At 43.8% G+C, this 288,358-nt stretch overlaps 2 protein-coding genes and 2 long non-coding RNA genes across 12 annotated transcripts; 3 read left to right on the top strand and 1 right to left on the bottom strand.

Moving 5' to 3' along the window:
• Positions 1–101,751: 101,751 nt before the first annotated feature.
• Positions 101,752–147,061, top strand: slc25a48 (solute carrier family 25 member 48). 3 transcript variants are annotated; one of them, XR_010976100.1, is made up of 7 exons: positions 101,752–101,888; positions 102,199–102,242; positions 102,415–102,486; positions 102,573–102,828; positions 123,358–123,627; positions 127,931–128,086; positions 139,558–139,647. XR_010976100.1 is itself a non-coding variant. In XM_068043679.1 (7 exons), the coding sequence occupies exons 1-7, from the start codon at positions 101,840–101,842 to the stop codon at positions 142,078–142,080; spliced, it is 930 nt and encodes a 309-aa protein (XP_067899780.1). In that variant the 5' UTR covers positions 101,752–101,839; the 3' UTR covers positions 142,081–147,061. The 3 variants fall into 3 exon arrangements, 2 of the variants coding, with proteins under 2 accessions (XP_067899780.1, XP_067899781.1); XM_068043679.1 differs by lacking the exon at positions 127,931–128,086 and adding an exon at positions 141,976–147,061 and having other exon boundaries at positions 139,558–139,691; XM_068043680.1 differs by lacking the exons at positions 123,358–123,627; positions 127,931–128,086 and adding an exon at positions 141,976–147,061 and having other exon boundaries at positions 139,558–139,691.
• Positions 147,062–154,743: 7,682 nt separating this feature from the next.
• On the bottom strand, positions 154,744–169,604 carry LOC137375937 (uncharacterized). The gene is made up of 3 exons (XR_010976101.1): positions 169,102–169,604; positions 163,604–166,291; positions 154,744–154,758 (listed from the first exon to the last, which is right to left on the bottom strand). It is a non-coding gene; the product is annotated as an uncharacterized lncRNA (long non-coding RNA).
• Positions 168,473–238,078, top strand: LOC137375936 (uncharacterized). 7 transcript variants are annotated; one of them, XM_068043684.1, is made up of 9 exons: positions 168,473–168,489; positions 168,900–168,957; positions 210,553–210,673; positions 223,454–223,597; positions 226,668–226,694; positions 226,886–226,936; positions 233,088–233,201; positions 236,823–237,016; positions 238,004–238,078. In XM_068043684.1, exons 2-8 carry the CDS (start codon positions 168,944–168,946, stop codon positions 236,946–236,948), a joined length of 597 nt encoding a protein of 198 aa, XP_067899785.1. In that variant the 5' UTR covers positions 168,473–168,489; positions 168,900–168,943; the 3' UTR covers positions 236,949–237,016; positions 238,004–238,078. The 7 variants fall into 7 exon arrangements, with proteins under 7 accessions (XP_067899785.1, XP_067899786.1, XP_067899784.1 ...); XM_068043685.1 differs by lacking the exon at positions 168,473–168,489 and having other exon boundaries at positions 168,737–168,957; XM_068043683.1 differs by lacking the exons at positions 168,473–168,489; positions 168,900–168,957 and adding an exon at positions 184,901–186,140.
• Positions 238,079–282,880: 44,802 nt separating this feature from the next.
• Positions 282,881–287,118, top strand: LOC137375630 (uncharacterized). Its single transcript, XR_010976046.1, has 2 exons — positions 282,881–283,020; positions 286,580–287,118. It is a non-coding gene; the product is annotated as an uncharacterized lncRNA (long non-coding RNA).
• Positions 287,119–288,358: the final 1,240 nt, after the last annotated feature.

The following is a 288,358-nucleotide window of genomic DNA, read 5'->3' as shown; positions in this document are numbered from 1 at the left end:
TTTACACTGGAAGGAGGTATACAGGGGTGCGCCTCAAGGGTCAGTATTAGGACCATTACTCTTTTTAATATGTAGCATGCAGGACATAATTTCAAAGTTTGGAGAAGACACAAAACTCAGAAATATAGTAAACAATGAAGAAGATAGTACCAGAATTCAGGAGGGTGTAGACAGATTGGTGAAATGGGCAAACACAGGTCAGACACAACTTAATGCAGAGAAGTTTGAAGTGATACATTTTAGGAGGAAGAATAAGGAAAATCAATATGAACTAGATTTTAAAGGGCATGTAGGAACAGAGAGACCTGGGGTGTATGTATACAAATCTTTGAATGTGGCAGGACAAGTTGCGAAGGCTGTTAAAAAAGCATATAGAACCTTGGCGTCATCAGTAAAGGAAAAGAATATAAAAGCAACTAAGTTATGCTAAAGCTTTATAAAACACTGGTTAGACTTCAGCTAGAGTATTGTGTTTAATTCTAAGCACCACACTTCAGGAAGAATATCAAGGCCTTGGAGATGGTGTAGAAGAGATTTACTAGAATAGTACCAGGGATGAGGCACTTCAGTTATGTGGAGAGACTGGAGAAGCTGGGGTTGTTCTCCTAAGAGTGGAGAAGTTTATGAGGAGGTTTGATAGAGGTGTTCAAAATCATCAATGATTTTGGTAGAGTAAATAAGGAGAAACTGTTTACACTAGCAGAACTGTCAGTAACCAGAGAACATAGATTTAAGGTGATTGACAAAAGAACCAGAGGCAACATGAGGAAACACTTTTCACATAACAAACTTTTATGATCTGGAATGCAAGAACAACAGCTTGTATTTATATGGCGTCATTTTTGTACTAAAACATCCCAAGGCGCTTCACAGGAGTGTTATAAAGTAAAATATGACCCTGAGCCACAGAAGGAGGTAGGTTTTAAGGAGTGTCTTAAAGGAAGAAAGCAAGGTAGAGAGGCAGAGAGGTTTACGGGGGGAATTCCAGAACTTCAGGCCCGAGCAGCTGAAGACACGGCCACCAATGGTGGAACGATTAAAAATCAGAGATGCTCAAGAAGCCAGAATTAGAGCAGCACAGATATCCCAGAGGGTTGGTGTAGCTAGAGGATATTACAAAGGTAGGGAGGGACAAGGTCATGGAGGGATTTGAAAACGAGGATGAGAATTTAAAATTGAGGCATTGCTTAACCGTGGGCCAATGTAGGTTACTGAACAAAGGGGTGATGGGCGAACAAGACTTGGTGCAAGTTAAGTCACGGTCAATGGAGTTTTGGATGACTTCAAGTTTACAGAGGGTGGAATGTGGGAGGCTGCTCTCAAAAGGTGGTGGAAAAAGATTCAATAATAACATTCAAAAGAGAATTGGATAAAGACTTGAAGGGAGAAATAAGGGCTATGGAGAAAGAGCAGTGCAGTGGGATTAACTGGTAGCTCTACCAGCGAGCCAACACAGGCACAATGGGCTGAATGGCCTCCTTCTGTGCTGCATCATTCTGTGGTTCTATAAATTGTTTTTGGCTAAAACTCTTTATCAGAACTTTCATGGTCATTCTAGAGAAGCTTCTTGTATCATGATGGCAAGAACAAATAAAAACAAATTCAAGGAAACAATTTGCTGATAAGAAAACATCAGATGGTGAGTAAGAGTTATAAAGTACTTAGTAATTTCACACAGGCAGGTAATGGGTCAAACAGGCTATTACTTACCTCATCTTTGGGAACAAGCCAAAACTGTCTTGTACTCATGAAGACACCATTCCTTTAAAAAATCATGTGTCAGAGCACAGATTATAGGTTATTTATTGAGCAAGAAATTTACTTTTGATGATTATCTTCACATTTTTACATCATATAATAATCAAATCAATCACCTAACTAATCTTATTTGTTACTTTCATGATGAATACAAATATCTGCTACATGTTGCTCTGTTAATGAACAGCTTTTTCAATCCATATATAGCAATATATGTGCAATAGCAGAACAGGAGTAAACCATTCAGCCCATCGAGCCTGCTCTGCCATTCAGTGAGATCCGTATCCTAACTCTGTCCACCTGCCTTGGTTTTTATTCATTCATGGGATGTGCCTCTCCATAATTGCCCTTGAGAAGGTAGTGGTGAGCTGCCTTTTTGAACCACTGCAGTCTGTGTGGTGAAAGTACTCCCACAGTGCTGTTAGGGAGGGCATTCCAGAATTTTGACCCAGTAATAATGAAGGAACAGTAATATATTTCCAATTCAGGATGGTCTGTGACTTTGAGGGAAACTTGCAAGTGGTGGTGTTTCCATGGATCCCTAAGTCTCTTTGAACTGCCACTGTTCTAGCTCTTCATCATTTAAAAAATACTCAGATCTATCCAATTATTAGTGCAAAATTTATGACTTTTTAAATTTCTTTCATAGTTCAGTTTTTTCATTGTAAATTATACAAACTAATTTACCCTGACTTGTTTTTTTTAAAACTAGCAGATTAAATTGGAAAGTAATTGAAAATTCCTTAATTGACATATTTCAATCATCTTTTACTGGACTGTTTCTAACCAATTATGTCACCAGTTTGGCCACTTCATCCCCCATCATCAGCAGGCAAAATTAATTTTTTAATTCATCTCCTGCACGCAATCTTATGATTTTACCATAAGAAATTAAAGTGTTTTACATTTACTGTGGGCGGCACAGTGGCGCAGTGGTTAGCACCGCAGCCTCACAGCTCCAGGGACCCGGGTTCGATTCTGGGTACTGCCTGTGCGGAGTTTGCAAGTTCTCCCTGTGTCTGCGTGGGTTTCCTCCGGGTGCTCCGGTTTCCTCCCACATGCCAAAGACTTGCAGGTTGATAGGTTAATTGGCCATTATAAATTGCCCCTAGTATGGGTAGGTGGTAGGGAAATATATAGGGACAGGTGGGATGTGATAGGAATATGGGATTAGTGTAGGATTAGTATAAATGGGTGGTTGATGGTCGGCACAGACTCGGTGGGCCGAAGGGCCTGTTTCAGTGCTGTATCTCTAAACTAAACTTATCCAGTGTGCTAATATGGAAAAATGATAAACAAGAGCTGTGTCATTGGAATTGTGATTCAAGGTGAATTTACCCACCTCTAATTACCTTTTAATTATATCCAATTACCATATTTTAGAATTTAACAAATGACAAGCCAAAATTTTATGACAATCATTTAAATGAAAGTAAAATAGATAACAATGTAATATTTTAAGCACCTTATTTAACTATTCTTTATCCGTTACCATTTTTCAAGTTGATGTTACACAGCAAGACGGTATGTAAGATGTACCAGTTTAGGCACACCTTTGGTATTTAGCAGTGCAGGGGATTGAGCTGCATTTATTTGCATTGGGGCCAGTCCTGTGTTTTACCAGCATTGGTTTGCCACAACTGAAGGTGATGGAGTTTGATAGCAATGTATTTTGAAGTGTTAGGATCTGGCAGCCTGGGGGAGGGGGAAACTGAAGTTTGAGAGATGGAACATGTTCACTGATGGAAACGTGGGGCCTGATAGTGATGATCTGTTTGGTGAGATGGGAGAGTAATGAGGGCAGATCCCATTTTGAGCTTAGCATTTTTGGTTGGAAGCTGGTTTTCAGTTCAACAAAATTGCTGGTCCCAATGGGGGAGGCAAATTCATAAGTCCACCCCTTCACTGATATGCATATGAAAATGTGATGGTTGGTCCAAGTGAATTCCAGTCACTTTCATCTCCATTAGTCTTCATTTGTGTTGGTGTAATTTAATGTAGATAATCGAGGTATAACTTGTCAGGAGCCGAAGTAACCAGCAATAGTTTCCGCCCCATTTGCTGTCTCGCAAAAATTTGAGGTGTGAGTAGATCTTTTGTCTGCATGCTAGGACTGCTTTGGGGACTTGTCTAGGACACTCTCTAGTCTGCGCATAACACCCTCTGTGGGTTTAATGTAACTCACTGAAAGCTGGCATGAGATTTGTTGCCCAAGAGAAAGTTTATTGATCTTCAGACAATATTAATTACTTTTCAATTAAGGATCAAGATTTGCTTTGGAGGAATTGGAAAAAAATGACAGCTTCTATTTGAGCTTAAAAGGGCCTCTCACTCTGCCATCAGAGTAGAAAGGCGTCACTCTGATTTTCCAGCTGGCAGTCAACACAAGCACCACTATTGTGCAGGCCACCCACACCAACTATTTAATTAATTCCTTACCTTCTTCGAATGGGTTAGAATTGGCTTGCTCTTTTGCAGTCATTGGGAAACCCCATTGTGGCACATTCAGCAGCCGAACAGGGGACTCATATTTTAATGTTAGTTACCTATTTCTATATTGCATTAGGGAAGAAATTGGACCCCACATTTGGGCAAAAAGCACCAGTTTTCTGGTGTTGTATCTTGCGTCCCATGGGCACCTGAAATGCATCCAATGCCAAATTGGTTCTCGTGTTATTCAGGTTTCCCTGATGTCCACCTAAAACAGGCATTATTCCCTTGCATATGTTAATGAGGAACTTGATCCCTGTTCCAGGGCATCTCCTTGAAATTCATTAGGAATGATCGGAACATGTACTGGCAATGTGCCATTTGATTTTTGGCTTCTTCACCAGCAGAACCAGCTGTCCTTAAAGGGATGGTTGGAGACTGCCACCAAAAAGCTAAGTATTTTCTTTTAAATTTACCTTCATGTGAAGCTGTAGGGAGTAGGTGTGCTCCTCCAGGCTGCACAGCACTGCTATGGGGCACTGCAGGCCTGTACTGGCTCCCCAGCCATTCTTTCCACTCCCAACCCATCACCCCCAGAAATTATCTGAGCACTACTTCCAGCAGCGCAGAGGGACCAAGTTGCCTCTCTTTGCTTCTGAGTGCATGATTATATTCAGCTGCTCACTGGAAATATGCTGATGAGGTCCAAGCCCCCAAATACAGTCAAGCTTAAGAACTCTAGGCTTCTAGTGTACTGACCATTCTGCACCTAAAAACAGGCCAAAATAAATTACTAGCCCAGAAAATGGATAATTCTCAAAAATTATTTGAGGGAAATGGTTGTAGGGTGCCACTCATTTCTGGTGGGAAATTCATAGTGTGGCTTTTAACTACACTTACTGCTAGCCTCAACAGTATTGAACTGAACAGTGTTTAAATTGACTGCACTAAAAGTGATGGATTCACAGGGTGAGGCAGATTTATTGACAGGGCAAGTAAATCTATTAATTGCTAACTTCATTGCTTTCAACCCAAAATTCCCTATAAGTTGATCTGTTCATAAGAGTATAAAAAATAGGAGCAGGAGTAGGCCATTTGGCCCCTTGAGTCTGCTCTGCCATTCAATTAGATCATGACTGATCTGATTATGGCCTTAACTCCACTTTCCTGCCTACCCACCATAACCCTTAACTTCCTTGTAGATCAAAAGTCTGCCTAGCTGTCTAGTTCAATTACTAATTGTCAAGTTCACTCTTTACCTTATCTTAATGAAGAATATTACCTAGTTTCATGACTTGAAGAAATATTTAAAAGAACATAGCAGCTACAAGTTATTGGAACTTGTTTATGTCACACATAAAATTTCCAAACTTGGAGTGATTGCAGCTCAAAAAGCAAGATTTTTTTCGAAGGGATTGTTCAACAATGGTATCAAAATACATAATGATCTTCTCTGTTAGCTGACCAGTTCATGTGTGCTGTACGTTTTTCTAAGATATGAGTGCATGGAAAGAGAAGGGACAGATGAAACTGCTTCTTATTGAGATGACTCTTCATCTGTCAATGGAGCATAATTAATATTGAGCGGGATGTGGTGAGTTAAGTTAAAATTACCTTATGTCAGATGCCATCGCATCTACATTTTCTGTTCTCTCCTGAACATGTCATCCTCAATGAAATCGTAGCTCGTTAACAAATTAATTAAATATCTAAAAGTAGGATCCTCTATGTCAAAATAACCGAAAGCAGGATGCAAAATAGTTAAATCGATGCTTCCACCAAAATAAAGAAAACTTGCCCAACTCATTTCAGACTTTGACTTCAGCAGATTGGCTTTAGAAAATAAAAAATCCCACCAAACTATTTCAAAGAAGAGCAGGGGACTTCTTTCCAGTCACCTGACATCCAGGGCAGCGGCGGACCTGAAAGGAACAGGGCTGAAAACCTAGAAATAATAAGCAGGACTCGAGGCCCTTCACCAATCTGAAATCTGGGGCAGCGTTCAGGCTCTCTGACTGTTTCTGCACGCGCTGTGTTTGGATTTAATGTAAAAAAAAGTTGTGACATCTCTGAAATTCTGTGTGCTGATTGGTCGGTGGACAGCAGATGTTATTGCCTGGGTATAACTGAGATTGATTGGAGTTAAAAAAAAGGTTCCTTTTAAATTAAAGCCCTAGGATAGCTACCTGTAAATTTTGCAATTTGCATGGAGTGAGGCTGTAAGTTAAATGTGGGTATTTTCGTTGGCTGGGGGCGGTGGAAGGTGCTCTTTGGTCTTTTTCTTTCTCGGCCTCAAAGGTACAGGGGATAAAAGTTGATTGTAAATAGCTGGTAAGTTATTACACTAGCAAGTTTTTTTTCATTGTAAAAGTAAGTAATGGCGGGGCAGCTTGGCCAAGCGGAATGTACCTCCTGTGCAATGTGGGAAGTTGTGGACGTGCCATGTGACCTTGGCGAACATGTCTGCAGAAAGTGTCTCCAGTTGCAGAAGCTTGATCTTCGGGTTTCAGAGTTCGAGCGGTGGCTGGAGTCACTGTGGCGCATCCGCGAGGTGGAGGACTACGTGGATGGCACGTTTCAGGAGGTTGTCAAGCTGGTGCCTAGGCGAGCACAGTTGGGGGGTGACTGGGTGGCTGACGGACGGACAAAGAAGTCAGGGCAGGTAGTGCAGGAATCCCCAGAGGAACATCCCACTTTCTAACCGGTATTCAGTTCTAAGTACCGATGAGAGAGAGGGTTCCTCTGGAGAATGCACCGCGAGTCATGACCATAATGTCATGGCTGACCCAGCTGTGCTGGGATGGAGAAAATGGGGCAAGAGGGCAATAGTGGTTGGGGATTCTATGGTTAGAGGAACAGATAGGCGTTTCTGTGGCCGCAGACGTAATTCCAGAATGGTATGTTGCCTCCCTGGTGCAAGGGTCTTGGATATCACTGAACGGCTACAAAGTATTCTGGAGGGTGAGGGTGCACAGCCAGAGGTCGTGGTCCACGTTGATACCAATGACATTGGTAGAAAGAGGGATGAGGTCCTGCAAAAAGAATTTAGGGAACTAGGCAGCAGATTAAAAAGTAGGACCTCAAAGGTTGTAATCTCTGGGTTTCTTCCAGTGCCACGGGCTCGTGAGTATATGAATAGGAGGTTAGAGCAGATGAATGCATGGTTGGGGAGATGGTGCAGGAGGGAAGGCTTTAGATTCTTGGATCACTGGGCCTGTTTGGCGAAGGTGGGATCTGTATAAGATGGACGGGTTGCACCTGAACCAGAACGGGACCAGCATCCTTGCTGGGAGGCTTGCTAGTGCTGTTGGGTGGGGGGTGGGGGGGGTTAAACTAATTTGGCAGGGGGATGGGATACAGAGTCGATGCACAGTAGGGGAAGACGTACAATCAAATATAAATGTGAAGCTAAGTCAGTCCGGAGGACAGAGTAAATGTAGACCTGTTAAGGCCCAGGCAAATAATGCAAGGCTGGATTGTATCAATTTTAATGCAAGGAGTCTTACAAGTAAGGAAGATGAATTTAGGGCATTGATTAACACATGGGAATATGATATTATTGCTATCACTGAGACATGGTTGATGGAAGGGCAGGACTGGCAGCTTAATATCCCAGGGTATAGAATCTTCAGACATGATAGGGGAGGGGGTAAAAGAGGAGGTGGCATTGCACTGTTGATTAAAGAGACAATTACTGCAGTAAGGAGGGATGATATCTTAGAAGGTTCCTCTAATGAGGCCATATGGGTAGAACTTAAAAACAAAAAGGGGACTATTACTTGGCTGGGAGTGTACTACAGGCTTCCAAACAGTCAGGCAGTGGTAGAGGAGTAGATATGCAGGCAAATCTCAGAGAGGTGCAATAATAATAGGGTAATAATAGTTGGGGATTTCAACTTCCCCTATATTAGAGAGGATAGTATTAGTGCGAAAAGCTTAAAGGGGGCGAAATTCTTCAAGTGCATTCAGGAGAGCTTTTTGAGCCAGCACATACAGAGTCCTACAAGAAGAGGGGCAGTACTAAACTTAATCCTAGGGAATGAAGCCGGACAAGTGGTAGAAGTGGCAGTGGGGGAGCATTTCAGGGATAGTGACCATAACTCTGGAAGATTTAAGGTTGTTATGGAAAAGGATGTAGAGGGACAGGAAATAAGAGTACTGAATTGAGGGAAGACAGATTTCAATATGATAAAACAGGATCTGGCCAAGGTGAACAGGGAGCAGCTTCTTATAGGAAAGTCTACATCAGACCAGTGGGAGTCATTTAGAAGGGAAATTGTGAGGGTTCAGATGCAGCATGTTCCTGTAAAGGTGAAGAGTAGGACCAACAGGTCAAGGGAACCCTGGATGTCAAGTGTTATAAAGGATTGGATAAGGAAAAAAAAGGAGGCAGATTCAGAGTGCTAAAAGCAGTGGAGGCCCTAGAGGAGTATAGAAAGTGTAGGGGAGTGCTTAAAAAAGTAATTAGGAGAGCGAAGAGGGGGCATGAAAAATCACTGGCAGACAAGATAAAGGAAAATCCCAAGGCGTTTTATAAGTATGTTAGGGACAAGAGGATAACCGGGGAAAAAGTGGGAACCATTAGGGATCAAAGAGGCAATCTGTGTGTGGAGCCAGAGGACATAGGTGAGGTTTTGAACAATTACTTTTCATCTGTGTTCACTATGGAGAGGGACGATGTAGGTGTAGTGATCAGGGAAGGGGATTGTGATATACTTGATCAAATTAGCATTGAAAAGGCGGAAATATTAGCTGTATTAGCGGGCTTAAAGGTGGATAAATCCCCAGGTCCAGATGAGATGTATCCCAGGCTGCTATGTGAGGCAAGGGAGGAGATAGCGGGGGCTCTGACACAAATTTTCAGATCCTGTCTGGCCACAGGAGAGGTACCAGAGGATTGGAGGACAGCGAATGTGGTACCATTATTCAAGAAGGGTAGCAGGGATAAACCAAGTAATTACAGGCCAGTGAGTCTAACATCAGTGGTAGGGAAATTATTGGAAAAAATTCTGAGGGACAGGATTAATCTCCACTTGGAGAGGCAGGGATTAATCAGGGATAGCATGGCTTTGTCAGAGGGAGATCGTGCCTAACAAATTTGATTGAATTTTTCAAGGCGGTGACTAGAGGTGTAGATGAGGGTAAAGCAGTTGACGAAGTCAACATGGACTTTAGTAAGGCTTTTGATAAGGTCCCACATGGGAGATTGGTTAAGAAAGTAAAAGCCCATGGGATCCAGGGTAATCTGGCAAATTGAATTCAGAATTGGCTCAGTGGCAGGATGCAGAGGGTGATGGTAGAGGATTGTTTTTGCGAGTGGAAGCCTGTGACCAGTGGGGTACGGCAGGGATTGGTGCTGGGACCCTTACTGTTTGTAGTGTACATTAATGATTTAGACGTAAATATAGGAGGTATGATCAGTAAGTTCGCAGACGACATGAAAATTGGTGGTATCGTAAATAGCGAGGAGGAAAGCCTTAGACTACACGATATAGATGGGCTGGTAAGATGGGCAGAGCAGTGGCAAATGGAGTTTAATCCTGAGAAGTGTGAGGTGATGCACTTTGGGAGGTCTAACAAGGCAAGGGAATATACAATGGATGGTAGGACCCTCGGGAGTACAGAGGGACATTGGGGTGCTTGTCCATAGATCACTGAAGGCAGCAGCACAGGTAGATAAGGTGGTTAGGAAGGCATTAGGGATACTTGCCTTTATTAGCCGAGGCATGGAATATAAGAGCAGGGAGGTTATGATGGAGCTGTATAAAACGCTGGTTTGGCCACAGTTGGAGTACTGTGTACAGTTCTGGTCAGCACACTATAGGAAGGATGTGATTGCACTGGAGAGGGTCCGGAGGAGATTCACCAGGATGTTGCCTGGGCTGGAGCATTTCAGTTATGAAGACAGACTGGATAGGCTGAGGTTGTTTTCCTTGGAGTGGAGAAGGCTGAGGGGGGACCTGATTGAGGTATACAAAATTATGAGGGGCATTGATAGGATAGATAGGAAGAAATATTTTCCCTTAGTTGAGAGGCCAATAACTAGGGGGCATAGATTTAAGGTAAGGGACAGGAGGCTTAGTGGGGATTTGAGGAAGAACCTTTTCACCCGGAGGGTGGTTGGAATCTGGAACACACTGCCTGAAGGGGTGGTAGAGGAAGGAACACTCACGACATTCAAGAAGTATTTAGATGAGCACTTTAAACACCATAACATACAAGGCTACGGGCCACGTGCGGGGAAATGGGATTAGTTAGGATGGGTGCTTGATGGTCGGCACAGGCGCGTTGGGCCGAAGGGCCTGTTTCTTTGCTGTAAAACTCTATGAGTCTATGATTCTATCTGGGCCAATAGTTATCCATCAACCAACGTCACATTTCTGTACGTGGAATCTTGATGTGCACAAATTGGCTGCCACATTGCTCATCTGACAACACATCAAAAGTACTTCATTGGTCGTAAAGTGCTTTGGAACATCTTGAGGTCGTGAAGGCACAATATCACCACAAGTGTTTTCATACTTTTTCCGGTCACAAAATGTGGTGCACAGCAATGTTCAAACTCTCAACCCCTGCTTGCCACAGTGAGATCCTGAATCACCTGCTAAGCCTTGATGGATTGACGTTTATCATTCTAAGTTCACAGTGTCTTGCATTTGGAGCATATCCCTTGGCGGCCATTTTTAAATTTGCTAACAAGGACAGAAGAACGAGATATCAGAACCTCTTCTGAAGAGCAACCAGATAAGAGCAATAGGTGGTGTAGAACTAAATACAGACCAGAAAGCCTCATATTTCATTCCTATTCTATGTTGAGTTAACTAATTTTAGTTAGAGCAACAGTTCCGAAGAAGGGTCACTGACCCGAAACGTTAACTCTGCTTCTCTTTCCACAGATGCTGCCAGACCTGCTGAGTGATTCCAGCATTTCTTGTTTTTGTTTTGAGTAAGGATACGGGGTTGGTTTCAGTATCTGTTGGACAAGGAGATAAAATTCATTAGGTTTGTAGCTGCTGATCACTATTCAGGGAGTCCTAATTAAGAGCTCATGGAGGCTAAATTGGATAGCCCTCAAAACCGGGTCTAGGGATTGTGATGTGTAATTACCCCATGCCCGTTCAAACTGATGCAGACAGCACACAAACCTCATTCTGCCTGCTGATTATAATGATTGTGTGGCTGAATTTAATGGGGGCCCTGGAGATGGGCTAAGAGGCAGGGGGGCACAGAAAACTGCACAGAAGACGGTAGGTGGGGGTGGGGGGAGGTTGTGGTGTGGAGGGCTTGTCGCCTTCCCATTACATGGCGATTATGTTGGGCATCAGAAAGGTCAAAGACAGCCTTCCCGCCCAAAGGTCAACTGAAGCCCTTAAGTGGCGATCAGTGTCCCCTTAAGGGCCTCTTCCAGCCACCACTGGAATTAACTGCTTCTGCCACACAGGGAGGTTGCCCAGTTAAACAAGGTGACCTCCCTGAGGGCTTGGGGATGGGCCTCCTCCGTGAGCAATCTGTGGCCCACAAAGGGCCACCTGCAGCAAAGGCTACCCCTCTGGTAACAACCCACCCCTCATCACCTACCCTCCCCCCACCAACCTCCACATCGCCATGGCCTACCAGACTGACTGTGACGACCTTGCTACACTTATTTCTGACCTGGGACTCTAGTCCTGGGCTGCTCCCATGCCTTCTGTAGTACTGGCAGTACCATTGTTTCCGATGGCACTGCTGATACTACTGAGTTGCCGGACGTCTGATTGGCTGGCATCTCTTGCAGTAGTATCCCCATCCTTAAAGAGGCAGGGACCCCAGCACCAGGCATTTAAGTGCCTGTGCGCTGTTGAATCGCACCGGGGGTTGGGGATGCCGCTTCAAAAATCTGAGGCCTTGTTGTTCCCCTCTCCTTTCGGTCTAATGCCTGCAGACCTCAGCAGGGGGCCCAAGTTCGTGCAAGCCTAGCAACATTTTAAGCGAGCCTGCACTACTGAAAACCAGTCTGCATCCCTTAAAGGCAAGGTATATTCTGGCTGCATCAAGGGCTGAAACTGCTTGAAGAAGAGTGGAAGACCTGGAATGAGCAACAGAAATGGCGCAACAAGCCAAAGAATGTGCCCCAAAGTTCTCAGATGCCATGATGAAGGCCTTCTTTGGTGCCAGAGGTGGACAGGAGGAGAGAGGTTCTCTCAGGGGGCCAAAATGCCTGTCACGTGCTGAGAAGACAATAGGATCCTCTGTTCCATTTCCCTCTGATGTTGCAGCCCAAGGGCGACTGCAGTTATAGCCCGCATGAATGGGAGCAAGTGGTGTACTCAAAGGCCTTTCAGTAGCAACCTACGCCTTCGCAATATTCAGCACCATTCCCTGCAGACTTTACCAACTTTTATGAACTCCACCAAACACCCAGTACTTGCACAAACTCAGCAAGACTCAGCAGAAAGTAACAAGCAATTAACCTGCAAGTTGGATGATGATGCCTTTAAATAGTGCTGGTGGGGGTGGCAGGGGTGGGGTGCTCCGTCATGCTGTTGAATGCATGTTTAGTTGTGTGTGTTTAAGAGAGGGAGTTACCTGGAGCAGCGAGGTTGAAAGTGGCAGGTCTTACGTCAAATCAGCCTAATGTGTATACCATCAGTGTACACATGCAACAGCTGCGCTACCACCCTCAACGACATGGCATTCAGCATGGGTCATGCTGGAGTGGGCAGGAGCAGCACAGATGCCATTTTACTCCTAAACTGGCACCCATAGCACTAAAACTACCAGCGTAAGGTGACAATTTTGAGACCCAAGAATTTGCACTTTTGCTGATAACAATATCAATCTTGGTTATGATGTCACCCATCCTCCCCCCACCAACAGTCAAAAGCTACTCAACACTCATTGTGTGGGCTGACACATAAAGAATAGCCATTTAAGCAATGTAATTCAGAGTTGTCAGCACCCATTGAGCTTCAAGGCTTGTTCCCTGATGGATGTGTGTGTTGAGGAGCAGCATTGCAGGTGCAACCTATAGATCTTGATTTTCCATATGTCTTAATTGGTTAATGGAAATTCAGGGCTGTGCATCCATAATTTCCCAACCAGCTCTTCTTTGAACCCCATCAAGAGATAGTGGGACTGACGTTCATTTACAGCACACATCAAGCAGATCAACAGAACAATCATGTCACCTGTTCAATGGCAGTCATGAGAGGCCCAGACCATTTTTATCGTTGGGCCTCATTTCAATTTGGTTGGTGAACTGCAAGCAGTGCTGACAGGTAGCTTGTTGATTTGGAGGGGGCATTGGGGGGGTGGTACTGGGTGGCGGGAGTGGGGGGAGAAATCCATCAGCTGCTCTGTGGAGAAAAGCCTGAATTTAAACTTTAAAGAAGGGCTGTGGCAGACAGGGGCAAACAGTCTCAGGAGGGACCACAGAGCAGCTGGTAAAAGGTGGGCTCAGGAGGAGCCTTTATGCAAAGGTCCTACAACTGGCGTAGGATCTGAATTTAAATATTTAAATGAGGCGCCCACATGTTTGGGGTGGTGAGTGTCTGCTGCCCGTTTTGAAGCCCACTCAAATATCAGCCTGAATTTTAATGTTCAGATGTGCTGAACATGTAGGAACAATGTAGGAAGTGTTTCAATGATCTAAGCAGGGTAGGAAAGCTGAAAGCAATGGTATATTCAACAACATCCTGATGTGTGTATCATCCCACCCCCCTCACTCTGCCTTCTCAAGCCTACTCCAACACATCACTCACTACACCAACTTACTTTGCAGATACACGCATCCCTCTATGCCTGTATACTTCCTCACATCCTCATCTGTCTAAAACGACTGACACTCACCTTCATCTTTATGCAATGTCACGCCTCTTTCTCATAGTCACCTTCAATAAATGCTCTCCATTAATCTGTCCAACACATGCCATTACTCTCACTCATAGGGCTCTTCCTTTTCTCCTTACAGGAGCACTGGGATGCCGCCCCCTGCCCTTAGATCTCACAGCTAACAAGTGTAGAGGAGGAGGCGCTGGAAATAAGTGGAGTGTCAGCGTGCCAGGCCATCAGAGATGGGGGCCTGTTGACAGGGTTAAATATCAGGCAGCCGCTTATGTGACTTGATGTCAACAACAATTGAAATGTGATCATGTGCATAATGATAATGGGCTGAATTTAATAAGCCTGCTGCCGATTTTGGCGGCGGGCAAAAACAATGGGTAGGCCGCACGCCAAAGATTCCAAGTATAGCAGCTCATTTAAATAGCTGGGGTGGGCTGCTCCCTCCGATCACATGGAGGGGCAGGCTGTCCATCCCTGGCAATGGCATCAGCGGCCTGTGTGCAGGCGCTGAAGCCATTTTTAAAGGGCTGTTAGCCCTACAGGTAAACTTAAATATTTAAAGAAACATTGAATAAAAGAAAATAAATACATTTCTTTTGCCCCCTCCCACCACCCCCCCAATAACAATTAAATTCATTATTTGACCTATCCTCCCCAAAACACTTACATTCACAATCTGACCTTCCCCACCCCCCACAAATCTGTACAAACTTTCAACTATAACCCTTCCCACCATCGTCTAAACCGTGATGTTCATTTGACACCCCCCCCCACCCTCCACACTAATAAACTTACTTCCTCCCCCCTTCCCACCAGTGTTGTGCCTCGTTTCCCTGGACGGGTATCCGAAGGCGGCAATGCCGGCACTTCAGAGGAGGCGACGGCAATATTGGTATGGACCCTGCCGGCATCGAGGTCCATGGCGGGCTTCATCCGGGGCAATCTTCATGCCCCACCCGCCACGCATCACGACGTCGCAGCCTCTATAAAATCCAGCCCGATGTCAATCTTTCTCACTTTGCCAGTACTCAGTCATGTCTGTTATCTCACACAGAGCCTTCATGCATCATGCGGGAGGTAGTCCAGCCAGTCGCCGATGAAGTCGACTCCTCAGAGGAGGTCACTCACTCTGAGGGTGCACTGTCACAAAACTCAGGGAGACCATGCACCAGCTCAGATGTTCACACTTTGGTGGGACCAGTAAGACAGATTGTTGTGTTTTCGCCTTGTGGTTCACGTATCACAAGTGAGCAAGCGCAGGTGGTGAAGACAGGGACAGTAGTAGCGAGTCTGCATCTGAGGGCACAGCACACTCCAAGCTCTGCTCAGCCAGGCCCAGTTGCTGTACTGTGGGGCTGTTGACAAACACTATATTTCTGCAGCAGCAACAGAGAATGTTTGATAAACGGAAAATCTTTGATGCACTGCAGGTGTTCCAGCTGCACTGTGCACACTTAGAGAGATTGGAGGAGTTTGTCTCAAACATGAGCGGCATGACATTACTGGTGTTTGTCTTGATGTCTTCATCCATGGAAAGAATGGCCACCTGCATGAAGCCTCAAACATGGCAGCCACATGGGTGCATGCAGGAATTCACCAATATCTTGAACACTATGACTGCCACCTTAAATAGGATGATACATACCATAGCCTCCGCCATTCAGCGACCCATTGATCTGTAGCATAGCGATCTCCAGCTTATTGACAGCCGGGAAGTTCGTTTGGGTCATGATGGTGAAAGGGCAGATGGAAGTGAAGACACTGCTCAAAGCACTTCCATTTCTCAACCATTGTTACTGTGCAGCCCCTCACCACCATCCCCCGTCACCTTAGTCAGTTCCCCACATGCTGTCTCATGCCCTGATGGCTGAGTCTGCCATTGTACAAGTACATGTGGAGCAGTCTTTGGTGGGGCCCTCCTGGGCTCCAAACCCCAGAGGACGTCTTCCAAGAGCATGTCAGCTGTCAAGGCTGGGATCTGAGCAGCCGTCGTCTACCTCTGCTGAAGGCATAGGAGATGCACCTCGTAGAAATGGTAGGAAAAGGAAGAGTAAAGATTTGTAGTTGCACAGGGGTATGCACATGGGTGTTTTACACATTGTCAGTACACTATGTTTCTGGTTTATATGTCAGCCACATAAATATTATTCATTTGCACCACTTTCCTGTTTTACCCATTCTTGGTTTCTGGTTGGCAAGTAGCCATTTCAGTTTTGTGATAGTGAATGGAAGACATGAATTAATGGCTATGATGAGAGGCTTTATTTTAGGAGGAACTGCTTTGTGTTAGTGGCATTGAGGGCAAAAGTGGCTTTTGCATGTGGTTGTTGAAACCTAAGTGAACCTTGCAATAATGAGAGCATCCCGGGCATCAATGTACGCTGCTGGTCGTGCATTGCCCCCATCACCTTCCGCCTCCTCCCCTCCTCATTTTCCTGCTACTCCTCAGAATTGTCTGAAGCAGATTTGTGCTCTGTACCTTTTTCCTCCGGCAGGTCCAAACCTCGCTGCTGCTGCTGCAGAGCACAGTACATGACCACCATTCTGGAGACCCTGGCTGGTCTATTGAAGGGCACCTCCAGATCTGTCCATGCACCTGGAGCGTATCTTCAGCATGCCAATGGCTTGTTTGATAACAATTCTGGTAATCATATGGATTCATTGTATTGCTCCTGTGTCTCATGTCTTGGCTTTGTGGGAGGTATCATTAGTAACATGTTAAGTGGGTATCCCTTATCGCTGAACAGCCAGCCAATAACTCTGCTTCCAGGTGCGATGACTTATGGGAGAGAACACTGCTGCAGGATGAAAGCATCATGACAGCTGTCTTGGAATCTTGTGCTCACCTGCATAAAGGTCTTTTTGTGGTTGCACACCAGCTGCACATTGATGGAATTGAAGCCTTTACTGTTGATCCTGAGTGATCTATGGGTGCCTTAATTGCCATATGTTTGGAGTTTGCACCTGCAAGAAACCAACCAGAGCCAAAACCCGAGCACCTGTTCAGTCTGCTCAGCATCATTTGTGGCGAAGTTGACATAATTGCTGGCCCTGGCAAAGAAGCAATCAGTCAATTGTCTTATGCATTTGCATCCCACTGACTGTGAGATCCTGCAAATGTCACCGGCAGAGCCCTGGAAGGATCCAAAGGCAAAAAGTTTGAGGGCAGTGGTGACTTTGACAGCCATTGATAAGTATGGCCACCAGATCCAGCTGGCAGTCAGTCTTGTTCCAGCAGCCTGCAAATGTCTGCCACCACCTGACATGACACCCTGAGCCTGCTCAGACACTGGTATTGTGACATATCAAGGAAGCTTATTCTCTGCCTGTAGACCCTGTGTGCCAGGTATGGCATAATAGCTGGTGCTATTCCTGCTGTTCCTGTTGCTCCTGACTCTCCTGGTGGTCATTTTGTTCCTCATCTGAGGCCCAACGTAACAGCATAAGCAGAACCCATGCTGATCCGATAGATCAGAACTGCAAAATGTAGATCAGACCTCCAAATTGTGTAAATTTACCTTGAAAGTATGTAATGTAACCTCCAAAGTGTATAAAATAACCTCTCAGCACAGTACAGTGAATAAACTCTTTCATACAAGCAGGTAAGAAATCAACTATAACACTCAGTACTTATTGACATACTTCCCTGTCATGGCTTCAGCCCCCTCAATTTCCACTTTCTTCTCCCTTGCTTTCACTGGCGAGTTCCAGGAAGTCCAGGAAACCCATGGAGTCAAAGCTAAACTCCAGTTAAATGCAGAAGTCGCGGATTGGAGCCAGCTTCCCCACACCCTGTCATCATCAGCGGTTTTAACACCCCAGCCATTCCCAAACTCCCATGCATGCTCTTCCATATTAAAATTCAGACGATTGAGTCAGGGGGTAGGATTTTATAAAAAGTGTAATCTACTCACTGCCCCACTTCTAAGTGTGAACAAGGCAGTATATAAAAGAGGGGAAAATTTGAAAAGCAGATAAAATAAAAAACACTATCCTGCAACTTTTTGTAGCAACATAGATTATTAAATCAATCTTTGTGAACACAAGTAGATTTGAAATTGTGCTGTTGTTTTTCGCTCTCCTTACCTTGGCGTGTCCTAACTAGTTCTTGTCAGTACAATAAAAGGATTTCTTCAGTCTTATTACACCCAAAAACCTAACTTGCACATAGGGCGTGTCTATATGAGGTGAAAATGTGTGTTGCATACAAACAGAAACTCTTACCGAATTAATGTATCAGAAGCCTGTTTGGTGATTCTTAGAAGTGGTGGTGGGTTTCTGCACACATCAAACATATGTCTAACCAAACAAAATGCATTTGTCTTTGGCATTCAGAATAGGTTCCTATATTTATACAGACTTAAATAAAAAGAATCTCCAAAAAAATCCTGAAATGAATTCACCATATGCCACCATTTGTGTATATTTTTAAGGGAGAGATCAAAGGAAAGAAATTGTTGTCAGTGATATCATCTGACTATAAGCTATGAATAACCTCCAAATGGTGGGAGATCTTTATTTCATTTTAACAAATTATATAGGCAAGAAGAAAATGTGTTTCCTATACTAACTTTTTTAACCCTGCAGCACTTGTTAAATGAGCTGTTGTAGAAATACCTTTATGATGTACAATATTCTCATTTTATTAATGTAATGTGAAATATGAGGCACATCAAAATGACTAAATGAAACTTGCACCATCTGTAATAATGAAAAAACTTGTGATATTGATATTCATAAAGAGACAGTACTTCACATAGTCAGCAGAAGGTAGCTATTTTCTCTATAACAGGATTAGAGAATCTCTTACGAGACTGATCTGATTAATTCTCTTTGTGACTAACAGTACTTTGTGCGGTTAAAAGTAAGCAATTAATATTTATAGTGTTGGAATATAGAAATGAAAAATTACAATGCATTGTAAAGACCAATATGATTCATGAGAATAGCCTGAAAACCATACACCAGGAGCAACATATGTTCCATTAACCTCAGCACATTTTGGATGGATGGGGTTGAGACAAACATATAGAGTTACATCACTGACACTTCAATCTCCAGATACTCTTCACAGAAAAACAAAGATATAGTAATCCTCATTGTGTGGCTAACAATGGCTCTTGATTGAGACACAGTTTATAAAACACATTTGATATCTCCATCAAAATTGCATAGCTGACTGAAATTTAAATAATTCAACTACTTGAATTAAAAAGTAATTGAAAGGTGAGCTACAAAGTATGTGCATAATCCTGGTTACAAATATTTTAATTGTTCATTGCATTTTGATCTGAAGAGCAGACAGGAAGTTTATATCGAAAAAAATGAAGTGATTTGCTTCATTGATTGACTGAAGGCAACTTATTATGATTTGGATCTTTGCAGACAGAAATATATTGTCCTGATATATATATCATATATAGTTATTCAATATATAAAGAAGGAAAATACACTGCTGTCTAGCTTGTAATTTGTATTTATCTATCTATTTTATCTTTTTTTAAATGACCAGGTTAAATATCATAATTATACTGAAGATGTAAGACCAATTGGAGGTAGGTTCCTGGATCAAACAGGAAGTGAAAATCCAGAAGGTGATGTAAGACACAGGGCTGGATTTTACATTGGGCGGATGTGAGCTGGCCACAGACTGAAAAGTCAGTGGTGAACCTGTTTCCACCTCGCCTGGAGATCCATTACGTATTTTATGGGTCCCCAGGCTTTAATTATTCCGAGGCGGGACTTCCACCCACTTGAGAGAGGAATGTTAATAGTGGGAGATTCAGCGATGGTAATGCCGTTGAATGTCAAGGGAAGATGGTTAGATTCTCTCTTGTTGGAGATGGTCATTGCCTGGCACTTGTGTGGCGCAAATGTTACTTGCCACCTATCAGCCCAAGGTACTGCTTCAGTATCTGAGGTGTTGTGAATGGTGCTGAACATTGTGCGAAGATCCCCACTTCTGACCTTATGATTGAAGGAAGGTCATAGATGAAGCAGCAGAAGATGGTTGGGCCTAGGACACTACCCTGAGGAACTCCTGCAGTGATGTCCTGGAGCTCAGATGATTGACCTCCAACAACCACAACCATCTTCCTTTGCGCTAGGTATGACTCCAACCAGCGGAGGGTTTTCCCCCTGATTCCCATTGACCTCAGTTTTACCAGGGCTCCTTGATGCCTTGATGTCAACGGCAGTCACTCTCACCTCACCTCTTGAGTTCAGCTCTTTTGTCCATGTTTGAACCATGCACACTGAGTGGCCCTGGCGGAACCCAAACTGGGTATCACTGAGCAGGTTATTGCTAAGCAAGTGATGCTTGATGGCACTGTTGATGACACCTTCCGTCATTTTGCTGATGATTGAGAGTAGACTGATAGGGCGGTAATTGGCCGGGTTGGACTTGTCCGGCTTTTTGTGTACAGGACAGACCTGGGCAATTTTCCACATTGCCGGGTAGATGCCAGTGTTGTAGCTATACTGGAATAACTTGGCTAGGGGTGCGGCAAGTTCTGGAGCACAGGTCTTCAGTACTATTGCTGGAATATTGTCAGGACCTATAGCCTTTGCAGTATCCAGTGCCTTCAGTCGTTTCTTGATATCACGTGGAGTGAATCGAATTGGCTGAAGACTGGCATTTGTGATGCTGGGAACTTCAGGAGGGGGCCGAGATGGATCATCAACTCTGCACTTCTGGCTGAAGATTGTTGCAAATGCTTCTGCCTTATCTTTCGCATTGATGTGCTGGGCTCCCCCATCATTGAGGATGGGGATATTTGTGGAGCCACTTCCTCCAGTTAGTTGTTTAATTGTCCACCACCATTCATGGCTGGATGTGGCAGGACTGCAGAGCTTAGATCTGATCCGTTGGTTATGGGATCGCTTAGCTCTGTCTATTGCATGCTACTTATGCAGTTTGGCATGCGTGTAGTCCTGGGTTGTAGCTTCACCAGGTTGACACCTCATTTTGAGGTATGCCTGGTGCTGCTTCTGGCACGCCCTCCTGCACTCTTCATTGAACCTGGGTTGGTCTCCTGGCTTGATGGTAATGGTAGAGTGGGGAATATGCTGGGCCATGAGGTTACAGATTGTAGTTGAGTACAATTCTGCTGCTGCTGATGGCCCACAGCGCCTCATGGATGCCCAGTTTGCATTGCTAGATCTGTTCACAATCTATCCCATTTAGCACAGTGATAGGGCCACACAACATGATGGATGGTATCCTCAATGTGAAGGCGGGACTTCGTCTCCACAAGGACTGTGGGGTGGTCACTCCTACCAATACAGTCATGGACAGTTGCATCTGCGGCAGGCAGATTGGTGAGGACAAGGTCAAGTATGTTTTTCTCTCGAGTTGGTTCCCCCACCGCCTGCCGCAGACCCAATCTAGCAGCTATGTCCTTTAGTACTCGGCCAGCTCGGTCAGTAGTGGTGCTACCGAACCACTCTTGGTGATGGACATTGAAGTCCCCCACTCAGAGTACATTTTGTGCCCTTGCCACCCTCAGTGCTTCCTCAAAGTGGTGTTCAACATGGAGGAGTACTGACTCATCTGCTGAGGGAGAGCAGTAGGTGGTAATCAGTAGGAGGTTACATTGCCCATGTTTGACCTGATGCCATGAGACTTCATGCGGTCTGGTGTCAATGTTGAGGACTCCCAGGGCAACTCCCTCCCTACTGTAGACCACTGTCCCGCCACCTCTGCTGGGTCTGTCCTGCTGGTGGGACAGGACATACCCAGGGATAGTGATTGCAGTGTCTGGGACATTTTCTGTAATGTATGATTCCGTGAGCATGACTATGTCAGGCTGTTGCTTGACAAGTCTGTGGGACAGTTCTCCCAACTTTGGCACAACCCCCAGATGTTAGTAAGGAGGACTTTGCAGGGTCGACAGGACTGGGTTTGTCGTTGTCGTGCCTGGTGCCTAGGTCGATGCCGGGTGGTCCGTCCGGTTTCATTCCTTTTTATTGACTTATTGACATTCTAATGGAGATGGTGCTGCTATATGGAATGAGGAATGGGTGCATGTCTTGGGGTTGATTTCAACTTGTTATTAATGGGACAATAATGGACTCAAATGCTCAAAAAGGATGGTAGCCTTACCATCCTGTAAACTCCAACATTGCGTCCGCTAGAGCCTCAAACCAACTGCCTGCTTCACTAGTCAGCCCCTATTACTATGCAAATCAGGCTCTTAGCACTCCTATGCTATCTTAGGTTGGAATTAGTCAATATGTGTGCTTTGCACAATCTGATCAGTTCTAAGGGTGATATGGCCAAAGAGGCATTGTCATACAGACCCCACCACCCAGCCCACCACCTGCCAAGAATGAGACACATTAATTTTGTCATGAACATTGATTTGAAAACTGTTGCTGAAGTGAAAAAAAAAATGGAATAGTGTAGGTCAGATGGTTTCACAGGTCGGCGCAATATCGAGGGCCGAAGGGCCTGTACCGCGCTGTAATGTTCTAATTCTAATTCTAATTCTTGAAGAAAGGACTTGTTTAAAAAAGAAATCACCAGGCCCTTGGCTGGAAAGATATTTGCATATCAACAGACAGTGCTTGTGGAGACAAAGAGGTTACTTCCCTTATCCAATTTAACCCACAATGGACTTTGAGCACCAGACATTGAAGGTGAGGGAGCTCAAATTTCAGGATGACTGCTGGAATAGCCGAATCCACAAACAGACATGGTCAGACCAGCTGGTCACATGACTAGCCTGCTTGGCAACCTGTTTTTTTCTGAATTGCACAAAGAGCTTTTGAACAGAGAAACTGCAGTATGTTCCTGGACTGAAGAAGACCTCTCCTGTCTGGCTCTCCCTCTCTTTCTCACAGAACTCCAAATCCACTGAGACACATGAACCCCAAAAGAGAAAGGTCTCCTATAGTGAACAAGGTTTAAGAAGAATACTGGGCCCCAATGAAAAGCAAGATCTACCTACAATCAAGGACTCTACAGTGAGCTCTAAGAACCGTAACAAAAACTCTCTTCAGAGATTGCCTCAAACTTTTCCACTTTATTTTATTCTGCTCTTTTCTGTCTCTATCTGCCTGTGTGTATTGCATATACATGCTAGCATGAGCGTATCATGTATCCATAGGCATTAACCGAATTAGAGTTTAAGTTTAATAAATTTTAATCTTTCTTCTTTAAACCTAAGCAAACCTGTTTGTGCTTGTTTCTTTTCCTTATAATTGGAAAGCAATGAACATGGATTCACCAAAGGGGAGCTAAAAACATGGTGTTAGTTAGAGATACAGCACTGAAACAGGCCCTTCGGCCCACTGAGTCTGTGCCGATCATCAACCACCCATTTATACTACTCCTACACTAATCCCATATTCCTACCACATCCCCACCTGTCCCTATATTTCCTTACCACCTACCTATACTAGGGGCAATTTATAATGGCCAATTTACCTATCAACCTGCAAGTCTTTTGGCATGTGGGAGGAAACAGGAGCACCCGGAGGAAACCCACGCAGACACAGGGAGAACTTGCAAACTCCACACAAGCAGTACCCAGAATTGAACCCGGGTCACTGGAGCTGTGAGGCTGCAGTGCTAACCACTGCGCTACTGTGCCGGTGTGTTTAAAATTAAACCTTGTTACGGTAAGACCAGGTGAAGGTGGAGAGGGAACCCTAGACCCCTTTCTCACCGGGTCATAACAGGCATAGTAAAGGAGGTGGAGTGCTTCATCTGGACCTGCAAAGGTGACCAGGGTCGCTGCCATCCAAGGACTCCTACCTCCATGATCGCACCCATTCCCAGAGTGACCTGGCTGGTGACTGAGGCAGCCCAATTTTTTTGTTATTTATTCTGAGAAAATGATCATTGTTAGCAATGCTCCCTCTAAGCTGCACAGGTGCGCAACCACACAGCAGTCCCGAACGTACAGCGCAGGGGATAAACAGGCTTCATAAGGCAATCTTAAAGGGACCACGCAGTGCAATAAATGGGCCATGCACAGCAAAAGGAAGTTAGAGGGAATTTGGTTGCTTGCAAGGCCAGAATTTATTGCCCATCCTGAGTTACCCTTAAGAAGGTGGTGGTGGGCCTTCTTCCCGAACTGCTGCAGTCCATGCGGTGAAGGTACTTCAATAGTGTTGTTAGGTATGGCGTTCCAGGATTTAGACTCAGCGACATTGAAGAAACAATGATATATGTCCAAATCAGGATAATGTATGACTTGGAAGAGAACTTGGAGCTGAAGAAGTCTTGATGAGTTTCTGCAGTTCATCCTGTTGATAATATATTCAGCCGTCATGGTGTGCCAGTGATGTAAGGAGTAAATGCTTTACCCAGTAAATGAGCTGTCGATCAAGCAGACTGTTTGGTCCTGGATAGTGTTGAGCTGCTTGAGTGGTGTTGTGGTTGCACCCATCCAGGCAAGTAAACAGCATTCCTTCGCATTCCTGTCTTATGTTTTATAGATGGTCAAGTAGCTTTTGGGAGTCAATAGGTGAGCCACTCCCCACAGAATACCTAGCCTCTGACCTGCTCTCATAGCTACATCATTTATGTGGCTGGACAAGTTCACCTTCTAGTTAATGGTGACTCCCAGGATGTTGATAGTGGAGGGCTCAACAATGATAATTTACTTTATATCCAATGGTTAGCTTTCTATCCAGGTGGCTACATTCTCTTCAGTGCCTTTAGCTTTAATAGTTGTAACAAGTCTCTTCATCAAACACCTTTCCCAATCTATAAACATATCTACTGCATTCCCATCATTTTGTGATTTACTTACAATTCCAATTAAAATAGTTCTATATGACCTGCTTTTTACAAATAAATGCTGACTATTCATGATTAGAGTATGCATTTTTAAATTTTCACTAACATCCCCCGTATTGTGTACCCCAGAAATGACCCACAACTGAGGTAAAATTAAATGGTCTATAATTACCCTTTGCTCTTTTTTGCACAGCAGTGTAACATTTGCCACTTTCCTGTCAAACTTGGTTTAGAGAGGAGAGAGGAGAAATTTTCCATCGTTTACCTGTCATACAGTAGTAAAACAGGTAGAACAATGACAAATTTAGCAGATTTTTGTACATTCGGGTGACTGGAAAATCCAAAAGGACTTTGTTTCAGGCAATAAGTAGAGCAGGCAGTAAGTGCACTGCAAGAGGTTTCTGTGGCCTAACTAGAGGCAGCCAACAAACATGAAAGTATTTTTTTAAATCAATTTAATGTTGAGCCAGGAGCATTCCTGGCCCTCCTGCCTCCACAGCACTGCTGTGGACCACTACAAGCCCGCTAATTATCCCACTTCCATCCTCTTTCTCTCCAACCTCAACTTTCCTGAGAACTACTTTCTTTGAGTCCCAGATGCAATCCAGCCACGTGGATGAGCTACTTCTGGAGTTACAGAGGCATTGACAGATCCTCTGAGTCTCAGGCCTCCTTGTTTGGACAGGGATGGGAAGTGTGCCATCAGCTTTGCACCCGAAAGTGGACCATAATAAATTCAGTCCCTGGTGTGAAATGGAAGCACTTGCACATTATAATTGAACTGTTTTATACAGATGTGGCCTTTATTTACTATAACAGACAGAACCATTATCACCTCTGATTAAGTTTCATTGTACTTAATAGCATTAAAAAAGTTTGAAGTCTTAATCATGTATGTAGATCCTATTTTTGGAAAAAAATAACAAAACTAGGCATCACATTAAATCCAAATGTAATGTCAAAATTCTCACAATAATCAAAATGAACAAAGTGAATCAAACATGGCCTCCACGAATCAGGTGCTGAATACATTGCAACACCATTGAGATTGAGTTCTCACCTAGTTTTCCTATGAGCAAAATATCAGAGGTGCCATCATCCCACTGCCTAAATTGACATTTCATAGACGATAAAGTCTGCAATTATTCAAAATACCTATGACTTGAATGGTTGCACTGGGGCTAATTAATTAATCTTATACAGAGTCTGAGAGCCATGTGATGAACTTGTTGAGTTTCTGTGGGAGCTCATCGTTCATAGGGCTTGAGTGGAGCAATACAGTAAGTAATTATAGAATATATATAAAAGTGAATTCAGGGACAAGGGAAACAGAAGGAACATTAAAATTCAACAGCAGCCCTGACTCTGTGGCAGCTCTGTAGCACAAACACAGCAGTATAATGTCGTGTGGAATATAGAAATCTATTTCAATAGTTTTAAAAATGTTTCCACCTGTTCACACCAAGAGTCACTCACCAATCTCCTTTCTGGGGACAGAACTGCTGCCTTGTTAATATATTGCATTCAGAGAGCAGCTTGATTATTCTTTGAGAAAGTTAATGACACCAGCTACAAAAAATTTAAATGAATTCTCCTTTATTTAATCACAGTTTGCACTGGAACCACGACCAATGGAACTCACTAAAAGGTAATTTCTTTAAATAAATTATCAGGGTCCACATTGATAATCTCTGAGCAGTCAGCATCAGATATTTTTTATCTGCAGTTTTAGACAGCTACAATATTTGTGATGTAGGATATGCAAAAAAAAGAACCTGGACTAGACACAGTGACCATGTCTCCAGCACAGATCTATCTGCAACTTTTCCCTTAATTGTTGCTCTGGCAGCATTACTCCTGTGACCTTGCAGGGTAAAGCACACCCAAAAATAAAGCAGAAAATCCAGTGTGGCCGATTACACCCGTTTTTCCATGGTTTCTTCAACTCTCCCATACCAAGTTTACAAAAGCTGAGCAGGACAACCCCTGTAGTAATTATGGACCAGATTTTAATCTGCTGACTGGGTCCCACCGGCGGGCCAGAAGGCAGGGGGAGAAACAGCCATGGTCTCCCGTCGGACCCCCTGTTCCATGGTGGGCAGGGAATTAATTGCCCGCTGTCAGGGATGCCATCCCTTTAAAGGACAAACTCCTGCCTCCACAGCTGTTGGACAATTGGAGGGCTGGCAGTTCTGCAGTACCAGCAGCGCCACCGGAAGCGGTGGCCACTGCCAGTACTATAGGAGGCCTGCAGTGCCACAAATGGAGGAGACCCTAGGACTCAGGTGAGTGGAGTTGGGGGTCACAGGGGCCTGTCAGGCAGGTCCTGGCAATGGGGTGGGTGAGGCGATTGGTGAGAGTGTGGGAGGGGTCTTGCATCCCTCCGGTGGCCATGGATTGCCCCCAAAGAAGGGACACGCTCCCCGATCCCATAGGAGGCCGTCGGGTCTCACCTGGTGACATTTCCATGCAGGGACAGGCACCTCAGTCTTCCATAGAATTGGAGCAGAGGCAGGAAGAGGCCTTTAATTGGCCATTAATGGCCTCAATTGGCCTCGGGCAAGAAGGCCATCCTCGGCCTTCTCCGCCCTGAACAAAATGACAGGGGCCCAGACAATGGCATGCACATCATTTTGTGCCCACCCCCTTCCCTACCTCCGTTCCTGTCTCCAAGGGCAGGATAAAATGTCACTGAGCCTTATCACACTGGTGCATCAAACCCTAAAACACTTGGAAAAAGAACATGCTACAAAGGGCTCCAAAATGCTAACCCACTGCAGCATACAGCAACAAATAACACATTGACATGGCACCAGATACACCATAAAATATAACCCCAGCAGCTTTCTCAAAACAAACCCTAACACTCTGTAACAGAGCCCCAACACACAGAAACAGCACTTGATGCATTGTAACATAGACCCCCAATACGCTGAGCTGAATTTTGTCATCAGGAGTGGGAGCAGGAGCTGCTATCACTTGGGCGGAGAGTGACCTGGCACAAGTGATTTTCCGGTGGCTAGCCAATTAACAGCCGGCAAAAGGAGGTGCCGACCAGTAAGAGAAGGGAGACAGGCAGTAAGGTGGTGGAAGCGGTGTAAGGTCACACCACTGGAGGTGCTGGCGCTATATTTAAAGGGCTGCCAGCACTCACTAACATCAGCTTTCCCAGGACACCTGCAAGAATTACAGGCCTGAGGAAGAAATCGGCAGAGACAATGGCAGAAGGAAGATCCTGGGTGGCCCCATTGTTCAGTAATGCCTCCCTGCAGGCTCTCTTCCGGGCTGGTCTGGCAAGGTGGGAGGTCCCCTTTCCCAGGGATAGGGAGTGGAGATCGGCCTGCCTGACCAAACAAGCCTGGACGGAGATCACAGAGGAGGTCAGTGGCCGTGGGCTCATCCCTAGAACCTGGCTGTGGTGCTACAAGTGGGTGAATAACATTGTTTGTTCTGCCAAGGTGAGTACTCCACACTTTGCTTCATTTAGGGGCTTACATATGGCATCGTGTGAGGGTGAGTTTGGTGAAGAGGGAATGCCCACCCAGTCAGTGACAGTAGGGTCAGGCAACAGCATATCCTGTCCGTGGCACGGGTGCTTATTGGTCAATGATGCCCACCTGTCTGTGTTGACATGGTTGCTGTAGGAGGAATTTGTGCACCCAATCATGGGAAGCTAGGCTGCCACCAGCTTCGGCGGTGTGCTTGCCTATGTCAGGCAACTAACATCATTCATTTTTGTATTTTCAAGAAAAGACAGCCCACAATATCAAGGAAAGGGCCAAGACCAGTGGCGGGTCCCCTTTCTGGCACGTCCTGACCCCTATGGAAGAGGAGGCACTGGAACTGGCAGGGCAGCGTAAGGGCCACTACATCGGAGATGGCAAGACAGAAGTGTAGACATAAGAGAATGACTGGCCTAATGGATGGGCAGAAGGGAGCCTCTGGCATACATGAGGTATGATGCTCCTGTGTCCTCCACTGGACACATGGAGCTCCACACTAGGAGTAGTTGGAAGGATGTATGGGAAGCACTCAATATCTTTTCTCTTACGCAGATCAGCAACAAGAACAGAGAGCTGCAGTGACCAGGGGACAGCTGGCCACCTTTGAGGAGGAGGGGACCTCGGAGAGTGCACAGTCACATGGTTTCCCCACGCCCTCCACCAGCACAGATACTCTAACATCAGTGGTATTCATCCCTGTGTAGATTCAGGGTTACAATCTGGTGAGCACAGCACAGATGTGCCTGAGCAGCTGATGGATGCTGTGACAGCCGAAGCCACTGACACTCAGAGGACTGTGGGAGGCCAGGGTGATTTTGAGCCTCAGGCCGATGATGTGCCTCTGCAGTCATTGGTAAAGTAGTAGATGCTGGAGCTACAGCTTGAGGTGTGGGAATATCCAGCAGAGCTTCCAGAGAGTATGCGCACCCTGGCACAGATAAGCGAGGAGTCCATCTAGCCTTGAGTGCTGCCATGTCCCTGGTGTATGCGCACTTGGCTTCCTCCATCGAGAGATTGGCAACCCTTGTGGACAGCCATATCCAGCAAACCACTCAGTGGATGCCAAGGTGGGTGCAGACCTGCGTACCATCACTGCGCCCATGAGCTCTGTGCAGCAATGGCTTGGCAAGAGGAGGACGAAGCGCCTACCAGAGGGCAGGCCAATACATATGCTTTTGCATAGATCAGGCCAGTCAGGCCGAGAGGGCAGTTGAATTTGGGGCGATCGCTGGATTCCTCTCGGTGCAGGGGGTAATCGCCTTCAAGGCTCTTGTGGAATATCCTGGAGCCTTTGTAAATAGGAAGCTGAAAGGATCCTGCAGATGTGTGCAGTTCCCAGGAAGCTGTCATGACTCTAACACACTTAGACGGTTCCAGGTGCCTCAGCGTTTCTGGCTAGCCGAATGTCTCCATGGATGGATACTGCCTGACAAGGACTACACTGTTTCGAGATGCTTCCTTACATCTATGTGGTACTCCAGCACAGAGGCAGAGGATACCTACAACCACTGCCATGCAACTATAAGGGCAACCATTGAGCAAACAATAGACCTGCTGAAAATGAGGTTCTGGTGCCTGGATAGATCTGCCAAAGCCCTGCAATATGCACCATCATGAGTCTCTCGTGTCGTGGTGGTTTGCTATGTGCTGCACAACCTGGCACTCCAGATGAGAGCAGCCTTGGAGAATGAGGATTTCCTTGAATGTGCACCATCCTCTGAGATGCGGGGGGATCTGGAGGGGGCTCCAGGTGAGGCAGACAATGGCAATGCACCCAAGCCAGCAATGCCAAATGCCAACGACATACGTGCCAGAGAGACACGTGAATTGCTCATATGGGCAATTTCTCCAGAGCCAACATTAAACACTTATGTATGCGCTTCAATTGTCTCCCTAACACATCCTTGTTGGCCTTTCCTTGAATGCCCTTATCATCTCTTTTGGTCCGTCATGACAGGACGCCAAGACATACACTCACCATTACCCTCATGCAATGCAGATCTTCTCCTTACCTCCATCCTAACAGAACACCAACTGGTGATGGCCGAATGGTACAGAAATGAGCACTCAAGACCTTAGCTGAAGAAAAATATCATCTTTAATTGTACACCTTGTTCCAAATCTTTTCCCTTACACATCAAACTTTCACCCACTGAGACCCAATTGCAACAAGATGGTTTTACACAAACGCTTGCAGGTGCTCCTATGTTGTGCTGTCCCAGCGCATGCAGCTCAGGTGGAGGCAGACTGCTTGACCTTCTGCTCCGATGCTTTAGATGACCGCGGCATTCATCCTCTCGGTGCCTGAGGCCTAGAGGGCCCTGGCACCTGGGGGGCCACCTGCTTATGTGCAGGAGCCCCTTCTGTCATCCCAGCTTCACAAAGCATTGATAACACTGTCAAAGGGGTTAAGGAGCCACCATTGACATCAGCATCACCCTGAGAGCCCCAGGAGCTTTAGGCAGCCTCTTCTCCACCCTTTCAGTCCCACTTGTGCTTCCCTACACTCCTGGAGCATTTGAGCCTCTGGTGAAGGGTCCAGGAATCTCAAGGCCCATCTTGCCACACATTGCTCCATAGAGCTCATGGACGAGGCAATAGTATGCAGGTCAGCGTGTACCTCCTGCATCCACTGTGTGGTTTGCTGCACGTGGCTGTCCATGAAGGGCGTCACTCTCTCGATGGAGGAGGCCAAGTGCTCACACACCAGAGACATGGCGCCACACATGGCGTGGATGGACTTCTCCATCATCTACCCGTGGGCGCAAATAGCCTCTGGGAACTTGAGCAGAATTCCACACATCTCACACTGCAACTCCAGCATCTGCCACTTTGATAATGACTCCCGTGGCTCGCCATCTGCTTGAAACAGAGTACTGCTGGGCCCTTCCTCAGTCCTCCGATGGGGCGTGTCACAGCTGTCACTGCCTCCGTTAGCTGCTCGCATGCTTCTGTGTCGTCCTCACAGCTGGTCCCATCCTTTCTAACCACCCGCTAGTGCCCACCGACATGCAAGTATGCGCTGGTGGAGGGTGTGCTAGAATGATGTGACAATATCTCCTAAGATGGTAGTTCCTCCACTTAGGTGTCAAGCAGCTGCTGTGCCGTTGTCGATGCCTCTTCTGCGTCATGATCTACGAGAGAAATAAGAGTGATGTTAGGGCGCAGTGCTTTCCACCAACTGAGACAGGCAGACAGCCTGTCATATGTCTGGAGCTCCATGTGTTCATCACTGGCCGGAGGTACACCATAGGTAATGCGCATCATAAAGTTTAGTGGATGCTTCTATGAAGCAACTCCCTCTCTTTGGCCTCCACACCCGCCTCACCCTCAGCAACAGTCTTCCCTGCTGCAACTCCTCCAAGCTCCAATGCCTCCTCCTCCAAAGGCATTAATACCACTAGCAGTGGCACTCCTCCTCCAGTTCATCGCCGCTTCCTGGGATTGTGAGCCAGCTTCACTAGCAAACACAAATATACACTGTGTCACTGGTCATTGTGGCAGTTTTTAGGTCCAGCATCACACCACTGGGATGTCTGCTAGTAGGGATCATTTAGTATTGGTAGTACAGCAATCAGTCAATGCAGACTGACCAGAGACCTCTGTTGTGAGGCAACTATGCGTCTCACTGTGAATGCTTGTGCCAGGTCATGCCCGATGCACATGGCATTGGTGCCTTTTGTGACATCCAGGGGATGTGAGTTTGGTATAAAGAGGTCCAATCACCTTGCCAGGTCTCGGCAGGTCATTGAGTCACTTTTGACACTGCAACTAAGTCCGTATGACCAATCCGCAACTGCTGACCTCTTCTGTGACCTCAATCCACACCCTCTTAGTGTGGCTTGATGGCCTCTTCCTCCCGCCAAGTGGGAAAAGCACTTCCTGCCATGCTCTTGCTGCCTGCAAAAGTACCTCCAGGGTGGCATCAGTGAACCTGGTCACCACTCTGCCTCTAACTGCAGCCACTTGCTTCCACTCCCTTGGTGATGCGTTTAACTGGATCTTTAAATATGGCAGCATCGGGTCAGCAGGGGTATTTCATCCCACCTTCCCCTCCCCACCACATTATTGGCTGGCTCCCACGCCTGCCAGCCGTTAAATGGATGTGAATGGAAATATCCTTTTCCATGTCCCGCCACCCTATTTGGGTCCTGACATTGATAAGTTCTCCAATTTAGTAAAATTCAGCCCGTTTGAATATAAAGCCATAACGCAGTCTAAAACAGAGTCTGACATGAGCTAGATTTTACCAGTTCTCTAGGGACGGACTAGGAGGTGAAGGGGGGGGTGGGCATAAAATGGCAAGGAAAGGCATGGAAGTGGAGTGCCCGTTGCCTTCCCAACGCCACAGAATTTAATCAGGGGCGGGGAAGGTCGATGATGGCCTAGCCGCCCAGAGGCTAATCCAACTGGCCGGTGGCTCTTAGGAGCGGGCTCCAGTTTTTAAAAGGGACGGGAGCCCCGGCACCAGGCAGTTAATTGCCTGAGCAATGAAAAATGCGGCCGGGTATCCCCCAAACCCCCAAGGCAAGGTTGCCCCCAGCTTTACGGCCCGGCATCGGGACCCCCACCACGGGCACAAAATCCTGCCCATCCTAACAGAACCACAACACAATCTAAAACAGAATCTGACACATTGTAACACAGAGCCACAGCACATTGAAACAGACCTGAACACATCTTAACACAGTTACAACACACTATGAAACAGTCAAATATTTGATAACACAGAACCCCAACAGACTCTGAAACAAATTCTGACAAATTATATCATAGAGCGAAAGAAAAACTTCATGCACCTCAATGTGGACCATCAACAAACATAGAACTCCCAATGACTGCAAGCAATGCCTCAATACAGTGCAACCCTCAACTGACAGAGTACCATCTAGTTTCAGTGCACTGCAATATAGAGTGAAATGCACTTTATTATAAATCTCTGAAGATTTATAATAAGATATAGGACAGATGTCAGAGGTAGTTTCTTTACTCAGAGAGTAGTAGGGGCGTGGAACGCCCTGCCTGCAGCAGTAGTAGACTCGCCAACTTTAAGGGCATTTAAGTGGTCATTGGATAGACATATGGATGGAAATGGAATAGTGTAGGTCAGATTGTTTCACAGGTCGGCGCAACATCGAGGGCCGAAGGGCCTGTACTGCGCTGTAATATTCTAATTCTAATTCTAATTTATAGTCCCAAATCCATAACACCTTCAAAATATTGCAATATTGACTAGACCGCAGAGCCTCTATGTACCATGACACAAAATCCAAACTCATTGTGGCACAGGACCTCAACTGCAACAACTAACCTCAATGTGCTGTGACAGTGAGTCCTGAATGATTGCTTCAGAAAGCCTCAATTTGCTGAGATATAATTTTGCATCTGTTATCTACATACAAAGCTCTGGATCTGAGTCATACCATGGTGGAGAGGTGGCAAATGTAAACCAAGTAGGAGGAATCAGAAGCACAGAGCTGGATTTTACGAGCCTGCCGTCGATCTCGACGGCAAGCTCAAAATGTGGCAGCTCATTTAATAGTCGGGGCAGCCCGCCCCATCCCCAAGCACATGGAGTGGGTAGGCTGTCCATCCCCGGCAATGACATCAGCTGCCTGTGCGCAGGCACTGACGTCATTTTTAAAGGGCTGTTAGCCCTGCCGGGATATTTAAATATTTAAACAGCTATACACCAAAATTAAATAAATATATTTCTTTTGCCCCTTCCCCCCCCATAACAATTACGATGACTATTTGCCCTTCCCCCCCCCCCCCAAAACACTTACCTTTTACATCTGACCTCCACCCAAAAACCACACAAAGTTTAAGGTTCAACCTTTCCCACCATCCCCTACACCCATGACATTTATTTGACCCCATCCCCACCCACCGCCCCCGCACTGACAAACTTACCTCCTCCCCCCTCCCCACCAGCGTTGCACTTCATTTTCCTGGACAAGGATCTGAAGGCGCAGCAGTACCGGCCACCACACCAAAGATCGTGGCGAGCTCTCAAGATCAGAGGTACGTACATGTTAATGTATTAATTTAATTAATTTGAATATTTTGATTGTGGTCCTGTCGCCCAGCAGCAGGGGGGCTGCCAAGGAGCCTCGCTGCTGCTGGGAGGATCGGGCTGGGCCCTGCCGGCGTCGAGGTCCGTGGTGGGCCTAATCCGGAGCCATCATCAGGTCCTCCCTGCCACGGATCTCGATGTTGAGGACTGCTTAAAATCCAGCCCACAGTTTCTGAGCCACTCAGATGTGCCGCCAATAGGACAGGTTCAGAGAGGTATTGACATATGATGGTATCAATACAGTTATCCAACTTCAACAATAAAAAAACAGGTTCTCTTGAAGGGTCACAGACTTGAAACATTAACTTTGTTTCTCTCTACACAGATGCTGCCAGACCTGCAGAGTATTTCCAGCACTTTCTGTTCTCATTTCAAAGTTCCAGCAGCTGCAGTATTTTGCTCTTAAAAAAAATGTTCTTTTGTTTTGTTTTGATACAAGGTTGTGCTTTTTTTCTCTTGTCCAAATCTCTTTTTGGCTGTAATTTGATTTTATGAAATAAACGTGGTCTGATTCTTCCCAATCAATCGGAAATTTCTTATCATCAGCTACATAACCTTAATTTCAACTGTTATCTTATGATGCCCTCTCCTGTTCACAATAATATCTTCTGATTTGCCATGAATTTTGCTCATTACACATTGGCCAGCTTTTGTGATAAAATTAATGCTGAGGCTAACAGCACTCACCATTACTTATGTGGAAATCCAACAGCACCTTCTAGCGGCCGCATATGTGCAGTTAAACATCACAATCAGAAAGTAGCTGTCCAAGATATCCTGCTGCTCCATAGGTTTACCATAACGATATCTCGCTTCACGACTCACCACACAAATACATTGACCGGCGTGAAGTTCATGTACTTACCTCATAGATATGAACTAAACTCACCAGAAAAAATTAGGGCTTCCCCATTCCAGTGTAAGTATCCTTTTAATAGGACGGTAAGACTTAATAACTGCCAAATAACCTCTCTGGTACTGAAAATTAAGTTTTACAAGTGGAATCTCATTCCTTCAAATTTTAACTAGAGTCATAGAGAGATACAGCACTGAAACAGGCCCTTTGGCCCACCGAGTCTGTGCCGACTATCGACCACCCATTTATACTAATCCTACATTAATCCTATATTCCCTACCATTCTCCTACCTACACTAGGGGCAATTTACAATGGCCAATTTACCTATCAACCTGCAAGTCTTTGGCAGTGGGAGGAAACTGGTGGAAACCCATGTGGTCACAGGGAGAACTTGCAAACTCCATACAGGCAGTACCCAGAACCAAACCCGGGTCGCTGGAGCTGTGAGGCTGCAGTGCTAACCACTGCGCCACTGTGCCGCCCATAATGTTGGAGAATTTTTTAAAAATAAAAAGAGTTAGCAATAAGTCTTCCTTACCCTCTGTTTTCCTTCCAGACAAAAGGACTTATTTGACATTGATGTTAAAAATACAAAATTTGGTCTTTTGAAATAATGTTTTGGATCTACAAATTTGCTTTAGGAGTAAGAATGCTGCTGTAGCTTTTCCTATTCTCATTTGGATATCTTTATCAGTTCCTCCATCCTTGATGATGATGTTCCCAAGCTAGGTGAAATTCTCTAAGTCCTCAACAGCTTCACCATTGAGCGTAATCCTGTCATTCTTAGTGTTGTTTCTGACCTGGAATTTCCTTTGTGGATGCTAAACAGTTAGACCTGAAAAAGTGGCTATTCTTGCACACATTCTGCCAATGACAAGGCATGCTCAAATGTTATTCCAATTTCATTAAAATATGTTCCAACATGAAATGGGCATAACACAATAAACAATCAGGTCCCAACAGAAGTGCCAAATTCACACCATATATTTCTCTTCCTTGAGTATGAAAAGTAAAGTTTCAGTTCATGCAACTATCATTCATGTACATTAGGCACACATGTTTAAGAGCCTGCAACTGGGGAAGCTTTTCAATTTTTGATGTGACTTATATCATCAAAATGCATTAATAGAAGCAAAATACAGTGCAGGTTTCAAGGAGGACAAATTTTAAAAACATCCAAAATATTGCAACAAAACACTTGTAAAATAATTCTGTTTCCTGTTCAGAAAATAGGAAAGGGCATAGAGGATTTAGCCCATTGAGCCTGTTTTGGCAGTCAATGAAATCATGGCTGATCTCCATATACTCCAAATACCTACATTTGCTCGATATCCCTTAAGTTGTTTGATTAACAAAAATCTATCAATCTCAGTTTTAAAATTAAGAATTGGCCGAGCATCAACAGTCATTTGCAGAAGAGAGTTCGTAACATCTACCATAATTTGCATGTAGATCTGCTTCCTAACTTCACTCCTGAAAGACCTAGCTATAATTTTAAGCTATGCCTCCTGGTCCTAGACTTTCCAACCAGCAGAAATAGTTTCGCTGTATTTGCTCTATCTGTTCCCTTAATATCTTGAAAATGTTTATCAAATCACCCATAACCTTCTAAATTCCAGGGACTATAATCCTAGATTGTGTAAATTCATGTAATGTAACCCTTGGAGTCTAAGTATCATTCTGGTAAATCGACACTGCATTCCCTGTTATTCAAAAAGACAAATTATGCAATGATCACATAACTACTCTACACATCATAGTAGAACAAGCAATTAAAAGGAAGTTCTATCTCTACCTCACATTCATAGACTTTAAAAAGGCATTTGATAGTGTAGATTGAAATACCTTGTGGAATTTGACAAGACACTCTGGAATACCAAAAAAAAAGTATCATAATCCAATCTGATCAAATAGATTGACTAAGTTGTAGATGCTTTTTCTTAATTTGGGAATAGAAATGTATAATGGTACTGGAAAAGAATATATTTCTAGAATCTGAACAATCTCTTTTTGGTAGCACAGAACTTGAGTATTGCTGAAAATAGAGACATGTTGTTGAAACTTTTTGTCTTGCACTCATCTGGACAATCTGAAAGAATAACCAATGTAAGGGAAAACAACAACTTATACTGCATGAGAAGAGAGTGTTGATTGGTTGGCAAGTGAACTCTGATTGGTAGAGGCGTTGCCGTGGAGAATGTACCAGTTTACGGTGACTGATAGTTAACTGAAAAGCTTTGTTTGAAATTCAAACCATGCAGCTTGACTCTGATTGGTCAAGGCATTGCCCTGAGGAATAAACCAGCGAATGGCTGTCACTTATTTTGTTCAGCTGAAACAGGCACAATGTTTGTACATATTCTTTCTGTCTGCAAAGAACGGGGCCCTGTGTATTATTATATGTAGCTTCCAGTACATGCAAATGCACCACATTGCGAGCCCTACTGACAATCTTAGCACACTGCAGATTATTTAGCAAATGTTGCCCAATCGCAGAAGCACATCTCATGTTGAACACTGTGTTTTGAGTTTTGCAAGTCTAAGGCCGTCATTTTCGGTCTTGAAAAGTGCCCAGTCTACTTCAAATTACCCTGGAAGGGTAATATATCCCAAAAATTTGAGCAACAGGTAAAATTAACTGTTTTACGCTGCTACTGTGCAGTAGCAACATGTGTGGTGTTTGCCAATAACAGGATGTTGCCATCTAGCCAAAAGGCATCCTGCTTATCACACAAATGAGTAATGTGATATATAAGTTTCAATGCGAGTGTGATGCTAGGTATATAGGCTGTACGTCCCAAAGACTGGCAGATTGTATCAAACAACACGTCCCTTCCGCTGTTCGCAGTGGGAAAGGTACAGGCTATATCCAATCAGCCCATGCTTGCAGAACTCAGAACACAGTTTTTATTCAATTAGAATTGGCTAATCCCTTAATAAAAAATGAATAAAAAACTATCCATCTCAATCTTGAAAGCTCCAATTGTCCCAGTATCCACAGCCTTTTAGGGGCGAGAGTTCCTGATTCCACTACCCTTTGTGTAAAAAAAAGCTTCCTCATTTTGCTCCTGAATAGCCTGGCTGTAATTTTAAGATTGTGCTCCCTTGTTCTGGATTTTCCTACTAGAGGAAATAGCTGCTCTCCATCTACTCCATTAAATCCTTTTATCATTTTAAACAACTTAAATAAATCATACTCAACCTAATAAACTCAGGTGAATGTAAGAAGTTTACACAACCTGTCTTCATAAATTAACTCATTTGGTCTTGGTAAAATTCTGGTGAATGTGTGCTGCATCCCCTCCAGGGCAAACAGATCCCTCCTGAGGTGAAGTGCTCAAAACTGAATGCAGTACTACAGATGGTGTCTGAGCAAGGGTCTGTGCAACTGAAGTATAACTTCCTACCTTTGTATTCCAGCCCTTTGAGAAAATAAATTAAATGGGGCATGGTCCATGTGTTTAAGATAAGAACATAAGGAACATAAGTAATAAGAACAGGAGTATGGCAGCATGGTTTTGTGAAGGGGAGGTCGTGTCTCACTAATTTGATTGAGTTTTTTGAGGAAGTGACGAAGATGATTGATGAAGGAAGGGCAGTGGATGTTATCTATATGGACTTCAGTAAAGCCTTTGACAAGGTCCCTCATGGTAGACTGGTACAAAAGGTGAAGTCACACGGGATCAGAGGTGAGCTGGCAAGATGGATACAGAACTGGCTCAGTCATAGAAGACAGAGGGTAGCAGTGGAAGGGTGCTTTTCTGAATGGAGGCTGTGACTAGTGGTGTTCCGCAGTAGTATATATAAATGATTTGGAGGAAAATGTAGCTGGTCTGATTAGTAAGTTTGCGGACGACACAAAGGTTGGTGGAGTTGCGGACAGTGATGAGGATTGTCAGACGATACAGCAGGATATAGATCGGTTGGAGACGTGGGTGGAGAAATGGCAGATCGAGTTTAATCCGGACAAATATGAGGTAATGCATTTTGGAAGGTCTAATAGAGGTGGGAAGTATACAGTAAATGGCAGAACCCTTAGGAGTATTGACAGGCAGAGAGATCTGGGCGTACAGGTCCACAGGTCACTGAAAGTGGCAACGCAGGTGGATAAGGTAGTCAAGAAGGCATACGGCATGCTTGCCTTCATCGGTCGGGGCATAGAGTATAAAAATTGGCAAGTCATGCTGCAGCTATATAGAACTTTAGTTAGGCCACATTTAGAATATTGCGTGCAATTCTGGTCGCCACACTACCAGAAGGATGTGGAGGCTTTGGAGAGGGTACAGAAGCGGTTTACCAGGATGTTGCCTGGTCTGGAGGGCATTAGCTATGAGGAGAAGTTGGATAAACTCGGATTGTTTTCACTGGAACGATGGAGCTGGAGGGGCGACATGATAGAGGTTTACAAAGTTATGAGCGGCATGGACAGAGTGGATAGTCAGAAGCTTTTTCCCAGGGTGGAAGAGTCAGTTACTAGGGGACATAGGTTTAAGGTGCGAGGGGCAAAGTTTAGAGGGGATGTGCGAGGCAAGTTCTTTGCACAGAGGGTGGTGAGTGCCTGGAACTTGCTACCGGGGGAGGTGGTGGAAGCAGGTACGATAGCAACGTTTAAGAGGCATCTTGACAAATACATGAATAGGATGGGAATGGATATGGTCCCTGGAAGTGCAGAAGGTTTTAGTTTAGGCAGGTATCAAGATCGGCGCAGGCTTGGAGGGCCGAATGGCCTGTTCCTGTGCTGTACTGTTCTTTGTTCTTTGTTCTTATGCCATATGGCCCCTCGAGTCAGCTCTGCCATTCAGTAAGATCATGGCTGAACTAAACGATGAAGCAGAGATAACAACATGTCAGTTGATTTGGAACATAACCACAAAACAAGTGACTATAGGATCAAAATGAATGACTCAAAAGCAAGACGGAAGATTGTAAGAATTTCATTCTATTGTAGCTGCTGAGCAGAATCCCAACAACAGCAATAGATGCTGTACTGATTAACTGCTTCAAAAATGAGCCAGGTAAGTATCTGGTTAAAATTGGGATTAAAGATTACAGGGATAGCATAGAATGGTTTCTACATTTGCAAAAATAAGATGATAAATATATTTTTTCAAAAGGTGAACTTTGTCAAAAATTAGCACTTTTAGCTCTCATTGTACTGCAGAATGTGTAATTAGCACCAGATTATAGTTATCTCAGTTGAGTCCAGAGCCACTGCCAACTCAGACATGCTTCTTGCTGCAGTACCTGTTTTTAATTAATCTAATATTATCAAATTACACATCAAAATTATAAGATAAATTGTTTTTGTAACGATTCCATTAAAGAAAATAAATCTGCTTTGTAAAAGCTGAAATTACTGTTCAGCGGGGTCTAACTGTAATGTTCCTGTCTATGTAACTGTATGCCCAACGTTGGCATTGTCTTGGAATGTAAGCAGTAAAAGACGGCATCAAAAGCATTGTATGATATCCTATTTCTTCTGTGAACAGGATATCTATGACCAAAGGGATAGTAAGACGAAACTGTGGGCTGGATTTTGCGGAGAGGCCCAAGGTCATGACCTCAGGACTAGAAGAGGATGTCAATGCCACTTACGAAGTGAATGACTGGGAGGAAGCAATCTCCAGGTGGGTGGCCAATTAACTGCTGGCAGGCGGGTGGGCTAGTCAGGGAGCGGAGGTGGTTGACACAACATCAGGTGATGCCACTGAAGATGCTGGGTCATATTTAAAGGGCTGCCAGCATTCATTGAATATCACTGATTTTTATTTATTTAGAGATACAGCACTGAAACAGGCCCTTCAGCCCACCGAGTCTGTGCTGACCAACAACCACCCATTTATACTAATCCTACATTAATCCCACGTTCCCTACCACATCCCCACCATTCTCCTACCTACACTAGGGGCAATTTACAATGGCCAATTTACCTGTCAACCTGCAAGTCTTTGGGTGTGGGAGGAAACCAGAGCACCGGGCAGAAACCCACACGGTCACAGGGAGAACTTGCAAACTCCGCACAGGCAGTACCCAGAACTAAACCTAGGTCGCTGGAGCTGTGAGGCTGCAGTGCTAACCACTGCGCCACTGTGCCACCCAGCAATCAATCCTGCTGAGTTGAATATTGCTGCTTCAATGAAGAGCCCTGCTGCACGGAACAACCCTGCTGCTTTGAGGAACCCTGCTGCCATTTGTATTAACCCCACTGAAGGCCTGAGGAGGAAGGCATCTGAAGGCATGACAGAAGGAAGATCCCGGTGCTACAGCCATATAGTGAAGCATGTGGATGGTTCCCACTATTCAACTCCCACTTGACCACAGCAAGTGTTTTTGTTATAAAGGTTTTAACCCCTTTGTTTTATTTTGTCAAATAAACAGATAGTGACAGCTTTTCTTGTAGGTTTAAAATAGAAGATTATTTATTGAACAATAAGCCTTATCCTGAAATTGTCACAACCACACCCACTCACGCAGTCATTTTCACACCCACACACAAGAAGAGAGGAAAAGGGTAAGTGGTTTGAAATGAGGTAGGGTTTCAGGGTTCACGGTAAACCTGTTGAATTTTCTCAGAGGCCAAGATCTCTTCAGTTGTGGGCCTGGGGTGTTTCTAGCTTTCCCTGTTGGTTGAAAGTTCAGTTTGAAGACAGGGGCTCATTTCCAATTCTCTGCTACACAGTTGAAATGTAGAATTCACAGCAGGGCACCTTCCTTTTTGGCTTGTTGGATTTCTCCCAGCTGTAAGCTGGACAAGCCTCGTTGATTCTTTTTCCTGGGTCGGTCCCTCTTTCTCCAGGGAGCTATCTTTTTAAGCTTGTGTCTCTCACATCTTGCCTCTGTTAGGAGACACAGCTCGACCTCCCTGTGGTGACTGACAATAGCCCAGGATGTGGCTACTTCACACCTTCTTTGTTTCAGAAGAACCCATTCAATTCAAAAATGTCTCTTGATGTGTTCACAATGGGTGACACCTCTCAGATTTGAATGTATTCTTTTCTCCTTGCCAGACAGTTTGAACATACAAAAGACCAGGTCTTTTTGACCTCTGTTGGCCATTTTTAAAAGCACATTGTCCACTTTTTAAAAAGAGAAATCCGTTTTTATAACTCTTCATGTTGAGTTCTTGTAGTTTCAATCGCTGCACTTTATGTGAGCGTCATACCAGGTGGTCCCACAGTTCGGTGATGCCTCCCTGCAGACTCTCCTCCAGGCTACATGGGAAAGGCAGGAAGTCCTATTCCTCAGGGATGGTAGGAGGACTCCGGCTCGCCTGACCAAGCAAGCCTGGATGGAGATTGCAGTGAGGTCAGCAGCCATGGGGTCATCTTTAGAACATGGCTACAGTGCTGCAAGAAGGTGAATGACATATTTGTTCAGCCAAGGTGAGTACTCCACGCTTCCCTTCCTTTAGGGGCTTACATGTGGCAATATGTGAGGGTGAGGTTGGTGAAGAGGGAATGCCCACCTAGTCAGTGGCAGTGGGGTCAGGCAGCAACATATCCTGTCAGAGGCATGACTGTATCTTGGGTAATGGGCACTCATCTGTCAGTGTTGAATGCAGGAAGGTTGCTCCAGACTGGCTGCATGCAGGAGGCATTTTTTTTTAATTCTTTCATAGGATGTGGGCATCTCTGGCAGGCCAACATTTCTTGCCCATCCCTAATTGCCCTTGAACTGAGTGGCTTGCTAGATCATTTCAGAGTCAACCACATTGCTGAGGGTCTGGAGTCACATGTAGGCCAGACCAGGTAAGGATGGCAGATTTCCTTCCCTAAAGGATATTAGTGAACCAGATGGGTTTTTACGACCATCGATGATAGTTTCATGGCACGATTACTGAGACCTGCTTTCAATTCCAGATTTTTATTAATTAATTGAATTTAAATTCCACCAGCTGTCATGGTCATTAGCCTGGGCTTCCAGATTACTAGTCCTGTGACGTTACCACTATGCCACCATCTCCCCCTATCGTGTGCCCCCATCATAGACAGCTAGGCTACTGCCAGCTTAGGCTTTGTGCTTGTCTTTGTCAGGCAACTAACATTGTTCATCTTTATGCCTGAAGGAAAAGAGAGCCTATAACGTGAAGGAAAGGGCCCAGTCTGCCAGCAGCATTCCCTTCCTGGCTATCCTGAAACCAATGGAGGAGGGGGCATTGGAATTGGCAGGCCAGTATGCCGGCCATTCCATCGTGGATGGTGAGACTGGAACGCAGTCACAAGATAATGAGTAACTTCATGGATGGGCACAAAGGAACCTTTGGCAAGCACGAGGCATAGCGTTCCTGTGTCCTCCACTGGACACGTGGGTCTCCACACGATGGAAGGACACGATGGGAAACACAAAACCCTTTAATCTATCTTTTCTTTTACATAAGTCAGCAACAAGAACAGAGCAATGCCATAACTGGGGGACAGCTGCCCACCTCGGAAGAGGAGGAGGGGACTTCAGAGGGTGCACTGTCACATCATTATCCTGCACCCTCTACCAGCACAGATACTCTCACATCGGTGGGTATCCGTTCACATTAAGATTCAGGGTCACAACCTAGTGAGTGCCTGAGCAGCTCATAGAGGCTGTGACAGCCGAGGCCTCTGACACTCAGGGAATGTGGGATGCCAGGGTGATTTTGAGCCCTGGGATGATGACAAGCCTCTGGAGTGGTCAGTAAGGCAACAGATGCTGGAGGTGCAGCATGAGACGTGTGAAGATCTGGCAGAGCTTCCAGAGGGTACGCTCACCCTGGCTCAGAGAGTGGAAGAATCCATCCAGGTCATCATTGCTGCCATTTCCCTCTTGGCTGCACATGTGATTTCCTCCATCGAGAGACTGGTGACCCTCATAGAGAGGCAGATCCAGCAGACCACACAGTGGATGCCACAGATGCACTCAGACCCACACACCATCACCAAGTCCATGAGCCTTGTGCATCAATGGCTGAGCTGCATGGAGTCTCCGGCAGGTTCTCGTACTACTCAGATCAAGAGGGAAGTACAAGTGTGCCTTGTAAGCGAGGAGGAGAAGCAGTTGCCTTCTGCATCTGGGGGCTCCTCTTGGGGAGCTTCCGGTATGGACAGCAGCTCCTTAGTCCCTCTGCTAGTGACACCAGTGCCTCATGTAGCTGCAATGACAAAGGAGGTTCCTGCACCTGTGCAGGAGACCCTCAGCATGCCCAGCCTCCAGGCCTCAGGCAGCCAAAGGACAGCCATCACAGTCATCCCAAACCATGGGTCAGCAAGGTCAGCAGTCCGCCTACACTTCAGCTGATAGTGTAGGGGGAGCACCACGTAGGAGCATGCATAAGAGCTTTGAGAAGAGCACTTAGTTGCACTCGGGGTTCACAGATGGAAACATTGTTAAAGATTTATTCCTTGCATCTGTTTTTATGTGCAATGGAGACGTACTGTATTGTGATGACATCGCCATTCATTACATTGGGCCTTCGGGACTTCAGGAGTACCCTGACTCACCCTAAGGAGTGGCCATGAGGGACCATACCGTGTGTGGTCATTGCTTTCCCCATGCTGCAGATCGAGGTGTCACTGGGAGCAGGACGATGGGATGTTAAATTAAAGCAACAGCAACAGTATAGCAGAAAGGTGAAGCTTCATTGGAATGGAAGTATCAGGTAGAAAGGATCATCTAACACACATCTGTATTAGTGTGTCCTGAACCTCCCTTGCGCCTATCACATGGCGCCTTTCCTTTGGTCCCTGGGGTCCTTCATGATGCATTGCCTGGTCAGCAGCTTCCTCCATATCCTCATGGTCCAAGGAGCCATCGTGCTCCACATATCCTCATTGTTCAATTGCTTTCCCCTCTGTAGCCCCAGGTTATGTAGAGCACAGCAAACCACCACGACACGCGAGACTCTTGCTGGGGCATATTAAAGGGCATCACCGGATCGATCCAGGGGCCTGAATCGCATCTTGAAGAGACCTATCGTCTGCTTGGTGGTTGCTCAGGTTGCTTTGTGTTATGTGTTGTATTTCTCCACTGCATCAGTGCTTGGGTTCCTCACAGGAGTAAGTAGGCGTGCGGTGGGGGGAGTGAAAAGCTCAGGCACCTGGGACTGCCTTTGCATGTAGACATCGTGGCTGCTTCCCAGTGGTGGTGGTTGCAGACCAGTTGTCCATTGAGAGAGTGGCAGCCTTCCTGTTGATGAAGACTGCTGGCTGGCCAGTGGGAGCCTTAATGTGTGCAGTTGATGACACCCTGCACATGGGGAAATCCAGTGATGACCTGGAAACCAATGGCTCTCTCAGCTTGACTGTCCAGATTGGTGCAAAAATGGGTGTATTGACTGGCCCGCTTGAACAGGGCATTGGTCACCACCTTGATGCAGCAATGAACCACAGTCTGGAAGATCCCACACATACCTCCAGTGGATCTCTGGAATGAACCGGAGGCATAGAAGTTCAGCGCCACAGTGATTTTCTGCATCACTGGCATTGGGTGGCCACCGCCTCCACTGGGACTTGGCTCGCCTACTGCAGATTACTCTCTTCTGTGTGCAGGAGGCTGCTCATGTTACCCTCTGCACCCTTCCTTCTCTTGCATCCCCACCCCAAGGCTGGGTGATCCTGAAGACCCTGAGGTTACTGCTGTCCCACTGCTTGTGGTTGCAGCTTTCTCCCTCTCTGCTGCTCTTCCTTATTAGAGGTCCCACCTCCTGAGTGAACGATGCCATGGCAGGTGGGCAGTCTCAGTTTCCAGGGCCTCTTACCCAGATGCGTCCTGTCCGCACCCCTCCCCACCCACTCTTCCTCCCTGTTTAATCCACACAAGTGCCAGTTCCCAGATGGCACTCTGGTGGCACGTCCCCACAGTGCTAGCACCTTTCCCCCACTCCTGACAGCGATACCCGACATCCACGCTACTCCACCCTCCCTGCCAAATCACGCTGGCTCACCCGATGGCTGCTGACTGAAGCCAGCACTGAGATCCCACTTGCTTCGCACCTCCATAAACCTGGTGAGGCTCTGAAGCCCATGGTTCTTGTGATCTTTCTGTAAAATTGAAAAAAACCCTTAAAATAGCTTTCAATTGGCAATTTAATTGCCTTAATTACCTTTTTGCCGCGTCGAGGTGAAGTGTCCTCCCGCCATGCAGCCCGTATCTTGGAATATCTGGTTCTGACGAGACGATGTCGGACTTCCATTCCGACGCCTTCCTTCCCGATATTCCACTTCCCCCCTCCACATTGCCTCCGAGCCCTTCCCCAAAGGGTCCGGAGAATTCCAGCCTGCATCAAGTTTCTCCAGGGACTCACTTATCCAAGAATCAGCAGCTCTAAGCGGAGGCATGTTGTGTGATTGCCTTTAAGAGTAATGTACCTTTAAGATCTTAGTATGCTAATGAACCAAGTACCAGGATACAGTCATGTGATTTGAGCCCCATGTCACTCTGTAGCTGTAACACCCAAAGTAAGGGTCTATAAATAGTTAACCCTGTAGTGTATATAATAGCTGTTTGATAAACCCGTTTGAGATCTTTAACAACCTGGACTCAATCCATTTCATTTACGTTGCATCCAACAACATAAAAATAACTTATGACAAGGTACAGTGCTGTTATTACACTAAATGGTCAGAAGGTGGCAGTAGAAGCCATGGCTTTGTGCCATGTGAAGGCAGTTTTTTGAGAACAGTAAATAGTGGATGCTGGGTGGGGTTTGTGGCAGAAATAATGGCGAGACTTGCAGTGCTTGCCATTATTTAGCTGGAAATTGGACTGCAACGTCCTCTGAATGCATATGTGGAAACTTGCTCCTCCAAAGCTGCATGTTAATGGCATCTCACCATCTGACTCAGCATTCAAACACATTGAACAGTATGAAGTTCAAGGCTAAGAATTTCCACTTCGGGTGCAATAGCCTATCTGGGTGCAAATTATGCTCAGAATTGTGCTAGTTTTCAACATGTTTTATTTTTTCTCAAAGTCATTTGCATATTGCTAAATGTAAAATCTTTGAACCAGTGCAATCTGGCAGTGTTTTAGAACATAATTTTATTTTAAATGTTGCATTATAAATATTCCTTAATATATTTACAAGTGGTGAGCTGGTGCAGTTTTATTATTACACCTGAAAATGGGTATCACAAAAATAAGCATTTCTGATCAGTGTCTTAGTGCACTCAGTGTGTAATCTGATTTTGAATAACTGAAAATAACTTTTAAAACTATACAGCATTCTTACTAGTTTAATTGGTATACAGTGGTCAGCTTTATTGTAAATAAAATTAAAAACTTTTAAAACATGCCTATTGGCATCTGTACATCTAAACATGGGTTTAATTTTAGAGCCCCCTTGAAGGCCCTGCATGGGAACGATCAGTGGAAACTTGCTGTGTTGATTGATTTGATCTGGGGACATAGCCAGTTTAGTGGGCAGGGTCAGCTTCTGGCACAATATTTTTTAAACTAGTGTAAAAAATAAGGATTGTAGAAACTTGATTTGCACAGGACATAATTTGTGCTTTTGTGTTGCTTAAGCCAATTTTAGGTGAATTGTGCATAAAAAACAGCACAAAAAAGCCAAAACTCTACCCCTCTGTACTTACCTAATATATAGATGGGCATCAAAAGTTAGCACTTGCCCATAAAACCCTTTTAACAGAATAATAAGTCTTATTTACTGTCAAACTACTTCTCTGGCACTTAAAATTTACTTTTACATGTGTGGAATCTCATTCCTTTAGATTTTAATTAATGGAAATTTCCAACAATTTAAAAATTAAATTTATTTTTCCTTTTCTCTCTCAATCTTATACTTCTTTCTCTCTCTTTTTATTTCACCTTCTGTACCTGATTTGACATTGAAGTCAATATTCAACGTGACATTTCCTGCTTCAGACTCTGCGCTGCTCACAAGCAGTTCATCAATTTGGTTGGTTAAAACGATACACAGCTGCTTACCCTGTTTGCACAGGTCTCAGTGCTCTGTTAAAAGTGCTATACTTTTTGGATGGTCGACTGGCAGCAACTTCCCTTGAAAAAGCCCAAGTCCACGGGCAAGTCCGGGTCTAAGTAACAGCTGCTGCTGCCGACTACAAAATCCAGCCAACTCTATTTCAGAAGGATTAGTGGGGGGAATTAAAGAACCTTACCAAATTCCTGTAATCCTTTTATCTTCTGGCCAATAATATATACAGTCCAGTAAAGCTAAATGAAATAGAGAGCTGCATCCTAGATATCAAAAGCAGCAAGTACCATCATGTTTTGTTTCATTCCTTCATTATAATACTCAGTTTAGCTGAGTAATGGAGTGATGACAAGGCAATCATCTTGTCAAGAAGTTTCATCTTTTAATGACAACTGACTCGTGCTTTCCAAGGTTAAATAGCAATAGAATGGCTGTGATGACAATAAGCTCATAATACACAAGATTACAATATAATTAAAGATGGGAAAGGCCATTAGCTCACTCATCCTTAAAAAGAAAGTTGCTCTGTGACAGATGAACATTATCATCCTACTTTAATCTCATTTTGGTTTCCTCCCATATTATCCTTTCTTTTCCTACTGACTGTGTGCGTCTCCTTCCCATTACACTCTTTTCTATCTATTACTATCCTCTCTCCTTTTTGTGTCTTTTTTTTTGGTTCACTCTGTCTCCTACTCTGGGGCATTGTATCTTTTTTCTGGCTAGCTTATCTTACTGCTTCTCTCTTTTTCTCTTCTGCTTCACTCTCCTACTTTTCTTGCCCTCTTCTCTGGCACTCTCACTCTTTCCCATTTCCCTTGCTTCCCACCTCAGGGCTTGGGTACAAAAAGGTGATCCTTTGAGGTAGTGCTGAACTGTCAGAAGAGCCATCATTCAGATAAGATGTTAAACTGACGCTCCAGCTGCTTTCTCAGATAGATGTAAAAGATCCCATAGCACTGTTTCGAGGAGAGTTATCTGTGGTGTCCTAGCCAATAATTGCCCCTCAATCAACATGACAAAAACAGATGTCTTTATCACATTGTGCTGTTTGTGAGTAAGTAAAGTAAAAGAGAAAAAAATTATTTAATGTTTAAATTTTTTGAAAATTTCGACAATAATTAAGATCTAAAGGAATGAGATTCCACACATGTTTTTCAAATAGAGCCTTTTCTGAGATTCTTTGCATTGTGGTCCTTACTTTCCAACATTGCTGTCCCTCTTCTTGCAATTTCCAAGGCCATCAAAAAACGATTGCTGATTTTTTTGGGTAGCCAGCAGTGACGTCGTCTGAGCTAGAAAAACATTCCCCCTCAGTGGGACATGCTGACAGTAGCACGACTAGCTGGCTTTCTGGCATCTCATAATAGTAAGATATTTTATTACCATAATTTCTTTCTTTTCTTTTGGGCCTCCTTATCTCGAGAGACAATGGATACGCGCCCAGAGGTGGTCAGTGGTTTGTGAAGCAGCGCCTAGAGTGGCTATAAAGGCCAATTCTAGAGTGACAGGCTCTTCCACAGGTGCTGCAGAGAAATTTGTTTGTCGGGGCTGTTGCACAGTTGTCTCTCCCCTTGCGCCTCTGTCTTTTTTCCTGCCAACTACTAAGTCTCTTCGACTCGCCACATTTTAGCCCTGTCTTTATGGCTGCCCGCCAGCTCTGGCGAACGCTGGCAACTGACTCCCACGATTTGTGATCAATGTCATAGGATTTCATGTCGCGTTTGCAGACGTCTTTAAAGCGGAGACGTGGACGGCCGGTGGGTCTGATACCAGTGGCGAGCTCGCTGTACAATGTGTCTTTGGGGATCCTGCCATCTTCCATGCGGCTCACATGGCCAAGCCATCTCAAGCGCCGTTGACTCAGTAGTGTGTAAAAGCTGGGGATGTTGGCCGCCTCGAGGACTTCTGTGTTGGAGATATGGTCCTGCCACCTGATGCCAAGTATTCTCCGGAGGCAGCGAAGATGGAATGAATTGAGACGTCGCTCTTGGCTGGCATACGTTGTCCAGGCCTCGCTGCCATAGAGCAAGGTACTGAGGACACAGGCCTGATAGACTCGGACTTTTGTGTTCCGTGTCAGTGCGCCATTTTCCCACACTCTCTTGGCCAGTCTGGACATAGCAGTGGAAGCCTTACCCATACGCTTGTTGATTTCTGCATCTAGAGACAGGTTACTGGTGATAGTTGAGCCTAGGTAGGTGAACTCTTGAACCACTTCCAGAGCGTGGTCGCCAATATTGATGGATGGAGCATTTCTGACGTCCTGCCTCATGATGTTCGTTTTCTTGAGGCTGATGGTTAGGCCAAATTCATTGCAGGCAGCCGCAAACCTGTCGATGAGACTCTGCAGGCACTCTTCAGTGTGAGATGTTAAAGCAGCATCGACAGCAAAGAGGAGTTCCCTGATGAGGACTTTCCGTACTTTGGACTTCGCTCTTAGACGGGCAAGGTTGAACAACCTGCCCCCTGATCTTGTGTGGAGGAAAATTCCTTCTTCAGAGGACATGAACGCATGTGAAAGCAGCAGGGAGAAGAAAATCCCAAGAAGTGTGGGTGCGAGAACACAGCCCTGTTTCACGCCACTCAGGATAGGAAAGGGCTCTGATGAGGAGCCACCATGTTGAATTGTGCCTTTCATATTGTCATGGAATGAGGTGATGATACTTAGTAGCTTTGGTGGACATCCGATCTTTTCTAGTAGTCTGAAGAGACCACATCTGCTGATGAGGTCAAAGGCTTTGGTGAGATCAATGAAAGCAATGTAGAGGGGCATCTGTTGTTCATGGTATTTCTCCTGTATCTGACGAAGGGAGAACAGCATGTCAACGGTCGATCTCTCTGCACGAAAGCCACACTGTGCCTCAGGGTAGACGCGCTTGGCCAGCTTCTGGAGCCTGTTCAGCGCGAGTCGAGCAAAGACTTTCCCCACTATGCTGAGCAGGGAGATTCCACAGTAGTTGTTGCAGTCACCGCGGTCACCTTTGTTTTTATAGAGTGTGATGATATTGGCATCACGCATGTCCTGTGGTACTGCTCCCTCGTCCCAGCACAGGCAAAGCAGTTCATGTAGTGCTGCAAGTATGGCAGGCTTGGCACTCTTGATTATTTCAGGGGTAATGCTGTCCTTCCCAGGGGCTTTTCCGCTGGCTAGAGAATCAATGGCATCACTGAGTTCCGATTTGGTTGGCTGTATGTCCAGCTCATCCATGACTGGTAGAGGCTGGGCTGCATTGAGGGCAGTCTCAGTGACAGCATTCTCCCTGGAGTACAGTTTTAGGTAGTGCTCAACCCAGCGGTCCATTTGTTTGCGTTAGTCAGTGATTATGTCCCCTGATTTAGATTTGAGGGGGGCGATCTTCTTGAAGGTTGGCCCAAGAGCTCTCTTCATGCCATCATACATTCCTCTGATGTTTCCGGTGTCTGAGGCCATAATTTACCATATGGTTAATTGCTAATTCTCGTCGGGAACAAAGGCGCAAATAGAGATAATGCACTTTCCCCACAAGAAGAAAACAAAAACGATAGATAATTCAAATTATTGAATATCTCCTAGGGACGGGTTACAAAGCAACATAGACATAGGCTGAGAGCAGATTGTGTCCTAATTCTGTCAGCAGTGGGACCGAACAGAGTGAAAAATTGATGTGGGATAACATACCTTCGAAAAGGAAGAGATAGAATTGGGCTTTATAAATACACAGTATTTGATTGTAAAAGAAAATTAAATCTGTATGACTCTTTGCAGATTATCAGAATATAACTACCTGGGCATGCGATCTTGAACACTCTGATCCAGATTATAACCCAGACTACCCGATGAAAAAGGGCTGAGTGAGAGGTTAAAATCCTGAGAATCGACTTACAACCCCATTCCCACCGGAAACAAAATCATGATTTTAACTGGGCTGCTGACTGAGGTGCCTAACAAATATATTCAAGTCGATTCCATTTGAGTCCTGATGCTGTTTTAACTGGGCAAAAGTCTCACCCAGTGCCGACCTGCTCCGTTAAACCTTATGGGTTCGGCTTCAGAAACTGATTGACATGACTGGTAGAAAATTTAAAGACACGTTAACCTACAGACAATTGGATTATTAGGGTCAGTGTATTTTTGTGATTTGTGGATTGCCATTTCAGAGCAAGGAAATAGCTCCTTTTTGATTTGTTTGCCTTATTCACCCTAACTAAACATTTTCAGTTTAGTTACCATAATTGGTGTCTGTCAAACTCACCATCAACCTGAACCTTCAAAAAAAAACTTGTCTTTATGTAGTGCCTTTCACAAACTGAAGACATCACAAAATACTTTAAGCCAATAGGAACATAGGAACAGGAGTAGGCCATTCAGCCCCTCGAGCCTGTCCCGCCATTCAATGAGATCATGGCTGATCCGCGGCCTAACTCCATATACCTGCCTTTGGCCCATATCCCTTAATATCTTGCTTAACAAAAATCTATCTATCTCAGATTTAAAATTAACAACTGTTCTAGCTTCAACTGCTGTTTGTGGAAGAGAGTTACAAACTACCACCCTTTGCGTGAAGAAGTGCTTCTAACATCTCTTCTGAACGGTCTGGTCCTAATTTTTAGACTATGCCCCCGAGTTTTAGAATCTCCAACCAGTGGGAATACTTTATCTTTATCTAGCCTGTCTTTTTTCCTGTTAATATCTTGAAGATTTTGATCAGATCACCCCTTAACCTTCTAAATTCTAGTGAAAGCAGGCCTAATTTGTGTAATCTCTCCTCATAACTTAATCCCTGTAGTCCAGGTATCATTCTTGTAATGCACTCCCTCCAAGGCCAATATATCCTTCCCACTAACCAGACCCAATTAGTACATTACCTACTCAATGGGTGCCAAAAGCAGAATAAGAGACTTCTGGCATTTGCAGTAGTGGCTGGCTTCCCTCATGTCTAGGACATAATAGACTGAAGTTATGGAAGTATTGGGGCATCAGAGGATAAGCCTGGCACTTTTCTCAACAAGAAGAGTTATCATTCCATCAATACCCTGGTGTGTGATCATTGCCCAAGATTATGCAAATCTGTACCAGTTTCTCTGACAGCAACCATGATTTTGTCCTGAGGCACTCATCATTTGCCCCCTCTCTTTGCCCGCTCCAGGAATGTCAGAGGATGGCTACTAGCTGACAAGGAATAGCCCTTCTTTTAACCTGGTTAATGACACCTTCTCCGCAACTCCATCAGGGCTGAGCAGTACTGGGTAAAATATTGGCCATGGGACCATGAGGAGTATCATTGAACATACCAATGGCATCTTGAAGTTGAGATTTTTGTGCCTTGATTGGTTTACGGGCTACCTGCAATACACCCCCAGACAAACTGAGTTCTATCATGGTAGTGTGCTACATTCTACACAACATGGCTTGAAGTTGGAGGAGGCACAGCAACAGCAAGAGGCATCTTCTGCTGAGGATGAACTGAATGAAGGCAAGCAAGAACTGGAACAAGGGAAAATTCAGCCAGGCAAGCATTCTTCCCAATTATTAATAAATGGCCCTATTGGAAATGAGTGTGTTTGGACATCAGATGAGCTCAGAATCAGGCTGACAACACATACAGCTCAATAACTTGCTTTTATTCACTGTCCAGGTTCTCGCACAACAAATGGCCACTTGGGCTAGATATTGAACGACTATTATTATCGAGCCATGCCTCAGAATGAGGTACTACTTTTTTTTATTCACTTCGTAGCGGTTAGGTACAACTGAATGGCTTGCTCGGCCATTTCAGAAGGCATGTTAGCGTTAACCACATTGCTGTGGGTCTGGAGTCACATGTAGGCCAGACAAGGTAAGGACAGCAGATTTCCTTCCCTAAAGGACATTAGTGAACCAGATGGGTTTTTGCAACAATCAACAATGGTTTCATGGCCATCATTAGACTAGCTTATAATTCCAGATTTATTCATTAAATTCAAATTCCACCTTCTGCTGTGGTGGGATTCGAACCCATGTCTCCAGATCAATAACCTGGGTCTCTGGGTTACTAGTCCAGCTGGGTCAAAATCCTAGAACTCCCTTCCTAATAGCACTGTGGGTGTACCTACCTCACATGGACTGCAGCGGTTCAAGAAGGCAGCTCACCACCACCTTCTCAAGGGCAATTAGGGATGGGTAGTAAATGCTGGCATAGCCAGTGACGCCCACTTCCCATGAATGAATAAAAAAAACTACTGATGTTCAATGATTGCACAGTCTCCGTCTTCATTGACAATTTCCTATATAATGGATCAGTCCGTGCCTGCCTGTAGCAAGACTAGAACAACATCGTGGTTTGGGTTGATCTGTGGCAAGTAACATTTGCATCACACAAGTATCAAGCAATTGCAATCTCCAACAAGAGAGAGTCTAGCCACCTCTCCATGGCATTCAATGGCATTACCACCATTGAGTGCCCCCATATGGAGGTCACAATTAACCAGAAACTCAACTGGACCAACCATATAAATGCTCTGACTACTGGACCAGGTTAGAGTCTGGTTATTCTGCAGTGAGTCGCACTCATCCTGACTATCCAAACCTCTCCACCACCTACAAAGCACAAGTCAGGAGTGTGATGGAATATTCTCCACTTGCATGGATGGGGTCAGCTGCAACAACACGCACAAAGCTCAACACTACTCGGGACAAAGTAGTCTGCTTAATCAGCTTCTCATTAATTAGCTTAAATATCCACTTCCCCCATCACTGGCTTAAATAGTTGCAGTGTGTACCATATACAGGATGCACTGCAACAACTTGCCAAAGCATCTCAAATCCCTGATCTCCAGCACCTAAATGGACAATGCAGCATGAATAAAGGAATACTGGCATCTCCATGTTCCTCTCCAAGGCAAATACCAACCTGACTTGGACATACATCATTTCTTCATTGTCGCTGGGTCAAAATCCTGGAACTGCCCACCTCCCAGCATTGTGGGAGCAACTTCATTATACACATTGCGATAGTTCAAGACAAGGGCCTATCATTTCCTTCTCGTGAAACTGGGGATGGGCAACAAATGCTGACTTTTCAAGCAATGCCCACATTCTGAGAACTTTGTGTAATTAGAATGCCACTAGTACTTGTTTTACAAGTAAAGTAGTTCAGTAACTTTGTCAGAAAAGCAATATAGAGAATGAAACTTTGAGTTTATCAACAGTCATTACACATAACAAACACAAGGTCCAAGTTTTGAAATTTCTAGTGTAAGTCTTGTGAATTTTATCTTGCAGCATTTACCTGGTTAACCAATGTATAAGGAAACATGGTGAGAATTATGCAGCCTTAGCATCCAAGTGCAATTACCAGGATAAACAACTGGGAATCTCTACACTGCTTCTAGAAAAAAATAAACAGCTAAAATTTGAGGCAGTGACCAAGTTGGTGGAAGTCTGAAGTTTTGTGTAACATTGATTTGCAAAATGTCTTTAACTCACAAAGAGTATGAAGAAGGATGAGTCCTATGGGATTAATAGGCAGAGTTTGGATTGGATAAGGATTCTGGCAGATAGAAGGCAGCTATTAATGGGGATGGAGTCCTGCAGGGATCAGTGTTCGGACCTTTGCTTTTCACCATCTTTATCAATGATCTAAGTGAAGGTATTGAAGGAACTATCTATTTCACAGGTGATATAGGGTGTTTGTGGGTGTTTCAGAAAATAGAGTGCAGGCAGATCTGGATGTATTGGAGCAATCCCCCTGTATCTGGCAAATGTCTTTTAATAGAAAAACATAGCATTATGCACTTAGGTAGGATCCATGCCAAGCATTCGTCTGAAGATGATTTGTGCACTATATCTGATAAGGAGTAGCATTAAAACAGTTTTAAAGACTGGCAGGAAGAGGACTGTTAAAAGTCAAACTGAAGTACACGATAGCTGAAACAGCAATAAAAATGCTGAGATAACCCAGCTGGTCTGCTGGTACCCAAAAAGAACAGATGGGCTCATGTTTCAGATGACCATACATCTGGACGTTAGGCACCTTATTACAAACAGCAATGATTCAACAAATGACTTCATCCGCTCCATTTTTAAGTTGAGGCACAAATTCACTGGAAAGGTAAGAGTTCTCTCTTTGCTTTGATCAGACTGCCAAAAATAAATGGAGCATTTAAGACACTATAACTGACAACTTTGAAATTGATGTTAAAGCAAACGGCTACTGGTTATGGTTTTTTGTCTGATTTTTAAGTGACTGCAGATTATAAACGTGGGTGTCTTACGTAGTGGGAACTGTACACCATGCAGGGTTGCTCCAATTGTTGATCAAATTTTGGTCCCCTCACATTGCTACCAATTAAGCCACAGCTGGCACAATACCAGCTCCAACTGAAAATGGATGGTAACAACAATTCATTTATATAGCACCCTTAATGTAATAAAACATCCCAAGGCACTAGACAGGAGCACTGAAACAAAATTTCAGAGCCACATAAGGAGAAGATAGGTCAGACTACCAAAAGCTTGGTCAAAGAGGTAGGTGTTGAGAAGGGTCTTAAAGGAGGAAAGTGAAGCAGAGAGGCAAAAGGTGGAGGGATGGAATTCCAGAGCTTAGGGCCTGGGCACTGAAGGCAGGGCCATCAATGGTATAGTGATTAAAATCAGAGATGGTCAAAAGGCCAGAATTAGATGAGTGCAGATATCTCAAGTTTGAGACTGGAGGAGATTAGAGATTGGGAGGGGTGAGGCTTAGAGGGATTTGAAAACAAGGATGACAATTTTAATATCAAGACCTTATTTGACCGGGACCTGATGTAGGTCAGCGAGCACAGGGGTGATAGGTGAATGGGACTTGGTGTGAGTTAAGACACGGGCAGCAGAGTTTTGGATAAACTCAAGTTTAGGGAGGGTAGAATGTGGAAAACCAGCCAGCAGTGTGTTGCAATTGTCCAGTCTAGAGGTAAGAAAGAGAGGAATATATTTTGGCAGCAGATGAGCTGAGGCAGGGGTGAAGTCAGGCAATGTTATGGAGCTGGAAATAATCTTAGTGATGGCACGAATATGTGATCAGAAGCATGTGATGACCTCTGGACTGGTGTGAGGTTTAGCTGAGTTTAGTAAAAAATGTAAGGCAGAAATTGAGACAGAGACTGCAGGCAACAAGCTGTTGAACATAATGAAGTCGTCTTTATGCTGTTCTACTTTGGTTCCCTTTGTTAGCATGTATGTTCTACAGCTGCCCCAAGTGTACACAATGCACAATGCAATTACAATTTCAAAACCTAACACTACATCTCTCCCCTTCTTAGCAAATGAGAGACATAGCATGTTTCAATGGTTTGTTTCCAAAACTCTAAACAATAGACTTGAACATAGATAGTTAATTTCATAACATTGTCACTTAAACATGGTGTTTTCTCTCACGAGTAGGATATGGTCTGACATCAGATGTCATCTCATCTCATTTGACTCATGTTCTTCTGAGTTGTCAATGTCAAAATCAGATTCAATGCTTGCGAGTGATGTTTTCAATGCTTTGAAGAATGACACATTTCTTATGATTTTGTGAACCGTGCTTAGCAGTGAGCATTGATCCTTTTGTGTTGGTCACATCAAATGATTGGATGTCATAAGGGGTTGTTTGTTTTCCAGTATGACCATCACGTTTCACAAGTACTTTTATCTCCTGGCTTTACTGGTGTAGCTCTAAGTTTCATGTTTCGTTCTGCATTTTCTTTTATTCTATCCTTCTGTTCTCAATTTGCTTTCACATACATGTTGAACATTAGCTTTGCAGGGTAGCTCAGGTAGGTATCTGCACATAGGATTTGCAAAGATGAGTGCAACTGGAGGTTTTCCAGTAGTTGAGTGAGTGGTTGCTCTGTAATTACAATGAAAGCGATATAGCTTTTGCTTCCATGACTTGTTCTCAGGTGTAACTTTACGTATTACTTTTTTCAAGGTTTGCATAAATTTCTTGACTTCACCGTTAGCTCTTGGCCAATGGGGTGTGATTTTTTTTTCTATAAGTGAACCCTAGGCAGTTTGCAAATTTACTGAACTCCTCACTGTTGAATGGGGCCCATTGTCACTTCTTGTCATTTGAGGGCTGGTCAAGCTTTGGGATGACTACTTTTATTGAAGTTGACATAACTAATTCCATGATTGGAAATCTGCTGTAGTCGTCAGTGACATCAAGCAGGTGTTCACCTGTGGGCAAATCTGCGGCGTCAACGCTGACTTCAATCTATGGTCCTGGAGGTAGTTCAGACATCTTGAGAGGATCATGAAGATTTGACAGTGGTTGCTTGACATGGCAAACACTAATTTTGTGCTCAATTCCTGAGAACCATATCTTTTCCTAAGGAGTTGTTTGAGCACATGAAGGACACCAGGGAATTGTCAAAACCAGTGAGTGTGGAATGATAATACACTTGTTGCATAATACAACCACATCTGATCTTGTAACGGGCTAATTTCAAACATTGTGAAGACCTTGTAGTGTTTGAGCAATGTCATTTGTAGACGCTTTGTCGATCACGTCTTTCCAGTTTCATGATGCTATAGCCTTCATACTTAATTGCAAAGCCTCATCTTGTTTTGTTACTGCTTTGATGTCAGCTAGCTTTAGTGACTTTGGCACTGCATTTATGCTTACATAGTTCAGATATTTTTCAGCAACCTTTTCCTCTCAACTAGTAAGACCGATTGTCGGTAGCAGATGTCGCAAAAGATAATCTGCTGGCTTGAGCTTGCCTGGCTGATACTCAACATGGAACCCGTACACTTGTCGTTTGAGTATCCAACATTCCATTCAAGTAGATGATTTGCTGTGTGAATTGTTGAACAAGCTCACTAGTGGGCTATGATTGGTTATTACTTTAAATTCCCTTCCATATAAGTAGAGATGAAAGTGTAAGATACCCCATGTGATTGAGAACGCGTCTTTCTCTGCTTGTGAATAATGTTGCTCTACGGGTGTTAACAATCTGCTTGCCATCACAACGATTGATGGGTTACCTGCTTTGTCTTTTCTGTATGAGAACAGCACATAAGTCAACTGGGCTTGCATCCACAACTAGCTGAGTGGTTTTCTCAAGGTCAAAATAGGCTTTTGTGCAGCTTGCTGACAAATATCATTTTGATCTGGTGTACCGCCTATTTGTGTGATTTTTGTCCATTCCCACTTGGTCTCTTTTTTTGCCAGATCGTGTAGTGGGATAGATAGTGTAGAGGTCAGGAATGAAACAACTGCAGTATATGACAAGTCCTAGCAGACTCTTGAATTCCTGCACATTTGTAGAATTCACAGCATTTGCCATGGCTTCAACTTTCCATGGATCTGGTGATTACTTCACCACTGAACACAGGACCAAAGGATTCAATTCTGATTTTATTAAATAAGCTCTTGTCTTTGTTCAAGATGAAGTTACATTCTCTGAGACACTGTAGGCATGTACATGTCTTTAGTTCCCTTTCGGTGTGGCCATAGATGAAAATGTCATCACTGATGTTCAGTGTGCCTTCAAGTCCTTGAAGTGCAGATTGAATCAAATGCTGGAATACCTCAGCTGCTGAATTGACACCAAAGTTGTTCCTCTTGTATCAGAAAAGTCTGATCTGAGTAGAGAATACAATAAGATATCTTGATTCTTTTTTGAACTCAGTTTAATGGTATCCTGCAATGAGGTCAAGTTTATTGAAGTATTTAGCACCATTCACTTTCTCTATGATGTCATCGATTGTCAGTGTCAAGTGTCTTTCTCATTGTATGGCTTGGTTTGGTGATCACATCAACACAGATTTTAATCTGGTTCTCACTCTTGGGTTTCTTGACAACTTGTCTGGGTGAGACACAAGGGGTAGGCTCATTCCCAACTTTCTCAATAATATCAAGGTCAGGTAGTCATTGAAGTTCCTTCTCTGTCTGTTTCATGACCTGAAATGGTATTCGTCACTGTTGATGCGTACCTGGGGCACATTAGGGTCTACATGCAGCTTGCACATAACAGCCTCACTGGTATTGGAAAGTTATCAGCATGGTGCAGTGGTTAGCACCGCAGCCTCACAGCTCCAGGGACCCCGGTTCGGTTCCAGGTACTGCCTGTGTGGAGTTTGCAAGTTCTCCCTGTGTCTGTGTGGGTTTTCTCCGGGTGCTCCGGTTTCCTCCCACAATCCAAAAGACTTGCAGGTTGATAGGTAAATTGGCCATTATAAATTGTCACTAGTGTAGGTAGGTGGTAGGGAAATATAGGGACAGGTGGGGATGTTTGGTAGCAATATGGGATTAGTGTAGGATTAGTATAAATGGGTGGTTGATGTTCGGCACAGACTCGGTGGGCCGAAGGGCCTGTTTCAGTGCTGTATCTCTAAACTAAACTAAACTAAACATACAGTTCAAGAATGGTTTTTGTTATGCAAAGGAATCACATGTGCAGATCTATTGCTGTGTGGAAACTAAGCATGTCACATTCTCCAGATATGAAACAGAATTCAGCTTTCATTCTAGTGGCTTTGAATAAGAGTGGCATTTCAAAAGTTCTGAACTTTCAGCAGTTTGTTACTATTGTAAGGGAATTTTTTTTTTGTATTCCTTGGTTTGCAGAGAATGGGGCAATCCTGATGTTGATTGAATGAATGTTTTGTCTCCCATGATTTTGACAGACACTCCTGTATCCAAGAGAACAACTCTGTCCGAAAAGCCAATGGTCACTGTCACTGTGTCTTGGAGGACAAAAGTGTGTTCAAGGTCATCTGCCACTACTTTTGGCTACACTCTCTTGCCTCTTTGCTGTGTTACCCATATGTGGCACCCTTCTGTTTGGTGTTGGTCTTAGTTGATTTTGAGTGACAAACATGAGGAAAGTGGTTGAGTTTTCCACAGGCTTTGGACTGTTTTACCAGCAGCAGGACATTCTGTCCAGTGTGGGTAAGCACTGCAGTGCAAATATTCTTTGGATAAGTTGTAGCTCTGTTTGTCGACATGGCTGTTACTTTGCAGGTAGTTTCCTGGCACATGTGCGATGAACCATGTTCACAGGAGTTGAACTTTGAATGTGCTAGTTACTGCGAACAGCCTCAACTTCAGTAGATCTGGAATGGTTTAGCATCATTCACTTTCTCTATGATGTAATTGATTTGTAATCTTGGTGCAATAGCAATCTTGCTAACTCCAACAGCTCTGACAGCTTTCTGTCTTTCTCAAGTGCTTTTCAGCATAGTTGACTAGAGAGATTGCCTTCAATTTTTATCTGTGGTTGTTGGAGGCCAATCATCCCTGGCCAGGATATCGCTGCAGCAGTTCCTTGGGATAGTGTTTTGGGTCCAACCATCTTCAGCTGCTTCATTAATGACCTTCCCTCCAACACAAGGTTGTAAATGGTAACATTCGCTGATTGCCCACGTTTCAGTACCATTTGCAACATGTCAATACCAAAGAAGTCCTTGCCTGCAGCAAAATCTGGATGACATTCAGGCTAGGCTGATTAAGTGGCAAGTTACATTCGTGCTACAAGTGCCAAGCAATGACCATCTCCGACAAGAGAGAATCTAACCATCTCCCCATGATATTTAACAGCATTATCATCGCTGAATTCCCAGCATCAACATTCTGATCACTGTTGACCAGAAACTCAACTGGACCAGCCATATCAATACTGTAGCTACAAGAGTAGGTCAGCAGCTAGGAATTCAGCAGCGAATAACTCCCCTCCTGGCTCCCAAAGCCTGTCCACGATCTACAAGGCACCAGTCAGGAATGTGACGGAATATTCCCCACTTGCCTGGATGGGTGCATCTCCAACAACACAAGAAGCTAGACACCATCCAGGACAAAGCAGCCAGCTTGATGGGCACCCCATCCATCACCTTAAACATTCCCTCTCTCCGCCACCAATGCACAGTGGCAGCAGTGCATACCATCTACAAGATACACAGCAGCAACTCACCAAGGCTCCTTCGACAGCACCTTCCAAACCCATGGCCTTTACCACCTAGAAGGACAGCAGACGCATGGGAACATCACCAAGTTCCCCTCCAAGTCACATCATCCTGACTTTGAACTATATCATTGTTCCTTCACTGTCAGAGTCAAAATCCTGGAACTCCCTCACTCACAGCACTGTGGTTTTACCTACATCCCAAGGACTGCAGAAGGCAGCTCACCACCACCATCTCGAGGCCAATTAGGGATGGGCAATAAATGCTGGGCTTGCCATAGATGCTCAAATATCTCAAATGGGGAAAAAAAGCAAACAGTAAGTTGCACTTACTTAAATCAAATTTGACAGAGTTGCTTGAAATGATAAATTCTGCTACGGAATGTTCAAGGTAGTATTCCAGCAATTCCTTTACTTATAAAGGTCAGAATTGGGCCCCATCAGTTATGTTTTTAACTTTTAAATTGCCTTGGGCTGCATGTGTACAGAATGTGATTCAAGTGTAAACTGTGTTAACTCTCCATATCCATATGAATACCAGCAAATGGAAAAGTACTAGAGAGGGCGGTACAAAGCCTAGGTTTATGTGAGAGGATATTTGAGCAGCCCTGTGTTAACCAGACACAGGCTCTCACATTCCATACTCTGCAGCTGTTAGGGAAACATGTCTCACAGCCTATTAATAGCTTCTTTATTGTTAAACTTCTCTACCATGCATTCCATGAAACTGATTAAACTTGTTTAAAACAATTTGATAACCCTTTTTTGAGGGTTTTCTGTCAAAAACAGCATGTCTTGCCACATGACAGCAGCCACCTGATGGGTATTGGATCCATTTAGATGAAACTTTTGCATGCATTATTTTGTGATCTGGTGTTGATTTACTAACAATGATAGGAGCAGGCAACATAGGTGGCCATTTGGCCCATCGTACCTATGCCGGCTCTCTGAAAGAACTACCAACTAATACCACTTGCCTGCTCTCACTCTCACTCTCTCTCCTTAGCACTGCACATTTTTTCTTTGTTAGTAGAGATCCAATAGAATCTGCTTCCACCATGCTTAGGCAACCACACTCAGGTCTCTCTCTTCCTGCACCACCTCACCCCCTCCCCCACCTTAACAATTGTACTATTTAGTTTACACTGCCTCTCTTTCCCATCAGAATTCAACACTTCATCCTTCCCTGCATGAAGTTTCATCTGCCATAAACTTTTAATTAAATTCGTTATTCGGGATTTTGTGATAACTATTGTGAATGTCATGGTCATATTTTGGATCACATCAATGTTACATATATGCAAACTGTACCGTAAAGGTTTAATGAACATTTTTCAGTGATACAATATGGTATTTTACCAATTTGTTCTCTCATCTATTTTGGACAGCAAATTCTGTGGGGGTCAGTAACCTTTGCACCCAAATTTGTAATGTGTGACCCTGGTGTGCAAATTCATAAAACTACACAATGTCCCTTTAAAATGTAACCAAGATTAAAATTTCAACATCAGTGCTTAGAGACATTTGCCATCTTATAAATATGCATGTATGTATTGTAACTATCTAATGCTAACCTCCTTTAAAAAATACAGAAAAGGAAGAACATGCATTTATATAGCATCTTTCACATCTTCACAATATCCCAAAATACTTCACAGCCAGTCAGGTATTTTTGCAGTGCAGTCACTCTTTTTTTAATGTGAGCCAGTACAGCAGCCAAATTGTGCACAACAAAATCCCACAAAGAGGAACTGAGATAAGTAACCATCTAATCTGGTTTTCAGTGGTAGTGGTTGAAGGTTTACGTATTGGCCAGGACAACTATGCTGCCCTTCAAATAGTGACAGGATCTTTAAAATTTAACTGAGCGGATACACAGGGCTTCAACTTAACTGCTCATCCAAATGATAGCACATCTGACAGCACAGTACTGAGGGAGTGCTGTACTGAAGTTATATGGGCAAGTCTGTGAACTGGAGTTTACACCCCCCCCCTACCCCCCACCCCAACTCTCAATGTCAAAAACAAGAATAGTAGCATTAAACCAAAGCTGAAACTTCACATTGAGAGGAAATATATGCAAAATTACTTTCACATAGTCTTAGGTAAAAGTGATAGTGGAACGTGTTTTTAAAAAAAAATGTTGGATTCCTTTCAAGATAGTTATTGAAGGAATAATCCAGAAATCTCAGCACAGAGGGAGAACCCATTATCACTGCAGTGATGGGGCTCAGTGTCTGCCTCTGGGGTTATGCTGAATTTATCAGACACTAGTTCGGCCTCAGCAGGAGTATTACTTCCAGTTCTGGGCGTCGCACTTTAGGAAAGATGTGCAGGAATTGGAGAGAGTACAGAGAAGATTCACGAGAATGGTTCCAGTGATGTAGAATTTCAGTTATGAAGATAGATTGGAGAAGTTGGGACTGTTTTCCCTGCAGAAGAGAAGACGGAGAGGAGATTTGCTAGAGATATTCAAAATCATGAGGGGTCTGGACAGAATGGTGAGGAAAAACTGTTGCCACTCAAAGGATCAAAAACAAGAGAGCACCAATTTTAAAGTGATTGGCAAAAGCGACATGAGGAAAAGCTTTTTCACGCAGCGTGTAGTTAAGGTCTGGAATGCACTGCCCGAGAGTGTGGTGGAGGCAGGTTCAATTGAGGTATTCAAAAGGAAATTAGACTATAATCTGAAAAGGAAGAATGTGAAGGGTTACAGGAAGCAGACGGGAGAATGGCATGAGGTGGATTGCTCATTGAGAATCGGTGCAGACATGATGGGCTGAATGGCCACCTCCTCCTGTTCTGTAATTCTGTGATCACCCCAATCCTTTTTCCTTAATTTCTAGCAGGATTCCTTCCACTGAAAGAGAGCCCACTACTGCGAGGGAGAAAATCCTGTCAGTTTTACATTGGTGCAGCTGGGATTTTATTTATTTATTTAGAGATACAGCACTGAAACAGGCCGTTTGGCCCACCAAGTCTGTGCCAATCAACAACCACCCATTTATACTAACCCTACAGTAATCCCATATTCCCTACCACCTACCTACCTATACGAGGGGCAATTTACAATGGCCAATTTACCTATCACCTGCAAGTCTTTGGCTGTGGGAGGAAACCGGAGCACCCGACAAAAACCCACACGGTCACAGGAAGAACTTGCAAACTCCGCACAGGCAGTACCCAGAATTGAACCCGGGTCCCTGGAGCTGTGAGGCTGTGGTGCTAACCACTGCACCACTGTGCCGCCCAAGTGAGACAGCATTCATCAGTCAAAAAGTACCATCAAAAATAGATTAGTTAGTTAGTTATCGATCTCAATTGTATTTGTGCATAAATTGGCACATTTGCCTTCATAACAGTGATTACACTTGATAACTTAATGGCTGTGAAGTGTTTCGGAATGTTCAGAGGATGTGAAATGTAAGTCTCTCGCAGATATATTTGCCCTCACTCTGCATGTCGCTGCAGGGTTAAATTCAGCTCATTGCCTGCCAAAACCATTTAAACTTGCATATCATGACAGAAGATTTCTGCTACATGTTTGCTAACCAATTGTCATTGGTTTTCAACTTTCAGAACGCCTATTTCTTTGACATTACAATCACTGGACAATTTTAAATATATTTCTCAACTTCATGCAGAGCACTAATAGTGTCACTCTAAATGTTTCTGTAAAATAAACTGCAATTTTTTCCTTCCCATTTTGGTGTTATGAAAGACTATCTCCATTTTTAGAGGCAACAAAATCCTGCAGAGAAAGGAAAATGGTTTGAGGCTTAAACCAACACTGAAGCCTCGAAGGTGAGCCTTTGAAATGCTAGTTTGGAGGTAACGGAGGTTACTTATCCCTCTATTTACAAACATCGCGACCGTTACTGCCACTACCTTGGGTCTGCCACTTGTAGAAAATCCCTCGGAGCAGTAATAATTTGAGCAGATACGGAGGGAAATGAACCAAGAACCTGAGCTCTCCTCCTCAGCTATTATTTACAGCTGGGAGAAGTCCCGGCTGGGGCAAGAGGACAATCAACCAAAGTTGAAATTATTTAGTCCTGTTTTCCTATCCTTTTACTCCTATTAACTCATCTGAATAAAGGGTGATGCCAGTTTGTGGTATCAACTGTGACCTGGCAATTAGGGATGGAGATGCCAGAGGCAATATACATTCAGTGAGTTTCTGATCAATTCCAATAAGTTCCTGTTTAACCTAAATGTGTTGATCCATGTCCAATTTGTACACATTTTGTTATTTATTTATTATGATTGCTTTTAGATATTTTATGGTTTTTGCATTCATTTCTTCATATTGTTGTAACAGCTCAAAGTGTTTCAATCATTTCAATAAAATTGCTGCTTTGGTGCAGAATGCACATCAAGACTGGTCAATGGAATCCTCCTGTAACCGTTTGAAAAATGGTTTGCTCTTATTCAGGTAGTGCTTTAGGATCTTTTATGTCCACTTGAACAGACAGACAGGGCCTTGGTTTAATTTCCCATCCAAAAGAAGGATGGGAAAGGCAGTACTTCCTTAGTGCAGTTTCAGCATATAAAAAGTGATAATTGTAGTGGGACTTAAATCTACAACTGTTTCCTCAGATGTGAGCAATCCTACCATGGAGCTAATTATACAAAGCATGAATTGCACAGACAAAAAATGAGAGGGGGAAAGACCACAGAAAGGGAGAGAAATAACATCATAAACAGATGTAGGGTCAATGCTGCACAAAATAAGAGCATACTACACAAGATAAGTGCATATGGTGTCGGGGGTAACATATTAGCATGGATAAAGGACTAGTTAGCTAACAAGAAGCAGAGAATAGGAATAAATGGGTCTTTTTCGGGTTAGCAAGATGTAACCAGTGGAGTGGCAAAGGGCCTAAACTATTTACAATTTATATCAATGACTCGGATGAAGGGACTGAATGTATGGTAGCTAAGTTTTCTGATGTCACTAAGATAGGAAGGAAAGTAAGTTGTCAAGAGGATGTAAAGAGTCTACAAAAGGATGTAGAAAGGTTAAGTGAGTGGGCAGAAATTTGGCAGATGGAATATAATGTGGGAAAATGTGAACTTGTCCACTTAGGCAGGAAGAATAGAAAAGTTGAATACTATTTAAATGCAGAGAGATTGCAGAACTCGGTGGTACAGAGGGATCTAGGTGTCCTGGCACATGAATCACAAAAGGGTACTATCCAGGTACAGCAAGTGATTAGGAAGGAAAATGGAATGTTGGTGTTTATTGCAAGGGGAATCAAGTATAAAAGTAGGGAAGTTTTACTGAACCTGTACAGGATCTTGAGACCACATCTGGAGTACTGCTTACAGTTTTGGTCTCCTTATTTGAAAAGGGATATAATTGCATTAGATGCAGTTCAGAGAAGGTTCACACGACTAATTCCAGGGATGAAGGGCTTATCTTATAGGTTGGGCCTATATCCATTGGAGTTTAGAAGAATGAGAGGTGATCTTATTGAATCTTAAGATTCTGAGGGGACTTAATAGAGTGGATACGAGGAGGATGTTTCCTCTTGTGGGGCAGACTAGAACTAGGGAACACAGTTTCAGAACAAGAGGTCTCCCTTTTAAGACTGAGATGAGGAGAATTTTTTTTTCTCAAAGTGTCATTCGTCTGTGGAATTCTCTTCCCCAGAATGCAGTGGAGGCTAGGTCATTGAATTTATTCAAGGCTGAGTTAGAAAGTTTTGATGGACAAGGGAGTCGAGGGTTATGGGGGGGCAGACAGGAAATTGGAGTTGAGATCACAACGAGATCAGCCATGTTGTTATCGAATGGTGGAGCAGGCTTGAAGGGCAGAATGGCCTGCTCCTAAGTCCTATGTTCCTGTGGATTCTTCAGTCTCTCCAATTACCAATTTCCTTATAAGATGTAGTAGGGAGTGTAGTGGTTATGTTACTGGAATTAGGTGCCTCGGGGCTGGACTAATGAGCTGCAACTGAATTTAAATCCCATTTTGACAGCTGAATAATTTAAATAAAAGTCGGGAATAAAAATAAGCTAGTATCAGTAATGGTGACTATGTCACTACTGGTTTGTCATTAAAACTCCATCTGGTTCAGTGATACCGTTTAGGGAAGGGAAATCCATCATCATTACCCAATCTGGCCTATATATGATTCCAGACCCACAGCATGTGGTTGACTTTTAATTGCCCTCTGAAATTACTTAGCAACCACTCAGTAAAGGGCAATTGGGCATGGGCAAAAAATGTTGCTGTTGCCAGTGATGCCCACATCCTGAGAATGAATTAAAAAAAACACACAACAAGCTATGGCTCAGTTGTAAAGTTCCTGGTTCAATTCCCAATTCTGGGCAAACTCTCCAATGCAGTGCTGTGCTTTCTTATAGCTGAGATGTTCAGCCAAGGCCTCATCTGCCTGCTCTGCTGGATGTAAAGGTCCCATGATTCTATTTTGAAGAAGAGCAGGGAAGTTATGCCTAGAGTCCAGGCCAATATTTATCTCTCAATCAACATCACAAAAGATTATCTGTTCATTATCACATTGCTGCTCATAGGAATTTAGTCTGTGCATACTGGCTGCTGCATTTCCTGCATTACAGCAGTGACTGCAATTTTTTTTAAAAAGTACTTCATTGACTGTAAAGTGCTTTGAGACGTCCAGTGGTCGTGAAAGGTGCTATGTAAATACAAGTCTTTCTTTTTCAAAGTAACTTATTCAGAAGTGTTTTTTTCATCCATTGAGAAGCATTGAGAAACATAAGAGAAGTGTGATGATGACCAAGAGACTGCAGTATCTTTTCCCTCCTGATTCACCCACCCCATCATTCACCTTACCCCTTGCACTCAGCAGCTTAATTATCTTTGCCAACCTTTTGAGATCATTAAACTCCTTCCAACACTGCTGAACCCAAGGTCTGAGTTACAATGTACCACAGCCACCTTTTTAAAGATGACCCAAGTTTTTGCATTTGATGGCTTCTTCCCAACTATTCTAACATCAGCCTCAGAAGAATGTGAAGCCTGTATTTGTCCTCCTCTTGCAACTGTTATATTCCCTCCAACCAGTCTCCTCACTCCTTTAAATCCAGTGAGCTCTTGCCTTCCTCCACCCATTTGAGTTTTTTGGCCACCCAGTATATCTATCATACTGTGAATGGAGCTCATAGCCTCATATTGCTCCTAGCATTATGCAAAGCAGCTGATCTCTGGGACTGGCTGATGGGGTCAGTGTACTTGGATATCAGTGGCCCTGTCACACTTCTGTTGGTGCATCAGGCACTTGGGAATTTCAGGGCCTGTGTTGTCATATTTCAGTGTGTTTTATATTAAAAGGATTGAGAATGAGAGGGCACAGATTTAAAGCACTTGGTAACAGAAGCAAAAGTGACACGAGGAAAATCTTTTTCACAGCGAGTGTATGAGGTCATAGACCTAGAAATTGGATCCTGCAGTGCCAATTCAGGCTCTAAATGGCCTCCTACACCATTAATATGGCAGGAGGAAGCATGCCCTCATAAGCTGGAAGTGCACTGATGCCATATTTGTATAGGAAAAAAAACATCAGCTGACCATTTTTGGGTGTGCTTGAATATGTAATGCACTATGCCGACTGTCTGTGAACCTAAGCAGACAACTGACGCATGGTATAAAAATGTAGACTTGTTTCTTTTCCGTTGTTTTTTACAACCTACTCTCCTGAAGGTGATGACTCATGCTGGGGTATAATTCAATGGAAGCCACCTTCATTACCCTGCTGATACCTCGGGTTAAAATAGAAGATCATCTCCCAATGACATAATCGGAGCCCTATCTACATATTTAAAGAGGACCCCATTGGCTTTCGGCAGATGTCTTTGCCTCTTGCAAGTTAAAATTGCAGTTGGCCAGATTGAGATCAGAAAGAAAATTGTCTCACTTCATTTTATTTGTTCTCCCCTACCCTAATTTCTACCAGACAAAGAGATAAACTTCTCCCCATTGATTTTAATTGGGAGAACAAATAGGTGAAAATCACATCAAAATCATTTTCCTTTTGTTTTGCTGACGGTTGTCATTATGTGTTTGCATGTTTCCTGTTTCAATGTCTTATTTTGGTATTTAAATATTTAAAATATAGAGCATCTCCCATTGCATTGCCCATATGTAGTCTAAAATCTGGACCATTGTTGCGATGTTTATCTGTTAATCCAGAATGTTTAAAGGCCACAGCTTAAGTATGCTCTGTGGCAATCCAGATAATTGTAGCAGTTTATAAAATGCTCAGGTTAATTGGGCGTTGGTAAATTGGTTATAATTTCTGGCTCCAGGTCAATGTACAGATTGCTTTGCACCTATTAGAAGTCTGACATTTTTGATGTGATTATGGATGCACAATGAAAGAAACATCTGCCATTTGTAGAAGTCCTGTGCAGCTGCTCACGGTACATCAACTGGAACACTGTTTTATCAGGAGATGAGTATTATGCTATCTATTACAAAATATTCTGCTAATGTTGTTTCCCTTTTGGTAAATCGAGCCTCAGGTGAATCAGAATTTAATTGTTGAAGGAACTGTGCAGCGTTAGAGGTTAATTACCTTCAGGGTGCAGATCAGAACCCGAAGTCAAATGTATCATTTTCCTTTGTTTTAATGTAATTTTTCTGATTTATTTTTGATGTCGTCATCAGGATAAATTTTGCAAACTCACAAAAGGGGGCAATCACTTGGCTGAGAGTGTACTACAGGCCTCCAGTCAGGGAGAGCTAGAGGAGCGGATATTTAGGCAAATCTCAGACATGTAAAAATAATAGGGTAATAATAGTAGGGGATTTCAACTTCCCCAATATCAACTGGGATAGTCTTAGTGCAAAAGGCTTAAAGGGGGCAGAATTCTTAAAATGTTTACAAGACAGCTTTTTAAGCCAGTATGTAGAAAGTCCTACAAGAGAAGGGGCAGTGCTGGACCTAATCCTAGGGAATGAAGCCGGACAAGTGGTAGAAGTGTCAGTGGGGGAGCATTTCTGGGATGGTGACCATAATTCTGTAAGATTTAAGGTAGTTATGGAGAAGGACAAAGATGGACCGGAAATCAAGGTAATGAATTGGGGGAAGGCCGATTTTCAATATGATGAAACAGGATCTGGCCAAAGTGGACTGGGAGCAGCTACCTATAGAAAAGTCTACATCAGACTAGTGGGAGTCATTCAAAGAGGAAATAGTGAGTTCAGGGCCAACATGTTCCCGTTAAGGTGAAGGGTAGGACCAACAAGTCCAGGGAACCATGGATGTCAAGGGATCAAGAGGATTGGATCAGGAAAAAAAGGAGGCTAATGGCAGACTCAGAGCGCTGAAAACAGCAGAGGCCCTAGAGGAGTATAGAAAGTGTAGAGGGGTACTTACTTTTTTAAAATTAGGAGAGCGAAGAGGGGACAGTGAAAAAACACTGGCAGGCAAGATAAAGGAAAATCCTAAGGCATTTTATAAAGTATATTAAGGGCAAGAGGATAACCAGGGAAAGAGTAGGGCCCATTAGAGACCAAAGCGGCAATCTGTGTGTGGAGTTGGAGGCCATAGGTGAGGTTTTAAATGATTACTTTTCATCTGTGTTCACTATGGAGAAGGACAATGTAGGTGTAGAGATCAGGGAGGGCGATTGTAATACAGTTGAACAAGTTAGCATTGAAAGGTAGGAAGTATTAGCTGTTTTAGCAGGCTTAAAAGTGGATAAATCCCCAGGCCCAGATGAGATGCATCCCAGGCTGCTATATGTGGCAAGGGAGGAGATAGCAGGGGCTCTGACACAAATTTTCAAATCCTCTCTGGCCACAGGAGTGGTACCAGAGGATTGGAGGACAGCAAATGTGCTACCATTATTCAAGAAGAGTAGCAGGGATAAACCAGGTAATTACAGGCTGGTGAGGCCAACAACAGTGGCTGGGAAGCTATCACAAAATTGAGGGACAGGATGAATCTCCACTTGGAGAGGCAGGGATTAATCGGGAATAGTCAGCATGGCTTTGTCAGGGGGCGATCATGTCTAATAACGTGATTGAATTTTGTAGATGAGGGTAAAGCAGTTGATGTAGTCTACATGGATTCAGTAATGCATTTGATAAGGTCCTGCATGGGAGATTGGTCAAGAAGATAAGAACCCATGGGATCCAGGGCAAATTGGATCCAAAATTGGCTTAGTGGCGGGAGGCAGTGGGTGATGGTCGAGGGTTGTTTTTGCAAGTGGAACCACAGGGATCGGTGCTGGGACCCTTGCTGTTTGTAGTGTACATTAATGATTTAGATGTGAATATAGGAGGCATGATCAGTAAGTTTGCAGATGACATGAAAATTGGTGTCATAGTGAGGAGGAAAGCCTTAGATTACAGGACTATATAAATGGGCTGGTAAGGTGGGCAGAGCAGTAGCAAATGGAATTTAATCCTGAGAAGTGTGAGGTGATGCACTTTGGGAGGACTAACAAGGAAAGGGAATATACAATGGATGGTAGGACCCTAGGAAGTACAGTGTACTTGTCCATCGATCACTGAAGGCAGCAGCACATGTAGTTAAGGTGGTTAGGAAGGTATATGGGATACTTTCCCTTATTAGCTGAGGCATAGAATATAAGAGCAGGGAGGTTATGATGGAGCTGTATAAAATGCTAGTTAGGCCACAGCTGGAGTACTGTGTACAGTTCTAGGCACCACACTATAGGAAGGAGGTGATTGCACTGGAGAGGGTGCAGAGGAGATTAACCAGGACGTTTCCTGGGCGGGAGCATTTCAGCTATGAAGAGAGACTGAAAAGGCTAGGGTTGTTTCTCTTCGAGCAGAGGAGGCTGACTGGGGGACATGATTGAGGTATACAAAATTATGAGGGGCATTGATAGGTTAGATAGGAAGAAACCTTTTCCCTTAGCGGAGGGTGCAATAACCATGGGGTATAGATTTCAGGTAAGGGGCAGGAGGTTTAGAGGGGATTTGAGGAAAAAAATTTTCACTCAAAGGGTGGTTGAAATCTGGAACACACTGCCTTTAGAGGTGGTAGAGGCAGGAACCCTCACAACATTTAAGAAGTATTTAGATGAGCACTTGAAATGCCATAGCATACAAGGCTATGGGCCAAATGATGGAAAATGGGATTAGAATAGTTAGGTGCTTGATGGCCGGCACAGACACGATGGACCACAGGGCCTGCTTCTGTACTGTATAACTCTATGACTCACTCCCAGCATGGAGCCTGATGTACTGGGAGCATGTCCTGGATAGTTGCACACTGACGTCAATGAGCCTTGCAGGATTTTTCATCCAAAATGATATCACTTTTTACTTAACGTAGCGATTACATTTATTTATGTTCTATTTCTTGCCCATGCAGTTTTAAAATTTTTCCGATTTCCATGCACTGGCTGTTGGTAAATGTACAAACACCACTATTTCTCTGTGCACTGAATCTCTGAAAACAGTAGGCAGGATTATATCCTGCCTTGGAGATGGAGGTGAGGTGGGTGGGGGGGGCAAATAAAATGTCAAGGGACGTCGTTCCTGACATTGCCCAGGCCCCCTGCCATTTTGTCTGAGGCAGGGAAGACCTTTCTGCCCAGGCTTATTGAGGCCCTTAAGTGGCCAATTAAGGGCTTCTTTCCACCTCCACTCCAATTTTGTGGAGAACAGAGTGGCTTGTTGCTGCATGGAGATGCCATCAAGAGAGACTTTGGTAACCTCCTAGAGGAGTCTGGGGCCAATCCATGGCCCCTTCAGGGCCCCTCCAAAAGCAATAGATGCCCCCCCCCCCCCCAGGAAGACCCCCATCCCCACCCCACCCTATCACCAATGCCTGCCTGAATGGCCCTGGCAAACCCCACCCCACTTACCTGTCCCCAGATCTGATGTCTTCAGTATTGCAGGGCCTCCTGAAGTACTGGCAATGGCCACTGCTCCCAGTGGCACTGCCAGTACTGCAGAGCTGCTGGCCCTCTGATTGGCCAGCAGCTCTGAAGGCGGGAACCCATCCCTTAAAGGGATGGTGTCCTCGACAGTGGGCAGTTAATTGGCTGCCAGCTGTTAAATTGCAATGTGGGTCCGACAGAGGGTGCTCCGCCTGCCACCAAGAACCCCATTCCCAGAATAAAATCTGCCCCAATATTTTGAAAGAATCCAGCTTAAACTGCTGTTAAAGACCTCAGAGGTATATGGATTCTCCAACTACATTACAGATTCCTATATTCATTGCCATAACAATAACTTGCAATAATTCAGAAAGCAAATACTAGCCTTTACTAAGTTATGACCACGTTGACAGCAGAAGTCTTGAATGGAATCATTGAGACAGGCAGAAAATTTCTCTCCTTTCAGTGCTCTGTGTCCTAAACAAAATGTAATTGATTTCCCTTCCTCATTACTGAATGTTTGTTTAAGTCAGAACTTCTTGTGGGGCACCCATGAATTCTTTTTGTTTTTATTCATTCTTGGGATGTGAGCATCGCTGGCATGGCCAGTATTTATTGCTCATCCCTAATTGCACATGAGAAGGTGGTGGTGAGCTGCCTTCTTGAACCGCTGCAGTCCATGTGGTGTAGGTGCACCCACAGTGCTGTTAGGAAGGGAGTTCCAGGATTATGACCCAGCAACAGTGAAGGAACAGTGATATAGTTCCAAATCAGGATGGTGTGTGACTTGAAGGGGAACTTGCAGGTGGTGGTTTTCCCATTCATCTGTTGCCCTAGTTCTTGGTGGTAGAGGTTGCAGGTTTGGAAGGTGCTGTCACAGGAGCCTTGGCAAGTTGCTGCAGCTGTTATTTCTATTTGTTAAACCTAGGTCGGAATGATTTCAGGATCTGACCAGGAAAATGGGTATATGTTACATTCTGGATGTAGAAAATGATTGAGAACAGTTTACAAAGCTTTGAAAATGATTCTTTAAAAAAAAACTTTCTATATATTCAGGTAAAATTTGTTCTTAGCCATTTTAGAAGCTTAAGGAACTTTTGAAATTCAGTGTGCTGAGAATTGCGCTGACAACCAATTTAAGATTGTCAGTAGGGCTCAGTGTGGCGCATTTGCACGTACTGGAAGCTACATATATTAATACACAGGGCCCTGTTCTTTGCAGACAAAAAGAATATGTATAAGCATTGCTCCTGTTTCAGCTAAACAAAAGTGACAGCCATTCATTGGTTCATTCCTCAGGGCAATGCCTTGACCAATCAAAGTCAAGCTGCCTGATTTAAATTTCAAACCAAGCTTGGTAGTTAATTGTCAGTCACCATTAACTGGTGCATTGTTAGCGGCATTGCCATGGAGAATCAGAGTTCACTTGCCAACCAATCAGTACTCTCTTCTCATACAGTATAAAATTGTTACTTTCCCTTACATTGGTATTCTTGCATATTGTCCTGCTGAGTGCAAGATGAAAAGCTTTGGCAACGTATCTTTATTTTCAGCAATACTCAAGTTCTGTACTCCCAAACAACTATTTCCATGTTTAGTAAATGAGTTGTGACCCAGGAAAATGGGTCAGAGTCATATCAAGATTTAGGCAATTGGTAGAAGTCTTTCTCTGATTCTCCTCTGGTGGCAAATCCACCCCAAAGAAATGTTCAGACCTACTTCAACAAACTCACTAATAGTACACTGAATAGTAAATATTCTGCTTCTACTCTCCTCATGAAAACTGGAAGCACACATTGGGAAATTGCATCACCCAGCCCATGATGTTTCATCATTAATTTTAAAAGGGAAAAAGAAAGAACAAATTTGCATTTATGTAGCATCTTTCATGACATCAGGACATCCTGAAATGTTTTACAGCCAATTAAGTACTTTTGGACTACTGTAATGTAGGAGAGGCAGCAACCTGCGCACAGTAAGCTCCCACAAATTGCAAAGTGATAATAACCTGACAACCTGTTTTAATGATGTTGGTAGAGGGATAAATGTTGGCCAGGACTCCCCTCCTCTTTGACATAGTGCCATGGGATCTTGTACATGCATTTGAGAGGGTAGATACATCAAGAAGCAGAAAATATTCATTGATACTTTAAGGCAGTAGCATAAGAATAGGAACCAACTTCCAATGTGAAAAGGATGTGGGGTATTTGTGGGTACGAAAAGACCTGTTTTCAGGTTGGTGAGGAGGCTAACAGGTGTCCAGTGTGAGAGGTTGGGAATGATGGTAAAGACACCAAGGGCAGTTTGGATCCCACTCTCCTTGGCCTATCTTCACCCAAAAGGCAGTTGGAATCTGTTACCTTATTACTGCTACATACCAGCAACACAAATATTTCCAAACTCTGGATCCCCAGTGATTGAAACACCCTCCCCAGTCCAAGTGGATTCCATGACTTCCCTCAAATTTCTTCGGTCCTAGATCCCAGGGCCCCTCTGTGTTCATGCCACTAAGCCATATTCCCAATGCTTGTGACCATACAAATATATTAATTAAGAGCAGGGGGTAGACCACTCGGCCCCTCGAGTCTGCTCCACCATTCAACAAGATCATGGCTGATTGTAACAACTCCACATTCCTGCCTACCCTCGATAACCTTTCACCTCCTTGCTTATCAAGAATCTATCTACCACTGCCTTAAAAATATTCATAGACTCTGCTTCCACTGTTGAGGAAGAGAGTTCCAAAGACTCCCGATCCTCTGAGAAAAAATTGCTCCTCATATGTCTTAAATGGGCGACCCCTTATTTTTAAATAGTGACCCCTAGTTCCAGATTCTTCCTCAAGGAGAAACGTCCTTTATGTATCCACCCTGTCAAGACCCCTCAGGATCTTATGTTTCCATCAAGTTGCCTCTTACTCTCCTAAACTCCAGTGGATACAAGCCTAGCCTGTCCAACCTTTCCTCATAAGACAACCCGCCCATTCCAGGTATTAGTCTAGTAAACCTTCTCTGAACTGCTTCCAACATATTTAGATCCTTCCTTAAATAAGGAGACTAATACTGTATACAGTACTCCAGATGTGGTCTCACCAATGCCCTTTATAACTGAAGTTTAACCTCCCTACTTGTATATTCAATTCCACTCATGATAAATGGCATTTTTAGTTTTCCTAGTTACCTTCTATACCTGCATACAAAACATTTGCGATTCATACACTAGGACACCCAGACCGCACTGCAATCTCTCTGCATTTAGGTGGCAGAGTGGTATTGTCACTGGACTAGTAACCCAGAGACCCAGGGTTTTGCTCTGGGGACATGGGTTCAAATCCCAAAACAGCAGAAGGTGGAATTTAAATTCAATTAATAAAATCTGGAATTTAAAAAAAAAGCTAGTCTAATGATAGCCCTGAAACCATTGTCGATTTGTGCTAAAAACCTATATGGTTCACTTTTTAAGGAAGGAAATCTGCTGTCCTTACCTGTTCTCACCTACATGTGACTCCAGACCCACAACAATGTGGTTGACTGTTAAATGTCCTTTGAAATGACCTAGCAAGCCACTGAGTTGTATCTAACCGCTACGAAGTCAATAAAAAAGTATGAAACGGGACGGACCACCCGGCATCGACCTAGGCACTGGAAACGACAATGGCAAACCCAGCCCTGTCGACCCTGCAAAGTCTTCCTTGCTAATATCTGGGGGCTTGTGCCAAAGTTGGGAGAGCTGTCCCACAGACTAGTCAAGCAACAGCCTTCTCATAGTCATACTCACGGAATCATACATTACAGACAATGTCCCAGACACTGCCATCACCATCCCCGGGTATGTCCTGTCCCATCGGCATGACAGACCCAGCAGAGTTGGCAGGACAGTGGTATACAGTAGAGAGGGTGTTGCCCTGGGAGCCCTCAACATCGACTCCAGACCCCATGAAGTCTCATAGCATCAGGTCAAACATGGACAAGGAAACCTCCTGCTGATTACCACCTACCGCCCTCTCAGCTGATAAGTCAGTACTCCTCCATGTTGAACAGCACTTGGAGGAAGCGCTGAGGGTCGCAAGGGCGCAGAATCTACTGTGGGTGGAGGGCTTCAATGTCCATCACCAAGAGTGGCTCGGTAGCACCACTACTGACCAAGCTAGCCGAGTCCTAAAGGACATAGCTGCTAGACTGGGTATTCGGCAAGTGCTGAGGGACCCAACAAGAGGGAAAAACATACTTGACCTTGTCCTCACCAATGTGCCTGCCACAGATGCATCTGTCCATGACAGCATTGGTAGGAGTGACCACCGCACAGTCCTTGTGGAGACAAAGTCCCACCTTCACATTGAGGATAACCTTCATCGTGTTGTGTAGCACTATCACCGTGCTAAATGGGATAAATTTCAAACAGATCTAGCAAGGCAAAACTGGGCATCCATGAGGCGCTGTGGGCCATCGGCAGCAGCAGAACTGTACTCAACCACAATCTGTAACCTCATGGCCTGGCATGTCCCCCACTCTACGATTACCATCAAGCCACGGGATCAACCCTGGTTCAATGAAGAGTGCAGGAGGGCATGCCAGGAGCAGCACCAGGCATACCTCAAAATGAGCTGTAAACCTGGTGAAGCTACAACACGGGACTACTTGCGTGCCAAACAGTGTAAGCAGCATGCGACAGACAGCTAAGTGATCCCATAACCAACAGATCATGTCTAAGCTCTGCAGTCCTGCCACATCCAGCCTTGAATGGTGGTGGACAATTAAACAACTAACTGGGGGAGGTGGCTCCACAAATATCCCCATCCTCAATGATGGGGGAGCCCAGCACAACAGTGCGAAAGATAAGGCTGAAGCATTTGCAACAATCTTCAGCCAGAAGTGCCAAGTTGATGATCCATCTTGGCCTCCTCCTGAAGCCTCCAGCATCACAGATGCCAGAGTTCAGCCAATTTGATTCACTCCGCGTTATATCAAGAAACGCCTTGGTTCAAACATGGACAAAAGAGCTGAATGCGAGGTGAGGTGCGAGTGACTGCCCTATATCAAGGCAGTATTTGATAGAGTATGGCATCAAGGAGCCCTAGAATAACTGGAGTCCATGGACGTCAGGGTAAAAAACTCTCTGCTGGTTGGAGACAAACCTAGCACAAAGGAAGATAGTTGTGGTTGTTGGAGATCAATTATATAAGCTCCAGGACATCACTGCAGGAGTTCCTCAGGGTAGTGTTCTCGGCCCAACCATCTTCAGCTGCTTCATCAATGACCTTCCTTCAATCATAGGGTCAGAAGTGGGGATGTTCGCTGATTGCACAATGTTCAGCACCATTCGTACTCCTCAGATACTGATGCAGTCCGTGTAGAAATGCAGCAAGACCTGGACAATATCCAGGCTTGGGCTAATAAGTGGCAAGTAACATTCGTACCATATAGGTGCCAGGCAATGACCATCTCCAACAAGGGAGAATCTAACCATCTCTTCCCCTTGACATTCAATGGCATTACCATCACTGAATCCCCCACTTTCACCATCCTAGGGGCTACCATTGACCAGAAACTGAACTGGAGTAGCCATATAAATACCGTGGCTACAAGAGGAGGTCAGAGGCTAAGAATCCTGTGGCGAATAACTCTCCTCCTGATTCCCCAAAGCCTGTCCACTATCTACAAGGCACAAGTCAGGAGTGTGATGGAATGCTCTGCACTTGCCTGGATGGATGCAGCTCCAACAACACTCAAGAAGCTCGATACTATCCTGGACAAAGCAGCCCGCTTGATTGGCACCTCATCCACAAACATTCACTCCCTCCACCACCGACGCAAAGTGGCAGCAGTGTATACCATCTACAAGATGCACTGCAGCAACGCACCAAGGCTCCTTCAACAGCACCTTCCAATCCCACGACCCCTACCAACTAGAAGGACAAGGGCAGCAAATACATGGGAATACCACCACCTGTAAGTTCCCCTCCAAGTCACACACCATCCTGACTTGGAACTAATATCAGTGTTCCTTCACTGTCGCTGGGTCAAAATCCTAGAACTCCCTTCCTAACAGCACTGTGGGTGTACCTGCCTCACATGGACTGCAGTGGTTCAAGAACGCAGCTCACCACCACCTTCTCAATGGCAATTAGGGATGGGAAATAAATGCTGGCCTAGCCAGTGATGCCCACATCCCATGAATGAATTTTTTTTTAAATTATTTTTTCATTCTTCCTGCCAAAATGAACAATTTCACATTTCCCCACATTTACACTCCATTTGCCAGATCTTTGCCCACTCAGTTAACCTATCTATATCCCTTTGTATCTTCCTTATGTCCTCCTTACAACTTATTTTCCTAACTATCTTTGTGTCTTCAGAAAATTTACCAGCCATACCTTTGGTCCCTTCATCCAAGTCACTTATATAACTTGTAAAAAAGTTGAGGCCCTAGCACTGATCCCTGTGGCACACCACTCATTACATCTTGCCAACCAGACAATGGCACATTTATGCTTACTCTCTGTTTCTCGTTAGCTAGCCAATCTTCTGTCCATGCCAATATGTTACTCCCTACACCATGAGCTTTTACTTTCCACAATAACCTTTGATGCAGCAACTTTAACAAATGCCTTCTGGAAATCTTAGGACAATACATCCACCGGTTCCCCTTTATCCACAGCACATGTTACTACTTCAAAGAAATTGATAGGTAAATTGGCCATTATAAATTGCCTCTAGTATAGGTAGGTGGTAGGAGAATTGAGGGAAGGTGGGGATGTGGTAGGAATATGGGATTAATGTAGGATTAGTACAAATGGGTGGTTGATGGTCGGCACAGACTTGGTGGGCTGAAGTGCCTGTTTCAGTGCTGTATCTCTAAATAAATAAATAAATTGATTAAGTATGATTTCCCTTTCACAAAACCATGTTGACTCTACCTGATTACCTTGATTTTTCTTTTTTGTAAGTGCCCTGCCATAATGTCTTTAATAATAGCTTCTAACATTTTCCCTCTGACAAATGTTAAGCTAACTGGCCTGTAGTTTCCTGATCACAGAACTGCCTTCTGACCTTTTTTTAGCAAAATATATTTTATTCATAAAAATCTGTTGGAAAAAAATACAAGAGTTCAAAACAGCACCAAGTTGACATTCCAAAATGTGCAAAGGAAATCAGTTTTCTTCAATACAGGAGTGAGTTGCCTTACAACCCTTCCATTCCATTTTACCTGCCAGGTACATTTTACAGTAAAACCATATTTGGTGTATACAGCCCGAGGGGTTTCCCATGGGTCCAACCCATCTGTTCACTTTGGTGGGAGGACCTTACACAGTGGTCTTTTCCCATTTAGCCTTTGCAGTGGCTGCCCCAAGCTTTAGTGCGTCCCTCAGCGCATAGTCCTGGACCTTGTAATGTGCCTGTCTGCAACACTCAGTCGTGGGCCTTCCTGTCTGAAAGCCCTGAGACCTCCTCCTTATATGATTCCAGGGCTCCTCTCCCAGTGTTGCCATAAACAAGGACCTGCCTCAGTGTTTCAGAACCTGCCACTGATTATAGCCCTGTAACCCTAGAATCCTGCACCAGTCTACTGGGCCTTTTCAAAATGCTGCTAATACAAACAGACCCCAGAACCCCCTCCAGATTCCAGAGCTATTCACGATGCTAATATGTCAGTGTCTCTAGTAATGGAACAATACCTCAGTTCTTAAAAATATTCCACCTCACCATAAGCATTACCCAGAAGATCTATAGGCATATTATTAATTATTTTATATATCTCCTGTGAAGTTGTAGGGGGTCATTTCATTTAAGTTTGGGTCCTTTTTTTTCTTTAATTGAAATGAGCAAATCTCAGTCAGTTATCCGTGTTATTGATGAGCAAGGACATCAATGTTGCAGGATAAACAATTACAAAAAACTGAGTGTTGGTGCCAAATCAATCAATAGATGGTTACTAAGAAATAATAATCCAAGTAATTTATAAATAATCCAGGCAGGGTATAATATAGTCAGCATATAATATATATAATACAGTTGAGATATGTCTTCTATATTAACTTTGAAAACAGTGAGGCTGAAATACTTTAAAATACACTTGCCGAAACCAACCTGTCATAGTGTTGTGGACTGAGAAACCTTGTATATTCCATATTTGGATTTCCACAGAGCATCTTCTATCAGTAAGCAAGATCTACCATATTGTGGATCTTCCTACAGTCCAGTGTAGTCACTGGATAATATGTGGATACCATCAGTTATTTTCTCTTCCATTGCTTTCCCAACTGAAATGAATGAACTCAGCGCAGACCAGGGATTGAACAGAGGACTGTGGTATCATACCCTAGGGTATATTTACCCATCGGCAAATCGTTATTTGAATATTTTATTACTTTTCTGTTTCTTTTTATTTTTCCTTGATTCCTTTTTTATGGAATCACTACCTTTTATCTTTCAATGATCTGACCCGTTTGCAAAGATCTTCATTTTCAAAATGTTGAATTATTGGATGGTTATGACACAATATTTTACATTTGGGTATAAAGTGGTCTCAGGCTGCTGGGTACCAATCCCTCTGGTCAAATCCTCCTACGCCCCCTTTGTAAACTTGTTCAGGGGATAAGGGCATTGCTGGCAAGGCCAGCATTTATTTCCAGTCCCTAATTGTCCTTGAGAAGGTGGTAGTGCGATGCCTTCTTGAACCGCTGCAGTCCATGTGGAGTAGGTACACGGTTAGGAAATCCTTTAAAACACAATTAAATAATTCCTCATGATACAAGCTCAGGTGTGTTGTCCAAATGCAAATTTATTACTCCATCACCAATACTAATAACACTATCAATGCTAATAACAATTACTGTTATACAATAGATTCATACAACCTATTTCTTGCAAACCTAAGGTGATAAAATTTGTAGATATTGTCCCTCTGACTGTTCTGAGAGATCTTGAATGTTATCCCTTCAGCTGTCCTGTGTTCTCTCTCCAAGAAAGGACTCTCTCCTGATATTTCTGTACCCTTTCTTTGTGAGTTCTATCACATGATGCTCAGAAAGTGTATTGAAGTGAATTCCTACTCATCCAACCATCAGACTTGCATGAGGGCTGTCTTGATGCCTTAACTGTTAAACAGTTAATTTTATAAAAGGACCAAGATGACCTAAACAATCCCAAATAGTTAAATGCTACTGCTTGGGTGCTTCCATTGTTCGGACTAATATCTGATACTCGCACCTTGACATGGGATGTAGCCAACATCTCTGCTATGGTTGCTGCTTGCTTTGTTCTGACTAATCTCAGTTAACCCAAATCCAAATTCTCATAATCAGATTAACTTTGGAACTCAAGCAAATTAAAACTTTCACCCACAGTGCTGTTAGAGAGGGCGTTCCAGAATTTTGACCCAATGATGCTGAAGGAATGGCAATATAGGGCTGAATTTTACCAGCCCCTCCGCCATGGGTTGCAGCAGTGGGGGGGGGTGGTGGGGGGCCTGTAAAATTCTGTTGGGAGAAGCTTGCCTCGACCCCCAGTGTCGAAGGACCCGCCGCATATTATCGGCGGTGGGGGGATCTCGGTGCGGCCCATCCCATCTGCCGTTCGGTGGCGGCACTCCGATTATCATATGTAAAATGCTACCTACCTCTCCAGATTATGCGTCCCACCGCTTCTCGCTCCACACCCACATTTTACATTGAACAGGCGGCCATTATGTGTCTTCCCGTTCACAAACATAAAAGCAGACGGGATATCAGAAGCAGGAGTACTCGACAGTGAAGGTAAGTCCAGATATACAGGGTTCTGAACTCTGCGGACTTGAAGGGAGGGGGTGATTACAGGAGTCTCAGCTCTGCATCATTGAAGGGAGGGGGGAATCACTGGTCTCAGCTCTGCATACCTGAAGGGAGGTGGGGGGATCTGGGATTACTAGAGGGAAAGCTCTACAGGCGTGAAGGGAGGTACTGTGTATCTTCCCTCCATAAACATAAAGTGTACGCTTTGCATTTGTGAGTGTGTGAAGGAGCAATGGCACTCTAGTCACCCTGTGTGTGAGCAGCATGCCAGAAAAGGGTAGGAGCGTTAAGGTTATATGGATGGTGGGTGTACAGATAATAGACAGCAGTAGTCACATCTTAGAATTAAGTGGCCACAGAGTGTGGTCACTTATTGCTCTGAGAAAATAATAGTAAATCCAACATATTTTATGTCACATTTGTCACATGTTACCAAAAACTATTCAATGTTTATTTTCGTAGGATTCAAGCATGATGAGACATGAGATAAATCACAGAAAATAAATAATTCAGACAGCATTTGATGGTGCATTAAATGCCAATTTCAGAAGCACTGTTGAAATGGAGACAGTTATTTTTTATTCATCAACAAAATTTGAGCATCGCTGGCAAAGCCAGCATTTATTTCTGATTCCTCAATATCCTTGAGAATATATGACAGTGAGCCACCTTCTTGAACCACTGCAGTCCGTGTGGTGTAGGTACACCCACAGTGCTGTTAGGGCGGTATTGTAAAACTCTGATGTCCATATTTCATCCTGCATCAAGTTCAGCTCACTCATTGCCTTGGTTCTCGTCTACTTGCATTGGCTCTGTCCCCCAATGCCTCAAAATAATTATCCTTGTATTTAAATCATTCCATGACTCAACCACCCCTATCTCCATAACCTTCTCCAACATGACTATCTCCCTGACTGCTCCATTCCTCTCCCACTTTTAGAATGTTCACATTCATTTGCACCATCCCCACACCCCACTATTAATGCAGTACCTTCACATGCTTGGCTCCCATGCTCAGGAATGCCCTGCCTTAACCCTTCTCCTTATGCACCTCCCTCTGTTTTTTTTTAAAACACGACTTAAAGATCACCTTGGTGACTCCTCTCGGAGTCCTGTTTTCACACCGAGGACACCCTCCAGAATGTTGTGTGCCAGTAACACTGTGCTAAATGGGATAGATTAAGAACAGATCTAGCAGCTCAAAACTGGGCACCCATGAAGTGCTGTGGGCCATCAGCATCAGCTGAATTGTGATTCAGCCACAACCTGTAACTTCATGGCCCCACTCTACCATTAACAGCAGGCCTGGGGACAAAGTCTGGTTCAATGAGGAGTGTAGGACAGCATGCCAGGAGCAGCACCAGGCACATCTAAAAATGAGGCGCCAACCTAGTGAAACAAAAAATGGCAAGAGGCTCCATTCCCGGCGTTGCCCAGGCCCCCTGCCGTTTTTGTCCGTGGTAGGGTAGGCCAAGGACAGCCTTCCCACTGGGCCAATTGAGGCCCTTAAGTGGCCAATTAATCTTCTCACCTCCACTCCAACTTTATTGAAAGTGGAGGGGCCCACTGTGAGACATCACCAGATGAGACCTGACAGCCTCTGGATTAGGTGGATCACTCCTTTGGGGACAATCCAGGGTTCCCGGAGGGCCCCCTGGCAGCAATGGACCCCTGAAGACCACCCCCACCAGCAATAACTCGCAGTCCCCATCCCATCACCGGAACCTTCCTGAATGGCCCCAGCAACCCTGACCCCACTTACCTGTCCCAGAGTCTCCTCCTTCTTCGGCTCTGTACAGCCTCCTGCAGTACCAACAGTGGCCACAGCTCCCAGTGACACTGCCAGTACTGCAGAGCTGCCGGCCCTCCAGCTGGACAGCAGCTCTGGAGGCAGGAGCGCGTCCTTTAAAGGGATGGCATCCCCGACAGTGGGCAGTTAATTGGCTGTCTGCTGTTAAATCGTAATAGAGATCTGACAGGAGGCTGAGGCAGGTTCTCCTCCTGCCTTCCAGCCTGCTGCTGGGACCCCTGTTGCTCGATTAAAATCTGGCACATTGTGACTACTTTTCACTGTTTTTACATCATTGAGAAGCATTTTAGGGGTCGATAGTTACTGTACCTGCCTGGCAAAAACCAAATGGGGGAGCAGTTAACATCAAATAGGCAGGGTCCTTTATTAAAAATGACATCATTGGGGCCCGACTGCTATTTTTAACTGAGGCTTAAGTGAGGGAGCAGTAGCGGCTTCCTCATAAGGCTAAAGCTGTCCAGATTTGGACCCAGGGCTGCAGAAAGAGCAGGAGAGCTCCCCCAGGAACTGCAAGGAAAACCTGGGTTTCTCTGCCCTGACTTTCCCACGTCTTCCTCCCTGAATCACAATTCCCCTCCCTGAACCCTCCAATGCAGTTACTGCTCTCCCTGGTCCCCCACCAGCATCTGAGTCCTTTGATTTTAACAGGCAGGCACTTGCTTCCTTCCGACCTCCAAGACATTTTGGTCTGGAAATTGGCAAGTGGCATTCAAATGAGGCCTGGTCGTTAAAATCAGTTAAGCCTCCTGGGCACTGTTCCTGGGTGGGCCAGCTAGCCATTAGAGAGGAATTCCCACCCAAGTGGAAATCAACCTCAGGGATTCAGTTTCCATCGAGAAAGAGAAAGTTGTTGTTGTATCTTCACATTCTTTCCCTGGAGAATAATGTGTGAAGTAGTGGGAAGATTCCTAGGCTGATAAATCATAATGCAAATGCTTCTTCTATTACCCTAACCATTTTTTTAACCTGTTGATCAGTTGCTTAGTTCCATATGGCGGGAGGGTTTTATGGGCTCCCTTAACTTATGAGATAAATGGAGATGGGCCACCCACATCCACGAGTAGTCCACTGGATATCAACCCAGAATCCAGAGCTGGAGCTCCGGCCTCCACTTGCTGGGCCTGTCTGGAGAAGAGTTTTGAACACTGCATCTTCTGGCTCAGAGGGACGACTGTTATCACGAAGCCAAACACTGGATCCAGAGTCCCAGTTGCAAAACTTGCTTTCAAAACAGTGCTGAGATCCTCAAAGCCCATGAAATAAAACAGAATTTAACTTCTTCAGTCACCACAAAGCAGCAGCACTGCCCATAGGCCTAGCTTCAAAGCTGATTTCGAATCACTGATTGCTATTTGAGCCATCAGCATTTTTGAGGGTCTGCCAGCTTTTTAGGAGTTGTTCAACAGCTTTTGTGAGTGTTCTATGTCAATCTGTGTGGCTCACGTTCCAAACTTCCTTGTTAAAGAAACTGAAAAAAGAAATTCTATTCAAACTGATTTCACATGAATTTAATCTCATTGAATTTAGGGAAACATAAATCTTTTCTTACTGAAGTGGAATTTTCCATACTCAGATTTAGACAAACTGCTCTGCAAATGTGTGTGTGGCAGAGGCAGTTAAAAATAAAAACGGCAACCTGACCTCAACCCGTCCACTTTTAGTTTTAATAGAGGCGAGTTGATGGGCAGGCGACCAAGCTGCTCTCAGAAGGCGGTTTGGTTACTAAGATATTTAAAGGAGATTTTGTGCCTCATTTTAAGGGGAGTTATATTTTTAACACCTGATAGCTGAAGGTTGAGGGTGGAGTGAGAAGGGCTGGATCTGTCAGGTAAATGGCTTTACAACACTGCTTATGGGACAGACACAGTCGGAGTGTTTCACCACACCCACTCTGTTCATTAAGCTTCCCCTGCGATGTCTAGACTCCCCCACCCACCTCCGATGTTTGTCTCCTCCACAGATTCTGCCCCCGTCAAGGGTCAACTCCCCTTTACTCCCCCCATGACCGATGTCCCACAGCCCCACCTTGCAACTTCGAATTTAGTTACGATGTACTTGCCAACTACTTTCCAGACAAACCGGTTGTCTGTTGCTTGAAAGACCTGCTGGAAAATATGTGCTGGTATCAAATTTCCACAGGACCAGCAGGAAGACCTTACTTTTTGGTTTGCCTTCAATAAGTCCTTTCCCCCCTCCATCTCTTCTTACCTCGGAGTTATTATTGGGGCCTATAGGCCTGATATTAAATCGCAGCCCGGATTAGTATTAATTCCTGCACCTCATTTCCATGGTTGAAGTCAGACTACCCTCCTCTCCCATTGAACCCAGCAGGAATTGCTACCTGCCCAATGGGATGTGAGCAGGATTTTGGGCAGCAGGTGACCGCTGCCGTGGACTGAAAAGAATGGCCCCCGACATAAGGTAAGTGGTGGGAGGACTGGAGGCTATTGTGTTGAGGGGAGGAGAAGGGAAACCAGGGCAGGGGAGAACCAAGGTTTGCTTGAGAGCCTGAAGGAGCATGCCTGCTATTCCTGGCTCACAAAAAACAAAACAAAAAAATCACCAGATATGTGTATGGGCCTTTTCTTGCCTTGCTCCTGCTTGTTGCTTGTATTCACTGGCTCAGATGCTCAGCACAACTCACTCAATACTGAGTTGAAATGGCAGTACCATCCCAACTGTGTCATTTGCAGATCTAAACTTTTGCATATTTATGAGGCCCTCATCAGTTTACAGAGAGTGCCTCCAACACTTCCTGAAACTGAAGAGTTAAAATGGTAGCTGTGAGGAAGGTGGCACAAATATGGAGAGAAGAACACTGCTCTGAATTTTAACCCCTACTCACATTGTTCCATTGGGTGTCGGGTGTTAAGATTGAGGACATCTGTCGTTATCTTCAAGGGAAGTTGAAGCCATATAAACTGGGCATGATTTTGTGAACAAAATAATTAAATTTAGTGACAGTCATCAACTTTTTTTTACAAACTTTGTGACATTAACACAGCAAGAACTCAGTCCTTAATCCTCTTAAATCCATGTGAAGTACAGAGGCCACTAGAAAGTTTAATAACGCTTTGACCTCTTCCTTTGGTTGCACAATGAAAACCGAGACAATGTTTGGAGATTTCAGGAAAGCTGACGAGGCTTTGAGCTTTACTAAATATTGCTGATATGCAAGGGTATACATTTCGGGACATGACATTGTGTTACCAATTCGGATTGTGTGCCATTATGTGATGTCTGATTTTGGAGAAAACTACACCACATTACAGGCATATCTGAGCTTTGTTAACGTTGCATAATTATTCAAATCTAGGGCCAAGCTGAATCTCATGACCTTGGGAAAAGCTTTAGCAATAATGTGCATCTCATCCATATAAAAGAAGCACCTCAGACTGAGCCGGCTCAAAGTTACTTCTTAAAGGAAGGTGTCATCTTTTGAATTACATTTTGCTGAAGTTTTTTCCAAGAATTAGCTGGTTTTGCTGGGTAGATTGCCTTTTTAAAACATTTTTGAAGCTTTCTCCTCCCTAGAGAGATGGGTGGAAGAGGTAAAGGCAAGGGCGACACCAGAGATGGCAGCACAATGGTACATAGTCGGGAGGGAGTTGCCCTGAGAGTACTCAACATTGACTCCGAACTCCATGAAGTCTCATGGCATGTCAAACATGGGCAAGGAAACCTCCTGCTGATTACCACCTACTGCACCTCCCTGGCTGATTGAATCAGTGCTTCTCCATATTGAACACCAATTGGAAGAAGTACTGAGGGTAGCAAGGGCACAGAATGTACTCTGGGTGGGGGACTTCAATGTCCATCATCCACAGTGCAGTTCCAGGATTTTGGCCCAGCGACAGTGAAGGAACAGTAATATAGTTCCAAGTCAGGATGGTGTGTGGCTTGGACAGGAACTTGCAGATGGTGGTGTTCCCATGCAGCTGTTGCTTTTGCCCTTCTAGGTAGTAGAGGTCATGGGTTTGGAAGGTGCTGTCAACAGAGCCTTGGTAAATTGTTGCAGTGCATCTTATAGATGGTACACACTGCAGCCACTGTGTGTCAGTGGTGGAGGGAGTGAATGTTTAAGGGGGTGCCAGTCAAGCAGGCTGCTTTCTCCTGGATGGTGTTGAGCTTCTTGAGTGTTGTTGGAGCTGCACTCATCCAGGCAAGTGGTGAGTATTCCATCACATTCCTGACTTGCGCTTTGTAGATGGTGGACAGGCTTTGGGGCATCAGGAGGTGAGTTGCTCTTCGCAGAATTCCCAGCCTCTAACCTGCTCTTTTAGCTACAGTATTTATATTGCTCATCCAGTTAAGTTTCTCATCAATGGTAACCACCAGGATATTGATGGTGGGGGATTCAGCGATGGTAATGCCATTTAATGTCAAGGGGAGATGGTTAGATTCTCTCCTCTTGGAGATGGTCATTGCCTGGCACTTGTGTGGCATGAATGTTATTTGCTGCTTACCAGCAGAAGCCTGAACGTTGTCCAGGTCTTGCTGCGTGTGGATTCAGACTACTTCAGTATCTGAGGAGTTGCGAATGGCAATGAACACTGAACAATCATCAACGAACATTCCATTTCTGGCCTTATAATGGAGGGAAGGTCGTTAATGAAGCAGCTGAAAATGGTTGGGCAAGGACACTACCCTGAGGAACTCCTGCAGCAATGTCCTGGGGCTGAGATGATTGGTCTCCAATAACCACAACCATCTTCCTTTGTGCTTGGTATGACCCAACCAGTGGAGAGTTTTCCCCTGATGGCCATTGACTTCAATTTTGCTAGGGCTCCTTGATGCCACACTCAGTCAAATGCTGCCTTGATGTCCAGAGCAAACACTCTCACCTCACCTCTGGAATTCAGTTCTTTTGTCAACATTTGGTCCAAGGCTGTAATGAGGTCTGGAGTTGAGTGGCCTTGGAAGAACCCAAACTGAGCGTCACTGAGCTGAGTAACTGCTGATTGATAGCACTGTCAATGACACCTTCTATCACTTGGCTGATAATTGTGAGTAGACTGATGGCCCGGTAATTGGCCAAATTTTCCACATTGCTGGGTAGATGCCATTCTTGTAGCTGTTAGAAGTTTCAGTCATCTCCTTATTGCTCATGCTCTATCTGTGTCATGCCGAGTGTCAGAAAAATACACTTATACAAAAAGCAACCTTCGGAAACAATGAAGTAACATCTTAATTCACAACTACTCTTGAGAACTCATATCCTTTGTGGTAAGGGTTTCTGAGGAATAATTGTTGAAGCAATAATATATCTAATGGTCTTGTTATCAGGAAATACAAAAGCAGATGTTACGGGCAAGTGGGAAATGGGGTGACTGGTTTTTACTTGTTATCTCCCAGCTGACTGCAGATAGTGTTTTTTTAAACTCGTGTTTCTGCCCCTTGTGTTTTGTTTGCCAAATAAACAGACAGTGGCTGGTTTTCTTGTAGGTTTGAAGCAGGAGTTTAAATATTTTATTGAACAACAATCACCTGAAATGATTGCAACACCACCTATGCACACATTCACTTTCACATGCACACTCAAGAAAAGATAGAAGGTAAAGGGTAAGACACATTAAGAGTTCAAGGTGTAAAAGTCTTCTGTTTTCATGAAAAACCTGTGGGATCCACTTGGAAGGTAAGTTTTTAAATTTGCAGGCCTGTTTGCTGGTCGTCTTGCACTTGCTAGGATGCTGAAGTCTTCTGGTAGTCAACACTTCAGTTTGAAGACAGGGCTGGTATTTCTTAGTTCAGTTTTCACAGGCGGAGAAGTTGTTTAGAAGTTACTTTCTTATTTCTCTGCTGCTGTTTGATTGCAAACTCGCCTCAGCAGGGTTCAACTGTCTTAGCTGGAATTGCTCTCTCTCTCTCAGCTTGTGCTGGAATTAAAGATGGCTTTTGTGTTCTTTCCGTGGCTGGAGATTTCTGCTTGATATCCTGATGTTCTCGTCTTTCTCCATTAAGTGTTAGTCTTACCCATGTGACTTAAGCTTTCTATGGCAGTCTATTTTGATAAGGTGAGGTATTTTCATACTTTAATGTAGTGATTGTGATTGGAGATGGAGTGTCTGTGCCTTTATTTTAGCTCACATTTGTGGATAGCTCATATCCATGTGTAATGAACTGTTTACAATTTCAATGCAGATGGGGTTAATGAGTTTTAGTTCAGCAGACATGAATGAGCATTTTAGTGCAGGAGAAGGTGAATATCAAGCGATTTTGTCCTCTATCTTGTTGAAGGCAAGTGTACCAGTTTTTAAAATCTTTTTTTTTTATGATTCTCCAGTTTATTTTTTGTATTTCCATCGCTGCACTTCCCATGAGTGACACAAAAGAAGTGTTTTTGTAACTCATATACCTTTAACATTCTGTTCTATCCCTTTTGATGTCCTAGCTTGCAGAGAATTATAAATAACCCCTCTTACATCTGTAAATCTTGTTGAATGGGTACCTACAAATACAGCACAAATGTTTACCATGAGGCTGCATTATTAGTGTCTCCAATCTAGGCTCTTCCAAACATAGGGATAGAAATATTTGCATTGGGAAATCTATGTCCTCAGTCCAGGTCTGCACTGTCTGCATGGTTGACTAAATATGACAGAAAAAGTGTTAACAACCTCCAGAGCATGAAGCAGCAAAGTAATACCAACCATCAGCTCCAGTAAACAATGTGGTATCCACCTCAGGAATGCTGCTTCACTTCTCATGCCACCACATAAATAGTGGCAGTTTTAATTTAGCTCAGGTTTGAGGTGAACATTAGGGAAAATTGTGTGACATCCATCTGACTCCATTTAAATGTGATGGAGCTGGTGGACTAGAGTCTCTTTGGGCAAGAAACCTGCTACACCAGCTCTAAGCATAAAGGAAACTGCCTGGCCTCATATTTCGGTTTGTTAGGCTGCTTGTTCTACAGGCTAGTAGAATTTTTTTGACCATGGGAGTATATTTTTTGTCTTTCTCACCTGGGCTTTAAACATTGCCTGGGCTAAGTGTAGAAAGGAAAATCTGGCAGGGAGGTTTGTCCCTAACAGAACCATCAATGGAAGGAACATCCAGTGGGTCCTGCTACTGGCGTGCAAACCTCTGCACCAGACTCTCCTTGCTGTGCTCTGTCACTACTTAACTCCTAGTTAGTAAAGGCAATAATCTATCTCATAATTTTTTTTAAGTGCAGATGGGAGTAGAGGGAGAAAATGATTCCAAGTAAAACTAAAAACAGACTATTTAAGAAGAGAAATACATTGCGTGCAATAGAAAATTTTGGCCTTTGCCCCCAACCAGAACCTTCCTCTATAGATCAACAGGACAAAGCCAGATAATTCGTGGAGGGTGAAATCCTCAAGTAGATTTTCTGGCTGCAGTAGAAAAAAATAGTGCAGTAGCTAAGGAGCTGCTTTTCTGGTCAACATAGGATTACTGTCAGTGGTGCTTCTAGCTTACTATTTAAGCTTATTTTCTGACAGCAGATAGAAGAGACTTGACAGCAGCAGAGGGGCAGTTGGAGCTCACAACAAGTAGAATAACAGATTTATTTTTCTAAATATATTTAAATACCAACAACAAGCATATTGAGCATCAATATTATCATATTAATATTCTAATAAAGTGTTGAAATACTCAACAATAATATTTACTGCCTGCACCAAAAAGTCACATGTCTGAAAAGACAAATAAAAGCCTGTTCTTTGGTTACACAGAAGACACAGATTTAATTTACAACAGAGTTAAATAGAATCCTTTGTGGAATGACCTAATTAAAAAATAAAATCAACTTGAAATTAAAAACCAAGAGTTTTCTAAAGAAAAATTGATAACATGGGATATTGCTGCTACAAGAAAAGCTAACTAATACTTAGCACCAATATTTCTAAATCCCACTTCCAGTTTTTGGAAAAATGGTGAGTCTTCACTGGACTATTTTGGTTTTCTGGAGTAGTGAATGAAATGTGCCAAGATCAATCAATTTTCACAATTCAAAGCTTTTGAAGTAAGGTTGCAAGCACTCATCTTAAAAGTTACTAATACAGCTTGACTTGGGCTTAATAGTTACAAGTGTTTCTGGCCTGTGTTCAGTCGTGTTCTCCAGAGCCAAATAGTAAGCCATAGGGGCAGCATCAATGGAGCATATTTTACAGTTGACAGCTATCCTTCTCTGGGCCTGATGATAAATTACTTTTCTCTGACAATGTATGCTGAGACTTAGCAAACAACCTCATTGGCAAAGGACAGCGTCACTCACAAGCAGGAGGGCTGTGAAGTGGCAGCAAGCAGTTTATAGAGAGCCAGAGGAACACAGAATACAATAAATAATACCAAACTTTTTAAATCCTAGGCCCAATCAGAAATCTCACAGTCCGACTCATTGGCCCAAGACATTTTTAATGCATTTTTCAAGTATCTAAGTACACATTTTTAATAAGTATAAGAAATATAAATTTACAATTGGGATGTCATCTATGCCTGGACTGACATTTCACCAATCCAAAGGACCCAACCAGTCAAAATAAAGAAATGGTTGGTACTGGAATGATCTTCCACAAGGTGCCTTAATTCCTAGAATGTCATTAGGTCAGGATTTTTTAAATTAAGAATGCATAAACAAATTGTAATACTATGGTAATAAATCTTTTAAATATTGGGTGTACCTGTATAATCCAAAAACAGTGGTGGTATTTTACATTGGGCGGGAGGCCCCGCTGCAGGAGGAAGAGGAAGAACAGCCCCAGAACTCAGGCAAGTTTTTAGGGCCTCGCTGAGGACAATCGGCTGGGCCCCGGCGAGACAAGGTGTCGGTGGGGGGAGAGTACTGTGCGTTGGAGGCAGCTAGGGGTTCCGGGGGCGGTCCTCTGTAGGACACGGGTGCCCGATCAGGACGGCCACCCCACCCCACCCCACAAGAAGGCCACCTGGTTTTACCAGATGGGTGCTTGGGGGCCACCTAGTTTAATCAGGCGGGGTGCTTGGGGCCTTTGTCGTCTGCGGTGGCGGTGGTGGTGGTGGGAGGAGGCCATTAAGTGGCAGTTGGCCACTTAATTGGCCCGTGAGTCTGAAACAGACAGAGAAATCATGAATAACAATTGGGGAATGTACCAGAGGAATTCTGATGACTGTGGACTTATACCCAATAAGGTGCCAATATTTTCAGGAAAAGTGGGAGAGAAGAAATTGATGAAGAAAATTGCAGAAATCTCCTACACTACAAAAGTAAACATTTTGAATAACATTCTATTTCCCCATTCTCATTACCTCTCTTTCTCTTCAATTTGAGTTTGATTTCAAATTGTTATCTAAGTATTCTAACTCTTTTTCTCTTTTTCAAAAAAACTAACTTCAGAATATTAATTGAGTTTCTTGGAAAGCTCAGTATTTACTGAAAGCCTGGGCTTGGAGTTCATATTTTTACACAGAGCACTGATTCTATTGTTCCAAAGCTGATTGTGCAGTACCAAATTTCCCAGAATGCAGCTCTTTTCTGTCTCTATTTGCATGTGTGTATCACGCATGCATGCTGGCATGGGTGCGTTGTGTAACTGTAGGCGTTAACCGAATTTCAACTTTTCTTCTTTAAACCTAAGAAAGTCTGTTTGTGCTGGTTTCTTTGCCTTATCATTGGAAAGTGGTAAGAACCTGGTCATCAGGTGTGAGGCGCTCACATTGTTGCTGTACGTGGCGCAGGTCTGGCCCATACCTCACTACTGTGCTGTGGCGGTCACCCGAGCCATTTTCCGCTTCATCTGGGGATCTAAAATGGACCGGGTCCGGAGGGACACGATGTTCAAACCTCTGGATAAGGGCGGGAAAAATGTACCCAACGTGGCCCACATCCTGATGACCACCTTCGTGTGTGGCTGCATCAAGCTGTGTGTAGACCTCCAGTACACAAACTCCAAGTGTCACTACGTGCTGAGGTTCTATCTGTCCCCGGTGTTGCAAAGGATGGGCCTGGTCACATTGCCGTGGAACGCTCCATGCAGTTGGACCGTGCCGTACCACCTATCCTTCGTGGAGCAGTTTCTGCGGGAAAACAGCTTTGACCACCGATCCATCAGGCAGTGGTCTGCACGGAATGTCCTCAAGGCCCTACAGGAAAAGGAGACGGGGGATCCTGTTGGATGGTTCCCCGAGCAGACCGCCAAAGTCATTTGGCGGAATGCCTCATCACCAGAACTTTCAAACAAGTACCAAGATGTAGCTTGGCTGGTGGTGAGAAGGGCCCTCCCCGTCAGATCCTTCCTGCACGCCCGAAGTCTCGCCCTCTCCGCGCAATGCCCCCGCGGTGGCTGTGGTGGGGAAGAGACCGTTGCCCACCTCCTCCTGGAATGTGTCTTTGCAAAGCAGGTGTAGAAAGAGATGCAGTGGTTTTTGTCGAGGTTCATCCCAAGCAGCTCTGTAACACAGGAGTCTGTGCTCTACGGGCTGTTCCCAGGGACGCACACTGAGACAAACATCAACTGCTGCTGGAGGACTATCAATTTGGTGAAAGACGCCCTTTGGTCTGCCCGAAACGTGCTGGTCTTCCAGCGCAAAGAGTTGTCCACGACCGAATGTTGCAGACTGGCACACTCCAAGGTCCAGGACTACGTGTTGAGGGACGCACTAAAGCTTGGGGCAGCCGCAGCAAAGGCTCAATGGGGAAAGACCGCAGTGTAAGGTCCCCCCACCAAGCTGAACTGAGGGGCTGGACCCATGGGAAACCCCTCAAACTGTATCGGGAAAATTTTCATTTGCTGTAAATGTAAAAATGTAATTGGCAAGACAAATGTGAAATGGAAGGGTTGTGAAGCAACTCATGATTGTATTGAAGGAAACTGATCTCCCTTGCAATGTTTGTATTTTTTGGTGCTGATTGAAACTGTTTGGCAATGTAATTTTTACAGATTTTTATGAATAAAGTAAATTTTGGAAATTAAAAAAAAAAATTGGAAAGTGGTGAACAAGGATTCACCACGGGGGAGCTAAAACAAGGTATGTTTAAAATTAAGCCCTGTTACAGTAAGACCAGGTGAAGGCTGAAAGAGGCCCCTTTCTTACCTGGTCGTAACAACTAGGAAAACTCATAGGACTTAAGGCTGACAAGTCCCCTGGACCTGATGGCCTGCATCCTAGGGTCTTAAAAGAAGTGGCTGCAGAGATAGTGGATGCATTGATTGTAATCTACCAAAATTCCCCAGATTCTGAAAAGGAAATATTGGAAAACTGCAAGTGTATCACCTCTATTCAAGAAAAGAAGGAGACAAAAATCAGGAAAATATGTGCCAGTTAGCCTAATATCTATCATAGGAAAAATGCTAGAATCCATTATTAAGGAAGTAGTAGCAGGACATTTCGGAAATCATAATACAATCAGGCAGAGTAAACATGGTTTTATGAAAGGGATATCATGTTTGACAAATGTGGCAGTCCTCCCAAAGGCAGAGCTCCCAAGTGTGTTGGCACTAATCAAAGGCGGCTTCGGTGGATCGGACACATCCACAGGAAGACCTACTGTATGGTGAGGTAGCCATGGCCAGACAACCAGTGGGGCGCCCAAAGCTCTGCTTCAAGGATGCTTGCAAACATGACATGAAGGCCCTAATTGTTGACTATCGCACCTGGGAGTCACTAGCTGGTGAAAGAGGGCAATGGCAACACATCCTGTGAACTGTTGTGCACTACCACGATGACCAGTTGCTACAGCAGCTTGGCAACAGGCGCCAACGTCAAAGACAACAGCTCACTGCATCACTTGGCAGATTCACATGCAGCACTTTTGGCAGAACCTGCCTCTCAAGGATTGGCCTTCACAGCCATCAGCAAAGGTGTGCCAAGTGAAGACACCCCAACTAAATGGATTGTTTGCTGCATGTCCATCATCTTTCTTAGCAGGACATTTAGACAATTGTAATACAATCAGGCAGACTCAACATGGTTTTACAAATATATCAGAGTTCTTTGAGGATGTAACAAGCAGGATAGATAAAGTGCAGATGTAGCGTATTTGGATTTCCAAAAGGCATTCAATATGGTGTCACATAAAAGATTACTACACAAAATAAGATCTTATGATATTGGGGGTAATGTATTAGCATGGAGAGAGGATTGGCTAACTAGTAGGAAACAGAGAGTCGGGATAAATGGGGCATTTTCAGCTTGTAACTAGTGGAATACCACAGAGATCAGTGCTGGGGCCTCAACTATTTAGAATCTATATTAATGACTTGGATAAAGGGATCGAGTGTACTGTAGCCAAATTTGCTGACCATACAAAATTGGTAGGAAAGCAAGTTGTGAGGAGGAGACAAAGGGTCTGCAAAGGGATATAGATAGATTAATTGAGTGGGCACAATTTGGCAGATGGAGTCAAATGTGGGAAAATGTGAGGTTGTCCATTTTGGTGGAAAGAATAGAAAAGCAGAATATTATTTAAATGGAGAGAGACTGCAGAATGCTGCAGTACAGAGGGATCTGGGTGTTCTTGTACATGAATCACGAAATGTTAGCATACAGGTACAGCAAATAATTAGGAAGGCAAATAAAATTTAGTTTAGTTTAGAGATACAGCACTGAAACAGGCCCTTCGGCCCACCGAGTCTGTGCCGACCATCAACCACCCATTTATACTAATCCTACACGAATCCCATATTCCAATATCATCCCCACCGGTCCCTATATATTTTCCCAACACCTACCTGTACTAGGGGCAATTTATAATGGCCAATTAACCTACCAACCTGCAAGTCTTTGGCATGTGGGAGGAAACCGGAGCACCCGGAGAAAACCCACGCAGACACAGGGAGAACTTGCAAACTCCGCACAGGCAGTACCTAGATTCGAACCCGGGTCCCTGGAGCTGTGAGGCTGCAGTGCTAACCACTGCGCCACTGTGCCGCCCAGAATGTTGGCCTTTATTTCAAGGGGAATGGAGTATAAAAGTAGGGAAGTCTTGTTACAACTATACAGGATATTGGTGAGCCCCTAGATTATTGTGTACAGTTTTAGTCTCCTTACTTAAAGAGGGATATACTTGTATTGGGAGCAATTCAGGGAAGCTTCATTAGGCTGATTCCTGGGATGAAGAGTTTGTCTTATGAGGAAAGGTCAAGCAGTTTGGGCCTGTACTCATTGAAGTTTAGAAGAATGAGAGGTGATCTTATTGAAACATTTAAGATTCTGAGGGGGCTAAACAGGGTAGATGTTTCCCTTGAAAATAAGATGTTTTCCCTTAAAAATAAGACCGAGATGAAGAGGAATTTTTTCTCTCAGAGGGTCGTTAATCTTTGGAATTCGCTTCTCCAGAGAGCAGTGGAAGCTGGTCATTGAATATATTCACAACTGAGTTAGACAGATTTTTCATCTACAAGGGAGTCGAGGGTTATGGTGGGGGGGAGGGGGGCAGCAAGAAAGTGGAGTTAAGGCCACAATCAGATCAGCCATGATCTTATTGAATGGCGGAGCAGGCTCGAGGTGCTGAATGGCCTACTCCTGCTCCTACTTTTTACGATGTTACAATATCATTTACCACATATGCATTAATGACACTCACTTCTCTCTCACCATGGCCTCTCCTGAATCCTCCACTGCCTCTGTGCTGTCAGAATGCTTGGCTGACATACACTTTGGATTGAACAGTAATTTCCTCTGCCTAAACATTAAAAATACTGAACCATCATTTTCAGCCTCTGCCACATACTACTTACCCTCACCATTGACTTCACCCACTCTCTGCCACTATGTTGTGCTGAACTAGACTGTGTGCAAACGTGCCCTGTAGAAACCCAAGCTGAGCTTCCAACCTTCTATCCTTTCTAGTACAAAGACTGCCTAGTTCCATCTCAATATCATCACCCATCTTCACCCCTACCTCTGCCTGTCTGCCACTGAAAATTTCACCTAAGCCTTTATGGAGGAAGCAGTATGCGATAGACAGGGCTCAGCAATCCCACACAACCAACAGATCAGATCTAAGCTCTGCAGTCCTGCCACTTCCAGTCATGAATGGTGGTGGACAATTAAACAACTAGCATGAGAAGGAGGTTCCACACAAATTCCGAACCTCAATGATGGGGGAGCCCAGCACATCAGTGCAAAAGACAAGACTGAAGCATTTTCAGCCAGAAGTGCTGTGTGGATGATCCATCTCGGCCTCCTCCTGAGGTCCCCAGCATCACAGATGCCAGACTTCAGCCAATCCATTTCATTCCACTTGATATCAAGAAATGGCTGAAGGTGCTGGATATTGCAAAGGTTCTAGCCCTGACAATATTCTGGCAATAGCACTGAAGACTGTGTGCTCCAGAACTAGCCACACCTCTAGCCAAGCTGTTCCAGTACAGCTACAACACAGACATCTACCCAGCAATGTGGAAAATTGCCCAGGTATGTCCTGTGCACAAAAAGCCAGACAAATCCAACCCGGCCAATTACCGCCCTATCAGTCTAATCTCGGTCATCAGCAAAGTGATGGAAGGCGTCGTTGACAGTGCTATCAAGAGGCACTTGCTCAGTGATAACCTGTTCGCTGACTCAGTTTGGGTTGCGCCAGGGCCACTCTGCTCCTGTACTTATTATAGCCTTAGTCCAAACATAAGAGCTGAACTCCAGATGTGAGGTGAGAGCAACTGTCCTTGACATCAAGGCAGCATTTGACCGAGTGTGGCATCAAGGAGTCCAAGCAAAACTAGAGTCAATGGGAATCGGGGAAAATTCTCCGTTGGTTGGAGTCATACCGAGCGCAAAGGAAGATGGTTGTGGTTGGAGGTCAATCATCTCAGCTCCAGGACATTACTGCAGGAGTTCCTCAGGGTAGTGTCCTAGGCCCAACTATCAATGACCTTCCCTCCAACATAAGGTCAGAACTGGGGATGTTCGCTGATGATTGCACAACGTTCAGCACCATTCGCGACTTCTCAGATACTGAACAGCCCCCATGTCGAGATGCAGCAAGACCTGGACAACATCTAGGTTTGGCTAATTAGTGGCAAGTAACATTTGCACCACACAAGGGCCAGGCAATGACCATCGCAGACAAGGGGGAATCTAACCATCTTCCCTTGACATTCAGTAGCATTATGATCGCTGAATCTCCCACTATCAATATCCTGGGGTTACCTTTGACCAGAAACTGAATTGGACCAGAAACGTAAATGGCTGTCGCTACCAAGAGCTGGTCAGAGGCTGGGATTTCTGAGGCGAGTAACTCGCCTCCTGTCTCCCCAGTGCCTGTCTACCACCTACAAAGCACAAGTCAGGTGTGTGATGGAATACTTTCCATTTGCCTGGAAAAGGTGCAGCTCCAACAACACTCAAGAAGCTCAACACCATCCAGAATAAAGCAGCCTTCTTGATTGGCACCCCATCCACCACCTTCACTATTCACTCCCTCCATGCACAGTGGCAGCAGTGTGTATCATATACAAGATGTACTGGCACTGCGGCAACTCACCAAGACTCCTTCAACAGCACCTTCCAAACCTCTGACCTCTACCACCTAGAAGGACGAGGGCAGTAGATACTTGGGAACACCATCACCTGCAAGGTCCCCTCCAAGCTACACACCATCCTGACTTGGAACTATATTGCCGTTCCTTCACTGTTGCTGGGTCAAAATCCTGGAGCTTCCTTCCTAACAGCACTGTACCGTCACCCCAAGGACTAAAGCAGTTCAAGAAGGCAGCTCACCACCACCTTCTCAAGAGACAATTAGGGATGGGCAATAAACGCTGGCCTAGCCAGCGACGCCCACATCCCCCGAACAAATAGAAGTGTTCCTGACTCTTCAATAAAAGTCAATATTGCAGTTTCAGTGCTTGCTTCATCTTTCTCCGCTGAACCCGCTACCGATGAAACACAAACTTTCTCTGGGAAACAGCTGGGGCTGGGGAATAGAATCGTGTTTCAGTATCATTCATAAGTTGCTGACGATCTGTTCACTGCAAACTCTACCCACCAAAACATTTAACTTCATCCCTCGTTATTCTTCAAATAACTGCGGAAACTAATTTGAATCTTTTTTAGGGGGGAGGGATAGCGGCAATGAAAGACTTTTGGCTCGTGTAAAACTGAAAGGTAAAACCTTCAAAACATTCCACATGAACAGAATGCATTTTGCATTTTTAACATCTCTAGCAGCGCTGGGCGCTTCTGATCCTCACAGCGGCTCCAATTGGTGTCTATCCCACTGACCCCTTTCTAACGCCTCCTGGCTGTCCATTCACATCTATGGAAACCGAACCGTTTAAGGTCTGAGGGATGGGTCCCTGCGGGAGAAGCATGATTCACATGGCCAAGGATTGCAGCGATGTTGTTCCAAGTCCATAGAGGCGGAGCCAGCTCTGCGCAGAAAGCTGCTTACTTCCCTTATCTTGTCTCGAGTCCAGGGCGAAGGTAGTGGCTGGGAGAGCTGGAACTCAGGAGAGTTTAAATGGGTACGAGCATTCAGCTGGACGATTTCATCGCCGGATGGATTGGAGGTACCAGCACCTTTAGCATTTTTAGTACAAATCGCTATTAGGATGTAACTTTTATTAACACTTGCTAAAGTTAATCTGATTTGAAGCAGTCTGCAGCCATTGCAACTTGTGGCACCCGGTGTGCGTACAGTAACGCTTAGTGGGCCACTTCTCAGTAGTTCTGTATCTTCAAGGCCATTAAAATTCTACCCTGTCTGATGTGGCGGCTGCTGCTCACGGTTTAAGTGGTGCCCCCGTGTCCCAAAGCGATTCACAGCCATTCAAGTAACTCTGAAGTGTTATCACAATCGGTTTTTATTTTTTATGGTAGGAGCGGCCAGTGTGATTGTGGGCCATCCCCTCGACACGGTGAAGGTAAATTTCGACTTCCATTTACATTTACATTGGAAAACTATTTTTAAAAATCCCGCAAAGATTGTATCTCACTAAGATCGACATGCCAACCATTGCATATGGAAATAGTTTACTTGGAAACATACTATTGAGTATTCCCTTACTGACTTTTCAACGTTAATTGCTTTTTCAGACTCGCTTGCAAGCCGGTCATGGGTACAACAACACGGTCCAATGTGTGCTAACAATTTTTAAAAACGAACACGTAAGTCTTACTTGTTGCTGTCTTGTTCATTGACATTTCTTTAGTACTGTGCGGATATTGCTGATTATTATTGAATCCATTTCCAGGTGGCTGGGTTCTTCAAAGGTTTATCCTTCCCCTTAGCCAGCATAGCTGTGTATAACTCGGTGGCGCTCGGTGTGTACGGTAATGCTCAGAGGTTCATTTGTCAGTATCGCTATGGTGAGGACGGTCACCAAAGTCCTGCTCTATCAGATGTGGCGGCTGCGAGCGCTGTGGTGGGTCTGGTCACTGTCGGAATTGGTGCCCCCGTGGATTTGGTCAAGATCAGACTACAGATGCAGACTCAGCCTTTGAGGCCAGGTAAGGTTCAATGACACCTTCCCCCCACCCCCCGCTTCGTGGGCTCATCGTATCGTTTCGTATCGCTTGAGAGGCGCAGTATGGGAGATGCCTTGGGGCCCAGTCGACTTCTTTGGCAAATATAGTGTTATTTGTAATTGCAGAACTTTTCTGTGTGTTATTCAGGCATTCAAACCCAGTACTAGGTGTAATTTGGTCAGCGGACTCACTAATAATTCGGCCTCATTTTGAAGTCATAAGTTCAATCCTTAGTTTTGATATAATAATTTGATATTTGCCTATAAAAAGTAAGAATGCTACATCTGCACGTAGTTTCCATCTGAGTTACTTAATTCCAGCTGTCATACTTCTGTCCTTTTTGTCAACCATTTCACATTATAATTTCCTGTGTCCACATTTATAATTAGATTTGCGTAAAGTTCTCACACTGATTAAGCAATCGTATGACAGCATGAAATGTGAAAAAAAAAACATTCTCTAACCTTTGGCTTCATCTTGATTTTTAATGACGTTCGAGAAGCTAACATTTGGACTTCAGATAAATAATTTAACTATTAAAATTTGCTTTTGAAAATCAATGTATGTTTTAACTTATTTTATTTAAATAATTTGCTTTAATAATGAACTAGCTTCCAGCTAGCAGTAATTCTTCACTTAGAGACTGATGTCATCCCACCGTAGATGTGTTACTGGTGGTGGTAGTTACTGTTTGATCTTTAGGGTGTCATGTTTAGAATCATGGAATGATATAACAGAGAAGGGGCCATTTGGCCCATCTTGCCTGTACTGGCTCGTTGGTAGAGCTACCTAACTAGTCCCATTGCCCTGCTCTTTCCCCAATTATTTTGTCCTTCAAGTAGTTATCCAATTTCCTTTTGAAAATTATTATTGAATCTGCTTCCACCACTCTTTCAGGCAATGCATTCCAAGTCACAACAACTTGCAGTGTAAAAAAATGTTTCCCCATGTCGCCTCTGATTGTTTTGCCAATCACCTTAATTCTGTGTCATTTGGTTAGTCATCCTTCTGCCACTGGAAACCATTTCTCCTTATTTACTCTATCAAAACTGTTCATGATTTTGAACACCTCTATCAAATCTATTAAAGTTCTCTAGTCTCGCCACATAACTGAAACCCATCATCCCCTGGTACCATTCTAGTCAAACTCTTCTGCATCCACTCTAAGGCCTGACATCCTTCCTAAAGAGTGGTGCTCACAATTGAACACAGTACTCCAGCTGAAGCCTGAACAGTGTTTTATAAGTTTTTTTTATTCTTTCATGGGATATGGGCATTGCTGGCAAGGCCAGAATTTATCGCCCATTCCTAATTGCCCTTGACAACTGAGTGGTTTGCTAGGCAGTTACGAGTCAACCATATTGCTGTGGGTCTGGCTAAACCAGGTAAGGGCAGCAAATTTACTTCCCTAAAGGACATTAGTGAAGCAGATGGATAGCAGAACTTCCTTGTGTTTGTATGCTGTGTGTCTATTAATAAAGCCTAGGATCCCTATGCTTTTTTAAACATTTTTCTCAGCTTGTCATGCCTCCTTCAAAGATTTGTGTGCATTCAACCCCAGGTCTGTCTGTTCCTGACCTCCTCAAAAATTGTATCATTTAATTTATATTGCTTCTACTCATTCTTTCTACCAAAATGTATCACTTGACACTTCTCTGCGTGAAAATTTCATCTGTCATTCGTTTGCGCATTTGATCAGTCTGCCTATAGCCTCATGAAATCTGTTTCTATCCTCCTCAATTTTGCTGACGTTTACCAAATTTTGTGTCATCTGTAAACTTTGAAATATTGCCTTGTATACTCACATACCAGTCATTAATATATATCAAATAGAGCAGTGGCTCTAATACTAATACTGTATATTTCCCTCCAATCTTGAAAACAATAGGATAGCATCTTCTGATTTGCTCAGTAGTCAGAGGCAGGGGTGTGTTACTGAGAGTGAGGCAGGTAAAGGCATCCAGAAGGAAGAAGTAGAGGAGCCTCAGCTTGTATGGATGAGAGTGAGGGCTGCAGGGTGGATGAGCAAAATGATCATGGCACCTTGGGACAGGAAGCCATTCAAGCGGAAGGAGTAAATAGGGATGTAGTGGTTGTAGGAGATAGTATAGTTAGGGAATAGATAAATTTGCTGACACAAAACTAGGTGGGAATGTAATTTGGAAATATTACATTTGGTCCCCACATCCAAATCATTTATACAGATTGTTTACAGCTGTGGCCCCAACAGTGATACTTGCGGTACCCTACTACTAACAGCCTGCCGTACTGAGAATGACCCGTTTATTTCTACTCTGTTTTCTGTCTGGGAACCAATTCTCAATCTATACCAATATATTACCCCCAATCCCATGTGCTCTAATTTTGTTTACTAACCTCCTGTGTGGGACCTTATCAAAAGCCTTCTGAAAATCCAAATACACCACATCCACTGGTTCTCCTTTATCTATGCGACAAGTAACAACTCAGAATACTCCCAACAGGTTTGTCAAAGATGATTTCCCTTTCATAAATCCATTTTGACTCTGCCCAATTATATTATTTTCTAAGTGTCTAGTTGTCACAGGCTTTATAATATATTCTAACATTTTCCCTTATATTGACATCAAACTAACAGATCTGTAGTTCCCCTTTTTCTCTCTCCCTCCTTTCTTAAATAGTGGGATTACATTTCCTGTCTGTAGGAACCTTTCCAGAAGCGATAGAATTTTGAAAGTTAACCAATGCATCTACTATCTCTATAGCCACCTCCTTCAACACTCTGGGATGTAGCTCATCTGGTACAGGGGATTTATCAACCTTCAATCCAGTTAATTTTTAGAGTACTACCCATACTCATTGTGAAGAGGATGCAAGGAGGCTTCAAGGGGACTTGGACAGGCTAAGTAAATGGGCAAGAGCATGGCAGATGGAATATAATGTGAATAAGTGTGAAGTTATCCACTTTGGTAGAAAAGTAGAAAGACAGAATATTTCTTAAATGGTGAGAAGTTGGGAAGTGTTGATGTCCAAAGGGACCTGAGTGTCCTTGTTCATGAGTGCAGCAAGCAATTAGGAATGCAAATGATATGGTGGCCTTCATCGCAAGGGGTTGTGAGGACAGGAGTAAAGAAGTCTTGCTGCAATTGTACAGAACCTTGGTGAGACAGCAGCTAGTGTATTATATACAGTTTTGGTCTCCTCATCTAAGGAAGGATATACTTGCCATGGAGAGAGTGCAATGGAGGTTCACCAGACTAATCCTTAGAATGGCAGGATTGTCTTATGAGGAGAGATTGAGGAAACTGGGCCTATGTTCTCTGGAGTTTCGAAGAATGAAAGATGATCTCATTGAAACTTAGAAAATTCTTACAAGCATGACAGGGTGGATATAGATAGGATTTTTCCCCTGGCTGGTGAGTCTAGAACCATGTGACATAGTCTCAGAATAAGGGGTAGGCCATTTAAGCCTGAGATGACGAGAAACTTCTTCACTCAACGGGTGATGAATCGTTGGAATTTTCTACCCCAGAGGGCTGTGGAAACTCAATCATTGAGCATGTTCAAGACAGAAATCGGTAGATATCTGGATACTAATAACATCAAGGGATATGGGAATAGCATGGGAAAGTGACGAGGTAGATGATCAGCCATGATCTAATTGAATGATGGAGCAGGCTTGATGGGCTGAATGGTTTACTCATGCTCCTATATTCCTATGTTCCTATAACAATCTTTCACTATTACTCTCTGCTTTCTCCCCTTTAGCCAATTTCATTTCTACAGTGCCACTGTCTCTTTAATCACATTAGCTAACAAGTCTGTTATGTGTTACATTGTCAAACGCCTTTTTACAGTCCATATGTGCAATATCAACTGCTCTACCTCATTAACCCTTTCTGTTACTTCATTGAAGAACTGATATATTTTCTGTGGGCAGTGATATTTATTCTATTGTTTAAGGTTTTGAAGTGCTTGTGTGGATGATGATATTTACTGTGTTATTTTGGGATGTAAAGGTGTTTGTGTGGATGGTGAGTGAGGTTAAGAGCTTGTAATCTTCCGTTTGCTTTTCCATTTTTTAAATCCTGTTCCTCGATTGTTCTATTCTTATTCCGTAATTAATTATTTCTAACCTTATATTATTCCCAATGTTACTGTTTTTAAATATTGTTTTTCTGTTTTTTTCCCCATTTCACCTTCCAGTCTTTATTTTTAACTAAAGCTATGCTTGTTGCTTTACTCCCACTTTCAGTGTTTGCTTTTGTAATGTTTGTCCTTTTTCATTAGTACCACTCCCAGTATTGCTCTTTTTTTAACTTCAGTTCCTACTATTTCTGTATTGAAATATTTTTCATTTGCTTTTAACTGCTGCTCCCAGTATTTGTTTAATTTGGTCTTGCTCCCACCATGTCAATCTTTCGACTCCTCCTGCTGGTATTTCTTTATCTCAGTCCCATTGATAATTTTTGATTGCTACCATTCTCTTGTTTTAATCCTTTTTTCTATTATAAATTCCTAAGCTCACATTAATAATGGAAAATGCCTACATTGGCTTCCAGTTTTGCAACGCCTCAGTTTTAAAATTCTCCTGTTTGTTTTCAAATTTCTTCATGGCAACGCCCTACCCTTCCTCTGTAATTTCCTCCAGCCCTACAATCCTCTGAGATATGGGGGTTGGCACTGTTAATGCCAGAAATAGTTAGTGCCCATTCACTTTTATTTATTTAGAGATACAGCACTGAAACAGGCCCTTCGGCCCACCGAGTCTGCGCCGACCAACAACAACCCATTTATACAAACCCTACAATAATCCCATATTCCCTACCACCTACCTACACTAGGGGCAATTTACAATGGCCAATTTACCTATCACCTGCAAGTCTTTGGCAGTGGGAGGAAACCGGAGCACCCGGCGAAAACCCACGCGGTCACAGGGAGAACTTGCAAAACTCCACACAGGCAGTACCCAGAATCGAACCCGGGTCCCTGGAGCTGTGAGGCTGCAGTGCTAACCACTGCGCCACTGTGCCACCCCAAGCTGTTGAATAAACTGCCATCTGATCTTGTGTGGAGGAAAATTCCTTCTTCTGAAGACTTGAATGCATGTGAGAGCTGCAGGGAGAAGAAGATCCTCTTCCTTTATCTGTGTCCAAGAATGTTGCAGTGCTGTCCAATGGTAAAGGGAGCCTAAAATGACAACTGGGGCTATATCGTTGTGCAACATTTTCACCTTGCCAGCCATCAAGCAATGAGCTGCATTGTCCCATCAATCAACCATAACATCTATTCCCTGTCTTCAGGTTTATTGCTCAGCCACTGGATTTCACCAAGCATTTTTGTTTTTCCAAACAACCTTTGCAAAGACTGAAAAAGTTATTAAAAATTAGTTCATCTCCTGTAGCTTTGCATATGGAAGGTCAAACTAAGTGTACTCTTCAAGTGATGTGGGGTTGAGAACAGGTTACAATTAGACAAAGGCATGGAGAGACATAGTTCAGTTCCCACTTTAAAGCCACGCAGTCTCTTTATTTTTCTATGGTACGTTGAGGTTTTTAGCTTATTAGTTAAATATCAAAATGTATGTTCATTTGGAAAGCAGGGAAGTTGAGTTGGTTGGAGCATAACAGTTCCTCTGCAGTACAAAGCGAGAAGGTGGCAGATGCAAATTTGAGATGTTGCAGCAAGACAAGTTTACAACAAGAACCTACATTTATATAGTATCTTTAAATAGTAAAACATCCCAAGGCACTTCACAGAAGTGTTATCAAACAAAATTTGACACTAAGTCACATATGGATATAGGTGACCAAAAGCTTGGTTAAAGAGGTAAGTTTTAAGGAGTGGCTTGCAGGAGGAAAGAGAGGTAGGGAAGCAGACAGGTTCAGAGAAGGAATTCCAGAGGCTGGGGCCTAGGCAGCTGAAGGCACTGCCATCAATGGTGGAGTGATGAAAATCGGTGATGACCAAGATACCAGGATTGAAGGAATGCAAATGGGTTCCTGAAAGGTGTGCTACAACTCTGTCTCTGTTAAACCAGGCATGTGTAGTCAGTCCTACATGGCCATTGCCTTGCAGGTGTGCCGCTGTCTATAAATGTAGGTGGAAGGGAACTGACAGGTGGGCTCAGTCTGCCTCCACTGTACTCTGAGACGTCTCAATGATGTGAGCATTTTAATTAATTAATCCTATTGGTCTTTCCATTGTTGCAAAAGTAGCAACAAAAGAGATTAAACATAAACCGACGAATATAAAGAGCAAGTTAATGAGCTCCATGCATTCCAGGTTAAATGCAAAAAAGGGGTGAGTTAAAAGGCTAAATTTTTGGGGGCCCCTGAAGTTGGGAATGGAGGTGGAGGGGAGGGGCTTGAAAATGCCGGTTCCGGGCTGTGTGTCAATTTCAAGGTGCTGAGCCCAGGGATAGCAATAATCACCAGGGTGGGGAGAGGGTGGGGCAGGAATCTTGCTCTCCTCCCAGTTAAGGCCGATTAAGAACAAAGAACAAAGAAAATTACAGCACAGGAACAGGCCCTTCGGCCCTCCAAGCCTGCGCCGATCCAGATCCTCTATCTAAACATGTCGCCTATTTTCTTAGGGTCTGTATCTCTTTGCTTCCTGCCCATTCATGTATCTGTCCAGATACATCTTAAAAGACGCTATCGTGCCCGCGTCTACCACCTCCGCTGGCAACGCGTTCCAGGCACCCACCACCCTCTGCGTAAAGAACTTTCCACGCATATCCCCCCTAAACTTTTCCCCTCGCACTTTGAACTCGTGACCCCTAGAAATTGCATCCCCCACTCTGGGAAAAAGCTTCTTGCTATCCACCCTGTCTATACCTCTCATGATTTTGTACACCAAAGGCTCCTTAACAGCTTGTCAGGGGTTCAAGTTCAAATTTTTAAAGGACCTGACAGATTATCTGCGCCTTCAGAAACAGTTTACCTGAAGGAAGGTGGGAAAAGTGTGGAGAACCAGCCATGGCTGCCCAGGGCATCACCCCAGCCTTATACAAGGGCCAACAGGGCAAAGGGGGACTCGGCACTTAGTAAGGGGTGCCCATCGTGCTGCGCAGTTGATAGGGAGACTGGACACTCAGCATCCAGGCTTTGAACGGGGTTGGCACTTCCCTGGCATCGTGGGGGCAGAAGAGCAGGGGGCAAGGCTGCCAAGGACAATGAAGCAGTCACCTGCCCAGAAGGAAGGTTGCAGCTGGCAATGAGGACATGACTATCAGATTTTAGGGCCAGTGGTTACGAGGAGAAACACCCTTCACAGGAAAAGTGAAGCCCCAGGCATCAGGATGGCACACAAGAGGAAAGAAGGGCAGGAAGACAATGGAGGCCAAACCCTCAACACAGGATCGACTGCTGAAGATGGAGTTACCTGGAGATGATTGAGAACCAATGCCACAGGAAACTGTGACCCTCCAGGCAGATGGTCACAGACATCTGTGCCCTTGTCACCGAAGACCTCGCAGCATTGATTGTCATTCTCTGCCAGAAACCATTAAAGTCTCGGTGGCCTTGAACGTCTTCACTTCTGGCTTCTTCCAAGAATCAGCTGCAGACCTTAGCAGCATCTTAAAAACAGCTGCACACCACTATATCTAGCAGGGCACTGATGACCTCTTCACCAGAGCTGGGCAGCACATTAATTTAACAGCAGACAGGCTCATAGGAACAGAGGGCATTGGGTTTCACCTCCATTGCTGGATTTTCCCAGATGCAGGGGCATCATTGATTGCACCCATGTGGCCATCAAGGCACCCAGTGACTGGCCAGTGAGATCCATCAACAGAAAGGGCTTTCACACCCTCAACGTCCAATTGGTCTTCTATCATAACAAGAGTCTCCTCCATCTGTGTGCTCCCCGTGACTCCTTCAACCTCCACCAGTCCAGGCTGCCTCAGATCTTCACTCCAACCCCCAAAGTGCATGGATGGATCCTTGGGGACAAGGGAAATCCCTTGAAGAGGTGGCGATAGGAGCCCCAGACAGAGACAGAGAGGCAATACAACCAATGCCACCTGCTCAGAAGGACAAGCATTGAGTAAGCCATCGGGCTTCTAAGATTGCGAATCCTGAGTTGGGATTGGTCAGGTGGTGCCTTCCAATACCCTCCAGTCAGGGTTTCGGTCATTGTGGTGGTCTGCTATGGTCTCCATAACATGGCCCTTCAGAGAAGTGTGGACCTTGCGGACGGTGAGGACCTGAAAGGAGACAGCTGATCGGGGAGGAGCAGGAGGTAAGGGAGGAGGAGTAATTAGAGCCAGAGGGAGATGACGCTGAACAGAGAGGTGCCCCTGCTGCATGACGAGGTGGCCTCCTGCCAACTTCCAGGAACAGGATCTCCCTCCTCTCCCTCATGACCTCCAGCATTAGATCAAGGTCGGCATCGACAAAGCGAGGGGCTGCCCTGACCCAGGCTGCCCTGTAATATCTTGGTTCCTTCTGGCATAGTGGAAGGCTTTGTTATAAACCACGGATCACTCCATCAGGACAACCAGCAGCCTCACTGATGGCTACCATGGGAGTCTCACGCTTCATTTGCCCCACCTCCATGCCCATCCCCACTGGCTCTAAATGGACAGAAAACCCATCTTTAGATCAGGTATGGGCTCACCTTCGTCAAAATCTGAACTGAATCAGTTTCCCACTGGAGGTAGGTTTCTGACTCCAAAAAAAACCCGGCTTCTATTTCCTGCCCCAGTGGTGAAAATTCAACCTGACGGCAGCTTTGTTTTTAGAGTTTAATGTAACTTCAAAGAATCAGAAAAACTAGCACAACAGATGCAATCCAATATTTGTCTTAATTTATCCAACTGCCACATGCAAATTAATTATCCTAAAATATTAGAATAAGGAGAAACAGGCGGAATATCGAAGGTTCAGAGGAGAATTGAAAAGACCAATAAGGGAAGCAAAGAGAGAGTGTGAAGAGACTGGCAGCTAACGTAAAAGGGAATCCCAAAGTCTTCTATAGACATATAAATAGTTAAAGAACAAAGAACAGTACAGCACAGGAACAGGCCATTTGGCCCTCCAAGCCTGCGCCGATCTTGATGCCTGCCTAAACTAAAACCTTCTACACTTCCGGGGTCGGTATCCCTCTATTCCCATCCTATTCATGTATTTGTCAAGATGCCTCTTAAACGTCTCTATGGTACCTGCTTCCACCACCTCCCCCGGCAACATGTTCCAGGCACTCACCACCCTCTGTGTAAAGAACTTGCCTCGCACATCCCCTCTAAACTTTGCCCCTCTCACCTTAAACCTATGTCCCCTAGTAACTGACTCTTCCACCCTGGGAAAAAGTTTCTGACTATCCACTCTGTTCATGCCGCTCATAACTTTTTAAACCTCTATCATGTCGCCCCTCCACCTCCGTCGTTCCAGTGAAAACAATCCGAGTTTATCCAACCTCTCCTCATAGCTAATGCCCTCCAGACCAGGCAACATCCTGGTCTGTACCCTCTCCAAAGCCTCCACGTCCTTCTGGTAGTGTGGCGACCAGAATTGCACGCAACATTCTAAGTGTGGCCTAACTAAAGTTCTGTACAGCTGCAGCATGACTTGCCTATTTTTATACTCTATGCCCCGAACGATGAAGGCAAGCATGCCGTATGCCTTCTTGACTACCTTATCCACCTGCGTTGCCACTTTCAGTGACCTGTGGACCTGTACGCCCAGATCTCTCTGCCTGTCAATAATCCTAAGGGTTCTGCCATTTACTGTATACTTCCCACCTGCATTAGACCTTCCAAAATGCATTACCTCACATTTGTCCGAATTAAACTCCATCTGCCATTTCTCCACCCAAGTCTCCAACCGATCTATATCCTGCTGTATCCTCTGACAATCCTCATCACTATCCGCACCTCCACCAACCTTTGTGTCGTCCGCAAACTTACTAATCAGACCAGCTATATTTTCCTCCAACTCATTTATATATACCACAAACAGCAAAGGTCCCAGCACTGATTCCTGCGGAACACCACTAGTCACATCCTTCCATTCAGAAAAGCACCCTTCCACTGCTACCCTCTGTCTTCTATGACCGAGCCAGTTCTGTATCCATCTTGCCAGCTCCCCTCTGATCCCATGTGACTTCACCTTTTGTATCAGTCTGCCATGAGGGACCTTGTCAAAGGCTTTACTGAAGTCCATATAGATAACATCCACTGCCCTTCCGTCATCAATCATCTTCGTCACTTCCTCAAAAAACTCAATCAAATTAGTAAGACACGACATCCCCTTCACAAAACCATGCTGCCTCTCACTAATAAGTCCGTTTGTTTCCAAATGGGAGTAAATCCTGTCCCGAAGAATCCTCTCTAATAATTTCCCTACCACTGACGTAAGGCTCACCGGCCTATAATTTCCTGGATTATCCTTGCTACCCTTCTTAAACAATGGAACAACATTGGCTATTCTCCAGTCCTCTGGGACCTCACCTGTAGCCAATGAGGATGCAAAGATTTCTGTCAAGGCCCCAGCAATTTCTTCCCTTGCCTCCCTCAGTATTCTAGGGTAGATCCCATCAGGCCCTGGGGACTTATCTACCTTAATGCTTTGCAAGACACCCAACACCTCCTCCTTTTTGATAATGAGATGACTGAGACTATCTACACTCCCTTCCCTATGCTCATCATCCACCAAGTCCTTCTCCTTTGTGAATACTGATGCAAAGTACTCATTTAGTATCTCGCCCATTTCCTCTGGCTTCATACATAGATTCCCTTCTCTGTTCTTGAGTGGGCCAACCCTTTCCCTGGTTACCCTCTTGCTCTTTATCAAAAGCCTTGGGATTTTCCTTAATCCTGTTTGCCAATGACTTGTCATAACCCCTTTTAGCCCTCCTGGTGGTAAAAGGAGGATTGGGGCCGATAAGGGACCAAAAAGGGAATATGCGCATCAAGGCAGGAGGCACAGCTGAAGTATTAAATGAATACAACAAAGAAGATGTGACAAAGACACAGAGACAAAGCCGTGTGCTCATGGAGTAAAGATCTTTCCTGGAACTGAAGCAAGACGCCCTCTCTCCTGCCTGCTTCCATCTCCTTCCCATGGAACTAAATCTTGTGAAAACACGTGAAACTCAAAGAGAGAAAGGTTTTCTATGTGAACAAGGTTTTAAGAAGGGCTGCGTTTGTTGACAACGCAACTGCCAAGTAGCACTGCACAGGCACATGCGCAAATGCAGCCTGTGCCACTGAAACGTCAGAGACCACGATGTTCAGGCAGCTGCCAGGACTAAAGATGGTGCTGCTCAAATAATCACACAAAGGCCAAGTAAACACATGGTAGCAAACAATGGCCGGAGAGAGCGAGCGAGCGGGTGGGGAGGAGCACGAGCGGGCGGGCGGGGGGGAGGGAGAGCGAGTGGGCGGGCGGGGGGGGTAGGGAGAGCGAGCGGGTGGGCGGTGTGGGGGGAGGGTGAGCGAGCGGGCTGGCGGGGGGGAGGAGGAGCAGAGCACAGCCGCCGCCACCAAGGTCTTCGGTCGCGCTCTCCCCCCCCACCAGCTCTCTTTGCCCATCCCCACGCTCTCTTGCTCCCACCTGCTCTCTTCCTCCCCCACTCTCTCCCCACCTATGCTCTCTCACCCCCCATGTTCTCTTCCCCCCCATGCTCTCTCCCCCCCACGCTCTCTCCCCCCCAAACTCTCTCCCCCCCATGCTGTCTCTCCCCCTACGCTCTTCCCCCAACGCTCTCTCTCTCATCCCATGCTCTCTCCCCCCCACGCTCCCTCTCCCCCTCCACGTTCTCTTTCCCCCCCCCACTCTCTCTCTCCCCCCCCCCCCCACACTCTCTAAAGCCCCCCCCCATGTTCTCTCCTCACTTCCCCCCGGTCATCTGTGTATGTGTCAACCAGTCCTGACATTCTGGAACGCAGCGCATGCGCAGCGAGCAGGAGCCCATTTGCACATAGGCACAGCTTGGCGCAGTCTGGTGATGTCAGCGGCCGGCTGCATTATCAAAAATCAGTTTGTTTAAGAAAACTACTGCGCCCCAACAAAAAGCAAGACTACTTACAAAAGGACTACAGTGAGCTCGAAGCACTGTAACAAGATATTGCCTCAAAATGTTCTACCTTATCTTTTCTTGTCTTTTCTGTCCCTATTTGCATGTGTGTATTGTGTGTGCATGCTAGGGTGGGCGTGTCGTATATCCCTAGGCATGAACTGTATTGGAGTTTAAGGTTTAATAATTTTCATCTTACTTCTTTAAACCACAGACGGCTTGTTTGTGCTCATTTCTTTGCCTTATAATTGGAAAGTTGTGAACAAGGATTCACAAAGGGGGAGCTCAAAACACTGCGTGTTTAAAATTAAACCCTGTTACAATAAGACCAGGTGAAGATAGTAACAGACCCCTAGACAGCTTTCGCACCTGGTCGTAACAATTAGCATACCAACAGACGGTGCTTGTGTAGACAAAGGACCATTCCCTGACACATTCAACCCACAATGGATGTTGATCACCGGACAGTGAGGGGGTAGAGAAGCGCATTCCAAGGGCTGCTGGGGTGATGCAATCCACAGGGGCCAGGACTGGTTGGACCAGCTGCTCACATGATGAACTAGCTGTTCCAGGGATTTTTGAACGCGCCACAGAGAGTTTGAGCAGAAAGCCTGTTTGCTCCTGGACTGAAAATATCTCTCCTGTCTGCTCCCATCTCTTTCTCACAAGCCTCTGAATCCACTGAAGACACATGAACTCCAAGAGAGAAAAGTCTCCTGCAGCGAACAAGGTTTAAGAAGAATACTGGGCGCCAACTAATGGCAAGATCTACCTACAATCAAGGACTTTACAGTGAGCTCAAAGAACCGTAACAAAAAGTCTTCAGATATTGCCTCAAACCTTTCCACTTTATTTTTCTTCTGCTCTTTTCTGAATCTATTTGCATGTGTGTGTCGCATATGCATGCTCACGTGGGCCCGTCGTGTATTCCCAGGCATTATCCGAATTAGAGTTTGAGTTTAATAAATTTATTCCTTTCTTCTTTAAACCTAAGAAAACCTGTATGTGCTGGTTTCTTTGCATTATAATTGGAAAACAATGAACAAGTACTCATCAAGGAGGAGCTAAAAACACGGTGTGTTTAAAATTAGAACCCTGTTACATTTAGGCCAGCTGGTGGCTGAGAGGAAACCCTAGACCCGTTTCTCACCTGGTCGTAACAGATTTAAAATTGATAAGGAGAAGGTATTAGATAGGCTGGCTGTACTTAAAGTGGATAAGGCTGTTACGGTCAAGTGAGCAGGCGTCGAAGGGTTTCCCTCTTCCCCTCTCCTTGTTAGACTACAACAGGTTTAATTTTTTCTTAAAGTGGATGTACTGGCCAATTCATTAGGTGTTTGATTACTTACTTGCAAGGATCATAACAAGAACCAATCAGACAGGTTTTCTTGAGTTAACAAAGAAAGAGGTTAACTTTATTGTACCTAAACCAAACTAGTAAAATAATAAACAATGCGGCAACTTTCACTCTCATACACGCACTAGAGGTTTACACACACACAACTAGGTTACAGAGTGGGAAAAGGTAGATTGGTTGAGTTTGAGTCAATTCAAAAAGGTATACATTCTGTGAAGTTTGTTTTTTTGGCTGTCTTACAGTTGAATTCAGTGGTCCTGAGGCTTTTAATTTGAAATGGTAGATGACTGGCTCGGTAGGTCGCTTGGCGATAGCGATGCGGATGATTTCCTCCAACGGGGTTTCGGATTGTAGCCAGAGTATGCAAAGGTGGTCAGTCAAAAGCAGGATTTGAAAGCTTTCAATCTGGAATGGAAAGAGAGAGAGAGAGAGCGAGAGGGTCCCCCACTTCGGGACTGCGCATGTCAGAGTCCAGTTGCTTCACCTCTGCTCCAGAGGAAACACCAGCTTAAAACCACAGGTGGAGAGGGGCATGTCACATGATAGTCAGTCAGTCACTCAAACATAGCAGTTAGCAGTATTTCTCTGCTTGCTGAAAGAACAGGTAGTTCCTTTAAACTTTCTGGGTCTTGGTTCTTGCTGGGGACTGAGCAGAAATTTCATCTCTTCTCACAGTCCTTTGCAATGTAGGATACAGTGCAGCAAACTAGGTGATCATCTTAAGCTACACATCTTAAGTTACACATTGGTGTAACAAGGAACCAGGATGAGATGCATCAAGGATACTGAGGGAAGTGAGAGTGGAAATTGCAGAGGTACTGGCCATAATTTTCCAGTCTTCCTTCGACTCAGGGATGGTGCCAGAGGACTGGAAAATTGCAAATGTTACATCCTTGTTCAAGAAAGGGTGTAAGATGAGCCTAACAACTACAGGCCAGTCATTTTAACTTTGGTGTTGGGGAAATTGTAGAAACAAAATCTCAGGATAAAATTACTAGCCACTTGGACAAATGTGCATTAAAGCCAGCATGGATTTGTTAGGCGAAAATTGTGTTTAACTAATTTGCTGGAATTTTTTGAAGAGTTAACAGTTGATGAGCATAATGCAGTTGATGTGGTGTACATGAAATTCCAAAAGGCATTTGATAAAAGTGCCGCAGAACAGACTTGTGACCGAAGTTGTAGCTCATGGAATAAAAAGGACAGGAGCAACATGAATATGAAATTGGCTGATTGATAGGAAACAGAGAGTAATGATTAATGGATGTTTTTCAGACTAGAAGAAGGTTTGTAGTGGAGTTCCCAGGGGTCAGTGTTGGGATCCTTGCTCTTCCTGATATATATATATTAATGAACTAGACTTTGGTGTGCAGGACACAATTTCAAAATTTGCAGATGATATGAAACTTGGAGGCATTGTGAACTGTGAGGAAGATAGCGTGAAACTTCAAAAGGACACAGACAAGCTGGTGGAATGGGCAGACAAGTGGCAGATGAAGTTCAATGCAGAGAAGTGTGATGTGACTCATTTTGGTAGGAAGAACATGGAGAGATAATATAAAATAAAGCGTACAACTCTAAAGCGAGTGCAGGAGCAGAGGGACCTGGGTGTTATTTGCATAAATCATTGAAGGTGGCAGGACAGGTTGAGAGAGTGGTTAATAAAGCTTACAGTATAATAGGTTTTATTAATAGGGGTGTAGAGTACATGAGCAAGGAGGTTATGTTAAACTTGTATAAGACCCTGGTTCAGTCTCAACTGGAGTATTGCTTTCAGCTTTGGGCGACGCATTTAAGGAAAGAGGTGAGGGCATTGGAGAGAGTGCAGAAAAGATTCATGAGAATGGTTCCAGTGATGAGGAACTTCGTTTACAAAGATAGATTGCAGAAGTTGGCAGTGTTTTCCTTAGAGAAGGCTGAGAGGTGATTTGATGGAGGTATTCAAAAGCATGAGGGGTCTGGACAGAGTAGATAGAGAAAAACTGTTCCCACTCATGAATGGATCAAGAACAAGAGGGCACAGATTTAAAGTGATGGCCAAAAGGAGCAAAGGAGACATGAGGAAAACCTTTTCACACAGCGAGTGGTTAGGATCTGGAATGCACTACCAGAGAGTGCGGTGGAGGCAGTTTCAATCAAGGCACTCAAAAGAGAACTAGACAGTTATTTGTAAAGGAGGGATGTGCAGGGTTTTGAGAGAAGGCAGGGTAACGGCATTAAGTTAATTGCTCGCTTGGAGAGCCTGTGCAGACACGATGGACTGACTGGCCTCTTTCTGTGCTGTAACAATTCTGTGATTCTGTGAATAATAGAAATGTAAAGAGCTTCCCTGAATGGTTCAGTGGATATTTAGTTGATCTCAATCCGATGGGAGTACTGCAGTTGGCTTCAGCACCTTTGTGGTCTGGGAAAGAAAACCATCAACAAGCATTTCCAATCCTGATTTTTGTCTCTTGATCTGTGCTGAACAGAAATAGAAATTTGATTGGCAATGTTAGAGCCCATCTGCTCCCCAAGTCGTTGTCTGCTAAAAAGCAAAATACTTTTCATTATGAATCCAATCCCACTACACTTCCAACCCCACCAGGGACAGCCTCAGGATTCTCCGCTTCTTCCTTGAACAGAGGCCCCACCAGTCCATCTACCACCACCCTCCTCCACCTGGTTGAACATGTTCCCACATTGAGCAACTTCTCCTTTGAATCCACTCACTTCCTCCAAATAAAAGGTGTTGCTACGGGAACCCATATGGATTCTAGCTATGCTTGCCTTTTCGTGAGATAAATGGAAAATTATTTGTTCCAGTCCTGCTCAGGTCTCCTCCCTCACCTCTATTTCCAGTAACATTGATAATTGTATTGGTGCCATTTCTTGCTCTAGCCTTGAACTGGAAAATTTTATCAACTTTGCTTCTAATTTTCACCCTTCCCTCACCTTCACATAGTCCATCTCCAAGTCTTCCCTTCCCTTCCATGACTTCTCTTTCTCCATTTGAGGTAGAAAATCTGCCGTAATCTTGTTGAATGATGGCAAAGGCTCGAAGGGCCAAATGGCCAATCCAGCTCCTGTTTCTTTTCTTCTTATTTCTGGGAATAGGCTATTGACCAATATCCACTGTGAGTCCTGTGACTTTCACAGCCATCTCGAGTACACTTCCTCCCACCCTGCTTCCTGTAAGGACTCTATTCCAATTTGCCAGTTTCTCTTTCTCTGTCGCAACCTAATGTTCTAATGATGCAACCTTCCACAACAGTGCTTCTGATATGCCTTCCTTTTTCCTCAACCAAGAACTCCTCTCCACCTTGCTTGACAAGGTCCTCAACTGTATCTGTTCCCTTTCCTGGACTTTTGCTCTCACCCCTTCTGTATCCCAGAATCACGATAGGGTTCCCTCTGCCCTCACCTACCACACCAGCCTGCACATTCAACAGATTATCCTCTTCCATTTCCATCACTTCCAGCACTATGCCACCACCAAACACATCTCCTCCACTTTCAGCATTCCAAAGGGACTATACAGTCCATGACACCCTGGTCCACTCCTCAATCACCTCCAACACCCCCTCTCCTTCCCATGCAAGTGCAGGAGATGCAACACCTGCCCTTTTATCTCCTCCCTTCCCACTGTCCAGAACCCCAAACACTCCTTCCAGGTGAAACTGCAATTTACTTGTACTTCTTTCAATTTAGTATACTGTATTAGCTATTCACGATGTGGTCTCCTTTACATTGGGCAGACCAAATGCAGATTGGGTGGCCATTTTGCAGAACACGTCCAAGCAAGCATGACCCCAAGCTTTCAGTCGCCTGTATTTTAATTTTCCACCCCTCTCCTACCCTAACTTCTCTGTCCTTGGCCTCCTACACTGTTCCAGTAAAACTCAACATAAGCTTAAGAAACAGTGCCTTGTCTTTCAGTTAGACACCTTTCAGTCTTTCAGATTGAACATTCAGTTCAACAATTTCAGATCATAACTTATTCCCCCATTTTTTCCGAAGACAGCTGTTGGTGATTATTCTGCTATTCCTATGTACACGTTTTCTTAACATCTTTTGTTCCTTTACTTGACCAATTACCATTTCCTTTTGCCTTGCGCCTTCGTCCTTTTTGTCATATAGTTTCTCCAGCACTCAACCCTATCACAGACCTTTCCTTTTGTTCCTTCCCTCCCTCCCCTCTTTCTCTATCTTTGTACTTGCTTTAAAACCTCTTTCATCTCAACTTTTTCCAGTTCTGATGAAAGCTCATTGATCTGAAAGAGAGTAAGTTCTTATTCATAATTTCTCAAATCAATAAGCTTCTCATACATTGAATATCAGATATCACAGATTTATTAAATATAAAGCACATGTACTTAAACATACTTAAAAGGTAATACTTACAACTGGAATTAATGATTGTTAGTGAGGTTCAAATGTGTTGTAGTTCTGAGCTCAGTAGCTTCAGCCTTTATGAATCCAAATACTCATTACAACAACCAACTTTTATACGTTTCTCTTACTCCCTCTGCATCACAATCCACACAATTCTGCATTACCTAATTATATAAAAGGTAAATTACAACTCCGTATAAGGAGAATTTAATTGACATATACCTTTAGTTTTAATGAATTCTTTTTCTGCATCAGTGCAACTTCCTTACTTTAATAAAAATAGAAACTGCTGGAAATACTCAGCAGGTCAGGCAGCATCTGTGGAGAGAGAAGGAGAGTTAATGCGCAGAATTCTCAATTGCACGAGGAGGCAGGACCGGAGGAGGGCGGGCCTGCAATTTCCTGACACCAGCCGGCGTGTTGGTTTGCCAGCATGTTCCAGCTCCTGCACCAATTTGGAATATGCTGGTTTGGATGGGAAATAGCTTCCCGCTGGCAAGCCACAGGTTGCCAATTAGGCATATTATGGGACCCGTTAAGGCCCCTCTCTCGCCGACGACTGAAATTTTCCAGTAAGCAAGTGGGTCCCCCCCACCTTCCCCAATGGCCAGAATCAGGCCAGGGGATAGAGGCAGCTTCCCAGTGTCAGACTGTGGGGTCCAGTACTCCAGATGGCTTTTTAAACCACACCACCCCCACTCCCCCCACCTGCAGCCACGACTTATGGCTGTAGTGGCACTCTGGCAGCTGTAGAAATTTTCTAAGGTTTGAGAGGGTGCCTCCATTTGGAGGCAAGAGTACAAAATAAAGGCCCAGCCTCCACAAGAAGCCAAGTTTGCAGTCCAATAATGTTTTAGAAATAGTTTGTGTGTCACTTCAAAATAGTCTGGAGAAAATGTCATTAAATGGAGAGTTTTAAGCACGCTCCCATCTGATCCGTCGTGCCAGCTGGATGTCTTTGGGCATAATGGTCACTCTTTTGGCATGGATAGCACACAGGTTGGTGTCCTCAAACAGACCAACCAAATAGGCCTCACTGGCTTCCTGCAAAGCTCCATCACTACATCAGCAGCACCCACCTCATATTAACCCTCCAGCCTCAGAAGCCCGTCTGCCATCCTTAATTGGATGACGAGCATGTATGCTGGTCACTAATTGGCCATCTGTTCAAAAATCGCATCTGACACAAACTCGGTGAAAGGTCAGAATCTGGAAATTCTCCCGACATTGGGGTCCCAACCCCAGAATGGAAATCCAGCCCAATATTTCAGGTCAAATACATTTCTTCAGAGCTTCTGAGTACAGTGACCACCTCCTTGGAGAACCATAGCTGCCTCGTCACTGCTGGCTGAGGTGGCGGTAAAAGAAGTGCTCTCTGAATACGTTAGGTAGGTGCGGACTTCAATTGAGAGCCTTCCTCCTCCTTCTTCTGCGCACAGCTTCCCCTCTGTATTTCCTGTGCTGCATGCCCCTGTTGTACTGCAGTTCAAGAGAGTTAGCAACTATTGCCCTCATTAGGGCTAGCAGGCTTTCTGCTGACAGGCCTTCAAAGTCCTCTGCACTTCATGTAAAAGTCCAGCAATGCTCCCTTCTGACTCCAACCTTTTCAGAACTCCTCCATCAGCACTTGAACACAGTACTTCCATTCACTCTGCAGCAGCCAAAGAAAGTCAAAAGCCCCTTACCTGAAAGCACATGCCAATCCCTTTAAATAGCACTAGTTAAATAATGCAGGTTCAGCTGCGAGTGTTTGAGAGAGAGCTTTAACAGATCCTGCAAGGTCAAACATGACAGATAAGGTGCCAGATCAACATTTCAGACTAAGTGGCATCATGATCTGCCCACTCTGCATGCTTGCACGCAAGCAAGGCATGCCTATGCTAGCACCCTACAAGCATAGTGTGACACCAATGGCACCACGAAGTCGAATTTTGCCGTTCCTTTGTCTTTGAGTTTTGAGTCCATCCTCATTAATTTGTCTTTTCTGGCCCCTATTTTATTTCTGCCTATGTAATTTAGGTAGATCAGGTTGATAGCTTGCCATCCAGTAAGTATTATTCTTATGGATATCCACTTCCATGACTAGAGAATCATCTATAGCTACAATTGGTCTGTGACCTATGTGAATGCCAAACACAATAAGGTGCATCAACTATCGCCTAATAAAGCTCATTTACTTTACAAGTGTGATAGAAGGGAAAAGAGTAAGTTTTCAAAATGAAGAAGTGAAAATAATGAAAAAGCATGGGCCCAAAGGGGTCAGACACGAACTTTCACAGAATGAGATTCAGATTACATCACAAGTTTTAAGCATGCATTAATCCTTCAGAAAATGCATGCTATCACTTGTTCCCCAATTTATTTACTTGTGATGAAAAAGTAATAACCTGCAATGAACACATGAACCTTTGAGTCTGGCACTCAGGAGTAGAAAGAATTATGCTGTCACCAATGGATGTAAGTTTTCCATTCTGAACAGTAAAGCTTTCTGCCAAGGCATCTCTGGACGTTAGCAGAGTACCCATTGATTCAGAAGTAAGCCACCTATTAATAGGCTAGCCTTACGTTAAATATTTTCAATCATATTATAGTAATAAGTAGAGTTGGTGGAATGTTGCCATGGGCACTAACATTTCTACACCCCCTTGATTTTCTTCTGTCATGTTTGTTATTCTGGAATGTTATGCAGCTTTTCACATGCGGTTAGAACAAAACAGATTTTTTTTGGAATGTTAACTGCTTTCAAGAATTGCTAAATCTATTTTACACTTCTACAGCTAAATTAAACTTGGTTGGTGCTAGTGCCATTCACTCACTTGCACTGAATGATCAGCCTCTGTACAGGGGGCCAGTGCACTGCATTAGCAGAATACTGCGAAACGAAGGCATTGTTGGACTGTACCGAGGTGTCGGAGCCATGTGCCTCAGAGATGTTCCAGGATATTGCTTGTACTTTGTTCCTTACATGTTGCTGTGTGACTGGATGACGCCCGAGGGGAGCACAACACCTAATCTATTTTGTGTGTGGCTGGCTGGTGGTGTGGCAGGTAAGAGTTCTTCGAATTTATAAAAATGTATGTAATGTTTTCTTTTTAGTAACTGAAAACTTTGAGAACAAATTTGAAAATGCAGGGTGCTGGTTCCCTTGACAGCTCATAGCTAAAGCCACCACTTGGTGTATTACTAAACTCAGAACAGAACTCTTCTACTCTGTCTGCTTCCATTTGCAGCACCAGTCATTCTCATGGTCTCTTTCAGTGAGAGTTCCAGGTTATTACTAAAGAACAGGGTGTTTTGTATGATGAACTTATACCTGCTCGGAAATGGATTAAGACTACACAAACTCATTTCACTTCTGCTGTTTCCAAGAGACCAAGAGAGAGACTTTTGCAATCAGTTTCCACAGGGATTCTCCAGATCATCCTCCATAACTAGGGCAGAAAATCCACAAAAGCCCCAGAAGTGAACATTGTTTTCTATGTTTCTTTGCTCTTTACACAAATCATCTACCGAAGTTATGACTGCTGATCAGGAGAAGCCCTATGGAAATTTTAACTTCATTCTTATCAGTCTGAGTCATTTTTGGACCTACAGATTAACATTGAAAGGACACTATGCTAATCTAGCCTGTTTTTATTGTTGTAATTGAATTAATCCATCTTTATGCATTTATTTATTAAGCAAGAGTGAAAAGAGGGCTATAAATAACCAGTTTGAGCACTGTCTAGTGTTTTCACTGTAAGCAATCAGTCTTTGCTGTTTTTCAGGTATTCATAGATGCAAATCAGGCACTACCTAGGTGTTAACGTCAAGGTTGACATGTGCAGGTGACACACTTTAGCTGATCTCACATATCATAAAATTACAATTCCCCACTCAATATTTGATTGTTTCTGGTGACTATTTTACACCCAATTCTAGAAAACTACGGGTATTCATTTGTTTATATATACTTTTCCATTGTAGATTATACAATGAGAAATCAAATAGCATCTTAGCTGTTGCAGATTGAGTTTGTAATTAACAATTTGCTTTAAAACAGTTTGGATTTGGGGTTGTGCAGTGTATCCTTCTGTGGGAGAGTATGGGTATTGGTCTCTCTTGCACACCTCTTAGCAGCCAGCTCAAGAGCAATATCAACAGACGCCAATAACTAGGTTGCTGGTGCATCCTCTCAGTTCGGGAGTGGAAGAGGCAGACCTTCAGAGCACCATAGATGTAAAAGCACTTCAGACATTTTCTGAGCAGTAACTAAGTACATTTACTGCTGAGCAATTGATGTTGAATTTCCAATTAATGGTATTTTAGATTACCAGCAGTGGTGAGTTAAGACATTCAGGTAAACATTAACTAAACTTAATTAAGTTTACAACAGCAATATAAAAACAACTATATATACGTTGTTAATTAAATTCATCACTGCAACTAGTGAAAATAACTATGACTCATAGTTTTGCTGTGGTAAAGAACAAAGAATGACAATAATAAGAAAAAGAACTACACAAGAGATCATGTTTTAGTGGAATACCACTGGGTCTTCAATTAAGTTAATGCATACATATCAAACATCCTTTGCTTAGCAGCAAAGCAGAATTGCCCACAGCAGAGACCAGTTAAAAGGCCTTGGGTATCATGATCTGAAACATAAATAAAATTTCTAAGGTGCTGAGAATTGTGCAGGACTCTAAGAAGTGTAGTAATGACAGAATATGTGTCAGCATTTAAAATGCCAAAAAGTTTTGAAAGGGGCAGGATAGTAACAATATTGTTCCCCAAAATAATAGCTATAAAAAATGCAAGCTAAACATTTCAATTTTCTGGGTGAGAATTTTATATACATTTTTACTCATAAATTACGAAGAATAATATCACAATGAGGGTCAGTACACCTCCTTTAATATTCCAGAATGTCTTGCAATCACTCACGTATAATGTCCTGTGTCTATACGCATTTGCTGTGCTTGAAGAAAATATATAATTTTTTTTGATTCTCTTCTGAAACAGTCATATTATTAAAAAAAAAATCTGGAGTTCCTGGATGGCCAGTTAGTGAAAACACACTTTGATGTCACTGCAGATGATTCCTCCATATCCAGTTCCTCAGACTCGCACCCAAAACCCATCACTGCCTCAGAGGAGGAAAGGGAGGATGATGATGAGGTGCCTGGTGAGGGGTGAGCACATCATAGCTCCAGAATGGACAAGGGATCTGGGATCCAGATCTTGCATTGTGCTGTTGAGCTTGCACAGGACTTCACATCTGTGGCAGGATCCTCCACAGGGACATCTCTTGCTAATGTTCTGCATGCCCACAATAATGTCAAAAAAAATTCAAGGAATACTCAGCCACTACTTCCAGCACATACTTAGAGATCACTAGAGAAGGATATTTTCCTTCTTTATAAGGTCATTTAAAATATCTTTGCTACTGAGCAGTCTGGTAACACCCGAATGCACAGTGACAACAAAACAGCAGGAAAGTGGATCCAACTGAATAGCTCTTTCAAAGAGCCAGCATAGGCACGTTGGGCTGAATGGCCTCCTGTGCTATTTCTTGACGCCAGATTTTGCTTGTAGCAGATTGGCACTACAGTTCATTCAATTAGCGCTCTTCCTCCCAGCTCTGGGTTATTCCCATTGAGAGCTCCCTTCAATCCTTTGAGGGTCAATCTTTAGTAGCTGTTCATTACTGTTCGCTGCTTCAATAGCTGCATGTGATCCTATGGAGGTACATTGGGTGATGAGTCCTTCCAAAGCTCAGCAGCCAGTCCTTTGTAAAATATGTAAATTGAACAAACTGCATAGATTTAGAATAAAATAATAGATATATTTATATATATATAGCATATATATTTAAACCACCTTTGTTTATTAGTTAATTGTACATTTGTATTTAAAGTACTGAATGGTAATCCTTAATTTTGTACACTACATATACTCTATTTATTAATGTTTATTTTTATATTCTATTAAGCAATATATTCAACTGTAAAATTTGATAGTTTTTGACAATATGGTTTGCTTTTGTGACTTTGTCCTCTGTCTTCTTCACTCCATTGTGCCAGTTCTCCATTTCTGTTTCATATATAAATGGTAAACCGACAACATCTTGCATTCTCAATCTTAAGGTTTCTAGAAGATACATGTTCTTTTAATCTTTGGGTCCCACTTTATTAAGATCCTCATATAGCAGATGACTCTTTTGGGTTGGAAACACATTATTATTTTCATGACAAGCTCATCTGACCTTTACAAACAAGGAAAGCATCAGATTTGATTCCTAGTCTAGACTAAGATAGCTGATCTCAACTATGCTGGCAATAATGTGTTTGCAGTTGGACTCATCCTCCCTAGACCCAGGGGAAGGGAAAAGAGCCAGGATTCTCACACCTGATCATCATCGAGTGACCTTAACTGGGAGTATTTGTGTGAGTAGCAGATGAAGACAGGATCGGAGACAAAAGATAAACTGCTAATAACTTCTTATCTACAATAAAAACAAAGTTAACATCGAAAGAGAATGATAGATCAACATTTGGATTGAGCCTATTGGAGCTCACTTCAAGTATTAACCTACTTGACCTGCTGTGCATTTCCAGTTAAATCTGTTTTTATATGAGGACAAGAGGGTGTTGGGAGTCTGGAACTCACTGCCTGAAGGGGTAATTGAGGCAGAAACCCTCAACTCATTCAAAAGGAGTCTGGATATGTACCTCAAGTACCGTAATCTGCAGGGCTACGGACCAAATGCTGGAAGGTGGTATTAGAATAGATGGATCGTTTTTCAGCTGGCACATACACTATGGGCCAATTGACCTCTTTCTGTGCCTTAAACTTTCTATGATTCTTTCTATGATTCTAAGATCAGGCTTGGCTATAATCCCCATATAGTTCAACAACCTGTTGACACTAGCCTCAGTTGCAGAAGTTTTCATACTTTAGCAAAATATTAGAGAATTTCTGATGCCGCTAGGCCCACACATCAGCTTGGGTCTGCACTTTCAGGAGAGCAAGTGTGAAAGCTGGAAAAAATATTTCTCACTTCACTCACTTCAACATCATGTAATACAATGAGAATAATAATCAGGAGAGAAGTAAAGCTGACTACCAAGTTGCTATCACTCATTTTGCACTATCCCACAAAGTCAAGATCTACCCCATTTTGTGCAGAATTACTAACAGGTTTGAGTTGTGGGCTCACATCAATGATAAAATAGGCTAAAACTGTTCAAATTGATTTTCTCTGTTTGCAGGTGGCCTGGGTATCGGTTTGTCGGTAAATTATCTATGTCTGTTTGTGGAGGGCTGTGTATCTCAATTTATGGATGGAAGGTCTTTTTCTGTTGGCAGGGGAGCATCTCTTCTTTTGTAGGGAATGTGTTTCTGTTCCAAGAGAGCTCTCTCATTCTTACGAAGGAAAGATATAAAGATATAAAAAGAAGAAAGGGGGTATCAACAGGAATAATAATAACAGGAATAAAAGGAATAATCAACAGGCAAAAAGAGGTAAGTAGAGATAGGGAAAATTGTTTTTTGTGTTCAGCAGAAATTATGGTAAATTACATTAGAGAGTGTGGATTGTATACTGAAGGGAGCTGGAAATGAACCTGTCGGATAAATGATATGGACAAAGGCTGATCTGAAATCCCAAGTGTAAATGGTGGCTGCATGCCCAAAGTATTGGAAGGCAGCCAGCATTAATGCAATCATACCCGACTGGGAGTCAACACCTTCAGTAAAGGAAGAAAAGAAAGGGAAAATGGAAAAATTTTAAATTACAATATTCAAGGTAGATTTGGAAACAATAAAACACAGTTAAAACTGCTAAGCAAATAATTCTAAATAAAAAAGAAATTGTAAGGTGTATTGTAGTTTAAGAGCTTATAGGAATTATAGAGGTCTGTTTGGTTAATGTCATAGGTAACGTGTTAAAGAACAGGTAAAGTCTTGTAAAGATATGATAGGTGAGATGCTGGGAGTAGAAAAGAATATGCTAGAAGCTTTAAGTAATTCTTTTTTCAACATTTATGTTGTGGAAAATAATGGTTTTTTTCTTGTAGCCAGAGGGGAAGGGTTCATTGAGTTCATGAAAAAAATTTGAGCATATTACTGAAGCATTCAGTGATAAACTAGGATCCTTGATGGAAAGTAGCCAAGAACACTTAAGGAAATAAATGATGGTAGGAGTAGACAGGGCTGTGGCTGAAATTCTTTATACATTATAAACACAGGCTAGTCCCTGGAGTCTAGAGAAAAGCATTTTTCCAGTGTTTGAAAAACATATATCTGTGAACTTGGGAATTTTAGACTTGTTAGCCTGACATATGGGCCGGAATTTTACGCTGGGCGGACGGGAGCCGGACTCCGACATAAATGTCGGTGCCAATCCCAGTCCCGCCCAGCCTGGGAATCTGTCCCGTATTGTACGGATCCCCAAACTTTAATTGGCCCAAGGCGGGACTATCACCCACTTGAGGGAGGAGGTCCCGCCTCAGTGAGCTGCCGGCCAATCAGCGGTCCGGCTGCTCTTACTCTCAGCAGCGCCACCGGGAGCGGTGGCCACTGCTGAGACTGCAGCCCAGCCGACCAAGGAGGATGCAATGGAACCAGGACAGGAGGTAAGTTCGGGCAGCCTCACCGGGGAATCCGTCGTGCCCCTGTGCACCCTGTGCCCAATTGCCAGGCCCCCTCCCCCGGGACGTAAAAGGCCGGCAGCTGTAGCTGGGCGGCCTTTTACGTCCCTGGCACATCCGCTTGCCACGGGCAAAATACCCGTGGAGGCTGGCGAGGGCCCTTAAGTGGCCGTTAAGTGGCCACTTAAGGGTCTTGATAGGCATTGGACGGATGGAGGCCTTATGGCGGCATTCCCAACACCACCACTCGGCGATGGGATCTCAATTTAAATATTTAAATAAATTAACTTATATGCATTAATGAAAGTCCTGTCGCCTCCTAATGTGCCGCCGAAATCTTCACCCTGGCGGCTGGCACTGACGCGTCTTCGGATCCCCATTCGGGGAAACAAGGCACGATGCCTGTGGGGAAGGGGTCATTTTCTCAGTGTGGGAGGGGGAGAGAAGGGTCAAACTCTTGGATTGGTTGGGGGCGGGGGATGGTGGGAAGGGATTGAGGGTTGGAGTGTATGAACTTTGGGAGAGCGAAGGTCACGTAGTCAAGGTAAGTATTTTGGGGGGGTTATAGGGCAAGGAATTAAATGTAAGGCGATTGGGGGGGTGGGACAGGGGACAGAAAGATTTATTTAATGATTTGTGATACTTTTAAATGAATGTGTCTTTAAGATTCCAAACTGTCATTTAGGGCTCTAAGCCCTTTAAAAATGGTGCCTGCACAGTGGCAGCGGACATCGTTGTCAGGGACGGCTCGCCCGCCCCCTTCATGCCATCATGGGAGGGAGGGTGCGGTATGCCCTGGCCATGTAAATGAACCGACGCCTATAAGAGCGCGGCGTCTCCGCGGAGTGAAACCCGCACGTGCGGGCCACCCTCTTTTACGGCTACTGCCGTACTCGGCGGTGGAAACATAGAATCCAGCTCACTGAGTCTAGGCCATTTTGCCAGGGAGCGTCTGATCCACAATGAGCTATACTGGTAAAATGTACTGAAAAATACAATATTTACTTAATATTGAGCAATGGCCTGTTTTCAAAGCCAGGATTTTGGAATATTTGAGCTTACAGATATACAGCTTCAAGTCAACTAGAACTAGAAACAAGGATTATTAAAAATATTTTAAAACATTTTTCCCACTTGTTCTATTACTAAATGCCACGATACAAAAGCGTTTCTGGTAAAAATGTTTCTGTGCAATTATATTTAAGCTGTGTCTGAAAAGGAAGGAATCTGATTTAAGTATCTTACAGTGCAGCATACAACTTGATAGGACACTATAAACAAAATATATTCATATCGACATGTAGTCTGGCCAGCTTCAGATAGATGTGGTGTTTGTTAAATGTATGTTAATTTATACAATGCCTTATTACCTTTATTATGACTGGGTGAGAAAGGTGTCTAGGGGTCTTTTTCAGCCTTCACCTGGTCTTACTGTAACAGAGTTTTGTTATAAACACACTGTGTTCTGAGCTCCCCCTTGGTGAATCTTTGTTTATCGCTTTCCAATTATAAGGCAAAGCATTAATGCAGGTTTAGAAAAATGAAATTTATTAAAACTTAAATTTAAACTCTAATTTGGTTAACGCCTACGGATAGATGCCGCGCCCCACGCTAGCATGTATCCGCGATACACACATGCAAATAGAGCCAGAAAAGAGCAGAAGAAAAATAAAGTAGAGAGGTTTGAGGCGATATCTGAAGAGGGATTTTTTTTTGTTAATGTGCTTCGAGCTCGCTGTAGTCCTTGCTTGTAGGTAGATCTTGGTTTCCGAAGCTGGTGAGAGAGATGAGAGCAAACAGGAGAGAGGTCTTTTCCAGTCTAGGAGCAAACAGCTTTCTGAGTTCAAATTCTGTTTTTCCAATTTAAAACTCCCCCAGTTGGCCAGCGGGTGGTCACGTGACTGACTGGTTTGACCAGGTCTCTTCTGTGTATTGGGGCAGGGACTGGTTCCTTTGTTACAACACTGTCTACTAGTATGAAAAAAAAAATGTCTTTCCAGCCAGGGGCTTGGCAACCCCTTGTAATAGGCCTTCTTTTCTTCCCAGCAACAATTTTAAAATTTAGTGTCCATGTCGTGAAATATATGTGCCTCATTCTTGGCTGATGGGGGCCTGCATGACACCTTCATTCTCTACCCAAAGATTCTGTGCCTTCCCGGTGCTCATCTATTTGTTCACTTTATAGCAAGCACAGGTCCTGCTCATCAAGGCCTAACTTATTGCTTAAAGGGAAGCTGCTGAAGATGAGATTGCAGATTTTGGAGATTTTTTGTGATGACTATAGATATATACAAAATTGTTGCACTGTTTCACTGTTTTATTCTGGAAACCTTCATCTACATTATCTTTTCCCTGTGGAAAGGCTCAAGTTCATTTATTCACAAGATGTGGCCATTGCCGGCAAGGCTAGCATTTATTGCCCATCCCTAACTACCTTTCAAAAGGTGGTGAATCACCTTCTTGAACTGCTGTAGTCTGTATGGTGAAGGTACTCCCAAGGTGCTGTTATAGTGGAAGTTACAGGATTTTGATCTCTCAATAATGAAGGAACAGTGTTATATTTTTAAGTAAGGAAGGTATGTGACTTGGAAGGGAACTTGAAGGTGGTGATGTTTCCATGTATCTGCTGCCTTTGTCTTTCTAGGTGGTAGAGGTTGCGGGCTTGGAAGTTGCTGTTGAAGGAACTTGGTGAATTGCTGCAGTATACCTTGTAGTTGATATACACTGCTGCCATGGTGTGCTGGTGGTGGAGAGAGTGAATGTTTAAGGTGATTGATGGGGTGCCTCAAGTGGGCTGCTTTGTTCTGGATGGTGTTTTTCCTGAATGTTGTTAGATCCAAGCAAGTGGAGAGTATCACACACCTGACATGTGCCTTGTAGATTGTGGTAAGTCTTTGGGGAGTCAAAAAGTTAGTCACTCGTCACATAATACTCAGCCTCTGACCTGCTCCTGTAGCCACAGAATCTATGTGGCTGGTCCTGATAAGTTTCTAGTCAGTGGTGACCCGCAAGACGTTGATGGTGGGGAATTTGATGATGTAAATACCATTGAATGTTAAGGAGGTGATTAGACTCTCTCTTATTGGATATAGTCATTGCCATGCCCCTGTATGGCACAATTGTTATTTATCACTTATCAGTTCAAGCTTGAGTGTTCTCCAAGATTTGCTGCATGTGGGCACGGATTGCTTCATTATCTAAGAAGTTGTGAATGAAACTGAACACTGTGCAATCATCAGCGAACATCCCCAATTCTGACCTTATGATGGAGGGAAGGTCATTGATGAAGCAGCTGAAGATGGTTGGGCCTAGGATGCTACCCTGAGGAACTCCTGCAGTATATAACCTGGTTGAGATGTTTGGCCTCCAACAACCACAACCATCTTCCTTTGTGCTAGGTATGACTCCAACCATTGGAGAGCTTTCCCCCCTATTCCCACTGACATCAATTTTACCAGGGTTCCTTGATGCCACACTGAGTCAAATGCTGTCTTGGTATGAAGGAAAATCACTCTTCCCTCACCTGAAATTCAGCTCTTTTGTTCACATTTGGATCAAGGCTATAATGAGGTCTGGGACCAAATTGGCAGAACCCAAACTGAGCATTGTTATGCAAGTTATCGGTGAGTAAGTGCCACTTGATAGCACTGTCGACAACAGTTTCTGTCACTTTGTTGATGTTTGAGAGTAGACTAGTGGGGTGGTAATTGACTAGATTTGATTTGTCCTGCTTTTGTGGACTGGACATATGTTCACGATGTCAGTTACATGCCAGTGCTCTAGCTGTACTGGAATAGCTTGGCTAGAGGTACAGTTAGTTCTGAAGCACAAGTCTAAAGCATCACAAACTATCTTTTTAATTCACACTCCTCTGCCCTGATCTCTGACAGTAAGTGAAAGGAGCTCATGGACAATTTTGTCTCAAAGATCAAGACCATCTGTTTAGTTGCCTCTGCCTCTGCCACTTCCCTCCCTTCCACAGTCCTTTCACTAACTTCCCAAAAAATCCCACTGCCCTAGGCCTGAACTCTTATATCTTCCTCTAGATTCCACCCATCAATGCTCTTTCTGACCTTATGTTGTCTATCTCCTGCTCCCTCGATCCTATTGCAACCAAACTGTCGACCACTCAAATTCCCTTACCTGGCCCCGTGTTAGCTGATATTGGGCTGGATTTTGTTCTGCCCCAGGCGTCAGGTTCCGGGGTGGGGGTGGGGGGTGGTGGCTGAAGATTCCTCCAGGAGAGGGCCACCATGCATCTTGATGCCAGGAGGGTCCGGCCTGATATTACTGGCGGCAGCGAGGCCTCATGGCGGCCCACACCCCTGCCGCACCACCCCCCCCCCCCCCCCACCCCCCAGCCACTAAGCGATGGCACCCCGATTTGAATATTTAAGTAAATTAAAATGAATAAATTAATGAAACACACGTCGCCGTCTGATATTCCGCTGCGATCATCGGCTTGGTAGCCGGCACTCCTGCACCTTCGGATCCCCGTTCAGGGAAACAAGGCACCACATTGGTGGGGAAAGGGGAGGAGATAGGTTTATCAGTGCAGGAATGGGGGAGGGGGTGGTGGTGAATGGGGTCAAATTAACGTCATGGGTGTCGGGGATGGTGGGAAGGATTGGAGTTGAAAGTTTGTGCAGTTTGGGGGGAAGGTCAGATTGTAAAGGTAAGCGTTTTGGGGAGGGGAAGAACAAATAATATTTAATTGTTATTGGTGGGGCGGGAGAGGGGCAAAAGAAATATATTTACTTATTTTTATTCAGTTAACCTTTAAATATTTAAATTTCCTGGTACGGCTGGCAGCCCTTTAAAAATGGCACAAGCGCCTGCGCACAGGTGGCTGACGCCATTGCCGGGGACCCCGCCACATGATTGGGTGGGGGAGGTGGCCCGCCCTGGCTATTTAAATGACCCAACAACGCATGGAACATTGCCCTGGCTCTGCGACATGCGGCCTGCATAGGCAGGCCGTCGCTTTTGTCGCCGCAGCCAAAATCGGTGATGGGCGCATAAAATTCAGTCCACTGTTAATATTTTTCTGTCCTCAGATACTGTTACCTCTTTAAATCTGCTGTCATCACCCCCTTCTCAAAAAACCTACTCTTGATCCCTCTGTACTGCAAACTATAGCTCAATTTCCAACTTCTCTTTCCTCTCTGAAGTCCTTGAATGTGTTGTTACTTCCCAAATTTGTGCTAATTTTTCCCACAATTCCATGTTTGAGTCCCTCCAATCAGGTTTCCAGCCTAGCCACCATATTGAAATGGCCCTTGTTAAAATCACAAGTGGCATTATTTGTCACTAACTATGATAAACTAACCCTTCTCATCCTTCTCCACCTTTCTCAGCTTTCAGCACTACTGACCTCACCTTCCTCTCCAATGCCTTTCCTCCATCGTCCAGCTGGGTGGAACAGCCCTCGCTTGGTTCTATTCTTATCTATCTAATTGTAGCCATGGAATCACTGACATTGGCTTCTCTTCCCACTCTCACTCTGTTACATTTGGAGTTCCCCAGGATCTATCCTTGATTCTCTTCTATTTCTCATCTACATGCTAATGCCTTGGTGATATCATCCGAAAACACATCATAATCCACATGTTTGTTGATGACACTCAGCTCTATCTCAGCACCACCTCTTTGAACCCTTCCACTGTACCTGATTTGTCACACATGTCCTCAAACACATGTTGGGAAAACTGAAGCAAATGTCTTTGGTCCCCATCACAAAATCCATTCCCTGTCCATTGTTTTCATCTGTGGCAACTGTCTCAAGCTGAGCAAGACCATTCGCGACCTTGGTGTTGTATTTGACCCCCCAGATGAGTTTCCAACCAAATAGCTAAACCATCACCAAGACCGCCTAATTTCACCTCTGTAACATCGCTCCACTTTGACCTTGTCTCAGCTCATATGCTGCTGAAACCCTCATCCATGTCTTTGTTACCTTTAAACATGACTAGTCCAATGCTCTCCTGGTCTGCCTCCCATCTTTCACCCTCCTAATCTTGCATTCACCCAAATCTCTGCTGCCCATATCTTAACTCACTGCAAATCTCATTCACCCATAACACCTGTACTTGATAACCTTTACTGACTCCCCATCTGACAACATGTCAATTTTAAATCCTTATCCTTGTTTTCAAATCTCTCCGGGGACTCGCCCTGTCCCTACCTGTGTAGTCTCCTTCAGCTCTACAAGCCTCCAAAATCTCTGCCCTCCTCCTGTTCTGGCCTCTTGTACATCCCTGATTTTAAATGCTCCACCATTGACGATTGTGCTTCCAGCTGCCTTGCCCCTAAGCACTGGAATTCCTCCCTAAACCTTTCTACCTCTCCTCTTTTAAGTTGCTCCTAAAGACCTACCTCTTTGGCCAAGTTTTTCGTCATCTGTCCTGATTTCTCCTTCGTGGCTTGGTGCCCAAAATATCATTAATGTTTTTATTGACATCACTGTAGTTACGTGCCTTGGGATATTTTACTACATTAAATATTTTATATAAATGTAAGTTGTTGTTTATAGTAGAATGTTGTCAGGGCTTATAGCCTTTGCTGCAATCAGTGCACTCAGCTGTTTCTTGAGACCACGTGGGTGGATTGAATTGGCTGAAGGCCGGCTTCTGTGATGGTAGGGACCTCAGGAGTAGGCCGAGATGGATCATCCATTCCGCATTTCTGGTTACAAATGGTTCAGCCTTGTCTTTTGCACTCATATGCTGGGCTCCAGCATCATTGAGGATGGGGATGTTCATGGAGCCTCCTCCTCCTCCCGTTAATTGATTATCCACCACAATTCACAATTGGATGGGGCAGGACTGCAGAGCTTTGATCTGATCCATTAGTTGTGTAGCTCTATCTGTAACATGCTGCTTCTGCTGTTTAGTATGCATGTAGTCTTGTGTTGCAGCGTCATCAGGTTGGGCACCTCATTTTTAGGCATGCCTGGGATGCTGTCCTGCACTCCTCATTGAATCAGGGTAGATCTCCTAGCTTGATGGTAATGGTAGAGTGAGGGATATGCCAGGCCATGAGGTTACAGATTGCGATGGAATACAATTCTGCTGCTGCTGTTGTCCCGCAGTACCTCATGAATTCCATGTTTTGAGCTGCTAGGTCTGTTTTGAATCTATCCCATTTTGTACCATGGTAGTGCCACACAATATGATGGAGGGTGTGTTCAGTGTGAAGATGGGACTTCATTTCCACAAAACTGTGCCGTGGTCACTCCTACCAATCAAGTAGGTTATTCCCTCTTGTTGGTTCTCTCACCACCTGCTGCAAGCCCAGTCTGGCAGCTCTGTCCTTCAGGACTTGGCCAGCTCATTCAGTCGTGGTGGTCAATGTTCCCTCTAAGTTGCATGCAGCAACCCAACAATCCCTGTGCAGAAGTCAGCCCCCTTAAATTACCACATGTGTGTGGCTGCACAAAAAAATTTAAAGGGGCCATGCTCTTAAATAAATCCCCACATACTCCAAAAAGATTAGAGGGAATGTTGGTGATACTACTGAGCCACTCTTGATGATGGATATTGAAGTTCCCCCGCCCAGAGTACAGTCTGTACCCGACAATGGAATTAGGATGAAGACTGCAAAATGGGCTTCCCATTCAAAATGGACTTCCCAGTGGGAATCTATTATGTGGCATATATGTTGGAGGAAAAGGAGCAGCAGGTGGCTGGAAGGGAAGACAGATTTATCAGGCATTGTCAAGAGAGTCAAATCATCCTGATGGTATCCATCCAGCAGGATACATCAATCCAGGTGAACTTCCCAAGATGTTTTCATGAGATTTGTTTCCTGAAGCTCTATTACAGTCATGAAATATTGGAAGAAGTTTTTTTTTGCTGGATTCACAGCACAGACAACTCCTACTGTGACAGACAAAATGGCCACAGCAAGATGAGCCAAGTCACTGTGCATGCATATATAATGCAAGTCTTTGCAGGGAAGCTCAGTTCATACATTTTGACAGTGGCCCCAGACAGATGACTGAGGGAGGCTAACCTTTTTTCAGTGTTGCTGGAATACCCAAGGTTATTGGGGACTGTTGCTTGTACTCAAGTGGCAATTAGTGTTCCAAATCTAAACTTCCATATTTGTATCAGCTGCAAATGCTTTCATTTCTATGTGTACAAGTCATTTGTATTTGTGCCAATTAGCAGTTTCCTGCATGTGAATTCACAAAATACTGGGAGCTGTCATAATGCTTTTGTACTTCAATAGTCCAGTGGCCCAACTCCATTTCAGCAGCAAGGGTAAGGGACATAAAGCTGTTGGGTGACAAGGGACACCTGCTACTTCCTGGCCTCATGATAACACTTTGGCAGATTACTAGTCGTGCAAAGCAACACTGCAGTGAAGCATACAATAAGATAGGAATTAGATTGAACAAACCATTAGGATGCTTAACAGAATGTTCCAGTCTTTGTAAAGGTTTGGAGGAGTGCTGCATTGTGTGCAAAGAATTGTTATAGTGTGTTGTGTCTTTCATAGTTTTGCTATCCAGAAAGTACTGATGGTAGATGTACTGGATGGCATGGTTGATGTTGAAGACCAGGCCCAAGAGCATAGAACAGATGCAATGGCTAGTGCTGTTAGACAACTGAACCAGACGTACTCACAGACACTGTGAATGCAGCACAGTGGCGCAGTGGTTAGCACTGCAGCCTTACAGCTCCAGCGACCCGGGTTCAGTTCTGGGTACTGCCTGTGCGGAGTTTGCAAGTTCTCCCTGTGACCCTGTGGGTTTCCGCCAGATGCTCTGGTTTCCTCCCACAGCCAAAGACTTGCAAGTTGATAGGTAAATTGGCCATTGTAAATTGCCCCTAGTGTAGGTAGGTGGTAGGAGAATGGTGGGGATGTGGTAGGGAATATGGGATTAATGTAGGATTAGTGTAAATGGGTGGTTGTTGGTTGGCACAGACTCGGTGGGCCAAAGGGCCTGTTTCAGTGCTGTATGACTCTATGACTGATCCCACTGCCTATTGGTGTCAACTCAATTCGTCCCCTATACACAGTAGTCGGTGTTAACCAACACATTTTTCAAAAGCACGAAAGGAATCTTCATCGTCTATCTCCACTTCTCACTCTCTCTAAATGCTCCAGTGCCATTACGCACACAGTGGTAAAGATCCAATCCAGAAATGACCAATAACCTGCTTGTGAGAGAGAAAGAAGTGGAATAAGAGTTAATACACAACAGGAAACATTCTTCCGCTAAGGACAGCTGAATCAAATTGAAGTATGCAGTGGTCTGGTCAGTTGCTCCTCTGGTTTTGGATGAAGTGATCGCAATTGCAGGGGGTGCACTCAACTACAGGGTGGGGTGGGGAGGGGGAGAGTGACTGAAGGCGGTGAAGCTGCCCGATAAAACTTAATGATAGGTAATTAAAATTTAACAAGGTATGAACAGCTACTTGAAATAGTTAAGCTTCATACGGTTTAAGTGCTGCCTTTGTAATTGACACCTATGATAATGAAAGTGGTTAGCGCCATTTGCCCAATGTAGACGGCTGTCTGGGATAAGCAGGTACGTTGTAAGTAATGGGGACAAATGCTTAGACAAATGTTCTTCTGAACTCACACCAATCTGGCTATGGTCTAAGTAAAATCCCTACAGCTAGCCATCGCATCGTAATCATAACCCTCAACATCAGCATAGTAGCCAATCTTTATTATCCTACAAGATAACCAAGAAGTCATTGCATCAATAATTTCAATGTTTTATTACAACTAGCTACATAGATATTACTAGGTAAATTTAACCTAATACATCAGAAAGGAATTGGGCAAACAGCAATGTGATAATGACCAGATAATCTGTTTTTGTGATGTTGATTGAGGGATAAATATTGGCCAGGACACTGGGGATAATTCCCCTGCTCTTTTTCGAACTAGTGCCATGAAATCCTTTACATCCACCACAGCAAGCATATGGAGCCTCGGTTTAACACCTCATCTGAAAAATGGCATCTCCAACAGTGCAGCAAACCCTCAGTATTGTACTGTCGTGTAAGCCTTAATTTTTGTGCTGAGGTCCTGGAGTGGGACTTGGGACTCAGAGGCGAGAGTGCTATCAACTGAGCCACAGCAAGAGGGGAACGCCAGCAAGGGAAAGTGGTAAAAATATGATACACCCTTAACTGAACTGGTTGACTTATTTATGAAACTGGAACTCCCTGAGATCATCCTGTTACATCATCTGCATACGTCACCAGCTGCTAACCATGCAGATACTCCATAGAATACACTCTCACTTCTGTGATACAGAATTGCGATATTTTGGTGCAGAATTTATCAGTTCTGAATAGTGACTGTTTAAATTTGTATTTTTAGGAACAATTTCATGGGGTACTGCAACTCCCATGGATGTTGTCAAAAGTCGCCTTCAAGCTGATGGAGTCAGTGAGACAAGATACAAGGGGATAGTACATTGTATTCGACAGAGCTACCGAAAGGAAGGACTGAATGTAAGTGAATTGCCAATGGAAACACAGAAAATGGAAATATTTTGGAGTGTAATCAAAGTCATTTTTTTAAGGTAGTGGAGTTAAAAATAATTATACTCAGGTCAGGAACAGCACAAGCTTGATGCACGATAAAAGTGCTTATACACAGGGCCATTAAGAACTCCCATATCAATCTCAGCGAAGCTTAAATGCAGAGTAAAACTCCCTGGCCACAGAATTCAGTGCTGGTGCTATGGGAGCCAGTTGAGGTAAAAAATCACAGGGAGTGTTGGGGCAGGGGGGGGTGGGGGGCACTCCTGACCACTTACAGAGTGACTCACGCCAATTGCTATGTTGTGGAGGGCAATAGCGCAGGTGTTCCGTGCAAGTACCAGAAGTGTACAGAGTGGGTAGATCGTGATGCCAGTCTAGTATTGATTTGACGCCTGACTTGCCATTTTGGACCTCGCCGCTCCTGTTAACATGCTCTCTCAAACACAGAGTGCTGAACATCTGCTCAGCTGCATGAGGGATGCCCCTCCCCGCCTCCGCTACCCCAACCAGCACTATTTAAAGGCAGCCTCATTCAACTCATGCATGAGCTGCTTTTGACTATCTACTTGCTGTTGCAGAATTTGTGGGAATATGGTGTTGTTGGAAGAGTTGTGAGAAGTTGTTTATGTCAGAAGGGAATGGTGCTGGAGGTTTGAAAGGAGTTGTATGCTTTTTAAAGGCCTCTGAGTAGACCACTTCTCCCAGTCATGGGATATAGTTGCAGTTCACCTTGGGCTGCAGCATCAGAGGGAGATGGAGCAGTGGCAGCAAAGAAGACAAGCCGCTCGCAGAGGGAGGAGAAGGCGGTGAAGGACTGTCAGCAGGATGCCTTACCTACCTAGGGTCATCAGGGAGCATTTCTCCTACCTGCACCTCAGCCTGGATCAGTGTGTTTGGTGGCTGTTTTTCACCAAGGAGGTGGTCATTGAACTGTGCCAGCTCTTGCAATCGGACCTGAAACCTCAAGGCATGGGGAGGACGGCAAGGGCTAGGGCCGTCAAGATGACCATGGCCCTGAATGTTTATGCCAGTGGATCATTCCAGGCTGGAACAAGTCACATCACCAACATATTGCAGTTTGTCATCCGTAGCTGCATTCTGAACGTCACAGTGGCCCTGTATGCCAGGAAAGAGGACTTCATTGTCTTTACCCTAAACAGAGAGAAGCAGGAGGAGTGGGCATTGCCAAGATAGCCACCTTTCCTGTGGTGCATGGAGCTGTCGACTGCATGCACATAGCTTTGCAGGAGTTGCGTCTTAATGGAGAGATGGACCAAAACTGCAAGGGATACCATGTGCAGCTGGTGTGCGATCATGCCCAGAATATCTTGTTACCGAATGCCTGCTATCTTGGTAGCGGTCATGATGCTTTTCATACTGCACCCATGTGCAGCTCCAGCCACCTTGAGCCACTCGTCAAACCAGAGGGTGGCTGCTTGGTGACAGTGGCTATACGCTGTACATGTTTTAGTCTTGAACGTTGATATCCATCATTTTGGTAAGTACTGAAAAAATGCAAAGAACAACTAAAATGGCAGATGCATAGGTAAAAAGGCACAAGTTAGCTTGATCCTCAACTGTGTTGGCCCTGCAGCAATTCTGTCGAGTGAAATTCTAAAGCAAATGCAGAAAGGTTTGATAAACAGTTGCTCTCATTTTGTTATTGTTTGGGGAAAGAGCAGGTGTGTCAAATCTGAGTCAAGCCAGCAAAGACTGTGTGCTTGCGCTGTTCCGGGGACCAAGAAATAAAAATGTCAATCCCTATTGTGTAAATGTAGGTACTTTCTGACAGAACAGGTGGCTGATATTACATGATTATATTTCTACCAGAGCTGCAATATCAGGCTTCTTGAGAGAAAGGTGAGGGAGCACAGTGCCTTTAAATAAGGATAGCTCCCAAAGGGTGTTTTTCTTTTAAAGTATATATGACAAAACTATCCAATCAAAACAAGGTGCATGTTTTAAGCTGGCATGACGGGTTGGAGCACCAAATGTAACATAAGGAATGTTGTGGCGCAGAAACATGGCTGCAACCCCCTGCATAATAAGTTTCCAATTGCTGAGGTGTTAGTCTGAGGAAATACTGTTTGTTAGTCAGATGCATCCCTACAGACAGAGAGGTATCGGGGAGAGGACATCACTCTGTCACTTTTCATTAATCTCATCATAAAGTATAACTAAATAAATAAATATATGTATGTCTAGCAATTACTGTGGGGGAGATATTAAAAATGTTTGTTTTATTTACTAGGTATTTTTTAAAGGAGCAGCTGTGAATGCCATTCGTGGATTCCCTATGAGTGCGGCCATGTTCTTGGGATATGAACTCGCACTGAAAGCATTGCGAGCTCAGTAAGCAGAAACGATGTTTGACTTCTGATGTTTGTCAAACTTAGCCATTGACATAGTTCTTTGCCCCGACCAACAGTTGATCAGCTTTATTAAAATTGACTCATGCTTCCTTGGCTCCTAATGTCAGCCTGTCAAAGCTCATTGACAGGAAAAGCATCAGACACCACAGAGATTACTCAGGATGTGGGTGTATTTCAAAAGTTATGTGCAACCTTTCCCAGGAAAACAGATGCAATAGATGCAAAAGAAATCAGCAAGCATCGAGGTGCAGTCCTGAAGAAGGATCTGTAGACTTGAAACATAGGCTGATTGACTTCTGTTTCTCCATAAAGACTGCCTGACCGACTGAGTATTTCTAGCTTTTACTGTTTCTGTTTTTAGAGTTTGGGTGGGGGGTTAATTTGTAGAATTAATGGGAAATGAACATCGTAGTGACTCACAAAAGATATCCAAGTAGGATTGCCAACTCAAGTTATACGTGTTCCTGGAGGTTTCATCACATGCCCCCTCCCAATAACTTTTTCTCCCCCATCTTCAATTATAAATAATGACAACATTATAAGGAAATGAAAAAAAAACATTTTTAATGCCTCAGCAATTTTCTGCTGGGTTGCTGACAGCAGTGTCCTGGAGATTCATTTTTAAGTCCTGGAGACTCCAGAATAATCCTGGAAGGTTGGCAACCCTATATCCAAGTGTTTTTGATGTAGTAAATGTACCGAGTTGCTATAATTATATTACTGATATCAAATTGATTTGTATCAGCAAATCAGTGCAAAATAGCTATAATAGGAAAAGAACACACTAGATAGATTTCATCTTCAGTCGTCACATATTTAAAACTTTTTGCCCTTAATTTATAAAATTTTGTAATGAATAATTTTATTAAGTAACAAGAATAAATTACTTTTTTTTTTACATTTAACAACATAAGATGAACATAGTTGCTGCTATTTTTAGTGATGTCTGAAGAAGCATAGTCTATTTGCTAGATGAGTTTGAGAGAATGCAAAATTTTAGGCACATGAACAGCAACATTGAAACCGGTAATGTTCAATGCACAAAAAACAAATACAGGCTAAAGGCCTGCTCAAAGTCACAAAATAAGACCCGACACGAACCCGACAGAACCACATCAGACCCGACCCAGTCCAAGTCCCTCATTTCCCCCCCAAGCTTGGCCCGACCCGAGCCTGACCCGCCCCAACCCAAGCCCAACCCGACCACCGCAATGTTCCCTTCACTTACTTTCCGACTCCCAATCTGCCAAAAGATGCAGCATGAGCGCGATGATGTCATAGAGATGTTCACTGTGCAGACTCAGTTTCCCTGCTTGACGTGCTGGACTCGCAGCTCAGGTAAGTTTTAAACTTTTTTAACACTTACCTTGCTGTGTGTGTTCGGGCCGGACCCGAAAGAGCAGCCCGACCCGACCCAAATCTGACACATGGCGTCAGGTTCGTGTCGGGTAGCAGGCCTTTAATACAAGCTATGTTTGACAACATAGAACTGTGTGAAAGAGAAAGAGAGGGGAGGAGAGACAGAAATAAAGAGAACAAAGGTGAATCTCGTTAATAGAAACTATGTGAGAGAGTGAAAATGGGAATAATAAAGGTTTTATATGAGAGAGCAGGTCGCTATGTAACCAAGAAGGAGCTTAATATAGGCTGTGTAAGACATGAAAGTACAAGACTTATTTATGATGGGCTGAATTTTACTGGCCCTTCGATGCCATGAGTCGTGGCGTCGAGAAGGGCCAACAGCATATTACCTCGGCGCCCCCCCCCCACCCCCACAACTGCCTGACGGCAGGCCCTTCATCAGCATATGCAAATTAATAACACGTAAATAAACTTACCTGCGTCCTGATATTATGGCCACCGTTTGTGCTTCACGCGCCTACGGAACTCTGTATGGAATTCCAAGATGGGAACTAGGTGGGGAGGGGGGAGGAATCAAATTTTCAGGGTGGGAGGGGTGGAGGAGCAGGGAAAACAATCTTGATTGGATGTGGGGGTGGTGGGAAGGGGTTGAAGGGCAAAAGTTTGAAGGCTGGGGGGTAAAGTTTAGGTAGGGAAAACAGCATGTTTTTGTTTTCCTGGGCATTTAAATGACCATTGTGTGTGGTGTGGGGGGGGCTGTATGGGGAAGGCCTCCATCACAAAAGTTTTTATTTACTAAAAATTTATAATGATATACCTTTAAAAATTAAAATTAATTGTAAGGGCTTAAAGCCCTTTAAAAACGGCGCTGGTGCCTGCGCAGTGGCGTCGGACGCTATTGCTAGGCACGTGGCGGCCACCCCCTCTATGTCATTGGGGATGGCCGTTCCATCCCCCCTATTTAAATGAGCCCCCGCGCGTAATTCCGTGGGGGTTCAGGAACGGCACGTCCGCGCGGGATGCCCACCACCATCAGAGTGCGCCGCCGCGAACTGTGGCGCGCTTGTAAAATTCAGCCCAATGTGTGTATGAAAGACAGTGAGCTAATACAGGACAGATGAGATAGTATAAAACAATACAAGATAGAAGTAAAGAACAGAAATATGATAGGGTAAAGTAGGGGAAGAGAAAGGTGAGAGAAGTAAAGAAACAGAGTTGAATAGAAAGGAGATTCTGGGACTGAGAAGGAAAGACACACACAAGCACACCTGCCTCATCCTTTTTACATCAATGTGTCTAACCTTTTCCTACCATTTTCTATTTTAAAGTCCAAAAGATTTTTTAGTTATCTTTATGATGTTAGTGTTGGAATTTCATCAGGTTGTGAAGGAAGGCAAGGAGGGAAGACGATAGTTGGGTTGAAATCTTGAAAAATTGTTCAATGCACAGTTTAAGTAATTAAGGGAAAGATATCCTTCTTTTTAGGTATCAACAACAACTTGGATTCATGTAGTGTCTTTAATGTAAAAAAAAAATCCCAAGGAGCTTGCATCATGTGTAAAGAGAATTGAGTCCATAGATGGCATCTTATGAGTTTTACAAGCAGAAAAAATGAATAGCCGGGCCAACTCAGCACTCTGCCTTTAGATAGAACTCATTCATACTTGTTATATAAAACAGCAAAATTTTAATTTTTATATAGGAATGGAATTCAGAGGCTGAGCAGAAGCTTATTGATTACCAAAGGCATTGGTTGGTAGGAATAGTGAACAGGGCATCACGGTCATCAATATGCAGCAGGATATATGTTTCAGCATAATGTGGAGCATAGCCAGAGGGGTTTTTCATAGAATCGTAGAGCACAGAAGGTGGCCAGTCAGGCCATCATGCCAATGCTGGCCCTTTGAAAGACCTAACCAATTAGTCTCACTCCCCTGTTCTTTCTCCACACCCCACAAATCATTTACATTTCTATGTTTTGTAAATATCATGCATCCATTTCCAGATGTGTGCTTATTAACTGAGACGCTTTCATAGAGGATTAATGAAACCTCTATTTGTTGACTAAATGTATTAAAATATTTTGCTTTTACGGGGCGTGACTAGCCATATGGAAAATCAATTGTCCCCACCTTTGGTTCAATAGTGGTGTATTATTGGCGCCCTGCTTTTGCCATGAGAATCTTGCACCCCTTCAGGGGAGCCAGTCTGCCCATGTGTATTATATGCTGATCTGATTCACCAGCTACTTACAGCTGATGACAGAGTTGAAAGCCTTGATCTTGGTGCTGACAGACTTTCTTCTAAGCTACTAAGCAAGATGAATTTTATTTGGTTAGTATGCTTTTAATGTGTTTCATTTAAAGGCATGATCCTATTACAAAGCATAACAAGTCACTTTCTGATGCCCTTAAATATTAATTGACTAATTATCATCATCAAAGCATACTAAGATGTATAGGTGGGTACTTGGAGATTAGACTGGGAAAGTCAGAAAGGTATTTTTTTGTCACCTGACCCATTGGTGCCACATATAATTTATTTTGTCCTTTTTCATCTGTGGAGTACTCATTTCTAATGACACTGTGATTATGTTGGCTTGGTGTGTTTCTTTCACAGAAATTATGCAAAAGCAGAATAATTTTTATGTGCTTAATGGTGAAATATGCCTGCACTACAGTGTGCAAGTCAAACAAATCAGCAGGATTCCAGAAGTACTAACCTCACTTGTGTTAAGATTGACAGTTTTGCAAATCCCTAAATCAGCCATGATCTTATTGAATGGTGGAGCAGACTTGAGGCATCAAATAGCCTACTCGTGCTCCTATTTCTTATGCTGTTATGTAATCTTCATTTCAATGTTTAAATTTGCTGTAGGCATGAGCGTTTTTATGTTATCGGTAGCCATGTCTTGTAAACCAGCTGATATATTTTGCAATAAATATACTTTATTACTTTATTTCATTGTAAATTAGATACCATGTATCTGTCTTTTAGATTACTGATGTAAAGACTGTTTTTTACAGGCCAGAAGAGGGGTGGTGAACCTTCTGTGCAGAAAATATTGTTTAGTGACACCATGTATTACTTTGCTGTTTGTACATTTAAATCCTATTTCATGTAGCTATCTATAGGTGACAAACAAATTGCAAATTGCAGCAAGGCCTTGAGGGATAAACATTTGATCCACTGTTGTGTCCCTATTATCATTTGTGGGGAGACATCAGTTGGAGATCAACCATGTCCCTGGAAGGAGCACCACACCTGCACTGCTGTTGCGTGTCTTCTAATATATTGGCAATGACCTGGAAGTGGGTTGGTTGACTGCTGTCTTGACTGTCGGACATGAATCTGGCAGGATCAGGGACACTGGCAGAAAAGAATAACACTGATATATCTGTGCAATGTGTAATGAATTTAGAAAGTTGAGCAATAATAAGGAATAATTTAGCCAGAAGTTCACTGCCCCCCCACCTTGATTATGTGGCTATCATTTATCATGAATGCACTTTTGAAATTTTAGATACAAGAATGTATAAAATTTTGTGAAATGCTGAGACTGTATAGTGTGCTTGTTATTGAATAAACCAGCTATGGAATCAGTGAAGGACAACCTCATATCCTAGAATACTTTCAAAATTTCATGTAATTTCTATCAAGGAAGAGCATTTTTATCTGCTTACTTTGGCATGTTATAATCCCGCTGGATTTTGTAATTCCCAATGAGCTTTGTAATACTATATTTGCTTTTTTTTTTCTAACTGTCATGTTGGAATGATTCCTTAAGTTTAAGTACTAACACATTTCAGTGTGGCATGACAGGATATGGGAGCTCACAACCCTACTTTTCTGTGTGGTGAGTTCTTCATCATCATGAAACCTTCCCAAGAAAGGAGGGAAATATAAGTGTCAGTCAGATGCCCACACCAGCCTGTTATACATTGGTAACAGAAGATTAATCATGAATTCAGGTTAGTAAGGTGATGAGCAGAAAAACAAGGTAAAATAGGGCTGAAATTAAATGCTAGTGAAATATATGAAACAGAATAAGACAGTCACACAGCTGTGGGGCACCTCACTGCAACAGGGTTAGTTTGGATTACAAACATATGAATGAGGAGCAGGAGTAGGCCACTTGGCCCTTCGAGTCTACTCCGCCATGCAATAATATGGCTGAACTGATTACTACACATTTCTACCTACCCCCGATAAACTTCCACCTCCTTGCTTATCAAGAATTTATCTACCTCTGCCTTAAAAATATTCAAAGACTCTGATTCCACCACCTTTTGAGGAAGAGAATTCCAAAGACTCACAACCCTCTGAGAGAAAAAAATTCTCTCAACACTGTCTTAAATGGGTGACCCCTTATTTTTAAACAGTTGACCCCTTGTTCTAGATTCTCCCACAAGGGGAAACATCCTTTCCACATCCACCCTGTCAAGGCCTCTCAGGATTTAATATGTTTCAATCTGGTTGCCTATTACTCTTCTAAATTCCAATAGATACAAGCCTAGCCTGTCCAACCTTTCCTCATAAGACAGCCCGCCCATTCCAGGTATTAGTCTAGTAAGCCTCTGTACCGCCTCCAACACATTTACATCTTTAAATAAGGAGACCAGTACTGTACACAGTACTCCAGATGTGGTCTCACCAATGCCCTGTATAGCTGAAGCATAACCTCCCTACTTTTGTATTCAATTTCCCTCACGATAAATGATAACTCTTGCAAAGAGCACGATCACAGTGAGCTAAACAGCCTCTTTATATGCTGTAACCCTTTGTGGTTCAATGAGTCACTACTATATTATCTTAATATGAAGAGCAGAAAACAGTTAGGGCTCAAGAAAACAAATCGTAGTATCAGCTGACATTTCTCCACTACAACAGTGACTACACTTCAAAAGTACCTCATTGGCTGTAAAGCAGTTTGAGGCATCCGGTGGTCATGAAAAGCACAATATAAATGCAAGTCTTTTTACTAACTAAAAAGTATCTTTTGCTCGGAAGATTCTATACTTATATAATGCTAACTGGCACCTAAAATGTCCTGTTTGTGTTTGTGATTTGTCTTTTACTTTCTTGTACTTTGTTATTACGCTATATTCTGAGCCATAAACATTAACGTCTGGTACAGGGCTGTTTTCATTTAAGTAATTTAACTGTAAACTGTGGCCTGTACTTAAAGGTTATGTATGTTCTGCTGAATTACCCTACATACTATTCTTGTGTTCTATAAGAAGATATTGGTGTGCTTATTGGTGAATCTTAATTGCACCTTATTTCTGTGTTTTATGTTTTTGAGCTATGTGATAGCACCACCCTGGAAAAAATGTGGAATTTTCCCTCATGCCCAAATGATATCATGAAGTTCTATTTCAATATAAACATTATTACATCGGCTCATCAAACCTGTCCTTTGTACGGACCATGTACGTTGGCTTTATCCTGGACTCAATAATTTCATCTTCTGTGGAAAGATTCTGCAGTTTCTATGTACTGGAAGAAAGACTATGGATGTAAACATTGTTACGTAACTGAGATTGTGATCACAGATTAGAGGGCATGATTATAAATCGAAAACACTGCATCAAGCCCGAAATGAGATTACGAGGTGTTGAATAGCTTCCCAGTTAAAAACATAAATGCTGCCATGCTGCTTTTAAAGTACTATCATCCCTCAACAGAGGAAATAGTTACTCTGTATGGTACCAGGGATGAAAACCTTCAGTTACATGAAGCAACTATTGAAACTGGAGTTGTTCTCCTTACAGCAGAAAAAGGTTAGCAGGAGATTTGACAGAGGTGTTCAAAATCATGAAGGGTTTTGATTAAGTAAGTGGCAGAAGGGTCGATAACAGATTTATGGTCATTGACAAAAGAACCAGAGGCCACGTGAGGAAAAATATTTTTACCCTAGCGAGTTATGATGACCCAGAATGCACCACCTGAAATGGTGGTGGAAGTAGACTCAATACAACTTTCATAAGGGAATTGGATCAATAATCAATAATAAGTGGGAAAAAAGTGTAGAGCTATGGCGAAAAAGCAGAGGACCGGGACAAATTGAATAGCTCTTTCAAAGGGCCGACACAGGCATGATGGCTTGAAGGGCCTCCTTCTGTGCTGTATGATTCTCTGATTCAATGTGCCTATCCTATCAAATCCTTTTATCATTTTTCTTGATTAGATCGCATTTCAACCTTCTAATTTCAAGTGAACGCAAAACTGTCCTTATAATTTAACCCTTACCTTCTGGTATCACTCTGGTAAGTTTGCTCTGTATCTCCTCCAAGACCAGTATATCTTTCCTGAAATGCCCAAACTTGAAGCAGGTGGATCTGACTGATGCTCTTTGTAACTGAAACAAACTTCCTCCCTTTTGTATTCCAGCCCCCTTGAGATGAAGGCCAAAGTCCCATTAGCCATTTTGATTACTTTTTACAAAGGTGCACTAGTTTTTTGTGACTTGGACACATGGCCACCCAAATCTCTTTGCTCCTCCATAGTTCCTAGTCTCGCAATATTAAGAAAATGTTACATCTTGGATCCAAAGTGGATGACTTCACACTTTTCATATTGAATTCCATCTGGCATAGTTTTGCCCACTGCCTTAGTCTTCCTACATTTTTTTTGTAACTTCCTTCTCCTATCCACACAACTTTCTGTGTCTGTTAGTGTCAACCCCACAATTGGATTTACAACTCTCTATTCCTTCATCCAAGTCATTGATATATATGGCAAAAACCGAGGGCCCAGTACAGATCCCTGGGAAACACCATTTGTTATATTCAACCAGAGTATTGTATTTCCTTTATCCATAATCTATGTCTCCTATCTCCCAACCAATTTTCAACCCATGTCACATGGTTATTTCAAAATGCATGCACTTTTATTTTTCTAATCTCTTGTGTCTAACCCTATCAAATGCCATGTAAGAGTCTACAACATTCATAGATAGTTCCCTATCTACCGTGTTAATGACATCCTCAATAAGTTTATCGAAATTGGACAATCAGACACAGTGAGGACTTGGACAAGTATGATCTGTGTCCCTGATGGTACATTCTAATAACTTGCCAACAATGAATATTAAATTGGAAGGTTTGTAGTTTCCTGGTCCCTTTATTAAATAATGTAGCAATAATTGCAGCTTTCTAATCCAAAGACATGATTCTCAAGTTTAATTATCTGTGAAATCAAGACAAACATCTCTACAATTTCTTTACCTGTTTCTTTTCATACACTGGTGTGAAAACCATCGGGTCCTGGAGACTCGTCTATCGAAAGTCCTATCATTTTCTCCATTACCGTTTTTAAAAACATTTAAATTAAATAAGCTCCTCACATTGACTTATTTTTTAGGTTTTAATGTACTGCTGCTATTTTGTCCTCTCACTACTGTGAAAATGGATACAAAGTATTAATTTAACAAGTCTGCCATTTTCTTATTGTCTGTTAGTGTCACCTGCATCTGTCTTTAATGAGCCCACATTCCCTTTTAACATTCTTTGCTAATATATTTATATAAAAAGTTTTACTGTTATATATCCCTTGAAAATATTTTTTCATCTTCCCTTTTTGCATCCCATTATTTGTATTCCTTTGTTACTCTCCCAATTTGCTGGATTTACACTTTTCCTTGCATTTTTGTGAAGCCTTTTAGCTTGATACTGTCTGTTACTACATTTGTTGACAGTGGTTGCATCAATGGAGCTTTTGTCTTTTATTTGTTTTTTTTTGTGCCATACCAAATAGTTCTTTGCACTGTATGCCCACTACCATCAGATTAACAACTATTTTAGGTCAAGGATACACTAGGAAGTTGTTTCATTGTTGATCCTTTTCATAACTGTCACCACATTTCAAAATGATCCTGTGTTTGTGAATGCTTTGAATTTTTCTGAGGGATGTGATAGCTGCAAATATAATTCTTTCCGTATACACAGCACAGAAGTATAATGAGCCGAGGGTTTCATTAACCTTTCCAAGAAATATATTGTCAGGCAAGCCCCCCACCTGCCAAGAATGAGGAAAATTAATTTCGCCACATGAACATTTATTTTGGACTGTTGTCAGTGAAGAAAGAACTTGCTTTAAAAAATAATTGGAGACTTTGGCTGGAGAGGGACATTAGCATATCAACAGGCAGTACTTTAAAGGACAAAGGGGCTATTCTCTGCTCCAATTTAATCCCCAATGGACTTTTGATTACCAGACATTGAAGCATTCCAGGTTAACTACTAAGATGGCTGAATATACAAACAGACGTGGTCAAACCAGTTTAGTCACATGACTAACTGATGGTTGGAGTTTTTTGAATGTGAATTTCCAACAGGGAATTTAAACTGAGAAAACTGTTTGCTCCCAGACTGGAAAAGACCTCTCTCCTGCCTGCTCTCATCTCGCTCTCACCAGCTTCAGAAACCATTGAAGACATATGGAGCCCAAGAGAGAAAAGTCTCCTACATTGAACAAGGTTTAAGAAGAATATAGGCCCCAATGAAAAACAAGACTACCTACAATCAAGGACCCTACAGCGAGCTTGAAGTACAGTAAAAAAAAAACCCTCTTCAGAGATTGTCTCAAACCTCTCCATTTTCATAGAATCATAGAAAGTTTAAGGCACAGAAAGAGGCCACTTTTCTTTTCTGTCCCTATTTGCATGTGTGTATCGCGTGTGCATGTTAGCGTGGTGCGCCGTATATCCGTAGGTGTTAACTGTATTAGAGTTTAAGTTTAAGAATTAATACATTTCACTTTTCTTCTTTAAACCTAAGAAAAACTGGTGTGCTCATTTCTTTGCCTGATAATCGGAAAGCTGTGAACAAGGATTCACCAAAAGCGGAGCTCAAAACACAGTATGTCTAAAATTAAACCCTGTTCCAATAAGACCAGGTGAAGACAGTAAAAGACTCCTAGACACCTCTCTCACCTGGCTGTAACAATATATTGATGATAATATTGTCTGTGGATTGGGAAATTCTTATCTTTGACCTGTCATATCCTTTCAGTCTTGGCAATTGGAAATTAGATTATGGCATATGCAGCTTAAGTTTCACATTGCAGAGTCTATCTGATCAAAGTTCAACGCTTATATATTAAATTACACTGTATCCATTTTACAGGTGTAAAACGGGCACCTTCAGGTCCAATATGACTGATGACGTGCATTTTCATTCCGTGCCCAACTTATTGGTAAAGGTTCCTCCGTAGACTTCCAACATGAAAATAGAGGGCCTAAGGTCTGTTTGAGGCTCCCTATGTTGATAGAGTTTGATGAAGTAAGGTGGGAGGAGGCTCGTGTAAAGCATAAACACCAGCATAGACCAGATGGACCAAATGATACTGTAAGTTCAATGTAATTCTGTGTTGTTACTCACCACCATATCTAATATAGTCTGTTCCTTGTCAGTTCTAAAACAAAATTATTCCAGACATCTGTTCCGAATATATTCTATAAATTAGTTGCATTTACTGCTTCTATCAGTCTATAAGAAAATTAAAATCTCCCATCATAATCATACTGGGGAGAATTTTATGCTGTCCCCCGTGGCATGTTTGGAGGCGGGGAGAGTATAAAATCGGGTGGGATGGGGGTGGTGGCAGCCTACTCTCGCCGCATGGCAAGTTCAGTACGAAAAATTATGCAAGCTGCTTTCTGGCTCCGCTGGGGTTTGGAGGGTAGTGGGGGGGGTGTTGTTCCTTGTTAAAAGGCACAGTGCCTAAACGAGGGTCATGGTGTCAGGAAGGGGGGGGGGGTGCACTGAGAGCCACCCCCTGCCCTTGCTGCTGTACCACTTACACCCCATCCCCCATGACCCCCACTCCGTGAGACCCCTCCCGCCCTGACCTATTTGTGGTCTGGGTCGAGCGCTGCTCCTGGGCCCTGGGTAGGTGCTCCACTGGCAGCAGCCACCACCTCCACGGTGGCACTGCTTGTGTGATTGCCTTTAAGAGTAATGCACCTTTAAGATCTTATTATGCTAATAAGCTAAGTGCCAGGATGCAGACATGTGATGACATGCCAGTCTCACTCTGTACCTGTAAGACGAAGAGGCAAGACCTGCAAATAGATAGCTCTGTACTGTATATAATTGTTAGCTGTTTAATGAAACTGTTTGAGATCTTCAACTACCTTGCATCAGACAACATAAAGAAGTGTCTCATTGCACTGCTCAGTGAAAGAGCTGCCGGCATCTGATTGGCCAGCAGCTCTCCAAGGGTGGGATTCTGTCGCCGGGTTCTTTGATCCCATGGAAGGCCCCATGGCTGTCTACTTAAATGCCTGATTGGTACTAGATTTGGCGGGCCTCCCACAGAAGAGGTGGCGTGGGGTTCTTGGCTTTTTCTCAGATGTTGAGATCCCCGTTGTCAGGATAAAACCTCGCCACTGTTTCTTTTATGATTCCCTTATTTCCATATTTATACATTCCCCCAACTACATCATTGTCAGGATATCTGTAGACAATTCACACTAGAATCTTGCATCCTTCACTGTTCCTTAGATCTAGTGTTTTCGCTGCCGAATAACATTTACTGAAATCTATTCTTTCTACTGCTGAAGGTGTTACGTAGACATAAGCTGTGAATTAAGTCAGGATAAGAACAGAAGCAGTCAAGCTGCTAGGGCAAAGGGCAAGATTAGGGAGTGAAGGTTGGAGCTGGGATTGGTCTAGGCTGCACAATTAGCAAACGATGGAATGTTTGACTAATGCGAAACAAAGTGATAATGGATCCAGGCTAGTTACATCTGGTGTGAGCACTGATAAGACTAGAATGGTGTATTCATTAGAGGGCAAGATCAATCATCCATTGTTTGACCTTATTGTGTGACAAGAACAGTATATAAGTTTGTATCTTTGTGCGTGAATTCAGAGTGCTATCTTGGACTGCCCGAGATGGTCTCTCCCTGCGTACACTTGAATAAATTATCAAAACCTGTACCTGAGTCTCCTAGTGTGGTGATTGTGGTTTGGTCTCCTAGTTTGGTGTAGTCGGCAGGATACTCACACCGGACCATTGGAGCGGCCCTGCAAGCGGTTGACTATATTTATTTACCATCCATAGTTAGGGCAGTAAGCCTACCCAAGTGTAGGTCCAGTCGAGTACCCAGTGAATCTAAAGGAGGACTTAGGACAGGAGACACTGGGTAAGGAGGTGGAACCGCGCTAATGGGACAGTAAGTCCGAAGCTGCGCAGAGGTCAGAACCACTTACGGTAAGGTATACAGGACATAAAGCTGTGCTGGTCCGGAGAGATGAAGGAGCCAGGAGACCACGCTGGGCAGCGTCAGGAGGCTAGCAAAATGTCAGAGAAGAAGTTGAGTAACGAAATGCATTTAGACTGGGGCACGGAGGGTTCCAATACTAAGTTTATGACATAGCAACATAAAAAGACTATATTTTTAATGAAATTTCAAGTGAGTAAAAACAAGTTACTGTTCGAGTCTGCATGAATGTGTGCTGTGGAACTGACAGTCATTAACTCTTTGTTGTCTGGCTTTAATGTTGAAAGCATAAGTCTGTTACTTGTTCTATTTTTACACGTGTATATTTTTGTGGGAACCTTGAGTCATGTTTTGGTTGTGAACTAGTTGAACTTGTGTGTGTTCCTTGGGATCAGGACAGAGAATTTAGCACAGATTTTTGGTATTTTGAAATCAATTTTTCTAAGTTGTTTGGAATTGAATGAATGGGGAAGTGATCGTTGAGTGTGTTCATTTCAATTTATGATTGTGTACGCAGGAATGGGATATAAATTGAACTATATCTTAAATGAAGGTTTTTATTTTTATTTTAAAAGTTGGTTTTGCAACTGTGAAAAGGCAATGAACAATTTTGTAAGAGATAAGCTTCAGACTTGAATGTCTGAAGATGCTTGGCAGAAATCCAATTTGAAGTTTGAAACACATTGTTTTAATTGGACCAAAGTTTAAAATCTGCTATTGCTTTATTTTGCACTTTAAATTGACTTACTGACGGTTTTTAAGTAACAAATGTCAGAAATTGGATATTGTTTTAAGGGAGAGAAGCAAAGAAGATATAGGAAAGACTCTATCTGTTAAAGTTTGTGTACGAAGCTGTGTTAAATCTTCTGTTATAAGAATGTTAAATAACTTTTTCTTTAGTTTTTGGTTTTATTACAGGCATTTGAAAAGGCGCCTGAAGAAAGAACAAGAAAAAAATGACGTAATTTACCTTTTCTTTTAGAAGCACGTGCTATTCTGTTATAAGTTAATAAGTCTGAATTAAGTTTATACTATTAAGGTTAACTAACCTGTTAAGTTGAGAAAACTGGAATTTCATTCGGAATCACAATGAATTCCAAGTATATTATGTTAAGTTTTGAGGGAGGCTTTAATTCCAGATATCTCACTCACAGTTTTGAATTTTAAATGTTTATTGGAATTTGGAATCATTTTGGTTGTATCAAAAAAAAAAATCCTTGGGTTAGAAACCTCTTACAAAATATGCTAAAAGTTTGGAAACATTTGGAGATTAATCTAAAATGCTGGGCTGAATTTTATTTGGGCGCCGCACTGTGTGGCAGCGCCCTTTAAACTCAGTGGGGAGCCTCCATTCAGCGGCCACCGAGGAGCCCCCTTGATATTTCATGCAGGGGCTCATTTAAATAGTAGGGGCGGAGCGCGCGTCCCCGATGACATGTGGGGGCGGCCGCCATGGCGTCCAGTGCCACCATGCAGGCAGCGGCACCATTTTAAAAGGACTTTAAGGCCAGTGGTCCCCGGCGAGGCAAGAGGGGGGGGGGGGGGGTCGGTTGGGCGGGTAGGGGGAGTGTTGTGCAGTGGGGACAGTTGGGGCTTCGGGTGCGGCCCTCCGTGGGGCACAGGGTTCAGATGGGCCTCCCGAGCCTGCAAGAAAGCTGCCAGGTTTCACTGAGTGGCCTCCTGTGGGTCCTGAGCCATCCGTCAACTGCTGGTAATATACCAGTAGCGGTGGGAGGAGGCCGTTAAGTGGCAGTTATTTGGCCACTTAAGGGCCTTAATTAGCCTCGGACAGGTGGGCCACTTCTAACCGTTGCTGCCACTCGTAAAATTGCAGCAGGGATGGGAAGGCGATGGTGTGGCACCCCCCGTCTCCCACTCAATTTTATGGTTCCACCCCTCCCTCCGCCACCCACCCTACGCCCCGCAACCAACCCGCTCCTGCGGGGGACATAACATTTCAGCTATGGATGCATTTTTAATTCTGATTTTGTGTATCTAGTAATTCCCAGTTGGGCATTAAAGATGAATGTCTTGAAGAAGCCAATGGTTAGTTTAGTCACCAAAAATTTTCAATTTTATTGACAAGTCTAATACGCAGCCTTAGTTTATCAAATGCCTTTTGAAAGACCATATCCACAACAGCAACTGCACTACCTTCATCAACCCTCTCCATTATTTCATCAAAGAACTCAGTCAAGTTTGTCAGGCCTTTAACAAATCCATATTGACTGTCATTAATTAACCAAACGCAGACTGGGTGACCACTTTGCGGAACACCTCCGCTCAGTCCGAAAGCATGACCCCGAGCTTCCGTTTGCTGGCCAATTCAGCACACCCCCCTGCTCTCATGCTCACATCTCTGTCCTGGGATTGCTGCAGTGTTCCAGTGAACATCAACGCAAGCTCGAGGAACAGCATCTCATTTACCGAACTGCTGACTGAACATTGAGTTCAATAATTTCAGAGCATGACGGGCCCCCCATTTTACTTTTATTTTTAATTATTTTTTCTTTTTTCTTTTTTGTGTTTGTTTTATTTTAGTTTGTTCAGTTTGTTTCTACTGTGCCTACCCACTGTTTTTTTCATGTTTGTGCTTGTGGCTGTTTAGTTTTCTGTCCATTAACACCCTATCTGTACTAATGCTTTGTCTTTCAGCACACCACTAACATATTGTTTGCCTTTGCTCCATGACCTTCTGGTCAGCTATTCTGTGACCTTGTCCTATCAACACCTCTTTTGTTATCTTTTGCCCCACCCCCGCTTTACTTGCCTAAAATCTTTTACATTTCTTATATCTGCCAGTTCTGAAGAAGGGTCACTGACCTGAAACATTAACTCTGCTTCTCTCTCCACAGATGCTGCCAGACCTGCTGAGTATTTCCAGCGTTTCTTGTTTTTATGTCATTATACTCATGTTTTTCCAAGAGAAATTTAATTTTGTCCCAAAATTCTCTACAAGTTTCTCCACCATTAACGTCAGGCTAGCTGGCATATAGTTACTCAGTTTATCCCTCTCCCCTTTTTTGAAAAAGTGTAGAGCATTTGTAACCCTTTGATTGGCTGAAATCACCCCTATATCCAAGAAGGATTGAACGATTGTGGCCCGAACCTCTGCTATTTCTACCCTTACTTCCCTCAGCAACCTAAGGTGCATCCTGTTCAGACCAGGTGACTTTTCAGCTTTCAACACTGCCATCCTTTTAAGTACCTTTAATTTATCTATATTTATCCTATCTATTTCTCTGCACCCTCTTCCTTTACTGTAACATTGGCAACATTCTCTTCTTTAGTGAAGACATGCAAAATATTAATTCAATACCTCAGCCATGCCCTCTGACCCCACAAGATTTCCTTTTTGGTCCCTAATTGGCATCACCCTTCCTCTGACTTGCCTTTTACTATATATGTGTTTGTAACAGGTTTTGGTGTTCCTTTGTAAGTTGCCCACTAATCTTATCTCATTCACTCTCTTAGGCCTCTTATTTTCTCTTTCAGTTCTGCTCTGCACCATCTGTTTCTGCTTGATTTTCTATGTTTTGTGCACCTGAGATTTATCATCAGTTCCTACTGTTTCATTGTCATCTCAGTTTCTTTAGTTATTTAGGGAGCTGTAACTTTGGACTTCCTTACCTCCCCTAACATGGGAGTGTATTTAGTCTGCACCCAAAATATTTCCTCTTTGAAAGCTTCCCACTGCTTACTTGCCAATCTTTGTTTCTAATGCACCTGGGCCAGATCCCCTTTCAACTCACTGAAATAAGCCCTTTTCCATTTCAGGATCGTCACCGTTGTTTGTTGTCCTTTCCATAACTACTCTAAGCTTAATTACCAACATATGGGCAGCAAAAGGTTCTGGAGGAGAAAGAGCATGAGCAGCATTAGGTACCAGTGCTGCTACCTGCCAGAGCTCTAAGAGAGCAGCTCATCCAAGAGTGCTTCATGTGAACAGTCTGGAAATCCTTATCCCCTCCGTCCTTACTACCAACCATTCAATTGCCTGTTCTCAATCCAGCCTTATGGGTTTTGCCCTCACTTTACTACCAATGTTAACATTGATCTCAAATCCAGAAAAGAATCAAGAATTACCCTTGTACTATCCCTTAGTGCCTGTTTTGTATGCTTGTTTGCCTATTCTTGTGCTTCTACAGCTACAGCTTTAGAGGTGGAAAGCTTTGAGCTTCAATTGAGGACACTTCAGATGGCCCTGCTGGTTGACACCGAGCAACTCTGGGCTTTTGACATCTCAGCTATAGACTGCAGCATCTCCGTCTGGCCCACTAGCTGTGCGGCACTAAGAAGGTCACTGTCAGAGTGGATGGCAAGCGAGCAGGCATGCTGTCATCCTGAGAGAGTGGGCCTTTCCCAAGGGATCAACATCACACTCCTGGGCCTGGATCCCAGCTCTCCTTCAGTTCTGCGTGAGGGCAGAGTGCAGGAGTTGTTGGTCACCTGTTATACACACCATCCAATTTCCCTTTCCATTGAAGGCAATGGAAGGGGTGAAAAAGGCAGATCGCAACTCTTGGTTTTCTGGCTGTACCCAGAGTAGACACATGCAACAGGAAGTCTATGAGCAAGCCATGGCAAGAACAAAACAGAGAGATAAAGAACAATTGAAAATGCTGGAAAAAGTAATTTGAACAAATGTTGGAAATACACATTAGCTTCAGCAGCTTTGCCCGGGTCATATATCACAAACATTATGTAAACCGTGGCGCAGAGTCAACTCCCCCTTGGCCCCTTTATCCCTTCACCCACTTGATCCTGGCTGTCACGTGGGACTAAGTCCTCTTAATTCAGGCTCAGGCTGGGTGTTTGGGATATCGGGGTTACAGGAGAGCCACCCTCCACTTAATCCACCGGCTACAGTTAATGTCTTAGTACAAAGAGGAGGAAACTCAGTCCTTTCTTTAACTATCAATTTACTTTTTTCACATTGTTGTACAATGTAAGAATAAGGCTTATATACTTGGTTAGACAAAAGCATGCAACTCAAACTGGGTTATACAGTTAATGACAAAGCTAACTAGAATCGATAAGCACACCCACTAGGTTCCTCTGACCTTTCCCTGACCTAGTCACAGAAAACAAAGGATAATACCCGAAAAAGGGGAGAGCTGATGCTGGCCAGGCATTCCGTTCTCTCTCTTTTATGTCGTTGTCGCGTTGCTGATGCAGGGTCTTCCACTTCCGCGATGGTTGGTCTCCGGAGTTTCTCGCTGGTTCTATGCCAGAGATTCTCCATACTTATTCTCTTTCTTATCTCTTCGAACTGTGTTGTCTCTTTCCTGTTGGTTTAGGCCTGTTCACCTTGTTCGTATCTTCTCCTTATTGGCCCAGGCCCAAAGATCCCGGTATCACTCCGTGTCCAAATAAGGCTCTATTCCTGTGATCTCTCCCTTGTCTTTCACATAAATTAATTAGTTCAAACTGGTTTTTACCAGCACAGGCCAGTGTCTGAGCTCAGGTTACTTCAGTTCATGAGCTGTTCAACAGTATCTGAGCTCGGGTTACTTCAGTTCATGAGCTAAGCAACAATTTGTAACAGATTCTGTACTTCTTGCGGCCCCTGGCCAACAAGTTACATATTGGACAAGATAGAGTGCAATTAAAGATTGGACAGCGAACTCTATTTTACCTATTTCAGCTCCAGCTGTTAATTTACTTTTTTCAGCTAGTCAACAGATCATCTGTTCTATTGAAGGATACATATAAAGTTACAGATTTTGATGAATTATAAATTTCCAGAGTTTTCTATTTTTATTTAGAATTTATAAATGTGATTGTTTAAATAGATGTTAAACTTTAGGTAATGAGTGACATATTGATTGTAGATTGAACAAATTGTAGCAACCACCAGAGTTGACACAGCTGAAGCATATTTAGCTGTAATTGTGCTAAGTTTAAAAGCACTTTGTCTTGTGTAATGCATAATTACTTATGATATATGATCCCAGCATAGCTGGAGTCAACGTCAGCAATAAGCTGAGCCGAATTGCACTTTATCTTGGTCTGCATCTATTTTGTAACAATTATTAAACAGTGGGCTGGACTTAGTCATGCCGGCAGGGTTTCCGGCGTTGGGCCATAAAGGCAAAGGGACCCCGCCTCAGCTTAGTGGAGATCCCTGGTGTGATTTAACAGAACTCGGGCAATTAACTGCTTGGCACCATGTTTCCCATTCCTTGAAGGACGGGAATCCTGCTTCCCAGAGCTACTTGTTAAATGGAAGGCTGGCAGCTCAGTAGTATCGGCAGTGCCGCTGGGAGCGGTGGTCACTGCCAGTACTACAGCAGACCCGGGACCAGGCCCAGCATGGAGGCCAGGACAAGAGGTGAGTGAGGCAGGAATGCTAGGGCCAGTCCAGCAGGCCCCGTCGATGGAGGAGGAGGGGGGAGGGTGGTCGATGAGAGCGGGGGGTGGGGTGGGGGGGGGTGGGGTTGGTGTTACCGGAGGTGCAGCCTTTGCCACTAGGTCCCTCCATGGGCCACACGTTGCCCAAGGAGGAGGCCCCCCCTCCTAAGTTCACAGGGAGGCCGCCTTAATTTGTTGGGTGACTTACCCGGCTGGCAGAGCACCACCCCACCGCTGCTGGTTTTATTCCAGTGGCGGTGGGAAGAGGCCCTTAACTGGCTAATAATTGGTCACAAGGGCCTCAATTGGGCTCTGGACAGGAAGGCTGTCTTCAGTCTTTCCTGCCCCTGGCTTAATCGTGGAACGACATGAAGGCGATGGGCCCCCCGCACCCACCTCCCAACACAATACTATGGACACCCCCACCTCCTAGCCCAGCCCACTAAATTCCATCCAGTGTTTGCATTTCATAGCACCTTTCAGGGTGAGGAGTGAGTGGAGAAGGTACCTAAGGCAGAAACTACTTATCCTCTATGCCCTTGCCAGCACTGGGTGCCACTGGCTCTGTGGCATCTGTCCCAATTATTTGTGGACCTTCTCCTCGAGGGTATTGAGCGGATGCAGATGTGTTGGGCCTCTGTCAGTCTTGTTCGATGTTGCCCCTGATGTGGACCATTTTCTCCTGCAAAAGAGAGGGCAGAATGCCAGTGACTGTGTGTCAGTGTTCTTGGGTGATGTGCCTGCCGTAGTGGATGAGCTATAGGTTTGCAAAGGTATGGAGAGGTGTGTGTGTGTCTGGCATGTTGGAAAGTGTGTGTGGGTGAGGTGCTGTATGAGAATGTTAGAGGTGAGTCCTGAGTGTCAGGGTGTGCTGCTGGGTGAGTCAAGAGGGTGTGGTGCATTGAGCAGTGTGAGAGGTGTGGGGTGTGGTGGATCTGAGATGTGATGTGCAGATGTATTCACTCACTTTGACCACTCGAGTAAGATCATTAACTTCCTTTGGCACTGCTACCAAGCCCTCAGGGTGACATTCTGGGCTTTGGCCAAAGTTGCCATCTGCTCCTAGTCCCTTTGAAGGGTGTTCCTCAAAGGCTTCCTTTTCCATGGCAGAAGCATGGCAGCTCATCTGACCTCCACTTGTTTCAATGGTGCCGCTAGGATGGCGTCACTGAATCGGTGATCTCTCTCTCTGGCATGTTGCAATATTTCCCTTCAGCCTGAGTCTTCACAGTGATTATCCAGTAGCCTTCCCTCTATTAATACAGCTTCCCTTTTATAGGGACTATGCCTATAAAAAGGGAAGGCTGCCTGGAGCAAGTGGTTTGCTTACATTGCTCGTTGTCCCCCTGCAGTGAGCAGAGGGCACCAACAGCACAACGGAGTTATGCTCAGGGCCATGCTACAGTCATGGAAATTGAGGTAGAAGTACATAAAGTATGTGCTACCAACCTCCATTGGATTGGGCACAGGCATGTTACACATTGCAGCCCCTGCATCCAAAAACTGAGTTAACCGAATTTCTAGCCCCCAGTGTTCACAACATCACCAAGCCAAAGCTCAGAACTGCAAGGCAAACCATCCAAGCTGTTCATGAGTTATTTCTCCAGGGAATTTAGAGAATTTCTAGGGAAAACAGAGAGAGCAAAAAGGAAGAAAAAGAAAAATGGGTGAGCTCTAGAAACTTGGGCTGGAATTTTACCTCCCTCCCGGGAGTGGGCTGGAGGCGGGGAGTGGAAGGGTGGGAGGGGAAGGCGTAAAATTGAGTGGGAGGTGAGACTGCCGTTCCCGTCGCCTACCCACCCCCGCTACCATTTTACCAGCAACAGGGAGGTGGCAAACGACCCACCTGACCCAGGCCAATTGAGGCCCTTAAGTGGCCAATTAATTGCCCCACAAAGGGCCCCCACCAGTACAAGCCACCTCCGCTAGAGCACCTCCTCCCCCCCACCACCCTCCTGATTGACCCACTCCTAGTGGCGCTGCTGAGACTGAAGAGCTGGCAGCCTGCTGATTGGCCGGCAGCTCGTGGAGGTGGGACTTCCTGCCTCAGAGGGACAGAAATCCCACCCAAGGCCAATTAAGGGCCTGTGCCACACAAAGTTGCTGCGTGGCTTCCAGGCCCAGCAGAGATGGGATCTCCCCTGACTTTTAAGCTAGTGGGCAGGGCCTCCGCCTCCAAGTAAAACTGGCCAAGCCAGTCAAGGACAAATTGCATCATCACCTTACATGTTTGGCAAACAAGCAAAAAGTAGGTTTTCTGAATCCTTGTAAAGAAGACCATGTCTTTTTAAAATGACCACCTTGTGCTCTGTCAACCTGACCTGAGCACCAATCTAATTACAGTGCTTCCCAACAGCAAATTAGCTATAGTTTATAGAATCTATTTTAAAATTAATTTATGTTAACATACTGAACTACATCTTCCACAATTTTGAGAATTCAGATGTCAAACACAACAGTAGTAATTTCCTGCTACACCATTAATACTGAAAAAAATTGCACTGCTATACACAATGTGCAGCTCACACAATTAATTAGAACATTAGTAGAATTCAATTTACCTGGTCAGTATTTTGAAGCATAGAGCTTCATTAGAATTGCATGTAGTTCTTTCATGTGATCAAGTCAGCAGGGCACAAAATAACAACATATTAATTTACATGGATATATAATTTTATAATCATAACAGTCATCATTGTGAGTCTTGTCACACAGCACAACACAACAGGCCAAAACATAGGAAAACACAACAGAAACTGGATATATAACAATATGACCTACCAGACCAAAACATAAACTAAGGCAAGATGCAGCACATTACAATGTGTGTGTATAACACAAAACACAGATAGATGAGAGGAGGATGATGCACAAAAATTGCTGGGACTCATATGGCTGTTGTTTAGGGGAAAATGATTCAATGCTACATTAGGGTCACTGTCCAACATTTGAGATAGAAGGTTCCGAGAAGTGTATTGGAAGAAATAAGGTGGGATTAACCTGAATGATGTCAACAAGTTTGCTTCTCCCTGAACAAAAGGATGAAACCTGAAGGAATTTACGGGCATAATTTTCCTAGTCCCTTGGAAGTGGGTTTGGAGGTGGGCGATCTGGGAAAATTTGAAAGAAATGCATTGGGCCAGCTCCCCAACACATTCCCCCCTCCTTGTGCTTTTCCCAGGGCGAGCTGAGTCCAAGGCCAGCAAACCGCATGTCCGCAGTGGGAAGTCAATTAAGATACGGAAGGGATTAGTTAGCAGGCATTTTCCCAGCACAAGGCAATTTTGTCAGCATCGCACCGGCTGTTAAACGTCAGAAAGCTTGTTATGGAAGGATAATGCTGGAGCCTATCTTTACTCAGTTTCACATTTATTGTACAGAGTAAAAGGATAACGAACATGTAGCTCCTCAAGCAAAACACTTCAGTCTCAGTGAGTGTCTGCTTATAAGTGCTCAAGTTCTTCTTCTTCTTTGGCCTCCTTGTCTCGAGAGACAATGGGTAAGCGCCTGGAGGTGGTCAGTGGTTTGTGGAGCAGTGCCTGGAGTAGCTATAAAGGCCAATTCTAGAGTGACAGACTCTTCCACAGGTGCTACAGATAAAATTGGTTGTCGGGGCTGTTACGGAGTTGGCTCTCCCCTTGCGCTTCTGTCTTTTTTCTTGCCAACTGCTAGGTCTCTTTGACTCGCCACACTTTAGCCCCGCATTTATGGCTGCACGCCAGCTCTGGCGATCACTGGTAACTGACTCCCACGACTTGTGATCAATGTCACAGGGCTTCATGTCGTGTTTGCAGACGTCTTTAAAGCGGAGACATGGCCGGTGGGTCTGATACCAGTGACGAGCTCGCTGTACAATGTGTCCTTGGGGATCCTGCCATCTTCCATGCGGCTCACATGGCCAAGCCATCTCAAGCACCGCTGGCTCAGTAGGGTGTATATGCTGGGGATGTTGGCCGCCTCAAGGACTTCTGTGTTGGAGATACGGTCCTGCCACCTGAAGCCAAGGATTCTCCGGAGGCAGCGAAGATGGAATGAATTGAGATGTCGCGCTTGGCTGACATATGTTGTCCAGGCCTCGCTGCCGTAGAGCAAGGTACTGAGGACACAGGCTTGATACACTCGGACATTTGTGTTCCGTGTCTTAATTAATTCTTAATTAAATATGAAGATTTGACAAATGCTTAGTAGATATCTGCTGCTTCAAATAAAATCCTAGGTATAATGTGCAACAAATACTACATATTTTTAAGAGGCTATGAATACTTGACCATAAGTAATTGTTGAATATGCATAGTATTAACAGCTTCAATCTACTTCAAAAGGATAAAATAGTCTTCTGAATGATGTCCGCACATTCTCTTAATTCATCCTCTTTGATCACAAGGGGTGGCGCCAGTCTAATGATGTCCCCGTGAGTTGGCTTAGCTAGCAGACCATTATCACGTAGACGAATGCAAACTTTCATGGCATCAAAAGCTTTTGTTTCTCGGATAACAAGGGCATTCAATAATCCCTTTCCTCTTACAGCAGACACAATATCCGATTTTCTCTCTCTTGGCCAGCCTGGACATAGCAGTGGAAGCCCTTCCCATGCGCTTGTTGATTTCTGCATCGAGAGACGGGTTACCGGTGATAGTTGAGCCTAGGTAGGTGAACTCATGAACCACTTCCAGAGCATGGTCGCTGATATTGATGGATGGAGCATTTCTGGCGTCCTGTCCCATGATGTTTGTTTTCTTGAGGCTGATGGTTAAGCCAAATTCGTTTCAGGCAGCTGCAATCCTGTCGATGAGTCTGTAGACACTCTTCAGTGTGAGATGTTAATGCAGCATCGTCAGCAAAGAGGAGTTCCCTGATGAGGACTTTCCGTACTTTGGTCTTCGCTCTTAGACGGGCAAGGTTGAACAACTGCCACCTGATCTTGTGTGGAGGAAAATTCCTTCTTCTGAAGACTTGAATGCATGTGAGAGCAGCAGGGAGAAGAAGATCCCAAACAGTGTAGGTGCGAGAATACAGCCCTGTTTCACTCCACTCAGGATAGGAAAGGGGTCTGATGAGGCGCCGCTATGCTGAATTGTGCCTTTCATATTGTCATGGAATGAGGTGATGATACTTAGTAGCTTTGGTGGACATCCGATCTTTTCTCATAGTCTGAAGAGACCACGTCTGCTGACGAGGTCAAAGGCTTTGGTGAGATCAGTGAAAGCAACGTAGAGGGGCATCTGTTGTTCATGGCATTTCTCCTGTAGCTGACGAAGGGAGTAAGAAAGTGAGAAAGGGAGGAAGGAAGTAAGACCCCAATTAACACCCTTCACCTGCAGATAATCAAACAATTGCTGCACAATTACAGATTAACACAGGCCAGCCCCTCGCTATGTCAGCACCCCAGCAACTCAGAGTAGGCAGCTGCACAGTGGGAGGTTGGAGCTTCGAAGGATTTGAAGGCTTTTAAATGTGCACCTGCAAAAAATAGCAGGGCTGGTGTCTTCCCAGGTCAAAGTCTTTCCATTACATCAGGATCTCCTGGAGACTGATGTCTCTGATAGTGCTGGGACTGATGAAGTGGCAGCTGCTTCCCTGATAAATATGGTCCCACCATTGCATTCCTACCACTCAGCAGCAGTCTCACTGGCAAAACAGTGGGCCCTAGCAGTGGGCCACAGTGAGTCAACCCCCTGCCTCCTGCACCTGCCCACTGCTCCTAATTGGACAGTCAATGCGGAGGCGGCCTGTTAATTAGTTGAGGTCAGGACCGGAAATGGTTCCGGTGCACAAAAATGTTTAAAGTTTCTGGCCTATGACTGTATTAATTCAAACTGGATCAATTCTGATTTATTCCAAACATCATCAGTTTTGGTCCAAATGTGTTGATTAATTTTGTCATGAAAATGAAAGCTTGTCCCTTAAAGAATACGGTGTTATATTTTTGAGTTCTGCTCAAATTTTTCTCCGAGGCTCGGTGCTAAAGGCCACTTTTGTAAGTGAACCTTCACTTTCTACATAATAGATTGTGCTTTTATAGCTTAATATCTTGATAATGTAGCAAGTTAGCCACTGAATTTCTTAAAGCCTTGCAATACCCTAGACAAATGGGAAGCAACGGAATAAACATACTATGAGACTGTGGCCTATGGAATGGATTTATTATTTTGGGTGGCACAGTGGCGCAGTGGTTAGCACCACAGCCTCACAGCTCCAGCGACCCGCGTTCAGTTCTGGGTACTGCCTGTGCGGAGTTTGCAAGTTTTCCCTGTGACTGCGTGGGTTTCTGCTGGGTGCTCCGGTTTCCTCCCACAACCAAAAGACTTGCAGGTTGATAGGTAAATTGGCCATTGTAAATTGCCCCTAGTGTAGGTAGGTGGTAGGAGAATTGAAGGAAGGTGGGGATGTGGTAGGGAATATGGGATTCATGTAGGATTAGTATAAATGGGTGTTTGATGGTCGGCACAGACTCAGTAGGCCGAAGGGCCTGTTTCAGTGCTGTATCTCTCTATGACTCTATTAGAAAATTACAGGTAAATTATGGCTACAAACAACACAGCAGATTACATTAATTTACAGATCATATATATTCCTCTTTTACTACAGAAAATAATGCCAGCAACAACAACAAGTTGTATGTATATAGTGCCTTTAACATCATAAAATGTCCCAAGGCAGTTCACAGGAGCGTTATAGTGCAAAACTTAACCCCATGCTGCATAAGGTGATATTAGGGCAGATGAGCAAAAGCTTAGTCAGGTAGGTTTTAAGGCGTGTCATAAAGGATAAATGAGAGGTATACAGGCAAAGAGGTTTAGGGAGGGAATTCCAGCATCTGGGACCTTGACAGCTGAAAACATAGTCACCAATGGCAGAATAATTAAAATCAGAGATGCTCAAAGGCCAGAATTAGAGGAACATAGATATCACAAAGGGCTGTGGGGCTGCAGCAGATTACAGAGATAGAGCGTGGCAAGGCCATGGAGAAATTTGAAAACGAGGATGAGAATTTTATAAATCGAGGCATTGCTTATCCAGGAGTCAATGAAGGTCAGCAAGCACAGGGGAGACAGCTGAACGGGATTTGATGCGGGTGAGGAAGGACACAAGCAGCAGGGTTTTGGATAACCTCAAGTTTACAGAAGGTAGAATGTGGGAGGCCAACCAGGAGTGCGTTACAATAGTCAAGTCTAGAGGTAACAAGGCATGGATGAGAGTTTCAGCAGCAGATGAACTGAGGCAGAAGTAGAATCAGTTGATATTTACAGAGGTGAAAATCAGCATCAGGTTTCATGATCAGTTGTCATTGCTGGATCTGTTCCATCAATGGTTATTCAGTAAACACAATGAGCCGCCTCACTGCTTTTCACCAGGAAACTCTATGACAATTATTGATCAATGCTTTCTTTATACTTCTAAACCTAATCCATTTTGTTATTTTGAAAATTGTGATAACATGTGAAAGGTATGTATAGCTTTTAGACTGTTCAGTTTTATTCATAGATTTCAACCATATTTGTTATGCAAATTTTACTTGTGTCAATAGGATTAAAATTTAATATGAATTTTGTTGTAACATTTTTCAGTTAATCCACTTGCTACACAAAAAGGCTCAGTTCCTTCTCAAATATATGCTTCAAAGAATACTTAAATTGTCTTGACCATTGGAATATAATGGGCTGGATCTTGCTGGAAAAATAATGACATGTCAACAACACATGGCATTATTAATGTGAAAATCAGCGAGCAAGTTCAGAGGATTAAATGATACTCCATGAGTTATGAATCTTTAGAACTTGCTGATTGATTTATGTTGCTCCAATGTTTGACTCACACAAACTGCATCTCACCCTTAACCTCCCAATTATTTTTAAGAACTTGCTGGATTTGCACATTAAAGCTGCCTTAGAAAGTTAGGCATGAAACTTACAGCGTAAGTAACTTTTTAACAACCTGATAATTGTTAATGCAATACCAATCAACCTCTCATTTTAAACTGTTCAACCTCATTCCTGCATGCTTTAAATTATGAGAAATTTTTAAAATGTCAGATTTTAAATTTGAATTATTTTCTTACCTTTCCTGTATCTTCTCTCTCTGAATCCAATCTTTCTCTCTCTTTGTTTCTCTTTCTGTACCTGATTTGACTTGAATTCACTCATTGTAAGTCACCCTCTTCTCCGTCAATCCTCTGTTTCCTCCCCTATCAATAAATCTCATTGGTTAAGGAGATGCACTGTTGTTCCCGCCATTCACTAAGATACCAGATGCCCTTGCCACACTGTTATAAGCTTGGTCTTCCAGCACGTTACGGCAAAAAAAATTTCCAACTGAAAGGTGCAGGAAAAAATTTAACTAATGGGAGAGACTGCAAGATGCCTCGCGCCAGCAAGATCCAGCCCAAAGAAACAGTGCTTTACAAAACCCAAGGACAGTTACAGCTTTACTGAACTCCTTCAAGCAGACTGAAATTTATATTTCAATTTTCATTACACGTGACTACTGCGATACAGTGTGCCAAAGCTACATATCAGCATTCTGTTTCATTCATCTGTGGCTGAGCATAGAATGCATCTTACACAAGATATGAGCAAGGCATTCGTGGGAACAAGGCAAGTACTGAATCATGAATAAATATTACCTATTTAGGATTAACTAGTTCAAGTCTTCAGAAGAAGGAATTTTCCTCCACACAAGGATCAGATGGCAGGTTGTTCAACCTTGCCCTTCTTAGAGCGAAGACCAAAGTACGGAAAGTCCTCATCAGGGAACTCCTCTTTGCTGACGATGCTGCATTAACATCCCACACTGAAGAGTGTCTGCAGAGACTCAGTGACAGGATTGCGGCTGCCTGCAATGAATTTGGCCTAACCATCAGCCTCAACAAAACAAACATCATGGGACAGGACGTCAGAAATGCTCCATCCATCAATATCGGCGACCACACTCTGGAAGTGGTTCAAGAGTTCACGTACCTAGGCTCAACTATCACCAGTAACCTGTCTCTCGATGCAGAAATCAACAAGCGCAGGGGAAAGGCGTATGCTGCTATGTCCAGACTGGCCAAGAGAGTGTGGGAAAATGGCGCACAGACACGGAACACAAAAGTCCGAGTGTTTCAAGCCTGTGTCCTCAGTACCTTGCTCTACGTCAGCGAGGCCTGGACAACGTATGTCAGCCAAGAGTGACGTCTCAATTCATTCTTTTCTGCCTCCGGAGAATCCTTGGCATCAGGTGGCAGGACCGTATCTCCAATGCAGAAGTCCTCGAGGCGGCCAACATCCCCAGCATATACACACTACTGAGTCAGCGGCGCTTGAGATGGCTTGGCCATGTGAGCCACATGGTAGATGACAGGATCCCCAAGGACACATTGTACAGTGAGCTCGTCACTGGTATCAGACCCACCGGCCATCCATGTCTCCGCTTTAAAGATGTCTGCAAACGCGACATGAAGTCCTTTGACATTGACCAGAAGTCGTGTGAGTCAGTTGCCAGTGATCGCCAGAGCTGGCGGACAGCCATAAAGGCGGGGCCATAGAGTGGCTAGTCAAAGAGACTTAGCATTTGGCAGGAAAAAAGACAGAAGCGCAAGGGGAGAGCCAACTCTGTAACAGCCCCGACAACTAATTTTATCTGCAGTGCATGTGGAAGAGTCTGTCACTCTAGAATTGGCCTTTATAGCCACTCCAGGCACTGCTCCACAAACCACTGATCACCTCTAGGCTCTGACCCATTGTGTCTCAAGACAAGGAGGCCAAAGAAGAAGAAAGAAGAGAAATGTGCAGAGCCACAAAAGATTATATGGTTCTCATGTCAGACTCAAATCCTGGGAAATGGTCAATGCTGTCTGTGGTATGTTGTATTCCTACTATGTGGTTTTACTGAAAATGTTCTTCGATTTACCATCAAGAGTCACTGTTCTAACTGGATCTGATGTTCCCTAAAAACGAGAGGCTCCTTCTTTTACCCACTATCTAAATAAACATTGACATAAACTAGGGATTGTAACAGATATCCTTCATTCTGTACACTAGCTACTGGAATATAACACATGGTGCATATAAATTATTTATCTTAATAGAAGGCAGGCTGGATAGGCATTCTGCTGAGATGAGGTTCAGGCTTTGAACCAATAACTATTTTATTAATGTAAAACATATGAACAAACAGTATACATTCTTCTTCTTCTTTCTGTGGCCTCCTTGTCTCGAGAGACAATGGGTAAGTGCCTGGAGGTGGTCAGTGGTTTGTGAAGCCGCGACTGGAGTGGCTATAAAGGCCAATTCTAGAGTGACAGACTCTTCCACAGGCGCTGCAGATAAAATTGGTTGTCGGGGCTGTTACACAGTTGGCTCTCCCCTTGCACTTCTGTCTATTTACCTGCCAACTGCTAAGTCTCTTTGACTTGCCACACTTTAGCCCCGCCTTTATGGCTGCCCGCCAGCTCTGGCGATCACTGGCAACTGACTCCCACAACTTGTGATCAATGTCACAGGACTTCATGTTGCGTTTGCAGACGTCTTTAAAGCGGAGATATAGACGGCCGGTGGGTCTGATACCAGTGACGAGCTCCCTGTACAATGTGTCCTTGGGGATCCTGCCATCTTCCATGCAGCCCACATGGCCAAGCCATCTCAAGCGCCGCTGGCTCAGTAGTGTGTATAAGCTGGGGATGTTGGCCGCCTCGAGGACTTCAGTGTTGGAGATACGGTCCTGCCACCTGATGCCAAGGATTCTCTGGAGGCAGCGAAGATGGAATGAATTGAAACGTCGCTCTTGGCTGACATACATTGTCCAGGTCTCGCTGCCGTAGGGCAAGGTACTGAGGACACAGGCTTAATACACTCAGACTTTTGTGTTCTGTGTCAGTGCGCCATTTTCCCACACTTTCTTGGCCAGTCTGGACATAGCAGTGGAAGCCTTTCCCATGTACTTGTTGATTTCTGCATCGAGAGACAGGTTATTGGTGATAGTTGAGCCTAGGTAGGTGAACGCTAGGTATACATTCTAACATCATAAAAATATCTACTTCCCTATGTTCATGGGTATGTGAAAGCAACAAAGACTACTTGCTTTCTCTACCCAAATGGACACTAAACAGATGACCATTCACACTAGCATAAAATTTGTGACCAAGTTGAGTGAGCCTTTTCAGATTCAGACTGCGTTTTAGCACGTGGCTGCAAAAATCATAGAGACACTCTGAGGTTGCCTCTCTCTCAACTGCCCCACTCAATTCTGTGAGATGACGCCCCTGACAAATTAGCTGTCAATGAGCTGACAATGACAGAATGTTTCAGCTAATCAACGACCTGTATTCTTCTTAACTGGGCAATAGTCAATAAATAGTCAATTAACATGACAACCCTGAGAAGAGAGTATACCTTTTAATGTGGGGCCAGGAGGCTCCCAAGGGTCTGCTGGGCAATGATTCCCACGGTGTGAATAAAATAAAATATCACCTTAGATAATCAAATGCAACAAGGAGCCACCTTGCATAGTGCTGCAAGATGTTTGAGATTGTAAATACCAAGGTAACTAATTAATATTCAAATCACTATTGTGTAAGTCCAACAAACTTGCATTTTACAAAATGTAATACACAGACTAGTTTTCAGGCTGATTGCATGCAACTGCATGATAGCTTGGGTGATTATGCTTTACCAGATTGATTCCTGAGATGATAGGGTTGTCCTATGAGGACTGAGTGAGTAGAATGGGCCTATATTCTCCAGTTTAGGTGATCTCTTTGAAAGGTTTAAAATTCTTAGAGGATTTGACAGGGTAGATGCTGAGAGGTTGTTTCCCCGGGTTGGACAGTCAAGGACTAGTGTTCCTAGTCTTAGGATAAGGAGTCAGCCATTTAGGATGGAGATGAGGAGACATTGCTTAGAGTTATTTATGCACGGAAGGAGGCCATTTGAGTGTAGACCAGAAAAATAGTGCCCAAACAGGGACATGAACCCTACACCCTCAGATTAACAATCCAATGCTCTACTGACTGAGGGTTGTGAATCTTTGAAATTGTCTTCTGGGAGGGCTGCAGATGCTCAGTCGATGAGTATATTTAAGACTGAAATCGAGAGATTTTTGGCCAAAGAGAATCAAAGGATAAGTGGATAGGGTGGGAAAGTGAAGTTGATGTAGAAGTTCAACCATGATATTATTGAATGGTGAAGCTGGCTCAGGGGCCATATGGCCTACTCCTGTTCCTATTGCTTATGGTTATATGTTCTTACTGAATCCAGCATTACCAAAATATCAACAATTAAAAAATCAAAAACAGGCAAAAATCTACTTTGTCACAGAGTATATATTTATTTGAAGTTAATTGCTGTAGTTTAATTTTTATCTATCTAAAATATAAATATGCAAAGAAGTGTGATGATACAGTGCATTGTTCATAATTTCAGTTCATGATCTTAGACATAGGAACATAAGAACATAGGAACATAGGAGCAGGAGTAGGCCATTCAGCCCCTCAAGCCTGCTTCACCAATCAACTAGATCATGGCTGATCTTCTACTTCACCACCATTTTCCTGCACTATCCCCATAACCTTTGATATCTTTAATATCTAGAAATCTTTCAATCTCTGTCTTGAATATACCCAATGACTGAGCCTCCACAGCCCTTTGGGGGTAGAGAATTCCAAAGATTTACCACTCTCTGAGTGAAGAAATTCATTCTTATCTCAGTCCTAAATGGCCCAGCTCTTATTCTGAGATGGTGTCCCCTGGTTATAGACCCCACTGCCAGGGAAACATCCTTCCTGCATCTACACTGTCGAGCCCTGTAAGAATTTTGTATGCTTCAATGAGATCATCTCTTATTCTTCTAAACTCTACAGAATATAAGCCCAGTCTCCTCAATCTCTTCTCATAAAATAATCCCGCAATCCCAGGGATTAGTCTGGTGAATCTTCATTGCACTCCCTCTATGGCAAGTATATCCTTCCTTAGGTAAGGAGACCAAAACTGTACACAATATTCCAAGTGCACTTTCACCAAGGCTCTATATTATTGCATCAAGACTTCTTTACTCCTGTATCCAAATCCTCTTGCAATAAAGGCCAACATACCATTTGCTTTCGTAATTGCTTTCTGCACTTGCATGTTAGCTTTCAGTGACTTATGAACAAGAACATCCCAGATCCCTTTGGACATCAACACTTCCCAATCTCTCACCATTTAAGAAATTCTCTGCATTTCTGTTTCTCCTACCAGAGTGGATAACATCATATTTTTCCACATTATATTCCATCTGCCATGTTCTTGTCCACTCATTGCAATATGGGGCTGCATTTTACAAGCTCACCACTAATCTCGGCAGCTAGCTTCAAAGATGGCGGCACAGACGTGTGGGTTTTACTCCGTGGAGCCTCGCGATATTAAACGCAGTGGCTCATTTACATGGCCAGGGCAGACAGCATGCCCCCACTCCCGATGACGTGGAGGGGGTGGGCGGTCCGTCCCCGGCAATGAAATTCAGCGCCACTGCGCAGGCACCGACGCCATTTTAAAGGGCTTCCAGCCCTTACATTTAATTTAAATTTTTAAAGGTGCACGCATTTTAAATTTAATGAAAATACATAATTAAATCTAGCCCCTCTCCCACCCCGCATCAATAAACAGACAGCTCATTCCTTGCCCTCTTCCCCCACAAAATACTTACCTTGTGTACCTGGCCGTCCCCCCCAAAGTTCACAAACTTTTATCTTTAATGCTTCCCACCATCCCCTACACCAATCATATTGGTTTGGCCCCAGTCCCCCACTCCCACACTGAAATACTTACCTCCTCCCCACTCCCACCAGAGTCCCGCATGGGAGTCACAGCAACTGACCACAATTTCAGAAGGGTATGGCTGGTGGGAGCAGGGAAGTCATTAATTCATTACTTTGCATTAATTAACATATTTAGATTCTGCTCCCATCACCGGGCAGTGGGAAGTGGGGGTGGGGCTGCCACAAGGCCTCTCCGCCACTGGCAATATGGGGCCATGCCTTCCCAGCGTTGAGGCCTGTGGCAGGCCTCTCCCAGAGGCATTTTCCGAGCCCCCCACCACCCCCCACCACCCCCGACATTGGGAGGTTGGTAAAATTCAGCTCAAGGAGTGGAATAGAAGTCAAACACTTTCTTTTCATGGAGTATTAAATTACCTCTATCCATATTTATTCCTAAAATCTTTAAACCAAATCCTAATTGGATACCTATTCACTGGTTTTTAAACTGCCCTCAATAGGAATGCTTATGTCCTATGTAGTGGGGGGCCAACTTTCATCTCAATATGCTTTTGGGTTAATTTTGTATTTGGGTCCTCCAGTTCCATGGTTACAGTAAAATTAAATTGCCTGATATACCTATGTTATTCATGCCCTTTATCAATTTAAACTGTTAGTTGTGGTATTCTCAGCCAAAAGGGATGCATTGCCCAGGAAGACATAGTTTAAAACTTTAAGACTTGGTATCATTCTTGTTCGATGTAAAAATTCTCATCCTTGTTTTTAAATTTCTCTTTGGTCTGGCCCCTCCCTATCTCTGTATTCTCCTACAACCTTCCGAGATGTCTGTGCTCCTCAAATTCCAGCCTCTGGAGCAGCCCCAATTTTAATTACTCCTCTATTGGTGGCCATGTCTTCAGCTGCCTAGGCCCTAAGCTCTGGAATTCCCTCCCTAAACCTTTCTGCCTCTCTAACTTGCTTTTCTCTTTCAAGACACTCATTAAAACCTACCTCTTTGACCAAGCTTTTAGTCATCTGCCCTAATATCTTCTTATGTGTCTCAGTATCATATTTTGTTTTATAATGCCTCTGTGAAGTGCCTTGGTATGTCTTATTACCTTAAAGGTGATATATAAAGCAAGTTGTTGAGTCTGCGCATACCTCCTCCAAGGCCAATATATCATTCCAGAGGTGTGGTGTCCAAAACTGAACATGCTACTCCAAATGGGGTCTGACCAGCATCCTGTACAACTGAAGTATCACTTCCTTAATTTCCAATTCCAATCCCTTGTAATAAAGGTCAGCATACAATTAGTCATTTTGATTATGCTTTGAAGCTGTGAACTAGCTGTCAGTGATTTGTGTACATGCCCCTAAATCCCATTGCTCACCCACAGCTTCTAGTCTCTCACCTTTAGGAAAATATTCTAATATGTCACTAATTCAGATCTAAAGTGGATTTTTTTAAAACTATACTGCCTCGATGTATTAAAATTATGCTAATCGAGCTGCAATCCATCCCTGAGACAAGCTGTAATTGACTCTTCACTCATTTTGCCATTTTATTTACCACTTACAGATTAATGCAAGATTAAATGCATTAGTTCTGGTATTACTCTTCCCAAAACATTTTCTAATCAATTACGAGCAAATTGTAATGGAGTTGGAAGAGAGGCTTCCTTCACTGAATCACCCAACGGCAGCTTGTATTGTTAGAGGAAATTTCACACAATTACGTTCACACACTTATGCGAATTATGTTGTCAAAATGTTGAAATATAAAGTCCAGTTGAAGATAAAAAGAAAATTGGAAATCTGAAATAAAGTTTGACTATAGACTCTAACCCAACAATTAATCTGCCTTTTCCTTTTCGATCTGATGGATCTGCTGCACATTTTGAGTGTTTTCTGTTTTTATTATACACAGCTTGCTATGTACATTATGTGTACCACAAGAGTTGATAGGATTTAATTTCTGTGAGTGTATTTCAAGTTGTGCAGCTTGGTATGAGCAAGAATACACCAGTGTGAATTGCATGATCACTGTTGCACTATTGGCAATGGTATCATCAAATGAAATTAAACAGCTTAATTTAGTCACTAACACCACAAAAAATACTTAGGAGATCGTTGTTTTCTCACAAACTGAAAAACTGCTTGAGTCATGATTTCCCAGCAGGAATGGCTCTGCCCCATCAACTATTTTGTCAATTAATGTTTCCCCTCTACCGCCCAATCACAGACCATCCCTTGTGTTCTTTTTACTTAAAACCTATTACATTTCTAACTTTTCCCAGTTTTGATGAAAGGTCATTGAACATAAACATTAACTCAGTTTCTCTCTCCACGTGTGCTGCCAGTCCTGTATTTCCAGTATTTTCTGTTTCTAGTTCAGATTTCCAGCATTCACAGTATTTTGCTTGTGTTTTGTTTTAGGTTTTGGGGTTTGCTCCCAGCAGCTTCTCCTAAAATCAAGTCTCATTGGATAGCAATGATTACCTTCCAGATTAGAATGTCTAATATTGTCCCATTACCAAGGAAACACATTCAAAATATTGGGATGGGAAAGAAAAATAAGCACAATAGATTTATTTAATCCCATTGAAGGAACATTGCTTCTTCTAATACAAGGTTTATAACCCAGTCCATTGCTTTTAATGAAATGCTTATTGTAATTTTCCTTTAAAATAAGAACCTTATTTTGACAACATTAATTCCATAAAAAGAACAATTTTGAAACTATCTTGAGAACAGGAGGGGCATTGGTGGACACTTGAAAATAAAATGGTGACAGTGTGCAGAGTTATGGTAGAGAGCCCCCTAATGGTTGAAGGTGGAATCAAAACAATGATGTCAGAGAATTCAATGTTAGATTTTGACAGCACAAAGTAAAGGGTTTGTACAGGAAGTGCTTGCCCTACAATGAGATGGCTAATTAGACTAGTCAAAGTCCTGTAACATTGCTCAATGAGACTTTGAAGATGAAATTAATTCCCTGGAAGAATGATATTACAATTATTAGAAATGATGTAACATGTTAAAATCATAATATATGAAATATCATGTAAATATAATGCTGTAAAGCCATTATTAATTTAAATAAAATATTGAAATTTTCATTTACCTAATTTAGTTGACTGAAATATTAATGTTATCATTTGATATTGTTCAATAAAAATTAAAATTATATTTTGTTTAATTTATTTAATTCAGTTATTTATTGAAATACTTATTTAGCAAATTAAATCTAAAATCACTGAGAAGAGGCTTTCAGGCCGTGGTGAAAGTTCCAAATGTCCAATGTCCTTTTAAGCAGTGATAACAATTCTAAAAATAAGCCCAAAATGTGTTATTTAAAAATTATGAGTAGAGGAAAGCAGCCAGCAGTGGGAAGCTTGGAGACTGGGTCAGTTCCTACGTGTCAAAACTTATCATAAAAACAACCTAAATAAATTAGGGATACTAAAGATGGATTCATTAGTTTTAGTAGTAGAAAACTAAGGTTACAATTTGGAATTAACATAAATCTAACTGTACATAATTTTCAGATAGCCTTCATGAAATCCGGCCCTAACTGGTTCACTGCCAAACATGCAGAGGAAACACGTTTCTGAAAAGTTAAAATAATCAGAACATGGTTGATAGTAGAATTTGGTTTTAAGCCAAGATCATGATAAAATTGATATGTCACTCAGAATCACAATGCTATTTCAAGTTAGGACTGAGCCTTTGCTCATTATGTTAAGCAGTAAAGACTTCCCTTTTATTATTATAAGCTAACACGATGGAAGCTCTGCAATTTCCTTGAGATGTTGATCACTCTTTTGGAAAGCTTGTTTAGCCCATACTTTTCAACAATCATGTCTGCAAGGAAACCAATGCTATATTTGGGCATGGAACCTGATCTGGAAACTGGGAAAGATCTTTCCTATTAGTTAGTGGGAAGAACATTATCTCTGAGAATTATGTTCTTTTTGGCCATTACAGGTTGATTAAGATTAACCACATTCTGTTTTGAGCAAGTTTTTTTGAGAAATATGATGGATTAAAGGGAAAAAAGGAAAAATAAGGTGAAATCTGTTTGCCCGTAAAAATGAAAAATAATCCAATTTCAAGCTAAAGCCATTTGTGTTCTGGAGTATAAGTATGGAGGGCAGTTGGTTCCCAGCGAGGCAAAGCAGTCTATATTAAAAAAAAAATGTTGAGCTACTCTGGAATAGACCTTTCAACTGCTCCTGGGGGGAGACTGTTACTGACCTGGGATTTTCACAGAGACGCCCCCGTACTTGGCCTGGTGACAGGTTCTCTGTCGAACGAAGGGTGGTGTGTGGGCACCCAAAGCTGAAGGGCCAATCAGATGCCTTCCAGCTTAAGAGGAGCCGCAGCCTCCAATGGATGCTAAGTAATTGAGAGGACAGTTCAACATGGAGGCACCCACTCCCCAACCTTTTTAAAAGCTTGAGAAAGAAACAGATGCAGCAGCCAGACCACCACTGAGGGGGAATTCCTCTACAGAGAGGCCTATGGCTGCACCCAGGGAGGACGGGCTGCCTGGAGTGCTGGCCCTCCAGCTTGCTGCTGGATGCCCACCTCCGGGTGGTTAAACAGCCCCCTGTTGGGTTGGGAAACTGGAGGACAATTAGAAAATCCTTTGTGTGCTCAACAAGACTCTTAATGAGCCTAACTGGCTTCCCGCCTCGTGGGGATAGAAAGCCCCGCCAGTCCTGCCACCCCCCTCAGCAAAGATGGCCGGCACTGGGAACAGGATCAAGAAACCTGCACACCAAGCGACGCTGGCATTTTCCGGCCCCCTCCGCCTCTGTTCCCACCCTCGGTGAGGCCCTGAAATTCAGCCCATTAACTTTACTACAGCAGAATTGGTGTTATTTGCTAAATCAGTCAGCCTTTAGTCAACTGATACATCAAAACCAGAGACAGAAACCATCTTTGCCAGGGAAACACCTTGCTTACTTTACCCATGGAAAGGAGGCAGCAGCACAAGAGGGGTCTGCACTTTTATCAGTTGATGTGCTTCCCAAAAGTGCAAGAGCACATTGATTGCACATATGTGACCATCAGGATTTCTAGTAACAACCTAACCGCATATATTAATAAAAAAATGGTTCATCCCATTAATTTACAGGGAATGTTGAATGACTGAAACAGAATACTGCAGGTTAAAGCATCATATCATAGAATCATGGGATGAATTTTGTTGCTCTCCCGACGTCGGACACTGTGGCGGGGGGGGTGCAGGGGTGGCAGAAGATTATAGTGGCAGGGGCCAGCCATGGAGCCAGACCGGATTGCCGGGCCTGATCTTCCCAGTGGTGGCGAGGCTCCATGGCAGCTGCCACCCCCACCCCCCCACCCCACCCCCACCCCGCCCCTGCTGCTCTGCGACAGGACCCAACTTTAAATATTGAAATTAAGGACATGAATACATTAACATACCACTCCCCGCGATCTTACCGGTTGTATACGATCTTTGGTGCAATGTCTGGCACTCATGTGCTTTCACTTTCCTGTTCAGGGAAAGCTGGCATCACCAAGGTGGAGAAGGCAGGAGCTTAGGACTTTTAGTGCAGCTGGTGGGGGGATGGAGTCAACTCTGTATTTCTAGTGGTGGGAAGGGGTGACCTCTGCACTTTGTGCAGTTTTGGAGGGAGTGGTCAACTATTATACGTGAGGTATATTATATATGAGGTATACAAAATTATGAGGGGCATTGATAGGATAGATAGGAAGAAACTTTTTTCCTTAGCGGAGAGGTCAATAACTAAGGGGCATAGATTTAAGGTATGGGGCAGGAGGTTTAGAGGGGAGTTGAGGAGGGATTTTTTCACCCAGCGGGCGGTTGGAATCTGGAACACACTGCCTGAAGGGGTGGTAGAGGCAGGAACACTCATGACATTCAAGAAATATTTAGACAAGCACTTGAAACGCCATAACATACAAGGCTACGGGCCAAGTGCGGGGAAATGGGATTAGTCAGGACGGGTGCTTGATGGTCAGCACAGGCGCGTTGGGCCAAAGGGCCTGGTTCCGTGCTGTAAAACTCTATGACTCTATGACTCTATACAATTTAAACGTTTTGGAGGGGGTAATGTGGCTATTTCCTATCTACATTTATTTTCGGTGTGCAGTGGGGGGAAAGGGACAGGTCACACATTTATGTACAGTGCAGTAGGGGGGGTGGTTTCCGGGGTTGAATTTTGTACTCTCTGTGCAGATCTGGCAGCCCTTTAAAAATGGTGCCAGCGCCTACACAGAGGCAGCTGATGCCATTGCTGGCATCGCAGGGCCCTCCCCCGTCATGTGATTGGGGGATGGAGGACCACCCTGTGTATGGAAATGAGCCACTGCGTGCTAGATCGCGGTGGCATGGCAATACATCAATATTTAATAAAATTCAGCCCATAGAATGCTTACAGCACTGAAGCAGGTCATTTGGCCTGTTGTGTTTGCGTTGAATCGCTGTAAGATCAACTCAGCTAGTCCCACTTTCCCTGCAAATTGTTTCTCGTCAGATAATTATCCAATTCCCTTTTGAAAGTCACAATTGAATCTGCCTCCACCACAGTCAGCCAGTACATTCCAGATCCTAACCACTCGCTGCGTAAAATGTTTTTCCTCCTATCCCCTCTGGTTCTTTTGCCAATCACCTAAAATTAGTGTCCTCTGGTTCTTGAGCCTTCTGCCAATGAGAAGTTTCTCTCAATCTACTCTGTCTAGACTCCTCATGATTTTGATCTATCTAATCTCCTCTTAACCTTCTCTTCTCTATGGACAAGAGCCCCAGCTTCACCATTCTATCCATGTTACCGAAATCTCTGATCCCCAGAAACATTCGTGTAAATCTTTTCTACGCCCTCTCCAGTGCCATCACATCCTTCCTAAAGTGTGATGCTCAGAATTGCCCACAATATTCCAGTTGAAGCCCAACTAGTGTTTCATAAAGGTTCATCATAATTTCCTTGCTTTTGTACTCTATGCCTTTATTTATAAAGCCCAAGATTTGTATGCCTTATTAATTGCTTTCTCAACCTGTCCTGCCACCTTTAATGATTTATGCACATATACGCACTGGTCCCTCTGCTCCTGAACCCCTTTAGAATTATATCCTTTATTTTATATAAAAACAGAAAGTACTGGAAATACTCAGCTGGTCTGGCAGCATCTGTGGAGAGGGAAGCCAAGTTAACATTTCAGGTCTATGACCTTTCATCAGAACTGGCAAAGGTTAGAAATGTAATAGGTTTTAAGCAAGTGAGGGGTAGTGGGGAGAAGAGAACAAAAGGGAAGGTGTGTGCTAGGGCAGAGGGCAGGAGAGATTAAATGGCAAAGATGTCATGGGACAAAGGGAAAGGGAGTGCTAATGGTTATGGTGAAAGACAAAGCATTAGTCCAGAAAGAGTGTTAATGGCAGAATAATAAACAGCTCTGTCCAAAAGCACAAACATGAAAAACCAAGTTTATGGCAGGCACATGTTAAAAAATAATATATAAAAAAAATAAAAAGGACAGTCATGCTCTGAAATTATTGAACTAAATGTTGAGTCTGGAAGGATGTAGAGTGCCTCATTAGTGCTGTTCCTCGAGCTTGCGTTGATGTTCACTGGAACACTGCAGCAGGTCAAAGACAAAAATGTGGGCATGATAGCAGGGTGGTGAATTGAATTGCTTGCCATTTTTTAACTGTTACCTGTCTCTCCCAATTCTTTGAGCACCTTGTTTTTCCTCTCTAATATTACCTCCTGGTTCCCATCCGCCTGCCAAGTCAATTTAAGCCCTCCCCAATAGCACTAGAAAACCACTCCACATTGACATTGGTCCTGGCTCTGTTCAGGTGCAACACATCCGGCCTGTACAGTTACCATCTCCCCCAGAACTGGTCCCAATGTCCCAGGAATCTAAAGCACCCCTCCTGTACCATCTCTCCAGCTATGCATTAATATTCTCTATCATCTTATTTATATACACACTAGCATGTGATACAGGGAGTAATCTGGAGATTTTTATCTTTGAGGTCCTTCTTGGTAGTTTCTTTCCTAGTTCCCTAAAATCTGCCTGCAGGACCTTATCCCTCTTTCCAACTATTTTGTTGGTACCGATAATGGACCAGGACCTCCGGCTGTTCATCCTTTCCCCTCAGAGTGCTCTGCAGTCGCTCAATGACATCCTTAACACTGGCACCAGGGAAGCAATATACCATCCCGGATTAACATCTGCAGCCACAGAAATGTCTGTCTGTTCCCCCAACTATAGAATCTCCTATCATTATTACTTTCCCAATCTTCTTCCTGCTCCCCGTACACCTGAGCCAGCCAATGGTGCCGTGTACTTGGCTCAGGCTGCACACCTAAGAGGAACCATCTCTCTCACCAGGGGACTGCTGCTACCTGCATGGTCCTCCTTGACTGCCTGGCAGTCACCCTTTCCCTTTCTGTCTGCATAACTTTAAGCTGTGGGGTAACCCCATCCAGAAATGTGCTATCCATGTAATTCTCAGCCTCGCAGATGCACCACAATGACACCAGCTGCTGCTCAAGCTTTGTAACCCAGAGTTCAAACTCCTCCAGCTGTTGACACTTCCTGCATATGTAGTTGTCCAGAACAGCAGAAGCATTCTGGAGATCCCACATGTTACAGGATGTACATTCCATGGACTGAGGATCCCTGCTATCCCTATATTTATGGGATTAACTAAATTTAACTGAAATAAGCTAAAGAATTATGAAAGACTTAGCCATGTCAGCCATAGTTCAGGTGGCAGCCTCTAAGGCACATGGTTCTGCATTCAAGTCCCACTCCATGGCTTGAACACAAAAGTCAAGGCTGACTTTCCAGTGCAGTACTGAAGGAGTGCTACACAGTTGGAGGTGCTGTCTTTTGGAAGAGACATTAAACCAAGGCCCCATCTGCCTGTTTGGGTGGATTTAAAAGATCCCATGGCATTATTTCGAAGAAGTGTTATCCCCAGTGTCCTGGCCAATACTTATCCCTCAATCAACATCACATTACAACAGTGACTACACTTCATTGGCTGTAAAACACTTGGAGATATCCAGTGGTCGTGAAAAGCTCTACATAAATGAAAGTCTTTCATTTTTTATAGAAAATAACTCACCAGTCAGCATCCTCCCTTCTGTTGATGATACCTTTAGTTTTTTTTTAGCTTGCTCTCTGATGCTCACACTCACTCCGCTCTGCTGCTCTTTCCCTGAAATCCTTCATGAATACATGTAATATTCAAAATAAACGTGGGGCTTAATTATAATAGAATTGGCACATGTAAATACAATATTGGCTATCACTCACATGCAAGGATGATTGTCTTCTGTGAGTCCGAAGGTGGTTAATGAGGCTGATTTGGGATCTACAGACTTTATGGCATGTAGGGCATTTGTTGTCATGTGGGATGACTGGTTGTGTATTATTAGCTTGGGTCTTTTCACAACTCTCACTTTTCCTCTTCATTTTGTTGTTGTTGGGTCTCAAAATGCTGGGATCCTTCCCACAGACTGTGCCTCCATCTGGTTCGGTCCAGGGCGATGGTCTCCCAGGAGTTGATGTCAATGTTGCAGTTCTTCATGTCGGCTTTCAGGATATCCTTGAAGTCTCTGGTGCATCTGCCCTGACTGAGCTGGGAGAAGAAGACCTGCTTTGGGAGCCTGGTATCTGACATCCAAACTATATGACCAACCCAACGAAGCTGATGGCGGATAATCATAGCCCTTGAGCATGTCTACCCTGAGGCACAGTGTGGCTTTCAAGCAGAGAGATCCACCATTGACATGCTGTTCTCCCTTCGCCAGCTACAGGAGAAATGCCACAAACAACAGATGCCCCTCGACATTGCTTTCATTGATCTCACCAAAGCCTTTGACCTCGTCAGCAGACGTGGTCTCTTCAGACTATGAGAAAAGATCGGTAGTCCACCAAAGCTACTAAGTATCATCACCTTATTCCATGACAATATGAAAGGCACAATTCAGCATAGCGGCGCCTCATCAGACCCCTTTCCTATCCTGAGTGGCATGAAACAGGGCTGTGTTCTCGCACCTACACTGTTTGGGATCTTCTTCTCCCTGCTGCTCTCACATGCATTCAAGTCTTCAGAAGAAGGAATTTTCCTCCACACAAGATCAAGTAGCAGGTTGTTCAAACTTGCCCATCTAAGAGTGAAGACCAAAGTATGGAAAGTCCTCATCAGGGAACTCCTCTTTGCTGATGATGCTGCATTAACATCTCACACTGAAGAGTGTCTGCAGAGACTCATCGACAGGATTGCGGCTGCCTGCAACAAATTTGGCCTAAACATCGGCCTCAACAAAACGAACATCATGGGACAGGACGTCAGAAATGCTCCATCCATCAATATCAGCAACCATGCTCTGGAAATGGTTCAAGAGTTCACCTACCTAGGCTCAACTATTACCAGTAACCTGTCTCTCGATGCAGAAATCAACAAGCGCATGGGAAAGGCTTCCTCTGCTATGTTCAGACTGGCCAAGAGAGTGTGGGAAAATGGCGCACTGACACGGAACACAAAAGTCCAAGTGTATCAGCCTGTGTCCTCAGTACCTTGCTCTACGGCAGCGACACCTGGACAACGTATGTCAGCCAAGAGCGACGCCTCAATTCATTCCATCTTTGCTGCCTCCGAAGAATCCTTGGCATCAGGTGGCAGGACCCTATCTCCAACACAGAAGTCCTCGAGGCGGCCAACATCCCCAGCTTATACACACTACTGAGCCAGCGGTGCTTGAGATAGCTTGGCCATGTGAGCCGCATGGAAGATGGCAGGATCCCAAGGACACATTGTACAGCGAGCTTGTCACTGTTATCAGACCCACCGGCCATCCATGTCTCCGCTTTAAAGACATCTGCAAACGCAACATGAAGTCCTGTGACATTGATCACAAGTCGTGGGAATCAGTTGCCAGTGATCAGTTGCCAGAGCTGGCGGGCAGCCATAAAGGCGGAGCTAAAGAGTGGCGAGTCGAAGAGACTTAGCAGTTGGCAGGAAAAAAGACAGAAGCGCAAGGGGAGAGCCAACTGTGTAACAGCCCCGACAACCAATTTTATCTGCAGCGCCTGTGGAAGTGTCTGTCACTCTAGAATTGACCTTTATAGCCACTCCAGGCGCTGCTCCACAAACCACTGACCACCTCCAGGTGCTTACCCATTGTCTCTTGAGACAAGGAGGCCAAAGAAAGAAAGAAGAAAGAATACTTGTGGTGTCTGCTTGTGAGAGGACACTGATGTCGGTGTGTCTGTCCTCGCACTTGATATGTAGGATCTTCTGCAGGCAGTGTTGAAGATATAACTCCAGTGATTCGAGATGCCTCCTATATATTGTCCATGTTTCAGCCCCGTACTGTAAGGTAGGGATCACGACTGCATGGTAGACCATGAGCTTGGTTTCAGTTTTGATGTCGCGATTTTTAAACACTTGCTTCCTCAGGTGGTCAAAAGTTGCATCAGCAGATTTCAGGTGATGCTGGATTTCTTTGTCAATGTCAGCCTTCTCTGAAAGATAACTTCCAAGATACTGGAAGTGTTCCACATTTTCCAGGCACTCATCATGAATCCTAATCAATGGGGCTGGGGCATGTGCATTCGGAGCTTGCTGATGGAGGACTTTGGTCTTCTGAATGTTGAGTGTAAGTCCCATCTTCTCATATGCCTCAGTAAATATGTCGACAATTCTCTGAATATCTGTTTCCGACACAGCACTTACTGCAGCATCATCAGTGTATTAGAGCTCAATGACTGAAGTCGGGGTGGTCTTAGTTTTTGATTGGACTCGTCTGAGATTAAATAGTTTACCGCCCATTCGATAAATAAACTGCACTCCAGCAGGGAGCTTGTCTCTAGTCAGATGAAACATGGCTGCTAGGCAGATTGAAAAAAAAGTTGGAGCAATAACACAACTTTGTTTGACTCCTGTCTTAACCTCAAAGGGGTCTGTAATGGATCTGTTGCTAAGAATCACCGCTCACATATCATCATGAAGCAGGCAAAGGATGGTGACGAATTTTGGAGGACATCCATACTTCAACAGAATCTTCCAGAGTGCCTCACTATTTATAGAGTTGAAGGCCTTTGTCAAGTCAAAAAGTACTATGTAGAGAGGTTGATGTTCTTTGCGACATTTTTCTTGTGGTTGGTGAGCTGTGAAAATCATGTCAGTCGTGCCTCTTGAAGGCCTAAACCCACATTGATATTCGGGGAGTAGTAAGTGTAATGAGTCAGTTCAGAAGGGTTCTTGTAATGATCCTGCTCTCGTAATGATGGAGAGCAGGGAGATGCCTCTGTAATTTCCACAGTTGGATTTGTCCACTTTCTTGAAGATTGTTACAATCACAGCATCCTTGAGATCATTCGCCACATCCTCTTCAGTCCAGATCTGTAGGATGAGGGCATGGAGTTGTAATGTTAATTCCTCTCCTCCGTGCTTCAAGATTTTAGTGAGGATTCCATCACTTCCTGCCGCTTTGTTGTTCTTCATTTGTGTGATGGCTTTCATCACCTCCATAGGTATTGGTGGAGTTCCGAGCTCGTCTCTAACTGGATGTTGTGGGATGGAGTTGAAAACACTCTCATCAACAATGGATTCTTGATTGAAAATATCTTCAAAATGGTCCCTCCAAGGGGCGTTGGCAGTTTCCCTTTTTTTGATCATATCTTCCCCCATTCTTAGGTCTCAAAGGAGCTGGTCTTTGAGTACTTGGGCCATAAATAGTCTTCATGGCAGTGAAGAAGTCATGCATATCATTCATGTCAGCAAGATGCTGAATTTCCTTTGCCTTGTCTGCCCACCACCTGTTTTTCATGTTGCGGGTGTTCCTTCATACCTCTGACTTTGCTTGTTGGTAAGCCAGTTTCTTTTGCTTTGTGTTTGGGTCATTCCACCAGGCACAGAATATCTTGTGCTTGCAATCAATCAGTTCGTTGATATCCTGATTATTTTCATCAAACCAGTCCTGATGTTTCCTGACAGAAAATCCTATTGTATCTTTGCAGGCATTGATAATATTGGACTTAAGGACATCCCAAGCACTGTGGACACTCATCTTCTGTTCCTGATTCAAGTTTAAAAGGTTTTCCCTAAGGTATTGTTGGAATCAAACTCTTTTGATAGTATCCTTCAGAGCTTCGATGTTGATCTTTCGTGGACATTTCTTCTGTTGCCTCTGTTGTTTGGGAGCCAGTTTGATGGACATGATTGAACAAATAAGTTGGTGATTGGTCCAGCAGCCATCAGTTCCTGTCATTGCTCTGGTGGCATGAACATCTTTGTGATTCTGTGCATGGAGGATGTTGTAATCGATCAGATGCCAGTGTTTGGACCGTGGGTGTTGCCATGAAATTTGATACTTGTTCTTCTGGCGGCACAGGGTATAGGTGATAATAAGCCCATGTTCTGCACATTTAAGGAGAAGAATGTCACTGGAGTTGACATTTTCAATTCCTTCCCTGCCAATCGTTCCATTCCAGAGATTGGAATCTTCCAACTCTGGAATTGAAGTCTCCTAGAAGAATAAGCCTGTCCTCCTTCGGAACCCTACAGAGCGCTTGGTCAAGTTCGGCATAGAAATCTTCCTTGGTTTCATTATCGACGTCTGGAGTTGGGGCATATGCACTGATCATGGTGGCATATTGGCTGCTTGCTGGTTTGAGACGAAGAGTCAGGAGAGCTCATTGCTTCCAATAAGGAAGCTGGTTGACAAGTTCATTCTTGATGGCAAATCCAACTCCGTGAATTCTGCATTCCTCTTCTGATATCCCCATCCAGAAGAAAGTATAGCTGCCTCAGTGTTCCTTGAACTACTCCTTTCCAGCAGCCAAGTCTCACTCAGAATTCCGATGTCAATGTCATATTTCCAGAGTTCTCGGGCGACAAATGCAGTGCAACACTCTGGGTATTCACTAGCACGTGTGTCCATTAGGGTCCTGATGTTTTAGGTCCCAAACTTTACTACTTGTGTCTTTTGTGTGTTTCTACTGCAGAAGGTGATCCCTCTGGACGTGGCTATCCAGTCGGGAAAGGTGAGGCAGACTAGTTTTAGGGCACCTTTTATAGTCCCCTCCCCAATAGGGGTGAGCAGAGTGGATCCTAAACAGGGCTGCTCAGTCACAGTTACAGCTGCCGAAAGGCACTGCTGCCTCATCCAAGTGCTAAACAACCATCTTGTAACTGCTGCCTCCGTGCCAGATCATGACTAGAAGCCTCCAGACAACACAATCCTGCTCCCATCACCATTTTCTGGTTGCCGAAGGGCTTGGAGGATGTACTCAGAAAGGAAGACACCTGTGAGTGACATCTTTTAGCGTGGAGAAACGTTGCACACCAGGTTCTACACGTATCTTGACAGAACGACACCTTGATCCAATGGCTAGGAAACCTTGACGATTGGGGAGTTTTGGTCTGCTGCAGCCTGTGTCCACTGGAATAGCAGTTGAGATATTTCAGATGGCACACCTTCCTTCGCCTGTTCTACCATTGAGGACTTGTTTGCCAGAGCTCTGTCTGCTGAGTATTTCGCGGGTTCTGAACAGGCCTTCATGGTAACCGAAGCGGCCCAGGACATAACGAGTCCCACCATACTTCACCCTGTTTTGACCCTTTCTTACTCATTGCCCAGGTTCCACCTGAGGACAGGTGGGTGGACTTTGGACCCCATAAACCCAATAGTTACTGCCGGAGTATACCTGAACACGGCTTACTACTTTTTTCTCAAAAATATACTTTGTTCATAAAATTCTGTACAAAAAATACATTACAATATAATTCAAAATAGCACCAAGTTGACATTCCAGACAGCGCACACGAAATCAGTTTTCTTCAATACAGGAGTGAGTTGCCTCACATCCCTTCCATTCCATTTTACATTCAATGTACATTTTACAGCAAAACCATATTTAGTGTATACAACCCAAGGGGTTTTCCATAGGTCCAGCCCCTCAGATCACTATGGTGGGAGGACCTTACACAGTGGTCTTTCCCCATTGAGCCTTTGTGGCAGCTGCCCCAAGCTTTGGTGTGTCCCTCAGCACGTAGTCCTGGACCTTGCAATGTGCCAGTCTGCAACACTCGGTCGTGGGCAACTCTTTGCACTGGAAGACCAGCAAGTTTCGGGCAGACCAAAGGGCATCTTTCACCGAATTGATGGTCCTCCAGCAGCAGTTGATGTTTATCTTGGTGTGCGTCCCGGGGAACAGATGAAGAGCACAGATTCCTGTGTTATAGAGCTGCTTGGGATGAACCGCGACAAAAACCATTACATCTCTTTCCATGCCTGCTTTGCAAAGGCACATTCCAGAAGGAGGTGAGTCTCTTCCCCACCACAGCCACCTCGAGGCCAGCGTGGGAGGCAGTGAAATTCCCAGGATGCAGGAAGGATCTGACGGGGAGTGCCCTTCTCACCACCAGCCAAGCTACGTCTTGGTATCTATTTAAAAATTCTGGTGGTGAGGTATTCTGCCAAATGACTTTGGCAGTCTGCTCAGGGAACCACCCGACAGGATCCACCATCTCTTTTTCCCTTAGGGCCTTGAGGACATTCCGTGTAGACCACTGCCTGATGGATTGGTGGTCAAAGGTGTTTTTCCACACAAACTTTTCCAGAAAGGATTGGTGATATGGCACAGTCCAACTGGATGGAGCATTCCACGACAATGTGGTCAGACCTGTCTTACTATGTCAGGCTCCACCTACAACTAACTGGTCATGTGTGGCTCAACATCACTTCCACTGATGTAGTCCCTAAGGTGGGTGGCCATTAAGGTCATCCCACAATAGCCACCAAATAGAATTCTGGAGGAGTGTCCAATTGGCATTCTTGTATAAATACCCCAATGTTTGGGCACATTATGGGGTTGACTGCTCTTTAGCGCTGACAAATTATCTTTTCTGTTGTGTCTTGCATAATTTAGTCAAAGAGTTAAAGAAGACTTGTGTGTATATAGCGCCTTTCATGACCGCTGGACATCTAAATTGCTTTACATTTAATGATGAACCTTTTGGAGTGTAGTCCCTGTTGTAATATAGGAAACACTGCAGCCAATTATGCACACAGGAAACACCCACAAACAGCAATTTGATAATGACCAGATAATCTGTTTTTGTGATGATGATTGACCAAGACAGCAGGATTAACTTCCCTGCTCTTCTTCGAAAAGGGAAACAATGCAGCAAAGGAAGAAATCGAAGCCGTGGCAGAGGAGAATGAAGAGATGATTCCAAATGACAGAGCCAAGATAGCTGTGGCATCAATTTTTCATCTACAGAGCTTTTGCTTAACTCTGTAAATGTGCCCCTACATGAACAGCCATCAATTCCTGATCGAGCATTTCATCTGCAGTAGCTTTTGACTGTTTTATGCTTTTTATATCCTATTCCCATATACATGAAAGAAAGAGATTCAACCATCCAAACCATTCGCAATAGGTGGGTCACAACATTTTGTTTCAAATTGTATTATAAGCTGCTCTGTCAACTGTCTTTCTGGTATTTCTCCGTGAACTTTAACTGCAATACCTGTTACACCTATAGATGGCACTGTGATAGGAGTTTTTAACATTGCTGATGCCAAACTGTACTAACACCTTAGCTGCTTACAAAATGCATGCTAATACATATTGAGAGTTTAAGAATCTGAATGCAGTATTAGTAAAAGAAAGAAAAGGTAAGTTAAAAAGTCAAAGAAGAAGTTGTAACTTTATAAAGCTTTGCCTCCATACAATTACTTGGAGCTTTCTGTTTGATCAATTTCATTCCAAGTTCCCTGTCCATCCATTCATTCCATCTGCAGTCTGCAGGCTGTGCCCCTGCTCTGAGATCCCAGTCACTGGAAGGAATCTAGGGAAGAAGTAGCAAAAGCTGCGATTGGAATTTTCTGAATATTTTTGGAAACAAAAATTGTACCACAGGGTGAAATTGTGACATCCCCCTTTAAAAGGTAAGAGGAAAGCTTAGAAATTGACTGGGCAGTTAATCTTTCCAAACCACATTACTATTAGTAATACATAATGATGATTGAGAAAATCTTGGCTCTAGAATCTGTAGGACGAAATTACTAAGCACTTGAAGATCCATGAGTTAAACAAGATTAACCAGGATTATGTTTGATCAAACTTATAGCATTCATTGAAGAAATTACAAAAGATTGATATATGGAAATGCCGTGGAAGTGGTTTATATGGCAATAGGAAAATATTTATGGCAAAAATAATTGCACTTGGAATTGAGTGAAATATGTTCCTGTGGATAAAATGATGTTGAGAGGGAAGTGAACAAAGGTTAAGAGCAAAAGAAGCTTCTCAGATTGGAAATATGTGTGAGCAATGTTCCACAGGGGTGTGTGTTGAGGTCGTTGTTTTATAGATTTCAGAACTGAGGGAGCAACGGTGAAATTTGCTGATGAAACCAAATTAGGAGCATATCAAAGAGGATTGTGGAATTTTGCAGGCGTGCATAGACAGGCTAGCAGATAGGATTTTACATATCTCCTGCTTATTATTTCCATTCAAACCACTGGAAATAAAAATCGTGAGATATAAAATGCACTGGTGATTATCAACCATTTTACACTATTACACAAATTCAAAATCTACCCCACTGTGTGTTTTGGTCATCCGTCATATTTAAATCTGATCATCTTTTGCTATGTATTTTTAGTTCGGGAATACGTCAGGCAGGCAGTGGACAGGACATTGATTCTGCCTGCCTGATGCCATTGATAGATTGACATCCCATATGGCAGACTGGTCAGTAAAATGAAAGCCCGTGGGATACAGGGGAATGTGGCAGGTTGGATCCAGAATTGGCTCAGGGGCCAGGAAACAAAGGGTAGTAGTCGAGGGAAGTTTTTGTGAATGGAAAGCTGTTTCCAGTGGCGTTCCACAGGGCTCAGTGTTGGGTCCCTTGCTGTTTGAGGTATATATTATTGATTTGGACTTAAATGTGGGAGGCATGATTGGGAAATTTGCTGATGACACAAAAATTGGCCGTGCAATTGACTCCAGAAAGATATCTATGGTTTGGTTGAGTGGGCCGTAAAGTGGCAAATTGAATTCAATCCAGATAAGTGTGAGGTAATGCATTTGGTGAGGGCAAATAAAACGAGGGAATACACAATAAACGGGCAGATATTGAGAGGGGTAGAAGAAGTGAGAGACCTTGGAGTGCATGTCCACAGGTCCCTGAAGGTGGCAGGACAGGTAGATAGAGTGGTGAAGAAGGCATATGTAATGCTTTCCTTTATTGGCCGAGGTATAGAATTCAAAAGCAGGGATGTAATGCTGGAATTGTATAAAATGCTGGTTAGGTCACAATTGGAGTATTACATGCAGTTCTGGTCACCACATTACAGAAAGGACATAATTGCTCTGGAGAGAGATTTACAAGAATGTTGCCAGGGCTTGAAGTTTCCACTATGAGGAAAGATTGGATTGGCTAGGGTTGTTTTTCTTAGAACAAAGGAGGCTGAGGGGTGACTTAACAGAGGTGTGCAAAATTATGATGGGCCTAGATAGAGTAGACAGGAAGGACCTGTTTCCCTAGCGGAGAGGTCAATTACCGGGGGCAGAGATTTAAGGTGATTGGTAGAAGAATTAGAGGGGACATGAGGAAAAACTTTTTCACCCAGAGGGTGGTGGGTGTCTGGAATTCACTGTCCGGAATGGTGGTGGAGTCAGAAACCCTCAATTCTTTTAAAAGGTACCTGGACATACACCTGAGGTGCTGTAACCTTCAAGGCTATGGATCAGGTAGTGGAAAATGGGATTAGATTGGGCGGCTAGTTTTTTCGGCTGGCACGGACACGACGGACTGAATGGCTCCTTTTGTGCCGTACTTTTTCTATGGTTCTATGATAGGAGACCTGATCAATTTTTGTGAGTGGACCTCATTTAAATTCAGGAGGTGAACTGCTGGTGCTAATCATGTTGCTTTTAGATATCTCACCATTTGGGAGGGTGGGAAACCTCAGATTTCCAGCATTAAAGGTTTTTTCTTTTTATATCTATCCCAACTGATAGCTTAGAATTAAACAATAACCTAGATAAACTTGATAAACAATGCTATAAAGCCTGTTTTTTTCTTGCTGTGACAATTAAGGTGAGAAATATTAGTGAAGTAAGAGTTTTTCAAATTTGAATATAAATAATTATTAGACACTGAACAAAAGGGACTCCCACAAAATCGGTTTGAGCAAAATGTTGACTTTGGAAGCAACTAAATATTCAGATTCCATCAAACACACTACCACAGAATGATAGGATGTGGGTTTGTTCCTGAATTCCATGCACACTGATTTTTTGTTTTCAGTACCTGAAGCATTATAACCTGCATGGCTACGGACCAGTTGCTGGAGGTGGGATTAGATTGGGCTGCTAGTTTTTTCAGCCATCGCAGACACAATGGGCTGAATGGCCTCTTTCTGTGTTGTAACTTTTCGATGGTTCTATGTGTCAAAGGCTGCAGGCAGGTCAAGAAGGATGAAGAGGGACAGTTTACTTTTGTCACAGTCACATAGGATGTCATTTTTGACTTTGATAGCTGTTTCGGTACTGTGGCAGAAACCCGGAGGGATTCAAACATGGAGTATTGGGAAAGATGGGCACAAATTTGGGAGGTGACAAGATATTCAAGGACTTTGGAGAGGAAAGAGAGGTTGGAGGCGGGGTAGTAGTTTGCAAGGATGGCGAGGCCAAGGGTTTTTTTGAGGGGAAGGGTGATTGCAGCTGATTTAAAAGGAGAGACAACCAACACCTGAAGAGAGAGAGCCATTAACAATATGGGTAATATTGGGACCAGGAAGGGAAGTTGAGTGGCCAGCAATTTAGTGGGAATAGGGTTGAGGGATCAGCAGGTGGATCTCATGGACAAGATGATCTCAGTGAAGGGATGAGGGGAGATAGAAGAGAAACTATTGAAAGATGCGAGTTTAGGGCTAAGGCTGGAGGGAGCTTTACAGGAGGTTTGGCTGGTGGGCTAGTGAAAGGGAGGGACACGGCACAAGCAGCTGATCAGACGGTCTCAATCTGAGTGACAAAGATGTCCTTGAGCTCCTCGCATTTTTTGTTGGGGATGAGGGTGGAGGAGAGAGGGGAGAGGGTTTAAGAAGACAGTTTGTAGTAGAGAAAAGAAGCCGGGGCTGATCTTTACAGTGCAGAATGATCCTGGAATAGTGAGCAGTTATCGGAGACAAGAGCAGGACCCAATAATGTTTTAAGTAGTTTGGCTGGATCTGGTGGTGGATGGCTAAACCAGTTGTCTGTCATATCCTTTCAAGTATGTAACCTTTGGGCTTAAGGGAGTGGAGATTAGGGCTGCACCAGGGGGAAAAGGCCAGGGTGAAAGAGATAATGGTTTTATTGGGAACTAGAGCATCAAAAGTGGAGGTGAGGGTATGTTTCAGTAAGTCAGTAGCCACAGAAATGGATTAACTGTCTGTCCATGTGTCTGAGATGGCAGAGGTAGATAAGACTCTTGATAAGCAAAGGGTGAAAGGTTATCGGGGGTAGGTGGGAATGTGGAATGATCAGCCATGATCTTATTGAATGGCAGAGCAGGCTCAAGGGGCCGAGTGGCCTACTTCTGCTCCTAATTCATTGTTTATATGTATGTGTCTAGAATTCTGGGACAAACCCATATCCTGTCATTCCATCGTATGTGTGGTGGTAAGCAATAAAAGGGATATAATAGTTAAATATATTAAAAAGCTGTAAAATGTGAAATGTGTTCTAAATGAAGTTTGGCCTCGAACTTACTAAATTTCACTTGTGTGTAATAGATATTCCACAATAACAATTTGTTGGCACAGACAATATTATTTGTGACTCAAAAGGCATATTAAAAAAGTTTAATCACTGAAATTTTTCATGAGGCCTATATAGTCCATGTGACTGCTTCTCAAAGGATGATGTTTCAATAACATCCACGGTTACAGCAAGTTGATGAAACCTCCTTCCTGTTCTATTGCTGCAGTCCAGAAACATGAACGTGCAAACCTTTAGATAGTATCAGTCGTCAAATGACCTCCGCTGTCAATCTGTTAGTACATTTTGATCAGAATAATGGATAAGTGCTTATTCATGATAATTAACTGAAATGTGTTTAAAAAAAACTTACAGGAGTGACTTTTATTCCACATGCAAACTTATAGTGGTACATGTTTTTCCTCATGCATAAATGTTGCATGTGGAAGGACTTCTTGCCAATGATTCATATGCTCCAAGAAAGTCTGATTTGTCAGCTTACAACTGAATCACTTTCTGCAGTACTAATACCAGGAACAAATATGATGTGAAAATGCTGTCATGATGTACTTACAATGTGAGACTCTCCATGAATGCTGTGATTTTCCACAACTGAGGTTGACTTGACAAATGGAATATGCAATTAGTTAAAGCTAGCCTCACCAGTGGAGATACAAATCAATTTTCACATGGAAGAAATGAGTACTTCATTGTTATATCTGTTATATTTGAAGGCTTAAAAAGTTAATGTATTAAAAGCAAAATTATTTGATGCTAAAAATATAGAGAAAAGAGTTGCAAATCATCACTCTACAAACAGCAAAGTACGAACTGTGACAGTCAGAAACAATGTAATAGTTTCTTTTTCTTTAATTAGTATAATTTTGAAAACAGCAGCTGTTTTTACTCTTATTCATATAGCAGACAATCTAAGATTCTATTAAAATAAAGTATTTAAATCAACAGCTTAGTCGCTATTTGGTAAGTGGCGCCAGTTGAAAAAACTATCTCTTTAAATAGTAACATTTTTAGGTAGCAGACACATAAATCTTCTCCTGATGTATTTTTCCATTATGATATTAATCACGTTAATTTTCTTAAATAAAATGGGTAATTGCAGGTATTTTTTTATTTTATTATGTCAATTTTAGTTTGATTTAAGAATCATCCAACGAATCTTATCAAAAGGAAAATTCAAATAAATGGGGAAAACACAAACGGCAAATAGAAAGTGCATTATACATGCAATTCAATTCTGATTCCAGGTACAATTAGTCATTTGTCTAGTGAAAGAAGGACAAAAGTCAAGATATTAGAAGTGCAGCATCCCACAAAGGAAATACACTAGCTCTTGGTGCACAGACAAGCTTGCCACAGGAAAAAAGACACCGAGATTAATTACCTTATAACTACAGTCTTTTGTAACCCTTTAAGTTTTTCCTGATTAAGCAAAGATATCACTAAGTGCATCTGCTTCATACTTGGGTTTTATGTAATAATTTTATGGGAATCAAAAATTTGTTTTCTTAACAGCATTATTGTAGGTCAAATCAAGTTTCACAGTCATGGGGACCCAAAGCCAGTAAAAAATCTATCAAGCACATAAGTACTTCTTAATCTTCTGTTCAAGGAGAGTTTTAAATAATCCTCACTGTAACATGTAAATAGATGAAAAGCAAACCTCACTTTGATGGCCTCTCTCAGAACAACAGACTCACCTTGGATGTTTGTGGAGGCACATTGAATTTAATAGCAATCTTCTTGTAATGTGGTGTGGTATGCTACATCACTAGTTCACTTCTGACCAATGTGTATCCATCAGCAGAGATGGTACTGTTTCTTTGTTCTGATTCCAAGGTCCAGGACTATGTGCTGAGGGACGCACTAAAGCTTGGGGCAAAGGCCGCAAAGGCTCAATGGGGGAAGGCCACTGTGTAAGGTCCTCTCGCCATAGTATGCCGAGGAGCTGGAACCCGTGTTAAACCCCTCGGGCTGTATGCACCAAAACATGGTTTTGCTGTGTGATGCAAATGTACAATGCATGTAAAATGGAAAGGCAAGCGTTGTGAGGAAACTCACGCTCTGTATCGAAGGAAACTGATTTCTTTTGAACTGTCTGGAATGTCAAATTGGAACTGTTTTGTAATGTATTTTTTACAAATTTTTATGAATAAGGTATATTTTTGGAAAAAATAGGCCATTAGAATGGGAAGACATATGCTGAAACATTTTACCAGCACTAAGAGAAACTGGGAGGCAAAGCACCTCAGGCAGGTCTGATGTGTCTGCTAGTATCTAGTTACATGGGGTCTGATTTTCCTTTCGAGTCAGGAAACCGATGTCAGGATCATTTCCGGGTCCCAACCCCACCCTAGGAGTGGGGAGGGAAGAGTTTGCCAGACTCGATTTTCATGGCGGTGCCCTGTTAATTGGGAGGAGGGCAGGTCGTGCGGCCAATTAGTGGCTGCAGGTGTGGGAATGGAGGTGGAACTGAGAGAGTATGGGCCTGATTCAAACAGACTAGAATGCAAGCACCAGTAATCCCAGAAGAAAGGCAGAGGGCTGGTTACCGCTTGCTTCCCCAATGCTGACCTGGAGGTCCTTCTAGAGGCAATGAGGGAGAGGAAGAAGATTTTCTTTCCGAGCGTGGTAGGAGAAGGCCAGCCTCCCAAACGAAGCTGACATGGATGGAACACTAATACAAAAGCAACATACTGCAGATGCTGGAATTCTGAAACAAAAATAGAAAATGCAGGAAATACTCAGCAGGTCAGGCAGCATCTGTAGAGAGAAAAAAGAGTTAATGTTTCAGGTTTGTGACCTTTCATCATGGCTGAGACCATCAGCAGCCAAAGTGTGGTCAGGAGGAACTGGGTCCAGTGCTGTAAAAGGTTCAATGACCTTGTTTGTTCTGGCAAGATGAGTGCATTGCCAGACTGTCATGACAGGCCTCTGGGAATTCAACCTCCAGCAGACACACATGCTGCTCCTGAACATGGGAGGAATGAGTTTCCAGGGTTCTTACTGACCCCTCAGCAAATCTCAGAGCTTCATGCCTTTGAGGACCTCCCAGCACTGATACATACAGCCTCCTATGTCAATGAGCTGCTGGCATTGGTCATAGAGGCCCAGCAGTGCCTTATCTCTCTCACTTTTGTCCTTGTGGGAGAAAAGGGCTCACAACACCCAAGAGGCTCTTACCAGAGGAGGAGAGTCCTATCTCCACATAGTGACTGCCATGGAGATAACAAGGGTGGTGCCAGAGGAGCAAGTTGGAGAAGGAGAAATGGATATTCTGGGTGGAGAGGGTGAATAGATATTGCAATCTGTAGCTGAAGGGGGTGGAGTGCACTCCTCCCAGTGACAGCATGTCAAAGACTCAGCTGCATTGGGAAGCCTCAGCACTGCAGAGGTTTCTGCTCTCCAAATCTAGTTCTCTTGTGTCTCCCACAGGTTCTGATGTGGAGGGGGAAGGAAAGGGTCCTGTGTCAGCCCAGGACAATGCTGGCAACAAGAGACATCAGAGCAAGCACTGTCACATCTTAAAAGCGCACCCTCCACCAGCACTGATACAATCACCTTGGTGGATCCTCGCGCACAATTAAATCGGGTTGCACTGGGTGACAAATCATTGACTGGTCAATGGCACTGATGGAACAGAGATAATTGGTGTGGATGCCAGTTGCACTTTTTTTCTTTTTTAACAGAATGTAAATATTGATACATGATGCCAAATTTGTCATCTTCCATTTTTTGATGGTGAGGGAAGTGTCACACCCACGCAATCCGAAATTAGAAACTATAAAATGAACTTATGAAGTAAACCTGAAATGGACACATTACCATGGTCACGTGACAAAACTAGGTTACTGACAAGGAGCTTTAATGAAGGAGATCCATCTATGCCGTCAAAGAGAAAGAACCCTGCCTATGATTACCAGCTTTGAACTACAGGTTGGCAGAGACTGGAGTTTGGCCTTGAACTCCCTACCTGAGAAATCATACCAGGACTTTCCCATTGACTTTTGGCTGGATATAACAAGAGCAGTCTGCAACACTGCATGCGTCTTCCTGAACCTCCCAAGTCTTTCTTCGATGACCAAGGGAAAAGATTACAGGTTGGCACCGTTTCAAGTCTTCACCCCGGGGAAAGCAAGTTTAACAGAGAACTCTTTACACTGTCTATTTTTTTCTTGAGTGTGCGTGTTTTTATCTGTGTGTGTATGAGAGTGGGTGTTGTTGCGTATATTTTGGGTGTTGTATCATAAACTTTTATCTTTCGAGAACTGTCATTTGTCTATTCTTAATAATTAACAAACTGAGGGGTTAAAAAACAGCTTTTCCTTAAAAAGCTTGATGTTTTCAGTCAGTTGAGAAGTGAAAAGGGAGAGGCATCCCTATCATCTCTCATCTGTTCATAACAGATTGGGGGCTCATTGTCCTAGATCTGAAACATTAAATGAGTGAATTGGACACGGGACGTAAATTGATTGGTAAAATTGTAAAATAAAAAAGGAGATTTTCTCATATTTTTACTGTGATAAACTTATGACATAGCCATGTTCATCGCCAAAGCATTTGTAAAATGGAATGAATTATCTTGGGGTGCATTAAATCCACTAAACGTTGAGGAAATAAAAGCTGTAGCTAACCAGATGGGAGTAACTTTAAGGTCAAACGCAAGGAAGCCCGAGATTCTTAAAACTTTAGCTAGTCATTTTAACATTGACTGACTCAGAAACAGAAGAAACAGGCAGGGAACCTGAGACTGACAAAATTGCATTAGCTAGAATCCAAATGGAAAAAAAACTTACCATGCGAAGACTGAAATTAGAGTTTCAAATGCAAAGGGAAAAAAAGCAACAGGAGAAAGAGATGAACAAGGAGAGAGAGGCAAGGATGTTTGAGTTAGATAGGGAAGGACTGAAATTGCAAAGTGAGGGTACCGCCAGCAATTTAAATACTGCTCCCAATTCGAAGCAGAGCTTTGATCTCCTGAGACACTGGTGATTAGTGTCAAAATTTCATGAAGCTGAGGTCAAATCATACTTTATCTCACAGGTTAAAGTGGCCAAAAGAGTCTTGGACCCTCCTTTTACAATTTGAATTCGTGGGAAGAACCCGTGAAACTTACTCCATGCTATCAGAGGAAAGGTCTTTAGGTTATGAGCAAACCAAAGCTGCTATTTTAAATGCCTATGAGTTAGTCCCTGAAGTATATAGACAAAAATTCAGGAATACTTGAAAAAGGCCTGCCCAAACCTTCATTGAATTTGAGCAAGTTAAACATATGGCTTTTGATTGCAGGATGAGATTTTTGAAGCTAGAATGAGAATTTACAAGAAATGATTCTATTATAGGAATTTAAAAATAATATCCCAATTAATATCAAGTCCCATATTAAGGAACAAAAGGTCCAAAGGATGAGGGATGCTGCTGCAATAGTGAATGATTATGAACTCATGCACAAGCCCTTTAATCAGGGAAAACCCTTCCCTAATAATTCCTAGAGGTCCAGGAAGGACAGGAAGTGGGAGAGCGACAGATGATAGATTGGTAGTGAAAGGGAGAATAGAAGTGAGAATGCAAGGGGCCCTCTACAGGTCAGGAAGGACAGTGCAGAAAGTAGGAATGATTCCCGAAGACCCGTGTGTTCCCACTGTAGTAAAGCAGGGTACGTGAAAGCCAACTGCTGGAAACTGAAGGGGAAGCCAGTGGGTTTTGTTGGAGTTCACAAGGCCAGTGCAGAAAAGGGTGCTGTAACAGGTAGCATGGCAGACAAGTTCATGGACCTAACCATGGTGAGTGACCCAGCTAGGAATACCGCATAGGTGCGGTAGAAACAGACAAAATCCCCAAGGGTTACCAGGATTTTGTCCAAGGGAAAGTTGTTCCTGTATCCCTCTCATGAAGCAAGCAAGTCAGTTGTCCTGCTCAGAGATACAAGGGTTACCCAATCACTAATGCTGAGTAAAGGTATGACCTTCCCACCAGACAGCTCGGTGAATGTGAAGGTTCCGGTAAAAGGCATTGAAAGTGGGTACATGCCTGTACCCCTATATAGGGTTCACTTACAGTGTGACCTAGTCTCTGGACTGCTTACGGTAGGGATTATCCTTAGTCTGCCTGTGGCTGGAATAGATTTACTGTTGGATAATAATTTGGCTGGGGTTAGTGATAGCCTCCCCGGTAGTCTTAGACAAGCCAAAAGAGGTCAAGGACACAGAGCAGTTACAGGAGGAAGTCCCTGGAATATTCCCTGACTGCATAGTGACCAGATCCATGGCTAAGCAAGCTGTGCTAGAGAGAGCTGAGCCAGTAATTCGGACAGATAACCCAAAGGTCTGGCTGGTCAAAACTTTTCTCGGGGATTTAGGAGAGGAGAGGAGGTGTTCAGCAGATCCTCCTTGATTGAGGCTCAGCAATCAGACTCCGACTTTAAAAGAATAGCACAGACTGCCTGCTCTGAGGTAGGGAAAAAGGAGTTCCCAAATGCTATTACTTAAAAAACAGGGTAGTGATGAGAAAGTAGAGACCTCCTCAGTTGCATATAGTGGAGTAATGGACAGTGGTCCACCAAATTTTAGTTCCTCCCAAGTATCGTCGGGAAATTTTGAGGATGGCCCACAAAATCCCAATGACTGGTCACGTGGGTATCCAAAAGACCCAGGCCCAGATAAGCCAGGAATTTTATTGGCCTCACCTCCACGAAGATATGGTTACATTCTGTAGAACCTACCACACCTGTCAGGTTGTTGGGAAACCATGACCTACAATCAAGCCTGCACCACTAATACCTATACCTGATTTTGAGGAGCACTTAGCAGAGTTCTTGTAGATTGTGAGGGACCCTTACCTAGAGCTCTGACAGGTTTTCAATATATTGTAACTCTCCTGGACTTAGCCATCCAATTTCCAGAGGCCGTACCCCAAAAGAAAAATCACAGCAAAAACCGTGGTCGAGGGGCTGACCTAGTTTTACTCCAACTATGGACAGCTTAAAGAGATACAATCGGATCAAGGATCAAATTTTATGTCCCAGGTATTCCAAGAGGTTATGCCTAACCTCAGCATCGAGCAGCTAAAATCCTCAGCATACCACCCACAGTCACAAGGGGCTCTTGAACGGTTCCATCAAACCCTGAAAACCATGATCAGAGCCTACTGCTGTGAGTACCCCTACAATTAAGACAAGGAGTTTGCTTTTTTGCTGTTCGCCACGAGGGATTCATCCAATGAATCAATGAGCTTCAGTCTGTTTGAACTGATCTACAAGGATGAGGTAAGAGGCCCCCTTAAGCTGATCATGGAATAATTTCTAGATCAAAGAGAGGAAAATTCATTGCTCAATTATGTATCAGCCATCCATGAGCAACTCTTTAAAGCATGTGCTGTGGGTAAGGAGCACCTTAAAGCCTCCAAGCAGACCATGAAAAGGCAGGCAGACAGACATACTGAGGCTCAAACACTCAAACCAGTGGATCAGGTCAAACCCTTGAAAGCTACGTACTGAGTGGGGAAAAAGATTAGTGAGATCAAAAACCTGGTCATCACCCTCGACCAGAAAAAGAAACAATGACTGTGGTACATAAACATGTGAAATAAATATTACAGTTGGGAACCAGACAAACTGGTGAATGTCTGATGGGATCTACCCTAGAATACTGAGGGAGGCAAGGGAAGAAATTGCTGGGGCCTTGACAGAAATCTTTGCATCCTCATTGGCTACAGGTGAGGCCCCAGAGGACTGGAGAATAGCCAATGTTGTTCCTTTGTTTAAGAAGGGTGTAAGGATAATCCAGGAAATTATAGGCCGGTGAGCCCTATGTCAGTGGTAGGGAAACTATTAGGATTCTTCGGGACAGGATTTACTCCCATTTGGAAACAAACGAACTTATTAGCGAGAGACAGCGTGGTTTTGTGAAGGGGATGTCGTGTCTCACTAATTTGATTGAGTTTTTTGAGGAAGTGACGAAGATGATTGATGAGGGAAGGGCGGTGGATGTTGTCTATATGGACTTTAGTAAAGCCTTTGACAAGGTCCCGCATGGCAGACTGGTGCAAAAGGTGAAGTCACATGGGATCAGAGGTGAGCTGGCAAGATGGATACAGAACTGGCTCAGTCACAGAAGACAGAGGGTAACAGTAGATGGGTGTTTTTCTGAATGGAGGGATGTGACTAGTGGTGTTCCGCAGGGATCAGTGCTGGGACCTTTGCTGTTTGTAGTATATATAAATGATTTGGAGGAAAATGTAGCTGATCTGATTAGTAAGTTTGCGGACGACACAAAGGTTGGTGGAGTTGCGGATAATGATGAGGATTGTCAGAGGATACAGCAGGATATAGATCGGTTGGAGACTTGAGCGGAGAAATGGCAGATGGAGTTTAATCCGGACAAATGTGAGGTCAGGCATACTGGAAGGTCTAATGCAGGTGGGAGGTATACAGTAAATGGCAGAACCCTTAGGAGTATTGACAGGCAGAGAGATCTGGGCGTACAGGTCCACAGGTCACTGAAAGTGGCAACGCAGGTGCATAAGGTAGTCAAGAAGACATACGGCATGCTTGCCTTCATCGGTCGGGGCATAGAGTATAAAAATTGACAAGTCATGCTGCAGCCGTACGGAACCTTTGTTAGGCCACACTTGGAATATTGCGTACAATTCTGGTCGCCACACTACCAGAAGGATATGGAGGCTTTGGAGAGGGTACAGAAAAGGTTTACCAGGATGTTGCCTGGTCTGGAGGGTATTAACTATGAGGAGAGATTGGATAAACTCGGATTGTTTTCACTGGAATGATGGAGGGGGAGGGGTGACATGATAGAGGTTTACAAAGTTATGAGTGGCATGGACAGAGTGGATAGTCAGAAGCTTTTTCCCAGGGTGGAAGAGTCAGTTACTAGGGGACATAGGTTTAAGGTGCGAGGGGCAAAGTTTAGAGGGACTGTGCGAAGCAAGTTTTTTACACAGGGGGTGGTGAGTGCCTGGGACTTGCTGCCAGGGGAAGTGGTGGAAGCAGGTACGATAGCGACGTTTAAGCGGCATCTTGACAAATATATGAATAGGATGGGAATAGAGGGATATGGACCCCGGAAGTGCAGAATGTTTTAGTTTAGACAGGCATCATGATCAGCGCAGACTTGGAGGGCTGAATGGCCTGTTCCTGTGCTGTACTGTTCTTTGTTCTTTGTTCTTTGTCTGCCAGGTAGTGAGGACAGTTGAGGATAGAAACGATAGTGAGGAGGAGCTAGGGGAAGAAGAGAACCTGGAAAAATCCCAGATTGGACCCCCTGCTCTAAAAATAGCTAACACGAAAGTCTTAGAGAGTCTAGACACAGTAATTCATTATTTAAATGACAAGCAGAGGAAAGGCCCAACAAAACTGCTAAGAGAGTTTGGGGAAGTGCGTAGGGACAAACCAGGTCACAGTTCTTTGGCCACTCATGATGTGGATGTAGGGGAGACCCCACCTATTAAACATTCCGACTGAGCCCTGATAAATTGTCTCAAGTCCGAGAGGAGATTCTATACATGCAACACAATAACCTAATCGAGGTTAGTCAAAGCAGCTGGAGTTCTCCTATTGTACTAGTTTCTAACCTGGATGGTTCGAAGAGAGTCTGAATTGACTATCGAAAGGTGACTGCAGTGACCCGAACTGATTCATACCCAATTGCTCGCATTGAAGATTGAAGACTCCGTAGGCAACTCTGCTAATGTCAGGAAAATTGATTTCTTAAAAGGGTATTGGTAGGTCCCCATGACCACCCAAGCTAAAGAAATCTCAGCTTCTATCATAGAAGATGGCCTGTTCCAATGCAAAGTCATTCCATTTGGTTTAAAGAACACCCCAGCAACTATTCAAAGACTGATGAATCAAGTGGTGGCTGGCTTATGCAATTGTATTGTATACCTTGATGACCTGCTGGTCTATAGCGACACTTGGGAAGACCACCTAAATCATTTAAGGGCATTATTTGAAAGGCTATTTGAAACCTAGTATCAAATTTAGCCAAAAGTGAGTTAGCTAAGGCCAAAGGAACATGTTGTCGGTCTGATGTTGCCAAGGGCAGCATAAGCATAAGCCCTGGTAGATTTCCCCAGTCCCAAGACCAAGAGAGAGATAATGCAATTCCTGGGGATGTGCAGATTCTATAGAAAATTTGCCCCTGATTTCAGCACCCTAGCTGCACCATTGACCGAATTGGTAAAGAAAGTGTGGTTAGAACTGTGCCAGATGGCTTTCGAGAAATTGAAGGCTATTCTAACAAATAAACCCAGGTTAGCATCCCCAAATTTTAACAGACCCTTCAAGGTGGCTATTGACGTGAACGATGTGAGAATAAGAGCTGTCTTACTCCAGGAGGATGACTCACATATCGATAGATCAATTGACTATTTTCCGAAAAAAAATTAAATAAACATTAGCGGAAATATTCCACAATAGAAAAGGAGGCTTTGGGACTTCTTTACCCCTTTAAAATTTTGAGGTTAACGTCAATAATAGATACAGGGAAACACTAATATGCACTGACTACAGTCCACTAACTTCCTAGAGAAATTCAAAGTTAACAATGCCAGGCTGTTCAGATGGAGTTTACTCCTGCAGCCGTTTAAGTTTAAAAATCATGCACATTGCTGGAAAAATGTTGTAATTGTGGATGCTCTGTCCAGAATTTAAACAGACCACATGCCACCAGCGAGGAGGTGTCACACCCATACAATCAGATCTTATGAAATATAAAATGAACTTATGAAGTAAACGGGAAACAAACACTTTCCTAGTAGACAATTGGAGTAAGAGATCAGGTGACCTTTCCTTTCCTGCCAATACACATAGATCTACAAGAACGCTGATCTAATTTTCATGACTGAACTAGTCTTGGAGAAGTCATTAAAAAAACAAATGACTTTTCTGGACACATCCCTAAGAAGTCATTCAAATACAATAACCCTTTCTGTGGCAATGGCTGTTTCTCTCCAACTGATTAGGTTGACAATACTGTTGCTCAGCAAAAAGTTATCCCGGTCAAAAAGAAGGACTCGATGAGAAGGATGAACCACCCGTGGTTAACAAAGGTGGTGAAGGAGAGTATCCAATAAAAAACGAAGGTATACAAAGCGGTGAAAACTAGTGGTAGGCCAGAGGATTGGGAATTTTTTAGGAACCAGTAGCAGATGACTAAAAAGCTAATAAAGAGGGAGAAAATTGATTATGAAAATATATTAGCAAGAAATATAAAAACAAACTGCAAGAGTTTCTACAGGCATATATAAAAAAAGAGTAGCCAAAGTGAGCGTGGGACCCTTGGAGGATGCAGCTGGAGAATTGATAACAGGGAACAGGGAAATGACAGATAATTTAAACCAATATTTTGTATCAGTCTTCATGGTGGAAGACACAATAAACATCCCACAGATATCAGATAAGCAAGGCGCTATTGGGAGGAAAGATCTTGTAACAGTCTCTATCACAAGGGACAAAGTATTTGATAAACTAATGGGATTAAAGGCAGACAATTTGCCAGGACCTGACGGCCTACATCCAAGGGTTTTAAAGGAAGTGGCTGCAGAGATAGTGGAGGCATTGGTCAAAATGTTCCAGAACTCACTGGATTCCGGGAGGGTCCCAGCATATTGGAAAACCACTAATGTGACGCCCCTGTTCAAGAAGGGAGGGAGACAAAAAGCAGGAAACTATAGGCCAGTCAGCCTAACACTGGTTGTTGGGAAAATGCTAGAGTCCATTATTAAGGAAGGAGTAACAGGACATTTGGAAAAGCATAACGCAATCAAACAGAGTCAACATGGTTTTGTGAAAGGGAAATCATGTTTGACAAATTTGCTAGAGTCTTTGAGGATAACACAAGCAGAGTTGATAAAGGGGAACCAGTAGATGTAGTGTATTTGGATTTCCAAAAGGCATTCGATAAGGTGCCACATAAAAGATTATTGCACAAGATATCGGGGGTAATGTATTAGCATAGACTGAGGATTGATTAACTCACAGAAGACAGAGAGTCGGGATTAATGGGTCTTTTTCAGGTTGGAAAGACGTAACTAGTGGAGTGCCGCAAGGATCAGTCCTCGGGCCTCAATTATTTACTATCTAAATTAATGACCTGGAGGAAGGGGCAGAGTGTAATATATCCAAATTTGCTGGTGATACAAAAATAGGTGGGAGGGCATGTTGTGATGAGGACATAAGGAATCTTCAAGGGGATATAGATAGGTTGAGTGAGTGGGCAAAACCTTGGCAGATAGAGTCATAGAGAGATACAGCACTGAAACAGGCCCTTCGGCCCACCAAGTCCATGTCAACCATCAACACTAATCCTACATTAATCCCATTTTCCCTTTCACATCCCCACCTTCCCTCAATTCTCCTACCACCTACCTACACTCGGGACAATTTTTTTACAATGGCCAATTTACCTATCAACCCACAAGTCTTTGGCATGTGGGTGGAAACCCACACATCATCCCTCTCCACTGCCCTTCTCATGTCTGGTCTCTGCCTCTCCTGCGGAGGGTGCTGCCCCTCATCGCCACTAGAGCCAAATTCTGAGAGTCGTGCTCCCGTTACCAGCTATTGGCTTCCTCGCGCACAGGTGGACTCACTAATATGTCTGGAAGCCTTGCCCCTCTCCTCTTATGCCCCCTCGATGCCAGGAGGATAAAGACTCCATCCCCACCCACCCCGCACTACCTCAGCATGTAACCACTCTCCCTGCGACCTCTACACACCCGATGGACCTCTGTCCCAATGGCTGAGTGCCCCTCTCAGCCATGCTCCTGTTTATGGGCCTACCTAATATGATGGGTCAGCCATGACTGGCTGCCCACAGTGGTGCTGCCTCCATGCACCTGGTCTGTCCCTGACCAAGCATGCAACCTGTGCACGCCTACCAAAATCTCAAACTGGCCCTTTAGGAGCTCTAACAACTTTAATTGGCCTTATTTCCAAATAGGGAATAGGGTTGGCTTTCACTCGCCAGGATGGAACTTTCCAGCAGCAGGAACAGTGATGGGAAACTGGCACACTATTTTCAGCACCCGCCACCCCCCCCCCCCCCCCCCCCCCACCCCAGTTGGGGCCTAAAAATCCTGCCTATAGTGTTATCAACCTTGGCCTTCTTGTTTGATTAAATGCAGCATGTGGGGACACAAAGCAGCAAGATCAGCAGCACAGGCACTAGCCTCAGAGTCAATCACAAGCTTTAGACCTTGAGAAAGGTTAGGCCTTAAGTGTGGAAAAAGTAATTGATGTAGTTCCAACAGGTGTTGGCCAATTCTATGGGCAGTCTATCTGAGCAGATAACAGACATAACATGTTTTGTACAGACTTTAATTAGAATTCTTATATTACAGAACTAGTTTGGGTGTTAGGTGGTTCTTTTCCCAGAGAATAGTGGACCTGTGGAACAGGTTGCCAGCTCATAGAAACATAGAAAATAGGAGCAGGAGTAGGCCATTCGGCCCTTCGAGCCTGCTCCGCCATTCATTATAATCATGGCTGATCATCCAACTCAGTAACCTGTTCCCACTTTCTCCCCATATTCTTTGATCCCTTTCACCCCAAGAGCTATATCTAACTCCTTCTTGAAAACATACAACATTTTGGCCTCAACTGCTTTCTGTGGCAGCGAGTTCCACAGGCTCATCACTCTCTGGGTGAAGAAATTTCTCCTTATCTCAATCCTGAAAGGTTTTCCCCATATCCTTAGACGATGACCCCTGGTCCTGGACTCCCCCACCATCGGGAACATCCTTCCTGCATCTACCCTGTCAAGTCCTGTTAGAATTTTATAGGTTTCTATGAGATTCCCCCTCACTCTTCTGAACTCCAGCGAATATAATCCGAACCGACTCAATCTCTCCTCATACGCCATCCCAGGAATCGGTCTGGTGAACCTTTGCTGCACTCCCTCTATAGCAAGAACATCCTTCCTCAGATAAGGAGACCAAAACCGCACACAATATTCCAGGTGTGGCCTCACCAAGGCCCTGTATAATTGCAGCAAGGCATCCCTGCTCCTGTACTCAAATCCTCTCGCTTTGAAGGCCAACATATCATTTGCCCATTTTACCACCTATTGCATCTCCATGCTTACCTTCAGCGACTGGTGTACGAGAACACCTAGGTCTCGTTGCATATTCCCCTCTCTCAGTTTATAGCCATTCAGATAATAATCGACCTTCCTGTTTTTGCTACCAAAGTGGATAACTTCACATTATCCACATTATACTGCATCTGCCATGCAATTGCCCACTTACTCAACTTGTCCAAATCACCCTGAAGTGCGTACAGTGAAAGCTGATTAACGGTATTCCTTCAAGCGAGAGCTGGATTCATTTGGCTGGAGTAAGGATCATGTCATACAAGAGGTAGGTACCCTATAATAGGGGTTCTCAACTGTGTGTTATGTGGCAGGTTTCCATGACCCACAAGAGATCTGTGAGAAGGTTTCAAGGGATCCACTAAATCAGCCAGAAATGTGCAGAAAAATACACTGACTTGATAATAGACCAATCAGAATTGGAGTTTGGGCAAACAATGGCCGAGATCTCTTGTCAATCAAGGGATGCTGTGCAATGAGAGTGAATCAGAGCAAGAGTCACTCTGTGTTCTCACAGGTTGACGTGTGGCAAGCAAGTAAGAAAAAATGCAAGCTGGCCCGCACACTAGGCAGCAGCAGTGGTTGATGTTTGGACACTGAGCGTAGAGGGAGATTCCGGATGGGTGGGGGTCATTTCCCAGTGAACGGTGCTGAAAATCAGTGACAGAGAAAAAGAGAGGCCATGTGTTAAAGCTTCATCTCTTGTTTCCCCAGTGACATAGTTATGTGCATCAAATCAGTTCACAAAATTCTCAGTGTGTTCTTCATGTTCTTAATGTCTTGTTAGTTCCATGCTGTTTGTGTGATTTCACCCTCCCCCTTTACTGTCTGCTGTACCACTAGGAATTAGAATTGTGTCCAGCACCATATTTATACAGTATGTGCATTTTTTTAATGATTGCTTAAGGTACAAAGAACTTGCAGATCGGAAGGAGAATTATCTGAGATGTCTCAGGTCAGTCAGAGCGTGGAGAAGCAAGAGAATCACAGCCCAAGAAGTGGATAGACTAGAGGATAGCAGTCAAGTGGTAAGTAGATCCTAAATAGTAAATATATATAAGTTTAATTGTATAGCTAATTTTTGTACAGAGAAAATACTTGGATAGTATTACGGGGGGGAGGCAGGGGCTGTGGAATTTTTATAACATAGGAGAGGGGTCTCAGAAGCAAAAAGGTTGAGAACGTTTGTTATATAACATAAATAGCATCAAGGCAGCATTTGACTGTGACATCAAAGAGTCTCAGCAAAATTGAAGTCAATGGGAATCAGGGGGGAAAAGTCGTCACTAGTTTGAGTCATATCTAGCACAAAAAAAGATGGATGCGATTGTTGGATATAGCTGCAGGAGTTCCTCAGGGTGATATTCTAGGCCCAAGCATCTTCAATTGTTTCATCAATGACCTACTCTCCAACATAAGGTCAGAAGTGGGGATGTTCGCTGATGATTGCACAGTATTCATTACCATTCACATCTCCTCAGATACTGAAGCAGTCCATACCTGCATGCAGTAAGACCTGGACGACATTCAGGCCAGGGCTGATAAGTAGCAAATAACATTCACGCCATCTCCAACAAGAGAGAATCTAACCATTTCCCCTACCTCTTGACATTCAACGGCATTACCATCGCTGAATCCCCGACCACCATCCATTGACCAGAAACTTAACTGGACCAGCCATATAAATATTGTGGTTACAAGAGCAGGTCAGAGGCTGGGAATTCTGTAGTGAGTAATTCAGCTCCTGACTCCCCAAAGCCTCTCCACCACCTACAAGTCACAGCCAGGAGTATGATGGAATACTCTCCATTTGCCTGGATGACTGCAGCTCCAACCACACAAGAAGATGCATGCAGCACTCTTCAGAGCACATGTCATGATTCGTGGTGGTCTGCTGCATCCTGCACAACCTCACCTTCATGAGGGCACAGCCCTTGCCCCCAATTATATCCCATTTCTGTCCATGATCCACTCAACTGACTGCGGTGCCAGTGAACTCAATTCCCCATTCAACAATCATCCCGCACGTTACCATCCCTCTGTTCATGACCATTACAGCATCCTCTTGGCCACAGGGCTGAAGTAAAAGCCACCACAAACCAAACATTCCAAACCAACATTATCAAACAAACCATTCAATATTCCATACAAAAGTCAACTAATCACCCTTCTGTATTCCCTTAGTGCCTGTCTTGTGGGTGCCTTTGCCTGGCCTAGTGCTCCTACGCAGTTCTAGCTCAGTGGCTGCAGCATGGCTGGCAGAAAGTTGCCGACTTTCAGTGGAGGAGACTGCAGATGGCCTTGCAGGATGATCTCGCACAGCTCTAGCCCTAGAAGGCCTTGCTTTTAACTGCATCACCTGGGCATGGGAGCAGCAGTCTCAGCTGGCTAGCTGACAGTCAACAGCGAGGGAACTGGCGAAGTGGGAGTGGTGCGTGGACAAATGCTGTCATCCTGAGAGAGAGCAGCAGGGACATGCTCCACAGCAACACTTCCACTCCCTGGAATGGTGCCTCAACAATCCTAGTAATCTGTTGGGTGACAGATTGCTGGACTACCTTGAAGCCTGCTCTCTGCCATTCTTGTATCTTTCTCTGGTCAAATTCACTCTTTCAGCTCCGATCAAAATGCATTTCTCCTTTAAGAGGTGCAGGCTTAAATAATTCAGGAAAACTTGAACTGATGCCAGTCTCTTTTTTTTTAAATTCATTCATGGGATGTAGGCATCACTGGCCAGGCCAGCATTTATTGCCCATCCCTAATTGTCCTTGAGGAGGTGGTGGTAAGCTGCCTTCTTGAACTGCTGCAGTCCATTTGGGGTAGGTATACCCACAGTGCTGTTAGGAAGGGAGTTCCAGGATTTTGACCCAGCGACAGTGAAGGAACGGCGATATAGTTCCAAGTCAGGATGGTGTGTGACTTGGAGGGGAACTTGCAGGTGGTGGTGTTCAAATGCATTTGCTGCCCTTGTCCTTCGAGGTGGTAGAGGTCACGGGTTTGAAAGGTGCTGTCTAAAGAGCCTTGGTCCATTGCTGCAGTGCATCTTGTAGATGGTACACACTGCTGCCACTGTGCGTCGGTGGTGGAGGGAGTGAATGTTTGTAAATGGGGTGCCAATCAAGCGGGCTGCTTTGTCCTGGATGGTGTCAAGTTTCTTGAGTGTTGTTGGAGCTGCACCCATCTAGGCAAGTGGAAAGTATTCTATCACACTCGTAACTTGTGCCTTGTAGATGGTGGACAGACTTTGGGGAGTCAGGAGGTGAGTTACTCGCCTCAGGATTCCTAGCCTCTGACCTGCTCTTGTAGCCACAGTATTTATATGGCTACTCCAGTTCAGTTTCTGGTCAAAGGTAGCTCCTAGGATGTTGGTAGTGGGGGATTCAGCGATGGTAATGGCATTGAATGTCAAGGGGAGATGTTAGATTCTCTTTTGTTGGAGATGGTCATTGCCTGGCACTTGTGTGGCACGAATGTTACTTGCCACTTATCAGCCCAAGCCTGGATATTGTCCAGGTCTTGCTGCATTTCTACACAGACTGCTTCAGTATCTGAGGAGTCACGAATGGTGCTGAATATTGTGCAATCATCAGCGAACATCCCCACTTCTGACCTTATGATTGAAGGAAAGTCATGGATGAAGCAGCTGAAGATGGTTGAGCCGAGGACACTACCCTGAGGAACTCCTGCAGTGATGTCCTGGAGCTCAGATGATTGATCTCCAACAACCACAACCATCTTCCTTTGCGCTAAGTATGACTCCAGCCAGTGGAGGGTTTTCCCCCTGATTCCCATTGACCTCAGTTTTGCTAGGGCTCCTTGATGCCATACTCGGTCAAATGCTGCCTTGATATCAAGGGCAGTCACACTCACCTCACCTCTCACCCACTCTCTCACAATGTTATGCCCCCTGATCAGGATTGGAGCCACTGAACAGCTCATTGAGCACTGTCTGCATGCTGCAATCATGTAAATGAGCAGGTAGCACAAAGTTTGTGAGCTGCCTGCATAAGAATGAACCAGCATGAGTTATTCGTGCATTACGATCCCAGCAACCGTTTTTTGGGGCTATTCAATTTTGCCCAACGTATTCGTGATGCTGATTTCTCTCGTACCTGGAATATTACAACTGGTCCGTAGTTATTAAATTTGACATCCATCAGTGATAGTGATATTGCATCCACTGACAGGAGCACTATGATGGGGAATATAATAATCTATTAGCACTGACAAAGGTTAATTATTTCTGAACAGAGTTGAAAGACTATATACAGAATCTGCATACATTTTTGTTTTCTATGGTGCAAACGAGTTGGGAAAATATTGATAGTGTTTGGGTGGCCTTGATTTTTCATAGCATACATATAAAACTTTTGACCAGGTAAAAACTACTGGCCCATCCAAGCTAACCCACATAGTTCTGATGCCTTATGCATACACTTTCCACTGACCCAAAGCCAAGTAATCTCTTGGGAGAGGTGATAAAACTGATAAAAATCCAGGTCATTTAGAAAAGAACCTGAAAAACTCTGCTCTGACTTGCTTAGGTGAACAAAATTAGTCCAGATCACAATAGCCCTGGTTTTCTTTTTTTTTATTGTTCTTGGGATGTGAGTGTCACTGGCCAGGCCAGCATTTGTTGCCCATACCTAATTGCCCTCGAGAAGGTGATGGTGAGCCGCCTTCTTGCACCACTGCAGTTCTTGTAGTGTAGGCACACCCACAGTGCTGTCAGGGAGGGAGTTCCAGGATTTTGACCCAGCGACAGAGAATGAATAGCAATATAGTTCCAAGTCAGGATAGTGTGTGGCTTGGAGGGGAACTTGCAGATGGTGGTGTTCCCATGCAACTGCTGCCCTTGTCCTTCTAGGTGGTAGAGGTCATGAGCTTGGAAGGTGCTGTTAAAGGAGCCTTGGTGAGTTGCTGCAGTGCATCTTGTCGATGTTACACACTGCTGCCATTGTTCATCGGTGGTGTTGGGAGTGAATGTTTGTGGATGAGCTGCCAATCAAGCAGAATGCTTTATCCTGGATGGTGTCGAGCTTCTTGAATGTTGCTGGCGCTGCACCCATCCAGGCAAGTGGAGAGTATTCCATCACACTCCTGACTTGTGCCTTGTAGATGGTGGACAGGTCTTGGGGAGTCAGGAGGTGAGTTACTCGCCACGAGATTCCTAGCCTCTGACCTGTTACCTGCTCCATCCTGGAAGGAGCTCTGACGCGAAGAAGTTCATAGGTACGGTCACCTTCACAGCAACTGGCAATTCGCTCTTATCCTCCTCTGATGCTGCAAGTCTGCCTACAACAGGTGGCAGATTTCAATGAGAAACTCATTCGTGAAACAGAAATGTCCTGCACACTGACTTAGGTTGAGGTTGGAGAATTGCTGCCTGAAGCCCCTGGGTGGAGATGCCCTCCTGCTGACAGCCCTTCTCCCCCCACTGCCTACTCCCTCTTCCAGCAGCTTGTCCTCATTTGTGTTGCCGCTGCTCATTCTCCCTGACATACTGCAGACCAAGGGGGATATAAACTACAGCACCCATGACTGGGAGCAAATGTTGTGAGCAGAACTTTTGTAGTAAGAACCAAGACCTTCACCATGTGCCACACCACTCCCTGTAGACTTCACCAAATTTAATAACAGTACAAACTACCAAGCACTTCTACTAACTCAGCAATAGCCAGTAGAGATCAGCAGCAACTAACCTGAAGTGGTTGATGACTAATGTTCCCTCTAAAGTGTGCAGCCACGCGGCTATGCAGCAACCTGAAACTTCTCATGCAAACCATGCATGAGTTGGCCCCTTTAAAGCACTGCACATGCATGGCCATGCAAATGAATCGGCCACACATTACAAAAAAACAATTAGAGAGTACGTTGTTGATGAACCCTTTAAACAACACTGGTGTTGGGTCCTTCCTGCTACTGAAGGCATGTTTGGCTGTGCGAGGTTAAGAGAGGGCATTAGCTGGAGTGTTGAGATTGAAAATGGCACCGCTAGAGTCAACTTAGAGTGACGCCAAGCACCCACGCTAATGACCTACCCAAAATGGCATCCACTGCTACCTGTGCCAAGAGACCCAAAAGGGCACCCGTAGCACTGAAAATATGGGTGCTTCCCAACTGAAGTTTGCAGCCTTTGAGTCCTGAATGCATTCAGTATATTGGTAAACAGAAACTGGTACAATATATTAAATAACAGACCAGAGAGAGTGACTAGATGACACAGTGCGTTTTGTCAGTTGCACTTGCACTGTCAAGTTTCATAGAGAAATCTTAAGGGACACTAATTTAAATAAATAAATAAACATAGGAAAATAGGAGCAGGAGTAGGCCATTCAGCCCGTCGAGCCTGCTGCATCATTCAATTAGATCGTGGCTGATCATCTACTGCAATGCCACTTTTCCACACTATCACCATATCCCTTGATGTTATTAGTGTCCAGATATCTATCAATTTCTGTTTTGAACATGCTCAATCATTGAGCTTGCACAGCCCTCTGGGGTAGAGAATTTCGAAGATTCACCATCCTCTGAAATTCCTCCTCATTTCAGTCTTAAATGGCCTACCCCTTGCTCTGAGACTATGTCCACTGGTTCTAGACTCATCAACCAGGGGAAACATCCTATCTACATCCACCTTGTTACGCCCTGTAAGAATTTTGAAAGTTCCAATGAGATCAGTTCTCATTCTTCAAAACTCTAGAGACTACAGGCAGTTTCCTCAATCTCTCCTCATAAGACAATGCCACTATCTCAGGGATTAGTCTGGTGAACCTCCATTGCACTCCCTCTATAACAAGTATATCCTTCCTTAGATAAGTAGTCCAGGTGTGGTCTCACCATGGCTCTATACAGTTGCAGCAAGACTACTTTCTCCTGGAATAAAAAGCTAACATCAGTAATGGTGACCATGAAACTACCAAATTGTCATATAAACTCATTGGTTTAATGATGTCTTTAAGGGAATGAAATCTGCCGCCCTTAATCGGTCTGGCCTATATGTGACTCCAGGCCACAGCAATGTACTTGAATCTTAACCGTCTGCTGAATTGGTCTAGTAAGGCACTCAGTTGTATCAAATGCTATGGAAAAGGTCTAAGAGAATAAAACCAGATGGACCACCTGGCATTGACCCAGGCACTGGATATGACAAAGGCACACCCTCACTAACATCCGGGGGCTTGTGCCAAAATTAGGAGTACTGTCCCACAGACTATTCAAGAGACAGCCTGACACAGTCATACTGCATTATATCTTTCAACCAATGTCCGAGATTCGTCCATCAGCATCACTGGGTATAGCCTGTGCCACCGGTCACAGTGGTGAACAGTTGGGAGCCACTGGCCCTGGGAGTTCTCAACATTAATTCTGGACCCCAGTACTGCTGCTACACTGGCATCTACCCGACAAAGTGGAAAATTGCCATGGTATGTCCTGTCAACAAAAAGCAGGACAAATCACATTTGGTCAGTTACTGTTCCATCAGTCTACTGTCAAACGACAGATGGAAGGTATCATCAAGTGACATTTATTCACCAATAAGTTGCTCACCATCACTCAGTTTGGGTTCCACCAGGACTATTTGGCTCCAGACCTCAGTACACCAGCTCGACACCATCCAGGCCAAAGCAGCCCGCTTGGTTGGCACCCCATCCACAAGCATTCACTCCCTCCACCACCACGCACAGTGGCAGCAGTGTGTACCATCTACAAGATGCACTGCAGCAATGCACCAAAGCTCCTTAGACAGCACCTTCCAAACCTGCAACCTCTACCAACTAGAAGGACAGGGCAGCAAATAGATGGGAACACCACCACCTGCAAGTGCCCCTCCAAGTCACACACCATCCTGGCTTGGAACTATATCGCCGTTCCTTCACTGTCGCTGGGTCAAAATCCTGGAACTCCCTTCCTAACAGCACTGTGGGTGTACCTACCCCACATGGACTGCAGTGGTTCAAGAAGGCAGCTCACCAACACCTTCTCAAGGGAAATTAGGGATGGGCAATAAATGTTGGCCTGGCCAGTGACGCCTACATCCCATGAATGAATTAAAAAAAAACAACCTTGGTCCAAACATAGACAAAAGAGCTGATTTCCAGATCAGAGATGATTGATTGCCCTTGGCACCAAGGCAGCATTTAATCACACATGGCATCAAGGAACCCTGGAAAGATTTGAAGTCAATGGGAATTGGCAGAGGAGGGGCAAACTCTCCACTGGCTGGAGTCATACCAGTTTATTAGTTATTATTTATCAGTCTAGCATGTTTTGTTCCTAGCTATCTTACTTGAGTTAGGAGAGTCAAGAAGACTATGGTGTGAACTTGTCTTCTTGAATCACTGGGCCATATTGTAGCCCTGGACTAATTTTTTCCTTAATCCATTTTACCTACCTTTATATAATTCTTTTCCATCACAGATCATCAAATAGTCCATAAAACATCATTCTCATCTGAATAAGTTTCCGGTTCTTATCTATTCAATCATTAAGAATCTCTGACATTTCATCATTGTCATCATCTCCACTAAAGCATGAGAAACAATTTCACACTAACCGCATCTCCGTGGGCAGCCATATTTCCTGGCTGTTTAAGATTTAAGAAATTGGATATACTTTTAAAACAATTGATATCCAGGATGCACTGGAAAGGCTGACTATGCTTAGAGTGGAAAAGCCACCTGGTCTGAATGGCTTTCATCCCAGATTGCTAAGGGAAGTGGGTGTGGAAATAGCAGAAGGGCTTGTCATAATCTTCCAAACTTCCCTAGATACAGGAAAGCTGACACAGAATTGGAAAGTGGCAAATGTGACACTCTTATTCAAGAAGGGGTGGAAGGACATTCCTAATAAAAACAGGCCAGTCAGATTAACACCAATGGTGGGGAAGGTTTTAGAAACAATAATCAGGGGGAAAAAAATTAACAAGCTCTTGGAGAGGTTTGAGTTAATTAAGGAGAGCCAGCACAGATTTGTAAAAGGTACATCGTGTTTGACTAATCTAATTGACTTTTTGGATAAAGTTACAGAGAAAGTTAATGAAGAGAATGCAGTGGATGTTGTCTATATGGATTTTAAGAAAGGGTTTGACAAAGTACCACATAAAAGGCTGGTTAACAAATTTGAGGCTCATAGAATAGGAGAGTCAGTGTCAACTTGGATAAAAAGTTGGCTTAAGGACAGAAAACAGCAAGTCGTGGTAAAAATGGTTGTTTTTCAGGCTGAAGGATGGTATACAGTGGTGTTTTCCAAAGGTCAGTGCTAGGACTATTGCTTTTCTTAATATATATGAATATATTGGAATACAGAGTAAAATTTCAAAATTTGTCCATGCTGCCAAATGTGGAGATGTAGCAAACAGTGAGGATTTAACCAATTCAATATAACAGGACATAGATCGGCTAGCAGAATGGGCAGACAAGTGGCTCATGGAATTTAATACCAAGAAGTGTGAGGTGATGCATTTTGGCAAAAGGGATAGGGAGATGAAATATAGACTTAATGGCACAGTTCTAAAGAGTGTACAGGGACAGAGGGCCCTGGGAGGGATTCATGTACATATGTCTTTGAAGGTGGCAAGACATATTGAGAGAGTGGTTTGCAAAACGTATGGGATCTTGGGCTTCATAAATAGAGATATTGAGTACAAAAGTAGGGAAGTTATGATGAACCTTTAATAAGCTCTGGTTAGGCCACAACTGGAGTATTGTGTCTAGTTCTGGTCACCACACTTTAGGAAGGACCTAAAGTTCCTTGAGAGTATGCAGAGGAGATTTAACAGAATGGTTCCAGGATTGAGGACATTTTAGCTACAAGGTTAGGTTGGAGAAGCTGGGGATGTTCTCCTTGGACCAACGGAGATTGAGGGGAGATTTGATAGAGATGTACAAGATTATGACAGGTTTGGATAAAGTAGACAAAGAAAAGCTGTTCCCATTAGCTAATGGTACAAGGCCTAGGGACACGGTTTTAAAGTTTGGATAAAAGATACAGGGGGGATGTGAGGAAACATTTTTTTACGCAGCGAATGGTAATGACCAGGATCTCGCTGCTTGTGAGGCAGAGACAATCAATAATTTCAAAAGGAAATTGGATGGACATTTGAAGGAGATAAACTTGCAGGGATACAGGGATAGAGTGGAGGAATGGAACTGACTAGACTGCTCTACAGAGAACCAGCATGGACTCAATGGGCTGAATGGCCTCCTTCTGTGCTGTAATTACTCTATAACTAAGTTATTTTCAACTGTGAAAAAATATAATTGTTATTGTATTTAATTTCTGATGTATGTGTTATTTATTTGATTCAGTTTTGGCAAATGTGGGAACACTATTCTGTACATTTTGCATTGCTGTAATTGCTGAACATTTCAGGATATTATTATTCATCACAGTATAAGTACAGTATAATAAACAGTACAACATAATCATCAATTTTAGCTGATCCAGCAAACAGCAGAAAAGTGCCAATATGATATGGCATTTATAAGACAAAAGTAGAATCAATCTCATAATACATAAGAGTCCACTTTTAAATGGAATGTTGGGAATTGCTATGACATCTTGGCATTAGCCTGTCTGGTTGATTCGCATATTTATCCTTGACATTTGTAAGGAATTTAAAGATGACTGTTTCATTTCTAGCATAATTGCTTGCAAGTTTCAGTCCTTTTGGAGCAGTATGTAGTCTGATGATAGATGGGGCAGGTTCTCTAAGTTGTAAAGCTGAATTTTGCATGATTGAGGCATTCTAGAGTGAGGAGGAGTGAGTGTTAATGGACATCCTGGGAAACAGTTATGTTATTCATTATCTTAAATATGTTTATCTAATGTTTCTGGTTAGTAAATGTGATCTGATTGAACATACACAGATTGGAGCTGATGACTTGCTGTTATTAGGGCCTGAGGCTTCAGTTTATTTCTAGCTGTCCTCTTTTGAGCTAGAAGGCCAGAAAAGCCAGATTGAGCTCATCTATATTGTCTTCCTTGAGTCAGCAGCTCCAAGTGCCATTCAAGTCACGCACCATCCTGACTTGGAATTATATATATCTCTGTTCCCTGGTTAGAACCTTGGTCTTGGAATTTTAATGTTCTTTTTTCACTAAACTTTCTCCATTCGCCATTCAATAAGATAAGGGTTGATCTGGTTGTGGTCTTAACTCCACTTTCCTATCTGTCCCCCATAACTCTCGATTCCCTTGTCTATCAAAAATCTATCTAACTCAGCCTTGAATAAATTCAATGACTCAGCCTCCATTGCTCTCTGGGGAAGAGAATTCCACAGACTAATGACCCTTTGAGAAAAAAGAAACTCTCCTTATCTCTGTCTTAAAAGGGAGACCTCTTATTCTTAAACTGTGTCCCCTAATTCAAGTCTTCCCTACAAGAGGAAACATCCTCTCTGCATCTACTCTGTCAAGCCCCCTCAGGATCTTATATGTTTCAATAAGATTACCTATCATTCTTCTAAACTCCATTGGGTATAGGCCCAACCTGTTCAACCTTTCTTCATAAGATAAGCCCTTCACCCCCAGAATTAGTCGAGTGAACCTTCTCTGAACTGTTTCCAACCAATTGTTTCCTTTTTCAAATTAGGAGACCAAAACTGTACACAGTACTCCAGCTGTGGTCTCACTCAGTCCTCTACAGCTGCAGTAAAACTTTCCTACATTTATATTCAATTCCCCTTGCAATAAACGTTAATATTCCAGATTTGGCAATCTGTCAGCTCTTTGCCAAATTTCCTGCTGCTTTATTAAGATTTGCCTCATCTATGCATTCCTTTAGATATGACATCTAGTCTCCCTATATGAAGCAAATGAATATTATTTTGGGAAAGCAGAGTGAGATCATTTGCGTTACTAATCACTTGCTAAACCTGCATACTAACATTTTGTGATTTGCAGTTTCTTGTGGCACTGGTTCTCGGTCATCTTCAGGTAGCTCCATCTTTGGTGGTCGATACTATATTGAGGGTTTGGCCTCCGTTGCCTTCCTGCCCTTCTCTCCTTTCACGCCCTCCTGATGCCCAGGGTTCTGCCTTCCCATGAAGAGTGTTGCCCTTCATCGCCACTGGACCCAAAATCTGACAGTCAAGCAGCAAATTGCCAGCTGGAGTCCATCCTTCTGACAGGTGGCTACCCACTTGTCCTTGGCAGCCTTGCCCCCTGCTCTTCTGCTCCCACATGTGGGGTGGGGGGAATGGGTTCCAGTCCCATTCAAAACCCAGGTGCTGAGTGTCCACTCTGCCTGCCAAGGGCACCACCTTACCAAGTGCCCTGTCCCCCTTTGCCCTGCTGACCCTTTTATGGGGCCGGGATGATGTCTTGAGGCACCCATGGCTGACTTCCCATTGTGTCCCCACCTGCCTTCAGCTAATCAGTTTCAGAACATAATGATAACCTGTATGGCACTTTCAAAATCTGAAGTTCAAACCCTTACAAGTTCTAAATGAGCTTTTAAACTGTCTTACTTGGCCTCAGTTGAAGGGAGCTCAGGATTCCTCCCCTACCCTCCACACACACTGATGATTTTTGCTGGTGCCTTGAAATTGACAAGGCACCTGCCTCCATGCGCACCTTCGGGTGGCCCCGAAAATTCAGCCCCGCTTCTCAGCAAACTTCCACAGGTCATTGCCTTTCAAACAGAGATTTTCCCTTTTTTCTTGGCTGCTACTTGCTGTTTCTAATCCAGTTTTTAAGTCAACTAGCAAATTTTCATGAGCCTTCATTTTAAATTAAATTAAAATTAATGAAAATACATTAATTATATCTACTGGATATCCCATACACTAGTTTAGTTATAGCTTCAAAGAATTCCAACAGATTAGTGAGGTCTGAGCTATGGTTTCCACGTCCATGCTAAGTGTTTCTTCAAGCAGTTGTGCTCTTTGTATGAGCATCATTACCATTTTAACGATTTCAAGTTTTTAATGCCACTGTAGATGTTAGGCAAACTATAATTTCCATGCACTTGCCCTGCTACTTTTCTTTGAATGTTTGGATAGCATTTGTTATCTTCCAGTCCTCAGGAGTAGATGTGGTCCAAATAAAATTCCAAACAATATTTACTGGAGCTTCACCAATATCTTCCTTTATCTCCTTGAGAAATTTTAAAGTGCATGTTATTTGGCACATGTACCTTTGAGACATTCAATTCTTTGAGTTTCCTCAGAACACATACTTACTGGTCTTGTGTTATAGTGAGATAACCAAAAAATTGCATCTTTAAAGCTCTAAGCAACTAGATCAGATTGTTCAGATTGGATGAAGTTATTTTCTTTACAATAATGAAGGTGCAGTTGAAATTTGCAACTCCCTGTGCAGGCACAATGTGTTCTTGAGTTTGTTGGAACTTGTAGAGATGGTGAGATGCTTCATTTATTGTGTTGACTTGCCCTATTTGTCATAGGTCTGACAATGATTATGCATCCAGTCCCTTGCTGCCCAACAGTGGACATAAGCCCAATAAACTTGTAGACGAGTGCAAGGTATGCTTGTGATGATCTGGCAATCTGTCAGCTCTTTGCCAAACTTCCTGCTGCTTTATTAAGATTTGCCTCATCTATGCATTCCTTTAGATATGACATCTAGTCTCCCTATATGAAGCGAATTAATAATATTTTGGGAAAGCAGAGTGAGATCATATGTGATCCTTTAGACTTCAGCTTGGTAAAGTTTTCATTTAACTTTGAAAATAATAAATCAGTTTGCATTGGGAATTCTAGTTAAAGTTAAAACTTTGCCTAACAAATATCACATTAACAAAGGAGATAAAGGTTGATAAATGAATATCTTATTTTATACTAGATTCGGATCATATTCAATCAAGATTTACTTGAAGTGCTTATGGGTCCTCAGATGATGAAATGGGATGTTCCACCACAAACTGTAGTACTGAATGATACAAAACAGGAGAGCCCCGGTTTAATCCCGGCTTTGTGTCAAGAGGAGGTGTTACAATTTGCTTCAATGCCTTTGGAGATGAAAAATAATTAGCCAAGGTCCTGCTGCTCATGGCAATTTAGTGATGCCTTGGCCATTGTGAAGTAATGTTTGATAGAATGGGCTGAATTTTCACCCTGGAGGCAGGAAACATGAGCCGGGTCTGTTTTTGGGTCATAAACCAGGCTCCGGTGGAAAACTGATTAAAGTTGAGATTTTCACAGGGGTGAGCCCTTAGTCGATATGGAGACAGGTTTCCTGTCCATTTAGAGCCTGTAGGGACAGAAATGGAGGCGGGTCAGATGAAGCATATGACTCATTTAGAATCCCACAGCAACCATCACTGAGGCTGTTTGTTGTCCTGAGGGAGAGATGTGCGGTTTGTGCCAACTCCTTCCCCTGCGCCAGAGGGAAACAAGATGACAAAGGGGAGCCAGAGGCCTGACACCCTTGTCAGGGAAGACCCTCGCTTCATTGATGCCAACCTGGATCTAATTCTGGCAGCCGAGAGAGAGAGAAGGAAGGTCCTCTTCCCGAAGGCTGGCAGGTAGAGGCTACCTTGTTATATAGCAGGGGCACCTCTCTGTTCAGCGTCAACATACTCCACCTCCAATTCTTCCTCCTCTCTTATCTGCTGTTTCTGCCCCTCCTCTGATGAGCTATTTCATACTAGGGCCTCATCAACCTCAAACTCCACACCTCTATGGAGGGCTATGCTATGGAGAGCAGAGGAGATCACCATAATGACTGAGACCCCCTTGCAGGAGGGATTAGATGGCACCGCTCTACCAGTTCAGGCACCTCAATAGCATCTTCAGAAGCCCAATTGCCTGCTCAATGGTTGTCCTGCTGAGTGGGTCGCATTGGTTGTATTGCCTCTGTATCTCTGTCTGGGGCTCTCGTAGAGGGGTCAGTAGCCATCTCGTCAAGGGATTTCCCTTGTCCCCTAGGATCCATCCACACACTTTCAGGATTGGAGTAATGATCTGAGGCAGCCTGGACTGGTGGAGGATGAAGGAGTCATGGCAGCTGCCAGGAAAATGAGCGCATACATGGAGTAAGCTCTTGTTGTGATCGCAGACTAGTTGGACGTTGAGGGAGTGGAAGCCCTTCCTGTTGATGGATTACACTGGCCAGTCACTGGGTGTCTTGATGGCCACAAGCGTGCAATCGATGATGCCCTGCTCCTGGGGGAATCCAGCAATGGAGATGAAACCCAGTGCCCTCTGTTCCTGCCAGGCGATGTCTGTCATTAAATAAATGTGCTGTTCAAAGAGGTCATCAGTGACTAGTGAGATGCAGTGGTGTGCAGATGTTTTTGGGATGCCACTAAGGTCCGCAGCTGATTCTTATAATGAGCCAGAAGCGAGGAAGTTCAAGGCGACAGTGACTTTGACGGCCACTGGCAGGACATGGCGATCAGTGTTGTGAGGTGTGATGTCTTCGGCGACATGGGCACAGATTTTTGTGACCATCTGCTTGGAGAGGAGTGGTCTCCTGCGGCACTGGTTCTCAGGCATTTTCAGGTAGCTCCGGCTTTGGCGGTCAATCCTGTGTTGAGGGTTTGGCCTCTGTTGCCTTCCAGCCCTTCTTTCCTCTCCCACTTCCTCCTGATGCCTGGTGCTCTGCCCTTCCTGTGGTGTTGCCGCTCATCGCCACTGTGCCCAAAATTTGACTTTCATTCCCCCATTGCCAGCTGGAGCTCCCTTCTGGGCAGGGACAGCCTAACTGTTCTTGGCAGCCTTGCCCCTGCTCGTCTGTCCCCGTGATGTGAGGAGGATGGCGACAGCATTTAAAGCCCAAGCGCTGGGTGCCCACTCTCCCTTCCCATGTGCAGCACCAAGGGCACTGCCTTCCCAAATGCCCAGACCCCCTTTGCCCTGCTGACCCTCTTATGGAGCTTGAGGTGATGCCTTGACTGGCTCTCCATTCTGCCTTTAGTTGGTCAGTTTCTGAAAGCATGGGTAAACCGTCTACCCACTTAAAAATTAAAATGTTAGCCTCTGACAAGCTCTTAATGTGCTTATAAACTGTGTTAATTGGCCTCAATTGGAGTGAGTGGGATTCCTGTCCCACCCACCCCAACCCTGCCGTGCTGCTCATTTTTGCTGACGCCTTGAAATCAAAATGCCACCCGCTGCTGGTATTTCTGGCACGAACCCCACCCCCATCTCCATTCCCATCTTTGGGGGAGCCCGAAAATTCAGCCCAATGTGTTTGATCTGTTCATTTAATCACTCATTGCTCCTACACTCAAACTTGATGCTTGGATTCAAAATTCAACCAACTAAAGTGAGCAGGAAGTGGTTTGATGCACTGAATTTACAAAAAAGAATATCATTGCTGTGGGTACACATGATAAGCTTACAGGGAAGCTTTATGAATATATGTTGAATTCTCCTTTGAACACACGTGCACAACATTTTGCATGCATCATGAAAATTAAATGGTTCAAATCAAGGAGTAAAAATGATACGAATGCCACAGTTGCTGATATAGATGGTATTAAAAGCAAAATTTATCACATATCAAATCTTCCTTGAGGTTCAAAAATAACCTTTTTATGACTGAATGACAATCGTTTTGCAGTCCTACTTAATTTTCCCATTGTGAAACTGATAAGACTAGATAATGTGAGTCAAAAAACTTTTTGAAATTTTCTTATTGTACAATGGGAAATGTAATACCGGCCATTCACTTATCTCTGCAAGGGACCTCCCCTTAGTCAGGGAATTTTTGAACAAGATCTGATTTAAGTGCATGGCTGCATGGCCTCAAATCAATATTTTTTTGGCACAGAGGTGTTCTCTACTCTGAGTAACACACTGAGGTGCATTTGTTCAAACAGTAAAATGAAGTACACAGCATTTGGCTTTAGCCTGATTCTCTGTGTATTGTGTGAAGCAATGGGTGATTGCAATTTGGCAATGAGTGAAATGCTGCAGCTTGTGGACACTGCAAACACATCCGTCAATCGGGTATTCTAACAATGATCAGCAATATTATTCTCAATATATTTCATTTTGTTCTAAAGTGCAAACTATCAGGAACTCATTGTTTTTCTTTCTTTCTGCAACAGCCTGAAATGAATCGAGAGCAAATACAGGTAAACAATATTTAATTCAAAAATAGTTAATTTCATTATTGAAAATATAATGTAAAAAGTTACAAACTTCTGTGCTGCTTATGATGTGGATCAATAAAGAATTAATTTTTGAACTGATATAATGCAAATTGTGATTGCTTAAGATAGATTGCGAGGTGAGATTTAACAATTTTTTCTTTCTCTTCATTCAGGCACTAAGGGTGAGGAAGCTTCGAAGCCCTGTCATCGATCTGGTGAGAAACGTTAGTGACTTTATTTTGAAACTTTCTTAAAATTTACAAATTTTTTGTTGCTAAACTAAGAAAGAAATTAAATGTCAAAATAATGCAGCTACTTCAGGTGATTATTGTTAACATTAGCATAGCATTGTGATGAGCTGTGCATTATTAACAGTCGAGAACATTGTCTATGTGCTGACATATAAGCCCAACTTATTGCTTCAACTATATTGTATATCCCTATAAGACAAGTTCTGAATCTGTCTGATCAATTCATGCACACAACGTGAGAGATCACAATGGAGTTAATTTGCATATGCTTAACATAATCATAAATGGCAACGATCACAAATGGCAAGAGCTATAGAGTCGTGATACTGGGGTACTTTAATGACCCAAATATTGATTGGGATAGTTTTAGTGTAAAGGGTAGGAGGGGGAGGAATTTCTAAAATATGTTCAGGAGAATCTCCTTGACCAGTATGTTCTCAGTCCAAAGAGAAAGGAAGCATTGCTGGATCTGGTGCTGGAGAATGAGATGGGGATTTAAACAGGTTAAAATGCAACCAAAGACTGACAGGAAAAACTGTGATGTAACAATAGGTAATCTTTAAGGAGGAGATGTTTCAGATTCAGGCTGGGTACATCCCAACAAGAAGTAAAGGTAATGGAACCAAAGCCATGGCTCCTTGGATGACAATGGAGATAGAGAATATGGCGAAACAAAAAAAAGAGGGTGTATGATGCATGTCAGATGAATTCTTCAAGTAAGATCTAAACCAAATACAATAAGTTGAGAGGAGAAACGAAGAGGAAAATAAGACTGGCAAAGAGAGAATATGAGAATAGAATGGAGTTAACATAAAAGGGAACCCAAAAATCTTCTACCGGCATGTAAATAATAAGCGGCTATTAAGAGGTGGGGTGGGACCTGTTTGGGACAAAGAGGGTGATTATTCTTAGAGGCACAGGGCAAGGCTAGAATACTTAATGATTGTTTTGTATCGGTGTTTACTAAGGACGAGGATGCTGATAAAATATCAGTAGAAGCAGAGATGGTCGAGCTTTGGGGTGAAAATTGATAGACAAGATGTTCTGGAAAGGCTGGCTATCCTTATAGTGAATAAGTTGCTTGATCTGGATGGCTTGTGACCCAGGTTACTAAAGGAAGTGGGGGTGGAGGTAGAAAGTGGCTTGCCATAATCTTCCAATCTTCCCTGCTGGAGAATTGGAGAGTAGCAAATATGGCCCCCTTGTTCAAGAAAGGGTGTAATGACATTCCTAGTAATTATAGGCCGGACAGTTTAACGTCAGTGATCAGTAAGGTTTTAGAAACAATAATAAGGGGGATAAAAATCAAAACACTTGGAGAGGTTTGAGTTCATTAAGAAGAGCCAGCACGGATTTGTTTGACTAATCTAATTGAATTTTTTGATGAAGTAACAGAGAAGTAACAGAAAATCCATATGGATTTTAAGTAAATGTTTGACAAAGGGTGGCACAGTGGCGCAGTGGTTATCTCTGCAGCCTCACAGCTCCAGCGACCCGGGTTCAATTCTGGGTACTGCCTGTGTGAAGTTTGCAAGTTCTCCCTGTGTCTGCGTGGGTTTCCTCCGGGTGCTCCGGTTTCCTCCCACAGCCAAAAGACTTGCAGGTTGATAGGTAAATTGGCCATTATAAATTGCCCCTAGTATAGGTAGGTGGTAGGGGAATATAGGGACAGGTGAGGATGCGGTAGGAATATGGGATTAGTGTAGGATTAGTATAAATGGGTGCTTAATGGTCGGCACAGACTCGGTGGGCCGAAGGGCCTGTTTCAGTGCTGTATCTCTAAATCAAATAAATCAAAATGCTGGTTAACAAAATTGAGGCTCATGGAATAGGAGGATCAGTGTCAGCTTGCATAAAAAAAATTGGCTTAAGAATAGAAAACAGCGAGCCGCAGTAAACTTTTTTTTTAGACAGGCGGATGGTAGACAGTGGTGCTCCCCAAGGGTCAGTTCTAGGACCACTGCTTTTTTGACATATACAATGGAAATTGAAATAAAGAGTAAAATTTCAAAATTTGCTGAGGATACTAAACTTGGAGGTGTGGCAAACAGTGTGGATGATACCAATCAACTGCAACAGGACATAGATAGGTTAGCAGGATGGGCAGACAAGTGACAGATGGAATTTAATACAGAGAAATTCAAGGTGATGCATTTTGGCAGAAAGGATAGGGAAAGGTAATATAGACTTAATGACAAAGTTCTAAAGAGTGTACAGAGACAGAGGGACCTGAAGGTTCATGTGCTTAGATCTTTGAAGGTGGCAGGGCATAATGAGAGAGGAATTGACAAAGCATATGGGATCTTGGGCTTCATACATAGAGGTATTTAGTACAAAAGTAGGGAAGTTATGATGAACCGTTATAAAGCTCTGATTAGTCCACAACTGGAGTATGGTGTCCAGTTCTGGTCACCACACTTTCGAAAGGATGTGAGGGTCCTTGAGAGGGTGCAGAGGAGATTACCGGAATGGTTCCAGGGATGAGGGATTTTTAGCTACAAGGTTAAGTTGGAGAAGCTGGGGTTGTTCTCCTTGAAGCAACGGAGATTGAGGGGAGATTTGATAGAGGTCTATAAGATCATGACAGGTTTAGATAAGGTAGACAAAGAAAAGCTGTTTGCATTAGCTGATGGTACAGGGACTAGCAGACACATATTTAAGGTTTTGAGCAAGAGATGCAGGGGGAATTTGAGGAAGAATTTTTTTACACAAAAGAGTGGTAATGACCTGGAGCCCACTGCCTATGAGGGTGGCGGAAGCAGAGACGATGAATTATTTCAAAAGGAAATTGGATGTGCACTTGAGAGAAAGAAACTTGCAGGGTTACGAGGATATAGTGGAGGAATGGGATTGACTAATTGCTCGACAAAGAGCGTGTGGAGCATGGATCTACATGGCTCGAATGGCCTCCTTCAGTGCTATAATGGATCATTGGGCTGGATTTTACCAGTCTTCTAAGGACGAGCTGGGAGACTGGCGTTGTCTGTAAAATGGTGAGGAAAGATGGGGGTTGGAATGCCCATCGTCTACCCGCCGCCATGCCACTTTACCAGCAGCAGGGAAAGTAGAGGACGGCCCTCCTGCCCGGAGGCCAATTGGGCCACTTAAGTGGCCAATTAAAGGCCTCTCCCACTGCTGCTGGCATTTTACCAGCAGCAGGTAGGCCCTCTACTGTGTGTAGAGACCACATGGTAAATGCTGGTGACTTTCTTATGGGCTCAATGGGGGAGGCCTGTCACTTCAGGAACTCTGGGCCCACAGAAGGGCCTCCCAGCTGCAATGGCCACCCCCTTTGAGTGAAGAAATTTCTCTTCATCTCAGTCCCCTTATTCTGAGACTGTGACTCCAGCCAGGGGAAACATCCTCGCAGCATTTTAAGAATTTTATATATTTCAATGACATCACCTCTCAATCATTGAAATTTTAAAGAATATAGCCCTAGTCTACTCAATCCATCCTCATAGGACAATTCTTTCATCCCATGAATCAGTCCAGTGAACCTTTGTTGCATTCCTTCTAAGGCAAGTATATCTTTCCTTAGATAAGGAGGGAAGAGCAGTTACATTACTATAGGTGGCTGTTATGAGAACAGCTTTAGTTTGCTTTTTACCTGAAATGTGTTGCTTAGGAAAATACTAGATCCTTTTGGAGCTTTTCCCACCTCATCAGTTAGTTTGCAGCTTCCCACAGCAGTGGGGGAAGAAAAATCTGTACGATAGAATCATCTTACTTTATTAATCAAGCAGTGCAATTTCTGAATTTTAAACAAAATGCCTTGCTTATCAAGGTGAGGGATTATCATGCTGAAGAATGGAACTCTTCCCATTTCATGTACCATACCTCAGGATCTCCCATGTCAGATATGACACACAGTCAGATGCAACGTAAACTCTTTTTATGTGTCCCTAGCATGCCTGAGCACTAAGCTCAGAAGAACATTGCCTTCGAGGCCAGTAAGGCAGTTTTTCTATATCTCTCACTATCCATCCTGTGGCCTGTCTGAGTCAGATTGCCAATTAGTGCCGAATTCAGTAAAGTTTTGTGCTGGATTGAGAGTGTCCAAATTCGTTCTGAAAAAACTCATAGCCAGCAGACAAAGGAGACTTTCATCCTAACACCCTGAGCTGGATCTGAAGCTAGCTGTGAAAAGCCAGTGTCTAACCCACTGTGCTACCCAGTTCCCCTATATTTAGTGATTTAAAACAGACTGTAGGCTTTTGATTCACCTGTTCTTCTAAAGGTAATAGACCTTGCTGTAATGTAGCCTGGCCAAGAACTGAGGCAATTTACAAACAAATTAAACTCAAGAAATATGACAACCCTGAGACTCCAACTCATGGCTTCATGGATCTGGTTAAAGCACCTGAAAAAATTCTAAAATTCCTGTTGATTAAATGTGGCTTTCCGGCTGATCAATTCTTAAGAAAATATGTGGAAATAGAAGATTATACATGTACAATAAGTTATTTTAGATATATATTTCAAAGATCCAATAAAACAGTATGGGAGGGTAATTCTGTGTTATAATACATCAGCATAACAAATCTATACCACCAAAAAGTGGAACACAGATTTGCTTGTGTGAATCCTGGTGTGGCGTAACAAGTTCAGAGTTTTGGCCTTGATGTTAAGAGGGATGAAGTTCTAAGCAAAATTGAAACCCTCTATCTCCAAAAAAAGGAAGCATTTGGATAGTGAAAAGCCACAAATTTTTTTGATCATGGACTGATCTTAATGACGTTGGAAAATTCCACAGTCCAAACTGTTACTCCCACAATTTTTGCAACAAGATGTGTGATAACTGATTTGAGGGAAAAATTCTTTAAAAATCATATTGTTAAGATGAAAAGTACTTGTTGTCACTAAGTGGCCCCAATTATAAACTAATCCTGTTCTAACAAAATCCATACACATTCTGGTGGCCGGTTATTAAGTAACATTGTTCCGTCCTGCCTGGCCTCTGATGTAGGGGTGTGTAGTGTAGGGAAGGAAACAGGTTAAAAATAGGAAGATGTGTAGTATCTCATCCATTTCGTTAATCAGAAAAGTTCACATTTTCATTAACATTTATAATTTTATTGCAAAAATAAAGTATATTTATTATAACTACACACATAACATGCTAATGTATTTTTTGTGAATGTTGATCTTCATTAAAGCGTTCTACAGAATGAAGTATTTCCTCATTTAAGCCATCCAAATCCAACATTAGGCACTCCCAGGTCTGCATTGAGTCCTGAGATTAAAATCTCTTTACATCATCCCAAAAATGTGCCTTGAACTTAATTTCCCAAGTGCTCTCCATACTGTGACAGATGATTTTTTTTGTGTCCTACACCAATTTTCTTTGTATCTAGGTATAGCTGCCCCAAACTCAATTCGTGTGGGATCTTTACAATCACTAGAGAGAAACAGTTCCACATCAGCTAGCGATTGTCTACAAGTTTTGTTATGTTTCACATCAGAAGGCGATTTGTTTATTTGTGTACAGATGCATCATTTTTCTGCTGGCAAACAGTGCAAATGGAATCAACTAAATTACTTTATGGTCAGTTTGGCAGATTTTTGACAGTGCTGTTTGTTACAAACATCTTGTGAACTTTTGCACTTTATTGAGCAACATCTCCCTGTTGGTAAACATTAATATTGCACGGCAGACTCACGTCAGGAGAATAGGAGATCAACCACACACGTGCATGTACTTTTCAATAAAATTGCATTTTATAGCTTTGTTTCTGACCCCAGTGCTAGTATAGGGCTATATAGCTGGTATGGCCAACCTGAGCTACTCAACCCATTGGCAGTCAGTAGAGATGGTTGCACGTTTCTTTCGTTGTAATGTTTACATTGCTGCCATAAGTGCTGATGCATCAGAAAACTCCAGCAAGACAATTCACTAGACAGGTGAGATTCGAGCCTTTGGAGGCAGCAGCATTGTCTTATTTATCATCAGCCAAAGTTGGAGCTGCCATTGACAATAAATTTACTGTACAATAAATGTAGCATTGGTATCATTGCCGAATGTAAACATATTAGAACACCTCCTGAGAAAGTTTCTCAGTCAGAAGCACACATATTTCACACAAACAAAAAAAATCTCAATCTTTTGTTTTGAATTCTCTAGGGTAACTGCAGTGATGACGTTTTAGCTTGTTTTGGAAAGCAGCTGAAAAAATTGCGTGGGCCCCTATTTGACAATTTAAAGTTATACTATCAAAACTGGAGTCAATCCTGTCTGGTAAGTGTCTTTATGTGTAGGCAGCTTGAAACTTAAAACGTACTAAAAACCAACCAAAATAATTCTGGTAAACTGTCTCTCACTTACATAGCAAAACAAAGAAAGATGTGTATTTATGCAGCACCTTTCACAACCTCAGGATGTCCCAAAGCACTTTGCAGCCAAAAGTACTTTTTCTTGTTGGCTAAGGGATAAATATTGGCCAGGAGACCAGGGAGAGCCCCCTGATCTTCTTCAAAATAATGGCAAGGGATCTTTTATATCAACCTGGATTACTGTGCTTCTGTCTCTAGGGTGGGTATGAGTGCTACCCACTGAGCCACGGCTGAAATAAAAACAAATTACCCATTTAATCATTAGTAAATTGACTGCCTGCATTCAGCTGCTCAGTTGGACAGAGCTACTTTGCAAAGTTATTGAATTATGAACACCATAGGCACAATTTTTGATTTGTGTCAGAGGCGGGATCAGAGGCAGGAGGGCTGGAAAATTGGCCTCGGAGAGCAGCATACTGATTTGTTTGCATGTTCCTGCCTCCAGGTCACTTTAAAAGTGTGTGGTTGGGGGTTGGGGTGATGGCTACCTGCCTGTAAGCAGCGGGTAGCCAATTAAGGCCCGTAAAGGGCCTATTAAGTGCACTGGGGAGACGCCAGTGAATTTTCCATTCAGCCATCAGGGCCCCCTTTGGCAGCCGAATCCCAACCAATGTGCGGAGGTGGTCTCCCGCTGGCAAATGGGCAGACCAGCACTCCAAATAACTTTTTTTGATACACGCCGCACCCCCTATCGCCATTGCTGCGTTTGTGAGATTTGGTTCCCCCTCCAAAATAGCGGTCAGGCAGCGGTGGCCAGTATAAATTTAGTCTTTATTAAAAAGTCTTCAGAGGGTGCCTCCATGTTGAGGCACCCTCTCTCTCTTACCTACATTGGCAGGTGCCACCTCTGACAGTGGGGCTGCCAATCTCTCAGGGCTGGAGGGCTTCCTAATGGTCCTCCAACCTTGGGGGCCCTCCCCCCATCCTTAATTGGACAGCAAGCACACACCCAAGTCACTAATTGGCCAGCCATTCAAGAATCGCATTGGGCCTCAGGCGCTGAGGTGATGCAGTGTTAGGACCCAGAAATGTTTCTGACGTCAGGGTCCCGACCCCAAAACAAAAATCCTGCCCCATAGGTAAAATACCAGCAGCAGCAGGATGAGGCCACTTAAGGGCTGCAATTAGCCTCTGGCTGGGAAGGACTTCCTCAGCCTTCTCTGCCCCAGACTAAATTCAAAGGCATTGGGAAAACAATGGGCCCTCCACCCCCCGCCTTCTCACGCAATTTAATGCCCCCCCCCTACCTCCGTTCCCATTCCTAGGAGGCTCATAAAATTATATGTGCAGTTTGCAGCAGGGATCTTTGCATAACAATCAGGGGTGGGAGCCATGGTTTCCCCTCCTTTCATAGCTCAGAAATGCTGAGATGCCTTTATTGCCATTTGGACAGAGATCCGGTAATCCAGCATTGCCTAATGATTAAATCTGGGATCTTACTGTTCTCCATGATCAGTATCACACCATATAATGCTTTTATCCATGCATCCAGTATACCTGGTACTAATTGGCTAGAGAGACCTAAACATCAAATGAGTGATAAAAATTAGCTGGTTCTTTAAAAGTAAATTAAATCCTGGCACTCTCCTGAACACATGTTCAAAGATTTTTTGAGCTTTTTAATAATATAAAAAAAGGACTTTGGAAGGATTATGCATTTGTCATTAGAACTGTGCACCAATCTTCCCGCAGTAGTGATGACCATAGTACAAGCCACCTGAAATTTTTACCCTTTAGTTTTAAGTAAATATTTGGTATTGAAAATCCTGTTTTCCATCGGGAGCCATGTTGTTTAAAACTCCAGTTCAATAAGGTTAAATTCAATGACTTAGGTTCCTCTACGAAAACAGAGTTTTAAACAGTGCTGTTCTTACTCGTATTAGATTCTTGTATGCACCTTTACACATTGTTAAACTGCTTATTTTAAATGGGTTATCACCTGTGTACAATAACGCACATAGAAATCAGAAAGGGGATGTTAAGCATTCTTATGCAAAATTTGCTAATTGGATTTTATAACTCCAAAAATTAGTATCAACTGCAGATTGGAGTGAGACTACACCTGTACAAACAACTCTTAATTCAAAATTGATGAATTTAAATGACCTGATACTTTTTTTCCCACTTTTCTATGTTATTTATATTAATAAATTCAAATCATTGAAATTTATCTATGGCACACAACATTTAAATCATCAGGATATGGGCGGCACAGTGGCGCAGTGGTTAGCACCGCAGCCTCACAGCTCCAGTGACCCGGGTTCAATTCTGGGTACTGCCTGTGTGGAGTTTGCAAGTTCTCCCTGTGTCTGCGTGGGTTTCCTCCGGGTGCTCCGGTTTCCTCCCACATGCCAAAGACTTGCAGGTTGATAGGTAAATTGGCCATTATAAATTGCCCCTAGTATAGGTAGGTGGTAGGGAAATATAGGGACAGGTGGGGATGTGGTAGGAATATGGAATTAGTGTAGGATTAGTATAAATGGGTGGTTGATGGTCGGCACACAGGTGGGCCGAAGGGCCTGTTTCAGTGCTGTATCTCTAAATAAAATAAAATAAAAAAATAAAAAATAAAAACTCACACATTGCTGTTCAAGAATCAGTTAATTCATTGCTTAAGCTCACAGTCATAAAGAAAACTTGCTTCAAGATGTAGACTGTACAGATTTGATAGTATTTCATGAACAACTTAATAATTCACAATCCCAGAAAATCCAAGTTACCAAGAGGCTTATTGCACGACAAACCTTGGGACGTTTGTATGTTTGTAGAAGGGCAGGTGTATTTATTTTCTATGATACCTAACTTTTCCTGATCACACTGCTTCCTATATGCATGCAACGCTAGTTTTTTTCATATCCAACAGTTAGTTTAAAGTTCAATCTGTGTTGAATCTATGCTACATTTTTTTCCAATTTTCAATTAATTTTACCATATATTATGCAAATTTGTTCTGTTTTCCCCCTAATCTTGCTCCTGGTCCCTATATCCCATTTAAGGAGGGAAAATCAACTGGTATCCTAACTCCCAATTGCCATCTAGTGATCCTTGTTGCAATTGCATTTGTGTGGTCATTAGTTGAGCACAATATTGGGCTTGATTGAAATGCTACCCATGTTCCCACAGCTGAATAATCTGCTTGTACTCACTTTTTAGCTTCATATGTCAATAACAGCTACATGGGCAGGGTAACAGAGGGCAATTAGTACCAATACGTTGCCTTGAATCTCATTTGGAGTGAGCTGTTGAGAAAATGTAGACCAAGCACCAAAATAAGTTTATTCTGCATGCTTCACTGTCTTTTAACACAAAGGTATTAACTATCAAAGATTTCTATTTATCTTTATTAATAGTAAAGAAAACATTAGTTGCCAACTGGATTGTTATTGGCAAAAGGTGGAATACTGGAAAACAATAAATCTGGATGTGTATTAATTGTTCTACTAGCAAAGGTTATCATGGCATGATGGAGATTTGAAACTATTTATGGTTAACTGACTAAGTGTACATCTTTCTGTTTACTTCATAGCCTGCTACTCCAATGCCAGGCTGCACTCATTGTCACAAATACCAAAGGCAAGAAGTCCCTGAATTCCTGTCACAGTTCAAGCAATTTCTACAAGGAAAGATCAAGAACTTAGAAAATATTATTTAACATGAATATTTATTGCAGACGTGAAGACATAATTATTAATTTAACTTTCTATTTACCTGTTCCATTGTGTAAGTTATACCTTTTAAACTATGCAATAAAATTTTATTTAGTTTTACAAAGATCAAAGCTTCCTGATTTTTTGGGACTTTTTTGTTTAGATTTGTAAAAAAAAGTCTGACTGTTAGATGAAACTATGGGCTGGATTTTCAAAATGGGGTCGGGAACCCCACGCCCGGATAATTTCCAGGTCCTGACCCCAAGCTTCAACTGTGTTGCTCCTGCAGAGTGCAAGTGCCAAAGGCAGACAGCAGCCATGATGGGGCCTGCTGCTGCCTTGACAAAGAGAGCAGGCAGTTCCTTAGAGGGAAAGCGGAATAAAACAAGAAGATGGTGGGCACCCTTCCAAATCTAAGGTAATGCACATGATTCAGCTCAGACTGTTTGGGTTTGCCAGAATCCAATTTGAAAATTCCAGTCCCGACCTCCCCAGCCGCTTAACAAGCTCCCCTAGGAGCTTAATGCATTGTTAATTCAAGGCGAGCGGGCTCCCTGTTGCCTTCCTCCCACTCTCACTTTAAAAATTGTAGTCTGTCCTAGACATGCAGGATCCAGAGATGCCCTCTGGGACCGCGACCACACGCACGGTCCTGACCCCGCCAGCATTTGAAAACTCGGCCCCATTGGGCAGGATTTCAATTCCCAGGTTGGGACCCCAGCATTGTGAAGTCTTCCGGGTCCCAAGCCCGCACCAATGGGAGAACCCGCATCCAATGCTATTTCTGGATGCAAATTTGTTAATTGGACAAGAGTTGCGTTCGCCGCCCAGTTAGCGGCGGCTTACATGGGAGGGAGGTGGGACCAGTTCGGGAGCGGGTCCAATTTAAAGGGCGAGCAGCAGTCATTGCTAAAGCTGCCATTTGTTAACATCATGGAGGCTGAGGCAGAGAAGAGGGCAGGAGGCAGGGAGGGACCCCTTGCCAGCACATCCACGATTTTCTGATGAGTCACTTCAGGTCATGCCAGAAGTGGTGACAGGCCATTTTCCTTGTTCCCAGATCTGTTCGTTGCCGGTAGTCACAGGAGGCCCCAACAACAGACCTAAGAGAGCATGGATGGAGGTTGCCAATGAGGTCAGCAGCCGAGGAATGGCAAAGCAAACTTCGGTGCAGTGTCGGAAGAACTTCAGTAACCTCATTTGGTCTGGCAGGGTGAGTGACGAGAATGACCTGGAGGGTGTGTCTCCCAGTCAGCAGTCACCAAAGTGCCAGGAAGAGGGGCATCCTGTTGGCACTTAGATGGCCAATCAGCATGGCTAAGGAGTGTGCAGTGGAGTCTCGCTGACCCACTGGCATAGGTCAGAATGCAAGTACTGCTGCTCAGGAGGCTAGAGTGCAGTCTGTAATGTTGTCAGTGAGTGAAAGGCTACAATTGGAGAGGGAGGCCTTGCACCAGTGGCATTGCTCTTCTTCTTGCAGGTAAAATGGGAGATGAATGCTGCCGAGATGGAGAGGGCACACCTGGAAGGAGGACAGGAACAGCTTGCAGTCCTCACTCCCTTCAAGGAGCAGGGGCTCCAAGTGGCCAGAGTGTCCATCCGCAGGAATGCCAAGGGCAGTGAAACGGGGTCCACCGCAGACAGAGTGAAGACATCTCAACATCTCCAAGTTCAGGGGATGCATGCAGATGCTCCCTGTGCAATCAGATGTCATTTGCAGAAGATGTCATGTCATCATTTTAAACAGCAGAAACATCTGTTGTGTGCACTGATCTCTATCCTCTCTTATGTCTCCCACAGGATCATACACAGGGGACTAGAAGTCACTGTGTGGGCAACAAGTCCCTGAGGAATCCAAAGAGAAGCTGCACTGTCACATCTTACCAGTGCACTCTCCACCAGCGCAGCCACTCAGAACTCCATGGATCTGCGCGTGTCATAAAGACAGTGGCACAGGGTGAGTGTGGTGCATGTCACCTTAGAGATGGAGGAATCGGGGAGGCAGATTCGGCTGTGGTCAGCCCCCCTCAGAGTATGGAGGACAGGTGCAGCCCTGCTCGGTACAGTCAAGATGCTGAGCCTCGTATGTCACAAATCAGGCAGATCTTCATTGAGAACCAGTGTGAGATGTGAGGCATATGAGGCACTGCGGCATCTTGCAATCAGAATGGAGAAGTCAAGTTATCTCGTGCTCCACAATGATTTAGTGCTTTGAGTGTATGAGCTCATCCATTAAGAGTGTCATATGAGTTTTGTTTTACTTTAAAAAAAACTAAAAAGTCTGTGTGCCTTTAAGACTGATAAATAAGACTTTTTGTGAACAATGACTGCAGAGGCTTAGTATTTGAAGTGCAGGCTACAGGGCAATTTGTATCCAAGCAACAGAAAGATTTACGGCAGTCTTGTGATTTGGATTGTTGGAAGCTTTCAGTTTCATTTTGGCAGTGAAAGAGACCAAGGGAGCTGTGAGCAGCTAAAGAGTGACTGCTGGAGACTGGCCAGGAATTCAGCTCAGAAAACACTCTCTCTTGAAAAATAATTCCTGCATCAAGGAGGAAGAGACCCAAAGAAAAGTGGAATTGCTACACTCTGTGGAAAAACACTGCTTTGGAGAAAGGAAGATTGTGTTTTGGGTGGGGCAGGTTGCTGTTGACTCCAGTCAAGAATCCCTAACTGAAGAGTGAGTTCTGTAGTCGCTGAGCTCTGTGGAGAAGGCTCCTTTGCTAAGAGTAAGTCCTGTACTGCTACTTTAAAATTTAAATAGACCTGTTGCTGAAAGATCGAAGTGATGCCTGCTGCAGATGAACTACCTTGAACGCCTACCCACCACAGACTGTTCATTTATTTCACCTGAAGACTTGGAGTGGCATCTGACTATTCAACTCTGGGACACCTCACTGATCCGGAAAATAGGACCAAAAGTTACAACCCAGTTATTTACTTATTCCAAAGAAACTGTTATAAAATAAATATAACCATTTTCCCCATTTAACCTCTAGTAATTGAATGTATGTGTGCGCATGAAGGTTAGGAATAAAGAACAAAGAACAGTACAGCACAGGAACAGGCCATTCGGCCCTCCAAGCCTGCGCTGATCATGATGCCTGTCTAAACTAAAACATTCTGCACTTCCGGGGTCCATATCCCTCGATTCCCATCCTATTCATGTATTTGTCAAGATACCGCTTAAACGTCGCTATCGTACCTGCTTCCACCACTTCCCCCGGCAGCAAGTCCCAGGCACTCACCACCCTCTGTGTAAAAAACTTGCTTCGCACAGTCCCTCTAAACTTTGCCCCTCACACCTTAAACCTATGTCCCCGAGTAACTGACTCTTCCACCCTGGGAAAAAGCTTCTGACTATCCACTCTGTCCATGCCACTCATAACTTTGTAAACCTCTATCATGTCGCCCCTCCACCTCCATCATTCCAGTGAAAACAATCCGAGTTTATCCAATCTCTCCTCATAGTTAATACCCTCCAGACCAGGCAACATCCTGGTAAACCTCTTCTGTACCCTCTCCAAAGCCTCCATATCCTTCTGGTAGTGTGGCGACCAGAATTGTACGCAATATTCCAAGTGTGGCCTAACAAAGGTTCCGTACGGCTGCAGCATGACTTGCCAATTTTTATACTCTATGCCCCGACCGATGAAGGCAAGCATGCTGTATGTCTTCTTGACTACCTTATTCACCTGTGTTGCCACTTTCAGTGATCTGTGGACCTGTACGCTCAGATCTCTCTGCCTGTCAATACTCCTAAGGGTTCTGCCATTTACTGTATACTTCCCACCTGTATTAGACCTTTCAAAATGCATTACCTCACATTTGTCCAGATTAAACTCCATCTGCCATCTCTCCGCCCAAGTCTCCAACTGATCTATATCCTGCTGTATCCTCTGACAATCCTCATCACTATCCGCAACTCCACCAACCTTTGTGTTGTCCGCAAACTTACTAATCAGACCAGCTACATTTTCCTCCAACTCATTTATATATACTACAAAGAGCAAAGGTCCCAGCACTGATCCCTGCGGAACGCCACTAATCACAGCCCGCCATTCAGAAAAGCACCCTTCCACTGCTACCCTCCGTCTTCTATGACTAGGCCAGTTCTGTATCCATCCTGCCAGCTCACCTCTGATCCCATGTGACTTCACCTTTTGTACCAGTCTGCCATGAGGGACCTTGTCAAAGGCTTTACTGAAGTCCATGTAGACAACATCCACTGCCCTTCCTTCATCAATCATCTTCGCCACTTCCTCAAAAAACTCGATCAAGTTAGTGAGACACGACCGCCCCTTCACAAAACCATGCTGCTTCTCGCTAATAAGTCCATTTGTTTCCAAATGGGAGTAAATCCTGTCCCGAAGAATCCTCTCCAATAATTTCCCGACCACTGAATTAAGGCTCACCAGCCTGGAATTTCCTGGATTATCCTTGCTACCCTTCTTAAACAAAGGAACAACGTTGGCTTTTCTCCAGTCCTCTGGGACCTCACCTGTAGCCAATGAGGATACAAAGATTTCTGTCAAGGCCCCAGCAATTTCCTCCCTTGCCTCCCTCAGTATTAGAACATTAGAACATTACAGCGCAGTACAGGCCCTTCGGCCCTCGATGTTGCGCCGATCATCTGACCTACACTATTCCATTTTCATCCATATGTCTATCCAATGACCACTTAAATGCCCTTAAAGTTGGCGAGTCTACTACTGTTGCAGGCAGGGCGTTCCACGCCCCTACTACTCTCTGCGTAAAGAAACTACCTCTGACATCTGTCCTATATCTTTCACCCCTCAACTTAAAGCTATGTCCCCTCGTGTTTGCCATCATCATCCGAGGAAAAAGATTCTCACTATCCACCCTATCTAACCCTCTGATTATCTTGTATGTCTCTATTAAGTCACCTCTCCTCCTCCTTCTCTCTAACGAAAACAACCCCAAGTCCCTCAGCCTTTCCTCGTAAGACCTTCCTTCCATACCAGGCAACATCCTAGTAAATCTCCTCTGCACCCTTTCCAAAGCTTCCACATCCTTCCTATAATGCGGTGACCAGAACTGCATGCAATACTCAAGGTGCGGCCTCACCAGAGTTTTGTACAGCTGCATCATGACCTCGTGGCTCCGAAACTTGATCCCCCTACTAATAAAAGCTAACACACCATATGCCTTCTTAACAGCCCTATTAACCTGGGTAGCAACTTTCAGGGAATATATGTACCTGGACACCAAGATCTCTCTGCTCATCTACACTACCAAGAATCTTCCCATTAGCCCAGTACTCTGCATTGCTGTTACTCCTTCCAAAGTGAATCACCTCACACTTCTCCGCATTAAACTCCATTTGCCATCTCTCAGCCCAGCTCTGCAGCCTATCTATGTCCCTCTGTACCCTACAACACCCTTCGACACTATCCACAACTCCACCGACCTTCGTGTCATCCGCAAATTTACTAACCCACCCTTCTACACCCTCATCCAGGTCATTTATAAAAATGACAAACAGCAGTGGCCCCAAAACAGAACCTTGCGGTACATCACTAGTAACTAAACTCCAGGATGAACATTTGCCATCAACCACCACCCTCTGTCTTCTTTCAGCTAGCCAATTTCTGATCCAAAGCTCTAAATCACCTTCAACCCCATACTTCCGTATTTTCTGCAATAGCCTACCGTGGGGAACCTTATCAAACGCCTTACTGAAATCCATATACACCACATCCACGGCTTTACCCTCATCCACCTGTTTGGTCACCTTCTCGAAAAACTCAATAAGGTTTGTGAGGCACGACCTACCTTTCACAAAACCGTGCTGACTATCGCAAATGAACTTATTCTTTTCAAGATGATGATAAATCCTATCTCTTATAACCCTTTCCAACATTTTACCCACAACCGAAGTAAGGCTCACAGGTCTATAATTACCAGGGCTGTCTCTACTCCCCTTCTTGAACAAGGGGACAACATTTGCTATCCTCCAGTCCTCCGGCACTACTCCTGTCGACAATGACGACATAAAGATCAACAACAACGGCTCTGCAATCTCCTCCCTGGCTTCCCAGAGAATCCTAGGATAAATCCCATCTGGCCCAGGGGACTTATCTATTTTCACTCTTTCCAAAATTGCTAACACCTCCTCCTTGTGAATCTCAATCCCATCTAGCCTAGTAGGCTGTATCTCAGTAATCTCCTCGGCAACATTTTCTTTCTCTACTGTAAATACTGACGAAAAATATTCATTTAACGCTTCCCCTATCTCCTCTGATTCCGCACACTACTTCCCACTACTATCCTTGATTGGCCCTGTTCTAACTCTTATCATTCTTTTATTCCTGATATACCTATAGAAAGCCTTAGGGTTTTCTTTGATCCTATCCGCCAATGACTTTTCGTGTCTTCTCCTTGCTCTTCTTAGCCCTCCCTTTAGATCCTTCCTGGCTAGCTTGTAACTCTCAAGCGCCCTAACTGAGCCTTCACGTCTCATCCTAACATAAGCCGCCCTCTTCCTCTTGACAAGCGCTTCAACTTCTTGAGTAAACCACGGCTCCCTCGCTCGACAACTTCCTCCCTACCTGACAGGTACATACTTATCAAGGACACGCATTAGCTGCTCCTTGAATAAGCTCCACATTTCGTTTGTGCCCATCCCCTGCAGTTTCCTTCCCCATCCTACACATCCTAAATCTTGCCTAATCGCGTCATAATTTCCTTTCCCCCAGCTATAATTCTTGCCCTGCGGTATATACCTGTCCCTGCCCATCGCTAAGGTAAACCTAACCGAATTGTGATCACTATCGCCAAAGTGCTCACCTACATCTAAATCTAACACCTGGCCGGGTTCATTACCCAGTACCAAATCCAATGTGGCATCGCCCCTGGTTGGCCTGTCCACATACTGTGTCAGAAAACCCTCCTGCACACACTGGACAAAAACAGACCCATCTAAAGTACTCGAACTATAGTATTTCCAGTCAATATTTGGAAAGTTAAAGTCCCCCATAACCACTACCCTGTTACTCTCGCTCCTGTCGAGAATCATCTTCGCTATCCTTTCCTCTACATCTCTGGAACTATTCGGAGGTCTATAGAAAACTCCCAACAGGGTGACCTCTCCTCTCCTGTTTCTAACCTCGGCCCATACTACCTCAGTAGACGAGTCCTCAAACGTCCTTTCTGCCGCTGTAATACTTTCCTTGATTAACAATGCCACACCCCCCCCTCTTTTACCCTCTTCTCTGTTCTTACTGAAACATCTAAATCCCGGAACCTGCAACATTCATTCTTGCCCCTGCTCTATTCTGGGGTAGATCCCATCAGGCCTGGGGACTTATCTACCTTAATGTTTTTCAAGATGCCCAACACCTCCTCCTTTTTGATATCGACATGACCCAGACTGTCTAAATTCCCTTCCCTAGACTCATCATCCACCAAGTCCTTCTCTTTGGTGAATACTGATGCAAAGTACTCATTTAGTACCTCGCCTATTTCCTCTGGCTCCACGCATAGATTCCCTTCTCTGTCCTTGAGTGGGCCAACCCTTTCCCTGGCTACCCTCTTGCTCTTTATATACGTATAAAAAGCCTTACGATTCTCCTTAATCCTGTTTGCCAATGACTTTTCATGACCCCTTTTAGCCCTCCTAACTCCTTGCTTAAGTTCCTTCCTACTTTCTTTATATTCCTCAAGGGCATTGTCTGTTCCCAGCCTTCTAGCCCTTACGAATGCTTCCTTTTTCTTTTTGACTAGGCTCACAATATCCCTCGTTATCCAAGATTCCCGAAACTTGCCAAACGTATCCTTCATCCTCACAGGAACATACTGGTCCTGGATTCTAATCAACTGACGTTTGAAAGACTCCCACATGTCAGATGTTGATTTACCCTCAAACAGCCGCTCCCAATCTAAATTCTTCAGTTCCTGCCTAATATTGTTATAATTAGGCTTCCCCAATTTAGCACCTTCTGCTGAGGACTACTCTTATCCTTATCCACAAGTAGCTTAAAACTTACGGAACTATGGTCACTGTTCCCAAAATGCTCCCCTACTGAAACTTCGACCATCTGGCCGTGCTCATTCCCCAATACCAGGTCCAGTACGGCCCCTTCCCTAGTTGGACTATCTACATATTGTTTCAAGAAGCCCTCCTGGATGCTCCTTACAAATTCTGCCCCATCCAAGCCGCTAGCACTAAGTGAGTCCCAGTCAATATAGGGGAAGTTAAAATCGCCCACCACTACAACCCTGTTAACTTTACATCTTTCCAAAATCTGTCTACATATTGGCTCCTCTACCTCACGCTGGCTGTTGAGAGGCCTGTAGTAAAGCCCCAACATTGTGACTGCACCCTTCATATTCCTGAGCTCCACCCATATTGCCTCGCTGCATGACCCCTCCAAGGTGTCCTCCCGCAGTACAGCTGTGATATTCTCCTTAACCAGTAATGCAACTCCTCCACCCCTTTTACATCCCCCTCTATCCCGCCTGAAGCTTCTAAATCCTGGAACATTTAGCTGCCAATCCTGGCCCTCTCTCAACCAAGTCTCCGTAGTTAGCAACAATATCATAGTTCCTCGTACTAATCCAAGCTCTAAGTTCATCTGCCTTACCTGTTATACTTCTCGCTTTGAAACAAATGCACTTCAGACCACCAGTCCTGCTGTGCTCAGCAATATCTCCCTGCCTACTCTTCCTCTCAGTCTTACTGGCCTTATTTACTAGTTCCCCCTCATTTATTTCACTTGCTGTACTACTGCTCTGGTTCCCACCCCCCTGCCACACTAGTTTAAACCCCCCTGAGTGATGCTAGCAAACCTCGCAGCCAGGATATTTGTGCCCCTCCAGTTTAGATGCAACCCGTCCTTCTTGTACAGGTCCCACCTGTCCCAGAAGAGATCCCAATGATCCAGATATCTGAAACCCTCCCTCCTACACCAACTGTTCAGCCACGTGTTTAGCTGCACTATCTTCCTATTTCTAGCCTCACTGGCACGTGGCACGGGGAGTAATCCCGAGATTACAACCCTAGAGGTCCTGTTTTTTAACTTACTACCTAACTCCCTGAACTCCCCCTGCAGGACCTCGTCACTCTTCCTGCCTATGTCGTTAGTACCAATGTGTACCCCAACCTCTGGCTGTTCATCCTCCCCCTTCAGAATGCCCCCTGCCCGTTCAGAGACATCCTTGACCCTGGCACCAGGGAGGCAACATACCATCCTGGAGTCTCTTTCACGTCCACAGAAGCGCCTATCTGTGCCCTTGACTATAGAGTCCCCTATAACTATAGCTCTTCTGCGCTTTGTCCCTCCCTGCTGAACAACAGAGCCACTGCTCTGGCTGCTGCTGTTTTCCCCTGATAGGCCATCCCCCCCACAGAATCCAAAACGGTATACTTGTTAGAGAGGGGGACAGCCACAGGGAATTCCTGCACTGACTGCCTGCCCCTTCTAGCGATCACCCATCTATCTGCCTGCACCTTGGGTGTAACCACTTCTCTAAAACTCCTGTCTATGATGCTTTCCGCCACCTGCATGCTCGTAAGTGCAACCAATTGCTGCTCCAATCGATCCATGCGGTCTGTGAGGAGCTGCAATTGGGTACACTTTCTGCAGATGTAGTTGTCCGGAACATTGGAAGCGTCACGGATCTCTCACATCTCACAGGTGAAGCACTATACCCCCCTAACTGATATTTCTCGCACTAATTAATAAATTAATTTAAAATAAATACTTATCAAATCTTTACTAAATTAAGTTACAATTACCTATATAGTCCCTAGCGCTAAATTTCTGCTATAAATATTAAATGCTAAATACAGTAATCTCCTCCCTCTGGTTTAGTTACTCCTCTACTTATTAATTAATTAGTTAATTAGGGTTAATTAATTTATAAATGTTTTATTTTCAATTTCAGTGCAGATTTCCTACCAGCCAATCAGGTCACAGCTTTCCTGTGACATCACTTTTTCAGTTTTTTTTCCACCCATGGTAAGTTACTCTGCCCTCCGAGTCTTCTCCTAATTCTTTTTTTTTTCAAAACTCCAGCGCGCTGCAAGAGCTCCTCTCCGCTCCGCTCCCGGAAGGTAAGAGACTGGGCCTTCATCCTTGGGGTCAATTTATAGGCTCCGCTGTCAACGTTCTCCCCACAAGTCCACTCTGCTCCTCTCCGCTTCGCTCCCGGAAGGTAAGAGACTGGGCCTCGATCCTCGGGGTCGATTGAAAGGCTCCGCTCTTGGCGTTCTCCCCACAGGTCCGCTCTGCTCCTCTCCGCTCCACTCCCAGAAGATTAAGGAGTTATAAAATCTTTTCATACATATAGATTCATCTCTTTATCATTTAAAAATTGGTTTATTAATAAATAGTTAATTTTGTTGTTGTTTAAAGAAACCTGGTTTGGCGTGCTTTATTCTGGGGAGAAATAAAGTGATTTATTTAGCTATTTTTCTGCTAGGTGGGAAACGTTACTAATATGCTGTGACCTGTGGAGTAGTGGGATTGAACTAACAGTGCATTATTCCTGCCTTGGGCGGAACAAGAGATTGATGAACCTCGTGGAGAGCCATATGTGGCATCACTCAGAGTGGATGCAGGAACAGCGGGCTGACATGCAGAGGCTACATGGCACACTCAACAGCTTTGACCAGCCAGTGGCACAAATGGCACAGAGAGGCATGGAGTGGGTGCCAGGTACGCCCAGCTGGTGGTGCCCCCCCACCACCCCCTCCTCCTGCCCTGCCCACAGCGATCCAGAATGCCATGAAAGGGAAGAAAAGGCTAGAAATGTTGAGGGAGCAACTCCATCACCATCATCTGCCTCCATGGCCCCTCCAATGGGCAAGGCATATGTGGAGTCACATCTTGTGACAGAGGCTGCCCCCTCGACGTCACGGATGCAACAGCCTTTGGAGATGGCATGACCATGGCGAGGACAGCCACCATGGGCATCTCAGTCCCAGAGGCATGATCGAGCAGCCTGCCTCCATCTCATCATCTGCCACAGGGGGAGAACCCGCTAGGAGTGACCGTCTGCAGAGGCCTCCACGTTGGTGAGATCACTTTGTGGGTCACTCGGGTGCATAGAATGTGAAAGGCGATTTAATGGTTAGAGAATGAAGGACTTGTAGATTTTTGCACTGGGACTGGCTTGTGTGTCTCCACGTGATGCTGGCCAGACTCCAGGAGACATGAGACCATTCTATGGAAAGTCCTCTGAAATTGGCAGTGGACTGTGCAGTAGGCACGAGACCCCATGCCTCCCTCCCCAACCCCCTCAAAAAAAAAATGCCCTTGTCACAAGCACATGTTTTTGAAAGAAACTTCTAATAAATCAGCAAGACTTCTTGGTGAGATGACGTGAGGAGAAGGAGATATTGGCTGTGCAATGGCAGGAGACAGTGCAGATCTGTAGAGTTACAACAGTGACAAAAGCTTCAAATTGTACAAATTGTTTAGTGTGGAGAGACTTCCTACACAGTTGCGTCATGAGAAGTTAACTGTCGGCCAAGGAAGGAGAGATAAGGAAGGATAGCCAGAAAAAGGGTTTCCAGGTTAAATGTCAGCCTGTCCTTTCTCTTTTACTATTCTGATAGGCTTGCCAGTGTTGGACCATAACTTTCTGTCTTTATCTTGGTCAGCACTTTGTTCTTCCTCTCCAATGCTACTCTGTAATTTCCCTCTAACTTTAAATCTATGCCCTCTAGTTTTAGTCACCCCTACCATGGGAAACAGACTCTGGCTATCTACCCTATCTATGCCTCTCATAATTTTACACACCTCTATCATGTCCCCTCTCAGCCTCCTTTGTTCCAGGGAAAACAGACCCAGCCTACCCAATCTCTCTTTATAACTCAAGCCCTCCAAACCAGGCAACATCCTTGTGAATCTTTTCTGCACCCTCTCTAGCTTAATCACATCTTTCCTGTAGTGCGGCGACCAGAACTGCACACAGTACTCCAAATGCGGCCTAACCAACGTTATGTACAACTGTAACATGATGTCCCAACTCTTGTACTCAATGCCTCGGCCGATGAAGGCAAGCATGCCATACACCTTCTTCACCACCCTGTCTACCTCTGTTGCCACTTTCAGGGAACTATGTACTTGCACCCCAAGGTCTCTCTGCTCAACAACACTCCCCAGGGCCCTGCCATTCACTGTACATGTCCTGCCCTGGTTTAACTTCCCAAAACACATCACTTCGCACTTGTCTGCATTAAATTCCATTTGCCAATCCCTTGCCCACTTTCCCAGTTTATCTATATCCTGTTGTAACCTTAGACAACCTTCTTCACTGTCCACTATACCTTAAATTTTGGTGTCATCTGCAAACTTACTAATCATGCCCCCTACATTCACATCCTAGTTATTAATATATATGACAAACAACAGAGGGGCCCAGCACCAATCCCTGCGGCACACCACTGGTCACCGACCTCCAAACTGAAAAACAACCCTCCACTACCACCCTCTGCCTCCTATCACCAAGCCAACTTTGGATCCAATTGGCTAGCTCACCCTGGATCCCATGTGTTCGAACCTTCTGGACCAGTCTACCATGCGGGATCTTGTCAAAGGCCTTGCTAAAGTCCATGTACACAATGTCCATCACTCTGCCCTTGTCAATCCTCTTGGTCACCTCCTCGAAAAACTCAATCAAATTGGTGAGACATGATTTCCCACGCACAAAGCCATGCTGACTATCCCTAATCAGACCATGCCTTTCCAAATGCATATAAATCCTATCTCTCAGAATCCCTTTCAATAACTTTCCCACCACTGATGTAAGGCTCACCAGCCTGTAGTTCCCTGACTTATCCCTGCTGCCCTTCTTAAATAAAGGCACAACATGAGCTATCCTCCAGTCTTCCGGTACCTCACCCGTGGCTAACGATGATACAAAAACCTCTGCCAGGGCCCCAGCAATCTCCTCCCTTGCTTCCCATAGCATCCTAGGATACACCTGGTCAGGCCCTGAGGATTTATCCACCTTAATGCGCTTCAAAACCTCCAACACCTCCTCCTTTGTAATGTTGATATGCTCCAGGATATCGCTGTTCCCTCCCTTGAACTCAATAGCTTCCATGACCTTCTTCACGGTAAATACAGATGAGAAGTATTCATTTAAGACCTCGCTATTTCCTGTGGCTCCACACATAGATTACCACACTGATCCTTAAGGGGACCTACTCTCTCCCTAGCTACCGTTTTATTCTTAATATACTTATAGAATCTTTTAGGATTCTCCTTTATCTTATCTGCCAGGGAAATCTCATGGCCCCTTTTCGCCCTCCTAATTTCCTTCTTAAGTGTAGTCCTACATCCCCTATACTCCTCGAGGGACTTGCTTGATCCCAGCTGCCTATACCTGGCATATGCCTCCTTCTTTGTCCTGACTAGACCCTCAATATCCCTCGTCAACCAAGGTTCCCTAAACTTGCCAGTCTTGCCCTTCCAGCAAACAGGAAGGAGCCGGCCCTGAACTCTTCCTATCTCAAATTTAAAAGCCTCCCACTTGCCAGACGTCCCTTTACCTGTAAATAGCTTCTCCCATTCAACTTTTGAGAGTTCCTGTCTGATGCCATCGAAATTAGCCTTCCACCAATTTAGGACTTCAACCTGAGGACCAGTCCTATCCTTTTCCATCACTATCTTGAAGCTAATAGAGTTATAGTCACTGGTCCCAAAGTGCTCCCCCACTGACACATCAACCACATGCCCAGCCTCATTTCCTAAGAGGAGATCGAGTGTAGCCCCTTCTCTTGTAGGGCCATCCACATACTGCTTCAGAAAACTATCCTGGACACACTTAACAAATTCTTCCCCATCTGATCCCTTAGCTCTAAGGCAGTCCCAGTCAATATTAGGGCAGTTAAAATCACCTACTATTACAACCCTATAATTCCTACACCTATCTGTGATTTCCCTGCATATATGCTCCTCCAATTCCCTCTGACTATTGGAGGGCCTATAGTATAATCCCATCAAAGTGATCACCCTTTCTTATTTCTAAGTTCTACCCATATGTCCTCGCTGGACATTTCCCCCGGGATATCCTCTCTAGGTACTGCCGTGATGTCCTCCCTAATCAATAGTGCAACTCCCCCTCCTCTCTTACTTCCACCTTTGTCATGCCGGAAGCATCGCTACCCTGAAACATTGAGCTGCCAGTCCTGCCCATCCCTCAACTATGTTTCCGTAAAAGCTATCATATCACAATCCCATGTACCGATCCATGCTCTGAGTTCATCTGCCTTACCTGTAAGGCTTCTTGTATTAAAGTAAATGCAGTTTAGCCTACCAGACCTTCCACGCTCCCTGTCCTGCCCCTGCCTGGCCTGCCTACTGGACTTGCTTGTTTTAACCTCTACATTTGCCTCAACTATCTCATCAGAGAGACTACTACTTTGGGTCCCACCCCCCTGCAAGACTAGTTTAAACCCTCCCAATATTGGTCCCCTTCCAGTTCAGATGCAACCCGTCCCTCTTGTACATGTCACCTCTGCACCAGAAGAGATCCCAATGATCCAAGTAGCTGAAGCCCTCCCACCTACACCAGCTCTTCAGCCACGCATTCATTTGCCTTATCCTCCTATTCCTACCCTCACTAGCACGTGGCACAGGGAATAATCCTGAGATTACAACCCTAGAGGTCCCGCTTTTTAACCTTCTTCCTAACTCCCTATATTCACTTTGCAGGACCTCATCTCTCTTCCTGCCAATGTCGTTAGTACCAATATGGACCATAGCCTCTGGTTGCTCACCCTCCCCTTTCAGAATGTCCTGCAGCCGCTCTGAGATATCCTTGACCCTAGCACCAGGGAGGCAACATACCATCCTGGAGTCTCGTTTGCGGCCACAGAAACGCCTAACTGCACCCCTTCCGATAGAAACCCCTATCACTATAGCTCTTCCTCCCCTTCTCCTCCCCTTCTGTGCAGCAGAGCCCTCCATGGTGCCACGAACCTGGCGCTGCTTTCCCCTGGGAGGTCATTCCCCCTAACAGTATCCAAAGCAGTATATCTGTTTGAGAGGGGGATGGCCACAGGGAACTCCTGCACTACCTGCCTACTACTCCGTCTGGTGGTCACCCATCCCTTTTCTGCCTGTGCAGCCATTACCTGCGGTGTGGCCACCTCACTAAACGTGCTATCCATGATGTCCTCAGCATCGTGGATGCTCCACAGTGAGTCCACCCACAGCTCCAGCTCCGTAATGCGGGTAGCCAGTAGCTGCAGATGGTTACACTTCCTGCACACATGGTCATCAGGGACACTGGAAGCATCCCTGATTTTGCCACATAGCGCAGGAGGAGCATATCACGGGACTGAGCTCTCCTGTCATGACTTCCCCTTAGATTACTTAGTTACTCCCTTAATTTAAAAAAAAACTCATTACACAAGGGGACTTGTTCTACCCACTCCAAAGTCCTTAAAAAAAAAACACTTTAGTAGTACTCACCTTATCACCAGAGGTTTTTTTTTCAACCAAAAAAAACTTTCCCCTTTTTTTAAAGATATTTAAATGCACTAACAGCTGCTACTCACCAATCAATCACCTTGCAGCTCTCCTCTGACGTCTCTGTTGGCTTTTTTTTTTCAACACTCTGGCACGCTGGAAGAGCTCTTCTCTGCTCCACTCCCAGAAGGTATGATGGACTCGTTTGCAGAACTGACAGATAGTTGGCATAAGTCAGCCATTTAATTTAGGGTCGTCCAGCTGGGTGGGACTGCACTCGCATTCTTATTTATCATAGCCAGAGAATCACTTGCAATGGCTTCTCTTCCTGAGCCCATACTGTTGCCTTTGAAGACCACCAAGGATCTATCCTGGTCCCCTCCTATTTCTCTTCTACTTGTTACACTTCAGTAACATTATCCCACCATGGCCTTGCCTCTCTCTATCTCTGTAAGCTCCTGCAGCTGTATAATCCCCTGGGATCGCTGAGTTCCTCCAATTCTAGCCTCTTGAGCATCCTGATTTTAATTGCTGCACCATTGGTGGTCACGTCTTCAGCTGCCAGAGCCCTTAGGTCTGTAATTCCCTCCCCAAGTCTCTTTACCTCTCTACCTCTCCTCCTTTAATATTCTCCTTGAACCCTATCTCTTTGACCAAACCTTTGGCCATCTGTCCTGAAAGCTTCTTATGTGGCTGAATGTCAAAATTTGTTTGATCATGCTCCTGTGAAACATCATGGGATGTTTTGCTATGTCAAAGGTACAATGTAAGCATAAGTTGTTGTTGTTGTTGTAGGATGATACTTTCCCAACTGGAGCAAGGATCGAAGAATGAGACATCTGGGCCATTCAAATATCTCTTCTGGAGAGACCTGCAAGCAGCCTGAGAAATAGCATCAGCCATAAGAGTGTTGACACTGCTGGGCCAGTGAGCTCAGCAGCAATTGTATGCACAAAACCTGATACTGATTCTTACGAGCTTCAGACTGTTCTGGTTTGCTTTTAGGAAAATAATGCCTCAAAATAATTATAATTCAGATGAGTTATTACAAATTGTCAGTGCCAGAGGGGTACAAACTTTCAATAATTTAATTACCAGAGAAAAATTTCCGTATTTCATTTGGGTAGAACAGCTGTTTCCATGGGCGCTTCAGTGGTCTCCCATTAGAATTTTGGCAGGCGTTTTCGAGAACCTCCCCCAATAGAGCTTCAGGTCCAGTTCTTAAGTTGTACACACTCTACCTAACATTTGGCCACTCAGACTAAACTATGAAAAAATTTGCATTTATATAGCACCATTCACATCCTCTTTCGCATCTGTTTTGGTCACCTTGATGGAAGAAGGAATATTGGTAAGGACACTGGGAGAACTCCCTGCTTTTCTTTTGAACTGTGTCATGGGATCTTTTATGCCTATTTGAATAGGCAAATGGGGCTACAATTTAACAACCCATTGAAAAGATGTTACCTCCAACACTGCTGCATTTATTACTCTAATATATGTGCTCCAATCTTGAAGTGGGGCTTGAACGCACAACTTTCTGACGAGTGAAAGTGTTATCACTGAATCAAGCTAACATATTACACCCAATTAGGATCCTGCCACAGTAGTAGTTTGAATCTGATTTATTTCAGATTAATTTTCTTGATACTACACATAAGCTTCCAGTGGAACACAGTAACATTAGCCAATGTTCAGCAAGGTTCAGTTGAGAAATATTGTGGGCTGAATTTTACGCCACCCCAGCGGGTTGGATGGTGGCATAGGGGCAGCGTAAAATTGAGCGGGAGGCTCCGGGAGGCCTACCCGCCCCCCTTCCACCTCCGGCCATGTTTACGGCGCCAGGCGGGAAGTGGGAAACGGCCCGCCCGCCTGAGGCCAATCAAGGCCCTTAAGTGGCCACTTAATGCCCACTTAAGGGCCCTCGCCCGCCTCCATGGGTATTTTACCCATGGCAAGCAGGCATGCTGGGGATGTGAAAGGCTGTCCAGCAATAGCTGCCAGCCTTTCCACGCCCCGGTGGGGGTTGGGGGGGCATGGCAATCAGGCACAGGGTGCCCGATTGAGGGCCGCCCCTGCCTCCCAACCCACCCCGGGACCCAAGATGCCCCCCCTCCCCCAAAACGACCACTCCAGCCTCACCAAGAAAGGACCGATCCCCCTGGTGAGGTTACCCCTACTTACCTTCACTCCTGGATCCATGGCGTTGGCTGGGCTGCAGTCCCAGCAGTAGCCACCACTCCCGGTGGCGCTGCTGGGACTAAGAGCTGCTGGCCTGCTGATTGGCTGGCAGCTCACTGAGGCAGGGCCTCCTCCCTCAAGTGGGTGTAAGTCCCGCCTCGGGACAATTAAAGCCCAAGGACATGTAAAATACGGGACGGATCCCCGGGCTATGCGGAAGCAGGTTCGCCACTGACCTTCATGTCAGTGGCAAATTCCCGTCGGCCTAAGGTAAAATCCAGCCCTGTGTGTTTGTAATTTTGAGTGGAAAGCATCCTCTGACCAGAGTCAAAATTTCCACATTATGTTGCAAATAAATCATCTTGCATCACAGTTAGGAGCAGAGTGAACTTCCATGACTCTGCCTTATCACTAACCTCATCAGAACTCTACCACTGTAGGTGTAACACTTTACAGTTCCAGCAACAGCCACCAATGACTTTCAATAAGTTCAAATTGTGCAAATTAGAAGCTGTTTGTGCTGTGGATTCATGCCCACTAGGAACTGGATGACCTTATTTCACATGGAACAGCCAGCTATTAGAGGAGGCTTTTGGTCGCCAGTTTCTACATTTAATTCAAACACACTTCCAAAAAGGAAATTTGATGCGCTAGGTAGCATTTTTATTTTATTCATTTGTTGGATGTGGGTATTGTTGGCTCGGCCAGCATTTATTGCCCATCCCTGATTGCTCTTGAGAAGGTGGTGATGAGCCACCTTCTTGAACCGCTGCAGTCCATGGGGGGTAGGTACACCAACAGTGCTGTTAGGAAGAGAGTTCCAGGATTTTGACCCAGCGACAATGAGGGAACAGTGATATAGTTCCAAGTCAGGATGGTGTGTGGCTTGGAGGGGACCTTGCAGGTCGTGGCGTTCCCATGCATCTGCTGCCCTTGTCCTTCTAGGTGGTAGAGGTCGCCAGTTTGGAAGGTGCTGTCTAAGGAGCCTTGTTGCATTGCTGCAGCGCATCTCATAGATGGTACATATTGCTGCTACTGTGCGTCGGTGGTGGAGGGAGTGAATGCTGTGAACGGGGTGCCAATCAAATGCGCTGCTTTGTCCTGGATGGTGTTGAGCTTCTTGAGTGTTGTTGGAGCTGCACCCATCTAGGCAAATGGAGTGTATTCCATCACACTCCTGACTTGTGTCTTGTAGATGGTGGACAGACTTTTGATAATCAGGAGATGAGTTACTCGCTGCAGAATTCCTAGCCTATGACCTGCTCTTGTAGCTACGGTATCTATATGGCTACTCCAGTTCAGTTTCTGCTCAAAGGTAACTGCCCCAGAAGTTGAGGTTGGGGGATTCAGCAATACTAATGCCATTGAATGTCATGGGGAGATGGTTAGATTCTCTCTTGTTGGAGATGGTCATTGCCTGGCACTTGTGTGGCGCGAATGTTACTTGCCACTTATCAGCCCAAGCCTGGATATTGTCCAGGTCTTGCTGCATTTCTACACAGACTACTTCAGTAACTGAGGAGTTGCGAATGATGCTGAACATTGTGCAATCATCAGCAAACATCCCCACTTCTGACCTTTATGATTGAAGGAAGGTCATGGATGAAACAGTTGAAGATGGTTGGGCCGAGGACACTACCCTGAGGAACTCCTGCAGTGATGTCCTGGAGCTCAGATGATTGACCTCCAACAACCACAACCATCTTCCTTTGCGCTATGTATGACTCCAACCAGCGGAGAATTTTCTTCTGATTCCCATTGACTCCAGTTTCCATTACAAATAATAGTAACCCGTTAGTTAGTCTTTAAAATTATGAAAGGGTTTGATAGGATAGACACAGAGGAGATGTTTCCACTTGTGGGGGAATCCAAAACTAGAAGTCATAAATATAAGATAGTAATCACAGATCAGGCATCAAATGTGAATCTTCCTCCTCCAAGTGCTTACTACCACACTGAGCAGTACAATTATCCAATGAGCCATCTCAGGTACTGTATGCTTACAATAGATCATATCCCAAGCAGCATGAGCAGAAACATTATTCAATGAAAAATAGGAAAAGGTTGAAAATGGTTCAAATGGTCTCTTTGTATTCCAGAACAAAGAGAGAAGATACTGTACTAAATTTGCCATGTAACAAATCCGCAGCAATGAATTCTAACTCCCCAAATGTCACATGTATGAACGCAACATTTACATTTCTTACCTCAGTTATTCTTATGGCCTTTGAGTGGTATTGCTAATTGGTGTCATATTTTGGGCTTTGCTCCATGGTCATATCGGACAAAATCTTTCTCTCTAATGGAATTACCAGAAAACATATGACGTGACAATGCTTCTGTCCAACTGACTAACCAGTCTTGAATTTTGATAAAGTTTGCAGAGTCAATTGCATTTCAGTTTTTCCCTCATGTACTTTGAAACTGATGACTGGAGGAAGCAGGAAGTAGCCACTGCAGGCGTCAGATACCTGCAGCAACTTAAAGCAGCAGGCACCTTCAAAGAAGCTTTTAATAAAATGCATAAAATCCTGTGAAGCAGATATGCTAATCAATCTTCCCTTCATCGATTGCCAATCTTGCTTTGGTTCTTAAACATTTTCTGGCTTTGCGACTCCTTTGTGAACTCCTGTTCTGTTCCAGTTTCCTTAGCATTCAGAACGAGGTGTGACTACTTCTCTAAAACACACTGCTGCAAACTTCTTCTCAGTTGTATAGGTAGAACCCCATAGTCATTACAGATGCTGCAGACAGTCATGGGGCAGCGGGGTGGCGGAGGTGGGATGGGGTGGTGGGGGTGCAGCACACAATTCCTCACTACTTTATTCACACTCTGTGCACCCAGCATTCCTGTCTTGCTTCTGATGGACGGAAGTCTGACCAGTGACAGTTCTTGCAAGAACAGGAATTCCTGCCTACAGTATGCAGCAGGAAAATCACCTTGAGTTATAGCCCAAGTTACAAAGCTTGTGTAACTACTGGTTTTCACCTGTCATATAATGATAATCAGGGCAATTTTTGATGTGACAGTATGTCGGGGTCTGGGTCAGTTTCTCTGAAGTAATTGATCAGCTGATCCCAGTTTTCTATGCATGAAAAGGTGCAGTGAACTCCAAATGATCACCAAACACCCCACAGAAAGAGATCCAACACACTGCTTCCTAGGCTTCCTTATAGTCAGTGGACCCAAAATGGACAAGTTCCTGGATTTCCTTCCAATTCCATTTCAATAGTGCATTCCACGGACCTCACAGCAGGTGCATTGTCAATACCAAAGTGAATTGAGACACTATGATAGATAACCCAGTGCAAGTAAATGTGTTGCCTAAGGGTAAATGAAGTTTCTATTTCTGGCCTGCTGTCAGCATGTCAACAACACCTCATTACACTCATGCACCAAACACCTAGAACATGTTCCACCTCAACCTAGTACAGTAACTGTCAATACAGTGGTGGCACAACTAAAGCTCACTAGGCACTGACACAAGTAAACGCAAACACACTAATGCTGTTGTCACTAAATGGAATTATTATCCATGATTGTTCAAAGTCCAAAGTACTTTGTAAAGCTTACTCATTAACATAAAGTAACATTGTCCCCATCACATAATGTAACTAGGAACAATTTTAAAAAGAGAAAAAATACAATGATATCAATGGAGAATGCCACATGGGCTGACCTGCCTCCAGGGAATTGATGTAGTCTGTATAGCACTGCTTCTAATTTCTCCCCGTAACTCAAATGAAGATGGATAGATTATGTGTAAAGTACACAGCACTAACTCTACGATAATACAATAGCACTGCAGCATGCAACTAGTGCTCATAGCACCGCACTGTGGTCCTGCAGCAACATTGCAGAAGATTTTCTTCCACATATTTTATGAAGCCATTGTAGATTTTTATTCCATAGAACTTTGAAGCAGGGTGCTTGAATGCATTGACATTCCCACATTTCTTTGTAAGTCATTGCTTTCACTAGAAGCAAATGGGGTCTCACATGACTTGTTTGTTCTTGGATTTTGGGAATCAGCTAAGGTCTGGGAATGGGGTGGAGTGGGTGGGGGTTGCTGGGTCGGTGTTGGTTGTGGGTCATTACTTTTCTGTGCTTATCTGTGGTCATGTTGGTTGGGGTCATTACTCTTCCTGGACAGTGGGTGGGCTGCTGTGCTGGAGAGCAGTTTGGCCTGAGTAAACCAAGAACATGTCTCAAACTGCTTGATAATTCCCTAGTTCGAAGGCAGAAACTGAATATTACTGGTTCTGATTGGGATGTTCCATGTGCTTCAGCCACGTGTTTTTCTGTAGGAATGGCTGTACTTTGCCACAGCCCCAAAATGCACGTTCTTGCAGATAATAGAAACAATTTGCTCATTTTGGGGCAGGGTGGCTGTTAGTTGGGTAGGGGCTTACTCTAATGAGTAGGCCCAGCAAGCCATTCAATCCTGGAATTAGGGTTTATCGCAGAGCAGAAGTGCCATTTAAATTCATTCAATAATGGGGCCAATTTTCATCCAGCCAAATAATCCTTAACGGAACAGTGGGGGCATCAAAAATGGGGACAGCATATTTACTGCCTTATTTAATGCCAAAATTCTGTCTGCCACCATTTTAAAGGGGTCTTCCATTGCACAGCCAGAGTGCCCACCTGTTTCAAGCATTCAGTCTCTCTTATGTATATCAGCATCCTCTTTTCAGGATCACATGGATAGAGCTTTTGTTGTCCCATTGGACATCTGGCAGACTTATGCCGGTGTTTGCTGGAAAACCATGGATATCCCATGCCATATTGACCTAGAAAGCAATCTTAGACAAATTGTAGAAACCTCTTCTCTTGTTTGCTACTTACATTTCTTTTACTCCTGTCTATTTTTGGATAATTAAAGTTGTGGCCCTTTTCTTCCTGCATGTTTCTCTAATATGTCCATATATTTCTTTCTCCACCTCATTTCTGGTTTTTGGCAGTTTACAATAGACTACTAATAGCATAAAGCAAGGAGGCATAATCTTAAATGAGAGCTAGTGAAATCAAGAAGTGCTTTTTCACACAATGGCTAGTGGAAATCTGGAACTCCTGTAGATACTGAGTCAACTGAAAAGCAAGAGTGAGATCAATAGATTTTTGTTAGTTAAGAGCATCAAGAGATATGGAACAAAAGCAGATAAATAGAGTTGAGGTACAGATCAGCTGTCATCTAACTAAGTGGTGGAAAAGGCCCTGGCCAAATTACCTACTTATGTTCCTATATTCAGAGCTGTGGGATCCATCACTTCAATCAACTAACTATCCAAATATTCTCTTCTTTCTTTCTTTTGGGCCTCCTTATCTCGAGAGACAATGGATACGCGCCTGGAGGTGGTCAGTGGTTTGTGAAGCAGCGCCTGGAGTGGCTATAAAGGCCAATTCTGGAGTGACAGGCTCTTCCACAGGTGCTGCAGAGAAATTTGTTTGTCGGGGCTGTTGCACAGTTGGCTCTCCCCTTGCGCCTCTGTCTTTTTTCCTGCCAACTACTAAGTCTCTTCGACTCGCCACAATTTAGCCCTGTCTTTATGGCTGCCTGCCAGCTCTGGCGAATGCTGGCAACTGACTCCCACGACTTGTGATCAATGTCACACGATTTCATGTCGCGTTTGCAGACGGCTTTATAACGGAGACATGGACGGCCGGTGGGTCTGATACCAGTGGCGAGTTCGCTGTACAATGTGTCTTTGGGGATCCTGCCATCTTCCATGCGGCTCACATGGCCAAGCCATCTCAAGCGCCGCTGACTCAGTAGTGTGTATAAGCTGGGGGTGTTGGCCGCTTCAAGGACTTCTGTGTTGGAGATATAGTCCTGCCACCTGATGCCAAGTATTCTCCGAAGGCAGCGAAGATGGAATGAATTGAGACGTCGCTCTTGGCTGGCATACGTTGTCCAGGCCTCGCTGCCGTAGAGCAAGGTACTGAGGACACAGGCCTGATACACTCGGACTTTTGTGTTCCGTGTCAGTGCGCCATTTTCCCACACTCTCTTGGCCAGTCTGGACATAGCAGTGGCAGCCTTACCCATGCGCTTGTTGATTTCTGCATCTAGAGACAGGTTACTGGTGATAGTTGAGCCTAGGTAGGTGAACTCTTGAACCACTTCCAGAGCGTGGTCGCCAATATTGATGGATGGAGCATTTCTGACGTCCTGCCCCATGATGTTCGTTTTCTTGAGGCTGATGGTTAGGCCAAATTCGTTGCAGGCAGCCGCAAACCTGTCGATGAGACTCTGCAGGCACTCTTCAGTGTGAGATGTTAAAGCAGCATCGTCAGCAAAGAGGAGTTCTCTGATGAGGACTTTCCGTACTATCCAAATATTACAAACAAACTAATCAGCACCTAAAAAGAATCTGGATCCTAATTGAAAAACAATCTGAAGTGGTTATTTTGTATGGTACTCCACGGCATACAAAAAAATATTAGGGTGTCCCTCTTACTCTACCCTGCACCATATTTGTAATGAGTGCAGAATTATCTCAGAAGAAATTTAGGTAAAACAAAGTGAACAATTGTTTATCATTAAGACAGGACCGACTCTTTTATCACCTCAGATGGGTGGGTAAAGTAATCAATAGTAACATAAGATACCTAATCTTTTTTTCAAATAAGAGAAACCTTTGTGGTAACATCTGCATCTATTCTATTTCCCAACAGAAACCTTCCTCATTTTAGACATTTCTGACATTGATAATAATAATTATGATAACACTGAAATAGTGTCTTCTTTGCAAATATTCTAAATACAAAACCAACAACTTTCAAATAAATATATTCACTTTAACAGTAAAAAGTAATCCGAAGTTCATTACCCAAACTGATAAGCAAATTAATTCTTTTGTCTGAAGTGGAGGAACAAACCTTTGACTGTTTGAGCACATTTTCTTAAATTAAGAAAAAATGGCAGTTCGTCACTTATCTGATATTTGTGGTTTATTTTGTGCTATTTACTTGCATTATCATGGTTTGTGCTGGTCGTGATGAGTCTGCAAGATTTTAGGTTTCAGTTAAGCAGTATGCAAAATTCAAATGCTCTCACAGTCTTTAAATTATCCAGTTTTAAAATACAAGCCCCTTTAACCTAGGGAACAAGAATGCATCCCACATTAAATGATAGTAAATGTACATTTCTGTACTATCCATATAGAGGTCAGGTACCCAACTCCTCCCCAAAATAGACACATACCACAAAAATCTGGCATCGAACTGGTACCCTACTCTCCAGGCTGACAAAAATCAAGTGCTCTTCTCCCACTAGACTGCCAGAAATCAAAACTGACCTCCACCCTCATTACAGTAACAGAAGTCTTGGACTTGTTCAAGTTTAAGTTGTTATGTATTTGTTGAATGAAATATAATTGGCTTGGGGGTTGGCAGACTGTTGTTTTCCACCTCCCACGCTGCTGGTAAAATGGCAGCAAGGGTAGATAGGCGATGGGAACGGCTGCTCTGTGGGGTGGGAATGTAAAATTCCAGTCTATATCACTTCTCAATGAGATGAGCACAGATTATTGATTGAACCTGGAACCATTTTGATCTGTATAGCTGTATGAATAAATTGAGAAGCACTGCCATAATTCTAATCACTTTAACCTGCAATTGATAATGATGGCATGGTAAAAGTGCACCTCAGTCTTTCCAACAATAGTGGTCTTGGAGAGTATAAGAAGCAATATGCTTCACATGAAGATAATCAGCTGTAGAAGTGTTAATATTGTAATTCTATCACTATCGACAAACATTAAAAATGCACAATCACTTTTTAAATTGATTAATTCTTTTAATAAGTGTTACTCCTTTTATGTATTAGCGTAATATCTATTTTTACAATGTGTAGTATCTAGAGAAGTTAACTTTTTATCTATGATGAGGGATATTGGCTGGTAGAACTTCTGACATTTTTGTTTCCAGTGGTAACATCAAGAACATCCAGTGCAATTATAACATAGATTAAATTTAATATGGCATTACTTTGGCATTCCCTCATCAAGGATTCCAAGATTTGCAGCATAGGCAATTAATTGTATATTAATTGTATGCAGGTGGTGGGCATTAACTGGTGATTCACTTGAATCAGTATAAATAGACACAGATGGAAACTATGGATGTTGGATGAGGAGGTGTATGTTTGTAATGTGTAATCTGTAAATTATTATTGAAATGTGTAAAGATAGGTACCAGTTCTATCCTTCACCAGCTGGCTTTCTAGACTATAAGATACTGCAGAGTAAAATGCTCTCTATGCTGCTTCAACAATATGTTAGGGAGAAGATTTGCATTTCATAAATGTATGCAAGGGGAAGAAAAAAAGTGAGCTTAAACCTTCTGGTACCAGCCCTTGGATTCTCCATCTAGAGTAGCAGAGCTCTCAATTCTTCTCCCATAATGCAGTGATCTATAGCTTTTTCACATTGCAGTATTTAAGGTATGTCTTAAATCCAGATCTTAACATACAGAATGAGTATAAAATATGATAATCTTCAGCATTGCTGAGCAAGGGAATAGAAATTTAGCCAGGGTTATAATGAATTGAACAACGGGTAAAAACAGAATCAGGTTGACAGTGACAATCAAATAGCCCAATATGATTCACTGTTCAGGTTTACATAATCAAGAATGGCCACTTGGATGAGTTACCAGAGAACTGATGCCACATATATTACTATATTTCACCATGTGTCTTCTTCAGGATAGCATGCCTAAGGTGAAAAAATGATCTCCGCTTACATAACAATTGAATTTAAAATTCTATGAACTGCAATAAAAATTTGTACATATATTAACAGGCCCACCCCTATGATTCAAATTAGAGGACACAGCATTTAATAAGGATGGACCATTATTTTGTATAATATATAATGCATTATTCTGCTACTAAGGGATAGCTGTAGACAAAGTAGCCTCCCCTTTTTAGGCTTCATGGTCCAATTACTGCACTATCCTGAGGCCAGTTAAATATTAATTGCTCTTAGAGTGAGAATCTTTCACATAAATGGAATAAATTTTATATGTTCTTTCCTATTTTTATTTGTGATTTTCTCTTGTTTGTAAAACAAGGGTGGGGATAGCTGCATTTTGTTTAATTTATATTTAGTGCTAAGTGAAACCTACATGTCAAACATTTGTGCACTAACATCTTACCAGTTGATACAGGTTTGACTGGTTAAAAGCATAGCCAACAGTTTTCTACAAGACTCAGATAAAATCAGTTTGGGGTTGAAGAGATGCTGATTTTTATCAAATTTCCAACAGCAACCTCTTCAAATACATGTTTCTCACAAACTTATTTTCCGAAAATGACTGCAATTGACAATTTATAATCTCTTAAAGTTGAAATCAAAAACAAAAATGATCAACTGTAGCTCAGACAGTGAAAACTCGGCTGGCAAGGTAAGTCAAATGTAAAAAGTAGTTAATGAAAACATGGCTCTAATGGAGGAAATTTTATTGATTGGGACATATTAAAATGGAGTGATAGATCATAGGCAACCATTTTAAATAGATTATTTGGTGCTGCAAATCTACAATAGCTCACCACGAATACGTCTATCATTAAATAATATTACTTACCAAGAATCAGGGTGCAAATGTAAGCCATTTCCAAAATATATGTTCCATTTTTCTATGCTTTATGGCCGGTTAGTCAGTGAGTTGAACGATTTGTTGTTTTGAATTTCAGTTATTTAAGCAATGATTAAATTGAGGCAGAGTGCACTTGGACTTTCTTCCTTCCTCTGAAATATCTGGAAATGCTTTTGCATTTTAACCTCTTTCAAGGAAAGTTGCACTGTAATCCCAATATAACTCTGCCTACACTTAATATTGTCATTTCTGGGTCCTTTAATAATGTTAGTTTGATAATTTGATACTTAGGGAAATGGTTTATGCAAATGAATGACACACTTCCTGCCAGATTAATGTATTCAAGGGCAAGAAGAATGGTCACTCCACTGTATTGTAGACCAATGTTATCAATTTTCCCTCAAATATGTTTGCAACTGTTCATGAAGTCAGAATTAACAACGAACAGTGAAAGTCATTAACTTGCAAATAAACATTCTCAATCTTACCTTCAAACATGAAAACTTTGCAGAGTGGCTATGTTTGAAATTGATTGCTTGTTATTGTTAAAAGGCATATTTTAAAAAGAAAATAACAATCTAACTGCTGGGGGCCATGTAACTATTGGCCGCAATGTATATTCCATCAAATAATGACCCCTTCTCCAATCGACAAGATAGCCTGGATTCCCCTCCGAATTACTGTCCCTCTTGGATGCTAAACAGAGTGAATAGGTTCTTACCTCACCTTAAATTTGCTGTGAAAAATCTGTACCTGAATTTCCAGAAATGTACTAATCACATATAAAGCTTGCTGGGAGCCCGTTACGCCCCATAAATGGTGTTAAGGGGCATGACCCCGATATCTCATTGCATCAACACACCTCAAACATTTACCACCAATATATAAGTGGCCACAGGAACTGCAGAAAGTTATCCTTAAGGTGGATGTCATATTGATGAAGGCATTTTGCACACTGTTATTGAATGTTAGTGTTACTTTGCAGGTATATTGGTCTCTTTCATATTTTGAGGCTTAATCAGGATTTTGCTGCTACTTTCACTCAACTTTGATCAAAGTACTGCTTTGCATTGGACACATGGATTTCCCAATGGGACTACCTCTCCGATTTATGCTATGAAGAGGAGGATATGGAAGAGGCTCAATTGGAGGGTTTAAGTATCTCATCCCTATACCTCACTCAGAGATGCCTACATGACTCCTGCCTTCATTTCAACTCATAAAAGCTGAAAACATACATAGAAATTTGGTTGCTGGGATAATCCCCCAGAGCCTAAGAGGAAGCAACTGTCTCACAAGGACCAGCTTTTGGAAGACTTAAGCCAGCAGTGACAAGGGTTGCCAAGTCCATAATCCCTCACATGTAGGCATTGAAGGGGACATTAAGGCATGTAGATTTAATGCCATTATATGGAGAGCCTCTGACAGCTGTACATGCTCACAGGCTCAATACAGACTGAATAGTCCTAACAGGTCTTGAAAGCCCTGTGTAATTGTTGTCATGCCCAGTAAAGACATATCATATTCCTACTTTTAAGATACAAACTTTATTCAAGGTGGAATTTTTGAAATTGACTTTTCCTTTAAAAAGTTGCCAATGTACTTCAAGATGGCTGCCAAATGTCAGCTGACTTGGCCTGTGCATTCAAACTGTCTCATCGTCTCAAAAAGGATCCAGACTAAGAGGTGTCAATTACACCCATCCTGAAACCATCAAGAGATATTATTGAATTGAATGGGTTCTTCTGAAATAAAGAAGGGATGAAGTAGCCACATCATAACAGGATTATACCCTACCAGACATCAATGGAAGGCCATGGATTCTACATGCTGGTCCATTGTCTGGTCACACCAGAGGACAGGGCCATGTGTCAACTAACAAAGATTCCCATTTGATGGATTTTGATGTTGAAAGGCTGGAGAGAGAGAGATCACAACAACCTCACAGGAGTCCAGCCAAGGGTTGTGGAAAGACCCAGCCTAAACAAGAAGAAGAAACTCTATTGCTGATTCTATACTTCAACCTGGTGCAGCTGCGAACTGAAAGTGACCACCAACTCCAATCTGCAATCTTAACCACCAGAAATCTACAATACCTCAACAAATTCAAGACTACAAACAACTTTAAAAGAGCCTATTCTACTTAGATGATTCAACCACTGTATAAAATGCTGGTTAGGCCACAGCTGGAGTATTGTGTACAGTTCTGGCCACCACATTACAGCAAGGACATAATTGCTCTGGAGAGAGTACAGAGAAGGTTTACAAGAATGTTGCCAGGGCTCGAAAGTTGCAGCTATGAGGAATGATTGGATAGGCTAGGGTTGTTTTTCTTAGAACAGAGGAGGCTGAGGGGTGACTTAATTGAGGTGTACAAAATTATGAGAGGCCTAGATAGAGTAGACAGGAAAGACCTGTTTCCCCTAGCAGAGAGGTCATTTATCAGGAGGCACAGATTTAAGGTGATTGGTAGAAGGATTAGAAGAGACATGAGGGAAAACTTTTTCACCTAGAGGGTGGTGAGCATCTGGAATTCACTGCCAGGAGCAGTGGTGGAGGCAGAAACCCTTAATTCTTTTAAAAGATATTTGGACATCCACCTGAAGTGCTGCAAGGCTATGGACCAGGTTCTGGAAGGTGGAATTAGATTGGGCAGCTATTTTTTTTGGCCGGCTTGGACATGATGGGCTGAATGGCCTCCTTCTGTGCTGTAATTTTTCTATGGTTCTATGGTTCTACAAACACCTAACACACCATGAACTTTCACCTTTTACCTTCTACCTATCCTCTCTTGAGAGTGCAAGTGACAGCAAATGTGTGCATGAGTGGTGTTGCAAACATTTGGGGAATGAGTATTATTCAATAAATAGTTAATCTTCTGTTTTAAAAATACAAGAAAACCTGTCACTGTCTGTTTGGCAAGTAAAACACTCAGGGGCTAACTCATCACTTTAAACAAAACACAATTGCAGTCAGTTGAGAGGTGAACAGTGGGAACCACCCACACTTCTTACCACCTGTCTGTAACATTGTCCTGTTCAAAGCACATATTACAGCACTGTTAACTTTCACCTCGGAAGCCACCAATGCCCCTAGAACCTCTTCCATAATGCCACATAAGTTTTCCAGGCTGTCACAATCTCCAAATTGTTCTGCAGGTGAGTGAGAAACCAAAATAGGTGGACAAAGGAATTTAGAAACAAATTATTCCTAAGTTCATTCTTACAATCACTGCCAGCACTCCCACATCCACCAACCCACCTACTTTGTCTATCACTGGCAAACTCTTCCTCCCCTCACCTCCCCTTCAGTGCTGCCCCTGTTCTTACCTCTTTTCAGTTTTGGAAAAGTATCACTAAAATTCTCACCAATCCTTCCTACCAGCAAGAAGTCAGAAGGGGTACTGAGGGGAGTAATGGGAAATGACTTATTTCTGATGTTCCCAGAAAAGTAAAAAGTGTACACAAGTGATGGTGAGTAATCATAACACCCTAAATAAAAATTAAAGCTACAATGCTAATACCTGCAGTATTTTTAGTCACTGCAAAAGAATGTCAAAAGGCTGCTGGAAAACCCCAAATCTGTCTGAAGTTGGGAAATTGCTGTTCCCGATGTCAGACCTGTCAGCTATAAAACTCAGTGATGTTTAAATAAACTGACCAACCACAAAGCTGCTGTGCTGAGCGCTCTCACTCCCTGCAACTGTCAGAGAAAGAGAGAGGAGAGAGATGTGGGGGGGGGGGGTGTGAACAGAGAGAGGGGGAGGACAGAGAAAGAGTGAGAGTACAGAGAGAGAGGAGAGAGAGAGGGGGCAGAAAGAGAGAAAGAAAGGGGGGAGAGAGAGAGAGTGAGAGGGGAACAGAAAGACACAGAAGGGGGACACACTGAGAGAAAGAGAGGACACAGAGAGAGAAAGAGGGGCACAGAGAGGGAAGGGGGTGGGGACAAAGAGACCGAGGACAACCCGGGGGGAGAAACACAGAGGGGGGGAGCACAGGGAGAGAGAGAGAGTCAGAGAGAAAGACAAAGAGAGAGGGAGAGAGAGTGATGAAGATCATTCCTGACAGATGGACATCTATCTGGAATACTCAACATCGCTACAAGAAGTATACGGGCAAACATTGGCTACTTGTGCAAGCAAAAAATGTCAGGTATCTCACTAAATCAGTCTCCAATATAGTGATGAGAAAGTAATTCAATAAATTAATCTTCTCATTTAAAGCTTCTTGACAAAAATGCACATTTGTTATTGTTTTAATTTATAGTAAGGTCAATTTTTAATGCCTTTATCTTTCCAAAATTGTCTCACCGGCCCCTCCATGTAAGACTAAAATTGTAATGTGGCCCTCTGCATGAAAAGATTGGACAACACTGCTGTAGAGTCTAAGTTGATAGCAAATCTTTTAGTGTTAATACCCAGACAGCATTTGCTTAAATTATTTTAACGGGCATTCTTATTACTTGTCCTTATTTTTAAAAATTGCATTATTTTTAGCCAGTGGGAGCTCCTGAATGCCAGTGTGATCCAGGGCAACACGTCTGCAGTAAATGTTTGCGGCTCGAAGAGCTTCGGCTCAGAGTCATTGAATTGGCGTCCGAGCTGCAGACACTGCAACACATCAGGGAGGGGGAAAGTTACCTGGACATTTTGCACCAGGAGGTGGGACCCGCCATCCGTGGTTAACTAAAACAGTTAAAGATACTATCAAACTTAAAGAAAAAGCCTATAATTGTGCAAAGATAGGAGGCAGGTCAGAAGATTGGACAGAATATTAAAAAAAGCAAAGAATGACTAAAAGCTTGATAAGGAAGGTAAAATTAGAGACGAGAGAAAGCCAGCTTGAAATACAAAGACAGGTAGTAAGAGTTTTTATAGATATTTAAAAAAGAAACGAGTTAACCAAGTGAATGTTGGTTCTTTAGAAAGTGAGACTGGGGAATTAATATTGGATAATAAGGAGATGGTAGGTGAATTGAACAGGTATTTTGCATTGGCTTCACTATTGAGGATACAAGTAACAGCCGCAGTATTAGCTATAAATCAGGAAATGGAAGGGAGGGAGGGACTCAAGAAAATTACAATCACCAGGGAAATAGTACTGAACAAATTGTTGGAGCTGTGGGCTGACAAGTCCCCGGGTCCTGATGGACTTCATCCTAGGGTGTTAAAAGAAGTGGCTAGTGAGATAGTTGATGCGTTAGTTTTAATTATCCAAAATTCCCTAGATTCAGGGAAGGTTCTGTTAGATTGGAAAATAAATGTAACTCCTTTATTCAAAAAGGGAGGGAGACAGAAAGCAGTGTAGACCCAGTAAAAACACATATAGCAAAAATACATAAGAACTTAATTAAAACAAAGGGGCCAGTAACACAACAATGAACAGTGTGTTGAAGCGGGATGAGCAGAAAGGGGCACAGCACACAGATAGCCGAGGAAATGTAGATATGATTATAGAAAAGGTATTGAGGAGGATCCCAGAAACTAGGATTTGTCATGGACACCAGATATGATTAAACTCATAATAGACAATGGGAAACTGTGAAGTTTTGAACAGGTTCTCACAGAGCCAAATAAGGAATTACCATTATGTCATTATTACCAGACCCCTATGAGTAAGTAAGAGGGGCGGGTCTTAGAAACAAGATTTAACCCCTGACTGAAACTGAGGAAGGTACGAGAACCCCGGGAAGAAAACTCGATAAGATACCCTGAGCCAGGGGCTCAGAGAACAGAAGAGCAGCCGCAAGACCTCTTGTCTTGATGGGTATTATACTGCGCAAGTAGTGACAGCTTGTATTTTGATGAGTTTTGATACTGTACAAGTAGTGAGAGCTTATACTTGATGATTTAATGTATGAATTAAATATTGATATACCTTTCACCAATAGGATTCCACAAATTCTTTAAGAGTAGAGTGCATGTTAGGCACAACAGCAGGAAACCACAGGCCAGTTAGCTTCACCTCTGTCTTGGGGAAAATCTTAGAAGCTATTATTAAAGATGGTACAGCAGGGCATTTAGAAAAATTCAAGGTAATCAGGCAGAGTTAACATGGTTTTGTGAAAGGGAAGTCATGTTTAACCAATTTATTGGAGTTCTTTGAGGGAGTTACATGTGCTGTGGATAAAGGGGAACCAGTGGATGTATTGTACTTAGATTTCCAGAAGGCATTTGATAAGGTGCCACATCAAAGGTTATTGCAGAAAATAAAAGTTCATGGTGTAGGGGGTAACATATTGACATGGATAGAAGATTAGCTAGCTAACAGGAAACAGAGAGTAGGCATAAATGTGTCATTTTCTGGTTGGCAAGATGTAACGAGTGGTGTGCCACAGGGATTTGTGCTCAGGCCTCAACTTTTTATAACCTATATAAATGACTTAGATGAAGGGACCAAAGGTATGGTTGCCAAATTTGCTGATGACACAAAGATAGGTAGGAAAGCAACTTGTGAAGAAGATAAAAGGGGGCTACAAAGGGATATAGATAGGTTAAGTGAGTGGGCAAAGACCTGGCAAATGGAGTACAATGTGGGAAAGTGTGAAATTATCCGCTTTGGCAGGAAGAATAAAAAAGAAGCATATTATCTAAATGGTGAGAGATTGCAAAGCTCTGAGATGCAGAGGACTCTGGGTGTCCTAGTGCATGAATCGCATAAAGTTGGTATGCAGGTACAGCACGTAATTAGGAAAATTAATAGAATGCTATCGTTTATCGCGAGGGGAATTGAATACAAAAGTAGGGAGGTTATGCTTCAGCTATACAGGGCATTGGTGAGACCACAGCTGGGGTACTGTGTACAGTTTTGGTCTCCTTATTTAAGGAAGGATGTAAATGTGTTGGAGGCAGCATAGAGAAGGTTTACTAGACTAATACCTGGAATGGGCAGGCTATCTTACGAGGAAAGATTGGATAAGCTAGACTTGTATCCGCTGGAATTTAGAAGAGTAAGAAGCGACCTGATTGAAACATATAAGATCCTGAGGAGTCTTGACAGGGTGAATGTGGAAAGGATGTTTCCCTTGTGGGAGAATCTAGAACTAAGGGTCACTGTTTAAAAATAAGATGAGGAGAAATCTTTCTCTCAGAGGGTCGTGAGTCTTTGCAATTCTCTTCCTCAAAAGGTGGTGGAAGCTGAATATTTTTAAGGCAGAGGTAGATAGATTCTTAAATAAGTAAGGGAGTGAAAGGTTACTGGGGGTATGCGGGAATGTGGAGTAATTAGGTCAGCCATGAACTTATTGAATGGCAAAGCAGGCTCGAGGGGTTGAGTGGCCTACTTCTGCTCCTAATTTGTATGTTTGTCTGTTCATATGTTCATATAAGGATGGGGCAAGGCTTCCAGATACCTGAGGGCAAGGAAGACAACAGCTAGCAATGGGAGCAGGACTCTCTGATTTTGGGTCCAGTGGTGATAAGGAGCAACATCCTTTGCAGGAAGGGCAGAGCCCCAGGCCAAGAGGGCAGAGGGGAAGGACAACAGGCAGGAGTGCAACAGAGGTCATAGCCAGAGATACCTGGACATGTCACAGAACCAGTGCTGCAGGAGACTACAACTCTCCAGGCAGATGGTTACAGATTTGTGCCCTAGTCTGGAAGATCTCAGACCTCACAGTCACTGCCAGTAGCTGTCAAAGTCACTGTGGCCTTGAACTTCTTCGCCTCCGCCTCCTTCCAGCAAACCTTGGTGGTGTCTCGCAAACAGCTGCACACTACTGCAACTCGCAAATCACTGATGCCCTATTTGCGAGAGCTGTAAAGTACATTAAATTCCAGACAGGTGGGGTCTCACAGACATAAAGTGCAGTGGGTTTCACCTCGATCACCAGATTCCCTCAGGTGCAGGGCGTCAGCGGTTGCACACGTATGGCCATCAAGGCATCCACTGATCAGCCAGTGAGATTCGTCAACAGGAAGGGCTTCCACTCCCTCAACGTTCATCTGGGTCTGGGACCACAACAAGAGCTTCCTGCATTTGTGCACTTGGTTTCCTGGCAGGTACCATGACTCCTTCATCCTTCAGCAGTCCAGGCTGCCACAGCTCTTCTTTCCACCACCAACCCATCCCACCCTCCCACCACCACCACCCACCCTGCCCCACCCACCCCCGCAATCTCTGTAGTTGGATTCAAGGGAACAAGGGTTATCCCTTGAAGAGATGGCTACTCACCCCTTTATGAGAACCCGAGACAGAGGTACAGAGGCAGTACCACTGAAACCAGCTGCTCACTGGGGCCACCATCGAGCAGGCCATTGGGCTTCTGAAGATGAGGTTCCAGTGCCTGAACCGGTCAGGTGTGCCCTGCAGTACACTCCTGCAAGGGTCTTGCGCATTGTGGTGGTTTGCTGTACTCTCCATAACATGACCCTCCAGAGAAGTGTGGATCTTGAAGATGGTGCTAGATCAATACAGCTCATTGAAGGAAGAGGAGGAGCAAGAGGTGGAAGAGGAGGAGGAAGAGGAAGGTGCAGAATGCAGAAATGCCCAGGCTGCCCAGGGAGGTAGCCGGGCCAGTATGGTACTCGAGGTTCTCATCAGGATGTCATCAAAGTCAGGAATCATTTGATTGAGGCACGTTTCAGCTGAGCCCTTCTAACCCAGGAGGACGGCATGATCTGGAATTCATTTTGACTTGCCCATGAGAATACTTCCATTGAAGACGCAGGCTGGAATAGATCCACTCTTTCTGCCGATGAATGATGCATATCTGTCCCAAGGTTTCACCGTCCCCATTCAAGGATCCATGCATCCCTTCACTACTTCATTCCCTCTTTTCCTGTCCTACCATTAAAAAAGGGACGTTCACACATCTGCATCATGCATCACTATTTACATTGTGTCCACTGTAGAACTGAGACATTGGGCTGGATTGTGTGCCCACCTCAGGACGCCTATCACCGGGCTGAAGTGGTGGGGGTAGTCCTGCCTCAGTGAGTTGGAGCCCCCGGAGTGATTCTACAGCACCGGGCCAATTAACAGCCTGGCGCCAGGATCCCCATCCCTTTAAAGATAGGGATCCCACCTCCAACAGCTGCTGACCAATCACAGGGCTGGCAGCTGAGCGGTATTGGCAGCATATTGCTGGCCTTGCACCCAGGCCCAGTGCTGGAGCCCGAATCCAAGTTAAGTGGGGTGGAGGGAGCGGTGTCACCAGGTCCAGTCCTGAAGGCCCTGGCAAGGGGGGGTGTGGGTGTGTGGGAGGGTGGGTATTAAGTCCTGGGGGAGGGTGATTCAAGGAGCTGCAGGTTTTCCCAGTGGCCGCCCTCCATGGACCACAGATTGCCCAAGGAGAAGGAACTACCCCCCGCCCCCACCCAAGCCCACAGGGAGGTTGCCTCATTTTACTCCTCATGTGGCGGAGGCCCCTCCATGCCACCGGTTAAGTGTCAGCAGCAGCAGGAAGAGGCCCTTAGATGGCTGTTAATAAGCAACTTAAGAGCCTCAGTTGGCCTCTGGGCAGGAAGATGATCATTGGCTTATCCTGCCCCTGACAAAATTGCATTGTGACAGGGAGGCGATGGGCCCTCCGCCTCCTGTCGCAATTCTATGGCCACCCCCCAACACCCCACCGTCCCCCCCCACCTCCCTTAACCTCCCCACCATCACCTCTGGTGTGGCATTAGCCTTTGCTGCAATGGAAGCTGAGACATCGATAACCAGATGCTACATCATGGTTGGATCCACAAGAGCTGACATGGAGTTGGCCATCACTTCCACGTTGGAAAGGATGGACAGCAAGCTCTGTGCAAAGCCCTGTGGCAAGTTGGAGTCAGACACCTCCATATTTCTTAACAGTGACAAAAGGCTGTCTGGCAGGCATGCCAACGCACCCAGCATCTCAGTGTGCATGACCGTCAGCATTCTCCTGTATCTCATCCTATTGAAGTCCTCATCTGAGACCTCTGCAGCAGAACTTGTCAGCGACCTTGCCCTCGAGGGAGCTGGCATGCAAACTATGCTTTTCCCCTGGCCTGGTTGCAGCTTCTTATGCCTGGTGATTCACCACATGCATCACAACTTTATACTACCCTCTGATGTACATGCCGTGTCAGTATCTGAACTTGTGGCTGCAAGTGTCAGATCAAGTGACAGTGCTTCTTCATCAGTGTAGCTCTTGCCCTTCCTCATGAAGCTGAACTGGCTATCCAGACAGCAGTTCTTGAGATGGTTGGGGTGAATAAAGGGGATGGAGTGGAAAGCAAGAGGTCCATCGTGTCACCATCAGCAGTTTCCACTGGCAAGATGAGGGTGAGGTCGGAGCTGAGAAGGGACTTAAGACAGTTGCAGATGCATCATGATTGTATTGGTAGGAGTGACCACTGCACAGTCCTTGTGGAGACTCTTCTCACTGAGGATACCTACCATTGTGTTGTGTGGCACTACCACTGTGCTAAATGGGATAGATTTTGAACAGATCTAGCAACTCAAAACTGGGCATCCATGAGGCTCTGTGGGCCATCAGCAGCAGCAGAATTGTATTCAACCACAATCAGTAACCTCATGGCCCGGCATATCCCCCACTCTACCATTACCATCAAGCCAGGGGACCAAATCCGGTTCAATGAAGAGTGCAGGGAGGGCATGCCAGGAGCAGCACCAGGCATACCTAAAAATGAAGTGTCGACCTGGTGAAGCTAGAGCACAGGACTACTTGCATGCCAAATAGCGTAAACAGCATGCAATGGACAGGGCTAAGCAATCCCACAACCAACGGATCAGATCTAAGCTCTGCAGTCTTACCACATCCAGTCATGAATGGTATTGGACAATTAAACAACTGACAGGAGTTGGAGGCTCCACAAACATTTCCATCCTCAACGATGGGGGAGCCCAGCAGATCAGTACAAAAGACAAGGCTGAAGCACTTACATCCATCTTCAGCCAGAAGTGCCGAGTGGATGATCCACCTCAGTCACCTCCTGAGGTCCCCAACATCACGGATGTCAGTCTTCAGCCAATCTGATACTGCAAAGGTTCTGGCCCTGACAATATTCCGGCAATAGTTCTGAAGATTTGTGCTCCAGATTTAGCTGCGTCCCTAGCCAAGCTATTCCAGTACAGCTACAACACTGGCATCTATCGGGCATTGTGGAAAATTGCCCATGTATGTCCTATACACAAAAAGCAGGACAAATCCAACCAGGCCAATTACCGCCCCATCAGTCTACTGTCGATCATCAGCAAAGTGATGGAAGATGTTGTCGACAGTGCTTTCAAGCGGCAATTGGTCAGCAATAACTTGCTCACTGATGCTCAGTTTGGGTTCCACCAGGGCCGCTCAGCTCCTGACCTCATTACAGCCTTAGTCCAAACATGGACAAAGGAGCTGAACTCTGGAGGTGAGGTGAGAGTGAATGCCCTTGACATCAGGGCAGATTTGACCGACAATGGGTATCAAAGAGTCCTAGCAAAACTGAAGTCAATCGGAAATGGGGGAATACTCTCCGCTGGCTGGAGTCATACCTAGCACAAAAGAAGACGGATATCGCTGCAGGAGTTCTTCAGGGTAGTGCCCTAGGCCCAACCATCTTCAGTTGATTCATCAATGACCTTCCCTCCATCATAAAGTCAGAAACGGGGATGTTCATTGATTGCACAATGTTCAGCACCATTCGCAACTCCTCAGCTACTGAAGCAGCCCATGTCCATATGTAGCAAAAACTGGACAACATCCTGGCTTGGGCTGATAAGTGGCAAGTAACATTTGCGTCACACAAATGCCAGGCAATGACCATCTCAAACAAGAGAGAATCTAACCAAGTACCCTTGACATTCAATGACATTATGATCACTGAATCCCCCACTATCAACATACTGGGGGTCACCATTGACCAGAAACTGACCTGGACCAGCTGCATAAATGCCGTGGCTACAAGAGCAGGTCGGAGGATTGGAATTCTGCGGCGATTAACTCACCTCCTGTCTCCCCAACGCCTGTCCACCATCTACAAGGCACAAGTCCGGATTGTGATGGAATACTCTCCACCTGCCTGGATGGGTGCAGCTCCAAGAACACTCAAGAAGCTCGACACCATCCAGGACAAAGCAGCCCGCTTGATTGTTGCCCCATCCATCACCTTCAACATTCACTCTCTCCACCACCGATGCACAGTGGCAGCAGTGTCCACAAGATGCACTGCAGCAACTCACCAAGGCTCCTTCAACAGCACCTTCCAAACACGCGACCTCTACCACTTAGAAGGACAAGGGCAGCAGATGTGTGGGAATACCACCACCTGCAAGGTCCTCTCCAAGCTACACACCCATCTTGACTTGGAACTACATTGCTGTTCCTTCACTGTCGCTGGGTCAAAATCCTGGAACTCCCTTCCTAACAGCACTGTTGGTGTACCTACACCCCAAAGACTGCAGCAGTTCAAGAAGGCAGCTCACCACCACTTTCTCAAGGGCAATTAGGGATAGGCAATAAATGCTGGCCTAGCCAGCAAGGCCTACATCCCCCTGAACAAAGAAAAAAAAAGTTAGCAGTGTGTTCCACGCTGGGCTGCATGGTGAAATCATTTAATGAAGAGGCAGCACAAAGTTTGTGTGTTACCTGCCTCAACAGGACCAGGCATGGAGTGATCACACTGGTGACCCAGCACCTGAAAATGGGTCTTAATAAATCTTTCCCCCACAATATTCAAACTGGGCAAACAAGCACATATGGACTGGCAGCAGCCTATGAGAATAAGCTGTTGGATTGTCAGGGCTTGCAGGGCATATGTGGCTCATGCTTTAGATCAAACTACATACAACCATTTTAATTTTTTTCTGCCCTTGGTTCACTACATGACAGAAAAAGATTTACCCTGTCCACTTTGTATTGTGAATCGTAAACTTTTTTTTAATACATTTATGACGGTGCTACATATAGCACAACTACATTCAGCAATGAATCCTGTTCAGACACTTCCAAGCACCTTTGGAAAGAAGTTGCAGAAAGATACAATCTGAATGGAAATAATCACCATATATATACAATGACAACAGGTACACAACTGGTGCACTAGATAAACAATACTTACCACAGATAAAACTCATTTACTAGCCAACAGGAACCAGACGATTTATTTTTCTCAAACACATTGGATTACTTGGATGCAGAAGCAGCTGATCAAGCTCAGACAATAACTTTGCAAGGTTTTACAGATGACGTAGAAAAGTACTGATGTGCAACAGAAGGACTGCTCACATAATCCTTTCATGTTCTTCCGTAGTGCATCTTAATACTGTGTTCTACTGTATGAAAAGATTAGCCTCATTCATAAGTAGTCTCTTCACAGAATCACAGAATTGTTACAGCACAGAAGAAGGCCATTTGGCCCATTGTGTCTGCACCGTTTCTCCGAAAGAGCTATTCACCTAGTCCCATTCCCCTGCCTTCGCCCCATAACCCTGCACATTCGTCCTTGTCATATAACACTTTGAATGCTTCAATTCATAATTAGTCTATTCTAAAAAAAATTGTCTCGATAGTGCTGCTGCTGATTTCAGTGGATGAAAGTCTAATGTTTCTGTACAACATTCATTTGTCATCTATGTTAGTAACAGCATTATTCCATCTAAACTGTTTGTTAGTGCTTATGTTAAAAGATAGCACAAGTTAATATCACCCAGGTTTCACCTGCTAATATTACCAAAATTATTTTTTAAGATTTCCTCTCTTTGTACAGTAGAGATGCATTTTGGAAGAAGATGCAATTTTCCAAAAAACAAAATTATTACATTATCATGTATTTACTACAGTGATTTCAGATAGGTAGTTGCTGATCATATCTGGGTCAAATTTAGTGGCATTTTACCTCTGGACTTGTAATACTGTACCAATAATCTGATTAATTAATTAATTTGACATATGTAAGATAAAAAAAAATACCATTATATTCTACTTGAACAATTTGTCTTACCACATTCTAGTGTGAGCCTTCCTGTTTCTTCGGCCATGAGCTATGGTCTATACACACATTTATGACAAGTATACACCAAGTGTCCCCATCTAAGTCAGAGATGTGAATCTGAGAAGACAGCAATGCTGTGTCAGGTCACACACTTGTGGCAGAGATTTTCTACAGGGCTGAGTTTCAATCTTAGTTGTGACATTGTGTAGAGATGTTGGTGGACCACACTGAGTGAGAGAACATGTATAAGAAGTACGTTCTCAGGATATTCTTCTGTTTCAGTTGAACGTTGGCAACAGATTTGCCGGTTTGATTTTTGAACAGAAATTGTATATAGTGCAATGAACAAAGGGAGAAAATAATAACATTTAAAAAAAATCAAGAAAATATGCACAGACCAAGAAAAGTTATGAGGCAGAGGGAAGAGGAAGCAGGCATAAACTATGTAATCTGTCTCTCTCCACACAAGTCCCCTTGAGACCCACACGCCCATTGTTTTAAAAGAAAGTTAATAGGACTCTGAAACTACTGTTTCAGGAAAATATGTTTACTGAAAATGGTCTTTTACAGTTGTATTTGAAAATAATACCCTTGTGTTTATCAGGATGTAACTGACTTTTTCATGAATATTTACATAGAATCATATAATCATAGAGCACCGATAGAAGCCATTTGGATGATCATGGCTGTGCTGCTTCTTTGGTAGATCTTTATCCTGATAGCCCTATATATTTTTTTATCTTCAAGTATTTATCCAATTCTCTTTTGAATGTTACTAATAATTTTGCCTCCACCATCCTTTCAGGCAGTGCATTGCAGAACTCAACAACTAGCTATGTAAAAAAAAAGTTTCCTTGTGTTGTCTCTGGTTGTCTTAGTCAATAACTCTAAATCTGTATCCTCTGGTTACTGACTTTCTGCCACTGGAAACAGTTTCTCCTTATTTACTCTATCGAAACCAGCCATGATTTTGAATTGCTCTATCAAATCTCCTCTTAACCTTCCCTGTTCTGAGGGGAACGACCCCAGTTTCTCCAGTCTCTGCACATTACTGACATCCGTCATCCCTGATGCCATTTCAGTAAAATTCTTCTGCACCTTCCATACGGCCTGGACATCCTTCCTAAAGTGTGATACCCAGAACTCCACCTGAGGCCTAACAAGTGTTTTATAAAGGTTTAGCATAACCTTCTTGCATTTGTACTCTATTTTTTTATTAATAAAGCCAAGGATTCAATATGTTTTTTAATAGCCTTCTCAACTTGTCTCGCCATCTTCAAAGACTTGCATACATACACTCCCAGGTCTCTAGGTTTCTGCACCTCCTTTAAAATTGTACCATTTAGTTCATATTGCCTCTCATCATTCTTCCCACTAAAATGTATCGCTTCATACTTCTCTACATTAAATTTTATCTGCCCTGTGTCAGTCCATTTCACCAGTCTGTGACCTCCTGAAGTTCATTACTATGATCCTTATTGTTTACTACATTTCCAATTTTTATGTCATCTGCAAACTTTGAATTATGCCCTGTATACCGAAGTGCAGAACAATTAACATATATCAAAAAGAGAAGAGGTCCTAATACCGACCCCTGCGGAACACCACTGTGTACTTCCCTCTGGTCTGAATGACAACCATTCAATGCTATTCTCTGCTTTCTGTCCGTTCGCCAATTTTGTATCCATGTTGCCACTGTACCCTAATCCCATAGGTTTTAATTTTGCTGATAAGTCTGTAGTTTTATCATATAGATGGTGGCTCATTTTATTGTTATGACCAGGTGAGAAAGGTGTCTAGGGGTCTTCACCTGGTCTTAATGTAACGGGGTTTAATTTTAAACATACCGGGCTGAAATTTACCGGTCCCTCGACGCCACGGGACTCGACGTGGGGGCTGGTAAAATGCTGCAGAAAGAGGCCCACCTCGACCTGCGACATTGAGAAGGGTCTGGCACATATTACCAGCGGCGACGGGCCCTCAGTGCTCTCCCCACCCCCCCCTCGCCGCCTGGCGGCAGGCCCTTCATTAGCATATTTAAACTAACATTTTAAAATGTTAATAAACTTACCTGCAAGTGGCAGCCGTCCCACACCAATTTTATAGCCTCCGTTCGGCCTTCGTGCGTCTTCGGAACTCCGTATGGACCTGGTGGGGAGGGGGGAGGAATAAAATTTTCAGGGCAGGAGGGGTGGAGGAGCAGGGAAATCAATTTTTATTGGATGTGGAGACGGTGGGAAGGGGTTGGAGGGCAAAAGATTGAAGGGGGGGGGGAAAGTTTGGGTATTTGAACAATCAATTGATTGCTATTTCATTGCTTGAAATGACCACTGGGGGATTGGGGAAGGGCCTCCATCACTTATTTTTATATGTAATAAAAATCATTTCTATTTTCCCTTTAAAAATTATACTTATTTGTAAGGGCTTAAAGCCTTTTAAAAATGGCACGGCACCTGTGCTGCGGCGCCGGACATAATTGCCAGGGACGCGGAGGCTGCCCCCGCTACATCATCGGGGGCGGGCGCTCCGCCACCTCTATTTAAATTAGACCATGCACATAATATCGCGTGGGCTCAGGGACAGCGCGTCCGCGTGGGATGCACGCCATTTTTAGGGTGCGCTGCCGCGAACTGCGGCACACTCATCAAATTCAGCCCACCGTGTTTTTAGCTCCCCTTGGTGAATCCTTGTTCCCCACTTTGCAATTATAAGGCAAAGAAATCAGCAGAAACAGGCTTTTTTAGGTTTAAAGAAGAAAAGTTGAAATTTATTAAACTTGAACTTAAACACTAATACAGTTGACGCCTACAGATACATGACACACCCACACTAGCATGCATGTAATACACACATGCAAATAGAGACAGAAAAGAGCAGAAGAAAAATAAAGTGAAAATGTTTGAGGCAATATCTGAAGAGTTTTTGTTACGGTTCTTCGAGCTCACTGTAGAGTCCTTGATTGTAGGTAGATCCAGTATTCTTCTTAAACCTTGTTTGCTGGAGGAGACTTTTCTCTCTTGGGGTTCATGTGTCTTCAGTGGATTCAGAGGCTTGTGAGAAAGTCCAGGAGCAAATGCACACTCTTAGTTCAAACTATTTGTACAATACAGAAAAACCGAGGTTGCCAAGCAGATCAGTCATGTGACTAACTGGTCTGATCACATCACCTTAGCAGTCTCTGGAATGCTCCTCTTACATACAATACCTGGTGATCAAGTCCCATTGTGGTTTGAATGTGTCAGGGAATGGTCCTTTGTCCTTCCAATCATCGTCTGTTAATATGCAAATATCTTTTCCAGCCATGGCTGATCTGTTTAATAAGTTCTTTCTTCACTCCAGTAGCAGTTTAAATCAATGTTCATGACAAAATTAATGTGCCTCATTCTTGACAGGTGGGGGCCTAGCATGACATTATACTTGATACGCATTTGTGTAGTCTATGGAATCAATTCTGCTATAATTCATGCTCAATAAAGCAGGGAGACCGATGTGAGGATAGAGTTATAGGTACAAAGAGGAACAACCCAAAAGTTAAAATCGTAAATATGAACTGAGTCAGTGAAAATTGAGAATCAGCAACTTAGTAGTGATGTAGCCAAATGAACCAAGAGGTATTGAGGTAAAAATTTATCTGGGCCCCATTTTGCCAAATTGGTAAGCACCACATCTGTTTTGCAACTCCATAGGCTGGAAAGCTCCTGACAACTGCTCTCTCTTTGCCACAGTAACTTTACTAGAAGTTCAGCAGAAACTCAATTATGGCATTGGACCAGTAATCCAGAGGTCGTGAATTCAATACATTTTATAATTTGTGGGCTAATGCCAGAAAATGCTATCAGAAAGATCCAGTTGTTCATTAATGTCCTTCAGAGAATGGAACTTGCTACTTTAACTGCTCTGATCTATGAGTGACTCCAGTTCCATACTACTGGGATGACTGCTAATGCCCTCAGGGCAAATGGGAAGGGGTAATACAAATACCCCACCCTACTTGGGTCATCCACATACTTCAGCAATTCAAGGAGAAGGCCAACCACCACCTTTTCAGGGCAACTATGGATGGGCAATAAATGCAACCTTGCCAGCTTTGCCCACATCCAAAGGACAAATCTAAATAAAAGATCGAAACAGTCGAAACGATTTGTTTTGGGCTTCAGAGTGGATCACAAGTATGAAGGTGTGAGAATAAGAAATACTGAAATGTTGTTTCTACAGCTTGTGGAAAATTACCGAGAAGTCATTTCTACACAACATAATGAAATCACTGAAAAAGAGAACTGATAAGGGTATGTAAGTAAAGACCTTGAGACAGTACGGCAGTTAAAAATTGTGCTTATGCAGAGAAAAGAAAAACAGCAAGAGTTAGAACAAAGGATGTAGTGAATGAGTAACTGACAGCTGCAAGTTAAAACACACACAATGGAGAACCAAATAAGGTAAAACAAAAACAAGAGTTAGGGGCTAGAAAGTTAGAGTAGGGGGAGAAGTAAACAGAGGAGGAGACTGTAGCAACCATAGGATAGGTTAGTGTCATAATACGTTATAACCAATAATGGAAAATAAAGGCGTGGACAAATGGATTTGTATTGTATAAACATGAACTGAATATGTTGATCGGTGTGCCTGCTTGTAGGACACCCGATCTTGCAAGAACGTTAAATAAACTTACTTCTTCAGAGTTTGACTTGGTGTAAATTATTATTAAGTGGGCTACGTTTCTCACAATTGGGGGCTCGTCCGGGATCTCTTCATCATTGCCGGGACCGCGGCCGACGACAGACGAGAAGACGCGCCCCGTTAATTTAAAAACGGTCTCGTTTCTCTCGTTGGTAGCGGACCCGAGTAATCGACTGAAAATGATCCTAGGGAAGTCACTCTGAACGAGTATTTAGTGCGGCAGGTACACACGTGAAGTCAGGCAACTCCGTGCACGGACCAAGGTAAGAAAAACGACTTTTAAGTATTATCTTGGTGACTTATGGTTAACTGTAGGATAAGACCTTCTAAGTACTAAAAGTCCTTGAGGAGTGAATTTTACAGTCCTGCAGTATAAGACCCTTCAGCTAGGAGGTGAATACCATAGGGTACAAGACCCTTCAGTTAGGAGGTGAATACTGTGGGGCAGTATAAGACCCTTCAGCTAGGAGGTGAGTACTGTATGGTATAAGACCCTTCAGTTAGGAGGTGAATACCGTAAGGTATAAGACCCTTCAGCTAGGAGGTGAATACCGTAGGGTACAAGACCCTTCAGTTAGGAGGTGAATGCTGTGGGGCAGTATAAGACCCTTCAGCTAGGAGGTGAGTACTGTATGGTATAAGACCCTTCAGTTAGGAGGTGAATACCGTAAGGTATAAGACCCTTCAGCTAGGAGGTGAATACCGTAGGGTACAAGACCCTTCAGTTAGGAGGTGAATACTGTTGGGTATAAGACCCTTCAGCTAGGAGGTGAATACCGTAAGGTATAAGACCCTTCAGTTAGGAGGTGAATACTGTATGGTATAAGACCCTTCAGTTAGGAGGTGAATACTGTTGGGTATAAGACCCTTCAGCTAGGAGGTGAATACCATAGGGTACAAGACCCTTCAGTTAGGAGGTGAATACTGTGGGGCAGTATAAGACCCTTCAGCTAGGAGGTGAGTACTGTATGGTATAAGACCCTTCAGTTAGGAGGTGAATACCGTAAGGTATAAGACCCTTCAGCTAGGAGGTGAATACCGTAGGGTACAAGACCCTTCAGTTAGGAGGTGAATGCTGTGGGGCAGTATAAGACCCTTCAGCTAGGAGGTGAGTACTGTATGGTATAAGACCCTTCAGTTAGGAGGTGAATACCGTAAGGTATAAGACCCTTCAGCTAGGAGGTGAATACCGTAGGGTACAAGACCCTTCAGTTAGGAGGTGAATACTGTTGGGTATAAGACCCTTCAGCTAGGAGGTGAATACCGTAAGGTATAAGACCCTTCAGTTAGGAGGTGAATACTGGTTAACTGTAGGATAAGACCTTCTAAGTACTAAAAGTCCTTGAGGAGTGAATTTTACAGTCCTGCAGTATAAGACCCTTCAGCTAGGAGGTGAGTACTGTATGGTATAAGACCCTTCAGTTAGGAGGTGAATACTGTAAGGTATAAGACCCTTCAGCTAGGAGGTGAGTACTGTATGGTATAAGACCCTTCAGCTAGGAGGTGAGTACTGTATGGTATAAGACCCTTCAGTTAGGAGGTGAATACCGTAAGGTATAAGACCCTTCATCCAGGAGGTGAATACCGTAGGGTACAAGACCCTTCAGTTAGGAGGTGAATACTGTAAACCATGGGAAATAAATCGTCTAAAAAGGAAGACGATGGGAGACAAGGAAAGTCTGCCGGCAACATCCCTCCAGAAAGTCCATTGGGACGGATGTTGGAGTATTGGGATTTAGAGTCAAAAACCAAGGAGAAAAAGACCCAAATATGATCTAAGGACAGCAAGAAGGACCACCCCTAAACCCGACGATAACGACGACGATAGAGACAGAGAGTTTCCTAAGGCAATGATGCCCTTGAGAGAGGTACCAATAGGAAATAATGAAATTGGATTTGTTAGTGCACCATTAACGTCAGGAGAGGTAAGAGCGTTTAAAAAGGAAATGAAAGTCCTCATAGAAGACCCCTTAGGATTGGCAGACCAAGTAGATCAATTTCTCGGTCCAAGTATATACACTTGGACGGAATTAATGTCCATAATGAACATCTTATTTACGAGTGAAGAAAGGGGAATGATTAGACGGTCTGCAATGAAAATTTGGGAAAGAGAAAACCCTCCCGGGGTAGGGGGAAACGAACCAGCCGAACAAAAATACCCTAATCAAGACCCGCAGTGGCAGAACAATAACGTCGGCCATAGGGGCCAGATGAAAGACCTTAGAAATCTGATAGTAAAAGGCATTAGGGAATCTGTCCCGAAATCACAAAATTTGAATAAGGCCTTCGAAGTAAGACAGGAAAAGGATGAGACTCCCTCAAATTTCTTACAGAGATTACGGGACACAATGAGGAAATATTCAGGTTTAGATCCAGAAGACCCGGTTGCCCAAGGACTCCTTCGAGTCCATTTTGTGACAAAATCATGGCCAGACATCCAAAAGAAAATTCAAAAGATAGATGGATGGAGTGAAAAACAATTGGACGAACTGCTCAGAGAAGCGCAGAAAGTTTTCGTTAATAGAGATGAAGCCAGAGAAAAACAGTGAAGCTTAAATGAGATGGTAATTGTACAAGTGTTCCACCCTTTTATGTTGTAAACAAGTAGTTGAAGCCCCTGCAAAACTTATGCCTTTACAGAGTTACCGCAGGCTCCTCTTATGGCACAAGCAGGCGACGTATTGAGTGCGACCCCTCTGGGTGTTGAAGGCTGTTTCTAGACAAATAGAGACCATTAAAGGCACCTAGGTGGGATCAAGGGATTGATTTTTAAAAATGTTTTGAAGAATCAAAGGGGGGACTGTGAGAACAGAATTTAGATTTTAGAATTTGTAAGAACAGAATTACATGGGAACATTTAAGATGAAACAATTAATCAGTCATGTACTGCTAACAAGCTAGCTTCAGTGCTGCAGGGAGGGACAGCTTATCAGAAATGACTTCATAACTTCAGGGCTGCAGAGGCAACTTGGCCTTGCAGCTGGTACAGCGAGAGAGAGAGAGAGAGACATTGTACTTCAACAGCACTCTTCTTATCACCCAGACATGACAATCCTAGGGAAAAGTTAGAATGAAAAACATAATGACCAGGCTAATACACGCCCCCTTGTTAGAGGGTGGCTCAGCCTACCCTTCTGATTCAGCAGTTGCTGAGTTTTTTATATTTGCTTTTATATTATACTGTTTAAATGTTATTTGAGTAAATAGATCCACATAATCCTAGTGAATATATATAATCATATATAAGTTGATCAGTAGAGAGAAGGTTATCATAGAATGATAAAAGGGGGGAATGTGGAAGTGAGCAGAAAGGCATGGCACTATGCTTAATGGGAAATATAGCCAAGTTAGGAATAGTAGCTTTGCTGAGCTTTGATTTTAAGTGGCAGAAACCACAATGAAATAGTTAAAAGGGATGGCCAGAGTGTGTGCAAGCGGTGGCAGCCACAGCACTTCAGACCAAGGAAGTCATTTTACCTCGAAGCTATTACAAGAAATAGTTAGGGGATTGGGAATCCAATGGGACTTCCATACCCCTTGGCACCCTCCCTCTTCAGGGCGGGTGGAAAGAATGAATCAGACCTTAAAGAAACACCTGTCCAAACTGGTACTTGAAACAAGGTTACCCTGGACAAAATGTTTACCTATAGCGATACTCAGAATTCAGACAGCCCCTAGAAAAGATGTGGGACTGTCCCCCTATGAAATGCTATTCGGATTACCCTATATGGGAACCAGGGGCGAGATGCCAACCTTAGAAACTAAAGATTCGTTTCTAAAGAACTATATACTGCCGTTGTCTTCCTCATTGTCATTCCTCAGGAAGCAAGGCCTGTTAGCACAGACCCCACCTCTCGAATTTGCAGTACACAAGATCCAACCAGGAGATTGGGTTCTGGTGAAATCGTGGAAAGAGACTAAACTACAACCGAACTGGGAAGGACCATACCAGACTCTCCTGACCACTGAAACAGCCATAAGAACGGCAGAAAGAGGTTGGACCCACTACACAAGAATCAAGGGGCCGGTACAACTCCCCGGCCGAGGAAGGAACTTGGACAACCGAATTAACAGAAGAACCATTGAAACTAAAGCTAAAAAGACTTTGAGTAACGAATTTTTTTATATAGCGGCGCGAGCGCGGAAATACTGTCTGTAATATTGTGTGCCTTTTCTCTCTCTCTCTTTCTTTTCAAAAGTAGCCAGGACAGAAGAACGACAAATCAAAACTACCCACTTCCAATTAGACAACAAGGTGTTTGGAGTAACAGTTAGAGAAGGGAAAAAGAAAGGTGAATTAAAATGTTGTTTTCAGGTAACAATAGATAAGACTGGTAAACCATCTAACAAACTAAAAGGGACCTCTCATAACGATCCTAACATAGTAAAAATAATAGAGGTAAAAGACTTGAGAAAGACAATTGAGATAGAAACCGGTTACGGGGACACAAATGCCTGGGTAGAATGGATAAAATATACTGTAAAAAGTTTGAACAAAAACAATTGCTATGCTTGTGCATCTGGTAGACCGATAGCTCAAGTAGTACCTTTCCCGCTGGGGTGGGAGCGTGACCGAAAGGGCATGGAATGCATGTTAGCCCTATATCAGGATAAGACGGCTTGGGGTATTCAAACTTGCATATCCTTGTCATTAATGTTCCCTCCCCTAGAGAAAAAAGATTCAAGGACTCCCCCTTCATTTTTAGCCACCAGTGTGAATCACACATCATGCGTAAGTCGACACGGTGCGAAGCTAACCAGAAATATGGGAGAGTTGAAGTCATGCATAGAGACTGAGGACGTAACTGGAAGAGTCAGGGGAGGGAACTACTCATCATTGAATGTCCCCAGAGCGGATTTATGGTGGTATTGCGGAGGAAAAATCCTGAGACAGACCCTACCCTCCCAGTGGAAGCGGACGTGCGCAATTGTTCAATTGGCAATACCATTCACCTTGGCATTTGAGAAACAAAAGATAATAACGAGGGAAAGGGGTAAAAGGGAAGCGATAGCAAACTCTTTTGACGACCAGGTGTACTTGGATTCCATAGGGGTCCCAAGAAGGGTACCTGATGAATTCAAGGCCCGAAAGCAAATGACAGAATGGATAGTATCAACGGGAGTACAGACATTGAGAAGGCGGCTGAAATAATGCTCAGAGTATTTGAGAGGACATATGAGACCCCTCCTCAGTATGTAGAAAACAACAAGGATTAAGTAAAAGAAAAGGGGGAATTGTGAGAATAAGAAATACTGAAATGTTGTTTCTACAGCTTGTGGAAAATTACCGAGAAGTCATTTCTACACAACATAATGAAATCACTGAAAAAGAGAACTGATAAGGGTATGTAAGTAAAGACCTTGAGACAGTACGGCAGTTAAAAATTGTGCTTATGCAGAGAAAAGAAAAACAGCAAGAGTTAAAACAAAGGATGTAGTGAATGAGTAACTGACAGCTGCAAGTTAAAACACACACAATGGAGAACCAAATAAGGTAAAACAAAAACAAGAGTTAGGGGCTAGAAAGTTAGAGTAGGGGGAGAAGTAAACAGAGGAGGAGACTGTAGCAACCATAGGATAGGTTAGTGTCATAATACGTTA

This window comes from Heterodontus francisci, chromosome 12 (genome assembly GCF_036365525.1).
Source record: "Heterodontus francisci isolate sHetFra1 chromosome 12, sHetFra1.hap1, whole genome shotgun sequence".
Classification (NCBI taxonomy): Eukaryota; Metazoa; Chordata; class Chondrichthyes; order Heterodontiformes; family Heterodontidae; genus Heterodontus; species Heterodontus francisci.
This window is presented reverse-complemented; position numbering and strand designations above follow the sequence as displayed.

What these genes read in the sequence shown, in the direction of transcription:
- LOC137375936 (XM_068043681.1), top strand. Translation starts at nt 191,169, where the DNA reads ATGAAAGAAAGAGATTCAACCATCCAAACCATTCGCAATAG. An exon ending in TAGAGGATAGCAGTCAAGTG is followed by an intron (nt 210,674 to 223,453) that starts GTAAGTAGATCC and finishes ATTTTATACTAG; the next exon opens with ATTCGGATCATATTCAATCA. An exon ending in TGAATCGAGAGCAAATACAG is followed by an intron (nt 226,695 to 226,885) that starts GTAAACAATATT and finishes CTCTTCATTCAG; the next exon opens with GCACTAAGGGTGAGGAAGCT.
- slc25a48 (XM_068043679.1), top strand. Translation starts at nt 101,840, where the DNA reads ATGGGTACGAGCATTCAGCTGGACGATTTCATCGCCGGATGGATTGGA. An exon ending in ATCCCCTCGACACGGTGAAG is followed by an intron (nt 102,243 to 102,414) that starts GTAAATTTCGAC and finishes TTGCTTTTTCAG; the next exon opens with ACTCGCTTGCAAGCCGGTCA. An exon ending in GACTCAGCCTTTGAGGCCAG is followed by an intron (nt 102,829 to 123,357) that starts GTAAGGTTCAAT and finishes ACACTTCTACAG; the next exon opens with CTAAATTAAACTTGGTTGGT.